The sequence below is a fragment of the Phascolarctos cinereus genome, unplaced genomic scaffold (assembly GCF_003287225.1).
Source record: "Phascolarctos cinereus isolate Bilbo 61053 unplaced genomic scaffold, phaCin_HiC Scaffold_3;HRSCAF=262, whole genome shotgun sequence".
Classification (NCBI taxonomy): Eukaryota; Metazoa; Chordata; class Mammalia; order Diprotodontia; family Phascolarctidae; genus Phascolarctos; species Phascolarctos cinereus.
Window position 1 is genome coordinate 107,732,063 of NW_027555736.1, and position 239,917 is coordinate 107,971,979.

At 42.6% G+C, this 239,917-nt stretch overlaps 5 protein-coding genes and 1 non-coding gene across 13 annotated transcripts; 3 read left to right on the forward strand and 3 right to left on the reverse strand.

The window, feature by feature from the left end:
* Positions 1–35,673: 35,673 nt before the first annotated feature.
* Positions 35,674–52,426, reverse strand: TRIM8 (tripartite motif containing 8). The gene is made up of 6 exons (XM_020967533.2): positions 51,073–52,426; positions 39,054–39,149; positions 38,437–38,670; positions 37,702–37,733; positions 37,425–37,540; positions 35,674–37,201 (listed from the first exon to the last, which is right to left on the reverse strand). Exons 1-6 carry the CDS (start codon positions 51,640–51,642, stop codon positions 36,597–36,599), a joined length of 1,653 nt encoding a protein of 550 aa, XP_020823192.1. The 5' UTR covers positions 51,643–52,426; the 3' UTR covers positions 35,674–36,596.
* A 9,242-nt stretch (positions 52,427–61,668) lies between these two features.
* On the reverse strand, positions 61,669–195,467 carry SUFU (SUFU negative regulator of hedgehog signaling). Of its 2 annotated transcripts, none has more exons than XM_020967505.2 (12): positions 195,084–195,467; positions 186,048–186,182; positions 153,658–153,794; positions 113,222–113,364; positions 110,777–110,862; positions 108,667–108,739; positions 105,482–105,635; positions 103,460–103,571; positions 82,489–82,623; positions 79,813–79,951; positions 68,622–68,690; positions 61,669–65,858 (listed from the first exon to the last, which is right to left on the reverse strand). In XM_020967505.2, exons 1-12 carry the CDS (start codon positions 195,281–195,283, stop codon positions 65,769–65,771), a joined length of 1,473 nt encoding a protein of 490 aa, XP_020823164.1. In that variant the 5' UTR covers positions 195,284–195,467; the 3' UTR covers positions 61,669–65,768. The 2 variants fall into 2 exon arrangements, with proteins under 2 accessions (XP_020823164.1, XP_020823160.1); XM_020967501.2 differs by having other exon boundaries at positions 105,482–105,638.
* A 326-nt stretch (positions 195,468–195,793) lies between these two features.
* ACTR1A (actin related protein 1A) lies at positions 195,794–215,586 on the forward strand. 2 transcript variants are annotated; one of them, XM_020967519.2, is made up of 11 exons: positions 195,794–195,812; positions 205,831–205,895; positions 206,644–206,719; positions 208,006–208,131; positions 208,381–208,505; positions 209,642–209,858; positions 211,332–211,424; positions 212,153–212,327; positions 212,424–212,485; positions 213,144–213,184; positions 213,319–215,586. In XM_020967519.2, exons 3-11 carry the CDS (start codon positions 206,672–206,674, stop codon positions 213,419–213,421), a joined length of 990 nt encoding a protein of 329 aa, XP_020823178.1. In that variant the 5' UTR covers positions 195,794–195,812; positions 205,831–205,895; positions 206,644–206,671; the 3' UTR covers positions 213,422–215,586. The 2 variants fall into 2 exon arrangements, with proteins under 2 accessions (XP_020823178.1, XP_020823173.1); XM_020967514.2 differs by lacking the exon at positions 195,794–195,812 and adding an exon at positions 199,528–199,668.
* Positions 197,449–197,585, forward strand: LOC144456424 (small nucleolar RNA SNORA16B/SNORA16A family). The gene has a single exon (XR_013485517.1). It is a non-coding gene; the product is annotated as a small nucleolar RNA SNORA16B/SNORA16A family (small nucleolar RNA).
* Positions 215,587–216,019: 433 nt separating the features above from the next.
* SLC68A1 (solute carrier family 68 member 1) lies at positions 216,020–226,635 on the reverse strand. Of its 5 annotated transcripts, none has more exons than XM_020967477.2 (10): positions 226,550–226,628; positions 225,475–225,618; positions 223,216–223,467; positions 222,705–222,787; positions 221,501–221,950; positions 219,710–219,830; positions 218,290–218,386; positions 217,478–217,649; positions 217,084–217,277; positions 216,020–216,853 (listed from the first exon to the last, which is right to left on the reverse strand). In XM_020967477.2, exons 3-10 carry the CDS (start codon positions 223,378–223,380, stop codon positions 216,600–216,602), a joined length of 1,536 nt encoding a protein of 511 aa, XP_020823136.1. In that variant the 5' UTR covers positions 223,381–223,467; positions 225,475–225,618; positions 226,550–226,628; the 3' UTR covers positions 216,020–216,599. The 5 variants fall into 5 exon arrangements, with proteins under 5 accessions (XP_020823136.1, XP_078007211.1, XP_020823150.1 ...); XM_078151085.1 differs by lacking the exon at positions 226,550–226,628 and adding an exon at positions 225,715–226,487; XM_020967491.2 differs by lacking the exon at positions 225,475–225,618 and having other exon boundaries at positions 221,501–221,692; positions 226,550–226,635.
* Positions 226,636–230,308: 3,673 nt separating this feature from the next.
* Positions 230,309–233,400, forward strand: CUNH10orf95 (chromosome unknown C10orf95 homolog). Of its 2 annotated transcripts, none has more exons than XM_020967457.1 (2): positions 230,309–230,383; positions 232,114–233,400. In XM_020967457.1, exon 2 carries the CDS (start codon positions 232,183–232,185, stop codon positions 232,819–232,821), a length of 639 nt encoding a protein of 212 aa, XP_020823116.1. In that variant the 5' UTR covers positions 230,309–230,383; positions 232,114–232,182; the 3' UTR covers positions 232,822–233,400. The 2 variants fall into 2 exon arrangements, with proteins under 2 accessions (XP_020823116.1, XP_020823122.1); XM_020967463.2 differs by lacking the exon at positions 230,309–230,383 and adding an exon at positions 230,402–231,638.
* Positions 233,401–239,917: the final 6,517 nt, after the last annotated feature.

Sequence of the window (239,917 nt, forward strand, 5' to 3'; positions counted from 1 at the left end):
CTGGCATAGCTGCTAACTTTCAGCACCGGCTCCACAGTCCTGGGACCATGGACTCCATCCATCTTTCTGGGAAAGAGCTTTGCATATGAAACTGAAACATCAATTTTTAAAAGGGTGGGGGTGGAGAGGGTGTTGATAATTCTCATCCCCTCACCAACCACAAAAGATGTCCTGCTGAGTCATGCTTCAATTGACAAAAGTCACTCAATGTGGGACTCCTTCTGGGATGTCATTTCACCCCTAATCTGTTCTGTGGTCTTTGTACTGAGGAAAGAAGTGAAATAGAATTCCCCCCTCACCAGGTTACCAGTGCATCTCTAAACTACAGTGGGGCAGGTGTTTCCAAGTGCCCAGAGGGCAGGGGGTATGATTGCTGATTTTAGAATGTGTGCTTTGACTTGGGCTGCAGCAATGTACCATTTCTAAAATATTTTCATACTTTTATCACCAGCCTACAAAACTGCTTTTAAAGCACCCTCCCACATCCTCAGCCAGCTCAGCCATCTTTTGTAACTTTCCTGGGTAGCTCTTTTAATAAAATGCAAAGTAATTACTGGGGTTACCAGTCTTCATCTTGGGGGGAGGGCGAGGCACCAAATAGTTTTTTTAAGCTCCTTTTAAAGCCCCTATTATAATTTTTTTGCATCCCTCCCCCAATAAAAGAAGGATTAAAAATTTTCCCATTCAAGACAAGCCTAAAGACAGAGAGTCTTAAGTACAATTTTATTTGATCAGGGGGAGGGGGAGGATATGAATAAATTGGATAAAGGTCCCTACTGGGTTGACTGTGGCATATCCACCATACAGACCAATGGTGGCAGAAACTAGAGTGCCCTTCTCCCCCACCCCCAGCAGCCAGTTACTTTGGGTTCATTTGCCCTGGCCTGCAGCACTGCACCCCCTCCCCTTTGCTATCCGATTGTTACTATGGAAACAAGGATGTCATTGATGTGGGCTGAGCAGGGGAACATGTCAGAGCACAGCTGAAAGTCAGTGATTACAACGGTTAGAAATGTTGTGCCAGGGTTAGAGAAGTCAGAAGCTCCGGCAGCTGCTAAGAGAACATATTCCTAACCCATTCCCTCATTCTCTGCTTCGGTCTTCCCTTGATTTTGACAAATTTCTTTATTCCCTCAAGTGGAAGCTATTTCTTTGATACCCAACCCTCCTTTTCTCAATGGTTGGCTGTTCCTGATCAGCCCAGACAGGGTTCCAAGGTGCAGCTGGGGACCCCCAGGAAATGCCATGTCACCAAGGCCAGCACACTTTGCTTTATCGTCATTGGAGTCAGGTTTTATTTTTCTTTCCCTCTTTCAGAGACAAGCCTTTCTTTCCTTGTATTTTTAGCTACTCCATTCCTTGTGGTTTAAGGGCTCAGTCTAAGCTATCTCAAGGCCCATTTTTATAGGCCCTTTGGAAAATGATAATCAAAGGGAGGGACAACGGGTTTGGTCATGTGGAAAACTCAATGTATAATTTAGATGTCTGTCAAAAAAATAGCAAATAAATCTAGTAGAAATAAGGGCAGTTTGGAATGTGTTGTGCTCTTTAAGGAAACAGGAGGGAGGGGCCTGAAACATTGTCCTCTTTCACAAGCTCTATATGTCTGTCTTTTAAGGTATTTTTTTCCCCAGAAGGCCAGTTGTCACCCATTTGGTGGCAGGCAGCAATCCTCAACCTTTAGTATTCCTGCTGTGCTCAGGGCTGCCAGACTCCAGGCATCCTCATAACCCTCTACCACTGAAGGATTTTCCCCTCCTCCCTGGGCCTCCCACCAGCCACAAGGAATTGTTCCTCAGAATCAGGCACCGGCTTTTGCAGTCCAAACATGTCACTTTCCATTGGGTCGCTAAACTTCTCAGTTGCAGTATAAGGTATTAGGTTCCAAATGTGGAGGAAGACACCACCCAGCTTGGCCCCACAGACCAGAGAATAGGAAAGGAAAGGAGTCATAAAATCTACTATTTGATTTGGAAAGGAACCTCAGGGATTACTTGGTCTTACATCCTCATTTTTTACCAGCAAAATAGAGGCACGAAGAATGAGTAGTTGGGTAGGTCACATACCTGGTCGATGGCAGGCTAGAATTAGCAGCCAGGTCTCCAGACTTGTAAGATCATTCTACTAGGCCATGTTATGGTAAGAGCAGGAAAAGAGTCCCCTCTGCCCCCCGGGACTTTCCTCCCCAACCTTCATCTATATCTCACCACCACCCTCTTCACAAATCTTTTTCCTCTTGGCAGTGTCACTCTCACATGCCTGGTCCCAGACCCACTCAGATCAATGGGCCAAGTTCCCAGCCTTTAAAGGGCAGGGCATAAAAGAGGAATAAAAAAGAGAGAGAAGAGAAAGTTTCCTTCCCTAGTTCCCATCCTTCTCCACCTAGGGCAGAGACTCTAAATTAGAATTGCTAGCCCTGCCTCTAACTCTAAGGCCCATTGAGGTTCAGTATGTTTTGTCTCTCACACACCTTGTCCCCAAAGTATGGGTCTGGCCCATAATCTGGGTGAAACCAGCAGGTTCAGCTAGCAGCTCAGCTGCTTCATGGCATTAGCCCTATGTCTGAGGTGCCTGATTGGCTCTGGGGTAAAACATAGTTACTACTTAGTCAAGCAGCATTTTAGGGCCTCTCTCTCTCTCTCTCCATCCCCCTTAATTGCAATCTGTTCGGCAATTTCCCTTTCTAACACTGCCAAACCCAGGGAAGCAGGCGGCTGGGAGGGGAGGAGAAAGAGTGGCTCCCAGCCCTGACAGAATCTGCTGCTCCAAGCACTGCCTCCCACACGCGCTCATAGGCAGACCCAGGCCTACACACACACAAATACACACGAGCACAAATTCATGTGTTCGTCAGACGTTGCTGCATATGAAGAGGGGGGACACAAAACACAGTCTGCCTTTGAGAATAATGTAGTAATAAATAAATAAACCTATAGAGACCATAGGCTTTTAGTATCGGGAGGGATAACAGAGACCTTTTGAGTTCAACCTCATTTTATAAATTAGGAGGCAGGCCCCACAATCGAGCAATGAGTTAGTGGAAGAGGCAGGATTTGAACCGCAGTCTTTACACTCCAACTCCAGTGTTCTTTCTATTATGTCAAGATAACTATATCTAAGGCATAATGTGTTGCATATCCAGAAAGGTACTAGATGCTATGGAATTTTAGTGGTGAAATAGATCATTTTTGTTTGGAGGCAGGGATCAAGAAAGGCAGAAGGTAGAATTTGAGGTGGGCCTTGAAGGACAGGAAAGAACATATAGAATGAGGGAGGATGGCAAGGCATCTAGGCCAAGGGAATGGCATGAGCAAAGACACACAGGGAAAGAAGTTTGAGGGTATACTTAGTGCCTAATTGGCACAGAAGAATTTAGTTTGTCTGGATTATAGGGTATGTGAAAGGAAGTCTTATGACATAAGGCTAAGAAAGGTAGACTGACTGTGGAGGGCTTTGTATGCCAGGCTAAAGAGTTTGGACTAGCCAATAAGCAACAATAGGAAGTCACTGAAGTTTTTGTTTTGTTTTGTTTTGTGAGTAATGTAATCAGGGAGGCCCATTAGAAAAATTACTCTTGAGTTGGAAGTAAGGCAGATCAGACACAGGGAGATCTCTTAGGAGGCTCTTGGAATAGTTATGTTAAAAATCCCTAGAATTGGGTGGCTATTCTAATTCCAATTCCAATTCCAATTCTAATAGATTAGAATCAAGGTTTGGGATATTTAGTAACTGAGTGGATGGTGATATCATTCATCAACAGAAATAGGGAATTCAGCCTGCCTGGGGGGCAGGCTGGTTGCAGTTGGTGAGGTCTCTTTTTGGTGGTGGTGATGGTGAGAATTATGAGTGTAGCTTTGGACATATTGATCTTAAACTTCAGCAGGAAATCCAGCCCAGCAGATCATTAGAAATGGGAGTCTGGAACTCAGAGTAGGGTCAGAGCTAGCGATATAAACTTAGGAATGACCTACAAAGAGCTGAAAGTTGAAGCTTGAAAGTTGCCAAGAGAGGCTAAGAACAATAATAATGGGCATTTATATAGTGCTTTCAAATTTGCAGAGCACTTTATGTCGGTCATTTCATGTGAATAATACCTCATTGAGGTTTTAGAGTAATACTGCAGATTTCCTCCATTTCACAGTAGAAGAAACTGAGGCTGAGAAAAGCTAAGTGAGTTAGCTGTGATCCCACTGATTTTGGAGTGAGGAAACCTGGGTTCTAATCTCACCTCAGACACTTTTACTAGTTGTGTTACTCTGGGCAAATCATTCAGTTTCTCTGTGTGTAAAATTAGGGATTGGATTTAGGGAGCTTTAAGGTCCTTTCCAGCTTGACATCCTATGATTTTGTGATTCCTCTTCCCTATCCCAAGGGGCAACAAGTTAAATATCTCTTTGAAGTAGAGAGGTCAGGGCTACACAGCAGAACCACTGACCCCACTGAAGCTTTTCCTTTGCCTGGACCCACATCTCTACAACTATCAATCAACATTCATTAAGCATCTGTTACATGCCAGGCACTAGGCTAAGCACTGGGGATACAAAAAGAGCCAAAAGACAGTTCCTACACTCAAAGAGCTTCCCATCTAATTTAATGGGGGGGACAATATGTAGATAGATAGATACATAGATACATGGATGCATAGAAAGGTACATAGATCCATACATAGATATAATAAGAGATACATAGAGATAGAAAGCAAGTTACAGACATACTCTTACAATACACACACACACACACACATACATCGATCGCTCCCTAAAACAGTTGGCCCTAATGAACAGAAGGCCCGGCAGCTGTGCACAGTGATGCATATGCATGGAAGGGGTATATTTATCCACAGCTGCTGCAGCCCTCCTCCCCCAGCAGCTCCTTGCTGGTTTCCCGCTCTTCCCAGCCTTCCCTTGACCTATTATTGGGGGCAGAAGTTTTTGTGCGTTCGTGTGTGTGTGTGTGTGTGTGTGTGTGTGTGTGTGTGTGTGTGTGTGTGTGTGTGTGTGTGTGTGCGCGCGTGTGTGTGTGTGTGTGTGTGTGTGTGTGTGTGCGCGCGCATGTGTGCGTGCGCCAGCGCTCAGAAGCTCCAGCTTCTTGGGGAGGAGGAGGGAGCCCATCTCTGCCTTTGATTTCCTCTGAAACATCTTGATTGGAGACTTATAATGGCAGCTCCCGCTGCAAAGGCTCCCTGGAACTCGTAGCCACAGCTGACGCTGCCAGGATTTCTGCTGACTCGGGCTTGCACAGCTGGGCGGGGCAGGAGGAGACCAGCTCTGGCCTTACAGTTCAGGCTGGGATGTGGGGTGGGGCTTAGCATCCCCACTTCCCCAGGGGCTCTTGGAATCATGCCTGGGGCAGGGCCTGAACCTCGCTATTCTTACTTCTCTAGAGGTCCTCTAGCCTGAAGGCAGCAAGAAAGCTAGAGGTTAGAGAAAGAGCATCCATATCTAAATCTCCCTACTTCCCGGTCCCACCAAGATGCTTATCAGAGATATAGCGAAATTTCCTTGTTCCTCCTAAGGAGCTGCCTCCCAGACCCCAAATCCTCCCCCCAAACCCACTACCTACCACCTGCTAACACAAACCAGAAAGGATCAAAGCCAGAGAGGTTTGCAGTAGGCCACACTTGCATGTAAATAGGCAGGAATTTAGAACAAAGGATCGGAGGTGGACAGTGATGGCCTCTTTGTTCCTGCCCTTCCCCCCACCCCACCTCCCAACACTTTCATTTGTCTGACCAACCTGAGGATTTGGGGTATTTAGGGAAATAAACCCCAAGCCTGAGATCCGCAGAGCTCTGCTTTGGCTTTCTTTGGCAGAGGCCCTTAAAAAGGGTTATGGAAGCATGAGAGGTTAGGCAGGAGGTACAAGGCCCCGTCAGAGAGAGACCTCCATTCCCTCCCACTCATTTCTTCCCCAGGCCATCACTCCCCCTCCTCACTTCCCTAACTAAAATCTATACTATCTTCTCTACCCTACAATCCTTTGCCCCCTTGTCTTATAGACACTGAACAGAGCTGGAGAAAATCACAAAAGTACGCAGATTGGGTCCACAACAAATTTGTTATTTAATTTCGACTGGGCCCTCTCTACAGCAAACATCATTTTACTGTTCTCTAATCAAGTTGTTTTCACATTTTCTCTCTCTCTTTTTTTTTTTTGGCTAGGCAATGGGGTTAAGTGACTTGCCCAGGGTCACACAACTAGTGAGTGTTTTGTGTCTGAAGCCGGATTTGAACTCAGATCCTCCTGAATCCAGGACCAGTGCTCTATCCACTGTGCTACCTAGCTGCCCCTTGTTTTCACATTTTCCACAATTGCTGTTCAGAAGCCTCTACTTCTCTCTTCCAAACTCTCACCTCTCCTTCCCCGCTAAGGACTTCAGTTCATATTTAATTAAAAATTGAAGTCTTTGGGAGAGCTCTCTTTCTCCCTTACTCCTCCTCCTTCATTCCTGCACCAGATGTCTAGGTGACCTTTCTCCTGGACAAGGTCAATTCCTCTACATGCACCTTTAATCCCATCCCCTTCAGGCTTTTCTAGGTATTTTCTCCGAGATCAATGCTGTTCTCCTATCTTCAGTATCTCCTTCTCTATAGGCTCCTTTAGAGCATCTAATCCCGCCTCTAGCTATAGTATAGTCCTATATGTCTCCTCCTCTTCTTCCCTCCTTTAGAAAGCTCTCTATACTAAGTATCTCCACTTTCTCCTCTCACTGTCCTCTTAAACCTCCGCAATCTGGCTTCTGACCTTATTATTCACCTGAAACTGTCATCTCCAAAAAGTTATTAATGATCTCTTAATTGACTATCTAATGGCCTTTTCTCAATCACGTTGCTTCTTCACCTCTGTCCAGCATTGGCTGCTGGTGGTCATTTCTTCCTGAGTACTTTTCTCTACTCTAGGTTTTCATGCTGCTACTTTCTCCTGCTTCTCCTCCTTATTCGACCAATCCTGCTTAATCTTCTTTGCTAGATCTTCATATCAGGCCCACCGATCCTAGGTGTCCCCCAGTGCCCACTCTTAGGCCCTCTTTTCTCCTCATACTATTTAACTTAGTAATCTCATCTGTTTCCACAGTATCAATTATCATCGCTGTATCAATAGTTCCCAGATCTATATATCTATCCCTAGTCCCACATCACCCACTGTCTTTTGAACACCTTGAACTAGAATGTCCCATAGGCATTTCCAACACAACATTTCCAAAACAGAGCTCTCTTTCTCTCCAAACCCAACCCTCTTCTGAACTTCCCTGTTACTTTTGAGGGCATCATTATCTTTCCACTCAGCTAATCTCCTCAGCTTTGATATAATCAATTACTTACCTCACACATCTGATCTGTTTCTAAATCTTATCATTTCTACCTTCATAATACCTTGTATATGCATCCCACCCAAGTTCAGGCACTCATCACCTCTTGACTAGACTATTACAATAACCTTCTAAATTGGTTTCTCCACCTCATGTCTCTCCTGCCTCCAATCCATCCTCCACTCAGCTGCCAAATGGATTTTCCTAAAGCGGAGGTTTAGCCTTGTCACACATATGTCCCCTACTCAATAAATTCCAGTGTCTCCCTCTTATTTCCAGGATCAGGTATCAAGTCCTCTGTTTGGCATTCACAATCTGGGCCTTTTCTAGTTTTCCATCTCCTTTTTCTGTGCCTTTCTACAGTTTCCCATTCCTGTCTCTTGTTTGGACCTAATCATCCTTATGTTCATCTCTTCCATCAGAAGGTGAGCTCCTTGAGGAAAGATACTGTTTTGTTTTTGTTTTGGTTTTTACTTTCTTTGTATCCCTGGTACATAATATGCATCTAACAAAAGCTTGTTGGCTGTCTGACCCTAAGTCAGATAGTTGATGGGGACAGTGGACTGCATTTAATTCCAGATGCTGGGAGTGAAAAAGAAAAAACTCATTCGTAGGCCAGGGGCACTCTATAGACCATAGTTTATAAGCAAATTGCTTCCCTATATATATCCTAGAATTCAGCCAGATCAGTTCCCTCACTGTTCCCTGTACACTATAAGTATAGTTCTATCTTCATACTTTTGCACATCCTGTTCCCCTTGCCTACAATGTTCTCCTCTCTCTTCTATATGTCTAACCTCCCAGTTCATCAACCTTCTCAACTCTTGTAATCTGTACCTCCGCCTTCCTTGTCTCTGCTTCTGTGACTTGTCCTGGACTCTTGTGTTCCTTAGGTGCATGTGTCCCCTCCCGTGTGTTGTTCCCCAGATGATCTTCTTCCCACTAAGGGTGTGTGTATTTGTGGTACAGTATACCCCAGGTTTATGGTAGTAATTTACTACTTGCTTTGATATGTGTCTTCTGCTTGATTAGTAAAAGTAAACACATCACTGGGGGCTTGTGATTTATGGTTTTGAGTGAATGCAAACCCACAGAATACTTTTATCCAAGGGTAACTTATTCTGGGGTCTAAGAATGTGATGGGAGAAGGTGCTCCAGAAGCCACACATAGCAGATTTTTAGACCTTAAATGCTATCTAGTCCAATCCGTGAAATGCATATACAAACATGGAAGATGAAAGACTTAGAAATAGGGTTATAGAGTAAGATATGCAGAATGAAACATAGTTTTGGATATAGCCAATAAGGGGATTTATTTTGCTTGATTACTTATTTATTACAAGAGGTTTTTTTTTCTTTTTCTTTTAAAGAGGGAGAGGGAATGGGAAGAAAGGAAAAAAGATGCTCGATAATTGACAAAAGGGAAAAAAATTAAAAGAAAGAAATAGGATTGTATGGTGTGAATTGGGTTAGAGAGGGCACTGGAATTTGTAGCCTGGGAGAAGAAGGAGGTTGGGGAGAAGGAAAGAGATTTCTTCAGTTCCAAATAGGACTAGGTAACAGATTACAAATGCTTTAGTGCAGACCACCCAGATTGCTGGAGATAATGGTATTTGCCATCTTGATGGTGGGACAGGGATATTTTCTATGAACCAGACAAGTGGCATAAAGGTGTGAGCACGACATGTCCAGTCCAGGCCTGCTCTGTGTTGAGTTTTTACCCCTCTGTTTTCTGAGTTACACAAACAACAGGTGGAATTCAATTGCTTGCTTTGCTGCAGGGGAAGGACTATCCATTTGGAGGCTAAGTGTGGAAATTAAGGTTCCTAGGATATTTATTGAGCCATTTCTGACTTCGCCTAGATCGAAACCTGCTGTTCCCTTGGATTTCCCTGTTTTTATCATAGGCATCTTTATTTTCCTAGACAGTCATTCTCCAAACCCCAGAACTCTATCTTCTCCTCTCTCCCATGTCCCACATGTCCAAGACACTAAGTCCTTTTGATTCTACCTCCACAACATCTCTCAAATCCACATGCTGATCCCCCCATCCTATACATTCCCACTGCTACCACCCTAGTCCAAGTTCTCTTTACCTTTGACCTAGGTAGTTTCAATAGCCTACTAATTCTTGTCCCTGCCTTCAATTTCTATCCCCTACCCTTGCCATAAACACATATATCTCTAATCCATTATATACGCCACTTGTCAAAATGTTTTTCTTCACCATTCAAAATCCTCAGTGGCAATCCCGTCCCTATGGAATAAACTCTTTAGCCTGGAATTCAAAGCTCCTCACAATATGTCCCAAATCTACCAGTCAATTGCTCCCATAAATGTACCCTACTGTTCAGCCAGACCAGTCCCCTGTTCCCTGTACCCTACAAGTATGGTTCCATCTTCATACCTTTGCTGATCCAGTTCACTCTGTCTAGAACATCTTCCTTCTTTAAAATGTCTAATCTCCCAATTCATCAATCTTCTCAACTCCTATGACTTATACCTTCACTAAACACACAAATGACTATACCCCTGATCTCATTATCACCATTAAACCTTCACCATGGAAGTAGAATACTTCCTATGGTACCATCAAAATGTCAAGAGAAGGGGAAGAAAGCCCCTTCAGATGTTGAGTAGAACCCCAATACTACTTCCATGATCCAGAACTCTTTGATTGCCTCTCTCTAACTACAGCCTCCCATCCTTCCATCTCTTTCTCTGCATTACACCCAAACCTAATCTCCATTCTCACTTTGACATCCATTTACCTCACCCCTTACTGTTCTTCTAGCCCATTACCCCAACCCATTTTTACTCTAGTTTCACTTTCTTCCCTCCAGGAACTTGTCATTATAGTTATCTAGTTCAACTATATATTTTTTTCTGCTTTGGAATCTCATGGCCTCTTCTACTACCTCTTTGCCTTGCCAAACTCCAATCCTGAGTTACCTCCACCATCTGCTTTCTGAACTTCTTTTTTTGTGAGGCAATTGGGGTTAAGTGACTTGCCCAGAGTCACACAGCTAGTAAGTGTTAAGTGTCTGAGGCTGAATTTGAACTCAGATCCTCCTACTCCAGAGCCAGTGCTCTATTCACTGTGCCACCTAGCTGCCCCCTGCTTTCTGGACTTCTAATCCCATTCCACTGAACAATGCTAAAGGAAGTCACAACTGCGTGCAAAACCTTTTATTCTCTAAGTCTTCTATAACAACCTCTTCTCCATCATTACAGATTTAGACTCCCACTTAACTAAGAAAAGAAAAGGCCATCCCTCATCAGCATTGTCTTTTCCCTGTTCTATACTCCAAAACCCCCTGAGACCAAACATCATTTTTTCTTCCTTTGTTCTAGTTCCTGGAGAGGACATTTCATGCCAAGGTCAAACGTTTCTCTTATACCCTTGATTTCATTCCTTCCTTTCTCTTCCTGGGAGGTTACTTTTTCAATCATACCTTTCCTTCTTCCATGCTGCCAACAAAAATGCCAGATCTCCACCATCTTTAAAATAAAACCTTCCCTTGGTCTTATAGTCACTTCAAACTCTTATCCTATATCTCTTCTCCCTTCCACAATTGAACTCCTAGAAAAAGTCATCTAAATTCATGGCTTTACTTTCTTTCTTTCCACTCATTTCTTAGCCCTGTGCAATCTGGCTTCCAATCTGATCACATCTGAAACTGCTCTTTCTGAAGTAACTAATAATCTCTTGCAAAATCCAGTGTCCTTTCCTTTGGTTCTCGTCCTTCTTGACCCCTCTGCAGCATTTGACTACAATCTTCTCCCAAACACTCTTTCCTCCAGTTTTTATGACACTACACTCTCCCTGTTCTCACCTTTATCTGTCTGATCAATCCTTAATCTGCTTAGCTGGATCTTCCTCCATAGCCTGCCCCTTAACCATGGTTGTCTGCCAAAACTCTGTCCTTGTGGCCCTTTCTCCTCTTTTTTGACAGCCTTTCTTGGTGATTTCAACTGCTTCTGAGTTAAACTGTCTACACATCTAGATTAAATCTGTCTCCTGAACTTCAGTCCCACATCACCAAACTACCTGTTAGACATCTCCAACTTCATGTCAAACTCAAAAAGCTCAAAACAGAACCCATTGTCTTCCTCCCTCAATGAATCCCTTCTGCATACTCCTCTGTTTCTGTAGACATACATCACTACCATCCTTTTGTTCAGGGTTTACAGTGTTACTCATCCTTTACTCTTCCCTCTCCCTCAACCAAACGAAGAGGTTAGACAACGTTGGCTCAATTTAGAATGCTGGGTCCGGAGTCCGGAAGACCTGAGTTCAAATATGACCTCAGACACCTAATAGCTGTGTGACCCTGGGCAAGTCACCTAACCTCTGTTTGCCTAGTTTCCTCAAATGGAAAATGAAGCTAATAATAATAGCTACTGCTGAGGTACAATGTAGACACTATATAAATTCTTCTTCTCTTCCCCTCACCTCCCTCCATATCAAGTCAATTGCCAAATCTTGCCAGTTTTATTATCCCCTTCTCTCTACTTACATGGCCACCAACACTAGCTCCTGCACTTATCACCCCTTGCCTGGACTATTGCAAAAAATCAAATCAACAAACGTTTATTAACTGCCTACTATGTACTAAGCACTGTGCTAAACCCTGGAGATACAGGTATGAAAAAAGACAATCCTGCCCTCAAGGAGCTTACATAACATACAAGAGGAAGTAGAATAGGAGGGAAGGAAGAGAAGGTATTGAAGTGAGGGCAGAGTGGAGAAGTCAGTCAGAGAAGTTTCAGAGTAATGTAGCCAGATGAGAAATGAGGCGATGCCTGAGCTGAGCTTTCTCCTTAAATGGAGTTTATTGGAGCTATTGCAAACACCTTCCTAATCAGACTCCTGTCTTCCAGTCTCTTCTCTCCCTAACTCATCCTCTATACAACTGTAATCTTCCTAAGGAAAATGTTTGTATCATTGTCCTCAAGAACCTTTAGTGGTTCCCTATTGAATCCAAAACAAAATATGAAATTCTTCAGGTTGGCATTTGAATACCTTCATAATATGGATCAAGCTTACCTTTCCAGGATTATTTCATATCGCTTCCCATCAGCCAGCCAATCTGGCCCCCCTTGCTATTTCCAGAATTCTGCTCTCCTCCCCTCCTCCACTCAACTCTGAACTTTGGCATGGATTGTCCCCATGATTATACTGTATTTCTTCCTCCCTGCAACCTCTTAGGATCCTTGGTTCCATTCAAGATTCAGCTCAAATGCTATCTCTTATGTGAAGCCTTTCCTTTGATTTCCACCTCCCTCTGACAAGCCTCTTCTGATCTTTCTAAGGGTTAGGGCTCTTTTCCTTTTTCAAATTATAGTATATAAATTTATCTGTTTATAAAATCATATCCTCCAATTGACAGGAAACTTTAGGAAGGCAGGCTTTTTTATTTGTTTTGTTTTGGGGGGAGGGGGCGATTTTGTTTATTTTTTGTTTTTGCTTTGGCATCTCCCAGCACCAAGAACATTGCCTTTCATATAATTAATACCAAAAATTCTAGTTGGAGTCCTATCTAGAATTAACAAATTTTTTTTAAAAAAGCATTTATTAAACATTTGCTTTTGTGACCAGCAAAGTGCTAAGTACTAAAGATACAAATACAAAAGTTTTAAAAATAGTCCTTACCCTCCCTTACTCCTCAAGGAAGAGGCAGAAACTACCCACTGGGGAGTGGTGACCAGAGACTAGTGGTCTCTAAAGTTAATGGAATAGTGATGATGCCCTGGGAGAGTAGATTAATCCATACCCTTTTACACGAAACCCTGAGGGTCTTCCCTTCCCAGACTGATGTTTTTTTTGACTAAGTAAAAGAAGCCATTCTTTCCCTCTTTTCTTACCTAGCCTTAATCACTGAATGGATGTTGCCTCAGTCAAACTAAGACCTGGGCAAGACTTTAGCTTAAAAAGGCCAAGGTCTCCCACTGCATCCAGGGCCATCTCCAGTCGTTCTGATCTCTAGCTGGCCACTGGACCCAGATGGCTCCAGAGGAGAAATTGGGGCTGGTGACTTTGCACAGCCCTCCCTCATTTAAATCTAATTCACTTGCATGTCATGGCATTGCCTCCCTGAGGTCATGGTCCTCTTCAGGAATGAAAGACAACAACCACAAGCCTTCCACACCACCTGTATAAGTAGACTGATCAACTCCTCTCATGGGTCATGCTCCTTGACCTCAAGGGGTTTACTTTCTAATGGAGGAAGAGCAGGCCTGGAAGGAAGCAGGAAAGGGTCAAGGGGGAGGGGGAAGGAAAGGGAAGAGAGGTCCAGTTTGAAGCTGGGTGAGAAAGGAAGGGATGGCTGGTCTTAAATGGAGATTCTAGGGGGAACTATCCAATCAGAGGGAGGGACCACAGGGGCAGAGAGTGCCTCCAACAAGTGAATTACAGGCTTAAAGGGATCTTCCATGATGAAGAGGTTTCTGGGGCATTGTGGGAAGTTCAGAAGGCAACTTGAATCCTGACTCTTCCTCATCCTCTATAGCACTATCTTGAGGAAGAATAGCTGTATCAGGAGGCCAAGCATCGGGGTCAAGTTGTACGAAGTCACCTCTCCTCGTTGACTGACTGACGTTCCTACCACTGCTTCTGAGAATTCTATCCGTACCTATCCTTAGCACTGAGCACAGCTGGTACATCTCTGTCTGTATATGTCCTTTGACCTGAGTGACAAGGATTAGGTTTTCCTCACAGCTCTGGTGAGTATATAATGATATGCTCTCCTTATATGCAGCGGATGCTCGGGTAATGCTTGTCAATGATAATTCATCCCAGTAAATAGAAACTCAATCACAATTGTAACATGGAAAAAAAAAGTCAGAGGACCTCATGCTTGCTTTCTGTGTGACCTTGGACAAGTCACTTAGCCCAAATGAAAATGAAGAGATTGGCCTAGATGGCCTCTGATGTTTCTTCTAGTCAGTCAGTAGTCAAGCATTTATTAAGTGCCTACTAAGTGCCAGGCACTGTGCCAAGTTCTGGGGATACAAAAAAGGCAAAAAGACAGCCCCTGTCTTCAAGGAGCTTACAGTCTAATGGGGGAGACAATATGCAAACTATGTGTAAACAAGATCTATACAGAATAATTGGTGGTAGGTAGTTTCAAAGGAAAGGCTCTAAATCCATTATCCTGTGAGTCTTAGCTCTGGGTTTAATCATCAGGACCAACTGATTGTCCACCTTCTCTCCCCATAAAGATTTGAGAGACAGCATAGTGTACTTGAAAGATTACTAGACTTGGAGTCAAAAGAGCTCTGGGTTCACCACACCAGGTCTCTGGGGGGGGGGCAGCTAGGTGAATAGAGCAGTGGATAGAGCAACTGGCCCTGGAGTCAGGAGGACCTGAGTTCAAATCCAGTCTCAGACACTAGCTGTGTGACCCTGGGTAAGTCACTTAACCCCGATTGCCATAAATAAATACAAAGACAGGGTGTGGGGTAGGATGGGGTGTGGGTGTGGGGAGATAGGTGGTGATAGAGAAGAAGGGCTTCAATGTGGAACCAAAGAAGAAAAAGGAGTTGAGGAGACAAAGGAAGAATCTGGAGTAGAAGAATGTCACATAGAAATGAAAGGGAGGAAGATGAATCATTGAACATGCAGAGCTAAGAAACAGATATAAGGCTTTCCTGAAAAAGAGGGCACTCTCTATGTTGCTTATTCTCCAAGGAACAACATCGTGGTTCCCTCCATGGATACTGTCAGGTAAGAGATTAATTGTTCAGTTTGGGTCAAACGAAGAAGGCTCATGCTGGTGAATTGCCAAATGACTTCTACCAGAGCAGCTGGATGCCAAAGTGGATGGAGTACTGGGCTTGGAATCAAGAAGACTCATCTTCCCGAGTTCAAATCTGGCCTCAGACATTTATTAGCTGTGTGACCCTGGGAAAGTCACTTAACTGTGACTCAGTTTCCTCATCTGTAAAATAAGCTAGAAAAGAAAATGGCCAACCACTCCAGCATCTTTGTCAAGAAAACCCCAAATGGGATCATAAAGAGTCAGACACGACTGAAACAACCAAATAACAAATCCTATTTCTAGTGATTCATGTGAACATGAATGATCCTTTAAGAAGGAACCTCAGAATACTGCTAAAGGTTATGGAGTCCCGGGCAAGAAACCCAAGACCTTGTAATGGAATACTATTGTGCTATAAGAAATGATGAACAGGCTGACTTCAGAAAAATCTGGAAAGACTTGTATGGACCGATGCTGAGCAGAACGAGGAGAATGTTGTTCACAATAACAACCACAATGTGCGATGACTAATATTGATAGACTTAACCCTTCTCAGCAATACAAGGATCTAAGACATCTCCAGAGGCCTTGTGATGGAAAATGCTGTCCACAAGAAAGAACTGTGGAGTTTGAATGCAGGTAGAAGCATACTATTTACTATCTTTTTTTCTTCTGTTTTGTTTTGTTTTATCTTTCTTGTGGTTCCTCCTATTGGTTCAAATTCTTCCTTACAACATCACTAATGTGAAAATATGTTTGATAGGAATGTATATGTATAGCCTATATCAGATTGCATGCTGGCTTGGGGAGGAAGGTGGGAAGGGAGGGGGAGAAAAATTTAAAACTCAAAAGCATATGGAAGTGATTGTTGATAAATCAAAATAAATAAATTTAAAAAAAAGAAACCCAAGACCTTAGGGGTGGACACAGTAGTGGATCCATCATTGGTATCTATCAAAGGCAAGGGATTTAGAAGAGAAAGACAGATTTCCGAAGTCAACAACAGCTGGTTCAGATGGTATTGGAGAACAGGATTTGTATCTCTGGACCATGGCCTAAAATATAGGAGTGACAGGCCTCTGGCTAAGTAGAGAATATCTCTAACATGGACTGGTAAGAATGTTTCCTCTTGTAGCCTTTAGAAATCTAATCCAAAGAGGTTAAAGCCAACCAAACGAGAAGGGGGAGGGAGAAAACTGTTTCTGTATGTCATCTCCCAAGCTACTGTAGATGACACTGTAGCTACAATGTAGGAAAAAGAGAGGTGGAAATACAGACATTTACAGAGACTAAAACTGAGAAAGAAGTAGGTTAAAAAAAAGACAAAAGAAAACATTGCTTCAAATATCTATGCAAAAACTATGGATAATAAATAGGATGAACTCATGCAAGAAAGCAAACTTGACTGCATAGGTTATGATTGATTGGTTGATGATGGTGGTAGCTAACACTTATATTTCACTTATGTGCCAGGCATTGTGCTAAATGCTTTAGGTAGCTTTAGGCAGACTGGGTGGGATAAGAGCTGTCACTAGAATATGGCTCTGGAGGGTTATACTTTATCCAAAAGAAAATGGCAAAAAAGATGAGAAGAAGAATGGGAATAAGCATTTACATAGCACCTGCTATGTGCCAGGCACTGGCCTATTTGCATTATAAATATTATCTCATCCAATGCTTAAAACAATCCTGTAAGGTAGGTGATATTATTACTCCCATTTTACAATTGAAAAAACTTAGGTAAATAAAGGTTAAGTTACCTGCCCAGGGTCACACAGCTATTAGGTGTCTGAGGCCAGATTTGAACTTAGATTTTCTTGACTTTAGGCCCAGAACCTATACACTGGAACACCTATGTCTCCAATACAGTAGAGTGTTGCATAGTAAGAAGATACATTTCTAAAGAAATTGAAGAACCAGAGAGGAGAAGTATGGTAGAAAGCATTTGAAAGAAGATCAATAGAGGCAAAAATGGACATGATATTGTCATAGGAGTCTATCATAGACCACCTTGACAGAAAAAGGAAATAGAAAGGAGCTTGTTGAATAGATCATAGCCAGAATATAATTTCCCAAAGATGATTCTCACTAATAAGGAAGACCTAGAAGAGCAGATTTCAAAGGTTGTCAGAAAAAAGAGGAAGGATCCCATGGACTAAAAGTTTTATGGGGAAAGTAATGGATTTCCCATGGAAAATTTCATGGAAAAGATGGAAAGCTCCCAAGAACATTTTGAAGACACAAAACCAAGCAATTCCTATTAGGAGACTGATGTGGGTACACAATGAACTCTCCAACCAATTTAAATTTTTAAAAGACATAGAAAATGGAAATATATAATGGAGGAAGAATATAAAAGTGTGGCCTAATTCTATAAGAATAGGACCTGACGCAACAAAAAGAGGATGTATGTATTTGTTTTAAAGAAAATTCAAGTGTTTTGCATGACTACACAGAGTGGGTGGGGAGGGAGAAAAGGAGAAAATTTGGAACCCAAAGTTTTAAAAACAAATGTTAAAATTGTTCTCACATGCAACTGGGAAATAAGATATACAGGCAATGGAATATAGAAATCTATTCTGCCCTACAGGAAAGTAGAAGAAATAGAAGGGGAAGGGAGTAAGAGAAGGGGCAGGGAGGGGGAAATAGAAGGGAGGACAAATTAGGAGAAGGGGTATTCAGAATGCACATCATCTTGGGGTGGGGGGAGAGATGAGATGGGAAGAAAATTTGGAACTCAAAATCTTGTGGAAGTGAATGTTGAAAACTAAAAATAAATAAAATTTTAAAAAACAAAATGAAGTATGAGCAACAACAACAATCTAACATCAAGTGTATAAAATAATACTTCTCGTACTTGTCCTAAAACCTAGTTTTCTAGTTTCAAAAGCAACCTACTCTAAGTTTCAAAATCTCCGAGTTTCTAAGATTTGGTATTAGTTGGTGCTGTTATTCATACCATTCATATATTATAGATTTGGATCATGCCCCGTCTAGTTTTTCTCTGTCTGGACTGAGGAGCTCTTACTGCCTAAGGTCAAACTCGTTTCCTTTATGTAGTCTCAGCTATACTCCATGAACCCTTCCAGTGCTTTCCATTTTCTTATGACCTTCCCTAATCCCAAAAGGTCCTTTACCTCATTTTTATCAGTAGAAATATTTCATATATTCATTGTTCAAATCAAATGGAAATTCCTCCACAATTCCACCAGATCAAATGTTAATTCTTCTGTGGTGCTACTAGGTCAAATGTCACTTCCTTTACAGTCAAATTTGACCACCAGTTCAAATCCCACTTCTTCCTCTCTGTCTTCTGCCTGTAAGTGAGTTCTGTCTTCTCAGGTCAGTCATGACACTTTATAATTCTCTCATGCATGTATTACATATTGCCTTGTATTAAAGCTATTTGTACACATTTAAAAAAAAAGAAAATTCAAATAAGTATATATAGAATAATTGTATATATGTGTATATGTATATGTATGCATGTGTATATGTATGTACATGTATATGTGTGTATATATACATACATACATTATACACACATATACACATACCTATTTGTGTCTAATGGCAGCCATCTCTAGGGCAGGGGATGGAGGGAAGAAAAAAATTACATGATAATTTTGTTGTATATTTGAAAGAATAGCAAGTTGTGCATAGTAGATTTGCAGCTTCGTGTATAATCATCTTTTTTTTATTGTATCATGTTATGGAAATGCTTATTTTATTCCATAAATTAAAAATTAAAGAAAAAAAGAAAATTCAAAAAAGGAAAATCATTAAAGAAGTAACAAGACTGCTGCTCAGTGTACAGAAATGCTGACAAGTAGAAGACTGAGCTGCTTGACTCTTATTTTACATGGGCTTTCTATGCCAAGAAGAATGACCTCTGAACTGGAAAAAATAGAACAAAAATGGTCAATAGGGAGTTAATACCCAAAGTTAGTTAAGAGACAGATAGTGCCTAGCTATCCAAGGGAGTTCAAGTCATCAGGCCCAGAGGAACTGCACCCTAGGCTCCTCCTGAAAAAGTTGGCAGATGTGATTTCTGAGCCATTGTCAGTAATATTTGAAAGATCATAAAGAATGGGTGAGATACTGTGGGCTTGGTAAATATCCCAATATTCTATCAAAGGAAAAGAGAGAATGCAGTCTACAAACCCTAAGACAGAGATCTTGAACTCTCATCCTGGCAAAATTCTAAAAGGTATTATTAAGAGGTTAGTGAACATCTAAAAGGAAGTGATGACCACAAAGAGATCCCCTCTTCATTAAGAAGAGGTCATGCCAGTCCACTTCTAGGAGCCCAGATGGCAGAGTAAGAGGTGAATCTCTCTTACCTTCCCCTATTAACCCCTGAAAGCCCAGAAAATATCACCCCAGGAAAAACCCTGGTACAGCTTGAACCAGAAGAAAGATGGGATACAGCAGTCCAGTAGCCCAGGTAGCTTGAGGAATTAACTGGAAAGGGGAAGGGAAGCAATACAGAACAGGAGGCATCCCAGCAAGCTAGTGGAAAGCCCCACCTCAGCATACCAGGAAGAAATCCTGAAGCCCAGGTGGTGGAGCAGGCAAACACCAACACCTGGACCTCTGAGTGCCTCACTGAGGGCAGGGAAACTGGTGGAAACCAGCTCAGAAAATCTCCAGGTGCCTCAGCATTCTACAGCAACCAGCTCTCCCAGTGCCTCAGCAAAACTAAGAGAAGCAGCATTCCAAGGGGCTCCAGGTGGATAAACACCCTACAACAACCATCTGAAAGGAGCTGAAGAAAGCAAAAAGAAGGAAAGACCTGGGTGAGCAGGAAATCTCCAGGAGCCACACTACCCAATCCTACCCCTAGAGTTCCAGTGTTGATGATTCCAGCCCAACACCAGGTAAGCTGCCAGAATCCTACAGTCTCCAACTGCCAACATTGGAGACCCCAGTACACAAAGCCATTGACCAGGCCCTAGGCTCCCAACACAAGAAGCTTGGGTCAGTGTCCTCTGCTCCCCAGCGAACAAGCCCAATCTCTTTAAAGACCAGGAAATAAGCAAACACCATGAGCAAAAAGAAACATACAATAGATTCTTATTATGGGAAGAGTGAAGATCAAAGTAGAAATTCTGAAGAGGACAACACAACATTGTCAACAAATCCACATCTGGAACCTCAAAAGGGAATATGAACTGGTCTGAAGCCCAAAAAGCCTTCTTAGAAAAGCTCAAGAAGGATTTTAAAGTCAAATGAGAGAAGTAGAAGAAAAAATGGGAAAAGAAATGAGAGGTATGCAAGAGAGAGTCAATAGCTTGCAAAAGGAAGGACAAAAATTAACTGTAGAAAACAAGACCTTAAAAAATACAACTGGCCAACTGGAAAAATAATACACTGAAGAAAACTAGTCCCTAAAAAATAAAATTGGCCAAATGGGAAAGGAGGTACAAAATCTGATAGAAGAAAACAATGTGTTAAAAATTAGAATTGAGCAAATGGAAGCTAATGACTCTATGAGAGAGCAAGAATCAGCCAAACAAAAACAAAAGAATGAAAAAAATAGATGAAAATGTAAAATATCTCATTGGTAAAACAACTGACCTGGAAAATCGATCCAGGAGAGACAATTTAAAAATTATTGGTCTACCTGAAAATCATGATGAAAAAAAGGGCCTGGACAGTATCTTTCAGGAAATCATAAAGGAAAACTGCCCTGAGGTCCTAGAACCAGAGGGTAAAATAGCCATAGAAAGAATCCACCAATCACCTCCTGAAAGAGATCCCAAATTGAAAACACCAAGGAATATAACAGCCAAATTCCAAAATTACCAGATCAAAGAGAAAATCCTGCAAGCAGACAGAAAGAAACAATTTAAATGTCATGGAACCACAGTCAGGATTACACAGGACCTTGCAGCTTCTACATTAAAAGACCATGGGCATGGAATATGATATTCTGTAAGGAAAAGGAGGTTGGATTACAACCAAGGATCAACTACCCAGCAAAAATTAGCATGATCTTTCAGGGCAGGAGATGGCTATTCAATGAAATAGGGGACTTCCATACCTTCCTGATAAAAAGACCAGAGCTCAACAGAAAATTTGATGTTCAAAGACAAGACTCAAGAGAGACATAAAAAGGTAAATGGGACAGAAGGATACAATGTGTTGTTAATAAGGGTAAACTGTTTACATCCCTACAAGGCAAGATGACACTTGTAACTCTTGAGAATTGTATTGTTATTACACCATGTTAAGGGGATATAAAAAAAGGGGGTGGGTTTAAATTGACTTTGATGTAATGATGAAAAAAATCTAATCAAGTGGGTTAAATAAGTGAATTAATCTGATCTAAGAAAATGTACTGAGAGAAAAGGAAAGGAGGAAGCAGACAAGGGTAAATTACATCACAGGAAAAGGCACAAAATCCAATTACAGCAGAAGGAAAGAAGGGAGGGAGAGAGCATTATTTGAACCTTACTCTCATCTGATTTAGCTCAAGAAGGGAATAAGGGGAAAGAAAAGTGAGGGAGTTAATAGAAGGGAAGTGGGACTTAGGGAGGCAGTAGTCAAAGGCAAAACATTAGTGAGGAGGGAAAAGGAGAAAGGAGAAAGAAAAGCATGAACGGGGGTGGCGAGGGGGGAAAGGATGGAGAGAAAGTCATTGTAATCATAATTGTGTGATATATGAATGTAATGGAATACTATTGTGCTATAAGAAATGATGAACAGGCAAACTTCAGATAAACCTGGAAAGACTTGTATGGTTTGATGCTGAGTGAAATGAGCAGAACCAGGAGAATGTTGTACACAGTAACAGCCACATTGAGTGATGACTGACTTGGATAGACTTAACCCCTCTCAGCAATACAAGGATCTAAGACATCTCCAAAAGCCTTATGATGGAAAATGCTGTCCACATCCAAAGAAAGAATTATGGAGTTTGAATGCAGATCAAAGCGTACTATTTGCTATTTTTTTCTTCTGTTGTGTTTTGTTTCTTCTTTCTGGTGGTTCCTCCTACTAGTTCTAATTCTTACTTACAACATCACTAATGTGAAAATATATTTAATAAGAATGTATATGTATAGCCTATATTAGATTGCACTCCATCTTGGGGAGAGAGGTAAGGAGGGAGGGGGAGAAAAATTTAAAACTCAAAAGCTTATGGAAGTGATTGTTGATAAATATTAATTTTAAAAATCTAAAAAAAATAAATACTTTTTAAGAATTTAAAATAAAAAGAAGAGGTCATGCCAAACTGAATTTACAGGGGCAGCTAGGTGGCACGGTGGATAGAGCACTGGCCCTGGAGTCAGGACTTGATTTCAAATGTGGCCTCAGACACTTAACACTCACTAGCTGTATGACTCTGGGCAAGTCACTTAACTCCAACTGCCTAAAAAAAAAAAAAAAAGATGTTGAGTAGAACTCCAATGAAGAATTCAAGAGAGAACAAGATTCAGACAGGATAGGCAGCCCTAGATAAGTTGCAACCTATATTCATAGCTACTCTCAAGTTGATTAATTCATAGATCCATTTGAGTATTTGGGTATTTATCTCCAGCTGCCTACCCTACTGGCTGGCACATAGTTGATTGAATTTAATAAGATTACATTTAATTGAGTTACCCTTGTGTTTAAAAAAAAATCAACTTCACAAGTACAAGATGGATTAGATAAACAAGTTGTCTGAAAAAAAAGATCTGGAGATTCGGTGGTCTTACTAACCCAACGTTAGTCAACAGTGTGTTCTAGAAGCCAAACAACCTGATGTTTATTGTTCAATGGTTTCTGACTCTTTGTGACCCCATTTAGAGTTTTCTTGACACAGATACTGGAGTGGTTTGCCATTTCCTTTTCCAGCTCATTTTACAGATGAGGAAACTGAGGTAAATAGGATTAAATGACTTGCCTAGGGCCACTAGTCCTGAGGCTGGATTTGAATTGGGCTCTTCCTTACTCTAGGCTGGGGCTCTATCCATTGCACCACCTAGCTGCCCAATGTAAGCTTAGGCTGCAATAAAAATTGCATAGTGTCTAGGACTAAAGAAGAAATAATGATGCTGTACTCTATCCTGGTGAGAACACATGTAGAGTATTAGATTCAGTTCCGGGCATTATATTTTGAGGAGGATGTGTGTGGTACCCCTTCCAAGGCCATTTCTCTAACTCCCACTTTCACTGGTAGGTTGGGTCCCCATAGAATGGCTTGTTATTGCTCCCTTCAAGGTTCTAGGGTATAGACCCAAGGAATTGGGGTTTCTAATAGCATGACTCCTGAGCCCCTAACCTGTAATCAGTTGAACTCCACTGGCTTTTAGAAAAGGGATTTACTGATAATATCCACCAAGAACAATAATTATAAAAATATTTTCCTCATACTGGAGGCTTACTCTCTTCTTGTGCATCCAAGGGTAGAGCAGGTTCAAGTTTAAAGTACAGTGGTCTTGAGACACATATGTAGAGAACACACATGGCAAGAAAGTACCACCCCCAGCTCCTGCTCCTTTTCTCCTTTGTGGCATCCTTGTGAGGTTTTCCTTATGTCTATCTCTGCTAGGCTCTAAGGATTGGTGCCTAGCCAATGCTTCATTCTGTCACTAGGGGTCATGACCCCTGTAGCTGCCTCTCTGCTGGAGTGACTGTCTTTGCTACATCCATATGCAGGCACTTAATTTCTTGGCCCCCAATGCTACTGCCTCAGGTAGGTTCCACTACCAACTCTAATTTCCACCTGGATCTCAGATGACTCTTCTGATGTTTAAAGGTCCACAACATTGTAACTTGATCAGTTTTGTCTCTGGATACTCAGTCACTTAAGGCCAGGAAGAATAAACACAAAAGAAACAGAGGAGCCATGTGCCCATGGCAGTCAGGTGAGAGATAGGGCTGTTTCCCCAACTTGGTACCTCAAAACAGTTCTTGCCTTGGAAGGAAAAGACTGAAAGATCTGCAATCATCTGTTTTGTATGTGAACTCAGGTCCAATGTAGAACTTTCTGCATCATCAGTCCTTCTGATTCCTCAGCCAATTAGAAGACTACATCATCATAGAGAATCAGCTCCTCAGTTATACATGGCTAGAAAGGGCCCCCCAAAGTTCCATGTGTTGGATTGGAATCAGTGAAGGAATAATCTGTGCATGGTTGGTATAACCCACCAGGAATGGCAAATCTGAGCATGCTCTAAGAACTGGGCCTTTATTAGCTAGTCCCCTCCATTACACACTGATAAGCTAGAGTGTCCAAATTGTGAAGTGAATATGAATATCATTACTATTAGGATAGGTTGCCCAAACTGGAGAGTTTTAGCCTGGAAAAGACTCAGAATGGGAGGTGTTCAATAATTGTATTCAAGTGTTTGTTGGCTTTCAGTGGAAGATCAATTAAACACCCAAGTTCTGCTCAACTTCAGAGGAGGTGAAAGTTACAAAGGAGCAGATTTCACAAGGAAGAACCTCTTAGAACTATTAGAGCTACCCAGAATGAAGGGAGCTGCCTCAGAAGGTAGACTGGGGATTCCCCCCTCATTTTCTTTTATTTCTAGTTCAATTTTATCTTTTTCTTCTGTCCGAATTCTCTCCCTCCCAGCCCTTCCTCCCTCCATTGCCTATTGAGAAAGCAAGAAAACAAAATCTCTGTTACAGATGTATAATGAAGCAAAACAAATTCCCACATTGGCCACCTCCAAATGTTTTTGTTTGTTTGTCCAAAGTTCCTAAGCCCCTAAGTCTTTCAAAGTTGTCTTTATAATATTGTTGTTATGGTATAAATTGTTCACTTGGTTCTGCTCACTTCATTTTGCATCATTTCTTATGGGTCTTCCCAGATTTCTCTGAAGTTATCCTCTTCATTTCTTATGGCACAATAGTATTCCATCACAATCATATACCACGACTCGTTTAGTTGTCCCCCAATTGGTGGGCAACCTCTCAGTTTTTTATTCTTCGCCACCACAAAAAGAGTTGCTTATAAGCTATTTTTGTGCGTGTGGGTTTTTTTTAAATCTTTCTTCAATCTCTTTGGGTCATAGACCTAGTGGCAGTATTGCTAGGTCAAAGTTTAATAGCACAGTTTTAATTTGCACAGTTTAATAACTTTTTGGGCATAGTTTCAAGTTACTTCACAGAATGCTAGACCAGTTCACACTTCTACCAAGAGTGCATTAATGTACCTGTTTTCCCACAGCCCCACCAGCATTTGTCATTTTCCTCTTTTGGGGGTCAATTTTGCCAATCTGATGGGTGTGAGGTAAAACCTCAGGGTAGTTTTAAATTGTATTTCTCTAATTATTAGTGACTTAGAGCATTTTCTCATATGGCTACTGATAGATTAGATCTCTTCCTCTGACAACTCCCTATTTCTATCCTTTGATCCCTCCTACTACTTTTAAATAATAACTTTATTTAGAGAGCATTTTGCAGTTACAAAGATCTTTTGCACATATTATTTAATTTGATCTTTGTGTCAATTCTATGAGATAACTAGTGCAAAGGTTATGATCCCTATTTTTACAGAGCAGCTGTGGGGAAGGATTCTAGAGCCCAGAACAATACTGGGTGTTCCAAAAGTCTTAGTGCCTTAAGCTTAAAACTGCTTTAAAAAAAAAACAAGATTAAAACTGTACTAAAAGTTTTGGAACACCCTGTAGATACCTTTACCTCCAGGAAACCTAGAGCTTGGGGGTGTGGGGGAAGGGTTCTAGCTTGGAAGAGATAGAATCACACCTTCTACCCTTCTCCCAAATCTGTGTACTTGGTTGGGGGCCTTAAGGATCAAAGCCATCTTCCCCTTAACTCCCTGCCTGGCCACTCCCTTTTCATTGGCTCCTGTCCTGAGGTGATGTGGGGGATGGCAGGGAGAGGGCTGCTTTGAAGAAACAAAGGCTCAAAACAAAGTGATTTCCCCAGAGTCACATGGTTCCTGAGTCTTATTGTTGGACTTAAACTAATGTCTTCTTATATATCCAGGTCCTCATCTGTAAAATGGGAACAAGAACATTGGCAATTCCATCATCACAGGGTTGCTATAAGTATAGTGCTTTGTAAACCTCCCATTGTGTGGAAACTACAGCACCATAAAGTGTAGGAGCTATTATAGATAGGTTCATTCTCAGGAGAGTCTCAATTATTAAAGATCTAGTAAAAGGAAAAACGTAAAGCAGTTGAGAGGGATTAACCACACAGCAATTACAGAAAAACTGAAGGTGACACTGAGTTCTCCTTCAGAGGAAACATTAAAATCATCTCAGCACAAGATGCAACTGGAGATACATTAGTTACGACATTTTCATCTGGGATCATATAGCCAAAGGATCACAGGGACCTTCAGGCCTGGACAGGTGATTGCAGGGAGCTAATGGCCACATGTGGTGTGCCTTTGGTGCCCTCATCCAAGCAAGTGTTGAATCCAAAGGAAGGTCCTGAGGTACCAGGAAAAGAGAAGAAATCCACAAAGGCAGTGAGCACAGATCCCAGGCCTAGCTGGTACTACAGTCGGGAGACATCCTCGGCAAGTCCCACTGCTAACAGACAACTAAGCTGTCCAGGGAGGAGCCCCCAGTCTGGCAGATTTTGGATCCAAAATGATCTCAGCAGCCTAGAATACTGAGCTGAAATGGAAAAGATACCATTTGCAAGGGATATAGCATCAGGTGACCAAGGTCAGGGTCAGCGTCCCCTTCTGCCCTGCAGCACCCAACTCAGGGAAACAGAAGAGGGGGAGGAGATTAAAGTAACACCATGTTGCCCAATCCATAGAGGGTGAAGAGTGGTACATCAGGGAATATCCAGGGGAGGGACAAGTTAGACACTGAAATAGTTCATTTCAGAGAGTATCAGAGGAGGGAAAAGGGTTCCAGATGCCTATCTTTAACAAGTACAGCACCTTTGTACCACACAATATGGGGTTGTGGGAGGGGAGGGGAGGGGAGGCTGAAATTGTGATATCATTTGTTTGAGGAAATCCTGGTATGGAAACACCCTCAGCCAGTGCCAATAATTTACCTCCTCTGGAACTTACAGTTTTAGACAATTGTCCAAGGCTGCTAAAGGCTTAAGTGGCTCTCCCAGGCTCACATAGCCAGTACTCATCTGGATAGGAACCCAGATCTTCTCATCTCCAAGGCCAGCCTTCTATCCAATTCATATGATCCCTTATTGTACTATTTTTTTATGTGGGGGATTAACAAGAGAGTTCACTGATCAATTGGATCAATATAAAGTTTACAAGTGAAGTTTTGGAACTTTTGAGAGTACCTTCCTTTAATGTAATGTCGCTGAAGGGAGCAGGACATCGGAGGCAGCTGGGTGGTGCAATGGATTGAGCACTGGATTTTGAGTCAGGGAGACCTGAGTTCAAATCCTGCCTCAGACATTAGCTGTGCAATCCTTGGCAAGTCACTTGCTTTCTCTCAGCCTCCATTTGATCATCTGTCAAATGCAGTTAATAGTAACACCTACCTCACAGAGCTGTTTTGAGGATCAAATGAGATAATATGTATGAAGCCCTTTGCAAACCTATATAAATCGTAGCTATTATTATTATATCTAAGTGCCTGAGACTGCTCCAAAGATAAGTTGGCTGGCTTCCACGGTTGCTGGTCAGACTGTGTGGGAGGAGCCTCTCCTTTCGTGCTGGCCCATGAAAGGGACAAACAAATGTTTCTGCTCTTTTTTCCCCCTTTTGCCTTCTCCCTGTCCCCCACTCTCTAGAGATCCTGAGAGAACATTAGAGCTAGAAACAACAGGAGCCCTTCCTAACCGCAAAGCACAGAGAAGAGGTGCCTATATACTCTCCCACGTTTACAGCATAGTTTCTCAGCCTCAAGTTCCTGTCTATAGCTTTGGAGAGTCAGAGGCATGTCTCAGCCTGAAAACAGCTGTGGAAAGGGGGACCACATGACTATTCAGGGAGGGTTCCTGAACCCTAGCATATTAGAGAGGAGTAGGAACTTTAGGGACAGCACAGTCCCCAAATCTAGCCTCTTAGCTCAAGAATGGGGAGTTTCTAGGTAGTGCCAGTCTACTAGCAATTACAAGTTTGAGAGTTCTGGAATCCAGCCTTCTAAAGAGAGGTGGGGAATTTTCCTAGGCAGTACTAGCCTCTTGGGGGAAAAGAGGATAATGCCCATAGACCCTGAACCTGGACAGTAGTCAACTAAAGTTACAGGATGGGAGAAGCAAGAAACTTGAATTTTGCCTTCCATTGCTACTATGAGTCATTTGGAGAATAAGGGGTCCTATGGAAAGGAGTTGCTTGTTTAGCAGTTCCAAGTACATTTCCTTTCTGGGTGGGGGTCTGGGCCTTCAGGGTGGTATTATAAGGCTGGATGTCTACATAGGGATTTGAAAATAAAAGGGAGACTCACTGGAATATTTAGGAGACTCCTAATCAAGAAATCCCAATTTTGTGTCCTTTACAATGGAAGTCTAAACCATATAGAAGTGTTATGAGTATAAAGGATTTTAGGACCCTGGGGGTGGTGGGAAGAAACAGGGCCCATAGGAGGAGGAGAATTACGTTGATTATTTGTGAGTTATGTGGTTTTGCATTTCTGTAGAGTGAAATAAATGGTTGTACCTGATAAATGTATTGTTACCTTGAGTGCTTGCATAGTATCTAGGTACATTTTTACCCATATGTGTGGGAGAACTAGACAGGAGCGATATCTAAGTTGTATTCTGAGATTTCCCAAAGGGAACTATGGGTAGAAGTAATATGAGCCAAAGAGAGAGTGATTTCTTGGGGCTATCCCCAAGAGCCTGCAAAGCCTGGATGTGGCTTTTATAAACCTGAGGAGAATTAGGCTATGAATTATACTTTATTGTTCCCTATTATGGGAGCATTTTACATTGTTTCCCTAACTAGTCTATGACCTTAGGCAAATCACTTAACTTTTCTGGGTTTCCTCAAATATAAATTGAAGGGCTTGTAATAGAGGTGGCTTCCAACTCTAAATCCTATGGTCCTATGGACTCCCTAAAGACAGAGACTCCAAGACAGAGAATCTAAGTTCTGTTCTAACACCTGTAGTGATGGAAATCAAGTTACCTCCCAAGGTAACCCCTACGAGGACTTAGTTGAATTGCTCTAATTGTTAGAAAGTTCATTATATCGAGTTGAAAACTACCCCTTGCCCATTGGCCCTTGTTCTGCCTTTGGAACCACATAATATAAATTGAATCTAATTTCCCTATTGTAAAGTCTAGGCATTCTTGTTACAGTATAAAAGCCCTTCAGATATCGGAAGACAGCGGTCATGCTATTCCTTCTCCTCTCTACTCCATCTATGTTCTCCAGGCAAAACATCTCTAGTTTCCTCAGAAAACCATCAGAGATAATGGCAATTAGCCCCATCATCCTCTGGTTTGCCCTCTTCTGGACATTTCTTTGTCTGCCAATCAATTACTGCACGTTTATAAAGTATACCTTAAGCACTGTGCTAGGCACTAGAGATAGAAATACAATATGGAGACAGTCTCTATACTCAAGAAACGTCTACCTTACTGAGAGGGAGGCAACATATTAATAGATAAGTAAATAAAAAATAATAATTTTTAAAAAATTTTAAAGATGAGTAAATAAAATACATAAACAACATCAACAAAACTATTGTGGAAGGGGTGAGCTTTCTTAAATGAGGGATCTCAGCATTTCAGGCTTGGGGAACTAGCCTATACAAAGATGTGGAGGCTGGAGATGCAGTATTGATGATGGGAAGCAGTAAGTAAGCAAGTGTGGATGGAACATAAAGCATGTGATGGGAGTAATGTATAATCAACCTGAAAAAGTAGGCTGGGGTAAGATTGTAAAAAGCTTTTTAAGGCCAACAAAGGAGTCTGTATTTTATTCTAAAGCTACTAGGGAGCCACTGAAGCTTCTTGAATAGGAGAATGACATGGTAAGACCTGCACTTGAGGAATATCATTTTGTCCAGGAGGACATGATAACTGTTTTCACAAAAGGCTGCCTTATGGAAGAATTAGATTTAGTATTATAGATTTAGAGTTGAAAAGGACCTCAAAGGTCTTTCCCCACCTGACCCCACCCCATCGCAACATCTTTTATAGATGAGTAAAAGGAAGCCCAGGGAACCTTAAATGACTTGCCCAGGATCAAATGGTAAGCAGCAGACACAGGATTCTAACCCAGGTCCCCTGACTCCCAGAGACTTCTTTCCAATGTGCCACACTACCTCCCAACTTGTTTGGCTTGGCCCCAGAGGAAATAACCAGGAATGGAGCAGAAGTGATTACAAAGAGGTAACATGGCTTTATCAAGAACAGGTCATACTAGACTAACCTCATTTCTCTTTTTACAGGGTTTCCACACTGATAGTTCAGGGGAATGTTGTAGATATAGTTTGCCTACATTTTAGTGAAGCATTTGATGAAGTTTCTCTCATGCTATTCCCACGAAAAATGTACAGAGTTGTGGACAAGATGATAGGACAGTTAGATGGATTCAGAGCTTTTTGAATGGCCAGATTCAAGGAATCACCACTAGTGGTCTGGTATCAGCTTGGAAAGAGATCTCCCTCCATTGGACTACCTCAGGAATCTGTGCTTTGTGCTTAGCATTTTTAATTGATGGCTTAAGAAAGGGCATGGATGGGGCATGCTAATCGAATTTGCTGATGGCACAAAGGCAGGAGAGATAATTGTTTCAGATGACAGATTCAAAGTCCAAAAAGAGCTCAACAGGCTAGAGCACTGCACTGAATTCAGTAAGATAAAAATTTAATAGAGATAAATATAAAGTCTGATGCTAAGGTCCAAAATATCACTTCACAAGTACCAGATAGGAGGAGCTATGACTACACAAGAGTTCATCTGGAAAAGATCTGGGTGTTTTAGTGGGTCTCAAATTCAATTTGAGTGAACAATGCAGCCTCCAAAGATAATGCAGTTTGTTTGGAGAAATGTAAAGTGTCCTGGAAGAGGAAAGTAATAGTCTTGCATACCCTCATCTGTTCAGACGATGAAAACATCTAGAATATTGTGTTCAGTTCTAGATACTACATTTAAGGAAAGGTAGCGAGTATCCTGAAGAGAGCAACTAGAATGGGGGCTCAAGTTCATGCCATTTTAGGAACAGTTGAAGAAAGGTAATAAGCATTTATTAAACACATACTAGGTGCCAAGAGGGACAGCTAAGTGATACAGTGGATAGAGTGCCAGACCTGGAGTCAGGAAGACCTGAGTTCAAATCCAGTCTGATACTTACTAGCTGTGTGACCCTGGGCAGGTCATTTAAGCCTGCTTGCCTCAGTTTCCTCATCTGTAAAATGAGCTGGAGAAGGAAATGGCAAATCACTCCAGTATCTCTGCCAAGAAAACCCCAAAATGGGGTTATGAAGAGTTGGGCATGACTGACAACATGAGCCAAGAACTGTGCCGAGCATTTACAAAAATTATCTCATTTGGTCCTCACAACAACCCTGAGAGGTAGGTACTATTATGATCCCCATTTTACAGTTGAGAAAAATGAGGTTAAGTGACTTGCCCAGGATCACACAGCTAGTAATTTGAACTTAGGAAGATGAGTCTTCCTGACTCCAAGCCCAGAACTCTATCCACAGCACTCCTGGTTGAAGGGATGGGTGTCTTGAGCCTGGATAAAGTGAAGACTTGTGGGTAGGGATGGAGGTATCTGAGGATAGCTGTGCTCCAGTATTTAAAGCACTCATGTGGAAAGGGGATTCAATTTATTCTCCTTAGCCTCTTAGGAGAGAAGGAGGAGTAATGGGTGGATGTCTGGAAGAGGCAAGTGTGGGCATCTTCATGTGAGGAAAACTGTCCTAAGAACTACAGTTCTCCAGAAGTGGGAGCTGCCTCTAACTACACATGGCATGACTTCGGGCAGGTCACTTTTCTTGTCCAGGTTCTGGTTTCCTCAGGAGCAGCGAAGGAGTTGGAAGGTTCTCTGAAATCTCTTTCATTGCTACATTCATGGTCCTACACCACATGGGTTCCCTCTCCCTGAGGGCCTTCGAGCAAAGGCTGAATGGCCACTTGTCAGGTGTGTTGGAGAGGGAAGTCCTGTGCAGGTACGGGTTGGGCTAGGTGGTTTCCAAAGTCACTTCCCCTCTCAGTTCTGTGATTCTGTGCACAGTACCTGGGAAAAGATGGAGAAGATCACAGAGTATCAGTCCTGAAAGAGGGATTATCTGGGCTAATCCCCTCATTTTACAGATTAAGAAACTGAGTCCCAGCAAGGTTACAGAGGTAAAGGGGTGGGGTGGGGAGCAGGATTAGAACTTGCTAGAAAAGCACGTCAGAAAGACTCCAGAACCAGTGCTTTCTCCTCCACACTCACTCTGAGCTCTGGGACAAAAATGACCTCCAATTTTTAATCCACCTTCAACCCCCTACAGTATTCTTGCTCTTTACTACCCTCTGAGGTCTGAAGCCCCTACGGGCGGAGAGTATTCAGCAGTTGGGTTTTTAAATAATATGAAATATGCCCTTTGGACTATCGTGCAAGTGAAAGAAATAGTTGGCAAACATACAAAAAAGGAAATATTTTGTTTCATCCACCACTGCTCTTGTCACTCCACAGAGGGGAAAGCTAAGGCCAGCGATTTGAAGTGACTGACTGTGTACTGGGCTCTCCAGCTGACTTTCCTCCCACCCTTCACTGGACCAGACTGTCTCCTCCAGAGACCACAGTGGGCCTGGTTTGGGAGGCAGGGGCAGTTTGGAATGACCTCAGCTGGGCCTCAGAGCTTCCACTGCTCTTGAGGGAGATGGATTTAGAGGGGTCTGGTCAGGAGGGGAAGTGATATATTTTTGAGGAAAGTGAGGGATGGGTGTATTACACTTACATGTAAGTGTGTGAGGGAGGCTGGGTGTGTCAGTGGATGTGACTATGCGTGTGACTGTGTCACTGAGTATGGCTGGCAGAGTCTGTGTGTCAGTATGAGTGCATCACTGGGTGTGCCTATGAGTAAGTGAATGAGTGTGTCACAGGGTGTCTATTTTCAAGCTATGTCCCATCCCCCTGCCTTCTCCTTCCCCCCTCCCCTCCTCTTCCGGGACTGGACTCATTGAATGAGACTGGCAATGGACTGGGGGTGACTTTGATCTTTGGGGGCCCCCTCCAATTGCTTAGATAAGGGATGGGGTTTGGAGAGCCGAAGGTGTGGTTCTGTCTCTCCACGCTAGATTTCTCCCCCCACAAGTTTCAGCTTTCTTTGGGGTGGAGTCTGTTGCTCTGGTCTCTAGAATCCCTCCCCACAGCTGCTCCCCAGCTGCCAGCTCCACCCGAGGCAGCTGGCAACCTGGGGAAGATATGACTGTAGAGTGAGCCCCCTTTAGTCATCCCCTAAACCCTTTGAGCTGAAGATGGGCACAAACACAGAAAAGCTTGGCATCAATAGATGAAGATATCAACTCCGCCCCCCCTTCCCCTCTCCCCTGGCACATCTGGGTAACAGAAGTATCTCCCTTTCATGGTCAAGTGGAAGAGGAAGGAGAGGAGAGGAAAGAGACCTCACTGGCTCAGCAGATCAAGCACTGGACCTGGAATCAGGGAGGTCTGGGTTGAGATGCCATCTCTGATATTATCTGGGCAACCACGGGTAAACCAATCAAACTGTCTTTTTCCTCATATGTAAAATTGGGTTAATACATACTTGACAGGAGGGAGTAAGCAGAGTCCTTTGCAAACTTACAAGTCCCGCTGAGCATGTGCTTGTGTTTCTGTGGGGTGTGTGTGACGGGCAGGTAGCCGTATGAAGTTAGGGTGCTGGTCTCTTACAGGTTGCTTGGGCTCTCCAGGCTTGTGTATAGGAGGGAGCTACCCTTCCTTGCTGAGGAAGATATAAATCCCCTCCCCCTTCCTCTTGAGCTAGAGATCTGGCAAAACTGTTGAGTTTGGTATATATCTATCCTGTGGGCTGTAGGGCCAAGGGCAGAACCTACTTAGTAGGACCCTCTCCCCTATTATGGGTAGTCCTCCACCCATGACAGCTGGCCTTCGAATGCACAGGATCCTTTCTTCCCATGAAGAGAGCAGCTGGAGAGAGAGGAGGAAGTAAATGCAATCCCTTTGGATCTTCCCCTCATCCTTACAGCTGTCCCATACTTTCTAGGGAGCAGCATAAGGGCTGGGAAAGGAGCCCCCAAGAGAAGTTCCTAATGGCATGGGCTCAGATTAGCCCCCAAATGTGTAAAAAACAGGTGAAATGGGACAAAAAGTGGGGAGTGAAACTGACTTTTCCCCCTACTCCTGAGTGGGAGGGGGAAGACCAATCAAATTAAGTAGCTGCTATGTGCCAGGTACTGTGCTAAGAGCTGGATGAATTTATGTGTTCACTATTCCCCACGGCCAGCTTTAGGGACCATTCCCTGGGGCCCCACCAAATACTCTCCAAGAGAGCTGTTTCTTGGTGTGGAAGGATGGGGCAGGCCAATAGTTCCCACACTTCCTTTCTGCTCCCCTCCCCACCCCCAAACCCTGAGTCATCCCTTCAGCCCCACAGGAAAGGGTGGAGCTTTTTGGCCAAGAGCCAGACTGCCTGGGTCCTCTCTTAGCCCAGCTGGTCTGGGTGTGTGTCCATCTCCCCCACCAAATCTGGGTCCAGCCCTGAGGCCTGTACTGAGTCAGAGCCTAAGGAGGCCCTGAGAGGATCAGTACTGCACTGAGAAAGGGGTGTATGAGAGGGTTGGGGTGGGTTGACTCAGAGCAGGCCAGGAGGTGGCCTTAGACAAGGGGCTTTCTCTGGGCCCAGTGCTCAGCTGGATAGACTAGGGATCTCAGGGTCCAACAATACCCAGATCTTCAATCTAGCTAGCGGTCTTGTGGTATTTTTGTTTTTTGGTGGAGGGAGGAGAAAGGGAGACTGATAAATGTGTTAAGTGGCAGGGAGAACCCAACCTGTTTCCAGATGCATTGACTGTAGCACCAACACCTGCCAAACCCGAGAGCCTCTGGCCTCCATCCTGTAGCAATGTACAGGTGGCAGCAGCTTTCCCCTCTTCCAACCCAAAACTAACCGCACCAGGGACAAGAAGGAAATGAAATCTCATGGAATCTCTGAATTGGAGGGCATCAACGACACAGCAGACAAGCGGTCATCCGCCTTTCACAAGATGACAGGCGAGGCCCACAATCTCCTGAGGCCATCCACTCTTATTTTCTGTCCCCCAATAACAAATCACACACCCTCCCCTCTAGCTGACATGTTCAGAATGAGGGCTCTCTTTTTGGGGGGCAAGGTGGGAAAGAATGGTTTTGTGTTCCATGGGATCACCCACCAGTCTAATCCCCTTATTTTATAGATGGGGGAGCTGGGGCATAGAGAAGGGCAAGGTGATCTGCCCACGGTCACACACTGAGTCACAGGCAGGCAGGAGACCCTCCCTGGAACCGAGGTCTACACATTCCCATTGGCTCTTTTCACTAGGCCAGCTGTTTTTTTTTTAACCCTTTTCGTGCCACGAACTCTCAAAATCCTTCTCTCTCGTCTGACTGGTTAGTTCTAAGAAGTACATTGGTACAGGCAAGCAGCCTTCAAATCAGCCTCTCCCCTTCTCTCCCTAGGCCACCCCAGTTCACTGGGAAGCCCCAGGGAAAAGGAGGCTGGTGGGGCTGGGGCATCAGGAGGAGCAGTCACAGAAGTCTGCCATCACGTTTATTAGAAGGTTGGATTTGGGTGTGTGCTCTAAAACGGGTTACAGAATAAATACCTGTGCCTTTAGAACAGGAAGTCCACGTTTTATACAAAGTGCTCATTACAGGAAGTTGCATCGTCAAAATCTGGGAAAGGAGTGAGAGCAGGACAGCCCTGCCCCCACCCTCATCCCCAAGATCTCAACTAGGCCTCTCTCTCATTATTATTGGTATTTGTCATCATTGTCAGAGTCCAGGCCTGTGGTCAGAGTCCCTTCCTCTCCCCCTGTCCAGGGCATGAGGGCATGGAGGGCTCCTGTTATTTCATTACATCCATAGATCCTGCTCTGTGCCCAGAAGATGCCAAAAGCTGTGTGAGAAGTGGCCTTTGAACTCAGGGAAAGGGAAGGGGAAAAAAAAATCATTCTTGGCTTAAAAAAAAATTCAACAAAAAAAACACACACAATCTACGGGTCATCTCTTACTGAATCAGTGATTGACCTTCCCCAAAAAAATTGAAGGTAGAGTCAGCCCAGCAGGCACCAGCCCCTCCAGCCACAGCCAGGCTGGGGGTTGGGGGTGAAAGGGGGGGCACCACAGATCCTTCCAGCGGAGGGGGGGCCCAAGGAAGAGGGGTAAGGAGGGGAATAGAGAAAAAGAGAGAGAGAGAGACACACCCCTCTTGGAGTGAGGCACCTTCGAAGCTACAGAGAGCCCCAGCCCAGACCCCCAAGTCCGGTGATCTTCTTGGCTTCCAGCAGATTTGTATAAAACCCCCCCCCAAGAAAATGAAAATAAAAACTGAAAGAAAATGGGAGGAAGGGGAGAGAAGCCATCAAAGGAAAGAGGAAGAACAGGGGCTGCATAATTGAGGGGCTGACTTGGGGGGGCCCAACAGCCCCCCCAGCCTCCCCACCTAGCCCCGGTGTTAACTTGTGACGTAGTGTTTGGTGGACGGCTGGCCGTACACCCTGTAGAAATCCTGGTGTCCAGGCTGTTGGGAGGCATCTATCCAGTCTCTGACAGCCAGGCCTGGGAGTGACTGCGGGACAGAGGGGGCAGGTGGGAGTGGGTGTGAATACTCCTGCGAGGGCACTGTCCAGGGGAAATGGCCAGAACGGGGATAGGGCTGGTGGCTGCCGTGGTTCGACACGGAGGAACAGTAACAGTTGTCCACGGAGCAGACGAGGATCTTGCGGCCCCCATACTGGGGTAGCACGGGCTGCTGTGCAGCGGCGCCGTTAGGGTAGTGCGACGATGTGAACACCGAACTTGAATGGACAGGCTGCGCCCCCCCTGGCAGGGCCACCAGGTGCTGAGTGGAGCTACAGGGCCCCAGCTGGCTCGACTGGCCCTCCCCGGCTGAGGCCGGCTGGCCCACGAACTGGCTCCCTACAGGGCCTGGGGACTCCAGGAAGCTGGCCTCAGGAAAGGCTGTCTGGTGCTTTCGTTTCTCTGCTCCAGAGCTGCTGTTCACGCCACATGAGTACAGTGGGACTGTCTGCAGAAAGGGCACCGGGGTGCTAAAGGGGCCTGTGGAAGAGAATGCAAACTGAGGTCAGCAGCGGCTTCAGGGGAGGAAGAAAGGCTGACTGTGATCCGTGAAGGTGCTAAAAAATTACTGGATGGGAGGCTGAGCCAAAGAGGAGGAACCAGAGAGTGAGGCCTCTCATCCTTGTGCCTGAGCCCTCCGGGTGCTTAGGGAGAGGGCCCCCCCAGCACTACCACCTGGCTGCATCAGGGGACCTGTCCTTACCTTCCAGCAGCTTCCTCAGCTGCTTCTCCTTCTTGGAGATCTCATTCAGGAACAGCTTGGAGTTGAGGTGGCCGATCTTGGGAGGCGAGAGGCTGCCCCCTGTGCAACTCTGAGTCCTGGGGAGGGGGGGGGGGATGACAGGTAGGTATCTATCCACTGTAAGGTGCCTTGCCCCACCTGGGACCTACTTATTCCCAGATTTCCAGCCCAAGGCCTTGAAGGGACCTGCTTCCCCTGCCTCCATTCTTGGCCCCTGGAAGCAAAGATGTGTGCTTACCTATCCATTAGGATCTTCACGGACTTGGTATTCTAGAGAAAGAGTAAAAAAAAGTGCAACAAAGTAAAGCTCAAGCATCCCCACTCCACGGCTGCTCTTTTAGGTGGGACCCTTCCCTGTCCCTCAGGCAGGGATGCCCTTCTTCACATAAGCTCCAGGCTGCGCGTATGGAAAGAACTGATGAGGGACTACAGGCCAAAACCCCGGGAGGAGTACCAGGAGGTTGGGGGGAGTGCCTCCCCTGAGATATCCACACCAATTCAGCCAAGCTCAGATCTAGCCTCAGTACTGATCGGTGCCTTTCTGTTTTAGAACTCACTCCCCTAGAGCCTTGGGCAGCTGGTGGTACAGTGTTAGAGCACTGGGCCTAGAGTTAGGAAGACCTGAGTTTAAATCCAGCCTCATACACTTATTAGCTATGTGACCCTGGGCATGTCATTTAATCTGTTTGCCTCAGTCTCCTAAACTGTAAAATAATAGCACCTACCTCAGAGGGTTGTCATGAGGATCAAATGAACTAACATTTGTAAAAAGTGCTAAGCACGGTGCCTGCTCTCTGTGTAAGTGTATAAAGAAACGCGTGTTTCGTTTCCTTCCATCCTCCCTCATCATGGGGTCTGTGATTTAGCTCCCAGAACGGTGACTCCAAGACTCTCAGTCACCCTAACTCTTCTGCCTGCCTGCCTCTGCCTCTCCCCCGTGCTCCCTGATGACTCTCCCTGCCCCCTCACCCACCTTCATGAAGCTGATGTCCTCCGTCTTGTCAAAGACCAGCTGCACGGAGCTGAGCAGTTTCTTGGCCTCTTGCATGCGCTCGGTGAGATGCAGGGCCTGCGCCGCGTTCTCATTGCAGAACTTGGCCTGGGCCTTGTCCAGGATCTCCATGCTCTGCCGCAGGTCCTCATCGAGCAGCTGGTGCAGCTTCTCATACTGCAGTCTTACCTCGTCCTTCAGCTGGCTCACCTTCTCCTGCAACCCGAGACAAAGAGGCCCCGTGGTCCGCACCCTGTCACTCCTTCCCACTCCCTGGTCCTGCCCACCCTTCAAGGTCTAGCTCAAGCCTCCCCTCCCTGGAAAGCCTGCTCAGATGCCTGAACAGCCCAATAACCTCTCCCTTGCCTACAGAGATAACAACTTAGGACAGATTCTATCCCATCCTGTCTTACCCTGCTTGTCCCACGTGCCTGTCTGGAAGCAAAGACAGACCCCCTGTCTTCCTCTGTAGCCTGACATGGTTCTACACACACACAGAAGCTAATGCAAAACTGCTGGCTGTGGCCCGCCTGGGACGGGGCCGCTCCCTGCGCCCCTGTTCTCATGGTCTGCAGGGTGACTGAAGCCATCTGGCGTACCTCCACCAGCCGCTTATCAGACTCCAGTTTGTAGAGCTGGTCCTCAATGTCCTGCTCCCGCTCCTCTAGACGGTCTTGTTGCTTCATGAGCATCTTCTGTAAGGGGGAGTGTGCAGGGAGGGAGAGCACTGTCAATTGAGGAGGAAGAGGAGGGACCATTCTCCAGGAGAGATCTGGAAGCAACAGCTTCCTTTCGTGAGGGACTTTGTAATCTCTCCTACCCCTTCTTCCACACCTGGGCAGGAAGGGACCAGCTGCCTCCAGAGCCTCAGCAATCCCCTCCCCCAACTTCCAACCTTGACCTACTCTGTCCATCCTGGTGGCCTTGGATGCAATCCTCCATACCCACCCATATCCAGATAATCTCCAAGAGGGGAGAGGAGGAGAAGAAGGGGAAGAAGGATGAGAGATTGATTAAAACTGGAAGGAACACAAGTTAGTCCAATTACCTCCTTTTACAGGTGAGGAAACAGACCCCAGAGAGAAGAGACTCACCCAAGGTTACTTGGGCAGAGTAGCAGAACAAACACTGGAAACAGAGCACCCTGCCTCCAAACCCAGTATGCTTTGCTTGAACACCACCCTGCAGGCTTCAGTCCTTTCCCAAAGCATTGGCAGAAGCTATAGCTTCAGCTCCAGCTGAAGGCTCTCCTCTCTCCTGGGCTGAATAGTCAGAAGCTTGCAGTTCTTTGCCCCATCCTGTTTCTCCCAGCTCTGTTCCCAGACATAAGACAGGCCTAGTTACCAGAGCAACCAAGCCGGCCAGGCTTTTGCTGAGAAGAGAGCATGGGAATGAGAACCCCAACCTTCCTCTTAGACTCAGGCAAGCCAGGAAACTTTGGTGCACACCCAGAACTCCCAGCCACACATCTGTCCCCCCCCCCCACTGCTTGCAGCCAGATCACTTGTCTTCAAACAAAGTTCTTATCATGCTATTTGTTTGTCAAGAACCTTCCGAGCTTCCCCATTACATCCGTGGTAAAACCCAAAGTTACCTGCGGGGAACTCAAGATCCTATACAAGGAAAGCATAACCTTCTTTCCAGCAGACTCATCATTCTATCCCAATTCACCTCGCACACTTCAGCGTCCATCTTCGCTGCCTAACGGGTACCCCTCCCCAACCTACTCACAGTCCAGGAAAGCTTCCTTGAATATTTCAGCTCAATGGTATAATGAAGAAAGTTTGGAGATGTGGGTTCTAGACCCAACTCTGAACCTGAAAGGGCTGGACTAGCTAGTAAATGGGTGTTGTGGACTTACTACTGTGTCTGTGACCTCTCTCCTTTACCTTGCTCTGCAGCTGATCACAGGGCATTTTACAATCATGGGTATGAGGTTGAGAACTAGGAGGCCCCTGATAATGGTTCCTCCCACCCCACAAGTCCCTAAACACAAGGAATAGACACATTCAATGAAGAAGACCGAGATCACTCTCACTAATTATTAATCACTACAGAAGAAGAATGACAGATGAGAATCTTTGGGGCAGGCCCAGGTGTCCTAATTCTTTCTAGTCCAATGGTGACAAACTTAAATAGAGATGGTCCATAAGGATCTCTGCAAGCCGCATGCTGACTTAGAAAATCACATGTTAACATTATCTATGTCCTACTGCAATATTCTGCCAAATATTTCCCAATTACATTTCCATCTGGTTCAGGCTGCACTCAGGAGTGCTGCAGGTCCACAAGCTTTACAGCCCCAAGTTACTTGTTACTTTCTCCTGCCTCAGATTTCCAGTTCTGGACTAGTCTGGTCCTAACTGGTACCAGGGGAGCTTTCTCTCCTTCCCTGATGGAGTCTGGGGCTAGGAGGCAGAGAAAAAACAGCTGCCAACTCAGGATCCCTCACTACAACCACCCCCCCTCCCCCAGCTCTTTTTACAAATAAAAGTCCGGGGAGCTGAAGAGATTTGCCTAAGTGGATTGTGATGAGATGGTCCTCTTTATAGAATCCTTGAGCCTTGGAGCTGGGCAGCCCTTGCAGACCATCTAGATGTAAGACTAATGACTTTTTTTGTGCCATGAACTCCATCACCTGGTGAGGCCTAGCTACCCCTTCTCGGAACCAGGAATTGTTGCCTATGTTCATAATGGAAGGAATATGTTAAGTTTTAGTTAAGGGTCAGTGAAAATAAAGGTGTAATTTTTTTCCCCACCCCAGGTTCATGGGCTCCCTGAAATCTATCCCTCTTAACCTGGCTCCAGGTTTATGGCTTAATCTGACCTCTCCCCCCCCCCCCCCCCCCCCCCCCCCCCCCCCCCCCCCCCCCCCCCCCCCGCTCCAATTCTGTAGATGAGAAAACCCCCAGAGAGGGGGAAGCTGCCTTTTCAAGGTCATACAGGGAAATGGAAGGATTGGGACCAGAACCCACAGGAAGAATCCCCAGAGGCTAGCCAGTCTAGCCAGCTGTAACCCAGCTGGGGCTACATAACACATTCATATAAAGGAAAGAAAACTACATTTGATGCCAAATCCTGTCTCAGTTACTTTCTCCTTGGGTGACGACGGGCAAATCACTTGACCTCTCTGGGCCTCAGTTTCCTCAACTGTCAAATAAAAGGGCTGGATTAGATGACCTCTAAGGCCTGTTCCTGTTTTTAAATCTAATCTATGATCCTAAGTGCTCCTGCCTTCAAGATCAATACTATTTCAATTCACTGACAATCTATCAAATAAGTAAATAAGCCCCTCCACTCCCACCTCCCACTCCCACCCCCATTAAAATGGAATCAAGTGACAATGCTCCTAAGTTCTGGCCTGACCTCCTCCACATTACAGATGGGATAAGAGAGGCCTAGTGAGAAACCAAAAGAAATCTACACTAGGAAACAGTAAAGTGAAGACTAGGCTTGCTTTTAAACTCCCAGCTTCGAAGATCCTGACCTGGGCTAGAAGGAAGGAGCTGAACTCTCTCCTGGGGCCAGCTGCCTGAGCTGACCCTCATCCCACCTCTTCGGACAACCCAACCCTAGCCACTCCCTGCCCCCAGACCACGCAAAGTGGACACTGCCACTGGCCTGTGGGTCAGGTCCCAAGAATGCAACTTGAGGAAAGGGAGGGAAGTGGGGGATAAAGCTTTCCGCAAAGCCTTGTAAAAGCTGCCCAGAAAGAGGGAGAGAAACAGGATGATCAGGGCTCAGGCCTGGCTTGGCCTGTCTCACACATAGACCTAGGCAAAGACTTTCTACAGGCCCCCAGGGCTGCAGTGGGGAAGAGGGGGCCCCAAAGAGGAGGTGGCCCAGGACTTCCCCCTCCCGACCCCCCACGGGAACAATGGGCCTTTTCTTCTAGAGGGGACCTTTGGCCCACAAACTCCTACTCACCAGGGCCCCTAGCCCAGCATCCTCTCCCAGCCTCAGGTCAGCTGGGGGGAGAGAGAGGCACAGGAAGGCCAGAGCCTTTGCTGCTGCTGCTGCTAAAATCATCTCCCCACTTCTCAACCCAGTCAATTACTCTGACTAAAGCCCCTTAACCCGTGTACATGTGTCTGCACTGGCCCTACCTCAGCACCTTTGCAGCTACTTCCTCAGTAGCTAGAAGGTTGAGCGGTAGGAGAATAAGACTAAATACCCTAATTCTTGGCCCAAGTTTCTCTCCCCATTAAACCAGGACCACCCCTCACAAGTTGTCTCTCAATACTGCCCAACACTGGGTCTTGATGGCCACTAAAGTCCCTTTTGACTCTCCAATCTGGGGAGCTGTCTGACCTCCCCCCCCCCAACCTGGGCCTCCTTCTCCCACTGAGACCACCTTCCCAGTGTTTCAAGGATCCCTAGAATGCAAACAAGCAAACCCTAATGTTCTTGTCCCCTAGGATCTTCTCTGGAGGTCACCCCTGCCTTGGTTCCTACACCCACATTTCTGACACCCTCTAAGGGGGGGGTGAGGTGGGGACCAAAGCTCTGGTCACAGGGCTGCTTCATGGAATGGACCTAGGAGGTTTGTATGGATTGAGTCATACCGTGTTCCAGCTGGAAGGGCCCTTGGGAGGCTCTCTGTCCAATTCTTTGGCCTCTTTATTCTGCCTGGACTTTCCTAGCCAGAGAGAACTGAGCATAGAGCAAGGACGTTGCCCCAGTAGAATCGAGAGGGCCCCTGAGAGGGGAAACAGGGCTTTCCTTTAAGCAAGTCATCCCTGGGCATAGGAGAGCCTCCCTTCTCCTCTAATTCCTTACTCAAATAGCTCAAACCAAAGATTTGCTTTGCCTAGCTCTTTCTCCAGCCCAGGTCCTTCCAAATTTGAGGTTATGTCTAAAGGCTTGGCATCTCTAGGGCTTGAAAATCTCTTCTCTTTAAGCCAGTATTCCTTATCCCTTGTCCCTCCCTGAATTTCCTGGGGTTGGATAGGCCACTTTGCGGATGGTATCACATGGTGGGTGTGATATACTACATTTATATCATGGTCACAAGCCAGTGGGTGTATATATAGAGGCCACATGGTACCATGGAAACATCGGATCAGGAGTCAGGAGACCTGGATTTTAGCTCCAGCTCTTCTGCTAACTTGCTATGTGACCTTGAGCAAGTCACATCACTTCTCTGGGTCTCAAATTTCCTCATATGTAAAATAGAGTTGAACTCTAAGTGATCCTATGATGATCAGATAAGAGAATGTCTATGACAGAGTTGTTTTTTTTTTTGCTTCATAAGCACACTTGAGTAAGGAGTTATTATTAAATTGTTCCCTCATCTACCCTGCCTGGCTCCAGAGACAGTTAGGAATACCTTGCTTAAGAAGGCCCAGAAAGGCTATCAGTGAGCATTTATTCAGCATATCTGCTGTGCCAGGATCTGTACTAAATGCTGGAAATACAAGGACAAAATGCTCAAGACTCAAAGGGGACTCAGAGAGCATCGGACCTGCCCCCCTCAACTCCATCCCACCTGGTCCTCCAAGTAGCCTTTTCTGTGGTATTTCTCCCCTCGTGGTCAGGGCAGGAACCCCTCCTACCTGAGGCCTCTGCCATACCTAACTCCAGGGTAAACCAAGAGCACCAGCACAGCTTGCTTGCACAGAAGAGGATATCTAGGTTCCTGCCCCAACTTCATCCCCCCATTTTCCAAACTCTAGCCAGGGCCAGGTGGCTGATGTCCCAAAATAAGAGGAGTAGGGGAGAGGGCCAGAAACAACCTCAGCTTTCTAGCTCTGGCATCACTTGCCACAGGAAGGGAAGTGGGGGCAGGCCAATGCAGTGGGGGCCAGTCCTGGCAGGGTGGGACAGCTGAGGGTCCATTTCATAGCTGGAAAACATAGGGCTCTTGGAAGGGAAGGGATTTAGTAGTGTTAAGATAGAGCTTCACTCTCTTAAATCCACTAACTGGATAGTGAGCTCCCCTAGGGCAAGGGCCAGGCACACAGGCCGGGGCTTACTTGGCAGATTTTCAGAGATCAGCAGGCTGTTCCAAACTATCTCTTTCATCCTTGGGCAGAACCTTCCTGTACCAGACTCTTGCTCCTGGGGCCTCCAGCTGCCTCTCAGATCCCTGCCCTTGACCCGTGGCCAAAAAGACCCAAGCTCCTGGGGTCGCTTTGCCAAGCATGGTTGGGCAAACTCAAATTCCCACATCTTATTCTTAAAGCACAGTTCTAATTATGTTATTCTCCTGCTCGATAACTTTCAATGGCTCCTCATTATCTAGAAGTTGAGCTCACACTTCTCAACCTGGCATTCAAGGCTCTTTCCCCAATGACCTTCCCAGCCTTGAATCACACTACTTTCTTTCACATACTAGTACAGTGATGTCAAACTGGAACAGAAATAGGGCCCACTAACCTATACACAAGGACCCCTGTGGACTTAATGACTTAGATTTAAAATGTAATGTTATCTGTGTTTTACTATGTCTTTATTTATTTTGTTAAGTATTTCCCAATTACATTTTAATCTGGTTTGAGGAGCACCTCTCTGCTCTAGCATAAAATCTAACCAAAGAGAACTATTCTCATTGCATCCTACAGAATCTCACCTCCATGCCTTTGTTCACCCCACCTTTCATGTCTGCAATAATGTCCCCATAATTTTCTTCACATATTGAAATCTTTTTGATCTACTGGAGGCCCAGTTCAGGTGGCCCCCTTCCAGAAAGCCTGCCCCATTAATTGCCTCTCATCCCTACTCTGAGTCTCCAGAGCACTCAGTACACCTTTCTCTTCAAACTGACTACACACCTGGGTTAGCGTTCTTTCTGTTCCAAGTCTCCCCACAACCTCCATATACACAAAAGGAAGGGGTCCAGTCCAGAGCAGGTACACCATAAATGACTGTTGAAGAGAATGGCCTTTCCCTGCCACCAGCAGGGCCCCCTCGAGTCTTTCTGGGAAGCACTGACTGCACTGGAAGACAAATTGGCTTCTGCAGTTTCTCCAGCCCTCAAATCCCACTCCTTCAGCTGAGCTGGGCATGGCTCAGCAGGGCACTTCCCCTCACCTTCTGGGGTTAGTCTGGGTTCCGGGTAAATCTGCCACCCACACTCAGGTTCCCTTGAGACAGGGTCAGTGTGGGGGGAGGGGGTGTGTGTGTGGAGCTTTTCAGTTGCTGCTGGAGTTTGTCTGCTGACAGTTGAGATGCCTGGTGAAGGCCTTTGCTATGGGACACTGGGGCTATATAAAAGTTAATAAATAATAATAATAAAAAGCCTCAAGTCAACCTTGAGGAGAAGCAAGGTCAGGAGGGAAATGGGGCCCCAGGGGCTGCCAAGCCAGCAGCCAGTTTGCAAACAAGCCTCGGACTTCAGAACCGGAAGGGGTGGGAGGCACCAGGGCCTGAGGCCTGGCAAGGTAAACAAAATCACCAGTTCCTTCCAGAGCTCCCCTACCCCCCCATCTAAGCTTCCTAACCCCCCCCCTCCCAACTTCTTTCCAGTTCCCCCTGGGACAACCCCTCCCCCTTTGGGGAAGGGAGCTCTCAGCAGCCTTAGGTTTCACAAACTCTGGCAAAGCTCTCCACACCGCCCCCCACTTCCCCGTCCCCTCCCACAGACAAACCCCAGAGCAGAAGACAGGTAATAAGGGGCAAAGACACCCAGAGCCTGGACCTGCCTGAGAGATGAGGAGCCGGTTTCCCAGCTGCAGAGCGGAATTAGCTTCTGCCATGCAGAGTGCAGGCTCTGGGGCAGGCAGACAAAGAGGCAGAGAGAAAGCCCCCCTTTGTCTGTGCCTGAATGCCAGCCCGGCTGGGAAGGCTTTCAAAGAGCCAGCCATCAAGCTGGCCGGGCTGGGCCCACAGTGGGGCCTCTAGGGCTGGCCTTAACCCCCTTCCCAGCTCCCCAGTCTCCACCCCGCTCTGAATTTTAGTGACATCTAGTCTCTCCTTTAACATCCTCCATAAATTTTAGTCTTCTGGGAATCTTCTTCCCTTCCCTTTATTCTTCACTGGAGAAGATCCAGGCCCCCAAAGTCACAGACAACACAACCTCACACACAACAAAACATCAAAGTCACACACATCAGACACATAGTCTCACAGAGACAGCAACACACACACACACACACACACACACACACACACACACACACACCACACACACACACACACCCTTAATAGGAAGCATGTGGAATTGGGGTAAGGATATGACAGCTTCACATGCTGGATCAGCATGATGCTATAGAGAGAAATGAGAGTAATTGTCTTATGTGTTATGTGCTTGTATTTGTTGTAGGGCCCTAGAACTTGGCTCCTAGCTTCTCCCTTACCCTGAAAAGGACTGCCTAGGGGAAGGAGGTACCCATTCCTCACCAAGCCAAGGCCTCTCAGGCCTCCAGTTTTAGGTAGGGCATGGGAGGGAGCCCTTGGGTGAAAGAGCCTGGGAAAACCAAGCCTCTTCAGCCACCCTCCTGTCACAATGTCTGGGGTAACTATGGGTCCGGGAATGGGGTGGAGGTTAACCACTTTTGCTTCCTCACCCAGGGTTACGACCCCTCTCCCTTAAAAAGAGGGAAAGACTAAGCTCAGATGGGGTAGGTGCCCTCTTTCCCTCCCACTCCCTCAATTAAAGCAAGCTGTGCACTAACCTTTCCTCCCCCCAACTTCATTAGGAGCTGGGCACATCACCCCCTCCACTTTCCCACCTGAATCCTCCTCACTCCCAAGTGCTGAGGAAAGCAATTCAGGCTGAAAAAAACCTCCCCCAGCCCCCCTAGGTCCTGTCTCCGCCCGCTAGCAGAAGGCTTAGTGCCCATGACCACCCAGGGAGACAGGAGCAGGAAGGAAAACCCAGGGCTTTCTCCCAAGCCCCAGGGCAATGAGTGAGGAGTGGGTGTTCTTTCCCTGAAGCTAGCCACAAACTCGTTACCAAAGAGGAGGTCAAGGAGAGCAGTCTACCTGCGCAAGCCCAGAAGAATCTTTATTACACACTGTGCCACCCTCCCCCTGCCCCCCCTCCCCCACGAGAAGGTCAAGAATGGGAAAAAAAACGAGGGGTAGGAACCAGGCCATGGGTTAGACACTCCAAAGCCAGGTGAGCCTCCATTCTAGAGACTTTTTAAACATTTACTGGAATTCTCACCTAGTCCTGGAGGCACTCCAGAATTACACAGCAATACTGTAATATGAAAAATTACAAGGACACCCAGACACACAGAAATGGGAGTAGACCATTCTCTCTAGCTCCCCCCCCCCAGATTCCTTCTTCTCAGTAAAGGACTGAGCATAGACTAGAACCTTCCACAGATGCCTTTAACCAATACCCAGACCCTTCCCCCTCCTCATCCCTTCCTCTGGTCCTTCTATAAATGTGACCCCCATGCTTTAAATCTGGCCTCAGGAAAAGCAGCAACATTCCCGGATCCTGATGCCCCCCCAACCCAAAATCCAGTGGGGGGAGGGGGAGATGCGATCAACTAGCCTGGGGCTTAGACCACACCGGATGCCCCACAGGCCATCTATCCCCCCCCCCACCATCTGGCTTTGGAGCCTAAAAAGAGCTGTGGATAGTTTACTCCCAGGGTCCCCTCCCAGCCCAGCCCCAAACTCAAAGCCCAGATTTTATCCTCCTTCTGACTCTGTGGCCCCAGGTCAGCTTTCAAAGGATACAGCAAAAATCTGGCAACATCGTCCTCCCTTTCTACCCACCCCCAGCTCACACATTCTGGCAAATACCAATTTCCTGTGGTCCCCTCACACCTTACCCCAAAGCCTGACAATGGCCCTGTTCCCAACCCCCTCCCACTCCAGGCCTGGACTAGGTGGGAAAAGAGGAAGAGAGGACCAGCTCATGCTTATGGGAGAAGGAGGGAGGTCTAGTAAATGAGAAATGTTCCCTATATAAAATGCAGTTGTACCCCCAATCAATTAATCAAGCAAGCTCTCGCTCTTCTCTTCCCTCCCCCCCAATAGTCCTCTGGGAAGCTGGCACAGCTTAAGAGAAAGAGTCTAACCCTGTACCTTCAGTGGCGCCCCCAACATTAGGGTTTGTTACTATTTCCCTGCCCACCCACCTCCTACTTCACTGCTCAGCCCAAAGCACCAGGGGTTAGATTCTTTTAAGGAAGGATCCATTTAACAAACTGGACTCCCAATGGTGGATGGAACCAAGGCTGGGGCTTCCAAGCCCAACCAGACTCAGGCCAGCTTCCTGGGGCCCCTGGGCCAATGGCAGTTCTAGAGACAATGTTTCCAGTAGGCAACCCATTCTGAGTCTCCATCTTTCCAGAGTGTGTGTAGTTAAGGGTTAGGATGGACCACCACCAATTTAATAAGCCAACCTGACCAGGAATGTTGTTGGTATGCTTTTCTAATGCTAGGAATGTGAGGGCCAGAGAAACAGGAGACAGCGGGTCTAGCTAGAGGTAGGAGTGAGTGTGGGGGTGAACAAGACTCCAGCTAAGGGTCTAAGTTATCACTGATGCAGATGCTTACAAAAATCCAGTATCTATGCCCTATGTCTCATCTCTGGAGTATGGCACACACTGCCAATAAAGTTTGATATCTCCTGACTGTCCCTCCAGCCCCCCTTCTTTTTTTCCAAGAGCCAGTGAGAAGATGCAGGAAGGCCTTTTGGGAGGAGAACAGATAGCCAGGCCACCTGGGGCATCAGGAGAGGGGAGTCTGTGTGCATACTACTAACACACTACTCCAAGAGTAGTTAGAAATCACATGCAGAGACACAGATATATAGACTAACCCCCCCCAAAGACACATATACACCTACAGACTCCAAACAAGCAAGCCTATATTCCCTTCTTCTGGGGCCAGTGACCACTCACCCCCACCGCCTCCCCATTAAGTCTTGGCAAAGTTATCTTGTAAGGGTCTTTCCCTCCTCCTCTTTCTTTCAGTCTCCACCTCTCCACCCCCCTACCCACATTCCTCAAGACAGGAGCTAGACATCTTGGCTTTCCTACAGGCTCTATACTTTTCATCACTAGCTCACTCTCCCTCCTAACCCCTTCCAATCTTTATTAATAGCAACTGCTGAAGCCTCTCTGCCCAGGGCCAAGCTGGGGAAGTCAAAAAGGGAGGAAACAGGGCTCCCTTTGGGGGAGGGAGACTGGGGAGCAGCTGGGAGCCCTCTCCTCCCCACCACTTTTTAAAAATTTTTTCCCCACCACTTTTTTTTTAAAAGAAACTATCAGTCTGTATTATGAAAAGAAACCTGGAGCTGGATCTACAAATTGGAAACCAGTCATACATTAATTTTTATTGATCACTGGCCTCCCCCCCCCCATCCTATTGGGTTCTTTATTGCTACAGAGAGTGAGTCATTCGAATTGGGTTCACACACAGGAAACCACCCCCCATTTTGCAGTGATCTGTAGGGCTTTTTCATATTTGGGGCCTCATCTGCCCTCTTTGACCCTGGGTGCCACTACCCAACAGGGTTGGTGGGAGTTGGGGTCAGGAAGAATCAATCCCCTTTCCCCACAGCTCAGGCCCCCTCTTTATTATTCACACCCTGGGCCTGGGATTGGGGGCTGGGCCTTCCCACAGAGATGGAATCTTTCCAATTCCCTCCCTCTGCCACGACTCACCCAGACTCCCCAGGCTGGGACTCCCCTTACCCCATGGGAAGCTGTCCATCCGGGAAGGGAGGGAGGGAATCCCCCCCACCTTGCATTAGGCTGGCCTCCCAGCCCTGGGCCACAGCCCAAGAAGGGAGGCATGTGTGGGGGTGACATTGACAGGCCATATACAATGGGAGGGGATGCAGCTGCAATCAAGGAGCAGGGCAGCCCAGGGGAGTGAGCTGCCTGAAACCAGATTTCAAGGCAGCTCAACCTTAAACCTATCAGATTTTTTTCCCCCACCCTTCTGCGCTTAGCTTCTCCTCCAGACTACTGGGAGCCGAGAGGGCTGTGCTTGGAGAAAAGGCAATCAGAGCTCGGGGTGACAGAGACTTTAAAGGTTTGTTCATGCACACGGGTCTGCGCAGACAGACACTGCCACCCACATAGAACCTCACTCTGTATTCTGGTCTCTGGATTCTCGGTCTTTCTCCCGACACATAACTCCATTCTATTCCTCTTCACCTCCCGGGAAAAAACCCAAAGAACCCGGTGTTTCTTAAGGGGCTCCCAGCCTTCGAACATGGCTGCCTTTGTTTACTTCCTCGCTGCCCGGGCAGCAGCTTGTCCCCAGCTGGGGCAGCAATGGCTCTGGGACACCGGTCACACAAACTGTAGCCCAAATGAAAGCAGGCCAGGGGCATCAACAAGGCGGCTTTCCCGAATAATCATTTAGGGAATGGATTTCTCTTATCCTTAGACAAGTATCAAGTATGCACCCCCCCACCCCAACTCTGGTCCTGAAGAAGGAACCACAGTAGACAACCCTAACAGCGAGGTCCCATTTTGTCTACTGCTTAGGGCAACCAGTCAGGCTGGGGTCAACCAAGCCTCTTCCCCCGTCCAGGACGGGGCAGGCTGGAAGGTGGGGGGGGAAGATGCAGACCTGGCCTCTAGTTCTGCCCACACCCACGGACTTCTGCCCGGTTCCTGACCATCCCCACCCCAGTTGAGAATCCTGTCCCCCACTTCTCCCACCCATCTTCTAGGGCCGTGGGTAACAGTTACTTGCCCGAATCTCATTCCTCCGGATCTCCACGTCGCAGACAGAGTGTCCCTGGTGGGCACCGCTATAGTAGCAGCAGTACTGGCACACGGCCACCTGCTCGGCCTCGCAGTGGTACAGGCGGTAGGCGTTGTGCTGCGGGCAGCTCCAGGCCCGCACGTCGTCGGCCTCCACCAGGAGGTGCCCGCGGGCGGTGGAGGGCTGCTGCAGGTGCGTCTGCACGTGGGACTGGCAGCAGGGAGCCTCGCAGCGCAGGCAGACCTTCTGGGCTGGCAGCGGGGGGCCGCGACGGCAGAACACGCAGTGCAGCGCGGCCGGCGGCTTGTCCACGTGCAGCGCGTTGAACTTCTCCACGATGTTGGTGAGTTTGAGGTTCTTCTCCAAGCCTGGACGCTGGTTGTAGGCCTGGTTGCACTCGGGGCATCGAACCAGGCCGCTGTCCTTGGCCCAGGCTTCGCCGATGCAGCCGCGGCAGAAGTTGTGTTTGCAAGGTAGCTGCACGGGTTCCACGAAGACATGCAGGCAGATGGGGCAGATGAGCTCCTCCTCGAAACAGTTCTTCCAATTCTCCGCCATGGCGAAGGAGGCAGCTGTAGCGCCCCAGGCCGGGCCTTGGCCGCTGGCCGGGCCCCGGCCTGAGCTTCCTACCCGCAGCCTGGGACCAGTCCCGCTTAAAACCAAGGCGGTCGCTAGAGCGAGCCGCGCAGCGATGCGCCCTGAGCGAGCTCAGCAGCACAGCCTCTCTGGGGTTCCGCACTGGCGGACGGCGCCCGGCTTCTCAAGGCAGGGGGTGCTCACGACGCCGCTGCCGCCGCCTCCTCTTCCTCCTCCTTGCTGAGTGTAGGGAGTGTTAGCGGGCGGCGCTGGCCGGAGCCGGGGCACGAGCCAGGGATGGGCCTGCCCAAGTCCAAATTCCATCCACGAAGCCGCGGCCGCCGCCTGCGCCTCCCCCGCTCCGCTCGTCCGCTGACATTGGGGCGCGCCCCGCAGCTGCCTCTCCGCGAGCCGCACACTTCCCTTCCTCTCTCTGGCTGCCGGGATTCGGGGCTTCTCGCCGGCCGCCACCCCGCGCTCCCGGCTCCTCCTCCTCTTCCTTCTCCTCCTCTTCCTCCTCCTCCGCGCCGCCGCCGCCGAGTCCGAGATTCGCGTCCCTTCAAAGAGGAGCCGGAAAAAGCGCCGCCGCGCCCGAGGGCTCCGCTAGGTCCGAACAGGGCGGGCGAGGCCCAGCCAAGCGCCCGGCGTCCCGGCTGGGGCGGTCCCCCGCTCGCTGTCCTCCCGGCGGCGGCTGCAGGGCGCCGGGGCCGAGTCGGGGGCGCCGGGCGCGCGGGGGACAGTCATTCAGATGAAATTCCCGTCCCCGGCCCGAGATCCCAGCCCTCCTCCTTCCGCCTCCCTCCACCAACAGAAACGGAAGGGGGAGGGTAAGAGGGAGGAGGGACGGACAGGGGAAGGGAGGGCTGAGGGAGGGAAGGAGGAGGGGACGGAGGAGGGGGGAGGGCGCACCGGCGTAGGGAGGAGGGGACTGGAGAAGGGAGGGAGCGCTCGCGGGAGGGACATGAAGGGACGACCCCCCCTCCTCCCCGAGCCCCCCAAATCGCGTCTCCTCGTGGGCTGGGGGTACTGGAGAGAGGAAGGAGGGGGAAGGTAGAGGAAAACCCGAACCCAGCGCTTTGGCCCGAGCCCCGCTCACCTCTTCGCGGCCACCCAGCCTCCGGACAAGGGCAAAAAAAGCCAAAACAAAACCCAATCCCACCCCACGCGTCTCAGACGCTGGACAGCGGGCGAGAAAAACAAGGATTGATCCAAGTAGAAAGGAATTTTTCTCCACTGCTCGGGAATGGGAGGCTACGCACCTCTCATTCCCAGCCCCTGCCCTCCCTCCTTGTCGTCACCCTCTGTCCTTCCTTCCCTCTTTCCCTGCCCCACCCCGAGTCTCTTCTTCTTGGTCTCCAAGTCTCGGGGGTTCGGTAGGGGCTGAGCTCGGCGGTCCCCGGCTCTGTTTAGCGCAGTGGGGGCGGGGAAGGCAGGGATGCTGGGGGAGGGAGGGGGCTGGCGAGGACATCGAGGACCCTTCGGTCTGGGTTCCCCGCCCCTGTACCGCCCACCTTGGAGCTTTTTTTTTTTAAACCAAACAAAAATATGTGCATGGGTTTTCGAAGGAAGGCACAAACGCCAGACCCCCAGGTGCTGGCCCAGTCAGCCCTTGTCAGTCCAACGGCGCGGCCCCCGGGAAATGGGCTCAGGCCCGGGTCCCCTCAATCGTCGCCGTCTTTCCGCTTATTTTCAGATCGGAGGGGAAAAAAAAGGAAGAGGCCCGTCCGCAGCCCCGCAGCCATCTTGACGCATTATTGTTATTTCAGGGATGAATGTTTCATAAAAATAAGTGCTCATCTGGTCTTCCCTTGCGCTCCCAGCAACATCCCGAGACAGGGCCTGCGGGACCGCCTGATCACGGCCCCCGGCTCCTCCTCGGACCCTGGGCCCCAATTCTAGGCCTAGCCTCCTGCGGGGCACCCAGCGCATCCAGGGCCTCGCGAGTCTTGCTATAACACTCTAGGGGGTTCGTGCGTTTCTAGGGTAGTGAGGAGGGGTCGTGTGTGCAGACCGCGTCCGTATCCCTCAGCCTCTTCCCCCCCATCTCGGTCATCCTCCCCCCAATCCTCCCTCCACAGGGAGAAGGGATATCACTGGGCATTATAAACTAGTCCGAGACTCCAGCTGGAAGCAGAGAACCCAGAGCCTGGAATGGGGACAGGTCTGGAGTATTACTGCGGGGGAGGGAAAAAGAAGGGGAGGTCTTTAAATCACCGCCTTTTCACACCGGCCCTCACGCTATAAACGAATCGGGAGGGGGGAGGGGCAAGGGCCCGGTCCGGAAGTGCCGCTGTCGCCGCCCGGGCGCTCGGCCCCGCCTCTTCCCCGCCTCTGTCTCTGAGCCTGAAGCTGCTATTGGCCTCGCGCCCGCTCCCCCTCCCCTCAGGGAAGCGGGCGAGCAGCCCTTGTCACATGACTCGGTTTCAGTTAGTTATCTATATTAAGCATTCCGAGTTCTGAGCATCTTAAAGGGCCACGGTCCCTGCGGCCACTAGGTCTCGGCCTCTCGCTTGGTCTGCTCCTCGCAGGCGGTGGGGCCCGGGACCTCGGCTCTCCAAGAGGGGAGGGTCACTGGATGAACCCTTCTACCAGAACGCTGCTGATAGGGGAGCCCGAAAGGGCCAGTCTGAGGTCTCCGCCCACTTGTCTCCCCTCTCAAAACCCAATGGGCAGGTCACCAACCCCCCCCTTCCCCTAGTGACCGGTGGGGGCCCTGAGCCTGGTGCAGGGTGCCCCGGCAGAGCCCTCCCCTGTGGGACGTCCGTCACCTCGTCCCTCCCTCTGTGGGCGGTCGCTCGCCTCCTCGCCTCCTTCCCTCTTCTACCCAAGTCGGGGGGAGGGGGTCTTCCCTCCATTCCCACCCGCTTTCCCCTGCCCAGAGGGAAGTTTGTTCTTTGCCGCTGCTTCCCCTTTCTTTCTCCCCACCAGGGGAAATCTCTGGCCTCCTGGTCTCTTTTCTGCCCCTCTCCCTTTCCGAATTCTCTACCAAAAAGCAGGATGACGTCTTTTTCACCTCTCTCCCCACCAACCCGCTCACCCCTCGTGGGAGATCTTTTCCCATCTCCTCCCTATGTGTGTGGGGAGTGTCTCACACACTGCTATTTTTCTGAGATCTAGTCTGTATAGGGTCGGTGGACTACAGTCTAGGATGCACCAGAAGCCTCTGGTGTGTTAGGTTGATGGGGGAAGCAGTCAATAAGTAGTCAGTAAACATTTATTAAGTGCCTACTGTGTGTCTGGGGCTGTGCGAAGTGCTGGGAGTACAAAGAAAGAAAAAGACAGTTCCTGCCCCAAAAGAGTTTACAGTCTAACGTAGATGAGGGGACGTTCAAACAAATTCGTACAAACAAGCTTACACAGAGGATAAATAGGAAATTAACGAGAGGGAAAGCTCTAGAATTGAGAGGGAAGGTTTCCTGTAGACAAGGACTTAAAGGAAGCCAGCAGGCAGAGATGAGGAGGGAGAGCATTCCAGGCATAGGAGACAGCCAGAGAAAATTCCTGGAGCTGAGTCTTGGTCATAGGACAAATGGGCAGTAAGGCATAAGTAGGAGGGGGCTAGGAAAGGCTTTGAACGCCATGCAGATGATTTTGTATTTAATCATAGAGGTGATAGACACTGGAGTTTATTGAGTAAGGGGGGTGATGTGACTGAACCTGCACTTTAGGAAAATTACTTTGGTGGCTGAATGAAGGATAGATTAGAGTGGGGAGAGAAGGAATGACCCACCAACAGGCTATTGCTGTAGTCCAGGTGTGAGGTGATAGGGTCTACATTTAAGAATGGTGGCAGTGTCAGAGGAGAGAAAAGGGAGAGGTGATTCCAGAGATGATCCAAAGGTGAAACCAGACAGGCCTTGACAACAGATGGGATATGGAGGGTGAAGGATAGTGAGGAGTCAGGATGACACCTAGATTTGGAGCCAGAGACTTGGAGGGTGGTGTTGCCCTCAACCATAATAGGAAGGGTATGAGATAGGAAGAGTTTAGAAGGAAAGATAATGATTTCAATTTTGAACTTGATAAGTATAAGATATCTCTGGACAACTATTTTGAAATGTGTGAAAGATAGTTGGAGATATGAGATTGGAGGTCAATTTGGAGAGGTTGGGGGAGGATTTTGAGAATCATCCTCATACAGATGGTAATTCATGGGAACTGATGAGATCACTAAGTGAAGTAGTATATTTGGGAGAAGAGGGCCTAAGACTGAAGCCTGTAAGATACCTACAGTTAGACGTTGTAACTTACTGAGGGTCCTGAAAAGGAGAGAAAGAAGTGCTAATGAATTTTTTTCCTTGTATCCATGAACTCTAGAGGCAGACTGATTCTCCGGAGAAGCTGCTGAAGCTGCTCTACTGGGGAGTTAGTTTCCATAATCCCTGGGTTTAGTTTATTGAAATTGGGGGTGGAGTCTTATGCTCTGAGAAGCCAGCAAGTTCTTTTTTTTTTTTGACTATGACAAGAATTTTTTATTCGATGTTACATTAAAATACACATTTATAGCATTCAAAAGAGACTGTTTTATAAAATTCTAAAGTTTATTTACTTTTTAAATTTTATTAATTTATTTTATCAACAATCACTTCCATATGCTTTTGAGTTGAAAATTTTTCTCTCCCTTCCTCCCCCCGCCCAAGACGGCACACAATCTGATATAGGCTTTACATTTACATACCCATTAAACATATTTTCACATTAGTGAAGTTGCAAGTAAAAATGAAAACCAATAGGAGGAACCATCAGAAAGATGAAACAAAACTCAACAGAAGGTAAAAATAAGTGATAGCGATTCGACTTCCATAGTTCTTTCTTTGGATGTGGACAGCATTTTCTATCCCGAGGCCTCTGGAGATGTCTTAGATCCTTGTAATGCTGAGAAGGGTTCAGTTTAACAAGATTAGTCATTGCTGTTATTGTGTACAAAGTCCTCTTGGTTCTGCTCACTTCACTCAGCATCAGACCATATAAGTCTTTCCAGGTTTTTCTGAAGTCAGCCTGTTCATACCACAACTTGCTCAGCCATTCCCCAATTGATGGGCATCCTCTCAATTTCCAATTCTTTGCCACCACAAAAAGAGCTGCTATGAATATTTTTGTACATGTGGGTCCTTTTCCCATTTGTGTGATCTCTTTGGGATATAGCCCTAGGAGTGCTATTCCTGGATCAAAGGGTATGCACATTTTTATAGCCCTTTGGGCCTAGTTCCAAATTGTTCTCCAGAATGGTTGGATCAGTTCACAACTCCACCAACAATGTATTAGTGTTCCAATTTTCCCACATCTTCTCCAACATTTATCATTTTCCTGTTTTGTCATGTTGGAAGCCAGCAAGTTCGTGACACTTCTGCTCTTCCCATAATACATGCTGCTCTTTTCTCTTGAGGTTGTCTCAATCTATCCTAAACAGACCTCCTCACCTGGTCTCCCAGATCTGGTGGCTGAGAGATACATTTAGATATTTCCCATGGCAACTAGTTTAGAATGCCCTCCATCTTCTTTCTTAAAGTCCAAATCATACTCATCCTTCAAAGCCCAGCTGAGATCTGTAGTAACCCTTCCTTCCCTAATCTCTCCCTGTTCTGGATTATACAGCACTGAGTATGTATGTACCACTCATTTGGCCTTAGTGTTAACTTCTAACAGTTATCAGCCTTGAAGCCTTGAAGACACCACAGGATTTATAGCTAGAAGAGGCTTGAGATCATATAGTACATTTTATAGATGAGGAAAACAAGGCCCAAGGAAGTGAGGGGATTTGCCTTGTCCTGAGCTCCAGACCTAAGTTTCCAACTGCCTATAGGACATCATCATTGTTTCAGAGTTCAAATTCACTCCAAATCTAAGCTGATCTTCCTACTCCCACTCCCAACTCCCTACCCTAAAACCACTTCTGATTTCACTGTTTTGTTTGTAGCACTACCATTCACCTAGTTTATAGCCTGGGGCTTATCTTTGACTCCTCCCACTTTTCTCACTTTTTTACTTCCAATCAGTAACCAGGACTTGATTCCATTTCTGCAATATCTCTCTCAAGTTCCCTCTTTGTGAATATTCCCACTGCCTGTACAGGGTTTCCTGGTTTGCCCCCTTCCCTTCAATCCTTTTCAAACTTCTGCCAGAATAAGTTTTATGCGCAGAGCTGAGCGTCAGGGAGAGGAGTTTGAACGTGCTGGATAGGTAATAGGGAGCTACTGAAGGGTTTTGAGCTTAGGATTCACATTACTCATTTGGCTGTTAGCACAGGGCATTCTAGCAGTAGAACATAGGTTCTTTGGCTATGGCAATCCACTCACTTATCTTGTCATGTCATTACTCTGCTCAGAAATCTTCAATGGCAAGGCAGCTAGGTGGTGCAGTGGATACAGCACTGGCCCTGAAGTCAGGAGTACCTGAGTTCAAATCCAGCCTCAGACCAAACACTTGACACTTAACCCCAATTGCCTAAGGAAAAAAAAAATCTTCAATGGCTTCCTAATTGTCCAAAGAAGAAAGTTGACACTCCTCTTGCCTAGCATTCAAGGCCCTCTACCCTGTCTTTCCAAACTCATATTATTCCCTTTTACGCATTCCTTAGTCCAACTGCCTCCCAAACACCCACTGAACTCTCGTGGTTCTTTCCTTTGCTCCTTCTTCCCTGCCTGTAGAATGACCTTCCTCCTCCTCTTTGCCATTGAAAGCTCCACTCAAGTGCTACCTCCTTGAGGAAGCTTTCCCTGATTGCCTCTCCATCAATAACATTCTCCTCCAACCTTAGCACTCTGGGGTTTTGTAACTCTAATGCACTTCCCAAATAAGATAGTACATTAGAGTTACATTACAGTTTGGTGGAGGGTGGGAGGAGGGGCTCGGATAACTATACACTTCTTGAGGGTGAGGGTTAGTAGAGTATTTTTCCCGACTGCCTATGAATTGCTGAATGCCACAAGCATGTAATAAATGTTTGTTGTGCTGTAAGCAGCAGAGCCAGGATTCACACTTAGGTCTCTTGACTCCCAATCCTGTGCTCTCCAGCATTCCTCTCTACAGGAAGACTTCCTCTGATCTCTGCCCATTCCTCTGCTCCAGGACTTCTCTCCAACCTCCCTGAAAACAGGGCCTAGATCTTCTCTATCTTTAGAGAATCATAGCTGAACACAAACAAGCCCAGGCATAGCAGCGACTGAGGAAAATGAATGAGGCAGGTTTTTCTTCCCTAACCCCAACTCCATATTCTGAGGACCCTTTGCTTTGGTTAGAAGAACAATGGTACCCAGCTCTTGAGGCTGAATGGGGCCTTGAGAGGTCATCTAATCCATTCTCTCATCTCTGGATAGGTCAGCACTAGTAAGCACATCCTGTTTTGAGCCCAGCCCTAGATTGCTTAAGCAAAGACTCTAGGGTAAAGACTAGGGGATTCTTATTCAAAGAGGCCTCCTTCCCTTCTGGTTACATGGCATCCAGGACTTTTCTTACCATACCAGCACCCTATGGTCTGGATGGGGAAATAGGTCTCTAGGAATATGGTATCTTGAACCCAGGAATCCCATCTTTTATCCCTCAGAGCTCTCTGTGTGTAGGGTGAAATCAAACAAAACACAGGGTTTCTGTCCCTTCTTTCTGGCCTCTGAAGTCCCCCATGTAAGAGACCTCTAAGGGAGAGTCCTCTGCCTAGATAAAAATTACATACTGATACCTATTATTAAAATATAGTGTTATAAGTTGAGGTGGAGCTTGGAGGTCATCTAGTCCAATTAAATTTATAGAGGAGACAAAAAGCCAAACAGAGGTCACACAGGTATAAGTGCCAGATTTGGAATTCAGACCTAGGTTCCCTGACTCCAACACTCTTCTCATCCCTGTTCCCACCTCCCCTGAGGCAGACCCCTGTTTTGCCTTTTGAAGGGACAGCTACCTTCACACCAGTGAGTCAAGGGGACCTGAACTCAGTTAGCCTCCAAAAGAAGGGTTTCCTTGATGCTCTTTCACCTCCTGTGGCTCCTTAGTAACTTCTCAGGGACCCAGGCCTTGGTCAGAAAGGTGACTGCTGTTCTTTTGCTTTTCTTAGGGCAGAGGGGACGACTGACATCCTCCCTGTTCTTTCCAGTTTTCAGGGGCCATCTCTCTCTTGTGCTTTGCCTTTACCTGTCCTTGCAGTTTTCTGAGTTTCTCCCTCTCTTTCTCCAGGGACATTGGCCCCTGTAGTAAATCATTCAGTTTTAGCCCACCCGGCTGTTTCTCTCCCAGCTCAGCCACAGCTGCTGCAGCTGCCCCAGTCCCAGCTGGACCCAGCTGACTCATTTTCCGCTCACATTCTCCTTCTGGTCAGGCCAGTTTGGCAAATCTCTCCCCATTCCCCCGCCCTACAGCTCTTGGAGGCTGTAAGCCCCCTTGGCACCTTAAGGAATGTATGAGGTTCAAGATCCTCAAGAGGAGACATCAAAGCCAGTGGGGGCCCCAGACCTGATGGGACTAGCTTTTCTCCCACTCCAAGTACCTTTCCCTGAAAGACTGAGGTTGGGAGGGGGGCTGTGCTCAGGACCAGACACCCACCTGTCCTTCCTCTCTGCTTCTTGCCAGAGACAATCCAGCTTAGCTCTGAGTCAGAGCAGAGCATGCACTCCCCCTTCCCTCCCATTACCCTAGCCTAAACTGTCAGCCCCATACTTTTGCCAAGAATCTGATGTGGAAGGGCAACACCGCCCACAGAGACAGGCACCCTCTCCCTCTGAACCTGCCCTGCTCAGTTGGGAGGCTTGAGAAGATGCTGGGGAAGGGCATGGTTAGGTTTTCAGGGGGTGATTTTGGGGGCCTGGGAGGCCCTAGAAATATTAACTTTAGCTTCAGTCCTAGGCCTAGTCCCTCCCCATTCCCTTCTTCCTGCTGCCTAAGGGGCTGAGGGGCCCCAGCCAGGGACCTGCCCGGCAGCTCCCGGAGCTGGTCTGCCTGCTGGAGTTCATCAGTAGGTCATGGATAGAGGGGGAGGTACAGGTTTGACTCTGGGGAAGCAACTCCCCTCTCCTTCCATAACATGGTCAGACCCTTGAAGGGTGACAATAAACAAAGAGCTGGAGATTCCTTTGGAAGCAGCAGTTGCTTCAATCACCCAATCATCACCTGTCCCCCACAGCACCTGGGTCCTTGAGGCCCTGCCCCCATTGTAAGCATATTATCACCCTCTCCCAGGAGGATAGGTAAGGGATGCTGAAACTCCTTCAGCCATCCTCCACTCCCATCCCCCCAATGAGGAGGGAGAGGCCAGAACAAAACAATCACCAAGACAGGGTTCCTTGGACTAAAAATCAGCCTCAGATACAAAGAAGCTTATGAATCTCCTCAGTTGCTTGTCTTCTCTTCTAAACTGGCTTCTGGCTTGAAGGGGTGGGGACAGGGACTAGGGTAGCCAATGAAGAACACACCCAGAACCAAGGTGGCAAAGGAGGGAGGAAGCCCAGCTGAGCCTGTAGGGTGACTACTCCCCATAGGAGTCCCTTTCTACAAGAGGACATATCATCCCTACCCTTAAGACGAAGAGGCCAGTTCTGCCATTCTTCTCATGGGTCTTCTTCTCCTCCCACTTTAGGCACTTAGAGTAGGGAATATGACTTCCTGTGAAAAGGCCCACTCTACTAACCTCCATGTTTTTCTCATCATTCCCTGCTTTGGATGGGGCTTTTCTTCCAGGGTTGGGCTTGGGCAGAGAAGTTCTGCTCCCTATTCCTCTCCAGTCCTCCCCTCCATGACCTTATAGGAATTTATGAGTACTGAGTTGGGATCTGGACAAATAATTATTTTGTGTGACAGAAAAATTATCAACTGAGTAATCCTCCCCCTACTCCTTTCCATATCCCAACAAGGCCCTGAGGGGGTCTTTCCACTACCTCTCAGGGTCATCCTCAACTCTCTTATTCCACAGCTTAGGGACACTGTGGAGCCACCTACCAATCCCCTGGGATGTAAAAACCTTAGTTCTGGCATGGCTTCTGTTCCACCCCTGCCCAGACAGAAAGCAGCACAGGACAAGGGTAGTTCTGCAAACATGTTTAATGCACTTAGATTACACTGAGGGAGAGGGGGCGGGAAGGAAACGGTTTCAGTGAGTCACTGAAAAAATTCTTACAAAAGTCCTGGCCTGCCACAGTGCCCAGGAACCAAGTCACCACTGATAATAGAAACTAATACAAAAGATTAAAAAAAAGCTCTGCTCAAAGCAGCTTTTAGGTTTTTGTAACAAAATGAGAAGTTGAGTTACAGTATCCTGACCCAATGCAGGACTTAGCACTTCCCTTTGGGCACAAGGTCCTCTCATCCAGAGAGGAAAAGAGCCTAGTTAAAAAGCAGAGAAAGGGGGACTCCCTCACAGTAGAATGTCAATAGTTCAGCTCTCCACCAAACTTCAAAATTCAGGCCAAACACAGATTTAGGTCTGTCTCTTTTCAAAAAGTGCTCTAGCCTTTTCAAATCCCTGAGACCTCTCTCCATTCCTCTCATCTCATTCCTTGTGCCACCCCTTTGGAAAGAGACGAGGCAAGACCAGAGTGTTCTTAAGATGGAGCACGACCGTGGCTGGATTCCTACACTCTGACCCAGAGAGATGGTATGAGCAATTCTTTAGCCTCTAAGGGATAGTTGCCCAGAAGTGGTAAGTGACAATGACAAGCGTTGCCCAAGATTTTGAAAGCCTGTGTCCTGTAAGACTTATCCAGTCAGAGAGCCATCAAAATTGTAAATACTGGGGAGCTCCCCCTTTTCCTTAAAGAGGCTACCATGGAATCTGAGACAAGAGGAAATGATGGGACAAGAAAATAGTCCTAGAGTGGGACCAATGAAGAATCAGCCACTGTAGGGAAGGAAGGACCCTCCCTTGGAGCTGGGAGAGTTCAAAGTAGGAAAGGAAGAGCAGATACCCAGTTCAGGATACAAGTTCCTGAGAGTTTCTGTCTGGAGGATGAGTCTACGAAGTCCAAGGGAAAGCGGGGTCAGCAAAGAGCTCAATGATGATCCCTGTTTCATTCTTCCTGAGCATCCTGAACAGGAAAACCATAAAGACCCTCTAACTTGTTCCTTTCCAACTTCCACCAAGGAAGGGACTAGAGCCAATATAAAGGCAGCATGCACATGCACAGCCATGTATGGAAAGCACTTTGGAAAAGGGACATGAAGTTCTGGGCCCAGGACAAACAGTTCGTAGGATAGGAAGGGTAAGATGTGTTTGCGGCCACCGGCCTTCCAGACTGCCCAGTGGGCTTTCTGGGCAATGTGTATTCTTCCATGCCACCTTCCCTGAGCTAGGCTATCTTTTACATCGTTCTCCCCATTCACACAGGACTATCCAGGTCCTTCATACTGGTAGTCAACCCATTAATCCTAAACTTCCTCATGCAATAACCTGGTGCTTTTGGTACCAAGGAAGACTGGCTTAGACACCAAACAAAGATTAAAACTAAGGGCCACTGGAGAGGATTGTGGGGTGGAGGAGTTTAGAGAGGAGTGACTGATTAGGCTGGCTGCATCTTTTTTTCCCCTTCCATGAGGCAGAGAAGAAGAATCTAAAAGGGATGGAGATGGTGGCAGCAGAAGGATTAGGGGATGGATCAGAAGCATCTCAGGGCTAAGGCTGAAGACATTCCCAGAAAAATCCTCCTGAGAAGACCAAAGAACACTGCTGCAATGAGAGACACTAAGAAAGCAATCATCTAGCTGGGGTGAATGATGCCAGCAACTGGCAGCAAAGGGGCACATGGGATGAAGATGGAACCTTGCTGGGGTATTTGGGAACTGGGGGTCAGCAAGTACAACACCTATATTTTTCATGAATGAAGCTCATGCTAAGGAATTCCTAGGCTTGAGTGAAAGATATGCTTGGGAAATCCAGAAGAGGACTGGTTTGTCTTCACATCTAAGGTTCATTAATAGTCCACAAGACTAAGTCTCACTCACCATAGCCATTCTGGAGACCATTAGGAAAAAGGGTTCTTGGAGACTATTTAACATCAACCTTCTTCTTCCGATCTTTGGCATCAGTCTTCATCTCTTCAATCCCCTAGAGAAGTGCTCAGGGAAATTTTTTGCCTAGCTGGGCATTGGAGGGGTAGTCATCTCTTGTGCCAGCTTTCTGTGAGCTATGATGGATGTCATGGCTTATGGTATGCTTCTCATGTTATGGAGGTGTGTGTTGGATGGTGCCAGAAATGGTCCCTTAATTCCATTGCTAAAACAGCTTCATTCAGGTCTGGGGTGGGAGGGAACCTAAAGGAGGCCTTGGGAGGCTAGAACTGGAGGTGGTGGTGATGTGTCCTGATGCAGGAAACAAAGAAGGTCACGTGAGGATGACGGGTCAGGTACTTGGGGAGTGACAGGAGAAAGAGTACTAGTGATGAGAAGTCAGAGATAAAGGGAGGGAGGAACTAGAGATATTGGGGGGGGGCAGGTTGCGCATTCAGGGCAAAAGGGCTTGAAGCCAGAGATGCAGGAAGATAGAGGCCAGGGATACAAGGAAAAGACAAAAATATGTTAATGGGAGAAAGGCCAGAAATGCAGGGGGAGAAGCCAGAGATTTAGGGAGAGAGGGACAGAAGTGAAGGGAAAAAGACTAGAGATACAGAATAAAGCAGAGGATGTTAGTGGGAAAGAAGCCAGAAATACAGTAGAAGAAAGAGGTCAGAGATGTAGAGAAAGGGCTGAGATATAGGGGCAAAGGAAAAAAGTACACAAGAAGACAGAGGGCTAGGGGGAAAGATGAGAGAAAGAGGAACAAATAAAGGAAATGAATTTAGGAAGAAGGGAGGAGGAGGTGGAATGTGCTGTTGCAAAATGATAACAAGACAGATGTTGGAAGTTTATTTTTTAGCTTTTAATAAACTAGAAATTCCTAGAGCCTGGAGCTGTGGGGGCCTGAGGGAAGATGAGATCAGAAAGGAGGGAAGAGAATGGGGACCTAAAAGGTCACACAAACCCTGAGCTAGCTGGAGGTGGGGGAGGTGCCTGCAGGGGCTGAGACTCTCCCTCTCCTAGGCTGGCCCCAGTTAGAGTGAGAAGCCCACTGAGAAGTCGAGGCTGATATCTTCTCCAAGTTTCCAAGAGTCTGGGCAGTGCTGGCTGCAGTCCTCATGCCTCACAGGCGCCAGTTTTAGGCCAAGGGGCTCCCTGAGGCTTCTGGAGCCCAACCCACCTGGCAAAGAACACAGCCTTTTCTAGTAAGGGTTGGGCCAGGGCCTAGTATCACATCAGGGGGTCCCAGGTCTCTAGAGACATAGCTTCACCCTACTCCTACCTAGATGCCTCCTGCTTCTGAACACCCTTCTAATGGATCCACAACGGCTTCTGAGCTGGTGAAGAAAAGTCCTTCTGTCCAAAAGGCCCTACAGTAGCTACTCATTGGCAGGCAAACACTAAGCACCTTCTAGTGACTTGGCTGGTTGGGGGGATGTGGGAGGGGGAAAGGCTAGGTATCCCTTGTCCTTTTCCAAGAGAAGAAAGTTCAACTTGAAAACCAGTTCCATTTAAAACAAAAACAAAACCAATATGCATGACAGCTTCTAGACACCTTTGTGGAGCAATTAAATACCATATGGTTTCTAAAAAATAAAATACAAAAAACAAAACAAAACAAAAAAACCCAAACATACTCGGAGGAATTGTTCTGTAGCCAGGAGGAATTTGACTAACAAAAGGTTTCCAGAGTCAGGAGGAGCCAGCGCATTTAATCCGTGGGTCTAGGGCTCTTCCCCAGACCTGCAGAAGTGGGCAAGCATAGATGAGTGAGGTCAGACAGCTTGTGGGAAAGTCAGGGGTCCTACAGTCATATCTCCAAACCAGAGGTGGAATGACAGTGTCATTAGCCACTCATTTGGTCTGGTGGGACCTGAGCTGGGCCGGAACAAGGTCTCATTCACTCCTAATGGGCCTGGAGTGGCCTGGCCCCCAGATAAGAGGTGAGGTGGAGGGGAGCTGGGGCCAGTCCCGGTTTATGCACCCCATTGTGGGCTGCAGTGGCTGTGCAGTAATCCTCTCTCTCTTTTCCTTTTATTTGCAGGAATCGTTTTTTACTGCAATCATTACACTGTTGAGTCACTTGGGAGCTAGGCCGAGCTCTCATGGTCGTCTGAAGGAAGGGGCTGAATTCAGGGCTAGTGCAGTGGGCTGTCAAACACAACATCTGGCAAAATGGAGACTTTCAGTTTCTTTTCTGGCCAGCTGTACTCCTTGGGAAGTTTGAACTGTGAAGGAGAAACAGAAACAGATAAGCACAGTATATATGCTTAGCAGAACTTACTCCCCTCTTTCTATGGTCAAAGTAAAGACAAACTAGAACCAATTAAGCCTTCATTTCACTCCTCTCACCTCACCCACAGCCCCTCACCCCAGTCCAGGTGACTCATTTCTAATTGGGGGTACTCAGGGGAGAGGAGAGAACAGTCACCTGAGAACATGACTTCAACTTCAAATGCCAGAACAAAGGTAAGTAGCTGGAGTGAAGGTATTCTTCTACCCAGGTTTTTCCTCTGCCTGTTGCAGAGGAAACAGTACTGACAGGAGACCTGGGTTCTAGTCAGTCCTGGCTCTGCCAGACATCTTGGCTGAATTATTTCCTATCTCTGAACCTCAGTTTTCTCATATGCAAAATGAAGGGAGGGGGCAGGTTTGGATTACTCCTAAAGTGTCTTTTAGCTTTTCCCAATGGGTAATCCAGCCTCCAACCTAATCCCTAAGGAGAAATTCTAATACACCAAAATTCTAGGATTCCCAAGCCAAGACCATTCCTTTTCTGTGTTCTGACATCACTGACTAAAGATGGTTACAGGCAAGTTTCCTAATCTCTCCTTACCACCCATATCTCACTTCTCTGGGCCTGTTCTTGCCAAAAGCATGGAAATTCCCATTCAGCGTTTGGGGCTTAGAGCATCCATATGTTAGGGTCTTGGCCTTCCTAGCTACAGTGGTTTTTGCAAATATAGAAAGGAGGTTCCTGAAGCTGGTTCCTACATCCTTTATTGCAGATGACTGAAAAAGGTCTCCAAAGAAGAAAAGTCCCTGGCTTCCTTCCTAAGTGCCTGGTCTCTCTGTCCTGCCTTTCCTTCCCTTAAAGGTCAGGGAGGGGGTGTTAAAGTTCCCAAGAGTATATCTGTGCCCCTGAAGGAAAAGGCTTCAACTCTAGCCTTTTCACCTTTCCAAGTTTCTTTGAAATCTTTTCTGTTATTTGGCCAATCTCTTGGAAATAAAAATGATGGGTCACTTCCTCCTTTAAACAGGTTTCCCAAAAACAGAGCACATTGGGCTCTTCAGAAAACTTCATATAACATCACAGATTGGCCCTATGTGTATCTTACTATCAGAAAAGAACTTCAAGCCAAGTAATTTGCTTGGAATAGAACAGAGGCAAGGACTGGTAGAGGTTCAGCTTGCCCATTTCTGGGGTTGGAAGATATGAGTGTGAAGCCTCTTGCTCATTCCTGCCCTTTAATTAGATTAAGGAGGCCCATGTCACTGGTGAATGTGGGAGAGTAGTGAGGGGAAGGTGAGAGAAAGGAGGCGGGATGTAGGGGAAGACTCTGGTCAGAAAAGCAAAAAAGAAAAGGGTTATTTTTGGTGACCTACTTTCCTGAGCTCCCCTTGGCTCCCTTTTCTCCTCTCCATACCATCACATTCTCCTTGCCCCAACACCCAGCACCCACCTTCAAAGCTGAAGTTTGGCCTAGTGCTATCATATGAGTGAGTTGTACATGGACACAAGTGTGAGTGCCTGTCCAGAAATGTTTCTAGTTGCTGTCTTTGATCTCTTTGAATTGACACCCCTGGAGCACTGGCCTATGCAAAGTCCCAAGGATGATGACTTTGTGTATATGTAAAAGAAAGAATAGACTCACTAGAAGTGAGTGCATTCCTGGGGCAGGTCGCTTATTGTACTGTATCATCTGCAAAATAGCACCCTTAGGGATTTCCCAATTACCTAAAACAAGGATTAAAAGTCCTGAACTGGAGAGCCATGAGACCTCTCAGGGCCTGGGTGAACCCCAACAACTTTTCAGTCATAGACAGAAATGCTGTAGTAAAAAGGTGCCTGATAGGCTATGCTTGGGCCCCCAGAACTGGGAAAGGAAACTCTGGTTCGGGAGCCCGGGCCAGACCTGAGCCTCAAGGAAAGGTAACTGAAAGATTTCTGCTTCACTAAGATCCCAACTGGGGAGGGCTAAGTCAGGAATTATTCTGCCTAGATGCTGGGGGACAGACACACAGCATTATCGGGGCATGTTGTTCCAGCTCTCTAATGTGATGTTAACCTGGGCATTAAGGCAGACCGAGAACCAAATCCCTCAGAGGTGTTTTTCAGTGGGAGGGGAGAGACTAAACGGAGGGAGGGTGGGAAGGGACTTTCCAAGATGAGGTAAGTCTCTCCAAATGAGAACACAGAGAAAGCTGAAGGAGAAAAAGAAAAGGATTACAGGCCCTTCAGTTGTAATAGGTGTGGAGTTGCAGAGGAACAGGCCCCAGCCCTCAACACAGGCCTCTTCCCTGGGTTCTGGGGGCAAGGGTTGGTAGAGGCCAAAAAAATGGGGAGAGCACATGGAGGAAGAGAGGCAATAGTGAAGGTAACTAACAGGTGGACATTCTAATAGAAAAAGTAAGAGTCCCCTAGCAGTCCACCAGTATGTTTCCAAATGGAATACTATCTGGCAACAAACATGTGCTTTCTGTTCACAATCAGCCAGTTAACAGCAAGGGCTGGAAGAGAGCGAGCAGCAGCATGAAAGGCTGGTCTGGCTTTTTGGTGGGGGCTGGTAACTTAGACAATTTGCAGGCATCCTTACAATGGCCTGGGGCTGACTAATAGGGGGGTGGGGGTGTGATTGAGGGGGTGGGAGTGGGGGATGGGGAAGTCAGAAAAAAAAGCCATTTAACTAAGAATCTTCTCCTCCCGCCCCCCATTCCACCCCACCTGAAGACTGGATAAAGCTTTCATAGATTGATACAAATAGGCTTACTTCCTCTGGAGAAGTCAAATCTTCTAAGTCTTCCAGCATTCTTTCTACAAATTCTTCAGTCAACAGAATCTGGAAACAGAGATATAGGAGTTTTATGCTTTTATACTCAGGGATTTATCTAATTGTAGTAACAGACTCTTCTTTTGCCCACAGAAGATTTGAGTCCCTTTTCTTCGGTTCGAGGCCTCTCACTTTTGGTTCCCTTTTCCCTTTACAAGGCCAGCCTGTGCTCCTTCTGTCCCCCCTACCCCCTTTCTTGATAGTCACTCATCTTTCCAAATGTGTTAATGGAGGGTTGGGGTGTGGGGAGAAGCAGCGAGACTGAAAGGAGACTGTCCAGGAGAACAACGGCAATGGAAGGAGAAAACTAGTAGGCCTGGGAGTTGACACACGTCTGGTTTTCCAGTCACTGGCCAGTATTTGCTACTAGTGCTAGTTCTGGGAAGTAGTTTGAAATATGGGAGAAGAAAGAGATTTTTGCTCTTTTTTTTTTTTGCACTGTTTGATGCAATTATAGTGAAAACAGATCCACAAAGCTCCTTCCTCATCTAGTCCCACCTTGTATCCCCAACCCCAATGCACCAGGGTACTGCTTTCTGGGCACGTGGGAGGGCTTGATTTAGCACAGGCAGAATGACAGCTTGTTGGGGATCCTGTAAAAGGGGTCTAGCTTTTGATATGGGCTTGGTTAGGTAATCTTTCAGGTACCTTCTAATGCTACAGTTCTATGATTCATATACAAAGGCGTGGTGATTTCTATAGTTCCTTCCAGCTCAAAATCTTAGAATCCTTGCCTAGCACTCTGTAAATGCCAAGTGTTTCTTACTTCTCTGGCTCTATCAAGGGCACTGCCAACGACTAGTCATATAGACCCCATCAATAACCAGGTTATTGGGTACTCCTCCTTCTCCCTCATCTATCACTTCTAATCAGTTATCAGGTCTTGTCTGTTTTTTTCCCATTAAAACATCTCTTGTGCACATACCCCACCCCCACTCCCCCTTTTATCTCTGTTCCCATTGCATTACCTCTCTCCTGGATTACTGACTGCATCAGCCTCCTTGCTACTTTCCCTGCCTCTAGTGTCTTTCTCTAGTTTATCCTACAAAAGATAACTACCAGATAACTCTTTCTAAAGTATTGCTCTGAAGCTTCCTGTGTGGTGGCAACAAACTAGAAATTGAGGGGATGCCTATCAATTGAGGAATGGCTGAACAAGTTGTGGTATATGAATGTAAAGGAACACTATTGTTCTATAAGAAATGAAAAGCAGGATGATTCCAGAAAAACCTGGGAAGACTTATATGAACTGATGAAGTGAACAGAACCAGGAGAACATTGTACACAGTAACAGCAATATTGTACGATGAAGAACTGTGAATAACTTAGCTACTCTCAGCAATACAATGATCCAAGACAATTTTTTTTTTTAGGCAATGGGGTTAAGTGACTTGCCCAGGGTCACACAGCTAGTAAGTGTTATGTGTCTGAAGCTCGATTTGAACTCAGGTCCTCCTGAATCCAGGGCCAGTGCTCTATCCACTGTGCCACCAAGACAATTCCAAAGGACTTATGATGGAAAATGCTATCCACTTCCAGAGAAAGAACTGATGGAATCTGAATGCAGATTGAAGTAAACTATTTTTCTCTTTAAAATTTTTTTTTTTGCAGTTTTTTTGTGTCTGTGTCTTCTTCACAATATGACTAATGTGGAAATATGTTTTGCATGATTGCATATGTATAACCTATATCAAATTGCTTACCATCTCAGGAAGGGGGGACAGGAAGGAGGGAGTAAGAAAATTTGGAGCTCAAAATTTTTAAAAATGAATGTTAAAAATTGTTTTTACATGTAATTGGGAAAAATAAAATATTTATTCAAAAATAAAGTATCGCTATCATCACATCAAACCCTCTAATGGCTCCTTACTTTCTACCACATCAAGTCTACTTCCATCTCCTACCACTCACTGAAGTGCACACTGGACATGCCTTGCTTATTCCCATCATCATGCCTACTTTCATGTTATTCCCTCAAACTTGCACATCTTTCAAGTTTTGGCTTAAATGCCTTCTCTAGGAAGCCTCCCCTTGATTACTTCAGTCTTAACTGATTTCTCTCCTCTGACTTCCTACACTAATTATAACCTATATCACAGAATCTAGCAATGAAGTACATATGATCTTACATTACACACTATAGGTATATTCATATGTAATCAGTCTTGTTAGTTACCTTGGCTAAATATGGAGGTCCTTAGGGGGAAGAGAGGGAGTAGCAATCATGTTCTACACTTCTGGCTTGTTCCTGCTGGTACTTCATAGATTGATATATGGGTGCTTTTTGATAGGGCTGAAAAGGACTTTCAGGGGTGAGGAAGAAGGGAAGCCCTATTTTTGAAATTAGTTATGATGAAGATATGGAAGGATTATTTCAGGATTAAGGGGAAGAAAATGTGAAAGGTACAAGAGTGGGATGACTGAAATAGTGTCCTTTATTAGAGAAGAAGCAGGCTGGCTCACAGTCTTAGGTGGGAATATAATGAAACTAGCATGTCCTTTTTGCCAGTGGTTAGGAGAACTGATTGAGGGGCAGCTAGGTGGCATAGTGGATACAGCACTGACCCTGAAATCAGGAGGACCTGAGTTCAAATCTGGCCTCAGACCAAATACCTGACACTAGCTATGTGACCCTGGGCAAGTCACTTAATCCTAATTGCCTAAAAAAAAAGAGAGAGAGAGAGAGAGAGAGAGAACTGATTGAGCCAGGGCTTGATAGGAACTTGACAGGAAATATGAATCTCCATAACAAAGGAATAGAGGGGGGAAAAAAGAGAAAGCTCAAATGATAAGGTAGACGAGCTGACCCCTGACTTCAGGATGTATGAATGGGTCAAGATATACTTGAGATAACATAGCATAGGAGACAGGATGGGATGGAAAACCCAAAGGGAAGATTTTTTTCAGGAGGTTCTAAGATGCTCAGATTGCACCTTAAGGAAGACTATCAGAGAGTGAAATAGTGGGGGAAGTCAGGATGTGGCGGGAGAATTAGGGAAAGAAGGACAGTGGAAGGGGGGAAGGAGATTCATAAGGAAGGAGGTGTATGGGTCCCAAATAAAGAGGAATACAAAAGAGATTCACTCAGAAGGCACAAGATTCTAGACACTATATATTTTCATCATACTTTGGAGGAAAATGCTGGCTTTCTGTGGAGACTTGACACAAAGCAGGAACCCCAAGGGGTGATTCTATGACAAAAACTCAACCAAGGCCATCCTCTAAAGAGAAGACTTCTTGGACAGTCATTATTCCTTTTCTCTTGGGCCCTACTTCTGTTTCAGCCTGAAACTGTTCTCTTCACAAACGCCTACTTAATGCCCTGTGGGGGTCCCTGACCAAAAGACTACCATGAACTAACCATGACCTTTTCTAGGCACACAAGGCCCTTGGGTCAGCCTCACATGAGCTCTTGCTGCTCTAAAGCTTTCTCATGCTTTATAAGCCTACCATTTCTGTTAAAAGCTCCTAGTTTCTTCACAATTCCGCCCCAGCCCTCAACATAACCAGACCAAGTGGGTGGCACAAAGGTCATGTTCACATTTTTACACTTCTAGCTCTATCTTCTCAGACAAATGCTAGCATATGCAATAGTGTAACTAAACCCCAATTAGGTGTAATTACTTCTGCTCAGTCAGACTAGGGTTACTCCTCATCCACATATGATTACTGAAGAGAAGGACCTAGGTCAGAGAGTTTCCTGGAATAGCATTGCATTAGAATACCAAGGACAGAGAAAGAGAGTAATGTGACTATCACGTAGTCAGGGAGACCAATAAGAAGTCATATGAGAAAAGTATGTCGTTTCCTCAACCATCCTGCAGGTCACCCTTAGCTATACTGAAGGCAATCTCCTGGGCTAGTAAATTGCCATATGGACCCACTAGTACAAAGCAGATTTGGTACATACGTATGCATATGCAGGGGACTTGGTTGGAGGGAGTGAAGCTATGACCCTGCTTTTAAGGAAAGAAACCAACAATCTTGGGACTATCTTGGTTGTGATTTATTTTATTTTATTTTATTTTTTTTGTTGGTTGTGATTTATAAAAAGGCTGGGGGAAAGACAGCATGAGGGTAGAAGGGAAAAAATGTCCTATTAAGTCTTTCTGGGCCCCCCCCCTTATTGTTGTTGTCATTGTGCTAACTGTTGCAGGTTCCTGCCAAAAACTATACATTATTTTAAAGTTGTAGTTTAAATTTTTTTAAAAAAATTACATGAGATATGCATATTAAGGTGACATTCCCAGCAAAGAAACATGACAGACTGTCATAGCTCTAGGCACCTCATTTAATTTCCTTTGGGAGTTAAACCTTAGAAGCTCAGATTGAAAAAACAGGCCCTGTTCTTTGTATATTTCAGAACTGGGCCTGGAGAATGTTAACAGATCTTATCAACAGGACACTGAAGATAGATAGCAATGATGGAGCAGCTTAGGTGCTCTCCAAACAGTAACAGACCAACTGTTGTGATGCAACTGTGGGAAAAGTATGTGCAGTCCTGGAGCCAAATGAAACCATTATTAGTGTGCTGCACTTAGAGCTGACAGTGTCTCTACTACAGGTTGCCTTACTCTCTCCTGAAATCTGGTTGTGTCTGAGGAAGGATGATGGCCTAGCCTCAGGCATTCTTTTTATGTCTGGGGCAAGGTGGCAGGGGATTGTACTAAAAGTCCAATGGCCAGGATGCTCCCTGTCTACTAGGCCTAGGAAGTGCTCTGATTGCATAATGCCCCTATGATTGATACCTATTCCATTTTTTTTTTTTGCAGTGATACATGGTTACAGGCAGGACACCTGAGCTTATGATGATGGGTTGGGAGCAGGGAGGAAACACCTCTAGAATGGAATTTCCAAATATTCTTCTCCCCTCTCCCACCCCCAATGTTTCTGATGTGTAGGTGGGCAGAAGGTTAAAAACGCAAAGCAAACAGAGGTTTCCCAGAAAGAAACAGTGAGTACTGAAGGCTGGATCTCCTGGTCCAACCACTTGCTCCAGAGTCAAGGAAATAGCTACCCTAACTACAACAGGGTGTTCTGCCTCCATAGTGCAGATGACTGACTTTGTTATCTATCCCAGGCTTTGGGTGTTGAAGCACATGTGTTCAAGGGATGGATGAGAGAGCCAAATTAACCCTGATAAAAAGCTCCTGGTCAGAAAAAGAAGGACTCATGGCCTTGCTCTAGAACAGAGGTGTCAAACACTGGCTGCAGGTGTAACCTTGAGCCAGATGAAAATATAACTAGGAAATATTTAACAAAACAAAATAAAAATACAATAGAACAAAGGTAATATTAATATGTAGTTTTCAAAGGCAATATGTGGCCTGCAGAGATCATTATGCATGGGTGGGGGGGGCGCCCAGAGGCTTTTTATTTGCATTTGAGACTTTGGCTCTAAGTTAGAGGGTAGTCTTAGGGCAGCTGAAAGGGGTGAGCCAATTGTAGCTCTATCAACTTTTGAATAGTTCAGCTGTGGTAGACGGAAGGTAGGGAAAGATTCTGTGGTTCTCCCACAGATTCAGGACATAGACAAGGGCTTCAGTTCCTGGCTCTGGTTCTGGCCCTGTCTGTCCCATTAGGCCACAGGGTGACATCAGCACAAATCATGGGCTTGGTTGGCTGAGAGAATAAAAAGCACCATGCACACTCCCCATCCCTGGGAAGTCCTAGAAATGAACCAGAAAAGAAACCACATATCTTTCATCAGTGCCTATCCTGGGCAAGCCTGGTTGTGCCGGGGATCCTGGCGAGGCTGAAGGAGGGAGCACAGCTGCTGCTGATTTGACACCAATTCAAACATTTGTGGTCAATAATATTTCTAAGTCTGCAAACAGTGCCTGACAATGCCCACTCCTTCCCTCCTGTTAGACAATCCACACTTTGTCCAGGGCCTTGTTTGCTCTAAATGTTGACATGTTCTTGTTTCCCAACAAGTTTGGCTGTTCCCCTCCTATCCCCCCTTCTTTCAGGGAAGGAAATGTGCTTTTTTTCCACTCTTCACAGAGCCTGCCAAGGAGCTGCTTTAGTACACGCAGCCACAGAGGTGGGAAATATTTTAATTTGTGACAATGCTAAAGCCCCCCAAACTCAAACTGGAGCACCCCCTATCTTCTTTCTCCAGGCCTGGCCCAGGCTCCTGAAAGAAGGTAGCCTACTGGGCCTCAAGTTTCATTTCCTGTTCTCAGTAGGTAGTAGAAAGTTCACTGCAGTGGTCATCAGACTTCTAGTACTCTGGGTTGCCTAGACTATAAAGAATAAGAGATCAACAACTGTCTAAAAAGGGGTCCAGTCTTTCCTCTTCCTCTAGAAGCAGAAGCCAGAGCTCAGACACCCTTATTAACCACAGATCTGTGAGGCTGTTTGTTGCTAGGAGAGGAATTTCATGTACTTTTCCTCTCACTTCATAGTGGAAAATATTTAAAGGTTTCAAAAGGACCTGTACACGTACTATAACCTAGTTTCTTGATAGTAGCACTAGGTACTGGCTTGTGACTTAGGTCAGGGACTTCCAAGGTTACCTCTTGAACCTCTAAGTCAGAGGAATAGCTGGGAACTAAATCCAGGTACCTGATTCTCCAATATGGCCTAATACAGCAGACTACATTTCTGTAGACACAGCAGCATCCAATTTCTAACCTTTTCCAAGTGACAAGCCTCTGACTCAATGTCTAGTGGGAGATGTTTAGGGAAAGGGGGACACTTGTACAAGCTGCTAAACATTACATGACTGAAAAAGCTTCACAAAAACCTTAAATGCTGGGGAAAATACCATATCATTACATGCAAGGATATGGGCCTGATTTGACCATCTGGCCTAAGAGCTCCCCTATTTCAAAAACTGATTCCCTAGTGGCCTCCTCTTTGGGCCAGGTTCCTACACAGAAGACTAAGAGGGCAATACTGACAGACTTGAGGAAGGTTTGTTAGTCACTGGCATGGGGACTGGAGAGAGGCACTCTTAGAGTTTACAACCTATGTTCTAGAGGTCCTTCCCCCTTCTCTGTAAGGACTCTCAGTAGGCTGAAGAGTCGATAATCTTTTTTTTTTTTTGAGGGGTGAGGCAATGGGGTTAAGTGACTTGCCCAGGGTCACACAGCTAGTGAGTATCATGTGTCTGAGGTCGGATTTGAACTCAAGTCCTCCTCACTCCAGGGCTGGTGCTCTATCCACTGCGCCACCTAGCTGTGTATCACCACTCCACCCCCGTTGATAATGTTAAATTTGTTCCCCACCCCCCTCCTGCCCCTTTCCTGGTCCCAAAGAGAGGCTGAATAGTACAGAAATGAAAGAAATGAGGGTCAAGAAGGAAGCCTGACTCTCCTCTCTCTGTGGTTATGAAAAATTAGAAGGGTCTTTTACACTCCCTATCACTACAAACAAACAGTGCTTCACTTCACTGGAACAGGCAACGAATGGACACCACCCTTTAGCAGTTGGGTAAAAGCAGCAGAGATAGTGTAGGGGAGAAAATAAAGAGCAGGTACTTGGTATGGGCCAATGAGGCAGTGATCTGTGGGGTAGGAGTGTCAAACAGGGTTGGAGGGGGGAGAGATTGGTTCTGTGACACTCTCTTTTCCAACCATTTCTGGGGCCTCCTAGGGAGCTCCTCAGAGAGACTAAAGGTTCCTCATGTCCTCCTGACTTTTTATCCCTCCTCCAAATCTTTGCTGCTTCTTCTCCTATCTCCTTCTTCAAGGGCAGTGATGGGAAGACTCTTACAGGAGACTTCATTGTGCCTTTTTCCCAGTAGATAACAGACCTGGGCTAGGGGCCAAAGCAAGGTGCCAAGACTAGGAGAAGAAGCTTCCAAGTCTTGGAGGCTGATGCAAGAAAGTTATCCCTTGGCTCCTCCCAATTCAACCCTAAGTAGCAGCCAAGTGAATAGGCAGTTTTTATCTATTTACCTCATGTGCTCAGTAGGCTCTTCCAGGCTCCCAGGAGCCTTAGAATCCCTTAAAATGACCTGGCCAATTTGGGAAATGTCTCCATTTTTTCTCAATGTTGATAAGATACCTGGTCTTTGGATAGGGTAACAGTTATTTCTACTCAGAGCATTGAAGAGACTATAGCCGTATGTGGGGTAGACTCTACCCATGGGGGTGGAAGACCACTGACTATGCTCTCATTTACAATTCCAAGTCCAGCACTCAGGAACTCAGCAGAGCATCTGACAGGATCAGTCTGTAGCATCCAGGACTTGCTTGCGGTGAGATCTACAAACCTGGAAGCGATTACAGCTCTAGACTGCCACAATGTGAATCTGCAGTGACAGCAACTGTAAGATTGTGGACTCATAAATGGTCAGTCATGAAAAATGGTGATTGCTTGGTCCTTGGGAGGACTAGGTGACTCGCTAGGAAATGGGCTGGGGAAGGGTCTAAAGGTTTCCCAGGGCTCCTGAGAAAGGACCAGAGAAACAACTCATAAGCCAGAGAGTGCTTAAGAGAGAAAGAACGAATGCCAGTTTTCCCTGGGAGCTCCCACGTGAGCAGGCCCCTGTGGTGGACCACACTAATGAGTCCAATAACACAAGCCTTTGATTAAGCAGCTCTGAGCACAGCAACTTTATTGAAATACAGTGAGGCGGATGGGTTTGTTCCCACCACTTCCCCTGGGTTCCCAGGGCAACGGCCCACTATTGGGGAGCATGTATAGTGTCAGTGAGCCATGTGTGACCAGTCTCTGATGAGGGGGCTGCCTATGAGTAAATTGGGGACTGGGAGAGCAGCCTAGCACTGGTTCTCAGTGGCCAAAAAAGGTCATCTCCCTTCCTCACCTGTGGTTTCCCCAAATGTACTGGGAGCCTGTACTCAAGGACTGGCCATGTCTGAGTGGTCCATGGCTCCAGCCTAGCCTCACCGCCACAACTGGGTCTCTAGGATATTTTAGCGGGGCAGTTGAGCCTCAAAGTCCAAACTTAAATTGCTGTCCTGCTCATCTGGCTTTATTAAGTGTCTGAGGGCCAGGAGGTAAGCCTTAAGAAAATGGAACCTTAAGAAGTGCAACCTGTGTGACAGCAAAGTTGTGACGGTTTCTCAATCAGAACCACCAATGGAAGCTTGAGCAGTGGCTGGAGGACTTAGTTCTATGACCCAATGGAGGACAGTGGCAGCACCTGTCTCTTCCCCTTTTTAGCCACAGAGGTGGTTTGGGGGTTCTGGGGTTTATTGCCCTGGAAGCTCCCCTGCTGCTAAGAAAAGGAGTGTTGGCTGAATTCTGAATACCAGTTTAGAGTCAAGGGCTCTTTCTGAAGCATAACTGAATGAAACGTGTTTCCATGTTCAGAATACCCAAATCTATTCTCTCTCGAGAAAGTTTGTTTGAACCTTTAATACATATTAATGCTATCCTGAGGACATTTCTGCTGAGACCTGTCAGCACGAATCATCTGCTGGGAATTATGAATCATTAACTCTCAGAGGCTGGGGCTGTGCTGGTGTCACATATATTCTCTCTAGCACCAGGCCTCTCCCTCCCCCAGGATACATGCTCTGCCTGGGGGAGGAAGGGGAAACAGGCCCTGTCCTTCACATTCTCCGCTGAACAGAGAAGCTTGCCTAGGCTAGGAGGGCATGGCCTGAGGGAGGGGAAAATTGGGAAGAGAAGAGGAGTGGGACAGAAGCAGACGCTTCCACTTGTGTGTGGGGCTCATTTCAAGTGTTACTCTTCAGAACCTTTGCTACAGTAACTACCAACACCACTGCAGACAGAAATCTAATGTTACCAAGTGGGACTTTAAAAATGTATTTATAACTTTATGGTTCAAAGTAATTTTGTTATGAAACAATGTAATAATGACTGTGGAAGAAGTCAAGATAATTTATGGAGCACACTATCCCTGAAGGACTAGATTCAATTTCTACCATGGCTTGGTCTGTACTGTGCAGTAGGGTGTCCTTTGTTTTCTGTTTGTTTTAATTAAGGGTTAGTGGTTTTTTAGTGGGTGGGGGCATAGAGGAGAAGAAATTCTACTGCCAGCTTAGGCGCGTGAGGACACACACACACAACATACATATTTATCAAAGAAGCATTAAGGACCTTCCCACCACAATGGTAGTTAATACTGTTTACCTCCAGAACCAGTACAGTTTCTTTTTCCAAACGAATGAGATGCAAGGCTCCCAGGGTCACTCCCCACTCCAGTTAATAACAACAACCACTATAGTTGACATATATGCACAGTGCTTCAGTTTACAAAGTTCCAGGTAGGATATATGATTTTCTTTCTCTATTGGTAGAGAGGTATGACTCCCTGCTGCACCCCCTCCTGCCCTCCCCAACCATTTTCCAGTGGCTCTGGAAGTATGGCAGACCAAAATGACAATAAGCTAAAGACAGAAGAGAGGATTTAAAAGGTGGGAAGGGAAGGGAAAGTGTGGCATGTAGGATGAAAGACCCAACAGCCTCTTACTCCCTACCTAAAAGCCAATTCTGAAGCTGCTTGGAGCTCTGTACCCCCTAAAAAAAAAGAGTATATAAAGACATGGGAGCTGCCAAAACATCAAGCAGATTCCTTCTTTGTATGTCTAGGCCCAGACCTAGCCACAAGTGGTGCTGGAGAAAGATGGCTAAATTAGGTGCTACCCATGCCACAGAACCTGGCTCTGTCCGGTCCATGCTTGTGGCTTCAGATAAATGTCCAGAGGGATTCCTGCATATGTGGGACACAAGTGATTTGTATACTAACTGAATGATGGTTCCCACATTCACTTATTTCCCCCAGCACTCCTAAAGCACAGAAAGTTCTGCTTCCCCAGATTTAAAGTGGAAGTTCAAATCTGTGAGGCTTTTGTGGAAACAACGCGAAAAAAGCTAGAGGGGCTTGGACAGAGAAGCACAACTGGCTGATCAGAAGCCTAGCTGGTATCTGCAACACGTTTGTTCTCTAGAATAATTTTTGCTTGGTGCTGGTGGTGTGAGGACCATGCTCTGGTTCTCCACCAGGCTTTCTTGAAGTCACCCTCAAATAACACCTACTGTCCCAGGACATCCTGTGAGAGAGTATGCCCACTTACTGCTTAAGAAAAACAACTTGCCACTAGATCCTCTGAAACAGAGCCAGATGAGGAGAGGAGGGCCTTGGGCATTGGAAAGGAGGAGGGGAGAGAAGAAAAAAAGGCCTTCTCACTTGTAACCAGGGTCCATGGGCTGCATATGGATGCTCTTCGGTGGCAAACGCGCCTTCCACTCCCGTCGATACAAATGTGATGGCTGTATCCCCTGTAATACTCTTATATGTAAAGTGCCGTCCATGTAACAGTCTGCCCCTGTGAGGGACAAAAACGGAGAAAGTGAGGAGCATGGCTCCGGAAGAACAAGTCCTAAGATGGATGAATGGCATTGTCTCTGAGCGCCTATCAGGTATTGTATTCTTGCCAAAACATCCCCCCTAAATGGTTAGGAAGGAAGTGGAGACAAAATGTTTCTCCTCCACTTTCAGAGGCAGGAACTAAAGTAAATTTTCTGCCAGAGCCTTTAAAGATACGCTCTTTTTTGGGTACTTCTCTCAGAACCATTCTTTTAAGTGGTTCTGAGCCCTCAGAGGCACAGACTGTCAGAGATGGGAGGGCTAGCAAATACTCTAATCCAATCCCTTCTTTTTAAGACAAAAGCTGAAGCACAAAGAAGCAATAGGACTTTCCCAAAGTCACTCTATGAGAGGGCAAGAAGGAAAAAATTAGACCCAGGAGCCTATGCTGGGAGTCTAATCTGTTAGGCCTTGGTTGTTTTTGTTGTTGTTTCATTTCAGTCATGTCTGACTCTTCATGATCCTATCTGGGGTCTTCTTGGCAGAGATACTGGAGTGATTTGTCATTTCCTTCTCCAGCTCATTTTACAGATGAGGAAACTGAGGCAAACAGGGTTAAGTGACTTGCCCATACAGCTAGTGTCTGAAGCTGGATTTGAACTCAGGTCTTCCTGACTCCAGGCCCAGCACTCTATCCTGGGCTCCACTTGTTAGGCTTTTACCGCTATACAAATCTTGCTTCTGAGCCTGTATCAGATGCACCTGCCTCCCAATGTTGTCACTAAAAAATCTTTGCTACCACATCTGGCCTGGCATCTGAATAACCAACCCAAGGAGTTCAAACAGGGCACTGAGAATAAGAGACTCTCAGTAAACATTTGTTGAATAAAAGCATGAATGAGTTTATGTTGGTTAAATGTTAAGTTATTCCCAATCCATACCCTTGAAAATTGACAGGGTGAAAATGAGAGTAAAATACTAGAATAAATACCACTATTTGAAAAAGAAGTGAACTTCTGCTCTTTCTTTCATCACACTACTCCGAATTAACCCATCCCCAAACCAAATGTCCCAAGCCAAGCCCAAACACAAGCGGCCTCAAAGGAAGTAGTCTTTCCTAGGCTTGGGCCCTCAATTTGTACAGGCCTACTCCCTCAAACCCTTACTAGTTCTCATCCAAGCTCCTATTTACTGTGATGTACAAGGCCTCTAACTTACAGAGTATGATGGAAATTCCAAATTTAAAAAGTTTCTGCCCCAGACCTTTTCCACTAACCAGTACCCAACAACTAGAGTGCCTGAGCAGGGAAGGGAGAGGAGAGGTAAGAAATGTATCCCTCTTCTTCTGGATCACTATTTCCTGAGTCAGGGAGTTATTCTTATTAATTTTTATGACATCAAACCCAGGGCTGAACTCCAAAGGGCTGTGGAGAAGCCCAGCTGCATCTGATTCTGTCTTATACATTGTCCACGGGACTGTGAGTTGAGTTCCAACCATAGAATTTGTCTTTCTGGCATTGATGTAAGTGGCAGAAGGGACACAGCTGGATTTCTTGGTCCCAGATGGAGCCTCTAGGCTAGCACTGTGTTTGGAGTTTAAACTGGTCATTCTGGATTAGAAGGTCAACAAGAATAAGGGATACCAATCTTCCAGAATGCCTTGTCCCATAACAGACTAGTGCTGAAAAGACTGTTATTCTCCCAGGGTGAGGACTTCACAAAACTGATCTCTGGAGAAATGGTAGGCTTTCTTGGCCAGACAGCCAGTCACCTCTAAGAAGACTGGGCTGATCAACAATTTTCCTGGTCAATTGTTTTATCTTGGAGAAGGTGGAGTCACCACATGGACTGAGGGGTCACTCATGTCTTAGCTTTTAGAGTGCATGAAATGACTAATACAGGTGATAGGTTGAAGGCAACAGAAGTGGAAATGCTAAGGAAATGGAAAAATGGTACCCCCTCTGTCTATTCTGTCTTCCCCCCCCACCCAAGATGCAAGGACGATCATGGTTGACATGGGCTGACAGAAAATGAAAAAGAGAAGCTCCTTCTTGGTAACATGCCCTGAACCAGTTAGTCCCTCCTGCTGCAAATTTAACGTCTTCCCATATATACAAACTAGAGCCTTAAGGCACAATGGTATGAGAGTTTGGAAGAATGGAGTTCCCAATCTAGCATCATGCTGTGTGTGAGAATTCCTAAGACATGACCCAGTGCAACCAGTTCTAGGTTCTGAAGACCACACGTTGTCTTCACACAGACATTAACTGAAGCTTCAAAAGAAGTCCTCCACTCCCTATCCCTGAAACTCAGGCTCTGCCCAGCCCTGTGGGCAAGAGGCAACCTCACTGGGAGAAATGTATGTGCCAAAGGCTGATGGTTTCTTGAGTGTTCTGGATCGCATTTCAGATTGCAGCAGGCTGTGGTGGTTTGGGAAAGGATGGAGAAAGGAGGTGTCCTGTGAATGGAAGAGTGCCACCTGGAGACCAAATTGGGGCACTGCAAACCTCACAGGAAGGCAGACAGGAACAGGTCTGATCTGTGCCTCTTGCTCACCTCAGACAAAGTGGAATAAGTGCTCCAGACTCCTGGTTGAATTTCAGATGTACACTTTCAAGCTGTCGTGTGCGAATTAACTCATGGGGGATAATAGCTGCTGAGCTCTCGCTTTCTAAACTGTCCTTGCGACTCCTATGAAACAAACACAAATTCAGCACAGATTAACACTAGCAATTTCAGTACTTTATAGAGAAAGGAGGGACAGGCAAGGTTGCTTCATACTGGATGTAATCAAATATAACCCAACAGTAGGGTATAATGGGGCCTCCCTGGGGTAGAAAAACGAACAATCTGGCAGGTTGTCACCACAAATTTGGACTTGGTTTCAGATTGTGCCAAAGTGGCTAGTGTTCTCCTCTAAATCCCAACAAAAGCTTTCAAGAACCCCAGACTTCCATTTCACCAAGGTCGGGATGGGAGTGTATTGTAAGACTAAATTCTAAGAACTTCCTTCCAGTTGACCCCTAAGTGTCAGGGACGTGTGATTTGGCTTTGAGTACACAAATTCTCCCTGCTTGTGCTCCCCAACCCCCAATGGGCAGGGAGCTACAGCAACATAAACATCCCTTAACTGGCCAGGAAATGATACAATCCTCACTGTGGGGGAGGAAATGGGGCTCTCTTCAGAGAACAAGTAAGGATGAGAGGCCTCTGGCTAGACAGAACAATTTTGGGGGTCAACTGCAAAATAGCAAAACTGAGACTTCTCCATTAGCCCCATTTCACCACCCAATACCAGATGTCCTCCCAAAGATAGTCCAGCTTTCACAGGGCGTGGGGTGCTTGGTCTGAGGATTCTTCTCTTCTTGATCCCTGCTGAAAGTCAGAGGTGGATGCTACTATCCCAATTCCCAACCCTGTGCTCCCCACAGCTGGGTTACTGGGTACATTTGCAAAGTAACGTTTACTCTTTCAAATTCAGCTGCTCTGACAACCTTTCAAAAGCACTTAATCAGAACTGTTGGTTACCCACTGACACCATTCAAAAGACCGGATTCTGGTTTTGGACTGTGAACTTCAAAACAATTACCCAAGTGTCTATCAAAATGCTGGGTGAAAAGCTCAATTTATTTATCATACCAGCTTCAAGAGCCACCCAGAATCTTGGGACTTGCCAGCCATGGAAAAGCAGACCAAATATCCCTATGTGTGACCACAGCGGTTAAAGTGCTGAAGGGGGGGGGGGGAATCATCAAAAGCTTCTTGGCTTTTCTGCAGGAGCAATGGCTGAAGTAAGCCATGTTGGTAAGGGAATAGGCCTGGGAAGAAGGACAGGAAGTCAGAAAGTGTAAGGATAGAAGATGACACTAAATTTCAAAGAATTTACCACTGGCAAAGTGAGGTGGTTTACTCTGCTACATAAATAATATGATGTTCAATCTCTCTGGTCAGTCTCAATACTATGATTTGGCTTGTCGTTGACAAACTAGTCTGAAGCAGCCTTTTCCATAATTACCCTCCCCACCTCTTTCTTTTCAGTATATACTCTGACCAGATCATTAAAATAGCTCAGCAATAGAGCCAAGACACTCACAGAATATCAAAGCTGGAAGGCCTCTCAGAGATTATAGATGAGGAAAGTGAAGCCCAGAGAAGGAAAATGACTTGCTCTAGGTCTCACAGAGAATTAGTTACAAAGACAGGTCTTGAGCCCAGGCCCAGTATTCTTTGTACTACAGTACTGTTACTACTAACTCTAAGTTTGATGGCATCCTGATTCTGCCCAACCTGATTGCAGAGAGCTCCATTTGTAACTGGAGAAACATCAAAGCTGCCTTCAGTTCAAGAAGTATAACAGTAACCCATGAAAACTACAGGATGTCTCAAGATGAAGGGCTTTAGGCGTGGCCTCCTCTGAGACCAAAAGCATTCTGGGCTGGGTCCCACTAAGACCCTGGTCTTCTGTTTCTTATTATTAGAGCTTGGGCTTGGGATCATGGAACTCCATGAATGTAGAATCCCTCACTCCAAGAATTCACTATCTTCTAGCACAAATGAGAATGCAGATTAATAGTCACAGGGAGGTGGGGGTGACAGAAGAATCAACGACATACAAGGCTGCATCTAGAAATCTCAAGATGGAGGGGAGAAAATTGTTGAAAAGTCAGCTAAAGTCACCTTGGTAACTGCTACAACATACTCCCCCAGAACAAGGACATCAAACCCAACTACAAACAGCTTTAAAGAAATGAAAAAGAACTTAATCATCGGAGGAATTAATGTGACAAGTGCCCACATTTACACCTCCCACCAACCTTCAATCATTTGAAAATGCACTTTTATCTTTCACGTAAAAAAAATTTTTTTTTAAATCACAAAATGCTAGCTCTGCAGTCCTGGAGTCTGGGTATTTCCGGTGCACTACATCAGTGGAAATGTGGCCACTCTGCACGAAGAAGCTCAGCATTTCGTTGATTTGTTTTTTCTGGACATCAATGCAGAAGCATGAATTATTTGTGTGGGTGGGACAACATATTAAATCTGTAGCCAACACAGGTTTGCAATGTTTTGCATGGTTGTCAGCTCTGAATTATAAAAAAATCAGTAGTAGGCTACCCAGCATGGCCTAATTATTCAGTCACGTTGTTTTTTTCCCCTGGGCTGTTGGTGGTGGGGAAAGCAGAGGGCTGGGGAGGTGAGAGGTATCTCTAATGAAGTATATCAGAAAGATATATCCCTTGGAAAACACGAGGGACAAGGTAGGCCCTAGTGTCCCCAAGGTCAATTATTGTTCTAGGACCTAGTCCAGGGCTGCTGGGGCTTGGTATTCTTTTGAAAGCTTTTCTTCTTCATTGAAATAGAGGGACTGGTGATCACAAAGGTGATTGGTGATCACAACGAGGATGAAGAAGTTTATTCCTCGTGATGGAGCAGATCATTGCTGAATTAAGGCCAAGATTCAATTAAACAAACATTTATTAAGTAGCTATTAGGTCTAAGGCACAATGCTAGGTGCTGAAGCTATAAAGACAAAAAAAAATAGTCCTGGTCCCCTGAAGTTTACATTTTGGTGGGAAATACTGCATGTTTACACATTATTAATACAAGATAATTTGAAGAGGGAGAGGGAGGATCAGGAAAAGTTTTGCATAGGATATGGCAGCTGAGCTAAAAGGTAAGATTCTTCTAAGAGGTAGAGGAGAAGATAGATTGCATTTCAAGGATGAGCAATAGCTCCTGCAAAGGCATGGAAGGAGGTGATGGAATGAAGAGCTGAAGGAACAGCATTAGGGAACAGAGTGCAGAAAGTGGAGTAGTAAAATAAACCTGAAAATACAGGCTGGTGTCAAATGATAGAGAGCTTTCAACGACAGGCTGAGGAGTGTGTATTTTATCTTAAGAGGCAAAAGAGGGCCACTGAACATTTTTGAACAAGGGAGCAAATTTATACCTTAAGACTGGAAGATTCAGCAGGGAGAAGAGAAACTGGAGTCAGAGACAACAATTAAAAGTTTGCAATAGTTGAATGAGAAATGATAAAGGTCTGAACAAGGATAGTGGCCATGTGTGTAGAGAGAAGGGAACAAATGTTGTGGACACAGAATTTATAAGATCTATTAACCAACTGGATATAGAGCTTGTGGGAGCCAGAAAAGTGGAAGGCAGCTCCAAGTTTGCACAGCTGGGTCAATGGCGGCATCCTCAATGAGAATAAGTAAGTTTGAAAGTACAGCAAGTTTAAGGGAGGAGAAATAAGTTCTGTTTTTTTTAAACATACTGAATTTGAGATGCTGTGGGGCATCAAAGTGGAGATATCAATAGCATATGGAACTGGAGTAAAGGACAGACATTAAATTGGGGGTTCAGCTATTTGACTAGTTTTGAATACTATCATCTAGCCTACATAATTTTATTTTATCCATGACTGCATAAGAAAAGCAAACGCTTTGTTAAAATCCAGGTAAGCTGTATCTACAGCATTTCTCTGACCTACCAGTCTAATAATAACCCTGTCAAAAAGGGAAACGAGGTTAGTATATCATACTTTGTTTTATTTTTAATGAAGTTATAATGGCTTTTATGATCATTGTTTCCTTTTCAGGATGATGTTCAATGACCATTCCCTCTAATAACATATCCTAGAATTTTACCAGGAACTAACTAGTCAAGCTCATTGGCCTATAAGTCTATACAGACTCAATTCTCTTTCCTCTTTAGAAAATCAGGCCATTTACCCTCTGACCCCGTCATATCTCTCTTGTTTTTCATGACTTTCAAAGATTACTGACAATGGCTTAGGAATCACATCTGCCATTTTTTAGTATCCAACATGTAGTTCATATACAGAGAGGGATTTTCTCTGAATTCTCTCATTTTTGATTTCTTACTTTATAATAATACTCTATTCCATTTTGAATTATGTAAGAAAAATTACTAAAGTTTTAAATACTATTGGCCCAAGAGATCAAAGGTCCAACATATAACAAGATATTCATAGTAAAATGTTTGGTGGTAGCAAAGGTTTCCATACCCTAAGGTTGCAATCATTTCCACCCAAGTGACCAGTTACTCTTTGCTGTGAAGAATCAGATCCAAAATAGCCTTTTTTTTTTTTAGGCAACTGGGGTTAAGTGACTTGCCCAGGGTCACACAGCTCACAAGTGTCAAGTATTTGGTCTGAGGTCAGATTTGAACTCAGGTCCTCCTGACTTCAGGGCTGGTGCTCTATCCACTGTGCCACCTACCTGCCCTAGAATTCTTTTTTTTTTTAAATTATTAATCTGTTTTTAGTTTTCAAAATTCACTTTTATAAGATTTTGAGTTCTAAATTTTCCCCACTACTTACCCTCCCTAAGACGGCATGCAATCTGATACAGGCTGTACACATACAATCATATTGAACATATTTTTACATTAGTCATATTGTGAAAGAAGAATCAGAACAAAAGGAAAAAACCATAAGAAAGAAAAAGAGAAAATAGTATGCTTCAATCTGCATTCAGACTTCATTGTTCTTTCTCTGCATGTGGATTTCCCATCATGGGTCTTCTGGAATTGTCTTAGATCACTGTATTGCTGAGAAGAGCTAAGTCTATCAAAGTTGGTCATCACACAATGTTGCTGTCACTGTGTACAACATTCTCCTGGTTCCGCTCACTTCACTCAGCATCAGTTTATGTAAGTCTTTCCAGGTTTTTCCTGAAATCTGCCTGCTCATCATTTCTTATGGAACAACAGTATTCCATTCCATTCATATACCACAACTTGTTCAGCCATTCGTCAATTTTTGGGCATCCCCTCAATTTCCAATTTTTTGCCACCACAAAAAAAGCTCCTATAAATATTTTTGAACATGTGGGCCCTTTTCCCATTTTAATGAAACAGAAGTGTTCTTTGCTGGTTGCTGCACCTTTTGATGGATGACGTAATTCAGACAAGTCAAAAATTAGCTGATACACTTTAAGCAGAAAGAATATGCCAGCAGATGCTCAGGCAATTGAAATCCCTCATCACTATTACATCATGGGTCTGCTCCAGGCCTGAGATCTGTTTTCTGAACTCATTTTTACCGAAGGGGGAGAAGGAGCCTATAAACACCAACATAATTTGGTTTTGGCTCCTTTGAGTTTTATCCAAAAGCTTTCTACCATGCTTCCCCACACTGGTTCTTGGATTTCTTTATGGGCATGTGCCTTGTAAACATACATGGCTAAAGAAACTGTGGTATATGAATATAATAAAGCATGACTGCACCAGAAGAAATGACAAATAGGAAGAATACAGAGAACCATGGAAAGACATATCGACTGACACAGGATGAAGCAAACAGAACCAGAAAAACAAAATATATAATAGCTACAACAATATAAACACAAAAACAAAACAAAAAACCAATGAATGCTTTGTAATTATAATGATTAAGCATATCCTTGAGAAAATGCTGAGAAAATTCAACATTGCACCTGCCTCTTTGCAGGGACAGGGGATTATGGGTGTGGAATATTGCATGTGTTAAGACTTTTTTTTGGTTTGTTTTGCTGAATTGATTTTTTCCTATTTTAAAAAATCTCTTGTGACTTTCTGGATAGGGGAGGGAGAGAGGTTATATTCAGAAAGGAAGGCAATGTAAAAACAAGAGATAGAAATAATCACAATGTCACACCACTGCCATTCCCTGTGCCTGCCTCCCCTAACCTTTTTATTTCGAACAAGGTGCAACTTTCCAAAGCCATATTCTGGTCATAGGTACCATCCCACCAAAACTGAATGATAGACCTAAGGTCAACTTTGCCTCCTTGTGTTAGGATCTTTAGTTCACCTTGCTTGTTGTCTATAATTTGTGTACTTGTGTAACTATATCAAATATGGCAAGTTTTACTGTTGGTTTCTTTCTTGGACTGTGCTATAAACTTTGGAGTATCTGTGTAGCTGCTGTTACTGCTTTGCTCCCTTAGCTACTCTCTATAGTACTGAGCTTGGTGGATATACATGGGAAGTTTTCTTTTTTCCCATTTAAAGTTCTTTTGAAACTTGACTAGACATTTCATGCATTTTTAGGTATATTTCACCCCTGGCCAGGAGACTTTCAATCCTATATTTTAAGTCATGGTCTGGAAAACCAAATCCTATTCTCAGATGCCACCTTCTTTAAGAAATTTCATTGATCTGTTTTGTTGTGACATCATTTTTATTCCAGCTAGGCCTTCGTCCTCCCAGAGAGCTATTCCTTATTGCACAGAATAAATAAGGGAAGAAAGTTTGACAAAAATAACCAACATATGAAGAAAAAAAATTGTATGTATGTATATATAGATAGATAGAGGGCACAGGGTGAGTTGAAGATTAAGGGGTGATATCTGGAGAATAAAATTAAGGGATGAGAGAGGATGATACTCAGAGAAGAAAGGGAGAGGTAGAATGGGGTAAATTATCTCACAAAAAAAAAACCCAGAAAAGAAAAGTCTCTCACAGTGGAGGAGAAACAGAGGAAGGTGAGAGGGAATGAGGGAATCTTATTCTCATAGGATTTGGCTTAAGGAGGGAATAACATACACATTCAATTGGGTATGGAAATTTGTCTTACCCTACAGGAAAATAGGGAGAGAAGGGGACAAGAGAGCAGGGGGGTGACAGAGAGGAGGGCAGATTGGGAAAAGAGGGTAATCAGAAGCAAATACTTCTGAGGAGGGACAGGGTCAAAAGAAAGAACAGAATAAATGGGAGGGCAGGATAGGATTAAGGGAAATAGAGTTAGTTTTTCACAACATGTCTACTAAGGAAGTGTTTTGCATAACTGCACATGTACAACCTATATTGAGTTGCTTGCCTTTTCAATGAGGGTGGGTGGGGAGGGAGTAAGGGAGAAAATTTGGAACTCAAAGTTTTAAAAACACATGTTTTAAAAAAAATGTTTTCACATGCAACTGGGAAATAAGAAATACAGGAAATGGGGTATAGAAGTCTATCCTGCTCTACAGGAAAATAGAAGGGGAAGGGGATAAGAGAAGGGAGAGGGGAGAGACAGAAGAGAAGGCAGACCAGGGGAAGGGGTATTCAGAATGCATGCCATCTTGGGGTGGGGGGAGGGGTGAGAAATTTGGAACTCAAAAACTTGTGGAAGTGAATATTGAAAACTAAAAATAAATTTATACCAAAAAAAAATGATATTGCTGACTGGGGAAAAAAAATAACCAACATATTAAGTAAGTCCAATATTATACACACTGTTCCACACTGACAGTTCCCCACCTCTAGAAAGAGGTATGGTAGAGATTTTCATCTCATTTAGGGACAAATTCCATAACATAGCTTTAATTTTGCTGCTGATGCTGTAGTTCTTCTCATTTACATTTACATTTTTCTGGTCCTGCTTGCTTTCTGTCTCATATCAATCTTCCCATGCTATTCTTATTCTTCAGATTCATTGTTTCTTATAGCATGCTGATACTCTATTACATTTGTGTATCATAATTTATTTAGCCATTCCCTAACTGAAGGGTACCTACTCTGTTTCTGATTTTTTCTACTATAAAAAGTGTTTGTTACAATAAAAATTTTGACATAACCTCCTATTTTATTCTCCATACCCCTAGTATCTGCCAAAGAAGTAGCTCTTCTCTTTGTCAAGGCCTACTCTTGATCCTTTTCTTTCCCATCTTCTCCAAGAGATTGCATTTTCAATCATTCCCCACACCCCTCAAATCTTCAACCTCTCCTTATCAATTGGTTCCTTCCCTACTGCCTTCAAACAGACACAAGTCTTCTTCATCCTTAAAAAACCTTAATCCCCTCAAGTTATCATTCTATTATCTCTTCTCTTTCTCAGCCAAATTGTTTGAAAAAGTTGTTTACACTTCCTTCCTCTCTTCTCACTCATTCCTCAACACTTCATTCTGGCTTCTGCTCTCATCACTCCACTGAAACTGCTTTCTCCAAAGTTAACAATGATCTCTTAAAAATTATTTTTTTTATTCTGAACTTAAAAACAAAAAAAGGAGTATTTTCATGCATGTAGCCAAACACAAAGATCATCTATGAAAATGTAAATCTCCATTATACTGCTTGCTTTAAAAATTACAATAAATTCTATATATTACTGTCAATATTGTCCTGCTTGTCTGTGCCTTCCTTCTCAATTTCCTTCTACTTGTTTCTGTGCATTAAAAAAAAATGATGCAAGGGCCTTTTCTTTTTTCATCACTACTGTTCAATGTGTCACCCCATGATTCTTACCTCATTGAGAGTAATAAGGGAAAAAGTCCCTCATAACAAAAAATAATCAAGCTAAGTGAATCCTCTTCAAAACCCTCAGAAGAGAGCTAATCCAACCCAGGTCTTCCATTTTTCTTATTTAACTCCCTCAATACTCTTTATGAAGACACTATGGTCCTGAAGGGACATTTCCCCCCCCCCATTAGAAAGTAAATACTACATCATCATATGGTTCCTTCCAATGCTCAAATAAATTTGCCTTTTTTTGTTTCTCTTGAGCTTTGTATTTGTATTTCAAAGTTCCTATTTAGTTATGGTCTTTTCATTGGAAATGCTCCAAAGTCCAGTTTTCCATTAAAGGTCCATTGTTTCTCCTGTAGGGTTACACTCAATGATGCAAGATAAATTATTCTTAGTTGCAAGGCTATATATGCCTTTTGGAACAGTATATTTCAAGATCTGCTTCTCTGTTATAATAGAAGCTGCCAGGACTTGTACAGTCTTGACCTGGTACCTTTGTCCTTGAACTATGTCTTGGATTTTGACTATAACATTCCTGAAACTTTTTCTTCTTGGGTTTTTTTGAGGAGATGAGAAGTGGATTTATTTCTACTTTCATTCTGCCTTCCAGTTCTAAAAGATGTATATAGTTTTAATTTATAATTTCTTGAAATATAGTGACTAGAGGTTTTATTTTTTTTTAATCATAGCTTTCTGGGAGTCCAGTGATTCTTAAATTATCTCACCCTGACCTGTTTTCCAGGTCACTTGTTTTTTATATCAGATGTCTTACACTTTCTTCTATTTTTTCAATCTTTGATTTTGTTCTAATACTTTTTTCCATCTCATGGAGTCCCTGATTTACATTTGGTCTATTTTAGTTTTTAGGAAGTCCTTCATTTGGAAGAGGCTGACCCCTTTGTAAGCTATTAATTCTCCCTCCAATCATTTATTGCCTTGAGGGTCTTTATTGCAGGTTATCTCCTGCAATCCTGGTCAGCACTTTCTTTGATTTGCTCATCTATCCAGCTTTAATTTCTGAGTGTGGGCTTTGTGCCAGGGCCAGGCTATGTCCCATCCCTGATACACATCTGGGTGGAGTGGTCACTCCTGCTTGGTTTCTACCTGATCATTTGTGTCCTTGTGCTGACTTTGACCTTTTGAGGTTAACCACCCCCATCTTTGAGGTTGTAGTGCTAGAGCTCTGGGTGAGGGGCCAGGCCTGGGGCATCCAAATCCAAGTGCTGCTGTACTGCATGTTGTTTCCTGACACTTCCAAGCTCCCCTTAGGCATTTCTGCCCAGCTTATAGCTTCCGGGGGGGGGGGACGGGGACCTTCTTTTCTTCTCTGGACAATGCCAGGGCTCTCTCTAGCTGTGCCTGGTCTTCCCTGACTTGTCACTGGTTTTACTGGCAGCCCCCTTGGCTTCTAGATGAGATTTTGTGCAGTTCTGGTGTTAAAGAAGTCACTTACTGTAGTTTCTCATTGGATTTCTTGATCATTAGTGGGTCTATGAACTTCAGTTTTGCTAAGGTAGATATAAGGAAGCTGGTCAGTCTGCCTCCTGTTTAGGCAGTCCATCTTTGCTGGAAGTCCAGCCATCTCAACTGACAAATATGATGGTCTTATCTTACTACTAATCCTTCTTCATTGATCTGCTACATTTAACACTGTTGATCATGCTTGTTTAGTTTCAGCAACATTAATCTCTACAAGTTCCCTCCTACCTAAGAACCATTCCTTTCCAGTCTCTTTTGTTGGCTCATTATCTATATCATATGCCCTATCTCTGTCTGGACTGAGCCCCTTCTCTTCTCTCTCTGTGTACTCTCTTGGTAACCTCATCAGATTTCAGGGGCTTCACTATCACCCCTATGCAGATAACTTCCAGATCTATGCAACCAACCCCAGTTTCTCCTTTTTACTTCAATCTCACATCACCAGTTGCCTATTGGACATTTCAAACTGGATGACCTTTTTCTCTCTCTCTCTCTTTTTTTTTGGTAAAGGACCTCAGAGGCCATGTATTTAAGTTCTCTAAATTTATAGATAAGACAACAGGATCAAGGGGAAATAAGTGACTTCTCTGATGTCACACAAGTAGCAAGGGTCTCCAGACTTCTTCTACTATACCTAACTGTAACAGTTTCTCCAGATAAACATATGCTCCTGCTGCCATACATTGTTGTAGTCAACACTGCCAATAGGAATACGGAGGGTAGAAAAATTCCCTCTTCCTTTAGTTCATTCTGAGATTTAGTATTGACCATGCATTTTGCATTAGGCCACAACTGCCAATCTTTCCTTCTGTCTTCTGAAGATTCCTTTTAAAGTCTAAGGTGGTAGACAATTTATATGGGCATCCAAATGAATCTATTTAAACAATTTCTCTTATTTGTCTTCCCATCTTTGGGCTGCAAGCTCTGAAAGCAGCTGCTGCCTCTGCCACTGCTGATTCGGTGGCTCCCAAGCTCTGCTGCTGGTTTGCTGGTGCCCAGTCTGCACTTGCATGGCCTGGACTGGACTGTATTCCTTTCTCACCCGGGTGCAGCAGACCTTTCCTGCCTACTTTCCAAGTTGTCTTGGGCTGGAAATTTGTTTCACTCTGTCTTTTTGTGGGTTCTGCTGCTCTAGAATTTGTTTAAAAAGGTATTTGGAGAGGTTTGGGGGAGAGCTCAGGCGAGTCCCTGCCTTTTACTACGGCATCTTGGCTCTGCCTCTGGATGTCCTTTTTCAAACTCAACACGTCTTAAATAGAACTTATTATCTTTCCTCCTGAGCCCCTCCTTTTTACAAACTTCTCTATTTCTCTCAAAGGCTTAGCATTAGACTAGACTACTCACTTTTCCTCACCTCACATATTTAATCAATTGGCAAACCTTGCTATTTCTACCTTTTTCTACTGCCTAGTGGTGGATAATTTCTGGGTCAAAAATTATGGGCAGCTTAATCACTTTCTCATCATAATTCCAAAATGCTTTCCTGAATGGTTGGGCCAACTCATAGTGCCACCAACAGTATATTAAGTGTTTCTGTCTTTCCACTACCCCCCTACAACACTGACTATTCCCATCTGTTGTCATCTTTGCCAATTTTCTAGGAAATACCATCTTCTTAACCAGCTGTTCACTTCCAAATCTGCCTCTTTTTTGTTAAGCCCTTGCCATCAACTGATAACACTGATGAAACCACCACCTGTGCCCTAAAGTCTTTGGTTCCCTGCCCAAAATGTTATAAGCTTTAGCAGTGCTTTATAGATTTCTTCACTTTCTTTACACTAAAATGCTTTTATATCAAAGAAATGCAACACTGTAGAATAATAGAGCTAGGAAGAGTCCTTAGAAATCAGCTATCTAGGAGCTAGCTAGGTGGTGCAGTGGATAAAGCACTGGCCCTGGAGTCAAGATGACCTAAGTTCAAATATGATCTCAGACCAGACACTTGACAGTTACTAGCTATGTGATCCTAGGCAAGTCACTTAACCCCAATTACCTTGCAAAAAAAAAAAAAAGAAAAAAGTAAAAAAAGAAAAAGCTATCTAATCAATCTCATTTTAAAGCTAAAGAAACAGGTCCATAGATGGGAAAAGACTTGCCCAAGCAGGATTGAACCTGCAGGTTAAGGCCAAGGTCTGTGGTTTGTTCCTTTGTGCCCCCATAAATCACCAGAAATAGGTAGTAGTCATTTGGGAAGTTCTCTGTCACATCCTGGATACATACCCTGAGAAGACAGCAGACCTCTCTCTTTTTGTCATCCAGCTGATAGATACCAGCCTCAGTACCCTTCATTGAAGAGTTGTCAAACACTATCTATTTTCTTTGACCCTGACTGATGACTCTCCTGTGCCAGCACCTGTAGATCCATAACAGCATTTCTTAGAAGACAAGCATCTTCTTCCTCTTCCTCCTTTCTCCAGCTCCCTCTTCTTAGGGAAAAGCTCATATCTGTTTAGTGATCCTTTTTCTTCTCTTTCTCCTCTGTGTCACATTTCCACCTTCTAACTTCTGGTCAGTGTTCAGTATTCTCTGCCTCCTCAGTTTTTTCACTTTTGTTTTAATATTAAAGTCCTTGCAGTTTTTTCTTTAAAGTAACACTTCATTCTTCCTGATAACCTGGAGAGCGGTTCTATTTTACCTATTTACCTTTTAATCTAAGGGAGAAAACAGTCTACATTTTAAGCATATATAAATCACTTTGTGATGGCAGAAATGTAAACATCACACCTCTATTCAGAACCCTGCAAAATTTCTCTTGCTCCTTCCCATACTTCCTGGAAGTGAGATCCTCAGCCTTTCTTGCTCTTGTTAGTAACTCTCCTACAGAACCATTGTGGTAAATAGCTTGTGGTGGTCTTCAGTTCTAGAATTGTGATCTTCCTTCTCATCACAGTTAGCACCTTGACACCAAACTTCCTCTTTCTTGTGTTACTAAACTAAACTCTTACCTTGTTTCACAATCTTATCTTACTTATTTTCTTCTTACTAATTACCTCTTCCCCTTCCAATTAGAGTCATTCTCTTGCTTCTCCTTTTAACCCAGAGTCCTTCCCCTTCTCTTTCTCCTCCTTGCATCCTTTTGCTTAAATCTTCCTTAATCAACCACAGTAAGCATTTACTAAGTTTACTTAATATAATGCTACTTATGTACCAGGCACTGCGCAAGGTGCCTGAGATACAAAGACAAAAAAAAATCCCTTATAACCTTAAAGGAGGTTATATCCCATTGCATTAAACCTTTCTCCTTCAGGCTTATCTTTTCCCTTGAGTTCTAGCTCTTTCTCCTTGATTCTTTCCCCCTACTTTACCCTCTAGCCCTTCTTCAACTTCTTAGGGCCTCTTAAATTTTCCCTCTACAAATCTAATCTCTGGACTTCCTTATAATTCCCTCTCTTCCACTTACCATTTCCTGTACGAGTAATGTCTCACTCACCATTATCACTGACACAAATCATCCACTATGCAAGCATCTTAAAGTGGTGCTGGGTCAGGCACTGCAGGGGGAACTATATGGATACACATTCAAACAAGCTTTAGTGTTTAGCGAATTACCAAAGAGCAACACAAGCCCACATTCAGATCATATTAACGGCAAAAGATCAAAGAGACGACACCAGTAACCACCAGATAAAAAGGGGGGGGGCCTGAGAAATTTTATGGTTAAATAGAATGGTACTGGAGCAAAAGAAGAATAAATAAAATTCAGATGGTCAAGTTACCCCCTAATTAACTGTTGATTGCTTTAGCCAGCAGAGACCTAAATCTAAGGGTTCTCTCCCTTCATCTGTAGCTCACTCTTTTGACTCAGACTTGGAAACTAAGATCCTTTCTTTCCTTTATGAGTTCTATCTACAATTTTCCTTTTCTGAGACCTTGGGTCATCTCCATTCTCCAACTCCCCAATAAAGCCTTCCTTTTTTTTCTCCTTAAAGGAGGGCTTTACCGCTGAAGTGTTGGGTAACCCTAACAATGGATCATATTTAAAAAAAATACTCTCACCATTCAATGCCAACAAGGGGGGAATGGCATTTGGATGGAGCTCAAAGTTGCTGAATACATAAGTTGAGAGTTAAGGTGTCTGTAACTGCCCTTATTTAAATTCCTTTTGAATATATCGAATTGAGCTCTGTTGTATGGAAATGGTGTTAAAATGGAAACTTTAGCTTATCTAAGCCATGTTTGTTGTGAATTCCTTGCCCTCCTATTTTCAAATGTATACTATTTTGGCAAAGTTGTTCAAAGGTACTTCGTACATAGAATTGTTATAACAAAAAGACAAAAGCTAAGCAAAATGAGCATGGAGGATATCTTCAGTCTCGAAAACATGGCACGGAGAGTCCATTCCCAGCATCTTTCTCTCTTGCCTCAGTCCTATCTATGTAATCTTTCTAGGAAAACTAAAAGAAAGGCAGCTGCCTCCTTTTGAAACATCTGTCTCCAGTGAAAACAATGATGTTTCTCTAGGGTGAGGTAAAGCTGCCATGACCAGTCCTTAAACCGTGGTCTTAGGGCAGACACATACAACTCTACAAATCATGAATCTTAATTACTGTCTTTCATGACAACAATATCAATCAACAAGAATTTATTAACACTAGATACTGTACTATACTGAGGATATAAAGAAAAAAGCAAAACTAGTTCCTGCCCTCAAGAAGCTTACATCTAATGGGTTAGACAATATATACATAAATTGGTACATACAAGATCAATACACTGAATGTAGCCTTAGGGGGGAAGGCACTAGCAGCTTGGTGGGGGGGGCCTGCAAGGACCTCCTGAAGGACAGGAAGCTTAATTTTCAACACATGACTATAGTTTCCCCAAAGTACAAATACAACTCCCTTCACTTTGAAACAATGAAAAGTTGTGAGTAAACCAAACATTTTCCTCTCTCAAATCTCAGGCTCCTTATAGACTCATCTTAGGGTATAAAAAGAATGATGTGCTCCTGGGCAAGGCCATCAATTATGAAACGCCTGGGCTTCAAAATACTTGATTCATAAAAACTCTAGAGAAGTAGGAAGGAAAATACAAAAGGACAGACTATGGAGAAGTAGGGAAAGTTTTCTCTATAAACTTCAATTTCCTGGGCCATTTGGGTAAAACATGTACTTGAGAAATTCTTGAACAATCTAAACAGAGGAGAGAAAAATTCAGCTCAAAATGATGGTTGTACTTTTCAGTGTGAAGTCCATAGCTCACAATTTTATAGCACTTTAGGAATGACTTTTATTCCCATTTTATCAATGAACAAACTGAAACTCAGAGAAAACATACCTTGTTTCAAGGTCATAGAGCCAGTAAGTATGAGAGGCAGAATTTGAACCCAGCTCTTTCCTAACTTCAAGAGGGAGGTTCTTTTATAGTGGAAAGAACATTAGACTTGGAGCAAATAAGGAGATCTGGGTTCTAATGTCAGTTCTGTGTTCCCTTCCCAGAACAGGAACCAGTCTTAGTATGCACAGTTATTTTTCTTCAGGACCTTTCTGGTTTCCTAGCCATAAAATGGGGATTAATGAGTAGGAAAAAAAATGGGGACAATGTTTGTCACTTGAACTAAAGTAGATAAAGAGAGTATTTTGTGCATGTTATATGCATGGGAGGAGTGTTTTTAAAGGATCAAGAAAGAGTGTTCTGAATTCCTCATAGGAAGTTAAAGGACAATAAGTAAATTGAAAGATAAACAGGAGACCCAGGTTCTAGTTCTTGCTTTGCTAGCGTATGGACCTTGTTAAGTTTATTTTATCCCTCTGGGCTTGTTTCAGGTTGCTCATTTGTAAAAGGAAAGGGATTAGATTAGATCAGATGCACTAAATTCAAACAAAAATGGCCCTATTGGCCAAGCTCTGACATAGAAAACCACAAATTCACATTGTCCATGTTGTGTTGCATTTTATTAGACATTTACTTCTGCTGCAGGCCTCTACTTTTATACCTCTAGATAGATGATTTCTAAGAATCGTTTCCACATCTAACAGACTATGATTCTGCTTTACAAGTTACCTTATATTCAGATTTTTCACTAGTATCTGAGAAGCTTTTACATACTTTTCCTCTATCCCTGCCCAACCACATATGCATGTGTCTGGGTGCATGCACGTGCACACAAACGCAAACACACACACACACACACACACACACACACACACACACACACACACACACACACACACACACACTGCAGTCAGCCCATCATGTGGGCCCACTTCAACAGGAAGAAGAATCAACAGATGGATTTGGTCCTGGTTAGTGAGTCACCTGTAGAGTCAGGACAAAATCTCCAAAGCCAGACAAGTTACTAACTCTTACAACTATACTGTGGTAGGAATTCAAACTTCTCTGTTATCAGAAACAATGAGCCTGATAACTATCATTTTCCCAGATTATCCTGGAGAAAACTGGAACAGAAAAGCTAAGGGCTGGAATCCATTAGAACATTTCTGACCAAAAAATAATGAAAATTTAAAAACTTAATGACTTCAAATAGCAAGTATGTCTGGTCATTTATGCCCCAGTCATGTGGGAACATTTAAGAGTAACAGTTTTTAATGTGCTACTGTCCTCAGCTCAGTGAGGAATTTGTTTTTCATGGTTCCCTGGCGGCCGTAAGCAGACTCACCAGGGGGAGGTGCCAGAATATGGTTTTCTCAGCAGATCATTTCAGGAAAAGCCAAATACATAGTGGAATGTAGGAGTTGTGAAACATTAGAATGGGCCATGGAGGGGGCTGGTGACTATTCTTTCCTGAAGGGAGTGGGAGAAGAGCAGGCATGAACCAAGAACGGGAGAGGTAGAGGCCCAGGTTATTCAGAGGGGAAGAGATTCATGGGAAGCAAGAAATAAGACATACAAGGAAAAGTGCCAGGTCTCAAAGTGACAATATTAGAGATAAGCATTTTTTGGTTTTATTTTGTTTATTTGTTAACATAACTAAAATAAGTCCTACTTTGAAAAAGCCATTTTAATATAGTAGCTATAATCCCAAACCTAACACCCCAAAAGTTAAAGCCCAAGATAACAAGGTAATCAAATAATATATGTTCAAACTGTATCTCTAATTACATGATTATAAACAAGTTCTACTGGTTTGTTATAAATTGCTATTTTTACACACATAGGGTGTCCCATCAGTGGAGTGCAGTCTTAAGCTTTAGTAACTTAAGTCATGTTTTAACCTTTAGGAGCTCAAAATTGCACAAAGACTTTTGGGATACCCTATGTTATGTCTATCAATCAACTCATAATCATGACTTTATGAATCCCTGGAGCATCCCCACGAGTGGAGCAAATAAGGTCATATCTGCTTTATAGGTTATGACTTAAACATGAGCAGAGTGATAGCTCACTTTTATCCAAATAACTGAGATAGCTGTTGATGACCCATTTCTAATTTGTTGTTTTAACCACTTTGCTGCCTCCCAGACTCTAGCTTCTCTTCAGTACACTTTCAGGAAAGAAAAAGACCTGCTCAGAACCCCAAAGGTATATGTTACTACTACACAGCACTGAAAGCCTGACCAAGTGAAAATCAAACACATAGACCAAATAACTCACACACTGATTGCTACTACCATGGGGGAGATGCAACAAACTCGTGCTAGCACATTTATGGACGGTTTCTTTAATTGTAATCAACTTGGTTTATCAGAAACGAGGTCAAGTCCCAGAGTGGGCAGCATGGACATTAAGAACCTGCTTACTAATCTGAACTGACTACATCTCCATCAGTCTTCAAGATAGCAGGAGTTCAACCCTGGGGAGGGTGAGCAAAGTATCCAACGATATTCTCATGTAAAAAAGAAACCATTTTGCACCGACTTTTTAACATACTGGTTTCTGCTGTATCTGTAATAATGCAGCCTGAAGAATTGAACACTAACTAGGAAACATTTCCTGGTTCCTTGGGTATGCATGTTTCAGACTCAAAGAAGGCCCATCACTATGGGTAAGCAGTTCTGACCTACTCCCTACTCACTTCTCTGGTCTATAAATCTCCTTGCTGCCAGGAGTCTCTCTGCAGCCAGCCTGCAAGGGGAAAGCCATAAACACTCCAGTGAGCCTTAGATTCAGGGTGCAAATGTTGAATAAACCCTAAAAGCTTTCCAATCTTGAAAAGTGACAACTCAGTGCAGTGTATATCCAAGTCCGATCTGGGAACTTGTATCTCTCAAATGTTCCTACTAAAATACTTCATAAATACAGCTGGGCAAAATATCATAGCATAGGGGGATATGCACACACAGATAGAGTGTGGGACTGACTAAGTATTAGATAAGGAGTCAAGAGACCTGGGTTCTATTTCTGGCGATGCTATTAACAAGCTATGTGATCTTGGAGGGCAAGTCACTTAACTGTTCAGCCTCTGTTTTCTCATCTGTAAAATGAGGGGGCAGATAATTCCCAAGGTGCCTTTCAGCTCTAAAATGCTATTCCATTCTATGGTCTACATTCTCAGAGGCTCAAGGATTTCCAGAAAAGAAAAGGAAACTCTGTGCTGCTACATTCTAGTTAAATGTGAATTGCTGTGAACTTTAACTTGGTCAACAATTATTTCTTTTTTTAACATTCATTTTTTAAAATTTTGACTTCTAAATTCTCTCCCTCGTGTCCCTCACCACCCATTAAGAAGACAATATGTGAAGTCATGCAAAACATATACAATTACTTCTCAATACTCTATTAGAACCAATGGAATAATGCTACACGGCTTTTTGAAGCCATTAGAAAATCTCACCATGACTTATGCCACCAGATGATGTGTTCTCATTAGACCAATGAAAGTATCTGAGAAATTGTGTAATGGATCACTCCAGGGCTTTCTACTTAAGCTACGATCAGAATCACAGCACACTGCTCCAGTCATTACCAGGAAAAGCCAATAGACTCCCAGCAATCTCAAGGTCAAAGGCCATCTTTAGGAAACATTATAAGACAGTCTTTGGACATTCTTGGAATCGGCCTATTTACACTTAGTTGTTATCTCATGTATATTGGTTCTATCTCCTCCACTAAATGAGGTCCCTGATAGCAGAAAACATATTTCTCATCTCCTCAAGAGGACCTAGCATAGGCTGGCACACAGCAAATATTCAGTAATGACTTCTTAGAAAAGCAACTAATATGGTAGAGCTGTGAACTACTCCAGCTATTCTGGAAAGCAATTTGGAACTATGCCCAAAAAACTATTAAACTGTATGTACTCTTTGACCCACTGATACCACTACTAGGTCTACATGTCAAAGAGATCAAAGAAAGAGGAAAAGGACACATATACACAAAAATGTTTATAGTAGCTCTTTTAGTGGTGGCAAAGAACTGGAAACTATGGGGATACTTATCAACTGGGGAGTGGTGGAACAAGTTAAGGTATATGAAGACAATGGTATACTACTGTGCTATAAGAAATGATGAAGGGGATATTTCAGAAAAACCTACAAAGACTAATATGAACTGATAGAAAGGAAAGTGAGCAGAACCAGGAGAAAAATTTATATGGAAAGAGCAATATTGTGAAGATAATCAACTCTGAAAGACTCAGTAATAACTCTTATCAACACAATGACCAACCACACTTCCAAAGGCCTCATATTTCTTTTTTTTGCCTACTTTTTTCTGGAACATGGCTAATGCAGAAATCTGTTTTGCATGACTATGTATATTTATAATGGATTCTATTTTTCTTGCCTTCTCAATAGGTGGGGGAGGAGGAAAGAGAAGAGAATTTGGAAAATAAAATAAAATTGAAATAAAAAGAAAAGAAAGCAACTAATAATCAGTCTAGAATACTAACCAGTCTGGTATACTGGGCCTCCCTATAAAAATTTCATCAGGAATTTTCTACTAGATGTTCTAACCAAGCTCCATTTTCTAGCAACACATTTGTCCCTAGATGGATGAATTAATCTCCATTGGGCCCAGGCAGCAGTATTTCCAGCCTGGGATGAGGTCTCTTTTCTGCTACACCAGCACCCAAGGCAAAGCCTCACTAGCACTGTTGCTACTGAAATTAGGACCAAAGGGTAGAGAAGAGGGACCCCCTGACCACTACATTATGTCTCGAGAGAACCTACTGGCTCAAAGGGGAAGGCATTTGATGCATGGTGCACGTGCCTGGACAAGAGAAAAAAATCCAAGAATAAATACTGGTCTGAAATGGCCTTAGAGTAGAACCTCTCCTTGGACAGCCATGTAGAGTATTATAAACTGTACCCAGGAAGCAGCAGCCTAAATGAAAGTCAAAGAAGATCTGCCAAGGGTTTTCCCTCCTGGGGCAGCAAGAAAATGGGGTTCAGGTTCTAGCAGGGCCTTCTATTGGTTGGCTAGGCAGGAGGCTTATGGAGCAGCAGATATGAGCTGAAGGCCAAGCCTCAGGAAGGAAGGGCAACTACAGCAGTAATTAAGATAAGGAAAGGAGCAATGCTCATTACAATGGTCCCATTCAAGGTTGGAAGGCCCCAAATCTGATTTCATCCCAACCCTGCCTCACACAGAGCCCATGTAAATATTTGCAGATGTTTATATTCACACCCTACAATGACTCTTTAAAGACTTACTAGTGGCAAACTTGCATGTCTGCCATCCCCCCTCCCCCCTACTCTTTTCATCAAGTTGCAAAAATCCTTGGTTCCTATAAGCCCAGTCTTTGTTCCTTTTCACATAGGCCTTGAAGGGGAAGGAGTGGCATGGGGAGAGAAGACGCACTGCTATCTTATTGGAGGTGAAAACTCTTAAAGACCAAAACCCCTCCAAGTTCTGGGATAGAAGGTGGTTCACTGAGGACACAGGGTTTAAACCCCTTGAGGGGCCAGAGACTTACGGTGCTCGGTCATGATTTAGGCCATTTTGCCGCTGGGTGTTGATTGGAGGGAGGACAGGTTTACTGTTGATCTCTAGTCCCCTCCTCAGGGTCTCTCTGATTTGCTCTGTATCTGCAAAGACAGAGCTTAGTCACTTGATGCTATGTGCAGCATACCAAATCTGGCAGAGCTGTGGAGCTGGAAAATACCATCAAACCTGGGGAAAGAAATCATGCTGGTCCTGAGCTACTGTCTACATACCCAGAAGCATGATTAGCTTGTTTTCTGCTGAAGAAAAGGATTTGGGTCTGCACCTCAAGGGATGTACAAGACAGGGTCTTTCACACTCTCTCTCTGGCTAGAAGGAATGGGTCATTTCTCTTTCTCTAAGATACATGCTTACCCCTTCCACGCTGCCCACTGATACTCATAGTTACCAACAAGGTAAGCCCTTTATGAACCACTGAAATCTTTTAAGGGAGAATGACACTGCCACATGGTTAGGAATGCTAGCAGACATGACAGCTTTGACTGACACATTCCCTGCATTATCACTCATCAGCATATATATGGTGCCATTCATACTTAGCTGCCAGTTCTGTCTGGGCCTTCAGTTCAGGGACATCCTGAATTGGGCCACACAGGGAAGATCTGTTCCCAGTCACTTCCCTTCAACTCTATACCTAGTAGACATTTAGTACTCCTTAGGTCTTGTTGGGGCAAGGGATGGAGAGGCTGAGTTTCACAAAAATAGTCAAATTCTCTCCTGTGGTCCACTAACCTGCTTTACTAGAAGTTTAACTTCCTTGGAAGACTTATTTTTAAAGATACTTTGCTGGCCTTTGAGATGGTCTGCTTCTTTCTAATGACATTTTGATCTAAGCAGGTTCCTCCGTACATTGTCCACCACGAAAGAAAGCCAGTCAGCTGAACCTTTGGACAAAACTTCTGGATCCTCAAAAAAAGAAAAAAACCAGCCCTTGTGTCAAGTTCAACTGAATGATTCTGATAAGTGCATACCCTCTCTGAATTTCCTATTAAGCTTGGCACATCTGCAGAATAAACAGGAAGGAAAGAAAAGGGTCAAATATTTGTAATGGAGTCTTCTTAAAATGTTGCCCCATTAGGGAAGGCCGGAAATAGAAAACCCTCTACAAATGTCACCTTGTGTTTGTTAGGAGACATGGCTCAAGCTATAAACCTATTAACCATTTAAAAAATTAAGTGGCTAAGAAAATGGACAGAAAGTCGAAATGAAATCTGTAATCATTTGTACCTACAAATTAACATTTCAGACTTTTTCTTTTGGAATTAGTTTACTGTACTCTTTGCTAAAACTCACTAAGTATTCTTGTACCCAACTAATTGAGTACACACTCAACATCACAACTAGTCATTTGATTTGAGATGTAGCCTAGCTTTATTGATCAGGGCTGCTCACGATCCCTGAACCCTCTGAGAGCTTGGAAGGACAAGCGTCCACCGTCAATAGTCCTGTACTTCATCTGTAAGGAACCACGCACTTTATCTCTGCAGGAAAAGTCCTGTTCCTACTAGAAATTTATGCATTGGACTCATTCTTCCATTACCTATGACTTTGGTGGGACTGATGCAAGAGTTCTGCTCTGTATCAATTCTAATTCAACTCAATCTCAATCTTTGGTGGTCTCTACTCCTTTTCTATAATTGCCCCATGACTCCAGCTCATTTCTATTAACTCAGTTTTCCATGGGCAGATGTAAAAAATTACCACTGTGAATGGTATACTTCAAAAAAATACACTCAGGAAACAAATGCCACCCAGAAAGAGGTTAATGAAATGCCCTTAATCACACTGCAATGGGAGAGAATGATTACCATTTAAACCATGGCTAGGCAAGAAACTACCAGAATGTGTTTTTTCTATTAGAAAGCCATCACAAGAGATAATGTAAACCAGGGCTCAGAAGAATGATATTGGAAAAGGAGGCAAGGATTAGGTTAGAACAGAATGGGCATGAGGAAGGGGTAAGAGGGTAAAGTCTGGAGTAAGCAGGTCTCACCTTTCCCAGAAAGTCTCCGAGGCTGCATCCCAATACAAATACTCCTGCTGTCATCGTCGTCCTCAGGGGGTCGGCTCAGATCATCCCAGGCACACTTGGCACTCACTCCACTCAGATTGGAGCCGTCTGTCTCGATCCCTTTATCAACTCTCTCCTGCTTGAGAAGACCCAAAGAGCCAGAGCATACTACTCAGACGTTTTCTTCAGCAAGCACTTTTGTCGCTGCCACCACCATTCTTGTCCCCCAAGAACAGAGTCCCCAGCCACACTCTCTTTGCCAACAACTGAGATCCTTCAGGGGCAACTGTGAGTCAGGGACACTAGCAGAATGGCCAACTGCAAGCCACACATTTTCCGCACATGGGCAAATCAGCACTCAGATATAGCACTATTCACTGAGCTTCAGGCTTCAGTATTTTGCCAAACCACTCCCAATGTTTTGTGGAAAAGTCCCATAGCAAAAGTCCCAGTTAGCGTGTAGGGGCCTAGACACATGAACTATTCCCCTGAGGCTGAGCGGAAGTCTGCCTTTGATTAGGAGACATATACGTCTCTCCCTGCTCTTTGAGGAATACTTCTTTTAGGAGTTTAACAGGAAGTGATGATACATGGAACAAGTTTAAAAGGAAAGGAGAGGGAGTAATTTTAACCTAATCACCTGAATTTCTTTCTTTTGATAGGCTAGATAATTCAGTTACATAGCAGAATGGCACCTAGGATACGACCAGTAGACTAGTGTCAGACTGACAGGCCAAGTTTTTCAACAAAACCTGAGCAAAATTTACTTCTTTTTTTGAACTTGGATGGGCGAGTCAAGGGCAGTGACTACCTACAGTTTCTATCTCAGCCTACGGTTTAATGTAGACACTCAAAATAGACCCTAGTATTCCAAAATCTAAACTTGGCTCCCCAACCTCAACTTTAAGAAAGAATGGTATCCAGGAAGCAGTTAGATGGCACAGTGGATAGAACTCCAGCCTTGGAGTCAGGAGGACCTGAGTTCAAATCTGGCCTCAGACACTTGACACTTACTAGCTGTGACCCTGGGCAAGTTGCTTAACCCCGAATGCCTCACCAAAAAAAAAAAAAGAATTGTATTCGGAACACTTCCTAGATTCCTTCTCTTAATATACTAACCATATATTCTTCTGTGTGGGCTCAGGCTTCAGACTAAAGGTCAACTGAACAAAAAGCAGCCAAGGTCAAAGTAAGCCACCTTGTGAAAAGGCACCTCAGTTGGCTTTTCCCTACCTATGGAACCCCTGAATTTAATGTCCTTAAGAAAGACTGGTGCCAAATACCATCACAGGCCTTAATGTGATACTAATTTGCTCTGGTGAAGAAGCCTGACTCGGGAGGAACATTATGGGTTGTTTGTTACTACTTATCTTAGAGTTAAGTAGTAAACTGACCAGTAAGCTGGTTATTTTCACTGTAGACATGGCAACATGGAACCCAAAACCTGTTTCTCATCATTGGCTGCTTCCTTACTTTTGGTGTCACAGTTATATTCCCAGCTCAGTTTGGGGTGGTGGACAGGGAAAAGCTAGCAATTTATTTCCAGTATGGGCCAGGGGAATAGCCGCTTGTCCTAGACAAGCTGATGTCTTTTGTTTTCTCAGTGCCAAACATGAAATTCTGCCTTCCCCAGAATCCATGGGAAAAAAAATAGACATTCCTCTAAGAAGCAGAGCTCAGACAGGTTAGTTAATGGAAGATATGAGCCAATGGGAGTAATATGGCATTGTCCTTTGGAACTACAGCATCAAAACATAGATTTTCCTCACTTTCCACCATCCCCAAAAGAGATATTCACAGAATGTTAAGGCAGGAAGGGACCATCTAGTTCAACTCCCTCACTTTAGCAAAGTGAAAACTACAAGTTGCTAATAGCCCTGAAATGATCTCAGCTCTTGCTCTCCTGTTCTGGCAGGTGGACATATGTACAGAGGGATTCACCTTTGTACAGAGGGCTATTTTTGTGGAAAGCAGTTTTTTCCTATTTGTCCTTCTTTCTTAAAAATGTTTTAAGAGACCACTAAGTGAACTTAGGGACCTGCTGTCTACTCTCAGGATTCCCTATGGAGGGAGGACAGGATTGCTCTTGGCATTCAGACAAAGAACTGGTTGGTTTCACCCAACTTGTTCAAAGAATCAGAGCACTCTCTCAGCACCTAGGACTTAGGACAGGGTCAAATCACAGTACACAGTGTCAAATGCAAGGCTCTATTATGGCTGCAGAACAAGGAGCTAGATGGCCTCCTATTTATCTCGTTTATGCTGTGACCAACCTGGGAAACACAGGGAACCCCAAACAAAGCACACAGAGGCATCCTGGTGGAGTAGGAAAGGCACCGGATTTGGAGTTAGAGCATTTGGGCTCAAATCCCAGCTGTGCTACTTATTGCTTATGTGACTTTAGCCAACCTCACTTAACCGCTCTAGGCCTCAGTTTCCCAATCTGTAAAATCAGTAGAATGGGGTAAGGCTGAACTATATGATCTTTCAGGCTCCTTCCAGCTCTAAAATCTGCAATCCCAAAACAGGGGACATTAGTTGCAATCTAGAAACAGAGTAAGAGGTAATACTAGTGGTACGTTTATGATTTGAGCTTCCCCAAGCCTTCCCAAGTCTCCCATGATGTGCCAAGGGATTCCTGGGCAAAAGAACATATTTCCTTCCTAGATAAATGCTTCCCCTTCTCTAGGGAAGCACAGCCCTTAAGCTACCTTCCTATAGTCTAGGAATATATTGGAATTCTGAATGTCTTAAAGAAGGCAATGATAGCCTACAGATATCAGTAAACCTAAGAGAGATACAAAATCAGATTTTTTTTGTGTGCTATGAAAATCTGTCTTTTAATTAAGGCCAATTCATATCTTGTCAACATAAAGATGACCCAACTACTAGATCCCATTAAACCCCATAATATGTCAGTGAATGAAAATGTGTATGTATGTGTGCATATGTGTATGTGTTCCTTTAGAGATCACTGAAAAGCAAACATCCAAAGGAGAAAGATGGCTGTCTGGCAGCCTAAGGCAAAAGGCATCTAAGAACTCTTCAGTTCCAATGTCAGCCCTATTCTGAGCACTGATGGTTTGAGGGAAAGGAAAGGCACAATAAACTCAGAAGAAGGACAAAACGTAGATGAGTGGGAGAAGTTCTCTCAACTCAAGACATACTTGCAAATGTGGATCAATCTCAAATATGGTCTCGCCTCTTCGCATATCAGTTATTAACCAGGGGCCACCAGCTCTGTGGGAGAGAGACAATAAGACACATAATAGTAACTCAATGTAGCATGGACTTATTCTAGAAAGAAGCCAAAAACTTGAGTAGTAGTCAATTGGAGGAGTTAAAAACATTGAGGTGGGCATGACAGCAGGTGGGGGTAGGGGGAGACTACCCTAGCTTAGCCTACAGTTTACTTAGCCCCATCTTGAACCCAGTAACTTTTTTAGATTAAACAATCAATCTTTCCTTTCTTTGCAGAGGTGGAAGACTAAGGGTGCATATAATACAAGATTCTTCTTTCAACCTATTAGTCAGTCTTATTGAATTGTTCCCTGCCTTTTTTATTCTTTGTTATTTGGCGGGGGGGGGGGGGGGGCGGAGAAGAGAAGAGATACTAGGAAATGCAGGTAATATAAAAAGAAGAGATAGCTATAGAAATTTATTTTTTAAAAAAGATTAATTGGTTAGGGATATACCAGCAAACTAGTGGGGGAATCCTCAGTAAGAAAAGTCAGTGACTTCAACTTTAATGACTAAGCTCCAGAACTACCTTCTGCAGGAGGCCTTTCCTGCTTCCTCTATCCTCAGCGGCTAGTGCTTTCTCCTCTTTCTAGGTTACTTAATATCTAATTTGTATCTCTCTCTCTCTCTCTCTCTCTCTCTCTCTCTCTCTCTCTCTCACACACACACACACACACACACACACACACACACACACACACACACACTGCTCTCACCATTCCACCCTCACACCTAATTAGAAGGTAAACTCCTTTAGGGGCAGGGATTGTTTTCACTGTCTCTGTAATCCCAGTGTTTAGCAAAGTGCCTGGCACACAATAAGCACTTAATAAATGCTGGCTGATGATTAGTTGATAATGCCAGAACAAACTCCAAAAAGGGAGAAAGGGCACAGCTTCTTCTTTTTTGTTTTTCTTTTTAGTTTTCAACATTCACTTCCATAAGCTTTTGAGTTTTAAATTTTCTCCCCTTCCCTCCACAAGACCGCATACAATCTGATAAAGGCTCTACATACACATTCCTATTAAACATATTTTCACATTGGTCATGTTGTAAAGAAGAATTAGAACCAATAGGAGGAACCACAAGAAAGAAGAAACAAAACAAAATAGAAGAAAAAAAGAAAAAGAGCAAATAGTATGCTTCCATCTGCATTCTAACTCCATAGTTCTTTCTCTGGATGTGGACAGCATTTTCCATCATGAGACTTTTGGAGATATCTTGGTCCCTGGCACTGCTGAGAAGAAGCAAGTCTATCAAAGTTAGTCATTGCACAATGTGGCTGTTATTGTGTACAATGTTCTCCTGGTTCTGCTCACTTCACTCAGCATCCATCCATACAAGCCTTTCCAGGTTTTTCTGAAGTCTGCTTGCTCATCATTTCTTATAGCAGAATAGTATTCCATTACATTCATATACCACAACTTGTTCAGCCATTCCCCAACTGATGGGCATCCTTTCAATTTCCAATTCTCTGCCACCACAGAAAGAACTGCTTTAAATATTTTTGTGCATGTGGGTCCTTTTCCCATTTTTATGATCTCTTTGCGATACAGTCCTAGAAGTGCTATTGCTGGGTCAAAGGATATGCACATTTTTATAGCTCTTTGGGCATAGTTACAAATTGCTCTCCAAAATGGTTAGATCAGTTCAAAACTCCACCAACAATGCATTAGTGTTTTGATTTTCCCACATCTTCTCCAACAGTTATCACTTTCCTATTTTGTCATGTTAGCCAATAGGTGTGAGGTGGCATCTCAGAGTTGTTTTGATTTGCATTTCTCTAATTAATAGTGATTTATAGCATTTTTTCATATGACTAAAGATAACTTTAATTTCTTCATCTGAATACTGGAGGGCATAGCTTCTTAAAAGAGATACTACACTAATGACGAGCCTCTACCTCCAGGAAGTCAGGGGCCCTCCTTATTTGGCCTTTGCTTTATCACCACAACCATTCCAGTGCTTGAGGGAACTAAATCTAGATATTAATGGCAGGGAAATAAGGGTGGACAGTAAGGGTACCATGATACTTACACAGGGACGGTTCGAAGTAGCTCAAGGATGCCCTGCCCATTCCACTGTTGGGCCGCATGTAGCTCTTCTGTGCAAACACCAACAATCTAAGATCCCAGAAACAAGATGTGGTTGTGCATTAACAACTATCCTTCCTTCCTGTTCCAGGAGAGTAGTCAGCCACTTAGAAGACTTATGGGACAGAGCCATGTGGGAGAATCTAAGCTGACCACATCTGATGTGTCAAAATGTGGGGTTTAGTACACCTGGAGCAATGCATAGGAGACTGCCTCCTACCATCTCATCCTGGCTATGACAGAATACCTATCTTGCTGACCTCAAGATCTTGCTCCTAGGGTACATAGAAGGAAGGTGGAGGCCTAAGATGCTAACAAAGTGAAATGCTCCAAACAGGACTCCCCACCCACCTCATACTCACTCTGAATCTTAAATCCTGTGTTAGGTGATCACAGTGATAAAGTCTCTGTTTATGTTATGGTCACACAGAATATAATCCAAGGCAACTGTGAAATACTCTTAATTCAGAACTATCACCAAAGTGGGTCATGATTTCAACTTCAGTGCCCAGCTAATTCTGAGAAGCTTATTTTCTTCAAGGAAAAAACTAAGTTTATACATGAATGCTATTTGTTCTTCACTTAATTTTTAAATAGACAAACTTAATAATCACTTAAGGAAAAACACACAATTAAATAGTTATAAAACAAGAGACAAAATTTTACCCTGAACTCCTAGACTTTCACACGGGAGAATCAAACAAGTTCAGTGGTACATGTTTTGAGGTAGAAGCGACCTCAGAGGCTAATCCCTTCAATTAACAGTTGAAGAAACTGAGGCCCAGGGAGAGTAAGTAAATTACTCAAGGTTCCAGAGTTAATAAGCATTGAAGGCAGGATTTGAATCCAGGTTCTCTCAATCAAGAGTTAGTGCACTTTCTCCTGTATCATCTTGTACTAAATAAGAGTTAGCAAAAAGGAAACAAGCAAAAAAAAAAGCTTTTGTTTTAAGTCCCCTTCCAGGCCTACCACAAGTTTTGCCTTGTAGTCTATAGTTCTGATTCTTTTGATTTCACTCAATATCACCTCATGTAGCTCCTTCCAGATTTCATTGTATACTTCACACTCATTGCTTTCTATGGTACCACAAGACACTGTAATTTATTCAGCAATCCTCTAATTGTTTGACATAGGGGTTGTTTCCAATCTTTTGCTATGATAAGTAGAACAGTTGTGAAATTTTTTTGTGCAAACACGGTTCTTTTTGTAATATGATGTTTTTGGAATAGAGATCCAGTAATGGAATGAGGGGTCTAAAGGTATGATCAGTTTGGTGAATCACTGCCTATTTTCATACTGTCCAAAATGTTTTGCAGTCCCACCAACTCTGTATTATTAGAGAACCTATAGCCCCATGGCCCTGACACTAGATAACATATATGTGTGTGTGTGTGTGTGTGTGCACGTGAATATATATATATATACACAGAGAGAGAGAGAGAGAGAGAGCTTGAGCGCTAGTCTAGTAGGTGAAGGAGCCATCTTGTAGATGTCTTGATTTGCATTTTATTATTCAGAAATTTAAACATATTTTCATGCGTTTATTAAGTGTATATCTCCTTTTTTGTAAATTGTTCATGTCTTTAGACCATTACACTGTTGAGAAGGGTATAGAGATAGATGTCAGTGCCTTATAGATTCTGAATGCTAGAACTTTATCTGGCATTTATTTCACAAATTTTTTCCCCAATCTGCTTTTCTTCTAATTTGAGATGTTATGCAAAATTCTTTTATGTATATCCAAATCTAGTAATTCTGTCTAATTATTTCCTCTACTTTGTTGATAAAAATGTCCTTCAGAGCTAAATGATGTAATTCTCTTCTTTCAGTTTAAAATTTTTAAAAACTTAAGATTGTTGATTTATTTACAGTTCATATCTAGTTTTTGTTGAAGTAGTAAGTATTTTTTGGAGTGTGGATTTATCAAACACTGATCTTTTAGACCCACTGGATTATATTTCTGGGTTTTCTACTCTTTTTCATTGATCTATTTCTCTGTTCTTTTTTCAGTACTAGATAGCTTCTATAATGACTTTCTAGTATTCTGTTATCTGGTAGTGATGGTCTATAAAACTTACTTGAAAAGAACCCAATAATCACATGAATCACTATGTTCCCACATAAGTCACTGCACCATCCATGACACATGGGGCTGATGCATGTCTAATCTCGGGGAGATTGAGAATTGCCAATTGCTGCACTTTTTCTGGCTGATTTTCTGAGAGATATTTGACAAAATATATTACCTTTATTCTTCTACTAGCTATGCTTCTGGAATTCTGGGCTTTCTTTCTCATCTAAGTAGAGCTTTCCCTCTCTTCCTTTCTTTCAGGAGGTGGTTAAGTTATATAGGCACCACTACTTGATTCAGCATTTCCCCTATTTTTACCTGGAGGAAGATAACCAACCCAAAGGGAGTCTGCACAGGTTGCATCTGGGGGTCCTCAGTCAGGAGCATGTGCTGGATTCTTGACTCACTGTTATCCAAAGGGCTATGCCAGGATACATGGTCACCACTGCAGAAGGTGTTTTCTGCAAGACATAAAAATAATAACTCAAAATTATATGGCACCTTGTTTTAAAAAGTACTTTCCTTACAACAACTCTTGTGGTAGGTGGTACAAGCATGAATATTGCCATTTTACAGAAGAGGAAACTGAGACTCAGAAAGGGAAGAACTCTAAAAGCACAAAGATATGTGCCCCCCTCCACTGAGATATCAATATAGAATTTATTCTGAACTGAACCTGACCAAAAGTTGAGCTACCATGAAACAGGCTGAGCATATTCTTTTGCAGATGAATAAATGGAGGTCCTGTTATTTGTACAATATTTTAGAGTTCAGGCACCTCTTTCATTCACATACGCTAACTCATTTGATCAGCTATGGATGGAAAAAGACAAAGCCACCGTCCTGATAGCTAAGGCCCAAGAAGCCCACTTCCCCCATAGTACTCTCACACATTTAATTTCTATAGAGGGTGTTGGTAAAGAAAATAGAAAGCAGAATCAGGCAAGGACATCACCTGTTTTGTGAGCAGTAGGGCTAGCCCTGGCATTTAATCCCACTTTGACAAAAAGAAACAAAATACTCTAAATGAAAAAACAAAAACCAAAACAAACCTCTCCCAACTATGATAAAGCATGACAATAGTCAAACCCTTTGCAACCCCCTCAAAAAAATGAAAACTGATTTGTGTACTAACCATGTGTAACAAGTTTCTTTCATTTGATCAGCCAAATCAGTTGCTAAATCTTGTCATTTCTACCTTCACAATAACTCTAACATCTAAATGCTCTCACAATTACCCACCTTAGTTCAGGACTTCATCATCTCTAGCTTAGATTATTACAACGGCTTCCTAGTTGCCCTGTTCCTTAAGTCTCTCCTCACTCCAGGCTATTCCATCCACCACTACCAAAGTGATTTTCCTTCAGCACAAATTTGACCACGTCACTCCCTTACTCAACCAACTCCAGTGGCTCCCTAGTGTCTCTACGATAAAATCTAAACTTCCTGTTTACTTTTAAAGCCCTTTATAACTCTGTTCCACAACCCAGCATTTAAACCTCATTGTACTTTCCTGCTTCCTGCACTCTGAAATCCTGCCAAATTTGCCTTCCCTGTTTCTTACACATGGTATTATCTCTTATTTCTGGGTCTTTGCATCCTAGCTGACCTGCATTGCCTGGAATGTGCTCTCTCCTTACCTCAGTCTTTCTTTTTTTAAGAGGCAGCTCAAACACCATCTTCTGCATGAAGCTTTTCATGATTCCCTGCAACTGTTAGGGTGCTCCCTCCCAAAACACCTTGTAGTTGACTGCTCTGTATTTATTCTCTATATACTTATGTATGCACTTGTTATCTTTTCCACCACAGAATGTAAGCTCCTTAGGAATAGGTACTGTTTCAGTCATTTTATGAATATCCTAAGCACCAAGCACAATGCCTGGCACACTGCAGGCACTTAATAAATATCTGTTAATTAACTAATTGATCTAGGGGTTTTTATAATTCACTAGTATTTATATGAGGTGAATAGGTTCCCTAGGGATTTAGGAATTTTGTAAAGGTCCTATAAATCTGAAGAAAATAGCCAAAGCATTCATACTCTACTGGATAATACTCCCAGATGCTTATGACGTGGAGAAATGGCCAACAAGAACAATATGTTTTTCATCCTTTAATATTAATTAGAAAACCATTAACAAACATGGACATTTCCATATGCAAATGCCAGAAGATGAGGCTTCTATACAAAATTATGACTATTACATATAGCTTTTAAAAAATATATCAAATATAACCACAGTGATCTGCTTGTCTGTGTCTCCTTTTGAATTTCCTTCTGCTCTATTGCTTACATTTTTTAAACATTTCAATGATGCGCTTTTAAAAAATATCATTATTACTAACCTCTCCCCATAAAAACCAATTTAAAAAAGATAGGGGAAAAAAAAAGCTGGTCCAAGGTGGTTTCCATCCTTACCTGACCTAAACAGGAGATTAAATAACAATACACATTTTGTTCCTGTTCACAAAGTCCCAAAGTTACAATCATTGTCTTCTCCATTCACATGACTAGCTTCATGTTATTATATAGCTCCAACCTCCCAAGACGTCAGAAAAGAAAACGAGTGTTATCTCCTAAGTTTATTTAGGGAAGGTGGCACAGCATTAAGTAGTGTGAGCCCACACCTATCACTACCTAATGAATTTACATTTCTATATCCCCACCCCACTTAAATAAGTGGCAAAGCAGCCCATCTTCTGCTTTATTTTGTGTGCTTTCTGAGTATATGTTTTGTATGCTTGTAAATGTGAATGATAAACAATGTTAAGAGCTAACAAATGGAATTGTGAGGGCAACAGCAATAGCACAGGACAAGTACAATTTTCCTCATTAAATGAAGGGAGGCAGAGGAGAAATCTGACCTACAATGTTTTCTAAGCATCACAGAGTCAAAGAATTGAAAAGGGTCTTAAAGGTCATTTAGTACAACACTCTCATACAGATGAGGAAACAGGGAGATAGAAGGACTTACCCCAAATCGTGTTAAATTGGTCTGAGCTGGAGCTAGAACCTATGTCTCCTGACTAAAAATATTCTTTTTACTAAAGCCTGCTGAAGCTCCTAGATGGAAGGTACTCTGGATGAACATGGTGACTGGTCATCTATAAAGAGAATGGGAACCCCCTGATTTCTCTTTGAAGGGCCAGGAACTAACAGCACTTGGTTTATCTCACTTGGGCCTAACAAAATCTTCCCAGCAGGTGGCCCTAGAGCACTTAGTTTGGAAGATTACTCAGTTCTTGCTGCACTGATGATTTCTTAAGAACTTCAGAAACATACTCAAAATACTGGCAGTTAAACTACCCTGGAAACAGTTGCTTAGAAAATCTGGTGCCATAGCCTTTTATGAATCAGAATTGACAACAGTTTATTTTTTTTAATGAAATTAATAATTTATTACAATTTTAACAATACACAAATCTTAAAAATACAAAGTCTAAAATAATCATTACAACATACTCACTGTCATAGGATCATAGAGCTGGAGATAGGAGTGACCTTAATGGCCATCTAGCCCAATCCTTTCATTTTATAATTTTAACACTTTAAAAAAAAATACTGAACTTAACACCAAAATACCCTGGGCATAGCAAAGCAAAGCAAAACACGGAAAGAGGTGGCACAGTGGACCAGGAAGACATGAGTTTAAACCTAGCTTAGACACTTCCTAGCTATGTGAAAGTAGGCAAGTCACTTAATGTTCTCCAGTCTCAGTTTCCTAATCTGTAAAATAAGGGTAATAACAGCCCCTATGGTTGTTGTGAGGATAAAATGAGATAATATTTGTAAAGTTCTCTGCAAACTTTAAAGTGACCTTTAGTGCTATGTAAATAATAATTCTTTTTCTCCTCCTCCTCCTCTTCCTCTTTACATACTGCTTGGGATTTTTTAAAGTCTAGAATAAATTCAACCTGTTCCTTTCAAAACTGTTCTGCTTGTCTATGCTTCCACCTGAACTACCTTCTATACTACTCTGTTGCCTTTAAAGATGTTTCAATTGTCTTCCTTTTCTCTTTTCTTTTTGTCATTACAATCAATACATGCCCCCTATCTCAACCCTTGCCCAATTAAAAATAGAAAAGGAGAGGGGAAAAAAAACTTCTTATAACAATTAAGCATGGCCAAGCAGAACAAATCCAAACAATGACCATATCCAAAAAGGTATGCCTCTTTCCTCAACTTGAATCCATTACCTCTCTGAAGGTGGAAAACATACTTTATCACAGGTCTGCTGGTCACTTCTTTGATCAAGATTTTTTTTTCTTGGCAAGGCAATTGAGGTTAAATGACTTGCCCAGAGTCACACAGTTAGTAAGTGTTATGTATCTGAGGCCAGATTTGATCCACCTTTGAACTCGGGTCCTCCTGACTCTAGGGGCAATACTCTACTCGCTGCACCATCTAACTGCCCCTTGTCAAGAATTCTTAAGTCTTTCAGTGTTTTTCTTTACAATGTTTCTGTTCTTGTATAAAATGTTCTATTGGTTTTGCTGACTTTACACTTTATTATACCCAGGATTCCCTGAAACGAGTTTCTTGTGGTAAAATAATATTATTATATTAATATACTATATTTTGTTCAGCCATTCCCCAATAGATAGGTACTCTCTTAGTTTTAGTTCTTTTCTTCCCTTTTAATCAGCCCTTTGGAATTAGAATTAAGCATTGTCACTGTAGAAATTACTCTCCTGATTCTTCTCACTTCATTCTGTATTAGTTTTTAAATTCCAGAATTCTTTGAAATTCTCTCTTTTGTCAATTCTTATGATAAAATAATATTTCATTTATTCATATATCACAATCTGTTCAGCCATTTCCTAATTGATGGGTTCCCCTTTGGTTTCTAGTCCTTTCATTTTAATCTGCCCCTTGGGATCAGAATGTTTGTTTTGCTTTCAGCGATTCTCTTCCCTCTTAACTGTCCTCTCCCAAGTCCTGCATGTTTCTCTGATGAATCTGATGTATTTCTACACCAAACTCTGTGTGTGTGTTCAATCCTCTTTTGTCCATTTCATATATGATGCTCACTCACCCCCACTTTATTCTCTCCAAGTCTGTGTACTGTTCTACTCATGTGCCCAAATTATAAGAAATATCAAGTTCTACCCCTTTCTTCCTACTTGTTACATAAGTATATTCTTTTTATACTTCCTTTTCTTTTCCCTCTTCAAAACCTCAGAACAAAACCAATCCAATTCCAGATCCTCTTTTTTCTTATTTAACTCCTTCAATAACCCTTTGAAGACATTAAGGTTCAGAAGGGATACTTGTTACTTCTTCTATTAGAACACTAGCACTATATCGTTATATATTGTTCAGTAATGTCTAATTCTTCGTGCCTCTATGGGCCACACAGCACATGGGGTTTTCTTGGCAAGGATACTGGAGTGGTTGCCATTTCCTTATCCAGTGGACTAAGGCAAATAGAGGTTAAGTGACAGCTAGTAAGAGTCTGTGGCCATATGTGAACTTAGTTCTTCCTGATTCCAGGCCCAGTACTCTATCCACTGAGCCATCTAGCTGCCTACATCATCATAAAGTGCATTCTAATTGTTCAAATAAATTTACCTTTTTGGTTCTCTTGAGTTTTATGTGTATAGTTCAAGTACCCAGATTTGCTCTTTTCATCAGAAACAACTGAAAGTCCATTTTCCATTAAAGGGCATATTTTCCCCCCTGTAAGATTATACAGCTTTGCAAGGTAAGTTATTCTCGATAGTAACGGCTTAATGTTTTGCCTTTTGAAACAGCATATTTTAAGATTTCCTCTCATTTTCAGGAGAAGCTGCTAGGACTAATGTGATCCTGTGATCTTTTGGTACTTGAATTGTTACTTTCTAAATGCTTATGGTATTTTTTTTTTCCTTTGACATAGGGGCTCTGGATTTTGTCTAAGACTTTTCCTTTTGGGGTTTCAGGATGTGATTGGTGGATTCTATTTTCACTTTGGCCTCTAACTCTAATAGATGTGTGTGGTTTTCACTTATAAATTCTTAGCTTCAAAAATTTTTTTAAAATTATGGTTTTCAGGGAGTTTGAGGAGTCTTAGACTATCTTTCCTTGACCTGTTTTCCAAGTTGGGAATTTTTGATAATCTTACATTTTCTTCTTCTTTTAATCTTTTGATTTTGTCCTAATAGCTTTTCCTATCTCACGGAAGTCACTGATTTCTTAGCTGATCTAATTCTCCTCCTCTCATATGCTATTTATTCTCTTTCTGCTTCTTTGCTTTAGAACTTTTATTTCATTTTTAATCTCCTGCTTCACTTCTTCTAGATATTCATGTAATTCTTATGGAAAATTTATTTCTTCCTTTGACTCTCTACTTGAAGTTATTATGGTGTTATTTTGTCCTTACAGGTTGAATTTTGGGGTACCTCTATCTTTATAATTCTGTATAGCAATTTTATCTTCTTCTGCTTGCTTACCTCCCTAGCTGTAGACCCCAAATTAAAGCTTTATGCCAGAGTTAGCCCTTACTCTCTACTGCACTTTCGGGTGGGACAGTTGGCTCTCCTTGGTCTCCACTTGGGTCACCTGTGTTTCTATAACCAGGGAAGAGAGTACCAAGAAGAGAGTCATTGACAAAGTCAAAGGCTGACAGAGGAGACCAAAAGAAAGGGCCATAAAATTTGCCAAATAAGACTTTACTGTTAAATTTGGAGACAGCTGTTGCAGCTGAATGAAGAGGTGAGAAGTCATACTGTTAAGAGAGAATTAAGAAAGTAAGAGGAAAGGAAGTAGAAGGCATAGATTATATAGATGGTCTTCTTAAGAAGTCTAGCCACAAAAAGGAGAAAAGATATGACGACAGATAGTGGAGATGGATGGATTAAGGGAGGGTTTTTTGAGGATGGGGAAGATCCATGGGCATGTTTATAAGCAGCAGGGAAGCAACCAACAGACACAGAAAGAATGAAGATCAGTGAGAAAGGGAGGACGATGACAGAAGGAGCAAACTGCTAGAGAGGATGAGATAGAATGGGATCACTTGTGCATGTACAGGGGGTTTCCTTGGCAAGGAGAAAGGCCATTTCTTCATGTGAGACAGGGATGAAGGAGGAGATAGTGGTAGAAAACATCTGGATGATATGTGCTGAGAAGGAAGGAAGAGGGAACTCTTGGTGAATGTGCCTTAAAATGAAGCAAGGCTCTCAGCTGAGAAGGGGAAGAGAGGCAGAACAATGGAAGATTTAAAGAAGGATGAAAAAAGATTTGGAAAAGCTGAAGTGGTGAGTGGGATAGTGAATTAATTAGGGAAGTGTAAAAGAACTGATTTAGTTTAGTGAGGACCCACTTGAAACTATGTACCATGAACACGTCTGATGTTTGCTACAAGTGTAACCTTGGGCAAGTCAATGATCTGCCTTGGGTGTTATTTTCCTTATCTGTAAAATGAGGAGGTTTGACTACATGGTCTCTGAGGTACCTTTTCCTTACTTTCTGCACAAGAGAAAAACACTTTATAAATTTTAACATGATATAGAAATATTAGCTATTATTATTATTTTGTTGGATATGCAAATTTATTGTTAAGCTAAAGGTCAGAACTGGTGAAGGACAACCTTCTTCAGAAACTTTTCAAGTATACACTCCTAAGAGAACTCATTGCGATACTAAAATCCCTATGTCTAAGTCCTTCCTTAAACTGCACCAGGTCAGGGATGATCGAAATCCCTTAACTGAGATTGGGCCAAAAGATGATTGTCTGATTATTCTAAGCTCTTCGGTCAGTTTTCAAGTTTGCAACAAAACCATAAAGGGTCACTCTTTATGTCCTGATACCCCATCAGCCAAACATTATCTTGATTCTATGCTGAGCCTTGAGTTTTAACAGCCTCCACAGTCCCTTCAATAATGGGTTTTCAAATGCAAATGACTGCTGGAGGCCCAGCTATTAGTGTTCAGTTGTGCAGTGAACCCTTCCAGTTGCCCCTCTCCACCTCTGAAGTACGATTGCCACAAAATTTACCAAGACTATAAATTAAAGTCATTGGGAAATATCCTGTCACAGATATTCACAAATTAAACCATATACTAACTGGTACACTGACCTTGAACACTCAAAAGAAATTACAATCATGGTAAGTTCCATCTTCACCTATAGCTCCAGGTCCCCAAACTTCTATTTCCAGGATATTACGAGAAGCATCCTCCACAGAGGAAAACTTTCTAGGGCTAAGTTAAAAAGTTACCTTCCTAGCAAGTTCATCATTACTCTGTAATGGTCCTGGAAACATCTCCAAAATACAAAAGACTAAGCTCTTTCTGAGAAAAGCCTCATTTTGCCTCCAAGCCTTCAGAAAAAACTCTGAAATACTCCAAGCGGATATGGTACATATTTAAATTGTGAATTGCCCTCAAACTGGTTGAAACTTAGTATAGTGTCTATTCCTCAACATCTTCCTAACAAATATCCCATTCAAGCATTTTTTTAAGGCAATTGGGGTTAAGTGACTTGCCCAGAGTCACACAGCTAGTAAGTGTCAAGTGTTTGGTCTGAGTCTAGATTTGAACTCAGGTCCTCCTGACTTCAGGGCTGGTGCTCCATCCACTGCGCCACCTAGCCGCCCTCCATTCAAGCAATTTGAAGTCAGAGTGTTCCAGATACAGCAAGTTAGCAAAGTCAAGGAAAATGGGCCATGGGAGAAAATAGCCATCGTTTCTAAAACAATCAGTGGTGCCTCTGAAGAAACTTAGAGACCAATATATCATTGTAGTTTTCAATTTTTCATGACTCTTTAATGAGAATAGTTATTTTCATGTACATTAAAATTTGGAGTCCTAATATTTCATTAGAAAAAGTAGTCAAAAATGTTTCTAATTCCCTTATTTTCTGAATCAGATGAAGCAGCATCCCATTCAAGTTCCCGCAGTTACCCTTTACAAATATTCTCTTGCCTATCTGAACCTCAGCTCAGTGCTTTGTGACAGGGATGGGGAGAAAGGGACCATGGCTGCAATTGCTTCTTTGAACTTTTAAAGCAAACATTCCCTAAAGGGACCCAGATACCCTTCTGATAGCTTTGTGATGTTTGGAACAAACTATTATTTTCCAATGATAAAATGTTTCTCATGTACAGGCTGATGCAGTGGTAATCTAGTCAAACCATGGCAAACAATTTTCTATAAGAAGTACACACACACACACACACACACATACACACACCCCCATAAGCACATACCATGAAGTTATACTGTTAAGACCCTAGAAGCTTACTTGCAGAATCAGAACTCTATCTAGATTTCAGAACTTAGAAAGGAGGCAGTGAAAAGCTTTTTCCCTCAACTCATGAGAAGTATCTATTACAAGATGCTGGTCATCAGTGTCTTTTGCAATGTGACGTAGCTCAATAATCACAATTTCTTTATAGACTTTCTGGCCAATAGCTTCCCCACCCTGAAGCCTTACTTCCCTGACTGGAGACTCTCTTATCCAGATTAGCCATTTCAAGAGGGGCTTAGCCATGCTCACTTCATTCTGGGCTAAGCTTCTTCACCAGACTTCTCCAGTTGCTCATCAACTAACTGCCTTTGCCCATGCTTTCTCACCAGCCATTACTTGCTCTTGACAAGTGACTAGGCCACTTCATCTTTTTGTTGTACAGTTCTTCGATGGCATCCTTTACTCCTGTTCTTCTCTGGAGTTCACTGGTTATATGCAGTAACATGCTCAAACTCACCATGCCCCTTCCCATTTTCCTTTGTATGATGCTCATTTCTAGTTCATTGGAGACAGTGGTGTTTCAGGTCTCACTGCTATACAATAACATTGGTAAAGTGTTTATATTGAAAAGATAGGACTCTATTGTTGTATGAAGCTCAGGGTCAGTAAAAGTGCTTTTTGCCATTTCCCAAAGGCAATCCAGTCCTTTTCCACTATGGGTCCAGCTCACTGTTTTATCTATATCACATGTCCCAAACAGGCATATTGTTGGATAAGCTCTATAGAGTGCTCATACAGATATTTATCTAAATATCTAAAGTCTTCATTAGTAGACAGCCTTTCCTATGTTTCCTTTTAATTGCAAAAAACTGCAAACAGCTTAATTTTCAGCAACTGGAGAATGGTGAAACAACTGGTCCATCAACATACTGGAATGCTTTACTGTCATTAAGAATGACAAATACTACAAGAAGTATAAGCAACTATGGAAAGATGTGAATTCATGTGAAGTGAAGAAGACAGAACCAGAATATGAGTTTACATGCATACTGTTTATAACAACATGAAAGGAAAATATAAATACAAATACAGGGATGAACAGACAAATACTATGGAAGGTGAGAGCCAGAGAAGGAAGGAACAACTTTTCAACTGAAGCAATTTAAAAACAAATAGTTATTAATTAAAATTTAATTAACATTGTCATTGCTTAAGTTTATAAGTTATTTTAAAAATTGGCTAAATAAATTAATAAGTAAATATCTCAATTAATAAGGTTGAGGTTGCTTCTAGCTCTAAATCTATGATCTAAGATCTCAAATTAAGGTGTATATAGGGGAAGATTCTAATATCCAGCTGGCCTCCTCTCCCTGGCCTGACCTCTGTATTCTGCAGCAAAAAAGAAGGAATACTTGGAACTGATTTCATGATTTTTTTCCCCCTCTTCTACTACATCTTCAATGAAGGCCACATATTTCAAAGCTTCCAGAGTTTGGAGATGCCAAGGAGAACTGCTATTGTAGAAACTAAGAACTCTGAGGCAAGTGGTTTGGAGGCATTTCTAGGATCCTAGAAACAAAAGGATTCTCTCACTTGAGAGAATTTGGAGTTGTAAAATAAGGCGATATCTCAGGGAATCTGCCAAACTTTACCTTTGTGTACGATGTACATGGAATATTCACTAAACCTATAAGATACTATTTTCCGTCTAAAGAAGCCCTTACGACAATAAGTAGCAAGCCCAGTAGTGGATGGTAAACTCTATTCAGTGAGTCACAGCCTCAGTCACTTCCCTCTCTGACTCTCCAACTGCACCCTTGAGACCTGCTCCCCCCACCCCCTTCCAGTCCAGTTTATCTTCACCAATCATGACCAACCAACTCTAAATCTGAAACCCAAGATTCCATGTTTAGATGCTTTGGAAACAAGTGAAGTTGAAACCACAAAGGAGGGCAAGTTTTCAGCCAAATAAACATGAACCTGTCAACATACACAGAAGAACAGAAAAAGAGAATTCTACATGCCATTATCAACTGGAATGAACAGAGGGGGAAAGGCTAGAGTGAGGTAATGTATAGGCTGCTGGCCCCATCCTTCTGTGAGGTTACATTCTGTGCAGAATGCTCCAGCATAGTTTTGGAGAACTGCTTAAACTAAGAATTTAAAAGCAGGATATATGCACATAACATAGGAACAAAAAGAAATGACCTTCTTTGTAATTCCATTTTAACATGCTGTCTCCTGCATGGGAAAAGGAAGCCATACGAGACAAGAGCCTAGAAGCTTTAAAGTGGTACAAAACTGTGGAATCTAGCCCCCTCCCTTCCCCACCCTATCCTACCCCTCCTTCTCCATACACATGCACCACAGGCAAGATGCTTTCAAAGGAATGAAATCCCAGGGGCACTACTGCACAAAGGCCCCACTGCAGGGTTTCAAATTGGGCTCCTCCAGAGACGTGGCCTAAACACAAGGCTTTCTCTCCTTCTCCTCTCAATCCTCCCCCCAAAGTGTGAAAAAAAAAAACCAGAGTATGAGTACTGGAAAGCTGCTGAGCTTCTGTGGCTCTGAGACAAAGTCCTTCCCAGAAGAATAGTGGCCACTCTCAGTTCTTCAACCTGATCAAGGAGGTGGTTGGAGAGGAAGGTTTGAGGGAGAAGAGAAGGCCTTTACATTCTTAAAAACACGTTTAATAACGTCAGTTCTCAATTCTCAATTCTTCAAGTTCAATTCCGACAGCATTCAAAATGGGCTAAGGCAGCTTTTAGTGGAACTTCCTTCAATAAGTTCTGTTTGCTATTAATTTCACTATATTTGATTCTAAGCCATTGTGAGAGAAAAAGAACGTGCTGTGCAACTCGGCAGAATTTTTTTTTATAAAGAAAAGACATACTTTTTATAAAACCTTGAGGAAAATAGTGTAAGGAACCTTCTAGATTTTACCTAAAATCAAAGAAATTATGCTTAGTATACTGATTAAAGAGGATTTAAAACTGTTTCCTTATGTGCTCTTTTAGAAATGTCAGACTCCCCTTTTCTACTTCTACAATTCAATTACACAAGCATTTACTAAGCACTATGTACCAGGCCCTGTCCTCAATCAAGCTTATATTCTATAGGGGTATATGCCCAATTAAGTAAATAAAAAATGTATTCAAAATAACTGGAGGAGAGAGAACCACGCATTAACAACCTGAATAAACCAAGAAGTCAAAGAAAAATGTTTTTTTAAAATAAGAAGCTCAGCTACCAAGAGTGGATCCTTAAGGAAGCAAGAAATGTGAAGAGTGGACTGGTGGGCTGGCAGAATATCTGCTTGCTTCAGCACTGGGGGTGGGCGTGGAAGGCAGGGGAGGGGGCCCACAGGGCCATGGAGCAGCACGTGCCCCTCAGCAAATTCTGATTTTAAGGATTCATCATCAAAATGAATTGATCAAGGGCCGCAGAAATTTCAATCCTTACTTGCCTCATCATGCCATAGTGGGAAGTAGAAGGTAGCCAACAACTGCCATCTTAAACTTCCCTTATGTATACACCAGGTGTCACAACTCTACCTAGTAGCATGTCTTCCCTTCTCTCTCTACCCAAAGGTTACGGTTATTGACTCAAAAATTAGATTCAACAAACATTAAGCACCTACTATGTGCAAAAAAATTGTTCTAGATATGAAGCCTCTTTACCAAGAAGTCTTAAATACAGGTTCTGCTTTAGAAAGCCATCTTGGCAAGAGCACACCACCTAATAAATACTCCAGTCCAACAGACCAGACAATAAGACTGATTGAATGTTTTGCAAAGCTGTTACAGATCTGTGGACCACAAAGCAAAGAAGAGACTTAACAGAGGTTAAAAGCCATGCTGCACACCATAAAGCCAAAGGAAGGTCCTAGAGCCTAAGAGGAGAGCCTAACTTTTGAGCTTCAAGTTACCCAATGTGAACTTATGGACAATGCTGGATAGGCCCTCCTAAGTTCAGTCAAACCCATTCAGACCCTACTTTTTATCTGGTCTGCACTCTATCAAGTGCTTTCTCTTTCTTTCCAAATGCCTTCATCAATTTTGACACTTGTCACTGCAAAGGAGAACTCTTCTGTATAAAGGCATGTGGCCAGGCAAATTCCAGGCAAGAGAGCAAATCTGATTGCAACAGAACTCTATGAAAGTGGAGGCACTTTGTGTAAACAGTTACTGCTCAAACACATAGTGCTTTTCTACCTCCAAGCTTTTGCTTTTGCAATTCTCATTATCCTTTAAGGCCCAGTTTCTATCCCAGAAGGCAGCAAGGTGGTGCAGTGGACAGCATGCTGGGTTTGGAGTCAGGAAGACCTAAATTCAATTCAGCTGTGTGACTCTGGCTGGGCAAGTTACTCAGCCTCTGTTTGTTTCGATTTTCTCAACTGTAAAATAAGGATAATGATAATAACACTTACCTGGAAGGGTTGGGAGGACTGAGTGAGATAATACTTGTAAAAAACACTTATCACAGAACTTGGCACATAGGAGGCCTCATATAAATGTTTATTCCTTTCCCTTCCCCTTCTCCTGGGACAGATGGGAAGCTCTCAAGAAAAAAATTCTGAGGACATGAAGCAATTTGAATAGAGTGGGGGAAAAAAGGAGTCATCTAAAGAGGCTACTGTAGATGCACAGAGAAACTCACTAACTTATGACTTAAAAAAAAATTTGCCACCACCCTTGGCTCCTTTGCAGAAATGTGGGAGGTGGAGGCAGCGGTGTCCATAGGTAAGGAACACTGCATGTTAACACTGGGCTTTTCCATATTGCTGATTAGTTTTACTGAACTTGGGAGGGGAGAGTGATATGTTGAGAAATGAAGGTGATAGAAGCTTAAAGATCACAGGTGCTAGAAGCAAGGGCAGGTGATGGAGGGTGAACATAAAGGTGTTGGCATGGTCCTGTAAGAAGGGTGGTGGGAATGCTACAAACACCAAGAACTGGTGAGGACAGCTCAAGATAACAAAAGGAAGTGAGATGTTAGGAAAAAGGGAGGCTCCAAGAAGGGTAAGGGTTACTATTCAATAGGAAAGATGAGGCAATGACACTGATGATGGAGAGAAGCTGGAATCCCACTCAGCTGTTATTTGGCTTCCACTTTTTTGGCCAAGGAAAATGACCGTTGTACTAGAAAGAAGGGAACAATGACTAATGTGCGGTTGATACCCAAGATAAATATGACATGAACAAGTAGCAAGCTGCCCTTTAACTAATAATACTGTCATGTAGCTTTAAAGTTTAAAATCTTTTCACATATGTTATGTTATTTGTCTCACCACTGTTGTTATTGTCATCTCCCTATGACACATGAGGAATCAGGCTCAGAGACATTAAGTGATAAAGTTGAAGGATTTGAACCCAGATCTTGTTGACTCCAAGTTCAAAAGTCTATCCATTATGTCATGCTGTCTCCTTGAGCTTCTTAAGTTCAAGTTACCTGGCTCAGATGAACTACATCCTAGGGTACTAGGAAGGAACTGGAAGATGTTATTTCTTAGCCATTGTCAGTGATTTCTGAAAAATGGCAGAGAATGGGAAAGAAATACAAACTGACTTCCCCAAAAAGAAATAGAACAGAGTTTGAAAAGTATAGGCCAATGAGCTTGACTTCAATTCCAGGTAAAATTCCAGAAAATGTAATTAAAGGAATAGTAAGTGAATCTGAAAAAGGACGTAGTGGCCACTTTATCAAGAAAAGGTCATTCCAGACTAAGCTTATTTCCTTTTTTAACTAAACTAGTAAATCATGGTAATGCTGTAGGTAATATTAATAGATGACCTAGATTTTAGCAAAACATATGACAGTCTCTCATGCTATTACTGTGGAAAGGATAGCAAGAAATAGATTAGGCAATGGTATAATTAGTTAGGTTTCTCACTTTATATCCAGAAAACTGGCAAAGATGACAAAAGGTGGGGATAGTATATATTCGAGAGAGTCCCAGAAAGATAGGAACACCACTATACTATTGATGGAGCAATGAAATGATCTAACCATTCTGGAAAGCACTTTGAAATTATGCTAAGAATGTGCCAAAAATGTCCACACCCTTTGACCCAGAGATCTCACGCTTAGGCATATATTCCAATGAGGTCGAAGATGAAAGAAAAATCCCATATATACCAAAATACACACAGCAGTATATTTTTTTTATGGTACCAAAGAACTGGAAACTAAGTAGGTGCATGCTAACTGGGAGATGGCTAAACAAACCGTGGTAGGCTGTAAGAAATGAGGCATATAAAGAATTTAGAGAAATATGGGAAAATTTTTATGAAGTGATATATAACAGTAGAAGCAGAAAACTAATATTCACAATGATTACAGCAATGTAAAGGAAAGAAAAAGCAAAACTGAACACTCTAATCCTCCTTTGAACAGTTGGGAGGGCTATGGGACTGACACCTATACTGCTTATACTGTCAGATTTTGATGAACTGTTTTTTCCCCCCTTTATTTTGTATTCTTTGTTAAAAAAAAAACGGCTCAATGGATAGTGGTGAAGAGCATATTGGGAAATGAAGGTGATTTTAAAAAGAGCAATAAAGATTTTAAAATAATAAAGTAGATTAATAACTGGTTGAATGGCCAGACCTAAAGAGTAGTTATTAATGTTGATTATCAATATGAAGGGAGATCTCCAATGGAGTGCCCCAACAGTTTGTGCTTAGCTGTGTTGTTCGGTACTTTTTACCGATTCGATTCAATTCAATAACCATTTACTAAATATCTACTATGTGCTAGGCACCATGCTAAGCACTGGGGATATAAATAAGAAACAGAAAGACAGATCCTGTCCTCAAGGAGCTTACAATCTAATGAAGGAAGACTACACACAAAAGGAAATAGACATAGAGAGTGAGCTTGAAAGTCCAAATCCAGTAAAGGAAAGCTCTGGAAGGAATTTAGTGCTCTACCCTCCTGCCCTCCAATCAGAAGGGAAAGGAGGCTGAGGGAGTTGGGAATGTGTTGAGTATCCAAGGGTAAGTTACTAGCAATTCGATAAACTTATCCGGGGAGGGGTATCTGGCTGGGGGAGGGGAAGGGTTGAAACCAAGCAGAGCTGCAGATGGATGAACTGAATAAAGGCCGAGCTGGCATGCTTATCCAGTGTGAAGACTACATTATATGGGGAGGCAAAGCTAACATTTTGGATGACAGAGTCAGGAGTCAAAAAGATCTTGATAGGTTACTAGAACATTGGGATTAATCTAATAAAATTGCAATCAATAATCTTATGCCTGAGTAAAGCAATTTCACAAGTACAAGACATAGGAAGTGTGACTAAGAAACAGGTTGCCTGAAAAAGATCTGGGTTTTTTATGAAATGTAAGCTCAATAACAACGTCAAACGGAGGCCAAGAAATCCAATGCAATTTTGGGATGAATTAAAAGTGGGACAGGAATCCAGAGATTATAATCTTGGTATACTGTGCTTTGGTTAGACCATGTCTTGAGTACTGTGTTCAATTCTGGGCAATACACTTTAGGAAGGACATTGATAAGTTAGATAGTATCCTTATGAAGACAATCAGGAAGAAGAAGGGCCTTGATATCTATCTGTGCCTTATATCAGGGACTCTTAACATTTTTTGTGACACATCATCCTTCCTGTCAGTCTGGTGAAGTCTATGGACTCATTTTCATAATAATGTTTTAAAATTAATAAAATACAAAGAAAGTATTATAAAGTAAGACAATTTTAATGAAATTCAGTTACCAAAAAAATTTAAAAATAAGTTCATAGAACTTAGGTTAAGAATCTAAGCCTTATAATAATAGCTAACAATTGCTAGCATTATATAGCACTTTAAAATTTGAAAATTGTTTTTCATGTTATCATTTGGTAAGAAATATGAGCACTGACCGAAGGAACTGGAGATTTTAGCCTAGAGAAGAGAAGAGTTATGCAAGACGATGATTGTCTTCAAGTATCTGAAGGGCCGTAACATGAAAGGGGAACTAGATTGATTCTGCTGGGTCCTCAAGGGCTGAACTAAGAATACATATGTATAAGCTACAAAGAGGTAGCTGTAGACTTCATGCAAGGTAAACCTTGGTCATAATTAGAGCTAACCAAAATGAATGGGCATCCTGGGGAGATGAAGCAGAGACTTTACTGGTTGTTAGGTACTGTTTTCTACAGTAACAACTCTGAAATTCTATGATTCTATAAAATTATAATTTCTTTATGAAGTCTTCCCAGATCCCCACCCCCACTCTCATCAGATGTACTTTGTTCAGATCTTTGTTAAAGCATTAATCACACATTGCATTATATTAGATTCATTTGTATCCATGTATTATTCCCTACCTACTCATCTTTGAATCCTCCAGATTCATAGTACAGTACCTACAACACAGTATTTGATGTTTACCTAAAACAAATATTTATTTATTGAATGAATTTCATGGAGTGAATCTCATCTCTTTGCAGACTTGGCCCCAGAAGACCCTAGAGGCATTCATCACAATACCTCCATATCTAAGAACAGGGCAGACAGATGTGCAGAGTTTCTAGTCTTGGATGACTGTTGAGTAATGCCTTTTTCCTCCCAGGAAAGGATGGTAGGAAGACAGCTTGACATTGGTTCCATTAGCCTACTTTCCTTATGCTAGGATGTGTCTGTATTGGTCAGATTTATACAAAGTATTTGGAATTTCAAATGATGAAGAATTATAAGGCTGGCCCTTCTGAGAAAGATGAATAAGTCATGCTGGCTCACAGTCAAATTATACTCCATGCCAAATAAAGGAAGTAGGGAAATAACTACAAGTGAAATCAAATATGAGACCCCTATTATCAAACTCTGCCTACATTTATCAAAATGACCAAAGACTCAGGCTTCACCCACATTCCTGCTTTGTGACTAACCAAGAATGGAACCATTTGACAAGAAAGCAGAATCTGAGAGTTCATTAGATTTTCCATTTAAGGTTTCTAACCATCAAGTCCTCAAGAAAAGGCCATTTCTAAAATGTCATTCATTAGAGTCATTTTGTAGCAATCAAGAAACTAGATGCATTTAAAATAAAACCTCAAGAGTCCTACTAACCACATTCAGATAATTTCATAAGGACAGGAAAACACTACTATGGAAGCTCTTATGGAATTTTCCATCATTTCAGTCAAGTAGAGTCTACACCCAGTCCTATCACTTCACTATAACCCACCTGAAAACATGTAAAAATAATAATCCACATCTATATAGCCCACTTCCCTAGGTAAAGCCTAGAATGCCAAACTCTAATGCAACAAGATTTTGTTTTTGGTGAGATAATAGACTTTGAAAATCAGTGGTTCTAAATGAAATACTTATGTCATTCGAGCTCTTTCAAATGAAACCCCAGTATGTCAAAGGAATTATTATCAAGACTGTTTTTCTCCAGAGCATTTGGGCAAATGACCCTCTAAAGATCCTGGAGTCCCAAGTCATAGCTGCGGCAAAGACATATTCTTTTTTTTTTTCTGTGACTTTCCAAGGGTCACATATACTTTTATTCAATTACAAAAAAGTATTCACTTTACTTACCTGCCCAATAGTTTCCTGAATATTAAAGACAAAAACAAAACAAACAAACAAAACATTTAAGACAAAATAGCTACTGGTCCTAGAACCATTTCTGTCTGAATTCCATCAAAAAACATGAGAACAACATGGTTTTAGTTCCTTTTGATCTGTTTCTTCTTCCACAACTGTGACAAATATGGAAATATGTTTTACATAATAGCACATGTATAAACTATATCAAACTGCCTACCATTTTCAGGGGAGGGGAGAGAGAGAGGGAGAAAAATGTGAAACTCAAAATCTTGTAAAAATGAATGCTAAAAAACTTTCTTAATATGCAATTGGGGAAAAATAAAATATTATTTAAATTTTTAAAAAGAGATGAGAACAAGACAATAACACGAATTATACAGTGTTAAAGTTTGCTGAGCGATTTCTATACATGGGTTCCTCTGCCATCCCCTCAAACTATCACCCTCTAGCTTTCTTCCCTTTCATCAACAAGCTTCTAGAATGAATCACCTCTGCAGACTGTCTGCAGTTCAACCTGCTCCCCTTCACCACCTCTTGAAATCTGGTTTCTAGCCCCCTCGACTCTACTGAAACAAACTGTCTCCTCAAAGGTTACCCAATGATCTCTTTTGTTTGTTTGTTTTTTAGGCAATTGAGGTTAAGTGACTTGCCCAGGGTCACACAGCTAGTAAGTGTCAAGTGTTTGGCCTGAGGCTGAATTTGAATTCAGGTCCTCCTGACTTCAGGGCTGGTGCTCTATCCACTGTGCCTCCTAGCTGTCCCCGCAATGATCTCTTAACTGCTAAATCGGCTGACGTTTCTTCAGTATTTCACAGTTAACCATCTACCTCTTCCTTTGGAACACTCTCTTTCCACCATTCACAGTTGTGACCCTGCTTTCCCTGGTTCTCCTAGCTGTCTGGACATTTCTGCTCATTCATCTTTAGTAGACCATTTATCTTTTGCCTGGATGTCCTCCAAGGCTCTAAGATGGGCTCAGTTCTCTAACTTTTTTAACCAATTTCAGCCTTGGGGAACTCATGTGCTTCCCATAGCTCTAGCTATTATCTCTATGCAGACTATTACTAAATCTATGCAATAATAATAACTCACAGTGGCAGAGTGCTTTAAGGTTAGCAAAGCCCTTTCCTCACAACTCTTGAGAGGCAGGTAGAATGAGTGGCATTTTATAGATGAGGAAACTTAAATTACAACCACAGGTAGCATTTATATATAGGATTTAAGGCTTGAAAAATGCACAAAGACATATTCTTTGGAAATTATTTTCTATTACATGGCATTCACATATCCTTTGCCAAATACTGAGCGCTCATTTTCATCAATACAATTTTACATTCAATTCAACTTCAAACATTTGCTAAGCTTCTACTACATGCAAGGCATTGTGCTAGACACTAATGAAAGACCTCGAACCTGAGCACACCTAGTTACTGAGGACATAAAATGAATATCATAACCATAACATCTAGCAGGCTCTGGGAAAAAATCAAACCTTCCTTTTGACACTTTCCTTTAGAAGGTCTCACTCAAGAATGAGAGTGCAAATACAACAATAGGAGTGGCAGCTTTCATGCATTCTTGAGGGGTGAGTTAAGATTTCAAAACTAAGAGAGGGGGGTGTGTGTGTGTGTGTGTGTGTGTGTGTGTGTGTGTACCTGTGTTTAAGATAGAATGGGGTTTTCCAGGGATAAGAAATGACATGGGCAGAGACATGGAGGCAAGAAAGTATGGGACAATTTAGGTAAGTGGTGCAGTCTGTGTTGAACACAGAGTAAATGAAGGGGACTTAATGTGAGTTACAGAGGAAAATTAGTGTCAGACTGCAGAGGGCCTTGAATGCCATTCAAAGGCATTTACATTTTACTGAGCAGTCAACAAAAAGCCTTTCATGACTTTAAGGACAGGAAGCAGCTAGGTGGCACAGTTCATAGAGCACCAACCCTGAAGTCAGGAGGACCTGAGTTCAAATCCAGCCTCAGGCCAAACACTTGACATTTACTAGCTGTGTGACCTTGGGCAAGTCACTTAGCCCCAACTGCCTAAAAATTAAAAAAAAAAAAGATTTTAAGGACAGTAAGATGATAAGATCTGTGATTAGGAAAAGTAATCTCACAGTGGTGCACAGGACCGACTAGAGTAGGGAGAGACCAGAGACAGGAAAACTGATTAGGAATCCAGGCAAAATATAATAAGGCCCGAATTAGTCTAACAGCAATATAAGTAATGCTATGAATGTAAAATACATACATTTAGGAATGTATATATATGCAAGTGGTAAAGATAAATGTAAGACATAGTGAAAATAAGATATGATAGGATGAGGTGAATAGATATCACAAGGATCATAGATCTAGAGCAGAAAGGGACCTCTGAGACCACCTAGTCCAATCTCCTCATTTTACAGTTGAGGAAACTGAGGCTCAAAGAGGATAAGTTATTTTTCTAAAAGGTTAATACAGCTGGTAAGCATCTTAGGTGAGATATGAACCCAGGTCTTTTGACTCCAGAGCCATTTAAACAGCTTCAGTTTAAAGTTACAGTGGGGCATAAAAATACAATTCTGGACTGAAGAGAGACTTGAGGCAAGGAGATCAATCAAAAAGCTATTCCAATGATCCAGGTATGAGGTGATAAAAGTTTGCACTTGGGGAGAGATAGTGTCAGAAGAGAGAAGGGGATGCACATAAGAGATGTTACAAAAGACAGAAATGATAGGACTTAGCAACCAACTGGATAAGGAGGCTAAGAGTGAGGAGTCAAGAGTGACAACTAGGTTTCCAGCTTGGGTGATTGAGAGCATGGTGGTAACCTTGACAGTAAAAGGAAATTAGTAAGAAGGAAAGGTTAGGGGAAAAGGATAATGAATTGAGTTTCAGGCTTGCTGAGTTTTAATTTATCTATGGGACAGTAAGTTCAAGATGTCCAAAAGGCAGTTGCAAAGATGTGAGTCTGGAAATCAGGAAAGAGGTTAGGGCTGGATAAATTTATCTGCACAGGGAAAATAACTGAATCCAAAGGAGTTTATGAGATCATCAAGAAAAATATGTTTAGAGGAAGAAAAGAAGAGGGCTCAGGACAGAGTCCTGGATAAGCAGTATGGGAAGAACAATCAGCATGACATGGATGAAGATCCAGCAAAGGAGACTGAGAAGCAGTCATGTTTGACTCCTGACTCCAGGAGAGAAGACAGTATCAAGAAGAGAGTCATTAACAGTGTCAAAGGCGGCAGAGGGGTCAAGAAGTATGAGGACTGAGAAAAAGCCATTTGATTTTAGGTTAAAATGGTTAGGAACCTCTGAACTAGATAATCTCTAAGGTCCCTTCCAACTCTTGGATTTTCTGAGAGAGTTAGGTATAGAAATAAAGATTTAAGAAACCTTGCACATAGAGATGACATTTGAAACTGTGGAAATGGATGAGATCACCAAGGGGAAAAGTATATAAAGAAAAGAGGGTCAAGGACAGAGCCTTAGGAATACCTGTATTAAGAGGAGTAGGAGTCAGCAAGAGAGACAAAAAAGATGCCATTAGGGAAGCAGGAGAAGAACCAAGAGAGGATAATATCATAGAAGTCAAGAGAGAAGAGAATATTCAAAAGGAGAGGTGGTGCACAGTGTCAAATGCTGTAGAACAATTAAAAGAGGATGAAGACTGAAAAAGTCCACAGAATTTGCCAATCAGAAGGAGACCTTGGGGAGGTAGAGGTTATAAGGGATTAAAGAATAATTGTGGTGGTCAGAAACTAGAAACAGAGAACATAGATTGTTCTTTCAAGAAGTTTATCAGTGAAATGGAGTTGAGATGGGTCAATAACTGCTGCTGTGGATATAGTAAGAGTATAGTCTGTTTCCTCTAAGTCTTAGTCTAGGATACAGGACTCTGGACTTTGACCTTTCACAAAACAGCCTAATGTTCGTTTCTCATTTTACCCAAAGACGTATCCATCACAGTAACATTTATTTAGTGATTTGGGGTTTACAAAGCATTTTCACCTTCAGAGACCTATGCAGAACAAGGAAATCACCCTGAGGTGAGAAAAGAGTGGTCAGAGACAAGTAGGTACCAAAAACAAAAGGCAGCATTGGCAGACTAAATGACAACTGAAATGGGCCAGGTAAACTATTACCATCATAGCCTGTGTTTAGAATTGAGTTTAGAGGACTAAGTCTTTGTACTGGTTATATTAATACCAGGTTGATGTTAACAGGATGCTGTTTTTCTGGTCTGCTTAAATCAACATCCCTCCCCTAAACACACACACACACACACACACCCCCCTATAAATGTCAAAATGCCAGCGCTATTCCTGTCCACTGGTTGGATAGGTAAAAGACTAGCATCCTCTAACTTGCAGAATATACTTCAATACAGTTAGATATAAGATAGAGAAAGGGTGACCTTGATCCTCCACACTCACCTTGCTAAAAATAAGAATAAATCAACAACCTACTTTCCAGGTTTGCTGACACTACTTTTTCTTAATAGCGTCCAAGTTAATCAATGAAAAAAAAACATGAAGGAAGATTGCTTAGCCATACCAAATTTCAAATTGTACAACAAGGCAGAAATCATCAAAACAAACTGGTACTGGCTAAGAAATAGATTAGGTACACAATACATAGTAATAAATGACCATAGTAATCTAAAGTTTGATAAACACACAGATCTAAGCTTTTGGGACAAGAATTCATTATTTGACAAAAATTGCTGGGAAAATTGGAAAGCAGTCTGACAGAAACTAGATATAGGCCAACATCTCACACTATATACCAAAATAAAGTTGGTTTACTTCATAAAGGGTGATGCCATGAACAAATTAGGGGAGCATGGAATAGTTTAATTGTCAGATCTATGGACCAGGGAAGAACTTATGACCAAACAAGAGACAGAGAACATTACAGGAGGTAAAATGGATAATTCTGATTACATTAAATTAAAAAGGGTCTGCAGAAACAAAACCAATGCAGCCAGGATTAGAAGGAAAGCTGGAAACAGGGGAAATGCAAGTTTGTCTGATAAAGGCCTCATTTCCCAAATATATAGAGAACTGAGTCAAATTTCTAAGAATATGAGTCATTCCCCAAAACTGATAAATGGTCAAAGGATATGAATAGGCAGTTTTTAGAAGAAATTAAAGCTATTAAAGTCATATGAAAAAATGCTCTAAATCACCACTGATTAGAGAAATGCAAATTAAAACAACTCTTAGGTACCACCTCACACTTATCAGACTGGTTAACATGACAGAAAAGAAAAACGACACATGTTGGGACACTAATGCGCCATTGGTGAAATTATGAACTGATCCAACCATTCTGGAGAGCGGTTTGAAACTGTGCCCAAAAGGCTATAAAACTGTATACCCTCTGACCCAGCAATACCACTACTAGGTCTGTAACCCAAGGAGATAAAAACGATCTATATTACAAAAGAGGGGATGCCCATCAATTCGGGAATGACTGAACGACTTGTGGTACATGATTGTGATGGAATACTATTGTGCTATAAGAAATGATGAGCAGGATGCTTTCAGAATAAAATCTGGAAAGACTTGCATGAACTGATGCAAAGGGAAGGAAGCAGAACCAGGAGGACGTTGTACACAGTAACAACAGTATTGCATGATGAAGAACTGTGAATGACTTAGCTATTCTCAGCAATACAATGATCTAAGACAACTCTAAAGGATTTGTGATGAAAAATGCTATCTACCTCCAGAGAAAGAACTAATGGAGTTTAAATGCAGATCATAGCACACTTTTTTTTAAAAAAAAAACTTAATTTTTCTTGGGGGTTTATTTGTGGTCTGTGTTTTCTTTCACAACATGACCAATATAAAGATGTCCTGCATGACTGCACATGTATAACCTATATCAAATTATTTGCCTTCTCAATGAAGGGGGAGAGGAAGAAGGGAGAGAGAGGATTTAGAACTCAAAATTTAAAAAAATAAATGTCAAAAATTATTTTTACGTGTAATTTACAATTACACGTAAAAAAATTTTAATGCCTGAGTTTGGGCGTGGTCTCCATTATGCCATTCTTTTTTTTTTTATTAATTTATTTTGATTTATCAACAATCTCTTCCATAAGCTTTTGAGGTTTAAATTTTTCTCCTCTTCCCTCCCCATCTCCCTCCCCAAGACTGCACATAATCTGATATAGGCTATACATATACATTCCTATTAAGTATATTTTTACATTAGTGATGCTGTAAGTAAGAATTAGAACCAATAGGGTGAACCACCAGAAAAAGGAAATAAAACACAACAGAAGAAAAAAATAGCAAATAATATGCTTCTATCTGCATTCAAACTCCATGGTTCTTTCTTTGGATGTAGATAGCATTTTTCATCATGAGGCCTTTGGAGATGTCTTAGATCCTTGTATTGCTGAGAAGGATTAAGTCTATCAATATTAGTCATCGTACAACGTGGCTGTTACCATGTACAATGTTCTCCTGGTTCTGCTCACTTCACTCAGCATCAGTCCATACAAGTCTTTCCAGTTTTTTCTGAAGTCTGCCTGCTCATCATTTCTTACAGCACAATAGTATTCCATTACATTCATATACCACAACTTGTTCAGCCATTCTCCAATTGATGGGCATCCTCTTAATTTCCAATTCTTTGCCAGCACAAAAAAAGCTACTATAAAATTTTTGTACATGTGGATCCTTTTCCCATTTGTATGCTCTCTTTAGGATACAGCCCTAGAAGTGCTATTGCTGGATCAAAGGGTATGCACATTTTTATAGCCCTTTGGGCATAGTTCCAAATTGCTCTCCAAAATGGCTGGATCATTTCACCACTCCACCAACAATGCATTAGTGTTCCAACATTCTGCCATTCTTGACAGGACTATCTATCACTATCTGTCATATTATTAGGAAGGGTGAAGGATAATCCGTGGCTTCACGAGGGGATTAAAAAAAGAAGAGTTGTGACTAAGCAGTGAATATTCAATTTTATGAGATGAAAAGGAACTGAGTAACTATACTTATTTTCTTGATCCCAAAATTCCTAGAGAGGAAGCTACAATTGCTATAATTATGCATGTTCTGCAACAGGATGTATTTTAGAGCCCACTTGGAAGAAAGAGAAGTCAGCATCTAACCACTCTAACCATGAGGAGCCAGTGCCAAGCTGGGTCCTATTTAAAAGGTCCATTGAGAGACTACAGAGAGCTATAAAACTAACCAGGAAACCAGAACTTCACTCCTATTCACTTATAAACACCGACTCTTATTCAAGGCCTGTCCAGTTGGACATATTCTTGGTTGTACCAGAAGACTCTAGTGAAATGTCATCATCACTCATATCTAGTAACTTAAGATTCATTCAGTCACCACTCTCTGCACAAGGACATAATTTGTTATTAGTCAGGCTAACAATACTCAGTGCTCAAACAACACCCTCTGAGAGCTTCTAATTAAAAGGCTTTATCTGTTGGTAAAACATAGGTTGAGGCAGATCTAGCTTAGTCATTCCTTTCTTATCTACCCCATGTATATATAATCTTTGATCCAGCTTCATAAGGAGTATTTCTCTACACCAAGAAACAATAAAGGAAGGGACTAGGGTCACTGAAAAATAATAATCCAAAGGATTTCAACTGTGATAGGCTCACTCTAAGAGAAAAACATCCTAGGCAGAATGAATGCCCATAGTCCATTTTTTCAAAGAAACTCAAAAGTACTTGACTGAGGCTAGGTTACTAAAAATGTCTATGGATGAGCAAGAAAAAGTTCTACCTCTACTTTCTAAAAGTAAAATTTTTTATACATTTTGTTTATATGTCATCTACACTTCCCAAAGTAGTCCTCTCTCTTTCCCCTCCCAGGAAGCCATCCCTTACAAGAAAGAATAAAAAAGAGGGGGAAAAAAAAGCAGTTCAGTAACTTGCCATGTAGAAAAGTCTAACACTATTTTCTTTTTTTGTTTGTTTTTTTAAATCTCCAAGTATATACAATATTCTATTTCCATAGTCTCCCACCTCTGAAAATCAGGGAAGGAGATTTTTTTCCCTCAATTCTTATCCAGAGGTGCACTGTTTTATCATTATACAGGATCGTTTTTTTTTTAATTTCCATTATTGTTGTTACTATGTATACTGTTTTCCTGTTATATTCACTTCACTCTGCATTAATGCATATAAATTTTCCCATACTTTGATGAATTCTTTACCTTCATAGTTCCTTGTGCTTTCATGCCCCAAAATTTATCCATTCAACAATCAAAGGACATATACTTTTAAAAAAAAAAGTTCTTTACTATAAAAAAAAAAGGGCAGGGACTGCTATGAATAGTTTGGTGTTTATAGGTTTTTTTTTCTGGTATCTTTAACCTCCTTAGCGTGTATGGCTAGCAGTGGAATCTCTTCATCTAAGAGTATATTTTATTTCCTCTCTTTTTTTAATTTAATTTTATTTTTTTTAGGCAATTGGGATTAAGTGACTTGCCCAGGGTCACACAGCTACTAAGTGTCAAGTGTTTGGTCTGAGTCTGGATTTGAACTCAGGTCCTCCTGAATTCAGGGCCGGTCCTCTATCCCCTGGGCCACCTATATTTTCCACATATGTACCTCACATCTGCAAAGAAGGGGAAAAACCTATTTCCACTTATATAATTGAAGTAAAGGCCCACAGGGACTAGTGACCTACTCCAAGCCAAGTAGCAACTCAGCAGGAAAACTACAAGTAGAACCCAGGTGCTATAATTCTCTGTACAGTGGGCTAGGGTGGACAGAATGCTATACTTGGAAGTAAAGAGACACCTGGGTTCAGATCTTGGCTAAAAGTAGTTGTACAACCTGGCCATGTAATTTAAGCTTCCTGATCCTCTGTTTCTACAGCTGTAAAATGAGGATTTGCAACCACCCATCTCACAAGTCTGTTAAAAGGTAAGCGCTTTTTAAAACTTAAACTCTCCAAAAATGTGAGTTATTATCATCACTCTCTAGTTTGCATTTTCAAGTAACTGGGCCCAGAGAAGACTTCATTTCACTGAGGCTTCTGGGAACTTATCAGATAGTCAAAAACTTCAGCCATTGCTTCTTTGCGGTTCACTAACCAGGCAAAGAAAGCCTCTGTGTATATTTCTCTCCTGAGCAAAGCTTGTTTATAGTGATCACTTTCAGGTTTGCAGTTATATTACAAAATTTATTCTGGACAACTGATTTGTTATTTGGTGGATCAGGAATATACTTCATTATTATTCTAAAATCTATAAAGAAACCAGGGATTGATGTGGATTATATAGCTGGCTGGCATTACAAACAGATGAACGAGAAAATATTTTACAGATCCAGAAAGGGATAAATCAGTCTGAGGTAAAGAAAAGTCAAGAACAGAAAAAGGACCAAGAGTACGAAGAATGACATTAATATAACAAGACAGCTCCATTTGGCTTCACTTAATCAACTGGGAAGACTGGAAGGAAAACCTGACAGATTTTATCGGTGTTGATAGAGCAGCTCTGTTCAGAAAAATTTACTTAAGGCAAAGATATTAAGATTACACACATGTGGGGGACATCCATGGAAAAAACAGCTTGGGAACCTAATAATGAGGAAAGCTGAACCACAACCATGAAATATCTTATTCTGCATGCTATGCTGAAAGTAATCACATAATCTCTCGTGTCTTAATTCCATCTATCACTAAAATGAGGATTAATAATTTAATTAATATAAGATCAATTTACCTATCTTTTTCCTGCTTCTTTGGCTCCAAGAGAAGTGGAATATACAGAGTAATGTCACTGAAATCTCCATGCTGGGGCCTATTAGTACATGGCTCGGGTGTGTGGGTGGTGGTGGGGAGGTGCTCAAGGGAAAGATCAACTGCAGAGCCAGGAAATTTCAGTCATTTCATTCTCTGGAGCTGAAGTGGCTGTCAAATCTGAAGCCACTCTGTAAGGACAGTGTATAATGAATTTACAGTCTCCAAGATAAGAAATTAAGAATTGGGTTGCAGAACTGTTGCTTAATTGTGGCAATAAGTGCCTTGTGGTAAGTAGCCATGATGCTAACTGATAACACTGAGGGAGTCTATCAATCAGTCAATCAGTAAGCATTTATATCTATCAGGCACTCTGCTAAGACCAAGGATACAAAGAAGGGTAAAAGACAGTGTCTACTCTCAAGGAGCTCACAATCTAATGGGGGAGACAACATGCAAATAACTAGGAACAAACAAGTTATATACAGGATAAATTGAAGATAATTAGCACAGAAAAGGGCATTAGCATGAAGAAGGATGAGAAAAGCCTTTCCATAAAAGCTGTAGAACAGATTTTATTTGGAACTTGAAGGAAGCCAGAAAAGCCAGGAGACAGAGGTAATGGGAAAAAACATTCCAGGCACATAAGGAGAGTCGGTGAAATGTTCAGTGAGGAGACAGAATTTCTTGTTTGAGGAATAGTAAGTACAGTGTCACTGGATCAAAGAGTATGGGGACTCTGTGCGCGTGCGTGCATGTGTGTGTGTGCGTGCGTGTGTGTGTGTGTACGTGTGTGAAGTATAAGAAGACTGGCAAGATGGGACAAAAGATGAATTAGGTTTTGAAGAACAAACAGGATTTTATATTTGATCCTGGAGGTGACAGAGAGCCACTGGAGTTTATTAATGGGGTAGGGTCAGGGGATAACACAGATTTATGCTTTATTTGAAGTGAAAATAAATCCAAACACTTTAGAAGAAATTGTGTTTTTCCATGAATGTTCTACAAGGGCAACAACTGTTCACCAAATCTCCTCACCTTCTTTAAATGAATTCCTGGGAATTAATGAAGATGTAAGTATATCTGTGCCAATCAGTGTTAGGTTCATATTTTTCCTGCTTTAGCTATAGAAAAACAAAAACAGTTCCTAAAGGACCTATAAATTATAATTTAAATACATGAGATTTTAACATTAGGAAAGGTAGGAAACTCAAGGAAAAATTTCTTTACTTACTAAGTTACATATTGTAAAAATTCAATCTGCTGTTAATATCTGAAAATCTATCTCTGACTTTCTTATAGTGCTTTACATTCCTCTTCCCATTTATCACATTCTTACTTCAATATTTCAACGATGCATGAATTTGTTGATGTGGGTTCTCCCTAAACCAACACAGATTACAATCCTTCTACAATATGGCAGATCATTTTTGAGAGCTGTTAGAGTAAAAAATTTAATCATTCCTCATAACAAGCTTCTCCAAACTGGTCCTCACACTTCCTGTACTGAAAGCTTTTCTACCTTTGTGGAAAATATTAGAACTGCTGGCATGGCCTTCAACATCCAGAATTATACGCGTAAACCTTACTATATTAATTACTATATAATTATTATTTATATAAATGTACATTTATATAATTATAATTACTATATAATTAATTAATTACTAAGACATTTCAGTGGAAGAATTATATTCTAATTTGTATTATCATATTTATGTTTCCATTTCTTATCCTCTTATTAAACTAAAAGTTTCTAGAAAGTAGGGACAAAATCTTATTTATCTCTAGCTCACCTAGAACACAATGCCATGCACTGGATATAGTGGGAACTTAGTTGACAAAAGTCTGTTGACTGATTCTTTTTTCTTTTAATAACCCTCTCTATTTGACAGTGTCTGTCATACAGTCTGATTAACTAACAGGCTCTAAAAGCTAAGGAGAGTTTTTTCTTGAAATGCGTTTTTGTCCAACTCCTTTTTGCCCTAAAACTACAAATTCAACTGAACACACATGTTGAGGTTGCCAATTAACTTCACAAGTGAAGGCACTTCTAGAATCCTCAGTTTCAGTTTTTAGACTGGGAGTCCATGCTTCTCCTAAAAAATTAAGTGAAATCAATTGGAATTTGAAGTTAAGGCTCAATAATGTCAAGACAAACTAATTCCAGGAGTATTCTATTTTGTTTATCTCCAATCTATCCTCTATATATCTTGTTTGTACATAGTTGTTTTTCATGATGTCTCTCAAATTAGAATATGAGCGCCTTGAGAACAGGGATTATCTTTTGCCTTACATTGTATCCTCAGCACTTAGTGAAGTGCCTGGAACACAGTAGGCAATTAATAAATATTTACTGACTCTACTGAGGCTGGCAAATCAAGGCCTGCTGAGGTTGGGAAATAAGCTCCTCCTAACGAAACTAACTGGACACTTCTCCGCTCTAAGCCAAAGGTTCCTAGTTCCTTCAACTGATCCTTACATGACATCATTTTCCATTCTCTTCTATCACTCTAGTCTCCCTTTTATGGATACCTTTTGTCTATATCTCACTTAATATGTGATACCCAAAATAGTACACAATATTCTAGATGTTCAAACATTCTGCCTCCTTTATCATTTCTTCACAGGAAGGAAATGAAGTATGATTTGTTTGTTTGGCATAACTTATTAGTGACCCCAAGTCAGCTCCTAGTGATCATCATTTTCCTCACAAGCCATCTTTTTCATAATTACCAAATTCTGCAGAGGATCAAGGTCCCAAGCATATACTTTAGGAAAGTGGGATTTTTTTTTAAGGCAATTGGCATTAAGTGACTTGCCCAGGGTCACACAACTAGTAAGTGTCAAGTGTTTAGTCTGAGGCCGGATTTGAACTCAGGTCCTCCTGACTTCAGGGCTGGTGCTCTATCCATTGTGCCACCTAGCTGCCCCTGCAAGCCTATACTTTATAGTATCCACCTTTCCCTACCTTTTGAAAGTCAAGACATATGACAATCTCTATTCTGTTGGTATTTCTTCCTGATCAGCATGATTTCTCAAAGACTTTCAACAGTGCTTCAGCGATTGCTTCCAATAAGATCCTTCTGTACCCTGGGATACAAGTTATTTATCTGGATCAGGAGATGTGGAATCATTTAAAGCAAATGGGTGCTTTCCTATTATCTCCTTAACAATATTCTGAGCATCAATTCCCTCTTTGTTCTACCCTTTCCAATATGAAGATCATTTACATCTTAACAGAGAAGGTAGAAGCAAAACAGAACTTGAGAAGTTCTATTTTCTTTCATCTCTTAATATTATACCTTCTACTCTAAGAAATAAATTGATTGCTTTCCTGTTTGGAATATACCATTACAGCCCATTTTGTTGTCCTTGAGCTTTCTTTTTTAGAAGCCTTTCCAAATTCTGGACTTTAGCCTTCCTGAAACTATTTTGACAGGTTTGTGGTAGTCTTTTGTATTTATTCTTGGCTACATATGTCACTGTTTCCAGCCTCTGTACACATCTTTAAAACTAAATTCTCTCTGTAGCTTTCCTCTGGATGCTTCTCCAATTTCTTCTTCATCAAGACCATTCACAATTAAATTGCCAGAGTTTCATTTTTGAAATCACCCTTTCCTCTTACGACATTTTTTTCTTAGTCTTAGGTCCTGGGACTATGTCTATCATATAAAAAATCCACTACCCTAAAACTGAAGACACATATTTGACTGTCCATTTTTCTTCCTCCTTGGCTACCACCACAAATTCTAGGATGTCATGGACACTTTTACCCAATATTTCTCTTGCTCTTCCATAACCATCAAGTTCCTCCTTGTTGGACAGAATTAAGTCAAGGGTAGCCTTTTCCCTCACTGCTGCCTGTAACTTTTGAAAAATAAAACTGTTGACCAAACAAGGTAAAAATCTGTCAAATACTCTGCTTTTAATAGAAGGAGAGCTCCAACAGTCTAGGTTCTTGAAATCTGTTACCTGACTGCTCTTTACCCATACTACTTTATCTTTCCTCTGTCCTAATCTTATGATGTTTCAGGAAAACATCTCCCATATCCCCTAAGTCTACAGAGGGGACTTTGCTATTAGGACAACATGGACACCTGGCTCATCTAATCAGAACTTACAAAACAAATAAACTAAAAATTAATTACTCACATTATGAAAAAGAAACTCCAATTGATAAATATATTCAACTTATTAAAATATTCATAACATTGGTTCCTTTAACTAGCAAGCTGATATATATTTAACTATCCAGGAACAGATGTATTACATAAAACAAGGTACATACATCTGTATTACTTCTATTGAAATACAATAAGCTCCTTGCCCCTTGTTCTGTGATTATAGTTATCATTTCTGAGAATTAGATCAAGTAGGTCACACTAGTGGGTAACAATCAAAGAGGTAAAAAAAAATTGGGGTTTGTGGAGAACACTGAAGAGAAAAGGAACTATAGATCTATAGCAGCAAGCTGAATCAATACAAGTAAGCTGCTTTGTGGTGCCACAACCTGTTGACAAATGCTACAGGGCTATCATTTAGTGGTAGCAGTAGGATCCCCCAAGCCATTTGGATATGCGCCGGCAGACCACATCTGTGACGGAGAAAACCCAACTAAATCATTAGAGTAGCACATTCATAAGTGCTTTAAAAATTACTTCCTTCACAATTATCATCCTCATTTTACAGAAAGATAGCTTGAAAGCATGGCGACATAATAACCTAAATCAAGTCATAAGATGTTGGGAGCGGACGGCAAGGAAGGGAAACCAAAATCCAGCTGATGAAAGCAGCATAATGGAGAACTTGAAAAATAAAGTGAATAAATTAGTAGGATTCCCATGAGACTGGTCAGCCACAATAGGAGGTGGATAGTGGGATGACTGGTAGGGAATCAGCCAGTGGGCTATCTAATAAAGACAAGACAATAAAGCCAGGGCTGACTCAGGAAAGACAGACCTAGTTAAAATAAGGTCCTGATACATGTACGATTATTGGTAAATGACACAACCTTTGTAAACTCTTAAAATTATCATTTTACTATTTTAATGCCCACCCTTTCTCCACATTTCCCTGCAGTTAATATACCATTTTTATAATGTTAATCAAAGTTAGTGAACATGCACAATTGTTTCTCATTTTCTTTACTTGAAATAATAAACAAAATTCGCTAAAACCAAAACCAAACAACCTTCTGTAACTCCCCTTTAGCCTTTAGGATAAAATACAAGCTCCTTAATTCTATCTCCCTTTCTATACCTGTGCCCAGGCAATGTCCCCAGTTCCCTGTACCTACAACTGCATCTCTCTCTCAGAATCTTTACATATCATTCAAAACTCAGCTCAAGTACCACTTTCAAAGGGGCCTTACCACCCTTTCTCTTCCCCTACACCAAGCTATTAGTACTTTTTTCTTTCTCAAATTACTTTGTATTTATTTGTATACATGTCGTATCCTTTAAGAAAAATGTAATCTCTTTGAAGGGAGGTATTACTTTGTTTTTGTCTTGATATCCTCAGTGCCTCCAAAGTGTTCTGAATACTGTATGATCTTAATAAATGTTTGTTAATCGCTAGTTATTGACTCAAAAATTTTACATAAAACCCTAACAAAAAGACTACAAAAATATGCAAAAAAAATATTCACTATGACACAAAGTTGTATTTGTATCAGGGATGCAAGAATAGTTCAACATCAGCAAAGTAATTAACATAAATAATCATCTTAAAAACAAAAATATCCCAAACAACATGGTTATGTCAACAGATGCAAAGACACAAAATAAATCCAGGAAAAAATATATAGAAACAATAAACAAAATCCTGGGGAAACAGAAAGGAAAAGCCCAATTTCAATAACTACAAAATGAGTAATATATATGGGAGTTAATCTACCAAGCCACAGTGAAGACATATGATACAATTACAAAACAATCTTTAAAGAAATGAAGAACGTATTTAATTAGAATATATTCAATGTTCACAGTTGGTCTGTGTCGATTAATAAAAACAAACAGTACTACCTAAATTAATTTACAGATTTACTGCCAAAGTAATCAAATTACCAAAGAGGTCCTTCACAAAGCTAAAAAAAAATAATAATAATAACAACAAAATTCAGTTTAAGGGGAAAAAGGTCCAGAATCTGAGGAATAGCACCTTTATACCTCAAATTATCATTGTTGAGTTCTTTTCGGTCATGTCCAACTCTTCGTGATCCCACTTGGGACTTTCTTGGTAAAGATACTGAAATGGCTTACCATTTCCTTCTCTAGATCATTTTACAGATGAGGAAACTGAGACAAAAAGGGTTAAGCGACTTGCCCAGGATCACACAGCTAGGGTCTGAGACCATATCTGAACCCAGGAAGATGAGTTTTCCTGACTCTAGGCACAGCACTGTATCCACTACACCACCTAGCTGCCCCTAAATTATAGAACAATGAAATAATTATGAAAACTATTTGGTATTGGTTAAAAAATAGAAAACTAGATCAGTGGGAATACACAATATAAAGAAAAACCAGAAACAAATGAACTCAATAACAGTATTCAATAAACTTGGGAAGATAATAAAAAAAACTTGGGTAAGGGCTCTCTATATGACTAGAACTTCTGAGAAAACTTTGGAAGGCAGTTGGGCATAAATTAGTTTTAGATCAACATCTTGCATTATACACAATAAACTCAAAAATGGATATGAGACCTCTATGTTAAAGGTCACACCATAAAACAATTTAGATGTGAACCAGATCACGTACCATTCATAGCCATAGTGAAGGGGGGAAATACTTAACCAAATCAAGAATAGACAAGACCACAAGTGGTAAAATGGGTTATTTCAACTGCATGCTGTAGAACAGCTTCTGTACAAATAGGACAGAGATGCATCTGGAAAAGAAGTGGAGATTTTTATTAAGGTGTCTTTGTGTCAGGTGTCTCTGGAGAGAGTCTGGTTCTAACATGTGTGGGGACCAAGAGCCATTCCAATGTGGGAGGTCAAATCCACAGATATGGACAAAACAGTCCTGGGGATATGGACAAACAGTTCCCAACAGTTGTACTCTATTGATAACCATATTAGAGACTTTCAAATCATGAAAGTCAGAATAGCTTTCGGGTTTTACCTCATACTCAGCAAATCGACAAGGATGATAAATATGAGAATGGTCAAAGTTAGAAGAGCTGCAGAAAGATAGGAATACCAGTTCACTGCTGGTAGAATTGTGAATAAACCCAATCTGGAACATAATTTGGAATTATGCTTACAAAGTAATTAAAATGTCCCTGACCTAGGCAGAGAAAACAAAATTACCACTTTTTTAGATGATACAATGTTTTACTTAGAAAATCTTATAAAGTAAACAAAAAAAAGGAAACAATTTCAGCAAAGTTACAAGGATATAAAATAAATAACCAGCATTTCTGTATATGACTAACAAAACTCAACATAAAATGGAAGAGGTGGAAAGACAAATTTGATTTTAAATAACTACAGAATATAAAAAAATTCCTTGTCTTCCTACTATGACACACACACAGGAATTCTATGAATACGACAATGAAACGCTCTTTACAGAAGTAAAGACAGACCTAAATAACTGGAGGAATATTGTTTTATCAGTAGGCCAAATCAACATAATAAAAATGACAACACAACCTAAATTTATTTTAGTGCCATATCAAAATACCAAAGAATTATTTTATAGACCTTGAAAAAAATGAAATTCATTTGGAAGAACAAAAAGGCAAGAATCTCAAAGGGAATAATGAAAAAAAAATGGAATGGAAGGTGGGAAGAAAAAGAGCTTAACAGTACTAGATCTCAAACTGTACTACAAAGCAGTAAGTATCAAAATGTTTTTGCTGACATCTAAAAAATAAAGAGGCTAATCAGTTGACTAAATTAGGTATACAACATACAAAAGAAAAAAAATTGGTTAGTGTCTGATAAACCCAAAGACCACAATTACTAAGGTAAGATCTCACTATATACTAAAAACTACTAGAAAAATTGGAAATCAGTAGGGAGGAAATTAGGCTTAGACTAATACCTCATACTAAATTGATACATGACTTAAACATAAAAGGTCACATTAAAAAAAAAATTAAAGGACCAAGTAAGAAGTTACTTTTTGGATCTACAGGTACAGCAAGAGCCTGTGAATAACCAAACAAGAGAGATTTACAGAAGATAAAAAGGACAATTTTTGTACAAACAAAACCAAAGATATTAAAATTAGACAGAAACAGTTAACTGGAAAAACAATGAGGCAAGTTTCTCTGATAAAATTATAATTTCCACGATGTATAAAAGGACTGATTCAAATTTGTAAGAATTAAGGACATTCCCCAACTGATCAAAGGGTCTGAATAGGAGGTTTTCAAAAGGAATACAGTCTAACAACAATCACATGAAAAAATTCTCCAACTTACTAATCATCAGAGAAATTAGAATTAAAACAATTCTGAGGTCCTACTTCACAATCATCAACTGGCAAAGATGACAGAAACGAAAAATTACAAAAAATTACAAATGAAGCCCAAAGGCTTCAGGAAAACAGGCACATTATGCATAGTTGGTAGAGTTGTAAAGTGATCCAGCTATTCTGGAAAGTAATTTGGAACTATGTTCAAAAAGTCACTATATCCTCTGATCCCAGCATAATTAATTATTAGACTTACACACCAAGGAAACAGGGAAAAGACCCATACGTACAAAAAATATTTATAGTAGTTCTTTTTGTAATGGCAAGAAACTGGAAGCTAAGAAGGAGTTGTCCATCAATTCAGGAATTGTTGAACAAACTGTGGTTTCTGAATGTAACAGAATATTTCTGGTCAACAATAAATAATAAAAAGGAGAGTTTTCAGGGAAACCTGGGAAAACTTATCTGAAGTGATACAGAGTGAAGTAACCAGAACAATTTACATAATAACAACATTGTTAAGAAAAATAATTTTAAAACACTTCAGAACTCTGATCAAGTGACCAACCAAGATTCCAGAGGACCAATGACAAAACATCCCACCCACTTCCTGACAGAGAATTGACAGACTCATGAGATAAACATTTCTGGATATGGCCAATGCAAGCATTTGTTTTGCTTGACCTTGCATATTTGTCACAAGGATTTTGTTTTTCTTCTTTTTTCAATGATGGGAGAAAAGGGACAATAAATGCATGCGGCTTGAAAAAAAAGTTAGTGACAGAATTAGGATTCACCAAATCTTCTCACTCCTAGTCCAGTGCTTTTTCCCCTACCCCACATTAGAAATGTCTATTTTGGGGGGCAGCTAGGTGGCACAGTGGATAGAGCACCAGCCTTGGAGTCAGGAGGACCTGAGTTCAAATCTGACCTCAGACACTTACTAGCTGTGTGACTTTGGACAAGTCACTTAATCCCATTGCCTAGCACCCCCCCCAAAAAAAAGGTCTACTTTTCATCAAATTATTTGGTGAAAGATACAAACTCCTTAGCTATGAAGGAAGACAGTGGGGTAGGCCAGGGCAAGGGAAGAATACTCTCAGCACAGCTAATGAAGGAGCCTAATGAAGACCAAAGGGAACAGAGCTAAAGGGATCACAGAGAGTCCAACAAATTTAAGAACTTAAGTTTCCCCTCTTACTTTGGACCACTGTCACCCCCTAATCAAAGGCCGGCCTCTGGACACTTTAAAAACCTACTGTCTACGGGGCAGCTAGGTGGTGCAGTGGATAGAGCACCGGCCCTGGATTCAGGAGGACATGAGTTCAAATTCGGCCTCAGACACATAACACTTACTAGCTGTGTGACCCTGGGCAAGTCACTTAACCCCAATTGCCCTCACCAAAAAAAAAATTGTGAAGATGAAGAACTTACTGTCTACTACTCTGCATTCTACCATTTACCAGCAGTCTGCCAGGTGTGACTTGACATAGTAATGAATTTGATTTTTCTATGAGGCTCATGGAATCAGTCTCACTGCTCTAAACATAACTAACTCTCAGGATGGGACCAAGAGCAACTGGATTATTATGGAGGGCTGCTGTTGAGGATTCTTGTAGTATAGTGTAAATTGAAGCATCACTTCACCTAGGATGTGAGGTGGACCAGGGAATAAAGCATAATAATTCAGTTGCTCTTGTACAATCTGCAGTTCCCTCATCTGTAAAACGAGGGGGTTGGAATGAAATGGAAGCTTGTATTAAGAGCTTCCTCTGAACCCAACACGATGCTAAGTTCTGGAAACATAAATATAGGCGATCAAAACAATCCCTGCCACCAAGGACCTTACAGTGTAGCAGAGAAAAACAAAACATATAGAGGAACAGCAGATAGTGGTTTCAGTGGTGTTGATTTTATTGCCAATTTCAGAGATAGTATAAGAAAGCAAGAAGGAAGGGTGAGGTACAAGAAGGTATGGCATGAAAATGGCCAGAGAGCAGTATGGTAAGTCTGGATTTCAGGTATGTAAGGAGAATGCTCACCAATCAGAAGCCCAGAGTCCCAAAGAAGTTTGGATTAGATCCACTGGTGGAGCTATGAATTCATTCAACCATTCTAGAAAGAAATATGGAACTATAGTCCCCAAATCACTAAACTATTGTATACTCTTTGACCTAGAAATACCACTATTGGCATATATTCCAAAAAGATCAAAGAAAGAAGGACCAATATGCACAAAAATATTTATAGAAGCAGTTTTTGTTCAGAAACAAAGTAGGGTAGGCGTCCACCAAATGGAGAATGGAGAACAAATTGTGGAATTGGAATATTGGTAAAAAATATTTTTTAAAATATAAAAAATACTGTAAAAAATGATGAATACGGTGGATAAAGAGAACCTGGTTAGCTATTCAACGAATTAATGCAAAGTAAAGATGAGGAAAACCAACAGAACAATTTACATTTACATGTTGCCCTCTTTTTGGCAGAGAGATGATAGACTAGAGATACAGAATGAGACATATATTTGTTAGCCATCGAGGATATACTGAATTGTTTTGCTTGACTCTATTATTATTATTATTGTTACTAGGCAGATGGGGTTAAGTGACTTGCCTAGGGTCACACAGCTAGTGTGAAGTTATATTATTTTTTAAATGGGAGAACTTCTACTGGAAGGCAGAGCAAGCTAGTAGGTAATGAGATGGGGAAAAAACGAACATCAATAAAACAAAAAATACACTGAAGAAAACAAAACAACTTCAGAAATGGACACAGAGTAATTTTATTAACATCATATTAAATATAAACTCTGAAAGTATATGTAATAGAAGCTCATGGTTTCATGTACAATACTTTTTTGTTCTTCATACAGTGAAATATTTAAGTTTGCTGATGAAAGTTAACTTTATAATTAAAAAGAAAATGTGTTTTAAGAGGTCACTAGAAGGAAGCTGAACTCTTGAGTAACTGAGAAAGCAACAATGGTCCCAAATGAAGCATACTTCCAACCAGAAAAACAGGTGAGAAAGTTATATGAATTGTCAAATGTGGACACAGTACCAGAGGCTTTTGCTTAACTATTTTTCTTGTTATAACGGAGGGCTCGATACGGGAGAGGGTGTCTTTCCCAAGAGATGACAATGATGTAAATAAAAACAAAAGGCATCAAAATATATTTTTTAAAAAGGACAGGCCTCCTGGTACAAAGTCTCTCTTGCCTGATCAGTTACCTGCCCTCCTGCAAGCTAACCCACAAGCTATGAATACATGAATCAACTGCATAAAATACAATGTCGAGGGCTGTCTAAGGCCCAATCTATTTCTATTTACCCCTTTCACAAACTATGGAAACAAGCCTCAGAAAAGATATCACTTTCCAGCTGAAAATTCTTCCATGGTTCCCTACTGCTTACCAAATAATCCCTTCCCCCCTAGTCAAATCCTTCAAGCCTTGCCTGAAATGGAAATCAAGGCTACAACCTATGATTGCAACCCCAACAAACAGTGACCGCAAGAGAAAACTCTTAAGCACAGGAATGGAGAAGATAAGAGAAAACTGCTTAGCTTTGTATCAATTTGTCTTTCAGCCTATCAAAATCTAAAGCTGCTTGGCAGGTTTCAAACATGGATCCTGGGCAGCTTGGAACAATGAAGTTGGTCGTACTATAAAACCTTTTTTTCTAGGGCCTAGGTGAAGCCCTGTCCTAGGAATGTCAAGAAACAGAAGGGGTGGTATAATACTCCAAACTAAGCTAATGAACAGGAATATGGAACTAAACAGATATCAAAATATATGTGTACATTTCCAAGATCAACTAGGCGCTTAGCCTAAGGGAAAACAAGATGCTAGCTGCCTATGGTCTCATACCTGACTGGAACACATATCTGGCCAAGCCCTGCATTAACTCTGCTGGCCACGTGGGTGGAGCTGACTCTCCTGTTTCTCTCTTTAGTCGAAATGTCAACTCGAAGCCAAAGCCACTGGGTCCATCTGTTCCTGTAAATCTAGAAGAAGAAAAGCAAATTGTTTTTAAATTAGCTAGCATTAGTTATGCCAATGTCTTACGATTAAAATATCTTTTACCCTTAATATAACCTCCCATCCCTAGAAAATTTCCCAACTCACCCCACTATATTCTCATCTTTTTTTTTTAACATACTCCCCAGGCTATCTGGTTACTTAATTTGCTTAGTTTATTAAATAATTTTCTACATGTTCACACATCTGTTATTTCCCCGATGGACTAAAATTCTTCTAATCAGTGACTGTCTTTTCTTTTTTTATAGCCATACTCTACCACCTACCCCCAACAGTGCCTAGTACAGAACTCTGCACACACAGGAAGCATTCCAACAATGGTACTGAGTATTAGTAGCTGGCTGTTGGATTTGACCTTCCATATCTGGTGATTCCTAAAGAGATCCATAAGGTACTATGTAGGAACAGACTAAGCACAGTCCTTGGCAGGCTCATGATCTTCCTCAGTCACTGCGACTGAAGGATACAGAATTTGCTCTAATTTCTCCCCTCTCCTGGATAGTATGATAAGCAAGTTAACAGCAAATTAATATTTATAGGCTGCAAAGAGTGATAAAGAATGGAAAAAAAATCTGCTAGCAAACTAGTCCTGCAACTGGACATTAGTTGACAGCAGGAACAACGTACAATGCAGAAAAGAAACTGGTCTGAACAGCTCTGTGCATCAGACTGCGCTTGGGGCAAAGGCAGCTTCCAAAGACAAGTATCTGAGAGAGATACTCAGTCTGCCAGCTACGAGATGGGTTAAAATGTGTTCATGATATAATTTTCAGCAATTATATCTTGTACAAACATGATGCATGGTGATTATACACATGTAAACTCCTTAACATACAAATATAAACCACAAACTAAGATGACAGCCAACAATCCCTTGTTGGCTAAGCTTCTGGAATCTGGGATCAGAGATGAGAATTCTGACAGGGAGAAGATATGTCCAACACCAAATCCTGAAAACTGTACATTTTCAGCATTTTGTTCTCTATCATCAATACCTCAAAAGGCTGAAAGGCCTGAAGATAGGAAGAGTCTTCTAGGCTCTGTCAACTCCAGCTCTGCGTGTAACTTAATATTACTATTAAATGGGAGCACCATCAAGTCCTGTCCACCTTTACACGCTGGAAAGGAAATTTCACGAACTGGTTGGCCAACCCTTCCAGCTCACTAAAGAACAAACACTGCTAGGTGTAAATGGCCAAAAAACCCACCTGCTCTGAAAAGGCAATCCACCCAACTACCAAAATTTACCACATTTAAAAGAGCTTTTCATTGGTAAGGTTTCCCCCCCAAATATCTAACAATTTGGAAAGGCAAGTCCATTTTGAAAGCACACACCTGGGGTTTGAGACACTGAGCAAATATAAGGGGTAGATGAGTGGTGCTGCGGTGTCTCTGACCTTATTATTCAATATTACAGCATCAGTGCTACGAGGTCTGTGATAGACATCCCAAATGAGAAGATCTGGAACACTTGCAACTAAAAAAGACACCACAAAAGAATATTTAGCCATACTTGAAGGAGGCTTATGAAGAAAGAAGGAATGAAATATAGAGAGGGACTTGAAAACTACAGGGCCATGCAAGATGGATTTTAGACCAGAATTTGTGGAAGAGGAGAGAGGTCACTAGAGTTAGTGGGATGCCCTCAAGAAACCACTAATTAGAAGCAGTTTTGTAATATGTATTAGAACATTAACTCTAATCCTTTAATCTCTGGTCAAGAAAAATACATGATTTTTAACTGCAAAGACTTAGGAAACAAACTTGAAGAAACACAGTCCCCTCAGACTGCACAATGATGTGAGCACTTGGATGCAATGGGATAATATGGCATAATCATTCTTAAGGGAGAGGGATGTGTGATTATATTGTGTGTGGGGGGGTGGGGAAAGGTTAAGGGGAGAGGACAGTGCACCATATGCCTGCAGGCTGGAATGCTTTCTCTGGATGCTGCATCATGGGCAGGCCAGCCCTCACTTGATTAGGTAGGAGGAAAGGCTCTGGGCAGATGGAATCCACCTGCATTTGATTACCACCCACAGGGCTGGTTTGATGAAACTTCCAAAGCCTAAAGGGTGGGTTAGAAATGGCTCCAGTGCAGTTATAAAACTTCACCTGGAATATTATCAAAAAGCCTTCTTTTCAAGGCAGGCTGGAGAGTCACTAGCAAAATGAGGTCATTTGGGTTTATATATTTTCCTGGATAGGGGCTAGTTTGGTCTGGACCTCCAAGGATACCCTTCATTTATTCCTTCTCAATGGTCCTACTGCTAAGCTTCATCTGACCAGAGGATGACACCAGGGCACAATGCGAGCTTCCCTGCTGTCTGGCGGTTCTTCATCTCTACTAAGAAAAGACCAAAAAAGAATGGGTTATTTAGGTCCCAAGCAGGAGGTCAGGTTTAGAGAAAAAGGAAAAATGAGCAGATGAGGCCAATAAGACAATGGAAGGTGGTCAAGAGGCGCTATGAAATCTGCCCATCTCAAGGTCTTAAAAAAATAAACTAGAAACGAGTCTCATTTGTATAGGGTAGAATATATGTGGAGGCAGATAGATAAATCCTTTCTAGTCCAAGATTTTGCTCACTGAGATGGTAAAAAAGACTGGCTTTCAAACCAGGCCAAATACACAAGTAAAGTTGTAACACTGATACAAGTGACACAAGACCTAAGTCCTGGATACAAGGCTCTCCAAGCTCTATAATGCAATTATCCAGGGTCTGAGCAGCCCTGTAAGGCAGCAACTAAGGAGCAGGAATTCTAGGTAGGGAATATGAATCCCACATAACAGAAATTTCCTAGAGATGTCACAGGCACAAAACAAAGAACATTAGATCAAGAAGGGATTATCTAGTCCAATCTTCTCATGCTACAAATTAGGAAAATTAAGTCCCAGAGAGGTTTTGCCCAAGGTCACAAAGGCTAGTAACACTGAAGCTAGGATTTGAACCCAGGTCCTCATATTCCAAAGCTGGTTACACTACAATAAGCTGTACAAATTGGTGACAGTGGAGCAGTGTGGACACCTGTCCAAGGAGATAAAACACTAGTTATATCCAAATACTACAGAAGCAGACCACCAATACCAGTAATGTGGGCATCTGTATTGTAAACCCCTATCCCTTACACCTTAGTCCTGACTCAAAACTCACCAATAGTACTTCCTATCATAGCACCCAAGGAGACAGAGCAGAAACTTCTCAGCCAGAACAAGGAGGATCCCTTACCTAGAACTATTGCTGCAAGTTTCCAATGTCAGCAACACCTAGTGACTATGAACCACGAAGTACTGACAGAGAAATCTCATCCTGAATACCCTGAGGGGATAGGCCGAGCTGTGTACACTCATCTCTACTACCGATAGAAGAGTTTATGAATGACCAAATGGGCTAATAAAATGGGCAACTCTGATAACTAAAATTTAAAAACTTTTATATGAACAAAATCAATACAGCTGACATTATTTTAAATTTTTTTAAAATTCTGACTTAGACATCAAGTAAAATGAATATTCTATACACAAAGTAGAGCACAAAAAATAGATTTATTCATAAAAACAGTTAAAATCAGAAAGAAAACTTGGTAAAAGTTTGTGTATGTATGTATGTATGTATATACGGAACTGACTCAAATAAGAACAAAAGCCATTCTCCAGTAGATAAATGGATAGGGGATACGAAAATGAAGTTCTGAAAGGAAGAAACCTACATTTTCACCAGCCATATGATAAAATTTTCCAAATCACTAATAGTTAGAGAAATGCAAGTTAAAACAACTCATAGGTTCCACCTTATCCCCAAACTGATAAAGATAATGAAAAATGGAAAATGACAATTGTCAGAAGGGCTATGGGAATAGAGGCACACTGGTAGACTGTTGATAGAAATACAAAATGATCCAGCTATTCTGGACAGCAATTTGGAACTATATTCATAAAGTCACTAAACTATATATACTCTTTGACCCAGTAATATTAGGATTAAGCCCATACACCAAAGGGATCAAAAAGGAAAGGATCTATATACAAAAACATTCACAGTGACACTTCTGATATAGTAAAGAACTACAAACTAAGGGAATATATACATCAATTGGGAATAGCTGAACAAATTATGGTATACGAATGTAATGGAATATTACTGCACTTTAAGGAATGACAAAAGGGATGGATTCAAAAATACATGGAAAGAAATTTTTAAAAAAATTTATGCTTAACAAACACCAAATGAAATGAGCACTTCTATATATAAAGTATAACAGAAAAAGAGGATCACAAATAATATTGTGATTCTTATATGTTGCTTGCTTTTCCTTTTAGGTATATGATAAACTGAATTCATTATTTTCAGAACTGAACTGCTTGTCTCTGTTTCATTCTGGCCTTCCTTCTGTTCTCTTCTGTGTATGCTTCAAAGAAGTTCCAATGATCTTCTTTGCTTTCTTTTTTTCTTCCTTTTGACAACTGTATTGCTAACCCCACTTTTCTCCAATAAACTGGAAAAAATCCCATCAAAAAACCTTGTAACAAATATGTACAATTGAGCAAAGGAATTCCAAAAATGGATGTCTCATTCCATTCCTTTAGTTTATCACCTCTCTGTTGGGAAGTATATAGCATGCTTCATCACTAGTCCTCCAGATTTGTGATCATTCATTGCACTGATTATAGCTCTTAGGTCTTTCAAAGCTGTTTTCCTTTACAGTATTTAGCATTGGAAGACTCAAGATATTCCAGTGAAAGAATGTAGCTCGCTCTCTCATAACTCCTCCAAGCAAGGATAAAAAAACAGCACTGGACCAGAAATGATCAAGGCAATCCAAGGCAAAACTACAGTAATCACATTCTGCCAACCAAAGTCCATGGGAATAGATATGGAAAGAGAGAATTATGCATTTATTAAGCACCTATTCTGTATCAGGCACTATGTTAAGTGCTTCACAAATATTATCTTATTCGATCCTCACAAAACCCCTGTGAGGTAGGTGCTATTATTATCTCCATTTTGCAGGTAAGGAAACTGAGGCAGAGAGAGAGAGCAAGCAACTTGCTCAGAGTCACACAGTTATTGTGTCTAAGGCCACATTTGAACTCAGTTCTTTCTGACTCCAGGTCCAGAAATCTATCCACTTAAATGCCAGAAGGAAAGGGGTCTGGTCTGGAAGCCTCAGAGCTTAAATCTATGAGATTCTCACGCATTTTTCCCCAAGTGCATTTTCACCCAACATACTGGAGGCTTTCCTTCCTTTCTCCCAACATTCAGGGTACCTAAGTGGAGCATTCTGGCTTTTTGTTTGTCATCGTTCATTATTGCCAAATAATCAGCTCATCTTCTCTCTTTCTGCCATACAATTCCTTGATAACGTCCTTTATTCCAGGCCAAGTCTTTTTTCTTCTTCTTTTTTCTTTTTAGGCAACTGGGGTTAAGTGACTTGCCCAGGGTCACACAGCTAGTAAGTGTCAGGTGTTTGGTCTAAGGTCGCATTTGAACTCAGGTCCTCCTGACTTCAGGGCTGGTGCTCTATCCACTGCGCCATCTAGCTGCCCCCAATTTCCTTTATTCCACAGGCACCACTTGGTTGTATTATAAATTCCTATCAACAAGCAAAGAAGCAACAAGCATTTATTAAGTGCTTTCTGTATGCCAAGAACTGTGTATGTGCTTGGGTATAAAGAGAAGAGGAAGTATAGGACAAAGCTTTGGGATAACACCCACAGCTAGGGAACATGTAAAATCTTGTGAAGAAGGATGGACATTTATGAGTCATACCATCTCATAAAGCAGAAAGAAGCAATGGAGGATAAAACCAGTTAAAGAAAGTTTGGCAAGATATACACTAAGCAAAAACATCCAAGGACATTCAAGGATTAAACTAGAAAGAGGACTGAATAGAGAAGAAACATGGAAAAGACCTGTCCACACTATTTCAGCAAACTCTTCTCTGTCTAGGGCAGTGGAACTACCATATTTGAACTTTAACATCACAGTCCCTGAAGGGCTTATAAAGGAGGCAGAAATGGCACTAAAGAGAACAAAAATGAGAAAAGGGGGTAAACTAGATCAATTTTGTAATAGAGGAGATAATATTCACTATACATTGAAGCGTAAGAATACAAAGACCAAAATGAAGCAGCCTCCCACCTTTCAAGAGGCTTACATTCTAACAGGAGAAGACATCTACACCCATAAGCATATAAGAAATTTTTATATATATCCATATATATATATATATATAGTACGTATGTATGTGTATACACATACATATTATGTATATGGAGAGAGAGAGAGAGAAAGAAAGATCGCACACAACTTTGTAGGGAAGGACATAGCACCTGACGGATCAGAAAAAGCTTCACGTAGATGGCAGCAATAGAGACAAGTTTAGGAATTCTAAGAGGTGAAGGTTAGGAGGGAGTACAAAAGGCATGGCAACTAAAGATGAGGTGTGAAGAGCAGCAAGAAAGCTAGTATGGCTAGATTGCTGAGTGGAGGGTGTTAAGGATTATTAAGGGTTCCTCTGAACATATCTTTTTGAGTTGCTATATTTTCCAGAAACACTGGACCCAGAGCATGCAGGAGGCCCTGAATGTGTTAAGGATGAAGCTCCCCCTGAGCTAACATAATTTGTTGTTGCACCCCAAGCTATCAGCCAGTCTGTGCCAGGCTGGGATAATGCTTGTGCAAGCTGACTTCCCAGGCCAGACCCCTTTGCAGATAAGCAGACCCCTCCTATATTCATTGTCTAGCAGTTCCCAAGGGAAAAGAGTAAGGCTTTTGCCATCACCTTGCTCCTCTCCTTGGGCCAGTAGTCTTGTCTTTTTCTCCACCTTTGCTGCACCATTTCTCCTCCCACATCATCCCCTTTCCTGGTATCCCTTCCTCCCTTTGTCCCGCTATTATAAAAATACAAATTTCTGTAAAGACTGGAAACCCTTTGGATTCCACATGCATGTTCCTTTCTCTTGTAATAAACCTGGTTTTCATATAAGTCTTGCAATGTTGTGACTGCCTGTTGACAAGGGCAGAGGGTAAAGTTGGAGAAAGTAGGAAAGAGAGATTGGGGCTAAATTGTGAAGAGCTTTAAAAGTCAAATAGATTAATTTATATATGATCCTAAATACCATAGAGAGCTATTAGCATTTATTGAACAGGGAAATGATACCATTAGCAGCCCTGTGGACAATGGCTTGGATTATAGAGTGCCAGAGCCATTTAAGGCTATTGCAATAGTCCAGAAAAGAGGTGATGAGAATCTGAATTAAGGTGATGCCTGTGTGACCAGAGATAATGGGGACAGATTTGAGAAATGTTGCAGAAATAGAAATGACAAGATCTGACAACTAACTGGATATGCAGGGTGAGGGAGAATGAGGAGTTGAAGATAACACCAAGGTTATAAACTTGGGTGACAGGAAGGATGGTGGTATGTCCTTGACATAAATAGGTAAGTTCAAAAGAGGAGTGAATTTTGGAGGAAATCTAATTAGATCAATTTGGGATACACTGAGTTTGACAACCAATTGGTGTAGAACTAGAGAACCCAGGAGAAAAGATAGGGTTAGATATATTGAGCTGGGTGGAAGTCATCTACACAGAGATGATAATTAAACTCATGGGAGCTGATAGGTCACCAAGAGAGAATGAGAGAAAAAGAAAAGAGCACAGGAAAGAATTCTGGGGCACACCTACAGTTAGGGGACATCACATGGATGATGAACTAGCAAAAAAGGTTGAGGGGAAGCAAGATAAGTAGAACTACCAAGAGAGTAGTTTCAAGAAAATTCAAAGGAAAGCATATTCAGGAGAGCGTAGCCAACAGTGGGAAATTAAGCTAGAGGCCAAACAGAATGAGAATTGAGAAAAGAACATCAGATTCAGCAATTAAGAGATCGCTGGGGCAGCCAGGATGGCGGAATAGCAGGAAGCAATTTAGTGAGGCATTCCCCTCCTATCCCACCCCTTGCAAAAAAACAAAAAAAAGAACCAAAAAACAACAAACACTCCTCCAAATAGGTCTCAAAAATGCACCAGATCTAATTCTGAAGAAGAAATCCAAGATGAGGTCCCAGTAAATCATTTTTTTGAGCCCAGGTCAACATAAAGAGACAGACAGAGGTTTGCAGACAGGGAGACAAGGCCTTATAGTGAGCACATCACTGTCCAGGGAAAGGTTGTAAACTGGGGCAAGAAGGGGTCCTATACCCATATGAAGGCACTATGACAGGGACAGTTAGAATTAGCTGCTTTGTTTACCATTACCCTGTTCGTCACAGATACGGGGCAGAATGACAAAGGGACCTGTATCTACAGACCTGCACCCACCCCATTTCCACCCCACTAAACTCAGGCTCTAAACAATATAAGGAGAGAGGAGCAAGTTCAGAAGCAAGGAGCAAGTTCAGAAGCCAGGAGCATTTCTATGGCTTCAATGCCAGGAACCAGGGCAGAGTATAGATCCAGTCTGAGGCCTGCAAAGGAATAACCAGAGCAGAAATTCCAGGCCAAATGAGAGTCTGCAGTTCTATAACTATGAACAGCAGAGATTCCCTGGTGGCTGAGTCCACACAAGTACATATATAAGGTGTGTGTGTACGTATGCATGTGTGTATATGTATGTACACACACATGTATATGTGTGTATGTATATACACACACATACACATATATGTATATGTAGTTATATATCCATACAAATAAGGAGGAGTTGGGGGGAATGGATCACTTTAACCTCACTCTCATCTGAACTGATCAAAAGAACTTTACACACACACAAAGCTGGATACAAAAATACACTGCACTCAGTATGAAACAGGAGAGAAAGGGCAGAAGAGAGAATTAGAGGGAGGGTAGATTAAAATAGGGATTTGTCCTATGCAAAACAAATCCTAAAGATGTATGAAAATATTTATTGCTCTTTTTGAGGTAGCAAAATAAGGGAATCTGAGGGAGTGCCCATAAACTGAGGAATGGCTGATCAAGTCATAGCAAATAAATGTGATGGAATACTCTTGTGCTATAAGAAATGATGAAGGAGGTGGTTTCAGAGAATCATGGGAAGTACTGTATGAACAGACCCAGTAGAACAATTTATAGAAAGATAACATTATCGTGAAGATAATTCTTTCAGAGGATTAATGATCAAACATGCTACCCACTTCATGATAAGGATGCAAAGCAAAGAACGAGACATACATTAGATATGGCTGATGCAGAAATTTGTTTTGCTTGACTATACATGCTTTTCTTTCCTTTTCAATGGTAGGGCAGGGATATCTTAGGGAGAGAAAGCAGATTTTTGCTGACTGAAAAAATATATATATAATTTTTTTCTAAGTTAAAAAGAGATGATTGGTAACTTTGCATTGTCTTCTATTTTTTCATTCTTCTGGTTTTGTTTTACAATGTCTTGATTTCTCATAAAGTCACTAGCTTCCAATTGCTCCATTCTAATTTTTAAGGAAGTATTCTTCAGTGAGCTTTTAGACTTTTCTTTTCCATTTGGTCAATTCTGCTTTTGAAGGCATTCTTCTCCTCACTGGCTTTTTGGGCTTCTTTTTCCATTTGGGTTAGGCTACTTTTTAAGGTGTTATTTTTTTCACTATTTTTTTGGGTCTCCTTTAGCAAGCTACTGACTAGTTTTTCATAATTTTCTTGTGTCATTCTCATTTCTCTTCCCAGTTTTTCTTCTACTTCTCTTACTTGCTTCTCAAAATCCTTTTTGAGCTCTTTCATGGCCTGGGCCTGATTCATATTTTTTTTTGGAGGCTTTGGATGTAGCAGCTTTGACTTTGTTGGCTTTTTCTGGTTGCATGTTTTGATCTTCTTTGTTACCAAAGACAGATTCTATGGTCTGACTTTTTTTGTGCCTTTGTTTGCTCATGATCCCAGCCAATTACCTGAGTTTTAAACTCTTTGTAAGGTAGGGGTCTGCTTCCAATGTGGAGAATGTACTGTCCCAAGCTTCAGGGACTTTGTGCAGCTGTTTTCAGAGATACTTCCAGTGACCTGTAAGTTTTCAGTTCTCCCACAGTGGTATGATCAAGGGTGAGGTGTTTACTTCTTTCCTGGCCTTTGCTCTGATCTGTCAGTGACCACAAGTACTCTTTTCTGCCTTGGAATTGGGAGGAGGATTCTCTCTCCATGGCCACTACAAGGTCGACCACACCAGCACTCCTCCTCGACTCAGGATTGCCACCCAGAACTGTGACTCAGATCCAAGCACAGGCAAAGCAAGCGAATCCTACCTCAGCACCAGCAAAAGATCCCTGCAATCCCCCTCTGATCAGCCACTCGATTCCCTCTCAGTCTGTGGGTCAGAAGCTCTGGCAGTACCCACCCCATGGCTGCAGCCAGGGCTGGGGCTGGGACCATTGCTTCTCTCTTACCATAGTCACAGACTTTGCCTACTGACCTTCTAAGTTGCCTTTGGTGTTTGTAGGTTGAGAAGTCTGGAAACCGCCACAGCTGCCCATGATTCAGTCCTCTGAGGCCTGCTCCAGGTTAGCTGAGGCCTGTTTTGCCTGTGCCAAACTGCGTTCCTCTCCCAGCTGGGCACAATAGACCTTTCTAATCACCCATCCAGGTTGTCTTGGGCTGGAAATTTGTTTCTCTCTGTCTTTTTGTGGGTTCTGCTGCTCTATAATTTGTTTAGAGCCATTTTTTTTACAGGTATTTGGAGGGGTTTGGGGAAGAGCTCAAGCAAGCCACTGCTTTTACTCCACCGTCTTGGCTCCGACCCCTCCCCCTTTGGTAACTTTGAAGATAACAGTTTCAGTGGAGTTAGGAGGTCAGAAGCCAAGAATGCAGGGGACTGAGAAGAAATAAAGGTGATAAGTAATAAAATGCTTTCACTTGAAATTTGGCTATTAAAGAGAAAAAAAGATTTAGGAAAGTAGTAATTATTGATAACGAAGTCTTGTTAAATTGATTTTTCTGTGGAGCCATATGCAGTCAAATAACACAGCCTTGCTAAAATGCAATAATGTAATGTTTTTCAAGATTCTTCATCAAACCTAAGTCCACTTTCCCACCACATTATTCAAGCTTGTAAGGCAGTCACTCTTGGGATTGGTTTAGCTAAACAAATAAAATGAACTGCCCTTTGGACCTTCAGGACAGCTTAATCCAGGTGTGGTCCAGTTCTTCTAAAGAGAGAGAAGCTTCTTTGATTTTGACATTTCATAAAGCTGAAATCAAGGGTCTTTTCTTTATAAAGCAGAAAGGCCAAAATGCTATTTAATCCCAAAGCAAGTCAACTTGCTGGTCAAACCCTTCCCTGAAGATACTACGGCACGATGATCCCCAGTGGGACATTCAGGTTTAAGAAAAAAACTAAGCACAGAACCTAGACGAAACTGAACCAGAACTTTAAAGACTAAAGCACACTACCCAATGGAAGTCAAAGGACATGAATGACTTTTGAAGGAGAAAATTCAACTCATTAATCGATGGAAAAATTCTCAAATTCACCAAAAATCAGAGAAATGTGAATAAAAATAACCTTTAGTATCATCAGTACCATCCCCTGCAGAATGGCAAAAGTAGCAAAAAAAAGTTTTTTTTAATCAAATTCGATGCTGTCAGGAGTGCAGGGAAAGAGGTATTCTAATACACTGTTGGCAGAACTGAAGATTGGTGTAACATTCTGGAGCAACAAGAATCATAAAACCCATCATGTCTTTTGATCTAGTGATTCCATTGCTAGGATTTTCCTTAAATATATGCTAAAAAGGGAAAAAAGAGACCTTTCAGTTGACAATATTCAAAGCTACTTTATTTATAATGGCAAAAAACATGGAAACTGCTTAACAGAGAATAGATGAATTATAGCATATTAGTCTAATAGTATAATTTTATGGTATCATATAAATGATAAATATGAAGAAGGAAATATGAATCAATATGAAGAGCAAAAGGACCAGAATTGCATGTCTATATACACTGAATACAACTTTTAAAAGAAAAGCCAAAGACAGAATTTCAGGTGGCTTTGGACGGTAACACAGAATAAATATATTTTCCTATGTAATAACAGCCAGCATTTATAAAGTGCCTACTATGTGCCAGTCACTATGCTAAGCACTTCACAATTATGATCTCATTTGGTCCTCACAACAACCTTGGGAGGTAAGTGCTGTTATTATCCTCATTTTACAGTTGACGAAACTGAGGCAAACAGAGGTTAAGCGACTTGACCAGTGTCACACAGCTAGTAAGCGCCTAAGACCAGATTTTAATTCAGGTCTTCCTGACTCCAGGCCCAGTGCTCTCCCCACTGAGCTACCAGCTGCCTCTTAACTGTATGTTCACTGCCTAGTAATTTCTCACTGTTTCACATACACCACGAAAGGCAGTATGGTATAATAGAAAGAACACTGGATTCATAGTGAGCAAAGACCTGTGTTCTAAATCCTGCCCCCCAAGCACTCACCAGAGCGGATGTGACTATAAGAGCAAATCATTTACCCTCTCTTCATTTGTAAAATGGCAGTAGTAATACCTAGAACTCACAGGGATGGGGTGACAAGTAAACATAGTTAGGCTTTTCTTAGCTCTTTGTCAGAGCTCACAATCTTAGCTTTGAATAAAGAGGAAAAAAAAAGGCCTTAGGGGAAAAATACCTAACTAGGACAAAGTCTGATTTAGGAAATAAGGGATGACCCCGGCCCCCCCCCCCAAAAAAAACTACCTGCTGCTGCTCTTCACCTCCAATAATAGGCTTTGGGATGTTTATTCTTGATCAAATTGCAAAGGACCACTCCTGTTCAACAACTACTATCCCTACACCAACTACCCTCCAGGACTTGAGAGGTGAGCAGTTCCAGAGACAAAAAAGAAGTTTGAAATAAAGTGAAGGCCAATGGATCTTTTCAGCATCTCAATTCCCTGAGGGCAAGGATTATGCCTTTCATGTGTACTGTACATCTAGCACATTGTAGTAGCTGAGTAAATGCTAAATGGTAGTAATATTTCCATTGCCATCAAGAGAGATAGTCACACAGAGTCATTTAAAGACAAATAAGATAAGAAGGCATTAAAGAGCAATGATCCTTCTCCTAAGTTACTAACAATCTCAGAGTATAACCTCCAAACAAAATTTTCTGTGGGAAATTCTGTTATTGCTTCAGTTTTTGGGGTCGAGAGAATCACTCTTTCCCTTCTAGCTTCTCTGACCCTCACACAAATGCTGACATTTCACATCGATGGAGGTCTGAAAATACCTTTTGAATCACTTCTTTGATTTCACTTATGATAATATATTATATTCTCTTCATTGAGACTGGACTTAATAATATAACTAAAATGTGTCCAGGCCTCTTTTTATAAGTCTCTTTAGGTGAAGAAGCCTCATAATCATACTTTACTTACACAAAGCTAAACAAAACAAAACAAAAACAAAAACAAACAAAAAACCCCTCACAAACACTGTCTTCTCAAAATGAGGCTATCTCCTATGATAATATAATATTCTCTCTTCCTTGCTACTCAGAAACATTAACACTAAGGTAATGGTGGACAGTGTTGGACAGGGATACTTGCTCTCCTTTAGGGAAGTAAAGTGTCAGAAAGACAAGAAGAAACTTCTTAAATTATGTTAATCTGCAATGTAGGCAGAGTTTAGGAAGTCTGATTTTGGCACAGCATCCACAGCTAGACTCAAGTCCCTCAGTAAGGAGCATGAGGCAGAGTACTAGCCTAAATTCCCACTGATGGATCTGGTTTGGTGACTCTCAGCCAATAGTGTTTATTTCTTTTCTTATAAAGCTTGAAACCCCAAAGTCCCTTCCTACCTTTCAGGATGTCCTTGCTAGGCTTGCAGTCCTATTTCTCTGCCACAAAGCCTGGCTAAAGAAAGGAAACAAAAACTGCAACCTGATATGCTGGAAGGGTGAGGCATTCCCAGAAGAAGGGGGCATCATTTTATCACCATTTATTTTTAACCACATTTTTACTACAACCAAAATGTTCCTCTGGGTTTTAGAGAAGCACCTCTTAGACAAACGAGAAGATATTCTTTGGTAGTTGGGCTCAAAGGGTCCTAGAGATTACCTGATATTGCTGTTAAAAACTGTTTTTCTACATAAGCCCCAGTTTCCTTCACCTTGTATTATATTTTTATGCTGATCAATGCCTGCTTCAGCAAATTCAATCTCTCTTACCACAAAGAGCCCTCAATCGCAGAGCCTATGACCCATTGATTTTGGGCTTTACTTAATATAAGAAAATGCCATCCAGGTAAAGCATCTGGACTATCCCATGACAATTGTACTAATGGTACTGGACCTGCAGCACATTTGTCCAAGGACCTTAAAGCTCCTTAACAGATTTCATCTCAATTTTCCAGACCCACTCAAAGGACAGGGAAGAAGATAAACTATGACACAAGACCGTCAAATTCTGCACCTCAGATAGCCAGCTATACACTACGATGACTGAGTAAAAGCACAGATTTTAATAATAACTAAGTGTTACAATAACTATTGTGTGTGCAAACACACATAAACATGGATTACTACAGTCCATCAGGAGAAAAAAAACCAATCTTTTGACACAGCCCAAATAATAATGAAGAATTGCAGATGGTTAATGGACCACATTGTCTTCAAAGCACTTCCATAGCCAGTATTTTATCTGATCCTCAGAACAGCTCTGTTAAATAGTCAGATTACTGTTATCCTATTTTGTAGACAAGGAAACTGAGTCAGCAAGAGATAAAATGAATTATCTGAAGTTATACATATTATAAATGATTGAGCCAAGACTAGAATCCAGAATTTCTGACTCTACTCACTTCTCCCTTCCTAATGACAACAGTAATAATAGCTGGCATTTAGAAAGCAATTTAAGGTTTTTAAAGCCTTTTACATATATCGTTATCATTTGGTTCCTACAACAATCCTGCAAGGTATGTATTACCAGTATTATTAAAAATTAGGAAGCACACTCAGTGAGCTTAAGTGGTTTGCTTAGAGCTACACTGCTACAAAGGTCAAAGGTGGAATCCAAACCTAGATCTCTGCTTACTCCAACCCTAAAACTCTTTCTACCACACCTCCAATAAATACCAAACTGCTATTCAAAGTTCTCAAGTTCTAGAAAATTCAGCAACAATGTGGTTCAGAAAATTCAGTATAGGTGGCATGCTAAGAAAGCTTCAGGAGTTGCTACCCAAAAAAAAAAGTTTTTGCAGATCTCTAGTCTCATAAGTGGGTTCAGAAACATTCAACCACTGAATATTGCCAGTGGTTCCAACATTTACCATCTGCATTATTCACAGAAAACATAACTAATATTGGTAAAGTAATCGAGCACAAAGAAGCCCTGGAGGCAGGGGAAGGCCAAAGATAAAAAAGTACTCATGCAAATTGTGTGATGACCACCATTCATGCTCTGGAGAGTTAGACTAGCTCCAGAGAGGAGATCATACTACCATCCTCTCCCAGAAGAATCTAGAACAAGTCTATGCTAATGCCTTGAGTATATGTGAATTGGCAAAGTCATTATATTTGGAGGGCACAGACATGCCCTAAATTTTGGCTGCCAAGTTAGCACTGAAGACAGCCACCAGTCCTATACCAAACCCAAAAGTTTTATTGTTGTTGTTTAGTCATTTTCAGTCGTGTCTGACTCTTCATGACCCCATTTGGGGTTGTCTTGGCAAAGACAATGGAGTGGTTTGCCATTTTCTTCTCCAGCTCATTTTATAGATAAACAAACTGAGGCAAACAGGATTAAGTGACTTGCCCAAGGTCACACAGCTAGTAAGTGTCTGAAGCCAGATCCGAACTCAGAAAGATGGGTCTACCAGGCCCAGCACTTCTGTGCCACCTAGCTGATCCAAAGATCAGCTTACGTTACATTACAGTTACATTAGTAACTGACTTATAGGGCTTCAAACTGACTGCAAGGCTAGCTTAGCTGGGAGGTGAATATTTTAACTCAAGAGAGTCTATATGTTAGAGTACAGAATTACTACTGCTAAGTCTGGTACTAAATCTGTACTCAACAAAAGTGTCTGTCTCTTGGGAAAAGGAAAGGAGATGTGGCCTTGGAGAACTCCCTGTCAGCAACCAGCGAAACCAACTGCATAGCCTCTGAGACAAGATACAGAAAAGAAGGTAGCTATCCAAAAGGAAGAAGATAAAATTTTAAAAGTCTCAGAAATGGCTGAAAGGGAGGGGGGAAAAAAAGGTGCCCAGAAACCTGAGGGCTACCATCATCCTGCCAAAACTGGGATATAGGGTTCTCTTCTTATGACATAAAGTCCTCTGACGTTTAAAAAAAAATTCTTTTACCAAGGTTTTAGGGGGCAAATGTAACCAAAACAAAATTTTCTCTCAGATACAACAGTAGATTCCTCAAAGGAAGTAGAATCCAAGTTGAAGCTGGGCATAACTTCAAGGAGCATATTTATTTCTTGTTCCTTTTCCAAAGTTCACTCAGTTATACCATCAGTATTATTTTGGATGTGCTCTGGCTATTAGAATCTTTATTCTGTTCACATAACAAGGAGACATGACCTTGGGAATTGTAAGTAACTCCAGCATCAAAGACAACATTGGCATCTGATAGCAGATAAACTCTCCTCAGTGGCTTGGAAGAAACAAGTATGGGTTACAAAAGGACAAAACCAACAAACTATACGGAAAACTCATATTTACTTTCCAATACAAAGATAAAATAGACAATCCCTGTCCTCAAGCAGCTTACATTCTTTCAGGAAAATTAATTGGATCAGGGTTCTCAAACATGATTAACTGTTGAAATCCCTTTCTTGAAGTACCTTAACTAAGAGACAACATGGTGTAAATAGAGAGGACACTGGTTTTGGACATCAGAAAGACCTAGATCTAAACTCTACCTCAGAGACTTATTTAGCTGTGTGATCCTAGGCAAGTCACTTAACTTCTCTGTGCCTTAGTCTCCTGATCCATAAAATGAGAGGCCTTGACTCTCTATATATGGTCTCTTTCAGTTCTAAACTTAAACTCCTATAAACTAGCACCAACTTCTATCCCTTTCCTATGTATGCATCACCTAATTTCCAAATAAATGTTTAGCTCCCTATTTCTCTATTTTCCCCAGCACCTAACAAGGTTCTGCACATAGCATATACTCAATAAATAGTGATGAAATGGTTTGATACAACAGAAGTCATGCCTCATAATTGGTCTCCCTGTCTCAAGTCTCTCCTCACCTTCAGTTCAGCCTCAGATACTGCTTCCAAAGTAGTATTCCTTAAAGACTGATTTGTCCATGTCACTACCCTATATTTAATAAACTCTAGTGGCACCCTATGCTTCTAGGACCAAATACAAACTCATTCGTTTAGCTTATAAAAGCCCTTCATAAACTGGACCCAATCTAGTCTTCCCTGTTCTCCGTAAGCCAGCCAAATTGGCCTTTTAGCTGTTCTTCACACATACTTCATCTCCCATCACCATATCTTTGGACTAGCCATCCCATCCCCACATCTGAAATGCACTCCCTCCTAATGGCTGCCTCACACAATTTCTCTCATCCTTTAAGAATGGCTCAAACACCATCTTCTACATGAACCCTTTCCTGATTCCTTTAATTGCTACATCTCAAACTATTTTGTATTTAACTACTTTGTATTTATTTGTATTTATTCCATGTATACTTTTATATATACTTCCCATAGAATATAAACTCTTGCAATAAGGATTATGTCATTCATTGAATTTGTATCCCCAGAACTTAGAACAGAGCCCAGTACAAAACTGGTGCTTAATAAAATACTTGTTGATTAACTGATGTATCTGAAGATTCAAAAAAGAAACTTGACTAACAGTTCATGTGATCTTCTCCTCTTCAGGGCACAAATGGAAAGAAAAATATAATTTTCTAACTGAAGCCAGGAAGAGAGATCAAAGCTAAATGGCAGGAACCAGAAATGAAACAAGGATGAACACCTAAGACTCATCCAAAGGGAGGAAGCAATCTTAAGTCTGGAGTCCAAGATCAGGAACCAGAATCAGGATACCCATTCAACAAGGGTGAATATTAGCAACCACAATCCCACAAGACAGGCAGGTCGAGTATTAGTATTTGAGGGGCTAACTGAACTAGACTTTGAATCCAAAGCTGCATCCAAAAGGAGAATTAAGTGGAAAGGTAAGCTGTAGAGGCGAGTTCTAGGACAAAGGACTCAGTCTGATGATTTCTTAAAAGCCACGGTTTTTCTGCCTTTTTGAGTCGGGAGAGTGTACAAATCCCCAGGCCCATGGATTTGGGCAGTCTGAGAAGAAAAACATAAAAGCAGTTGCCTATGACCTTATACGGTTAAGGGGCCCCCACATACCAGACAAGGTTATTATCAGATTTTACTTAAGGGATTTCAAGATTTTTAAAAAAGTGATTATAGGTAGTATTTCTTATTAGAACCAGCTAAGGAAGTACTGCCCAAGTTTTTCATTGTCACTACTCAAGGTAAGCTCTGCTTACTGGTTTTAATGACACCTATTAGCCATATATGCCAAATAAAATGTTATTAGAAGGACGGAATAAGAACATAAATTATTTGGGGAAACACTCCCTACTTGACAAGAATTGCTGGGGGAAAAAAACTAGAAACAGTTTACGGGGTGGGGAACCTGCAGCCTTGAGGAAGTTTGGATTCAGTCAAAGGGCTCCACTTGAGAAACCAGGGGGCCACATGTGGCCTTGAGGCGAAGGTCCTCTACCCCTGGTTTAGGAGAAATTAGGTTTCCACCAACATAATATACAGCAAGTTCAAAATGTGTACGTAACCTGAAAATTAAAGGACACAACTTTTTTTTAAAAATTAGAAAATAGGGGGAAAAAAAAATAGGGACAGCTGGTCTCAAAGTGGATAGAGCTCCAGCCCTGGAGTCTGAAGGACCTGAATTCAAATCTGGCCTCAGGCACTTGACACTTACTAGCTGTGTTACCCTGGGCAAGTCACTTAATGTCAACTGCCTCACCAAAAAGCAAAAAAAAAAATTTTTTTTAAATTAGAAAATAATATCAGATAGGAGGTGAACTGTTTTTTTTTATTTTTAAAATTAATTTATTTTTAGTTTTCAACAATCACTTCCATAGTGCAATCTGATATAGGCTCTACATATACATTCCTATGAAACATACTTTCACATTAATCATGTTGTAAAGAAGAATTAGAACCAATAAGAGGAACCACAAGAAAGAGGAAACAAAACAAAACAGAGGGGAAAAAAAGCAAAAGTATGCTTCGATCTGCAATCAAACTCCATAGTTCTTTCTCTGGATGTGGAGTGTTTTCCATCATGAGACTTTTGGAGATGTCTTAGATCCTTGCAATGCTGAGAAGAGTTAAGTCTAATAGAGTTAGTCACCGCACAACATGGCTGTTACTGTGTACAACGTTCTCCTGGTTCTGCTCACTTCATTCAGCATCAGTCCATACAAGTCTTTCCAGGTTTTTCCGAAGTCTGCCTGCTCATCATTTCTTACAGCACAACAGTATTCCATTATATTCATATACCACAACTTCTTTAGCCATTCCCGAATTGACGGGCATCTAGGAGGTGAATTCTTTTTTTTTTAAATTTTATTAATTTATTTTGATTTATCAACGATCACTTCCATTTGCTTTTGAGTTTAAAATTTTTCTCCCCCTCCCTCCCCACCACCCTCCCCAAGACGGCGCACAATCTGATATAGGCTATACATTTACATTCCTATTAAACATATTTTCACATTAGTGAAGTTGTAAGTAAAAATTAAAGCCAATAGGAGGAACCATCAGAAAGAGGAAACAAAACTCAACGGGAAGAGAAAAAAAATGATAGCGATTCAACTTCCATAGTTCTTTCTTTGGATGTGGATAGCATTTTCCATCACGAGGCCTCTGGAGATGTCTTAGATCCTTGTAATGCTGAGAAGGGTTCAGTTTATCAATATTAGTCATCGCACAACGTGGCTGTTATTGTATACAAAGTTCTCTTGGTTCTGTTCATTTCACTCAGCATCAGACCATACAAGTCTTTCCAGGTTTTTCTGAAGTCAGCCTGTTCATCATTTCTTATAGCACAATAGTATTCCATTACATTCATATACCACAACTTGTTCAGCCATTCCCCAACTGATGGGCATCCTCTCAATTTCCAATTCTTTGCCACCACAAAAAGAGCTGCTATGAATATTTTTGTACATTGTGGGTCCTTTTCCCATTTGTATGCTCTCTTTGGGATACAGCCCTAGGACTGCTATTGCTGGATCAAAGGTATGCACATTTTTATAGCCCTTTGGGCACAGTTCCAAATTGTTCTCCAAAATAGTTGGATCATTTTACAACTCCACCAACAATGCATGAGTGTTCCAATTTTCCCACATCTTCTCCAACATTTATCATTTTCCAGTTTTGTCATGTTGGCCAAACTGATAGGTGTGATGTGATACCTCAGAGCTGTTTTGATGTGCATTTCTCTAATCAATAATGATTTACAGCATTTTTTCATATGATTATAGATGGATTTAATTTCTTCATCTGAGAACTGTCTGTTCATATCCTTTGACCATTTATCAATTGGGGAATGGCTTGTATTCTTATAAATTTGCTTTAATTCTCTACATATTTTAGAAATGAGGCCCTTATCAGAGAGACTAGTTGTAAAAATTCTTTCCCAATTTTCTACCTTCCTTCTAATCTTAGTTGCATTGGCTTTGTTTGTGCAAAAACCTTTCAATTTAATGTAATCAAAATTATCTATTTTGCTTTTCATAATTTTCTCTATCTCCTGTTTGGTCATGAATTCTTCTGTTCTCCATAGATCTGATAGGCAAACTATTCCTTGTTCTCCCAGTTTACTTGTAGTATCAGCCTTTACATCTAAGTCATGAACCCATTTCAGCTTTATTTTGGTATACAGTGTGAGATCTGGGTCTATACCTAGTTTCTGCCATACTCTTTTCCAATTTTAGGAGGTGAATTCTTAACCACAAAAGGGATAGAGGTGATCCCAAACATCATATGATTATATGAAACTAAAAAGGTTTTGCACAAACAAAATCAGCCCAAAGGAAGGGGTCAATGGGAGGGGGGGGGATCTTTACATTTAGTCTGATATCCAAGATATATAGGGAACACAAATATATATGACCAAAAGCCAATCCCCAAAGGATATGAACAAACAGTTCTCAAAAGAACTTCAAGCTTAACAACTATATGAAAAAATTATCAATATGAGAAATACACATCAATACTGTGAGGTTTTATCTCACACCCAGCAAATTTACAAAGATGACAAAAGATAGAAATGGTGAATTCCAAAAAGAACATAGAAAGACAAGCACACTAATATGCATTTGGTGGAGCCATGTTCCAACCATTCTTTTTTTTTCCTTAAATAATTCTCATCATTGTGGGGGTTTTTTGTTCTTTTTTTTTTTTTGCCTAGGCAATGGGTTTAAATAACTTGCCCAGGGTCACACATCTAGTAAGTGTTGTATCTGAGGCCAGATCTGAAAACAGGTCCTCCTGACTCCAGGTCAGTGCTCTATCCACTGCACCATCTAGCTTCCCCTGTTCCAACCATTCTTGAAAGTAATATTGAATTATGCTAAGTGTCTAAAACAACCATATTCTTTGACCCAAAGACACCACTGCCAGGAATGTTCCCAAAGTAGGTCAAAGATAGAAGGCAAAGTTGCATATACACCAGAATATTTACAGCAGCACTTTTTGTGGTAGCAAAAAACTGCAAAGAAAGTTGGGGAAATGGCTAAACAAATTATGGTATCTGAATTACACAGTAAGAAATTATAAAAGTGAAGAATTCAGAGAAGCATGAGAAGACATATTAACTGATAAAAAATGAAATAAGGAGAACCAGAAAAACAATATAAACAAGGACTACAACACTGTAATTGGAAAGAACTAAAAAACTGAAACTGAATGCTCTTTAATTATAATGTCCCAAGCTTGGCCTCAAAATAGAGATATGACATTGTACCTCCCTCTGTCTTTGTAGAGGTGGGGGACTATGGACATAGAATATTATATATAATGGTAAACTTGGTTGATGTATTGTTAATTTTGCTGAAATTCTTTTCTATCTTTCTTTGTTATAATGGATGGCTCACTAGATAGGGATCTATTAGAAAATAAGGTGGTATAAAAATGATACTAACAATTTTTTAAATGTAGGAACATAGAAAACACTTCTGCTATGTGACTATTCTGCTGAGCTTAAACTCATGGAAATGACACAGGCAGAAATACTAATTTAGCATATCAAAAGACACACAAAATAGAATAGCCAGTATCTCCAATTCTTTCCCTTAGTTTGAACAATGATGACAGCCTTCTCTGGCCCATGAACAGAAAAGGAATCCCCCTCAATATTTCCAAATGAGGCTTATGGTCCAAGTGGCAGGTTCAGCTTCAGGAAGAGGTCTGAAGGACAAATCTTCCCTGCCCTCAAGCCAAGGGAACTCCTCTCTACCTAGGTGGTCTAAATCTCTTGCATTTAAGCAGGGGAGGTCTATTATTTCGCACAAACAACTGCCCTGAAACTAAACACCCTCTGGAAGACAAAGCCCAGTGACCACTGCTTCAGGGAGGCCTACCTCCATGGTAGTGGAGAATTTCCTTTGCTCTGTGAAACTCAAGGCAAGCTCTTCTCATTGGCTCTAGAAGGAATTCTTCTTCCCCTGTCAAAGGACTAAACAGTGCTTAGCCTCCCTAGCTAAGCAAGAATAAGTCCCCCAGCTAGGTGTGCCAGAGTAAAAGCAAGAGGGTTTGGAGAAATCCTCAGGGATAAAATGTATGTTAAGAAGTTTGAGCAATTCATAAGCTTTTAAAGAAAACATTCAACATTTCCCATCTTCAGGTAGTTAAGGCCACAATAAACACCAAATAACAAAGTTAGTCTATCCCCAGTGTTTAAAGAAATCATCTACCTGGATCAGACTCAGGCTGACAGCAAAACCAAAGGAGAAAAGAGACCTTCACCCATTCAAATAAATAAGCTCTTTACAGAATAAATCTAAAGAAAGTCTCTGGGCAGAGAGAGGAAGAGCTGGATCAAGTTTTTAACCACAAAGAGACTGATGTCCTTTTGTCCACATTATGCTCCAAACAAAGGATCGTTTGTAGAGCAGACCTCCCCTTCCTCAGTCAGAGAGAGAAGAGATTGTACTAGATTCCCCCTTCAGAGCATGACTCCCACCTTTCAAGCAACAAGCATTTATTAAACACCAACTATGTAAAAACAAGATATATATCAGATAAGCTGAAGATAATCAAAATAGGGAAGGTACTGGTGTTAACAAGGATCAGGAAAGGCTTCTTTATAGGAGATGAAATTTTAGCTAAAGCATGAAGAAATCCAGTGAGGGTAGAAGGCACAGATGAAGAGAAAAGGAACTGAAGACATAGTAGATGGCCAGGGAAAATGTGGAGTCCATAGATGGAATGTCCTGTCTTGAGGAATGGCAAGGAGGCCAGTGAACTAGACAGCAGAGTACCAAGGTGGAAGAAGGGGGAGATTAAGGTGTGAGAAGACAGGACAGGGAGGAAGGGGGCCAGGTTATAAAAGGCTTTGACTGACAAAGGATTTGATATTTGATCCTCAAGGTAATGGGAAGCTATCAAAATTTTATGGAGAAAAGATCATGATCAGACCTGCATTTTTTAGTACAATCAATTTGAGAGCTGAACTGGAGTGGGAAAATACTTGAGGCAGGGAGATCAACCAGAAGACAATAGTCCAGGGCAATAGTCCAGATGTGAAATGATGAGGGCTTGAACCAGGGTGATGGCAGTGTCAGAACAGAGAAGGGGGTTGTATATAAAAGATTTTATGAAAGGTAGAAAGGACAGGACCTGGTAATAGATTGGATACAGGAGGTGAGAGAAAGTGAAGAGTTAAGGATGATTTAATAAGTGGTTTCCTTTGTAATACTTTTGTGTTATATTTTATGCATTTAAAAATAATATTCTGCCAAAGAGATCCATGACATTAAAAAAAAAAAGGTTAAGAACTCCTGCTCTAAAGTTTCTGATGAATTGGAACCCCAGCAGCTTCTACCTAAAGTTCTCAAAGAGTCTCTCTGACCCATCTGCTCCTCTGGAGCCCATCAACCCAGCTATAGCTACTCCATCACAGAAGGGAAGACCAGAGTATTACAGGTCCCAGCAAGCACTTAGCAGATTCCACTCAGTTGTCTCTCAAGCATGGCAGGTTCCCACACATCACAACTCAAGGGGAAGAGTAGTTAATAATATTTCTCTTAGCTGAAGTTAGTTGAAGATGGCCTTAGGGCTCCTGGCAAATCATCAGTGTCTCCCCATTGGCTTTTCCCAGCTGGAACCTGCCCCATCTACTATTTCAGAATTAGCCTCATAAAACCACCTGATCAAACAAGTGCTCTCTTGTAGCATTTCCTCCAGTGAATGGGAGCTGTGAAGTAACTTCTAGCACTCTCAGAGAAGTTGCCTTTGGGATAATGTTAGGGAAAGGGGGGAAAAACAAAAGGCCCTATATCCTCTGGACTTCTAGGCATCTGCCTACACTTGGTATACAGGTAAGTAGAACCAAGAAAACCTTCCTTGTTTCTGAGTGGTAGGGATTATTAATTGCTCTAAACATACAATAAGAGTTTTATAAATGCTTTGATAGTTGATATAAAAGGATTCAAACAAAAAGGGAAGTCTAGTGTAACAGGGAAATACTTTGATTGAAAAGCTGAGACACCTGGACTCAAGTCAGTCTACCTCTCTGGGTTCCATTTTCCTCACTGTAAAATGAAGGTTTTCTTTACTAGATGATTTCTGAAGTCTCTTCCTGCCCTAAAGTTTCATGACTCAATGTCAAGTCCCTACCAACCTTCTGACAAATTACAGACACTTCACCAGCGAATATCTGAGCACCTTCCCCCGTTTCTTCCTTGAAGGATCTTGTCACAACCAGAAAACTCATAATTCCAATTCAAAATCTCCTAGTTTTCAAGTCTGAAGCCAGAACACACTGTCTCTGAGTCTTAGCTTTGTGTGCAAAATTACCCATTGAAATAAGTTTTAAATGGGAACTCATTTTAAATGGGCCACCCTATATAAAAAGTTTGGGAAATCAGGGAAGAAAGTCTTTCTTCCCTTAAGAAGCCCTCAGGACAAAGGGGAAATCTTGTAGGATACCCCTTACAATACCATTTACTTCTGTAATAAAGAACTGTTCAGCAAATGTCTGAGGACAGCCCTTACAAGTCCTATTAGCATCACGATGTAATAATGCCTGAAAGCTTCATGGCTTTGCAGGTCAAAGCACAGGCCCTGATGGGGTCAGTCCTCTTTTGGTCATTCGAGGTTGCCTCTTCTAAAATGAGTTCTCTCATGTTAACCAGGGAACTCTGGGGCCCTAACTGAGGATGTGACAGGCAGGCCAAACTGCCAGAATTCCTAAGTCACACAGGAAATAGTGTTCTTTTAACTGGAAATAAATCTGTCAGCAGGAAGGCCCAGGGCTAGCTGTACTGAACAACCTTTGCAGGTTCTTATTAAAAAATATAAATTAAAGTCCAACATATTCATTTCATTTCCTACATCTGTTAGCTATTTTAACTCCATTGTTAATACTATAACATAGGGTCCGAATTCAGTGAAGATTAATTCCCATTATGCTGACACCACAATGGAATAAGGGCCTAGCAAGCATCTGGGATGTCTAGTTACAAACTTTTGCTCTCTAACACATGGTCAATATAATGATAAGGCCTCAACCTGAGGAAACCCATGAGAGGAAAGCTTGATTAAACAACCCAATTAGAAGTTCAAAACTGGTTATATATAGAAGGTCCAGACTAAACTGGAAGAGCTATGGTGCCACTTTTGACTCCTCCTAATTCATGTCCCTTATCTCAAAGTCCTTCCCCACTCCACTCCATCCTTCACAAAGCAGCCAAATTGATTTTCCTTAAGTGTACATCTGACAACAGCATTCTCCTGCTCAATAACCTCTACTGGCTCCCCACTGCCTTCAGGATAAAACAAAAATTCCTCTGGTTTGGCTTTTAAAGCCCTTCACAACCGACTCAACCTATCCTTTTAAAATTTCCTGCGCATGGCCCAGCCTAGACTTCTCTCTATTTTCCTCTGGATCTTTGTACGGGCTATCCATAATGCCTGGAATGCATTCCCTCACAGAATCATTCTCCTCCTTTTAAAACCTAATTCAAGCACCACCACCTACATAAATCCTTTCTTGATACCACCAACTGATACTACTCTCCCTTAATATCTTGTATTTATTTTATATTTATTCTGTATATGTACTAGTATCTCTCTCTGTATGTGTATATATATTGTATATATATATATATATAGTATTTATATGTGCATATGTATACACACACACACACACACACACACACACACACACAAATAGATGCATGTTGTCTCTCTTGATAGAACGTAAGCTCCTGGAAGAGGGGAAAAAAAGAACGAAGTAAAAAGTGCACAGCAGAGAACAGAAGAAAACTTACAAGGAAGCAAAGATGAATAGCTCTGAACATAATGTATAGTATTTATTATACAGGCTTTCTTGAAATGGAAATGTATTGAATCCCCTCTCACATTCTGCTGTGCACATGGCAATGTTTTTTTTTCTTATTTTGTATTTAAGTTTTAGTATTTAAGTTTGTTTCTTTTTCTTATTGTATATTTAAGTTTAAAATAAATTAATAAAAGAAATTTTTTAAAAGAATGCAAGCTCCTTGAAAGCAGGCAAGTTTTTCATTTTTTGACCCTGTATTCTCACTATCATCCTCATTCTCCCAATAAAGTTTCAATTTCTCCCTATTCCTAATGCCTACAAATACACCCATGCCCTCCCCTATCCTTAATAAAAATTTTTTTTTTAAAAACTTCACTTGATCCAACTATCCCAACTAGCTTTTGTTCCATCTCTCCTGCCTTTCATGGCTAAACTTCTTGAGAAGGCCATCTACTTGCAGTGCTTTTACTTCCTTTCCTCTCACTCTTTTTTCTAAACATTCTGCATATCATTAAACTTAAATTGATCTTACCAGAGTTACCAATGATATCTCAGTTGCTAAATCTGATAGCCTTCATTCAATCCTCATTCTTCTTGACATCTCTGTAGTTTTTTATACAGCCTCTCTCTTGGTTCTCTTCTCAGCCTCCTTTCCTGGATCTTCATCCAGAGGTCATGGCTACTAACCATGGGTATCCCCCAAGGCTCTGTCCTGGGACCTCTTCTCTTCTCCCTTTATACTATTTTCACTTAGTAACCTTATCAGCCCCTATGAATTCAATGATCATTTCTATGCAGATGATTCTCAGATCTATTTATTCATCCCTACCCTCCAGTCTTAAATCATCAGCTGTCTTTTGGACATGAGACCTGGATTGTCTCATACACATCTCAAACTCAGCATATTCAAAGCAGAACTTCTTATCTTTCCCCCCAAAACTCTTCTCTCTTCTGAATTTCTCAAGTATTAAGGGCACCGCCAGTCTCACAATCACTCATAATATTGGTATCATCTTCAACCCCTTACTTGAACTCTCTCCACACATCTAATTTGTTTTCAAATCTTGTCACTTCTACCTTTCATCTATCAATCCTTTCCTCCATTCACACATCCATCAACTTGGTGTGGGTCATTATTACCCCCATGCCTAAATTACTGTTATTACAGTAATACTGACAGCCTTCTGTTTGTCTCCCAGGCTTTATATCTCTCTCCTCTCAAATCCATCCTCTACTCAGCTGCCAAAGTGATTTTACTAAATAGTAGATCTTGACCATGCCATTCTCTACTCAATTAACCTCAATGACCTAATACCTCCTGAAAGAAACATAAAATGTTGCTTGGCGTTTAAAGTCCTCCACAACCCGGCCCGTTCCTACCTTCCCATAGTCTTCTTAACACTTTACCTACCCCCTCTTTCATTTACTCTATGATCCAGTGACACTGACTTCCTAGCTATTCCTTGTACACAATGCTCCAAATCTCTGGACTCTGCGGTTCTCAATCATACTTGGAATATTCTCCCTCTTCACTTCCACTTCCTGTGTTCCTTACCTTCCTTCAACATTCGGCTCAACTCTACCTTCTGCAAGAGGTTTTTCCTGTTCCACACTGAGTCCCTCAATCCCACAATCCTCCTCCCTATTGAGATTATCTTCCATTTACACTACACATATCTTGTCTGTATGATTTTTTTTTGGCACATTGTCTCTGGCAGAATATGAATTCCTTGAGGGAAAGGACCACGTATTTGCTTCTTTGTATCCCCAGAGCTTAGCACAGAACCTGGAACATAGTAAGCATTTAATAAATACTTGCTGACTGACTTGCTTGTTGACTGATTGACACTTACAAATCTCTCAAGTAAAGCAGCAACAGGAGCAGAATCAAGACAGCTGAGTAAAACTAGCCAAACTCTCCCAAAATTTCCCTCTAAATAACTTTAAAATAATGTGGTTTAAAGTTAAAATTTAAAGCAACATAATCAACAAAAAGTTGGAGTGAGACATTTTTCCAGTCCAGGACAACTTCAGGAGATTGAGATCTATGGCACTGAGGTGGGAGCTGGCTAGAAATGCAGCATTAGCTTTGTGCCTTGAAAGGAGTGGCAGCAGCAACAGCAGTAGCCTCCAGAAGCTCTCACTGCCCAGAGACAATAAGGGAACTGAACACCTGGTCAGAAAGAGATTCCTGAGAATACGGACCCCTGTACTAGCACTAGTAGTAGGAATGGGTATCATCTGGCAACTCCATTGCCCATTACTAAGTTTCAGGTGACAGTTAAAGGGAAGAATAGAGTTGTGGTCAAGAGATAGCAGGGGCCCTACATGGGAAGGACCAGAGAGCCGTGATCATATTCCCTGGATCACACCCACTTGGAAGCATCAAAAACTTACAAGCCTTTAGAACCAGCTGTAAAAACAGCAGGACAAAAAAGTTTGAAACTTGGGACAGTGACCCCTGTCCCCTATCCTGCCTCCCCAGGAGTGAGCAGAGCCTATATCTTACATAAAATTAAAAGTCAAAAACTAGAGTGGGAAAATGAGCAAACAACAACAAAAGAAACTTATGCCACTATAGTGACAGGTAAGTTCAAGACACAAACACAAGAAGACAGCTATGTGAAAACATCTATAAGCAAAGCCTTAAAGAAAAAATGCACACAATGCATTTCCACAATGCACAATGTTGGACCAACAAGACTCCCTAGACGAGGGGGCAGCTAGGTGGCACAGTGGATAGAGCACCGGCCCTGGATTCGGGAGGACGTGAGTTCAAATTCGGCCTCAGACACATAACACTTACTAGCTGTGTGACCCTGGGCAAGTCACTTAACGCCCATTGCCCAACAACAAAAAAAAGAATTCCTAGAAGAGCTGAAGAAAGTTTTTTTTAAAAAAGAGTAAAAAAAAGTAATTTTAAAAATCAAATAAGACCAGCAGAGGAAAAACTGGGAAAAGAAATGAAAGCAATAAAAGAAAATTATGAAGAGAGAATTAATAGCTTGGTAAAAGAGGCACAAAAAATACTGAAAAAATAACTTCTTAAAAAAATCAGAATTGGCCAAATGGTAAAAGAGGTACAAAACCTCACCGAAGAAAATAATTCCTTAAAAATTAGACTTGGTCAAGTAGAAGCTAATGACTCCATAAGAATAAAGTCAAAAAGGGGCAGCTAGGTGGCGCAATGGATAGAGCACCAACCCGGGAGTCAGGAGGACCTGAGTTCAAATATGACCTCAGATACTTGACAGTTAATAGCTGTGTGACTCTGGGTAAGTCATGTAACCCCATTGCCTAGCAAACACACACACACACACACACACACACACACACATGAAGTCTAAAGAATGAAAAAAAAAACCCATAGAAGAAAATGTGAAATATCTCACTGAAAAAACACATGACCTGGAAAATAGATCAAGGAGAGATAATTTAAGAATTATTAAACTAACTAAAAGTCATGATTAAAAATTTTTTTAATTAAAAAAAAAAGTCCCAGACATCATATTTCAGGAAATTATAAAGCAAAACTGACCAGATATCTTCAAACCAGAAGGCAAAACAGAAATTGAAAGAATCCACTGATCACCTGAAAAAGATCCCAAAATAAAAACTATAAGGAATATTATAGCCAAATTCCAGAACTCCCAGGTCAAGGAGAAAATACTTCAAGCAGCCAGAAAAAAAACAATTCAAATATTGTGCAGCCAGTCAGGATCACACAAGACTTAGCAGCTACCCCTAAAAAGAAGCAGAGGGCTTAGAATACGATATTCAAGAAAGCAAAGGAGCTAACCAAAAAAACCCTACCCACTGAAACTGAACATAATCCTACAGGGGAAAAAAACTAGATATTTAATGAAAGAAAGGATTTCCAAGCATTCCTGATGAAACCATCAAAGCAGCAGCAACCAAGACAGTAAGACTAGATCCATTTCAACTTTTTCTTTCCCCCCAGTTACCACTATGCAGTACAGACTGGGATAAAGACCAAGATCAAGTAACGCTAGCTAACACTTACACATCGCTTGAAGGTTTGCAAAGCATTTTATATGTCATCTCATCTGATCCTCCCAACCCTACAAGTGAGGTGCTATTATCATTCCCTTGGTACAGATGAACAAACTGAGACGCAGAGAAGTGTCTTCTCATCTCTTCTCTCTCTCATGTCAGATTGCCAACTCCTTTCTAGCCGTCTCTGCCTGAACATCAGCATCCTACACTCAACATATCCAAAACAAAACTCACTGTCTTCCCTCCCAAATCTTTCTCCAAATGTTCCTATTTCCAATTAGGGTATTTCTATCCCTCTAGTCACCCAAGTTGGAAATCTTAGACTCAGCTTTGACTCTTCTCTCTCCACAAGTATCAGAGACCTGTGAGCCCTGGAGAGGGAAGCCCATCAAAAAACTTTGGGGATCCTTTCCTCAATCATCCTAAGCCTCTCTGAGCCCACCTGGAGACCATCCATTGGGCCCTGACACTAGAACCATACTTCCCCTAAGAGCCCCAACTCTGACCCCTAAATACCCAGATCCCACCATGATTTCCCCTTCCTAACAGTGCAACCTAAAGACTCTGGACCTTGCCATCTACCTTGTCTAAAGCTCTATAAAGTGCATCTCTCACTTACTAGGTACCCTCCAATCAACCTTGCAGCTGAACTTTTCTTTATGTGTTATCTCTTCAATTAGAATGTGAACTCTAAATCCAGAGGCTATCTTAATTTTCTGTGTTTTTCCAGAGCTTAGCAGAGAGCTTAGCACATTATAAGAGCTTCATAAATTATTTTTCCATTCCATTCCTAGATCCCAACTCTCAATTCCCATATCCAATCAATTGCCCAAATACTGACTGATTTCACCTCCACAATACATTTCTTCTCAATCCAGTCTACAACTTTCATCTAAAGGTTTCTTTTCTATCGTATTGCTCCTCACTATCCCTCTGTTCTTTTTGTTTCTCACGTGGTTGTACTCCTTTGGACTTCTCCTTCATGTCCCCAGGAGCCTCATCTCCTGGAAGATCACATCAGCCCTGATACTTATACCTCTCATCAGTACTTTCTACCCCTGGTGCCCCTTACTGGAGGGAAAGGGGAAGAGCTCCTCCCAGAGCCTCTATGTAAGAAGGGCACCCAAGCCAGCCATCTCTTCATTTTCTACCTGGATGTACTTCTCTGGTCTTCTCCGTGATGTCCATTTACTCCCCTTCCCCTGCCCTGTGCCAGGAACTTGGTACTTTCTGTTCCTCCCCAGCTTCTTTTTGTATTGTCTTCCCCCATTAGATTGCTAACTTCTCAGGGTAAGGACTATCTTTCCTTTTTGTATTTGTATCCCTCAGCACTTAACACATGCCTAGAACAGTATAGATGCTTGATAAATGTATGCTGACTGACAAGCAAATAGGTAAGTAGTTCTAAAGTGTGATCTTGGCAGAGAACAAACACTCTGTAGTCATCTAGCACATACTATCTATTCAAAATACTCATGAGATCCCTGATACCAGAGCACAGACACAAAAGGTCCACAAAGAAAATGCTTGTAGCCCAATTTCATGCCACTTCAACAAAGCTTCACAGGTGTTAACTCTACCAGACAATGTCACTGCTGCTTTGGCTAAGCTAAGCCTCAGAAAACAGGACACAAGTTTAAGCCAAAGGCTAAGAAAGAAGTTAATGGGCAGGTGGGCACATACTCACTCGTGGACTCTGTTGTCGCCATATAAATCACTCAGTCCAAAGCTAACGTAGTGCCAGTGTTCAGGGACATTTGCACCTGGACTTCCCAAGTTCCTGTACATGCTAACATAGTCCAAGGGATCTGGTCCACCCAACCTGCAAGACACAGAGAGGAGAAAAGTCAATGAAAATTGGATAACTAAACAAAGCAAAAGAAAGGACATACTTTGCAGCCAGAAGAACCAGACTTCTCATCAAACCCTGACTTTCCCTTCATCTATCTCCTTTGTTTTTACTCATGCTACTAAACAGAGGAAATACACAATTAAGCCCATAGGTTCTACTACAAAATTTTATCTGATCTCAACTAGGTCCTCACTGTGGTAAAACAATCCTTTTACTCCTCCCTAATTGCTATTCACCATAGCAGCTATTCCAAACTTTCTTTTCTTTCCTTTCATCTCCCAGACCAACTTCTTCCCCTACCCTATCAGCTAATGATTTCACCTTACACTTTACCAGGAAAACTGAGGCCTTGTGAGGTCCCCTCTTTGAGCAGCTAAGTGGAACAACAGATAGAGTGAAGTCAGGAAGATGCATCTTCTTAAGTTCAAATCTGATCTCAGACACTTATTAGCTGTGTGACCCTGGGCAAGTCACTTAATCGGGTTTGCCTCAGTTTTCTCACCTGTAAAATGAGCTGAGGAAGAAAACGGCAAATCATTTTATTATCTTTGCCAAGAAAACTCCAAATGGGGTCAGAAAGAGGTGGACACAACTGAAAAACTAAACAAATGAGTTCCCTCTTCTTTATCTCACAATCTCTTTACGTTATCCCCTATTAACTTCTTCCTCTACTGCAGTTTCTGATAAAGAAATGGCACTTCTCCCCACCAAGGCCAATGCTTCTACATGTTCCCTTGTTCTCATCCCTTCTCCAGAAGATTACCACCATATCACTCCCTCTTTCCTGCTCTATCTAGAATTTCTTTCCTGCTGTTTACAAACACTACTAGTCTCCCTCATTCTTTTTTTTGGGAGGGGTGGGGTATGAGGCAATTGGGGTTAAATGACTTGCCCAGGGTCACACAGCTAGTGTCAAGTGTCTGAGGCTAGATTTGAACTCAGGTTCTCCTGACTCCAAGGCTGGAGCTCTATCTACTGTGACAACTAGCTGCCCTAGGTCTCTCCCATTCTTAAAAAGCTACCAAGGGATCCTACCTTCCCACTAAGTTATCATCTTATATTTCTCTGTACTTTTCTCAAATTTCTTGAAAAAGCAGTCTACACTGGTTGCCTGCACTTCCTATCCTCTCACTCTCTTCTAAACCTTCTGCAATCTAGCTTCTACCTATTGTCCTATATATCTCTCCTCTCTTAGCAAAGCTACTTAAGAAGACTTTTTAAAATTGATGCCTTTCCTCTCACTCTCAACTCTTTGAAGTCTAGTTTCTGACTTCACTACTTAACTAAAACCATTATCTCCAAATTTACCAATCATCTTAACTACAAAATATGGTCTTTTCTAAATTCTTATCCTTCTTGACCTCTCCACAGCATCTGACACTATGGAGCACCCTCTTCTCTTGAATACACCTTCCTATCTGAGTTTCTGTGACAATGCTCTCTCCTGATAATCATTCCTTCTTGGAATTCTTTGCTGGGATCATTATCCACATCATACCCTTAACTGTAGGTGTACCCAAGGCACTGTCCAGGGCCCTCTCTTCTTTTTTACCTAAAGTTTCTCACCTGTTAACCTCATCAACTCCCATGTGTTTAATTACTATCTATTATAGATAATATCCAGTACTACTCTCTTTCTCTGGCCCCAAGCCTGGATTTCTGCCTGTCTACTGGACATTCCAAAATGTTTTGTAGACATCTCACATTCAATCGCATTCAACATATTCAAAACAAAACTCATTATCTTTACCCCAAAATCTACCTTTCCCCTTGAACTATCCACATTTCTGTCCAAGGCACCACTATCCCTTCCAGTCATCTAGCTTAATCATCCTCAACTTCTCATTCACAAAAAATATCCAATAAGTTACTAAATCTTGTCATTTCTATCTTCATGATATCTCTACTATAAATCACCTTCTATCCACTCGCACAGGCACTATTGCTATAGTTTCCTAGTATCTCTGTCTCAAATCCCTCTCCACTCCAATCCACCAATTTCAGGCAACACCAAAGTGATGAAATTCTGACCTTCTTACTACCACCCCTCAAATCCATATATACTCAATAAACCCCTACTTATTATCCTAAAGACAAGAAATTAAAAGTCCCTCCCAACCTGGCTCCATCTTACCTTTCTAGCCTTATTATTAGACATAACTCCCCTCCACCCATTCTAAGATCCAATCATACTGGCCTTTTTGATGCTCTTCATACACATTCCAGCTCTCATTTCCATGCCTTTCCACTGACTGTCCCTCTTGTCTAGAATGTTCTCCTTTCCAACTTCTACCCTTTGGAATTCCTGGTTTCCTTTAAGACTCAGTTTAAGAGCACTCAGTTCTGCAAGACACCATGCTGGTGTCCATAGTTGCTACTGCCTCCTCCCCAAGATTAATTTATTTCTACTTTGTATGGTTTTGAAGACACCTGTGTATAGGTTTGTTGCCCCACAATTAGAATATGAGCTACTTGAGGACAGGAATTGTTTTGTTTTTGGTTTTGTATTCATAACACCTAGCAAATAGTACTCAATAATACTTGTTGATTAAGTAACTGATGTTAGCTTCCTCTTTCTGGACTGGCCTGAAAGATGAGAACAAGAAATAATGAACAGAGGACGACCCGAATCTCTAACTACCAAAATCTTTCCCCTGCTATCAACTGGCAGGGCCCCTTTTGGAAATGCAACTATCTGCTCAGGTGTATGCCTTGCTTCCTGATGTCTCCAATTACAGATGACAAGCAATACTAGCATGAGTTACCTATTTTTCATCACGCCTGTAAACATGGCAAGAAGCTTCGATGCAATGCATGAACCCTTTAGATGGAATTCAATCAGTCACTGCTGAAAGGCTAACAGGAACTCTGGGAGGCAATATTCCAAACTCTCTTTTTGTTCCTGGGCTAAGGGTCTGAACTACATTCTCTCCTCTTCAGGAGGGTAATTCCTGAAAGACCATATTGTGCTCTATGTTAATTATGCTTTATTCTAAACAAGCTGAAAGCCTACAGCCTGCACAGACACTAACTAGCCTGCACCCTACAGACCAAAGCTGGTCTTTTATCATTGCAAGGGACAAAAGCCAAACTTGAGATAACTCAACTACGCACACAAAACTACAGCAAAGACCATGCTGGGCTCAACATGGCAAGCTCCTGCAGCTGGAAGACACTGTCCACGTGACTGCCTGCTCAAAGGTAGAGTTGGAACATTAAATGAATTTAGGCCTCAGAGGAGCCCATTAAATTCACCACACAATTCCCACAGTCTGGTGCACAGAGAAAAGCATTTACGGAAGAACCACAGTCATCATCTCACTCTAAGGATTTAATTCAATCAAGGACTTTTAAACAGTAATTAGTGCTTTACAAAATCATTGGACTTTTCTTCAGCATCTGTGGGGAAATGGGTCATTTTGACAAACACAAACTTAACTGAAACCACCTTCTAACGCCAACATTTACTCTCAAATACTTTTTTCTCATCCTTCCTTAAGCACATGATAATTAGTGCAATGAATATGTTGAAGGAAAGATATTCTCATTTTAAAAATCTTGTTCATATAAAAATACATATTGCAAATGGTCAGGGCAGACCTAGTAGTGGAGTGCCATTTAAAACTGGTTGATCGGGTTCTGTACATCCCTAAGAGTGTACCATACAGTCTCTACAGAAACCTTCATTTCTAAGTATGCTAGGAACATGCAAGGAAAGAGTTTCTGTGGCATACGATACAATACAATCTAATACAAAGAGCATCTGTCCTCATTGGGATGGACAGGAAAAGAGAAAAGAAGCAGCAAACCTCCATTTCTACCCTCCCTTTTGCTTTTAAAATTTATTTCATTAATCCCAAAACCAATGGGACTAAGAAAAAGTAGGAATAGAGCTCTTGGAAAAAACTCCAGAGGGTCAAGAAAGAAGCAATAATAGCTGATATTTAAACATCATTTTTAAATTAGCAAAGTATTTTACATATACATATGTATATATAAATATATGCACACACACATATATATACACACACACACACACATTTTTTAATATATATAATTTCACTTAATTCTCACAACAACACTGTTTGGTAGGTGTTTAAACAAAACAATGTGTATGCCCAATAGTGTGTACCCTCTTTACCTGCTCCAGCTTCCAGCTGTGAATTAATTTCCAAACCTAAAGCCTCATCAGTTTTCATCCCTCCATGACACTCTGAGAAGTTCAATTGCTTCTCTAATCCTATTTTCTTCACTCCTCATAAGAAATCCCAAAGATGCCAGGTCAAGAGGTAGAGACAGGGGTTTTCCTTAAAATTAAAACTACATGACCAAAAGTCAAACCAAAGCTAACTTTGGCCCCAAGCACAGTATGTTCTATTCTGCCAGTCAAAGACCTGATTGAAAGCAGATGAGCATGTGGAAAATAATATTTTGCACTTAAAGATGTTATCCAAAGATCCAAAGTATCTTTCATGTTTGCTGTGGAGAGAGGAGCTTGAAACACTCAACTTTGGGCTGAAAGTCAGTTGCCAGGCATTAAGTTGGTCCCAAGATTCTAATACCCAGACTGCTATTGTGGATTTGTGTTTCACTACCTTCTCTGCTCACCAGACATCCTGGCCTTCAGCCAGAGAAATCACTAGCGGGCATTTCTAGCACAAGGGCCACTGATATACTGTGGAGAAAGTAACTAGAAGGCAACTCCATGCCACAACCAAACACAGGCAGGATCACTTGAGAACTTTTAAGTCAATCACACAGTAAAATAGCAGCTGGAATGGAATCCCAAACTTAGGATCTGTGAGTTGCTAGCCATTTCTCAATTATTCAAAAAAAGACTCAAAGTTCTAAAGACAATCTTTTACTAAGCTAGTCTTTCTTATGATAGCAGTTCTGTATCACAAAGTACTGTATGACCGTTTTCTTAGTTATTATATTTCAACCCCTCTTTGAAAAGTCATAAGTTGGTTAACAATCCAATCCAACATCACTTATTAAGTACCTCCTGCTACTATGTGCTAGGCACTAGAGATACAAAGATTAAAAATAATTTCTGTCCTTAAGGAACTTACATACTCCTGGGAGGAATATGATGTGTAAACAAAAAAAGTATATGACAGAATCTGAGGACAAAGAATTCTAAGAACTATGAGAGATCAGAAAAGGTTTTCCAAAGAAGATGGCACATGAGCTGAACCTTGAAGGAACCTGGGGATTCTAAGAGGCCGAGGTGAAGATGGAATGAATTCTAGGTATACAAAACAGCCACAGGCTATCAGAGGTACAGAGACAAGAAAGTGCAAGAGTCTGAGGAACGACAATCAGGTTAGTTTGTTAGGAATGCAGAATACACGAATGGGAATAACATGAAATAAGCCTGGAAAGGTTGCCTGGAACCAGATCATAAAGGGTTTTAAAAGCCAAACTGAGTAGTTTATTTTATTCTAGAGACAACAGGAAGCCATTAAAGTTTCATGAGTATGTGAGATAGTCAGATGTGTGCTTTAGGATGATTATTGTGGGCAGCTGTGTAAAAGATGGATTGGAAACAGGAAAGACTGGGAGCTAGGAAATCCAATTGGAAAGCTGCTGCAATAGTCAAGTTCAAGGTGATAAGGGCCTGAACTACGATGACAGCCATTTGGATGGAAAGAAAAAGGATGGATGTGAGAAACACTATGGAGGTAGATTCAAAAAGACTTGGCAGCTAACTAGATATGACAGTGAATAAAAACATGATTGTGATATTAAGGTTTTGAACCAGGGTGACAAAAAGGATGGGGCTGCCCTCAACAGAAATTGAGAAAATAATGGCAATGCACAGGTGGCAGCTCCACAAAGACAAAGAATGTGTCTTATTTAAGCTTATGTCTCCCCAGAATTGAACAAAGTGTTCTCCACAAAGTATGTAAGCAAGCCCAATTCCAAACACATACATACTTGAGGAAAAAAGGCAATATTCTCAAAACCAGTTCTAGTTCTTGCTATGGGCTGTACTCTGTACATTCTACACACATCTGGATCAACTAAGAAAAATATTTGCCCTTCTCTATGAATAAACCAAGTCCTCTTCCCCCTGTGACACCATTCTACTCAGAAATCTCATTGGGTGAAGTCTTAAAGTACTAAGTTTCTCATTCCCCATGAAGTACTTTAATCACATCAATCAAACCATACATTAATATATAAAAGCATAGTTTAAATTGTTAATTAAGTTACCAGACAGCTGATACAAGCATCAGGGTATTTTTAAATGAAAGTCAGCCTAGGGTACCAGTAATAAAGCTTGTTAGTCAATAAACATTTATTAAGTGCCCACTATATGCCAAGCACTCTGCTAAGTGCTGAGGATACAAGGGCAGGTAAAAAACTGTCCCTGCTATTAAGCAACTCACAGTCTAATGGAGGAAAAAACACACAAACAAATAAGCACAACAAGCTATAGATAGGATAAACTGGAGACAGTCGGAGAGGGAAGGCATTATTAATTAAGGAGGACTGGTAAAACCTTCTTGCAAAAGTGGGACTTCAGCTTAATTTGAGGGAACCCAGAACACCAAATGAGGAGAGAAAGTAGTCCAGGCAAGGGAAAACAGCCAGTAAAAATGCCCAGTGTCAGGAGATGAAGTGTCTTGTTTGAGGAACAGCAGAAGGGTCTTTTAAGAGAAGAGTAAGGTGTTAGAGTTGGAGTCAAAAGGCCTGGGTTAAAATCCTGCCTAATATTTCCTAGCTAGGTGACCTTAGGTAAATCACCTAATTTCTCTCACTGTCAATTTGTTCACCTATAAAACGGGAGTTATAATATTTGCACTGACTACCCTCACAGTGTTGTTGCAAAGAAAATATAAGCCAGAAATAGCTACAGAAATATGAATCATTGTTAATATTACTCAAAGGTATTTTTTACTTCAACTAAAGAACAATCCTAAAGAGGTGAGAACGGTGCCTCAACAACTGGGACAAAAAACTTCCCTTTCCAAAAGAACAAGTGGCCAGGTCTCATTATCTATTGCTTAGCCAACTTTTGAGCCTGCCCTGCAGCAGACCGCTTGTTCCAACATGGAGGTCTCCTAGCCACTGACCTGCACAGCAGCATTTAAAGGGAAATGGTAAGGTATTTGGTGAGAAGAAGTGCTCAATCCCAAAAGAGGAAATCATAGGCCAAATGATTCAGAAATGGAACTCACTTTACCCAGCTTCCCCTTTTTCTAGTCAACTGATTCCAGAGCCACAAGAAGAGCAGCTGTCTCAAGAGGTCAGTTTCCAGGGATCTGCCCCTTCTTCCTGTCCCAAGGCTGCATGGACATGAACCGAGCGTCTTCCTTAAAGGGACAGCTACAAGCTATAAAACAATTCTCATGAAATAAATCTTGGTACCAATATAGTATATTTTCTAGCTGAGACTAGAGCCTCCTTGTCAGAATCCATTGGTTGTTACCAGTTTGCCATAAAAATCACAGAATGAGAGTTAGAAGAGATTTCAGAGGCCATTTAATCTAACTCTCACCCGACTAAGAATCCCCTCTATAATATTCTCTTGAAGACCTCAAGTGAGCAGTATCTCCTCTCACTTCTGCATAAACCTAATTGTTGGAAAGTTTTTCCTTAAATAAAGTATGAATCCACTTCTCTTCCACTCCTCCCTTCGGTGCTCCTAACGTTTGTGCCCCTTAGAGACATGCGATAGCCCTTCAAACATTCGCCCTACTGCTCTCTTATGGCCAAATACCCCCGGTGCTTTAGGGCAATCAAAAATCATTTTTAAAAATCAAAGAATTTGGCGCTCGAAGAGATTTTGGAGCACATTTAAAACACTTTGCAAAAGAGCAAACTTTAACCCAGAGAGTTTAAGTGACTTGTCAGTGGAAAGAGAACTAACTAGTTAAGTGTCAGAGACACTGGGCTTAAAAACCCAGGCCTCTCAGTACAGGATTCTTTTCACGTCTTCCAACGGAGATAAGCCAAGCTGCGCCTAAAAAAGCTCATATACGAATCTTTTTCTAACCTTTAGCCCCTTTAAATTCAATGAGAATTCCTCATTCCCTATGTTTGACCCTGGACTCAATTTGCTCTCCTCCTCTAGGTCTACAGAAATTAAGATTGTGGTCAGTTCATTACCCAAAAGCAAAAGAGGCCGTCAAAGGAACGACTTTCAGAGAAAACTTCCAAAACTTAAAAACAAAAGAGGAGGAGAATTTACCGATCAAAAAACTTCAAGTGCAAAACCTGTCCACTACCAACAGGTTTTAGCTCATCCTGCCTGTGTCCGGAAAAAAAAGTTCCTCTTCTCTTCTCTAACCTCCAGTCCATCCAGGGCATAGACCTTCTCTTTCTCCACCTCCCCTTCTTTTCCCTCCCCTCCCCCCCCATCCCTAAGAGGGACTCCTTCCAACAAGTCCCAAACAGGCAAACTTTCCCCCGACCCAGGCAGCCACCCTAGGCCGTCCGAACAACGGCTCAGCCCCAAACCTCCAGCTTGGGACTCCTAGACTTTTCCACCCTACAATAATGTCCTGTCCTCTCCCACCCCCCACCCCTGGCTCCCTCTCCTAAGCCGTAGCTCCTCTTGCCTCCCGCCAGGGTCTACGAGTCCCTATGCCCCGCCCCCGGCTCCAAAGACCCCTTTTCTTCCATAGCCCCGCAACCCCAAGCACCCCCTCTGCCCAAATTTCCATTAACTCTTGGGTCCTCGAGCCCGGTTAACCCCTTTGTTCCCGTTACTCCCCGGAGGCTTTCAAGTTAACCCTTTCCCTCCCAAGCCTCGCGTCGCCTCGCTGGCCCCTCCCCCCGCCCGTCGGCTTAACCCTTCAACACCCGCCGCGCTGCCCCCGCCCCCCTCGGCTAGCCCTCCGCTCCGCCCCCCGGGCTCACCAGTACTTCACGATGGCGGTGACCTGCAGCGGATTGGGCTGCTCGGGGTAGAGGCGGCGGCACTCGCCATAGATGGCGTGTAGCCCCGGGGGAAAGAGTGAGGCGAAGGCCGGGGGTGCAGCGGGGCCGGGGGCCGGAGCTGGGGCTGGGGCCGGGGGAGCGGCGGGGCCGGGGGCGCCGCTAGGCCGCAGCTCAGCCATCGGAGCGGCGGGGGCCGGGGCCGGGGCGGGGGGCGGAGGCTGGCACTGACGGACACACTGGCGGGACAGCAAGCAGAGTTCGTGGGTGCGACGCCCTGAGGCGACCGGGGCAGCAGCGAGGTCCGGACTCCGCGCCTGCGCACAGCACCCCCGTCCACCCAGGCCGCCGCCGCTGCCGAGTCTGCCAGTGAGGCGCCGCGGGGCCGCCGGGCGCTCTTTGGGGCGGGGCTCCAGCGGCCGCTCTCCTGATGATTATTGGTTGTCATCTATATCAGTCACAGGCTGGAAGGCGTGGCTTGACAACAGGCCCCGCCTCTACTGTCCAGAGACCCGGGAGGGTGGGAGAAGTTATTGGGCTAGCCCTGGCCATCCGGAGGTGTTACCTGAGTGCACGCAGGGCTCTGGGCATCCCTCAGAGACTAGCGAGAGGACCACGGTTCTGTACCTTTGACGGCTACCGCTGCTCTCCCCTTTGTGCGAAGGAAGTTCTATCCCGGCGGACTGATTCATTCATTCATTCATCTGCGTGGTATTGACTTTTTTTTTTTAAAGCAGTTTAGGCTTCGATTCCGTATCGGCAGCACCAGCATCTTTGAACAAGATTCCTGAAAGGTTACCTCTGTCGGCTGTGACTTTTATGTATTCTTTTCTGTGTGTTGTTTGTAAGACTGTAAACTCCACGAAGGCAGGGGTTATTTTTGTAAAAGAACATTACTAAAACAAAAGGCAGCATGGTAGACCAGATTGAGAACCAGCTTCTCACTATCACTAGTGTGATAGTCCCTGGCAAGCTGCCTAACCCTGGGCAAGTCGCTTAACCTTTGGATGCTCCAAGGTGGCTCTCAAAAATTCCCTCAGTTACAGATGAGTTGCCAGTCTGCATCACTGAGAGGAGTTTCCATAACTGGAGTTCCTCTATACAGATAAAGTCAGAGAGGTCTGAACCAAAATATAATAATACCCACTTTTGGAGAAGTAAAGCCACTCTATATAATTTTCCACAAGTACTCCGTACAGATAGAAATTTAATAAATTTTTTTTATTATGATAGCATTCCCTTCTGCTGTTTCTCTCCTACATTGAAAAGTTACTAGTGAAGAATTCCTGCTGTCCCCCATAACCATTACCTGCTATATATGGGGAGAGTCTTAAAAATTTCTAAGACTCAGACATATAAAACATTCACTAGCTGTGTGTGACTCTGGGCAAGTCACTTAACCCCAATTGCTTCACCAAAAAAAAAAGATTTAAAAAAAGATTCTAAGACACCAGCTTATGGATTTTTTAAAACTTACAATAACTTTATAGTCACATTTATTTATTCAAATAATCTTGAATGTAAAATGAGGCAGCCACAGGAATCAATAGAAAAAGAGGGGGTTCCATAGGCAAGTATGATTAAGTAACTCAAAGACACTGATACTTGGGAACGGGTATCCCAATAGTAACTCACATTTATATAGTGCTTTAAGGGGAGGTAGGTAGCAAGCATTTATTAGACACCTTCTGTGTGCTAGGCACTGTGTTAAGTGCTTTAAAATATCATCAAATTTGGTAAGGCTTACAGAACACTTCCCCTTTTAACAACCTTATGAGATAGATAGTACAAGTATCATTCTCATTTTATAGACTTAGAAACTCAGGAAGGTTCAGATAGGGTAAGCGACTTTTCCATGGCTTCCTGGCTAGTAACTTGCAAAGCCAGGAACAGTCTGCATTTCTGCTGCTTAATCTGTCCTTGTTTCCATTTCCACATAAGGTTATAATTCTGGCTCTCTATCAAAAGGAATGAGATGATGCATGAAACTCTGGGTGCCTTGAAGGAATGTTCATAAGAATTTGATTGGACATTTATAAAGCATCTATATTCAAAACAGTGTGCTCAGCACTGGGGATATAAAAATAAAAAACTCAAAGTCACCTTCCTCAAGAAGCATACATTTTATTGGAGAGGATACAATATGTACACAGGTAACTCTAATTTGTGGTAAACTGAGGAGGGAAAGCACCTCAGCAACTGGGGAAAATTAGAAAAGACTTCGAAAAATAGGCAGAACTTGAACTGGCCTTGAAGGATGAGGACAATAAGGACAGATGAAAAGAAAGTGCATACCAGTCATAGGGTACACAATAGAAGATAAAGTACCATCTTTAGAAATTAGAACTTAGGCCCTTATCGAAGCTTCAGCAGTTCCTTTTATAGCTGTTGCAGTCAAAAAGGAGTCCAGAGTGACAATTTCCTGACAGTTGTTGTTCTATTTAACACTGTAGTAGAACAGCAACATTATGGGAAAAGACAGAAGCTGTCTGTGTTACCAGAACTCATCTGTTGGTTCAGAGGCATATTGTCCATCCTGACAGAGTAGCAGCTTTGGCGCAGATAAGGTTAGGTTTAACAAGAGCTCGGAGGGTGGAAAGCATTTTATGTACATTATCATCTTTGAAGATGATAGCAATGAACTGTGAAGTACCTACTGCAGGCATATTAGCCCCATTTTCCAGATCAGGAAACAGAAGGGGGGGGCAAATGACGACTTTAGTCCAGCTCTTTGTCCACAGCATAGGGGCGGATGGTGCTAGTATTGGACACCCCTGTATTGAATTTATTTTCACTCAAATTGTATTAAAAAAAATAGAACTTAATTTGTAAAGGTGAAGAGTATGAAATAAGAGCTTAGAACAGAGAGGGCCTTAAATGCAAACGAGTTTGTATTTTATCTTTGAGGCAATGCAGAGCCTAGGTAAGGTTTTAGAGTAGAGAAGGGGCATGATCAGACATGAAACCAGAACCAAAAATTCTCATGGAAGGAACCTCGGATATCATTTAATTCAATCTATTCATTGTACATATGAATCTGGAGAGGTTAAATAACTTGTTCAAGGAAATGTGGCAGAAATACTCTTACTAGTCCTGGCTATTCAATGACAGCTGTGTGATCCCCAGAGAAATAATTTAAACTTTCTTGATCTTAGTATCATTTGTAAAATGAAGGATTTTAATTAGATAATTGAGTGCCCTTCTGATTCTAAAAGGCCTGTCAAAAATGATCACAAACAACAACTTATACAGATAGACTAAACAAAGTATAACTAGAAGAGGTCTGTTCTGATGCAACACAGTACTATGAATGTTGAGGGACTGATTCTCAAGATATCTAATAAAAAGGAGAGGATGCCAAAGGGGGTGAGGGGGAAGAAATGGGCATTTTTACTACTAAAAATAATTATTTAAAAAATCAATAACTGTAAACCCATATACCTACAAAAATCTATGAGAATTAAGAACACACATATCGTAGGCATCCTTGATGACAGTATGAGAAAGAACAGGCAGGTTTTCATAAATTATGTTCTATAACAGACCACATCTTTATAGTTACACAACTGACTGAATGAAACAAAGAATACAAGCTCCCACTGACTGCTTGTTGTTTGTCGAATATTTAAAAAAGCATGTGATTTTATACAGCCAAATTCAATCTTGACACAACTTCAAAAAGCACAGCTGCATTTAAAAAAATCAAAACAAGATTCCTTATAGGCTCCAGCTTTAGAGATAACCTCCAATGATGACTATCAATGGACACATGAGCTTACCAAAGATGCTAGGCATTGTCAGGAAGGAAGTCCAAAACAAAGTCTAAACGTAAGAGGAGTCCAAACGGTAAGGTTTTAAAGATGCTTGTGTTTGCAGATGACATTGTGCTGATTGCATGAATATTAGAACCCTCCCCCTACACACACACACACACACACACACACACACACACACACACACACGTTGCAAAACAAAAGATATTGAAGCCATGCAAAAATGTGAAAGGAGATGGGCCCTACGAATAGCAAAGATAAAATATAAGTATAAAGCAAGAATGAAAAATAAGTTATTCCACTGTGGAGAAAAGTTCCCGGTATGTAGCGCATTTATGAGGCCACAGGCAAGTACTTAGAGATACAGCTCCGTGAGACTGCATGTCCCAGCATACATTTCGAACCCGCCTCAAAGACTCAATGGACTACAGATCCCATCATGAACAACGGCAAACAATTTAGGTCTCTTTCACACTTCTCTAAACTACAAAGCCCAAAGTGCTATGCGAGGGAAGGGCTGGTACCCATCATGCAAAGCTTAGCTCGATTTTGAAACAGACTGAGAGGCTTTCCGGGGGGGAGGGGGTGTACCGCATAGCATACTGGGGACTGTAGTCTTCCGGAGGGCGAGGAGCGGCCCCTCCCGACCGCCTTGTCCCGGGGACAGCATTGCGCATGTGTAGCGGCGGTAGCAGCGGCGGACCCGGCCGGCAGTTTCTTCCTCCAGAGGAGAGACCCCCTCTGCCATGGAGTCCTACGATATTATCGCCAATCAGCCTGTCGTGATCGACAACGTGAGTCTTGGTTCTCTCTTTCTCGAGCAGGGCCCGACTATCTTAGTCTGAGGGTCCCCCGCCCTGGCCACTGACTCTTTGTCACTGGCTCGGCCTGTCAGGAGGCTTTGGCCGTCTCCTTCTCCTTGAGGGAGGCAGTCCCTAGCCAGTCTATAGGCCAGCATCTCTAGGGTGGAGGTCAGAGGAGAAAAAGGCCCCATCTGTAGCCCCCGGGTCATCGAGCCCTTGGCCTGAGGGGCCTTAACCGCTCTGTCGGCGCCCAGGGCCCAACCCCTTCGCTAGTTCTGATGATCCTATTGGCTCGCTTAGCTGTCTATCTCAACTAGTTAGTTCCGCCTCTCGAGTTAGCCGGATGGGGCAGCACTCTGAGGAGATTGGCTAGCTCCTCAGTCAATCTGATGGAATGCCGTAGAGTTTCCTCTTTCTGTGGGGCGGGGCGGGGCAGAAGGGAGCGTCAAGGATTGGCTCCCGGTACTCCTGTTGTTGAGACCAGTGGGACAAGGTTCCGCCCATGGGTGGGGAAGGGCCTGATTTTGTTTAGTCCTGGGCCTGGGTGGAGTGGGTGCGTGGGAAGGCCAGGTCCAGCCCCTGGGTGGGGTCGGATGGGGCTCCCTGGGAGCCTTGGTGGCTGTGAGGGAGTTTCCTTGGCCTTTATTGTTTTTGTGGTCACTAATTATAATGATGGTGTTAATTAACCAGGGGGTCATAACGCTGGGAGGTTCCCCTCGTCCTGAGAAAAACCCAAATGCACCTGTAGTTTTGGGGGAAGATCAAACTGTAGCCTCCTAAATGTACTTCTGGTTGTAAGGGCTAAATTCCCTTTCTGAAAACAGCTGCATTTCCATCTCAGTAAAGGTAAAAAGTCTGGTGATTACAGGTGCTAGTGTTCAACATAGGCTTGCTTGGAATCTCGTTTACCTGAGGTGCCCCCTTTGAACTTTGTCATACTGATCATGACCTTTGGGAAATACTTGTCTGCCTGATCCAGGAAAATTTGTATCAGCTACCTTTGCTGTCTCTGCGGATCTGACTTAAAGGAGTTGATAACGGTGAGACAAACTCAGGTAGGGTGTAGGGTAGTGATAAGCAGCCCAAGAGCCCAGAAGGCCGAAGGAAAAAGCAAATTGCACGCACACTGTAATAGCCTGAGTAGTGTTCTCCCTTAACTTTTCGAGTTTAGGTTCTTGTGTCTACTGGCCTCCTCCAGATGTAACTGGTCTATCTTCATTTTCTTTTTGCCCCCTTTGTAAAATTAGCATTTAGCAAATTGACAACTTTTTAATTTCCTTCAGCAGTGCTAAGGAGTAGAAATGTCAAGTCCATCAGTTTAACCAGATCCCCTGCCTCTTATATTAATGTATATTCTCAACTCCAACTCTTTCCATCATTCTCCTTGCTCTTTCTCTATTATAAAGGATAATTAGTTCCCCCAGGGCTGAGTTCACTCTTCTTCCTTTCCCTAATAACATATTAAGTTGTACTTAAGAGTAACAATACTATTATTAATTTTGGAACTAGAAGACTCTGCTTTTGTCTTTTCACTGGGAAAACATTTCTATCCCTGTGCCAGTACATCTACTAAAAGCGAAATCTGAGAAACTTTTCATTCATCTTTAGGACACTGCTGAGAATATGCCACTTTAAATTTAGATCTGAGATCTCAATGAATTCTTAGTGTTTGAAATTCTGAACTAATTTTTTGATGACTCTTTTGCAGCTATTTTTAGCTCTCAGGATGAAGAGTAGAATGAGCCATATTAGATAACTGAATCAGGTTATCTATTTTGATGAAAAGTGTTTACTGATGGAAATGGGTCTCACAGTTTTAGCATTTTACAAAGACTTTGTGTCTTTGTAAAAATCTTTTTCCTGGAAGCTAAGAATGCAGTACTTGTTAGAAGTGGGGAATTAAGGAAGGGAAGAAAAAACAGATTTTTTTCATCAGCTATTCTGGCTGGTACCACTGCTATCTAACATATATTACTCCTGCTTAACACCACAAAAAGCTACCTAGAATTAATGAGAAAAAAATGAAATTAATTTTGCAAGTATCAATGAGGTAAGTATCATGAGCAATTATAGTCAGGAACATGTTTCTATTAAATATAGCAATACTAAAATGAAATAGAATGGTATGGTAAAAAGCATACTGGACTTGAGTCAAAAGACCTGGATTTTAGTCTCAATTCTGCCACCACTTTTCTATACGACCCTGGGCAAGTTATTGTGGTACTGTGGGAAAAGCATTGGCTCTGTAGTAAGAAGGATCTGGATTGAATCTCACCTCTGAAATTTACTACCTATGTGACCTTGGACAAGGCAATGTAACCTCCTTGGCCCTCAGTTTCCTCATCTGTAAAGTGAGAGAGTTGGACTGCAGTGTGGCCTTTGAGTTCCCTTCCAACTCTAGATCTGTGATCCTTATATATGTCATTTCTGTTTTCTGGGCCTCGGTTTCTAGTGTGCAAAATGTGTGGACTGTACTCTGTTATAATCTCTAAAATCGTAGGATTCCTAATAGAGGAGCTCTCAGTCTACAAGTATGCCTGTGAACCAAATTTTGAAAACTGTATATCTACTATAGGAATCACTGATACAAATAAATTTGCTTAAAACTTTAAAATTGTTTTTCAGTTTTCTTTGGGTAAAAAGAGACTTATTGCCTATCCATGATCATCATTTACTGTCCCAAGTCCTTGGTGACTTAAGAACTCAAAGGTTACAGTTTACTTTCTAAAAGATCAAAGTTCTAAACAGTCTTAAAGTTGTTTTTATGACTTTAGTCTGAGGAGCTGGGTTTGAATCTTAGCCCTGCCTCTCACCTGCTATGTGACCCTGGGCAAATCTCTTAACTTTTCTGAACTCTTTAGTGTCTTTATCTATAAAATGAAGGCCTTCAGCTAGATGACCTCTCCAGTCTATCTCAGCTCTAAATCTGTGATCCTCTGCTATAGATGAGATACAGCCAAAAAAACAGCCTCAGATTTTCAGATTTTCATCAGTTAGAAAATAGTTATTTCGCTCTTAAACTCTTTCCAACTCGGTGAGTCTAGAAAATCTTAGAAACCTTAAAATGGACTAGAAAATGACACCAATCCAAATCATGCCCTCACCTAGAATTTGACATTCAGAGTCTTGGTTTGTACCTGAACAACATCCTGAAGGATTGGGTAAAGAAGAGATTATTTTAAGAAATATTATGCCAATCAGTTGAGTACGTACTAAGTGCCTTGACCAAGTCTGACACTATCCAAGGTGCTATGGAGGATCCAGAAAAAATTGGAAAGGGATGTGAGAAGAAATAGCCAAAGGCAGTTGTAAACACCTTAAAATCACGCTGTGCCCAGGGATTAAGTGTAAGGCTGTATCCTTTGAATTCTTCTGCCGACATTGATTCCTGACTTTGCCTATTGAGAGACTCCTGCTTCCTTGGATTCCTGTTGCCACTTACAGGGAGGAAGAATGCTCAGGGATGGACAGCTATAGTATTAAATAGTGCCTGTGGTCAATTTCTTTCAGTCCCAGTCCTTTGGCCATCTGGCTGCTGTGTGCTTCTGGTGCCTGCTGAGGAACTTGTGGTTTGTCTTCCCACATTAGAAGCTCCATTTCAGCACCAAAATGACTCTGTTCCATGTAGCCATTGCTGGCAGCAGACTCTGGTTCTTCTCAGAGATCAAATATTTAACGAGGAAATCAAATATTTAATGAACACTTGTTTTCAATGAGCCTGCTGCTATGTGTTTGTTTATTTGACTTTTGCCGTGGTGAATAACAAAGAGAGTGGCAGCTCATTTGCCAGGTACAAAGTTCCTAATTATAAATTACTGTTAAGGAAATTGGCATAACCCTTTTGTGTGCGCTAGTGGTTTGGCTGGAGCAGAACAGAGATGCTGCAACTACTTCTCCGTTCTGCACTTCATCCAGTCTCTTAGCAGGTCCCATTCACTCCCTGACAGTCCTTGCTTTCTGTGGGGCTGAGTGTGATGCTACTTCATACATCATTACCAGCATTGCCTGAGCGTCTCTGGTGTCAGACTGGGGCTCGGACCTCTCAGGAATCTCAGCTGTCCATCCCCAGTCCAACCACCACTTCCATTTGCAATCCAAAGCAGGTAAGGATCTGGTAAGAACAAACGGATTTGAGCACGGTGGAATATGTGTCTCCACAACCCCAGGAGGGCAGTTTTTTTAAAAGTCCCTTTTTCCATTAGGTGAAAATCTTATTTGAGACCAGCAAACTTTTTTTCTTTTTTTGGACTTTCTTTTAAAATAAATTTTGTTGGGGCATCTAGGTGGCGCAGTGGATAGAGCACCAGCCCTGGAGTCAGGAGGACTTGAGTTCAATATGGCCTCTGACCAAACACTTGACACTTAACTAGCTGTGTGACCCTGAGCAAGTCACTTAACCCCAATTGCCTATAAAAATAAAAGAAATAAAATAAGTTTTGTTGTATTTTTCTTTTTGCATCACCATATTACAGACAAAAAGAAAGAGAGGAAAAAATCAGTGAAACTGATAAATACATTTTAAAAATTCAAAACTATAAGCAATGTGTAACACTTGTGGACCGTCAAGCTTATCATGTTCTTGCTATGAAGGAAAGAAGGGAAGAAATGAATATAATATCTTAGTCTGGCTTGAAATCCAGTGCCTAAGACCTCTCTTTGTGTAATTTTATTCAAATCAACTCAATAAACATTAAGTATTTGCTAGGTTTAAATCTCTGTGGCACTTGACTGAAATACAGATAAGGAGACTGTACCTCTAAAAACCAGTGTTGTAAATCTCACATAGTTTTCCTTTCCAGGTTTCCATCCTATGGAAACATCTTCCTAGAGCTCCAACAGCCTGTCTACATTACCAGGGCCAGAGAAGAGCAGTGGGCAATCCAAGAGATTTGAGTTAGCCAGTTTCCCAGAATTCCTCTTATAAAGAGCAGTTCTCATCACTTCATTATGGTGTCTTCTCTGTAGGTTCCAGAACTTAAGTCCTTGAACCCACAATAGTATAATTCCTCCTTTTCTCCCCTTGTGGCCAATTTCTGGCTGAGGCTTTTCCAGGCTTTTATTCCTGTCTTTCTTGGAGTTACCAGGGCAATTTTTCTTCTCAAATTGACTAGTGAGCAATTTCAGATTCTGTCCCATACCTGCTTTAAATTAGGCCATTTGCATTCGATCTCATTTCCTTTTTCTTGGCAATGGTTCATCGTTATCATTTGCTCAGAGAATTGGCTTGTTCTGCCCTCACCTCCTTTTCCCTGTTCTTTAATCACTTTATACTTCCTCTACCTAATCTCCTTAGAAGAAAACTAAACTGTTGCCCCACAGTGGTCAATCTTCCTTCCTCTCTGAGACTGCTGTGGTTGTTATACAGGTATTAGATACAAAGGGAGTGAGCTTGGAGCAGTTTCTGGTATATCATTCTCTATGTATTCTGAAAATAGCAGGATCCTGGACTAAAACAAAAAGAACAGCAGAAATAGACCTGTCCCAGTTACAGTGGAAGCTTTAAATCCTGCAGGGTGGAGGAGAGTGCTAGGGGGGCAGAGGGTGTATACCTACCGAAAAGCAGTGTTCAGCCTCAGACATCGGTTCTGCCTAATGTTGGTACCTGTTCCTAAAGTTGATGATTAACTTCATTGGGCCACTGAGTGGTACTAAAGGTGCTGAATTAAGATTCCAGCTGTCAGTTATGGGTACTGTACCCACAACCATAGAGCATCAAAGGCCAAGGCCAATCCTCATGGTCTGAACTAGCCTGTCCTCTGGGCCTTGCACAAGAATGCTCCTCACTTTCCCTGCAGAGACTGACTAGTAGAACCTTGCACTGTGAACTGAATTATGTCTTCCTTTCAGGGTTAGCCTTGTTAGCATCTGTATAGACAAATTCCACATCTGTAGGATACTTTGGAGGGGTGGCCTGTTGGTGTTTCATTGGGATTGAAAGAAAGGCTACCTGCATCAAAGCCTGAGCTCTCAAAGCATTTAAAAGCATTATGCATAGTTATAGTTGGGAGAATGCATTTTCCCCAAATGCCAAGGGAAGATGCTGTATCCCTGGGATTTCATCCCTGAATTTATGGCTTTAGAACTCATAGTTACTTTCCATTGACTCTCCATTGTTTTTCCTAAACTTTTAACTTGCTTCACTTCTCTCCCCAGGGCTCTGGTGTGATTAAAGCTGGTTTTGCAGGAGATCAAATTCCCAAGTACTGTTTTCCAAACTAGTAAGTCACACTATGGCTTAATCAGAGGTTAGGGTGGGTGACTTTGTCATTATGGGGTCAGACTCCTTCCTTTCAAAGAAATCCTACTTTGGGAGCCTAGGTAGAGCTGAGAGGACAACTCAGATACTTGAGACAGTAAGGAGCAAGTGTCAGCTTTAGAGATAGTTGAAATGGCTGGACCACTTGTTTGGTTTGTCTTGAGAGGCCTCACTATCTCTTCAGCTGGTGCTAAAATTCTAACAGTGGTGAGTCATTCATTTGGTTTAAACATTGCCCTAAAATCTTTTTTTAAAACGCACATATTCCTCAGAATGGTAATTCATTTATTCAGCAATCATTTATTAAGATTTACTGTGCCATACATGAGAGAGAACCAAGTTCATACACCTGAATGAGGATGAGTTTCTTGTTGCTTTCTTCTTTGACAAGAAAGTTCACAAGCAGAAGAGCACTGGAGTAGAAGCAAAAGGCCCAGAAGGCAAATGTTATGAACCTCATGGTTCTGCCTTGGCTCTGCTCATATATGAGGACCACAGAGGACAACTTGTTGAGGTGTGACATTCTGTTGGAAATTTGATCAGGTCCTTTGCCCCTTTGATACTTATGTGCAAAGTATGTGTTGTGTGGGGGAGAGAGGAATTTGTTAAATTTAGTTCAATTTTTAAAGGAGGAGAAGAGAAAGACACACTGGCAGAATGTTTCTTCATGTCTTTCTGTAACAAAATCATCTTTCTCTCTTTTTTTGCAGCGTAGGCAGACCAAAACATGTCCGTGTCATGGCTGGAGCCCTGGAAGGGGATATTTTCATTGGCCCCAAAGCAGAGGTAATAAACTACAGGTGTCGTCTTAAGCCAATAGAAGAGCTTTCCCTTCCAAATCTTAAAACCCACCCCACCCCTTCTCCCAAGTGTTGGCCATCTCAGCAATTGAACCCAACCACAAAAAGAAACAGTTTCCTTTCAGGATCTTCCATGTAGTTCCCATCCCACCCATCACTTCATCCCACTCCTCACAGCAACCGCCTCTTGTCTGGGAGCCCTTCGTGATCCCATTGTCACAAACAATAACATAGGCCTGAAATTGAGACTCTGTTCTTTGGGATTCTGTCAGTGACATGTAAAGAAATGCAATGATGCAAAAATTGATTGCTTCTCAGTATTTTTGTTGTAAAATGGTTGTAGTGATTAAGCACTCATCTAATTCATTATTGCTGAAGTCTTCAGTTATTTTCTGCTAAGAAGAACAGCATTATTTTTACTCCTCGATTTGGCCTTGACCTTCCAGGTACACGTACATGAGAAAGAAGAAATTTATTTATTTATTTTTGTCCAGATAATGAGTAGAATGCCCTATACCTGTTGCTTCAGATCCTAATGGGTTGGCTCTTCTTCCAGTTTGGCAGTAGAGGCATCGAGGAAGGGAGGTTTGAATATTGGGTTGTTCCAGAGCAGGATTTCTTCAACTTTTGGGGGTCATAGAGTGCTTGAGTGATGAGCTGCCTACCCATCTGACCCCTTTTCAGAATAATGTATTAAAATGCACAAAATAAAAGATGTAGGATTACAAAGAAAACCAATTATATTGAAATACAATTATCAAACTACAGGAAAAACAAGTTAATGTATCCCACATTAAGAACCTCAGAGATATAGAAAAGGCTCTTAGACTGTAGGTTGAGTTTGGAGGAGCTGAAGTCCTAACCCTTCAAAAAAGAGGATTATATATAAAACTGTTAACTTGTATTATATACAGTTATATATTATTATATATGTGGGCACATTAAATTGAACAAGGAAGTAAAAAAAAATTTGCCTGTTTGTGTCCCCTTCTGAGTTTTCCTCAGTGCATTTTTTTACATTTTAGTGGCTTTTCTGTTACTTCCTACTAACTCACCCTACCAATATAGCTTTCTCTTATAACAAGAATCATCAAGCAACATGAGCCAACATTGACCATATCTGAAAATATGTTTCATTCCATACCCGAGTTATGTTTTCTAAAGACCACATTTTCCTCCTCAGTCTCTTCCACTTTCTCCCCAAATGCAAGCACAACACTAAGATATCAGGACTCTGGGCCATGGGACTGTGTTTTTGCTTTATGCTTATAGGAGCATCGTGGGTTACTCTCCATCCGCTACCCCATGGAACATGGCATTGTGAAGGACTGGAATGACATGGAGCGCATCTGGCAGTATGTCTATTCCAAAGACCAGCTTCAGACTTTCTCAGAAGAGGTGAGAATTGTTCTGTTAACAGGAAGCCGTCTAAGGCATGAAAAGTTCAGGAAGTCTTAACCTTGGGGAGAATTTACCCAAGGTCCTGCTTGTTGGGTGGGAGATCTGGTGGCTTTATCAGCCGACCACCTTCAGGACCAGCCTGCTACCACCTCAGGGCTCCTATCTTCCTCTTTACCTACCTACCCTGTTAGTGAGGAGTAAAACCTTGGAGATCATACTCATGTGTGGTTGGGGCTGTTTTACCAGCATCCTGTGCTCCTGACTGAGGCTCCCTTGAACCCACGAAAAAACCGGGAACGTGCTGCTGAAGTTTTTTTTGAGACATTCAACGTGCCAGCCCTCTTCATCTCCATGCAAGCTGTGCTGAGCCTGTGAGTAGTTGACTGTCCCCAGGGGTAGATAATCAGGCTGCTGACCTAAGCTAGTCTTCCACTCTTCCCAGTTAGGTCATTTCAGAACAACCTGATACGCCTTTCTAGCAAAGGGTTGGAGGAGGCAGAAAAAAGGGATAGAGGTATTGAAGCTAAATGCTAATCATGGAGGAATTGGTCTGTGGGGAAACCAAATGAGATTTCCTTGTTGTCTTTGTCCACTCAGATTTCTGTCAACTCAGATTGGCATTGAATTTAGTACCCAATGGACAGAACCGTATGGATGATATGGGTGGTAGTAAATCTAGGAAATGGCTTTACCCGTGCTATTCACATCTGTGAATGCTTGCTGACAGTCCTGAAGGGGAAAAAAAAAGGATGGCATATGCCACTAAAACTCCCCTTAAAACCCCGTCCTCTCGCTGCACACCACCACACCCCTTAATGCCTGGTGTGCCTATTTCTTCATTGTGGTTTCTATCTAGAGAACATGGCTACTATCTAGGGAGAATGGAGTTACTGGAACAAATCAGGAAAAGCTGGGTTCTCTACTGAAGGAGTCAGCTTTTCCAAGGACTTTCTGGAAGGGAACCTGGTTTGTAGAAGTAGGTAAAGTTTTGGTTTCCTAGGAGGATGATTAGCTCATCGTGTATGTTCCTCAAATCTTGCCTCATTTTTTCTACCTCATTTAGTGATGCTAGGAAGTAGGTCCAATTCCAAGGAGGCTATTGTAGAAATAATAATGGTTATAATTATGTGTACATAACATTTTAAGATTTACAGAGTGCTTTTCTTGCAACTCTGTGAGAAAAGTATTAATTCGTTTAATGAGCACTTATTAAGGACCTACTGTGTGCCAGGTATTGTGGATACAAAGACAAAACAAAGCTGTCCCTCCACTCAGAGGGCTTAAATTCTCCATCAGAGTCAGGGGAAGGTAATATGCAGGTCTCCCCTCTAGTCTGTTTTCTTTATTTTACCTGAATTAACTGAGAGGCAAGGAGTTGAAGTGTGCCTTCTTTGTCCATGATTTCAAGGCTTTGACTTTGACTTGAATTGAGCAGCTTGCTTAAGAGGAGTGGACTTCTTCCTGGAGGAAAGGTCAAGCTATTGATTCCTAACCCCTTTTGCTTCAGATACGCAACAGGAAGAACCACTGGAGTGGTGCTGGACTCTGGAGATGGTGTCACCCATGCGGTCCCCATCTACGAGGGCTTTGCCATGCCTCACTCCATCATGCGCATTGACATCGCTGGCCGTGATGTCTCCCGTTTCCTCCGTCTCTACCTTCGAAAAGAGGGCTATGATTTTCATTCATCATCTGAGTTTGAGATTGTCAAGACCATCAAAGAGGTGAGCTCTGCCCAGGACGGGAACACCACCAAGAACTGTGTGCTTGGAATCAAAAGCTACCAGTCAGGAAGGGGGAGCAGGGCTTATAGAGAGCACTAAGGCAACTTCCCAGAAATGGGGAGGAAAGGGTAATAATAATAATAATAATATCTAATAATAACTAAAACTTATAATAGTGATCTTAAGTTTGCAAAGTGTTTTACATGTGTATTTTTTCATTGGAACTTCACAACAGCTCTGTAAGCTCTGTAATAATGCTATCATTATCCTCATCTTACAGATGAAGTAACTGAGGCTAAGAGAAACCCAGGGTTACACAGTTAGTTAATGTCTGAGGAAGGATATGAATTTAGGTCTTCCTGATGAGCAAGTGCAGTACTCTTATCTACTGTACCACCTCGTTGCCTCCAGGGAAAGTCAGTGTCTTTGGGGGAATGAGGAATAGGGAGGTGTCAGGAGAGCTGCCTCCCAGCAACTCCTTCTTCCCCACCAGGCTACCTCCTGGTAGCCGGAGTACAGAATAGTGGAAAGAACTCTACCTTTAGAATCAGGACGCCTGGGCTTGAGTCCCAGCTCTGCCACTGATTGTCATTCTTTGTATTTCCCATTTGCTTGCACTAAAGTTCTACCGATTTTTAATTCCTTAATGTGACATAGAGGCAGGCCTGGGTTCTAAAAGGCAATGCCTGCAGAACACAATCTCTGACAGGTCCTATCAAGCTGGAAATGCTTCCAGTACAAGCCAGGTGATGGACTCTGTGTCTGCAATTTGAAGACCGACCTAGCTAAATTCAGAGACTCATCAGGTGAATGAATGGCTTGGCCACAGGGGAATGAATATTTTGACCAGGGCAACTCATGAGGACCCTCTGCCAAGTACTAGAGGGGTCATGACCCTTTTGTGTAGAGGAGAGAGCACCTCTGCCAGCACTATTAGAGATCCTTGAAGTATTGAGAGAAGGGAGACTTGGAAGGCCGTGGAGCTCAGCCACTGTGGCTGTCTGTGCTCCCCTTGGAAAGCTCATTCTCCTTAGCCAGAATGGAATAGAGGCTCAGCTTCCCGAAGTGCTGCCCTCTGGTGGCCAGTCTTGAGATATGCGCCTTCACCACCTCAGCTATCCTCCTACACTAAAAAGAAGGAAATCTTACAAAGACCTGACACAGGAGTGAGGGAGCACCCCAAGACCACATTCCTCACATGGAAGGAGAATGCTTATGGTAGCTAAGGCTATGGAAGAACTGGGAGTTTTCCTAGACCCACCTGAGCCACATGCCTTAAGTGGTTAAGGGGTAGACTAATGATGAAAACTGGTGAAAGGAAAAGGAAAGACCTTAGACTCAGAGCCATTTCTTCTCATAGAAAGGCCTGCTCTTGAGGCTAACCTTACAGATTGTGGGCTTCTGTCATGGGGCACTCGTAACTCTGATATGACAACTGTTGATTCTAACCCCCTCTTGTGCTTTGCCCTACAGAGAGCCTGCTACCTGTCCATAAACCCACAGAAAGATGAGACTCTGGAGACAGAGAAGGCTCAGTACTACCTGCCTGATGGAAGCACCATTGAGGTATCTGGACAGGACACAAACCTGCTAGAGAACCTCTGGGGACAGAGTTCTAGCCTAAAATAGGGCTACCAATGGGGAGGCCCAGGTCTAAAACAGAAACAGCTTCTTTGCCAAGTCCATGGAAATTCAAAGCTGCTTTAATGCTGAAGCAAACGTTATTCTGTAGTTTGGGCTACCAAAAACATTGGGAAGCCAGAAACAGGAGACAGTGGTGCTAGGAGCCAGATAGAATCACAGACCAGCTTTAGTAGAAACTCAGCCTTGTTCTCTATTACTTCTTGATGCTTAAGCATCTTGAATTTTGTTCCTTATAGGGAAAAGTGGACCATCAACAGAAATATTCAGGAGTTGTTCTCAGTGGGCCAGAGGGATGATTGATCTTGACAATTAAGAATTTTTTTTTTATCTGTGTCCGGGCTGAGGTTTTAGGCTTCTCTCAACAGCAGAAAAGAGTTACTTTCCAGTAGAGACTCAGAGATCTTGTGCAAGAGATCAGTTTCCTTTTCTTAGCAGGACTTAACCTTACCCGAGGGGCTTGCATTCAAGGCCTACTTAATTTAATATATTTGTACAGTTTATTTCCTAAGCTTGGGCTTTCTGAATTCCCTGAGCACTGAGAAGAGCCCTGTGGTTCTTTTTTTTTTCCTGTATCCTGGGGATACAGGAGGTTAATAGCTACTACATCAGCCCCTTGCCGCTTCCTCTAAGGCTGGCTTTTTGCTCTGCAGATTGGCCCCTCTCGGTTCCGTGCCCCCGAGCTTCTGTTTCGGCCAGACCTGATTGGCGAGGAGAGTGAGGGCATCCATGAAGTGCTCGTGTTTGCCATCCAGAAGTCTGACATGGACCTGAGGCGCACGCTCTTCTCCAACATCGTGCTTTCAGGAGGTTCCACCCTGTTCAAAGGTTTGTCATCACCCTCTGAGTAACCAGCTGCTCAGCTCTTGTGGTCACAGGGGTCCAGAGAAATCACCTGAGACTTGCCTTTCCTGACTTCTGTAGGTTTTGGTGACAGACTGCTGAGTGAAGTGAAGAAACTGGCTCCAAAAGATGTGAAAATCAGGGTAGGAGAAATCTGGGCTTGGCACAAGGATGGGAATAGGCTTCTGAGAGTGTGAACAGCCCATGTGGGGATGGTCTGCCCTGGAGCCTCAGACCCCAGACGAACAGATTCTAGATCAAGCCCCTGTGTCCAGGCCTCAAATGATGTCTGTTCTGTCTTCCCTTTATGCTCCAAATGCCATGTTCTTAAACCTGTGACTCTGAGGTCCTCTTGGTACTGCTATCAGAAAAAGAGGGTAAAGTTTGCAGGTATCTTTCTGCTCCCTTTGCCCCCAGCCTAGGGGACACCCCAGTATGTGATGAGGACTATGTCAGCACAGTAATATGGAGACTAGAGGAAAAAGGATTGGATAGCCAACTGAGAAGTTAAGCACCTGCCACGACGTCCATCATTAGGGCCTGACTTTTTCCAAGGTGGGTTACCTAGATCTCTAGCATAGGGCCTTCCCGACAGGTCATTCCAGGCTTTCCAGGCCCTGTAGTAGGTACCAGGTTGAGTATAGCCTGTGCAATATTCTGGATTGGCTACCCTGCTGGCCAGAGAGGTTACCTGCCCCAAGTGAGCCTTCCCTCAGAAACTGATTCTTCTCACTCGCTGCCTTTTGGGGAGGTAAAGGGAGGGATTTGAGCCTCACCACTCTCTTTCCAACCTCTTCTCAGATATCTGCTCCTCAGGAGAGACTATATTCAACATGGATTGGGTGAGTAGTTATGGGAATAGGTGGAAGGCTAAGGCCTAATTGAGCTCAGGAACAATTTAACCTGGTTTTAGCTTAGATATAGCTTGGGCTTCAGAGGCCGCTCATACTGCCTCTTTGGGTTCCTTCTGTCTCAGGGGTTCCATTCTGGCCTCTCTGGACACCTTTAAGAAGATGTGGGTATCTAAAAAGGAATATGAAGAAGACGGTGCCCGATCCATCCATAGGAAAACCTTTTAATGTTCGGACGTCTGTTTCACCTATCTTCGAAGTTAACTCCACTTTAAAACTCGCTTTCTTGAGTTGGAGTGTGTGAGGATCTGCCTGTATGTGTGGATGTGGGTGTGGGTATGTATGCGTGTGTATGTGCGTGTGCCAGTGTGGCCCGGGGAGCCTGGTGCCTTCCCCCACGATGGAGCCTGGGACCCAGGGGTTGACCACTAACTTGCTCCTGAGAGGGGAGAACACCTGGCTGGAGTGCCCTGTTTCTTTGTCCATTGGTCCTTTTCCTTTATTTTTGGGACTACGTTTACTACTGTAGGGAGAGGAGGAGGGCAAACTGAACCACCCGAGAGGAAGGCCCTGCCACCATCTCCCCGACCACCTCCCAGGTGGCTGGAGCTCAGGCCTACCACCTTCCCCTTTGCTCCTCACTGTTACTTGCTGGCCACTTGATCATAGGGACTTGTGCAGGAACTGTTTGGTTTTCTTGCTGTTTTTGTTTGTGGAATGAGAAGCACACTTGGAGCTGTTTCAGAAATCCCTGGGTTAGGGGAATAGGTGAGAGGATAGGAATCTTTGGGTTTACCTAAGGGTCAGGACCACAGGAGGGAATTGGTGGAAGATAGGGGCTTCACTGGCTGGGATAAGGTGCAGATGCCCAGGCCACCTAAGCACGTCCCTCACAACATCCTTGCTGCTGTTCTTCCTCTGCATGGAGAACCTTGGAGAAAAGTGAGAGGAGAGAGTTTAAGGAGCCAGGGTGGGGCCTAACCTGCCTTTTGGATCAAGTTGCACTTGTGACAGGTAGGCCAGATGAGGAGGGAAGCTGGGGAAGCTGCAGCTGCAGGCACATTAAATGTGCTTTCCTCCATCTTTGCTTCAGGGCAGTTTAAGTGAAATCCTATTTGCCATATGGTTTTATTTATTATTAAGGTGTTTGGTAACCTCTTAGTCACTAAGCGGGCCAAGGAGGAGGAGGCAGCAGCAAGGGTAGATCCCTAGTTGCTTACTGCCTGCCTTTCTTAGTCTCCCTCCATACACTAATGTTTACAGCACCTAAGCTTAGCGTAGTAGCCTAGCCCCTGGAGAGAGAGGGGACCCAGCAGGTCCCACTAAGTACCATTAACAGTATCCTACTGAGGTAGCAGACGTGGGCACTGAGACCAGTTGCAACTGAAGGTTTGGAGCAAAGGCATTCCTGCCAACACTAATCCCTTCCTCCTGCTCACAGCTCTATCACCAGGCAGATTTCGAAGTGGGCTTTTCTGGTGCATCAGGTGCCAGTGCCTTCACTGGGGTTATGTAGCTTGTCTCAAGTTAAGGAAGTGAAGGTGCCTTATCCCTGCAGCCCCACTGGGGGTGGTTCTCAGGCAGAGGTGCAAAGGAGACTGGTCTCTGGCTTTCTTGGCTGCATAGAGATGACTGGGTTAGCAGACCGCCCTTGGGACCCCAATGGCCTGGCCAGCCTTAGGTTTTGAATTGTGCCCTCAGTTTCACCATGGGTCCCAAGCCTAGCAAAGAAAGAAGGAAAGCCAGAGCTAGAAATTGGGGTGGAAGGAGTCTGACGGAGGGTGCAATCTGGGCCCCTAACCTGCTGCTGACCACCCAGGAGAACTGAAAGAAATCACTGGAAGAGGGATCTGAATACTAGGGAGTTGAGTTGGCACTGCCTAACTCAAACCTAGGCCTTCAAGCCAGGGGTTCCAGGCAGCAGATGTTTTCTTCTCATGCCTAAAGAAGGAAAGGCAGTGCCCCATTCCTCATCCAATGAGATGGTTTTACATCCTGCTATGGGTCAATTTCAGTTGAAGCATCTGGCTTGAGCCACCCCTCCCTGAACAGTGGCCTATAATCTAGGAGCCCCTTGGTGCCTATTTGCCTTCATTGATACTTATGGCATTATGAATAATCTTGTGGCTCTCCCTTGACGAGTAGCAGGCCCCTGCCTATCCCATTTCTAAATTCCAAAGATGCCAGTCAGTGTCCTCTCCCCCAACTCCACCATGACCAAAGGCCCCAACCACTGGGGGGCCAGGTGTGTGTGAAAGCAATGTGGCAACCAAACTGCAGTGTGCTTCCTTCCACCTTCCTTCTCAGCCCCAGCCTTTGCCCTGCACAGCCTGTTTCCTAACCACGTTGCCTGGTGGTGCCCAGTGTACTTAAATAAAGTTGTTCCATAGATACTTAGTGCCTGGTTCTCTCTATAGTCAACAAGTCACATAAGAGGAGACAACCACTGCTCCCTTGACTAGAGGGCAGACGACCAGCTCTTGCCTGCTTCCATTCACATGTGGTGCTGCATGAGACAAGTAATATCATAGATTAGGGCTGGAATCTGTTTTAGGGCTCATCTACTTGACCCCCTCATTCATTTGACAGCTACTAACCAAGAAAAGAGGCCCAGACAGGAGAAAATACTGAGTAAGGAACAAGATTTCCCATGTCAAATCCAGGGCTCTTTCCACTGCCCTGCATTTGGCTCTGCCCTGGCTGGTATTTAGTGTTTCACACTTCCTCTCCATTCTCTCAGCTTTGAGTCCCTCGGACCAACTGCCCCCATGCAGAAGCCAATCACAATATACCCCTGCCCCTGACAGAACAGGCCTAAGGAGCAAAAATGATTTACTGGCTTTAATGAGTCCCTGCAAAATAAGCCCATTCCTGGGATGAGTGGAGCACAAAGTAGAGAGGATTTGAAATGACCTTCAGTCACAGGCCAGTTCTGGCAGCCATGCAGACCCACTGACATCCTCAACCTGACCATCCTTACAGAGAATAGCCTCTCCTCCTGCAGCTTCTGCCCAGGCAGCCAGGGCCAAGCCAAGCTTTTGAAGGGGCCCGCCCCCAGCCCTCCCAGCTGCCCAATCTGTGCAGGGGGAAATTAAGTGCTCCAATATCTGCGTGTTGGGCACACGACAAAGGATGCAGACAGCTGATGACGAGATCCTAAGGACCCACTTCATAGCCTTCACCCTGAGTTAACTGCCAGGAGGTGAGAGGAAGGATGGAGAATTGTGACCTCAGCATGTGGGTCCAAGGAAAAACCTTAGAGGTTTCGTTCCCTGGCCACATTCCTGCTGTACCTGAGAAACAACGCCAGAAAAGGGGAGCCTGGGTAAGGAGGTTCCCGGCTCCTGGCTCAGGTAAAAGAGTAGTTGGGCAACCAGCACCATAGTCTGCCTTTCCCCGAGGCCCCTCAGACAGTCTTAATATCCAAAGCCCAGGGTTTGGACAGACTTTGGCGTTGGGCCTTAACCATATGGAGGCGCCTCCCATGCAAGGTGAACTGGGACCAAGTGACCAGCTGCAGCAGCGCACACATGATGGGAACCAGTACCAGCAAGTAGAAGCATCCCTGACGTAACGGTGCCCGAGGTGGGGCAGGGGGATCCAGCCAAGGCCTTGCACTGCCCACTGGGGTCAGCAAGGGCTGCTGGAAAATGTCATGACCTGGAACAAGAGAAAGGAAATATCAAGGCAAACTTTATCCTCCCCTGAACACTCTTTGCTTGGCATCTAAAGGAGGGACAGGGCAGGCCTAGCTGCAGATACCATAAAGCCAACAATATTCCCTATTCATCCCCATCTAGAGTCTAATGGCCTAGCTAGTTGGGACTAGAGGCCACTGGAAACCTGAGAGAGCTCCACCCACCCCTATTCTCCAATGGCAGGGCACTCACCAGTATAGAAGCAAAGCAGCCAAGTGCCTAGCAGTGGGGCAAAGGTCTGGCCAGGCTTGGTCACCAAGGCCACCATCCCAAAGAGAAGTGCTGAAGCAGCCTGCTTCCGGTGGTTCAGCACCAAGTCCTCATCCACCAGGTCTGTGACCACCAGGGTCAGCAGCTTACAGGTACCCTCCGTGAACACACGGTTGCTACAGATGGGTAGAAACCATGGCATCATCAGAAGGAGAAAAGGAATAAACAGGTGGTCTTGGGCTGGGGGATGGGGGGAGGAGGTGAATGAAGCCAATGTGGAGAGTTTATCAAGGCTAAGATTAGCACAGGAATGAAAGGTCAGAGGTATGGTCAAGGATGGGTCAGGAAGACTGGGACTAGAGGGGTCCCTGTGTACCTGGCAATGAAGATGCAAAGGAGGTGGAGGTGGTCTGGTCCAGCCAGCAACATGAGTAGACTGAGGCCCAGCTTAAGAAGGAAGAGCCCTCGAACCACTGCATAAACACCCCACCTTTGGCACAGTGCCAGGAAGTAGAGGTTGTTGAGATGAGGAGCGATGTAGGACACCCCTAGTGAAAAGCCTCCATAAGTTATGATGAGCCAGGCTTCTCCCCCTTTGCTCAGGAAGGCCCTAAAGAGGCTTCTGGAAAAATTCTCCCAGGTTAGGTTGGCCTGGGGCAGATGCTTTGGTACTTCCGGCGCTCCTCCCTCAGCCTAGGGCAATAATGCCTCCTTAGACACTGAGGACCAGCCTTGACTACCATGGACCCCAGGAATGGCCCTCCACGATAAGGCCAAAGAAGCCTGGAACTCCACCCTCCCCACCTGCCTCACATCAGGAAGAGGAAAGGCAGGGCCTCAGGATAACTCCTCCCAGGCCTCTACTCAATCTTACCTGAACAAACCCTGAGAGCCAAGTCCCTAACATCTCAGCTCACTAACCCCTTTGCTGCCTTTCATTCAGATCTCATTCCCACTGAGAAGTGAAGTCAACAGTTAGGGAGGATCAGATCCAGGCAAAGGCTCTGCTACTAAGGTCCTCCAAGAGATGAGACTCTTACCACTCTCACTTGAGGAGGACCTTACTGCCCTGGGTTTACAGGGGCTGAATCCTAGGAATAAGACGTCTCGTCTGGGAGAGTTAACTTGTGTTAACAGCCTGGGAGCACCCCGCATCCCCACCATATATGTCCAGATCCTGCCACTCACCCAGCAGGAAGGAGCCCATGGAGAGAGAGATCTGGTCTGACAGCAGGTGCTCCAGGAAGAGAGGGAAGAAGTTGCTGTTGAAGTGGCAGTGAAAGACCTGGAATCCAACAGCCGCCATGAGGAGGGAAGCAGGTGAGAAAGAGCTGGGAAAGGAAGGCCAGCCAGCCAGAGGCAGGCCCACCCAAAGGAGCCCCTTAAAGGTAGTCATCATGGGAAGTGGATACAGATTTTGTGAGGACAGACCACCTTTTTGTAAAATGGGCCAATTAACGGAGCAGCTAGGTGGTGCAGTGAATACAGCTCTGGCCTTGGAGTCAGGAGGACCTGAGTTCAAATCCAGCCTCAGACACTTAACACTTACTAGCTGTGTGACCCTGGGCAAATCACTTAACCCCAATTGCCTCACCAAGAAGGAAAAAAAAAGTAAAATGGGCCAATTAAAGAGCAAAAAAGTGTTGGTCAACTACCTATCAGCCCTGAGGAAAAGGTTTAAATTTGTATGAAATAAGTCATTCCCAAAACAGATGGGAAATGCTGGAAACTGAACAGGAATTGTCCTACCTTCTACTGACTAATTGTGCTGAACAGTCACAGGAATGAAAAAAAGAGTCACATGGTTTTTATTGAAACTGGCCAGTTTTTATTAAAGGACTCGAATCTTACTGGTACAACATAAAATATCAGTGTTTTCAGATGTACCTTCTCAGTTTGCACTGTCATGAGCTAAGAAACTGGTGGGACTGGGGATGCATGAGATAAACTAGACCTCAGCACCCAGAGGGACCATTGTGAGCAGATGCATTGGTGTAGGCCTGGATGAGCTGAGTTTCACTTTGTCCCCAGGGGCCCTGACCTAGAACCCAATTTTCATAACTGGAGTCTTTGGCACAGATTCCTGGGCTGTCAAGATTTTGTCAGACCACAAAGTAGTGTGGCTATTTCAGCCTGGTTTGATCTCCTCTTTTAACAGAAGGGGAAAATGAAGCCTCATGGGCACAGTGACCTGCCCAAAGATTACAGTGTAAGTTAGTAGGTCTGCTGGCTCTCACATCAATGCTTTTCACTCACTACACCATGGGATAGACCATGTTATGAGATTCAGAGTTGGAAGAGAGTTGAAAGATTTGAAAGATTATGGAGACCAAATCCTTCAGACTTCACATGAAGCTGAAAGATGATGAGTGGTAGTACGGGGAAGTCGAGATACCACAATTTGAATCCAAGTCTTCCACCCACAAATCCAATCCTCCTCCTACCATCCCAGGCTTCCTCTTGTACCCATATCAGTCTTACTCTCTCCCCACCAGGGAAGCCACATATCCACCCCCTTCTTGGGCTCCACAGCCCAGCTTTCACCCCAGGACACAGTACTCACACCAGGACAGGAACACAGTGATAAGGGCAAGAAGGCTGTCCATACCTGCACCAAGTTCATGCCTACGAACCAGAGGAAGTTTCGGTGGCGGGCCAGCTGCTGGAGGTACTCGCCCAGGGTGACTCTTTTTTCCCCCTCATCTGCTGATGGTTTCTCCACATCTGGGCTAGAGAGACAGAGCAGGGCACTGCATATCTCCTCCCATGCCTTCTGAACCCACAGAGCTCCAGCTCTCTCTCCCTTTTTCTCTCCCACTCTCCCCAAACCTGCCTGCCTTCCTCTCTCCATCCTTTCCCTGGCCTGCCCTGTCCTCTCCTCCCTCTTCCCTTCTAAGCAACCTGTTACTAGGCCAGTCATAGACAGAGAATTAGAAGTCAGGCCACTGTGATGCGTGGTCAAAGGATATGAATGAATAGTTCCTGAAAGAATGGCAGGTTCTTAACCATATGAAAGAGTGCTCCAAATCACTAAATAAGAAATGCAAATCAAAACAACTGAGATTTCACCTCATACCCAGCAGACTGGCAAGGATGACAAACGATGGAAATAATCCGTGTTCAAGGGGCATACTAATTCACTGTTGGAACTGCTGTAAGTTGGAAAGCATTTGGGAATTATGCTTTAAAAAAGGTGACCAGAAAGTCTTATAGCCTTTGACCCAAAGATTCCACTGCTAGGGATATATCCCCACCCACCCCCATCCCCCAAAAGAGAAACCAAAGACAGAAAGAATGGCCCCATATATACAAAAATATATGCAAGATTTCTGCAACAGCAGGACTTTTTGTGATAGCCAAGAATTGGATATGCAGTAGATAGACAAGTGGGGCAGCTAAGTGATGCAGTGGATAGGGTTTCTGAGTTCAAATCTGGCCTCAGACACTTACTAGCTGTGTGACCCTGGGCAAGTCACTTAACTCTGTTTGCCTCAGTTTCCTCATCTGTAAAACAAGCTAGAGAAGGAATGGCAAACCACTCCAGTATCTTTGCCAAGAAAACCCCAAATGGGGTCACAAAGAGCCAGACATGACTGAAACAACCAAGCAACAAAAGCTGTCAAGTAAGGGATGGCTAAATAAATGTTGCTTTATTAATATAAGGGAATATTACTATGCCATCAAAATGACACACGAGTTGAGTAGCAGAGGAAGACTTTTATCAAGTGGTGCGCGAAAAAGAGCCAGTAAAATATACTCTACAACAATCTGGAGATGAAAAAACAAAACTGAATGCTGTATATCACAACCACATTTGGCCCAGAGAAGATCTGAACAAATGCATCTCTTTCTCTTCATTACTGAGGTGGGGAGTCAGTTGCTGTGCAGGCTGATTCTATTGAATGACTTTCCTTCCCACCTTTTTCTTTCTTATTCTGTATTAAAGGAGATGGCTCAATGAATGTGAGGGGTGGGGAGGGATAAGTTTGGAAATGAATGTGTCTTTAACAATAAAACACATTGAGAAAAAATAAAAGTAAATAATAAAATATTGCAATTGGAGAAAAGAAAGAATTCAGGCCACCGACCCAGGAATCTCAGAGCCAAGCTACTGCCCATTTCTGAAATGCTCCTACTCCTCAGCCCCACTCTTGTCTTCAAGCTCAGCTCAGATCCCTCTTCTTCCATGGAGCCTTCTGTCACTCACTGCCCTGGCTGTTAACAGCTTCTTCTATCTCAGTTTACCTTATATGACTCTTACCTGTGTTCACAAGGTCCCTTCCCAGTTGCACCTAAACTCCTCAAGGTCACATTTGTTTCTGTATTCCCAGAACAGAGTGGGCATGTACCAAACATGTGGTTCATCAAATGGGGATCAGGGATACAATGACCCACTTACCCTTCTGAGGCTGAATGCAGGGCCCCCAGCATCCTCCTGTCTGTCTCAAATCGTTGCCTCAGTAGCCACGTGGCTCCAGTAAAGCCAAGCCCAGAGCAGACAGCCAGAACCACACAGAAGACACGAAAGGAAGAGAAATCTTCCTTGTTCCACACAGTGTAGGAGGCGAAGACGGAGAGGGAGCCAGCTGCACTGAAGAGAGAGCAGTAGAAATTGAGGTGTGTTCGGCCATGGGCAGACAAGGCCAGGTCAGCCAGCAAAGCATGGTGATTGAGGTCCACCAGGGTCAGGAAGCCATCATACAGACACAAACAAAGCAAGAACTGCATCCCCGTGGGCGCCCATCGCACCCAAAATGCCAGGAAAGCGAGAGCCAGCAGTGGGCCATGCCGGCTGAGAGCCCGGAGCCTTGTCAGAACCACATCCTTGGATGGGATTGAAGCCCCTGCCCTGTGAAAGGACAGAAAGAAGGCATCAGGATACCTCCCTCCCTACACAAGCATGCCCACATCTCCTCCGCTCTACCCTCCTGTAAATGTGGGAACAATTTACAGAACCTCCGTTTACAGAAGGTATACACGTTCAGATAGGCTCAGGGACTCGGGCAAGACCCCAGCCTGATGAGCCATCCCCTACACCAGGGATCAGGCGGTAGCAAGCTATGGCCAGGGGCCCATACCCAGCATTCTCAAATCCTTGCAGGCATTCCCGCCTGGAGAATCAAGAGTCCCATCCCTTACTGTATACCCCTGCTCCTGAAGAAAGTGATGAGGGAAGGATACAGGGAGGAATCATCTAGTTTGGGGACTAGAGGAAGTGACCAGTTAGAAAGGGCCCACTTTTGCCTTCTTCCTTCCTCTCCCAGATTCATACAGGTAACGGGAGGAAGAGACACAGGACTCAGAAGATTAAGGGGCCCACCTCTGGCTCCAAGTAACATGGAGGGGACCCTGGACCCTGGGCAAGAGAGTGATCTCACAAGGTAATGAAAATAGAGGCGACACAAAATAGTGGAGAAAGCCCTGTATGGGGAGCCATAGAAATTAGGTTCTGCCACTAACTCATTGTGTGAGTCCCTTGGGTAAGTCCCTTTATTTCCTGTCTCTGGGCCTCAGTTTCCCCATCTGCAAAATGAAAAATTTGGACTATTTCATCAATAAGGCCACTTCAAGCTCTGAAAGCCCTTTGTCCCTAAGCCACATACCTAGGTGTGGAGCTAAGGAAGACACGGTCACTGAGCCAGCCGAAGAGTGGATCATTGAGGCTGTTCCAGAGGAGAAACACTGTCTGCAAAGAGGGGCAAGAAAGAACCATTATACATGGCAATGTCCTAACACAGATGGCTCAGGGCCAACAGGAAGATTAAGGGCTGGGAAGAAGCCTGATCACCAGCATGGGCTGGCTAGCCACTGCAGGCTCGGGAGAGAAAGAGGCAAGCCAAGAGGATAAGTACCCCAGGACAGTCCAGGGTCTGTCTGGAGGCAAGTTTCCGTCACTCCTCAAAGTTAAGGTCTCTTCCCAGCTACAAGTTCCTAGGATTCTACAAGGGATTGTCTTGTATAATCCTCCTGATTGGGGAACAGCTCTAGAGCCTGAGAAATTACTGAGGGGAAGCCACACGACCCAGTGGAAGGGGCACCAGCTCAAGCCAGAGGACCTGAATTCCAGTCCCACACCATAGACCTAGCTTGCCAAGGAACCTGTGGAATACCTACCTCTCCAACCCAGAAGGCCAGCTTGTCAATCTTGTACACAGAGACAAACGTGTCCACGTGGTACAGCAGGAACACATTGTGTAGAATGGAGACAAAGAGTGACAAGGAACCATAGACCACAGCGGTGGGCAGGCTAGAGAGCCAGGCCAGGGGCTGAGCTGCCATGGCACACGGCCTCAGGCCTCAGTGCATCAGGGATGCCAGTGCACCTGCCTCCTTACTCCCTTTCCCAGGCCAGACCATCTTTGCCTCCTGAGGAAGAACAGAATTACTCAGTGCAAACCACTGTAAGCCAGCTTTGCATAGGAGACCAGTGTCCAACTAGTGCCAGTATGGCCTTAGCCATTACCCATTCCTATTGGATTATAAATTCCTTGACAACAAGCAGGGACTCTCTTTTTTTAATTCAGCAAGCATTAGTCTTCCAGTCTCCCCACTTCAGAATCTTGTGACTATTATTCACTTCCTCCCACCCCACAAATCCCATCACATATCAGATCTTATCACTTTTACCTCCACATCTCCTATCTAATCTTTTTACTCTACTTACATGGCTGCCATGTAGTTCAGACCCTCATCACCTTTTGCCAAGACTCTAATAGCCTAATTCATCTGTCCCACAGCCTCATCTCTCCTCATTCCAATCCATCTTCCAAAAAAGCTGCCAAAGAGATTCCCTTAAACAAATCTGACCAGTCACTCTGCTATTCAAATTCTAGTAGTCCCCTCCAAAAAAAAATTCTAGGGGCTTCCCATTACCTCTAGATAAAATATAAACTCTATTTGACTTCTAGGGCAGATAGGTAGCAAAGTGGATGAGTACCAGGCCTTCTTGAGTTCAAATCCAATCTCAGACATTCACTAGCTGTGTGACCCAGGGCAAGACAAGAAAACCCCAAACGGAGCTGTGAAGAGTTGGACATGACTGAACAACAAATTTGACTGCTAACAACCTTCACAACGTGCCCTTCCCTTTCCAGATTCATTATACATTACTTCCCTTCCCAAACTTTATGGTCTAGAGTAGACAAAGTGGACTTCACTGTTCCTCTCAGGTAGCACTCCAACTCCCACGTGTTTCTACCTCAAGTCCAGCTCACTTTCTCCAAGACCCAGCTCAAGCATCACCCCAGAAAGACTTGCCTAATTACCTTGTATTCATTCTGTTTATGCTTCTCTGTGCTTATGTTACCTTGACCTCTTGTTTGATGGAGAACCCTTTCCCCATAGCCATAGGTATGAGTTATCTGATCTTGTGATAATTCTGATCTGATCTAATTTTTTAACCAGCCAAGTGTCAGAAGATAATAGAACCAGAGCTGAAAGGGACCTTACCATTCACCTACTCTGACCCTTCATATTACAGAGGAAGAAATTGAAGAACTGAGAGATTAAGAAGGTCCCACTGGGAGTTAGGGGCAAAGTCAGGATTCAAATTCAGGTCTTCAGGCTCCAAATCCAGAATTCTTTCCAATATACCACAGCCTCCTTTGAGATTTAAACTAAATTTAGGAAGGAATTGAGAACAGTAGCTGCAAGTGAAAAAGACACAAGGCTTTGGGTTGTTTTGTTTAAATTAAAGTAGCCCCACTCTAATATCTCACCTTTCAGGTATCTTCCAGCTCAAGAGAGAAAAGGGAAAAAGTGGGTAGAATCATTCACTTAAGCATTCCTCTCAACTCTGGTAACAAAGGATCTCCTTAAAGGCCTGGCAGACACCCAGGCTCCACCTCAGAATAAGAATGATTACAAGGAAGCAGGAAATAGTTCAAGAGACAGCTGGGGAAAGGAAGATGTCTTAGGGTTTGCTTTGTTTAAAGGAACAGCTTAATGCAGTGGAAAAACCCTATTCTCTCCCCTCTTTCCTGAGCACTTCTCCAAGATCCAACATTCCATCTCTGGTCTTTCCATAGGCTGTCTCCCCATACCTGTGCCTCTGCCTCCTCAAATCTCTGCTTCCTGCCAGGCCTCAGCTCAAGTGTCATTTTCTACAGGAAGCCTACACTAAGGGCCCCATATCTAATGCCTCATTACCCCTTCTCTTCCCCCCCCCATTACTTTGTATGTGCTTTGTGAATATTTTGTGTTTATTTATGAGGCAGCTAGCTGGTACAGTGGATGGAGCCTGAAATTAGCAAGACCTGAGTTCAAATTCAACCTCAGGCACTGTGTGACTGTGTAGCTGTGTGACCCTGGACTGAAATCACTTAACCTCTGCTTGCCTCAGTTTCCCCAACTGGGAATAATAACAGCACCTACCTCGGAGGGTTGTTGTGGTATATGTTAGGCCTATATAACTGCTTTATTCCCTTCCTTCTCTTATGTATGAATTGTTTCTCTCCAATAGAATATAAGATCTTTGAGGGCAGGGCCAGTTTCTCAGCATCCGGAGTCCCTTGAGTGCTTGGGGCAGAACAGATATTTAATAAACACTTGATGAACTGAATTGAGCTTCTCAAAGAAGTGAAGACCTCAACAAACTCGGTTAAGACCTCACACCTGCCTGGGATTTGGTGCTTGGCTTCAGGTCTCCCAGCTCCAAGAACCTCAGCATATCTCTGTCACGTGCCTTCTCCTGCCCAGCTGAGTGAGCAAAGAGGGGACACTCAGCACCCACCATCCATGAGGATAGATGAAAGGAGGGGTTTTCCTGGTCATACTTCTAGGAGCAGAAAACTTGCACCAGGGGTCCACATACAGGGGAGGGAGGGAGAGGGAGAGAGAGACAGAGAATGCGAGCTCAGGCAGGAGAGGAGACTATTCCTCCTAATTTCCTCCTTGGCCCCTCTCTAAGACAGCAACTGAAGTGGCATCAGGTGGGTTTCTAGGACTACCACCCTCCTGCCATCTTCCCCTGTTCCCTCCAAGCCTAGACACACTTGCCCATAGAGGCTCACCCTTGTTTGGTGCATAACAATTCCCTTCACTTGACCCCTTGGCAAAGAGCTCTCTTTGCCCTCCTTACTTGAGCGCAAACCTCCTCTCCCTAATTACTTCCTAAAATTAGTCTTAATTTCAAATGAGGCAGCGGTGAGTTGGAAAAACCCTGCGAGAGTATTACCATCCTCACTTTACGAATGAAGAGACAGAGGATCAGCGTGGTTAAGGGTCGCCCCTCTGGCCTCGCACTGCACCCCATTCGGGGGCGGGGTGCATCCCCCAGAATAGGAGCTCCAACCCGATGCCCCTCGCAGCCCATGCACCGCCGACCGCCAGGATCTCCATCACCAGGGGACCCCCTCCCCCACTCCGTGCCTCCACCTCCAGGATCTCGCTCCCCGCGTTCCCGTGGGGGCACCCCCGGAGCATGCCCTCCCCGAGCGGCCCAGCTCACCTCGGCGATACCGATCTCTCATCAGTTGGCCTGGAGGCAGGCATACACTGCGGGGGCAGAGCGCCTGCGCGCAGACTCCCACCCCCCCCTCCACTCCCTCCACTCCCCCCACAACCGCAAACACCGCCCACCCTTGGCTCAGCCATTGGCTCAGCGCCATCTCGGGCCGCCCCCCTGGAGTCGCAGGTTGGAGCAGGTGACTGGTCGGTTGTCGCTGCTGCCGCCATCTTTGATATGGGCACCTGCCTGAGGTGGCCTGGCATGCGAAGGGAGTGTGCGGGTAAAGGGGCATTTCTGCGGGCAGCACTTTTCCCTGAGGCTGCAGCAGCTGCAGGAAAGCCGGGGGACCCCCAGATCCTATCCCAGGCTCTCAGGGCTAAGGCACCCACCCTTTCCTAATACACATGAGTACATTACAAGAGCTCCCAGCCACTGTTGGAGGGTCTTGGGCAAGACAGGCACGATGATTCCCTGTTGACGGAGCCGTAAATCGATCCAACCATTCAGGGAAACAATTTGGAATTAGCCTAAGAACAACAAAAAAAGTGACACAAATGCCCATACCTTTTGATCCAGAGATCTCACTGCTAGGCATATACCCTAAGGAGGTGAAAGACATAAAGAGAGGACCTACATACACCAAAGTATTTGTAGCAGCGATTTTTGTGGTAGCAAAAAACTGAGCAAAGTAGATGCCCATCAGTGGCTAAGTGAATGAAATGAAATATTACTGTGCTGTAAGAAATTACAGGGACAGTTAAGTGGTACAGTGGATAGAGTACCTGGCCTGGTGACCCCAGGAAGACTCATCTTCGGGAGTTCAAATCTGGCCTCAGACCCTTACTAGCTGTGTGATCCTGGGCAAGTCACATAACTCTGCCTCAGTTTCCTCATCTGTAAAGTGATCTGGAGAAGGAAATGGCAAACTGCTCCAGTGTTTTTCTTTGCCAAGAAAACCCCAAATGGGTCACAGAGTCAGACACAGATGAACAATAATAACAAAAAGAAATGGCAATATGATGAATGCACAGAACCATGAGAAAACGATGCCAAGTGAGGAGACAATGTGCACTCTGACTACATCTGTATAAATGAAAGGAACAAGCATGACACAGTTAAAAATGAATATTACCAAAGTACAATGGAACTGTGAGAATGAAGCAGTAAAACCAAACAACAAAGGAAAAGAAGAGCAATTAGTTCTAATTATTCTTTACATCTTGACTAATGGGAAAGTATGCTTAATATGAAGGTATAAGTAGAGCCTACATCACTGTCTTGGGGGGAGGGGAAGAGTAGGAGGGGAAGAAAAATTAAAACTCAAAACTCATGGAAGTAAATGTTGAGAACTAAAAATAAATAAATTAATTAATTTTTAAAAAGTACAATGAACAGGTTTGTCCCAAAGAAGAGATATAAGAAGACACTTTCCCACACACACATTTCTTTGAGGGGTCCCTTGGTGTGGAAAATTAAATGTATTGTCAGATTATTTTAGAGTATTAATTGGTTTTGTTGATTTCTTTTTACTCTTCTTTTTCTTTAAAAAAATTATTTGTTATATGGGATGGCTCTCTGGGAAAGGTGAGGAAGAGGGATTCACGGGGAAATAGAGGCAGTGTGAAACAAAAGCTAGCAATAATTTGTTTTTTTAAAAAGCATGGGAAAAAAATGATATTTTGCAGAATAAAGTAAGCAGAACAAGAGACATGGTATAAACAATGCAAATGGAAAGAACCACCAAAGAAACCCCAGAATGCTTCATAATTATAATGACCATGATTGACTTTGGAAAAGAGATGAGGAAAAATGCACCTACCTCCCTTCTTTGCAGAGGTTGGGAACTATGTGCATGGAACATTGCTTATACTGGCATACTTGGGGTGTATACATTAATTTTGCTAAATTGCTCCTTTTTTCCTCTCTTTTAAAAAAAAATTTGTTGGAATAGCATGCTGGGGAGGAGAAGGAGAGGGATGTATTCAGAAATGAGATGATTTAGGGGCAGCTAGATGGAGCAGTGGATAGAGCACTGGCCCTGGAATCAGGAGGACCTGAGTTCAAATCCAGCCTCAGACACTTGACACTTCCTAGCTGTGTGACTCTGGGCAAGTCACTTAACCCCAATTGCCTTACCACAAACAAAAAGTAAAAGAAATGAAGGTGTTTTAAAAGCAAAATATATCAATAAAAATTAAAAACAAAAACAAATTCAAGCTAATGAAATGCAACTCACAACAGATGACCCTGTTTACCCAAGTGGATTAGTGACAAAGGGAGGGCTAGAATCCAGGGCTCTTGGTCCCCAATGCCATGTCTGTACACCATACTATGTTCTCTTCAAATCAGAGCTTTACCTAGGAATTTTTTTCTCCTGGAGCAAATACCATAACCTGAACCCAGAGCAAGTGGCAAAATAGATGTCCTTGGTTGATTAGGGGAAAGCAGCTTCCCCTTAGCCAATCATCTGGTAGCCTCTTATTTTAACTAATTGTTCTTGTTAACTTGCTGCTAAGCTGTTGCTCTGGTTGCTGGGGTATATGTTTGTTTGTTTGTTTTTTGGGGTTTTTTTAGGCAGTTGGGGTTAAGTGACTTGCCCAGGGTCACATAGCTCGTGCCAAGTGTTTGGTCTGAGGCTAGATTTGAACTCAGGTCTTCCTGTCTCCAGGGACAGTGCTCTATCCACTGTGCCACCTGTCTGCCCCTTTGTCCTTCATTCTTTTTTCTCTGTCCTTCATTCTTGAAGGGGACGAATGACCTCAGCGGGGTGATGTCTTGACTTGCAAGTGAATTGGATTTAAGGAGTCAGAGCCGTGCAAAGTCATCGGCCTCACTCTCTCCTCCAGAGTCATCAGAGTCCAGTGGCAAGACGTAAGTCAAGATGACCGGAAATGTTGCCAAGTTGTTGAAACCATAATACTGAAGAAGTATAAGTTATTATCAGTACCCTCTAAATTCAGCACCCTGGTGCAAAGACATAATCATCCTGCCCTAGTTACGGTTCTTTTTTTTGAAAGCCTTTCATAAGGGCAGCTATGTGGAGCAGTGGATAGAGCACTGGTCCTGGAGTCAGGAGGATCTGAGTTCAAATCTGGCATGAGATACTTAACACTTACTGGGCAAGTCACTTAACCCCACTGCCTAACTCTCCCCATTCCCCCCCCAAAACAAAAGAAAAAAAAGTCTTCCGTAGTAGACTAACTTATCATAGCAATGGGGTATCTGCTCGGGTGTCAGCCCTAAGACCATGTCTTTGAAAGCAACCCAGTTCACTATGAGAAAATTTTCCCTTGTTGCAGAACACATGCAGGCTTAACTCTGTAATTCCTTTATCAGAACAGATATAGGGGTACTGACCCAGGAACTTTTTTATCGTCAAATCTCCAAGGTCCATGCCTCTGGCAGCTAAACAAAAGCTTTTTTCTCCCTCAATGTTTGGTATCAACGAAGTTTTCTCTGCTGACTCCCTGAATTTTCCCATCCATAGATCACTGACACCTGTTGCCAAAGACAACTCTTGCATTACCTAATTAGCATCCTTAGCATTCCTTTTGCTGCCCTTTTTCTATAAAGCTTTAGATTCACCACCATGAAATTGCAAGTTCTCCGAAGGAACTTTACCCACTAGTATTATGTTACAATAAGTCTTGCCAATTGACTGAAAGAAGGCTTGAGTGTGTGAATTCATTCCAGGCAACTCCACCTTGTGCCCTGTCGTTCTTAGGGTTCCTAGCAACCCAAACCACATCAACAGAACCACAGAATGTTAAAGTTGAAGGAGACCTTAGAAGACACTTCGTCGAACCCTCTCATTTTACAGAGGAGGTAATAGAGGTGAGTAGCCCAAAGTCAATCAGTTATGAACTCTTGCCACTTAGGAGACTGATATGATAGTCCCAGCAGGAGATGAGGATCTCATCTGAATTAGAATTGTGGTAACACTAGTAAAAAGGAGGGGATAGAGGCAGGAGACATTGGAAAGGCAAGATTGACAGGACTTGGCAGGACAGGATGGGAATGGAGGAGGGAAGCTTTATGAGGGAAATAAAGCAGTTCAAGGCCTTATGTGATAAGGGGTCAGTGAGAGATATAGATAGCACGAACTGTAGGAATAAAGAAGGTAGAGATAAGTGTAGGCATAAGCAAAGCTTCCTGGCAGAGATAGGGCCTTGAAGGTTGGGTAGAACCAGGGGCGTTCATGAGAGCTTCATGAGAGCTAATTGTTAAATTTTCATGGAGAGAATTTTTACCTTGGAGATAGGTAAGTGCTATAAGTCAGGGCTTGATATATTATTTGGTTGATTGTCTAAACTTAAAAAAGCGATGGAGAAAAATGTTGATAGTGCAAATTAAGCTTAAGAAGCGTGTCCTGCATACCTTTTTTTTTTCTTTTAGCATTTTTTGTTTTACCAGCAAAACTCTGAGTGGAACCCCAATAGGTAGGAAAAAGAAGTCATCTAAAGCTGGTGATATTCCAGCTTCCAAAGGACAAGGGAATAGGGTTGGGTGCGGCAAGGGATGATAAAAGATGATGCTAGTTCTGTGTTCTTAGAGTTCAGGGAGTCAATGAATTTGCTTTTAAAAATATTTTGATAACTACATTTCAGCATAATTGGTTTCCTTTGTAATCTTGTATATTTTATTTTATTTTATTATTATATATGAAAATATTCTGAGAAAAGAGCCATAATTTTCACTAGACTTCCAAAGGATCTATGACCCCAAAAAAGGCTAACGCCCTACTCTAGTGGGTGGGTTATAAGGAGAGAGATGTCAGATTAAAGGACTAGGGAAGTAGTTCTTAAGGGATGAAGGAAGGTTAGGACATCAACCCAGACCTGGATCCCAGCCAGTCATAGGTGTATGTCTATACATATCTGTGTTTACAGATATACACCTGGGCTCTGGACTGTTTCCCTTTGCCTAGTAACAGGCAAAGTGGGAGGGACTAAGCCTGGCATGACCTAGAAGAGGGAATAGGCAAAAGACACTCTCATGGGAAGGGGGAAAGGGACACCAGTTCTGATCCCAATATCAAGGACTGTTCCCCTCCCACACGCTGAAACCTGAGCTAGACCCACAAGAACTGGTGAGTGTGAGGGGGTATGAGGGTAGGGGGTGGGATAGTAGGAACAGGGCAAATGTTCTTTTTCTCCCTCAAGGAAAAGAAGGAAGAGGTTCCCATGCCTCTATCCTATGTAAAAAAAGTTCTCTATTTCTATGAGTAGGCCTGTGGGGTTGAATTACTGGATTGGGGAGTAGGGTGGTCCCACTGAAGATGATGAGGTATGTGCCTTGCAGGGTGGGGTAGAGGTGGGAAGTACTGCCTTACTGGCTCCCTGGAGAGAAGGCAGCAGAAGTCTGAGCTGCCTGGGGACTCTGGTATTGATACTGATCTCCCTGGGGGAGGACTGGGCATCATTGTGATTTGGTCCCTATTTTTTTTGTGTTGTTATTGTTTTACTTTTGTTTTTTATATTTTTATTAATTTATTTTTAGTTTTCAACAATCACTTCCATAGTTGGTCCCTATTTTTTCTTGAACCTCTCTCCTTCTGCTCCCAGCTCCAGAAGAGACACCGTTCTGAAGCAATGTGGTGACATTAAGTAGCAGCAGTGTGAGGGCCTTGGACAATGTATTCTTTTGGCTATTTGCCTTCCCAAGGTGCCCAACCCCAATTCTTGGCCTATACCTACATGCCTGGCTCAATGGTGTCAGCCCCCATTCAGACGCACAACTTTAGTAGCCAGCCCCTGGCACTATTCACAGGGGATCAGACAAGGTACCGGGACTTGGCTGCTCAGTTCTACACTCTGGGTTCCTATTATTACCCCTACCAGCACCCAGTCTGGTCCTTGGAGCACATGAACCCTACACTCTACTACCTCTCCTGTGGGGGTGGTGGATCTTATACCCAGTCAAACCCGAGACTGGTGAGGCAATCACAGGAGTTGTGGTCTGAGGGCAGTTTCTTTTCGGGGGAACTTCGATGGGGGAGGCTAAGCCGTTCTTGGAGTCCCATCAAGGAGCTGCCAGGCTTTGTTCAGGATGATCTGCTCAGAGTGTACGGTACTTACCCTCATACAGAAGTGTTCATCACCTATCATGATGGGGAGTTTCTAGTACAGGGCAAACCCCGAGTGGGACAACAAGAATACCGAGTGGAGAGGAGAGTGGTTCGGGACACACCTATCCCCCTCAGCAGTGAGGCTGGGGCAGAGGCCAGCAGAGGTGATGATGAGGCCGAAAACAATAGAGGAAACCAGAGCTGAGGGAGCTGGACCGTCAGTATCTGTCCCAGGATTCTGAAAATGGATTAAACATCAAAGCCTCAGCAGAAGAGAAATCCAAGGATTGAGCAAGAGGCCATTTGGGAGGGAAATAATGTGTACTTTCATATGCTGACTGAGATCTTAATACCTTTCTTGCTCCACTGATGTTTGTATATACCCTGCTACTATGGGGAGTTCTCTAGTCTCCTGGAACCAAGAAAAGGGAGGAAAATAATGAAGATGCCCAGACAACTCGGCCTTTTAAAGGAATCCAAGTCCCACCTATACCCAAGCTGTACCTCAGTGCTGTATTTCCTCTCCACCCCTCATGTCTCAGATGTTTTTATTGGCTGTGTCAGTCTTGAGTTTAGGTGGCATTGGGCCTCTGCTGAGAAGCAGAGGATCTTTCCTGTGACCTGATCTTACACTAAGTAGGGCCAGCTGTACCCCACTCCTTTTCCACCACCACCCCTGTAAGGCCTTGGGCTGGACTAACCCCAAGTGTTTCCCATTACATTTTATAAGTGACTTCTGTACGACTCATGTATCTGAAAGTGAATTAAAGGGATTGAAGCCAAAGGTGTTTCTCTCACTGTGTAATGAGGATGAAGGGAAGAGAGCCCAAGAGGGCAGTATGAAGGGCCAAATTCCACTCTCCTCCTCCACAAGCTAGGGGAAACTCTCTTGCAATCCTTACTCCTACTTTTATTTTAAATTTTCATTTTAGACAACTACAAAAACTTAAATACATAATAAGAAAAGAAAAAGAAACATTATAAACTTAAATATAAAATAGGGAAAAAACAAAAAAATGTCATGTGCACAGCAGAACATAGGATAGGATTCAAAATGTATAGTAACTTTTCATTTCAAGAAAGCCTGTATTAAGTACTGTGCATTATATTGAAAGCTGTCCAACTTTTCTTTGCTTCCTTGTAAATTTTCTTTTGTTCTCTGCTGTACACTTTTTACTTTGTTCTTTTTCCCCCTCCCTCCCCCCTACCTACTATCCCAAGGCTATAGTTGACCATTGGATATATTTATATAGAGGTATTGATATATACATACACATATACATATATATACATACATACATATATACATACATATATATAAACATATACTTTCCCTAAGAGATTCTAATCCTAATCTTTTTGGTTTTGTTTGTGCATATCTCTTTTTTCCTATCTCTCCTAACTCCTCTACTTTATTTCTACCTATTATCTTACCTTCCTATTACTTAACTGACTCCCACTCCAGCAATCCCTCCCTTATCCTCCCATTACCCTAAATCTAAACCCCCTTCTATGTCCCCTTTTTAACCTATGCCCACACCCTCCCCTCTAAAGATCCCTCCTTTATACTCTCCCCATTCCCTATCCCTTTAAAGTTTTATTTCTTTCTAAATTTAGAGACTTTTATACTCCTAAATGTATGTGTTTTCCCCTCTTAAACTCATTCTCAATGAGAGTAGGTTTCTAGAACTAACAGCCCCCCTCCCCCATCTAATTCCTCTGTATTGGTTCTTCCTCTTGCACCTTATTTGTAAAAAGATAATTTCTCTTTTAGCTGTACTTGAATGGTTTTACTTTTTGAAGTCATATAATATACTCAGGTCTACCCCAATCTTCCTTATAAGTTACCTAATTACTAGTAACAATCTTAGACACAGGTTTTACATTTTTCATACCCTAAAAGGTAAACATTCTATCCTTAGTCACTTATAATTGGTCATTGGTATGTATCTTATATTTCTCTTAGCTCTTGTATGTTAAATCTATTGAGTTCAGGGTTTGTTTGTTTTTGTTTTTTAACGAAAACCTGAAAGTCTGACAATTGATCAAATGTCCTTTTTTTTGCCATTTAGAATTATGCTTAGCTTTGCTGGGTATATTTTCTGCCAGAAGTTCAGTTCTTTTGCTCTTTGATATATAGTGTTCCAAGACCTGCGATCTTTTAGTGTCATCATTGCTAGGTCTTGTGTGATTCTAATTGTGGCACCGCCATATGTAAATTGTTTTTTTCTTGTTGCTCATAATATTTTGTCCTTGATCTGGGGATTTTGGAATTTGACTATAACATTCCTCTGAGTTTTCTTCATAGGATCTTTTTCAGGTGGTGATCAGTGGATTTTTTTCTATTTCTACTTTCCCCTCTTATTCTAATGCTTCAGGACAATTTTATTTAATTATTTCTTCTATTATTGTATCAAGATTCTTTTCTTGATCAGAACTTTCAGGTAGTCCAATTATTCTTATGTTTTCTCTTTTTTATCTGTTCTTTAGATCCATTGTTTTTCTCATGAGATGTTCCATGTTCTCTTCTATTTTTTTCATTCTTTATATTTTGTTTTTTCATTTCTTCCTCACTTATAACTTTACTGGCTTCCCCTTGCCTAATTCTGATTTTCAAGGAGTTATTTTCTTCCTTAAGATTCTGGATCTCCTTTTCTAATTGGTTGACTTTCTTTTCATAGTCTTCTTGTTTTTCTTGTATTATTCTTATTTTTCTTTTTAGTTTTCCTCAATCTCTCTCATTTGATTTTTAATTTATTTTTATTAATTTATTTTGAATTATCAACAGTCACTTCCATAAGCTTTTGAGTTTTAAATTTTTATCCCCCTCCCTCCTCACCTCTCTCCCCAAGATAGCATGCAATCTGATATAGGCTATACATATACATTTCTATTAAACATATTTTCACATTAGTCATGTTATAAGGAAGAATTAGAAGCAATAGGAAGAACCACAAGAAAGAGGAAACAAAACAAAACAGAAGGGGAAAAAAGAGCAAATAGTATGCTTCAATCTGCATTCAAACTCCATAGTTCTTTCTTTGGATGTGGATAGCATTTTCCATCATGAGACTTTTGGAGATGTCTTAGATTCTTACATTGCTGAGAAGGGCTAAGTCTCTCAAAGTTAGTCATTCATTGCACAATCTTGCTGTTGTTGTATATAACATTCTCCTGGTTCTGCTCACTTCACTTGGCAACAGTCCATACAAGTCTTTCCAGGTTTTTCTGAAGTCAGCCTGCTCAAGCACAATAGTATTCCATTCCATTCATATACCGCAACTTGTTCAGCCATTCCCCAATTAATGTGCATCCCCTCAATTTCCAATTCTTTGCCACCATAGAAAGGGCTGCTATAAATATTTTTGTATATGTGGGTCCTTTTCCCATTTGTATGATCTCTTTGGGATACAGTTCTAGAAGTGCTATTACTTGGTCAAAGGGTATGCATATTTTTATAGCCCTTTGGGCATAGTTCCAAATTGCTCTCCAAAATGGTTGGATCATTTCACAACTCCACCAACAATGCATTAGTGTTCCAATTTTCCCACATCTTCTCCAACATTTATTATTTTCCTGTTTTATCATGTTGGCCAGTCTGATAGGTGTGATGTGATACTTCAGAGTTGTTTTGATTTGCCTTTCTCTAATCAATAGTAATTTAGAGCATTTTTCATATGACTATAAATGGCTTTAATTTCTTCATCTGAGAACTGCCTGTTCATATCCTTTGACAATTTAGCAATTGGGGAACGACTTGTATTCTTATAAATTTGACTTAGTTCTCTATATATTTTAGAAATGAGGCCCTTATCAGAGACACTGGCTGTAAAAATTCTCAGTCTTCTGCTTCCTTCCTAATCTTGGTTGCATTGGCTTTGTTTGTGCAAAAACCTTTCAACTTAAATGTAATCAAAATTATCCACTTTGCATTTCCTAATGTTCTCTATCTTCTGTTTGGTCATAAATTCTTCTGTTCTCCATAAGTCTGACAGTAAACTATTCCTTGATCTCCCTGTTTGCTCATAGTATCAGCCATTATATCTAAATCATGTACCCATTTTGACTTTATCTTGGTATAGGGTGTAAGATTTTGGTCTATGCCTAGTTTCTTCCATACTCTTTTCCAGTTTTCCCAGCAGTTTTTGTCAATGGTATAGCCTATGTCAGACTGTACACTATCTTGGGGTGGGAGATGAGGAGGGAGGAGGAGAAAAATTTAAAACTCAAAAGTTTATGAAGTGGGTTCTTGTCCCAGAAGCTGAGGTCTTTGGGTTTATCAAATAGTAGATTACTGTAGTCATTGACTCTCTCTCTCCCTCTCTCTCTCTCTCTCTCTCTCTCTCTCTCTCTCTCTCTCTCTATATATATATATATATATATATATATACACACACACATACATATTTATACACATATATATACTCATACATATATAGATATATATATGTATATATGTCTTGCATACCTAATCTATTCCACGATCCACCACTCTATTTCTTAGCCAATACCAAGCAGTTTTGATGATTGTTGCTTTATAACACAATTTAAGATATGGAATGCTAGGCCACCTTCCCTTGCATTTCTTTTCATTAGTTCCCTTGATATTGTGGACCTTTTGTTATTCCAAATCTCATTTGATTTTTAAAGTCTTTTTTAAGTTCTTCACTGGTGACCATTAGACGTTACTCTGGGGTAGAAGAGGGTTTCTTTGCTTCCTTTTCCTCCTCTGAAGATGCACCTCAATCTTCTCTATTCCCACAGTAGCTCTCTATGGTTGAGCTCTTTCTCCTTTGCCTGTGCTTTTTTTTTTTTGGTAATAATTTAGTTTGCATAATCACCTCTAGTCCTGGGGTATGAGGGGTGGTGCCTCTGGCCTCTAATCTTCAGTTTTTCCTTCTGACCTTGAACTCAAACCAAGACCTCCAGCCTCCTGTAAGGGCCCACAACAAAGCCGTATCCCGCCCCACTGCTTCTGCACTCACCGGATGTGTGCTGGTTCCTTCTCGCCCCCACCTTGTCCCCGAAGCACAGCTGGGTCTGGCATTCCCCTTCAGCAGAGGTTCCCTCAATCTTCCCCAGGTCAGATGCCCAACTCCCCTCATTGGCCCTGGGGTAAAAGTTCCTGTGGCTGGGGCCAAGACAGCCTCCCAAACCAGCCGACCCTCAGGGCTTGCCACTTGTTAAATCGGACTCTAGCCTGGAGGTGTTTGCTCTTCAGGGAGAGGAAATCTCATCCTGGGATTTTTCTTCAGATCTTCTCCAATTTTCCCAAGATGACCCCTCTTCTGCCCCTACTCTTATTTGTTTTCACAGATCTAAATTAGCCCAGAGATGTTATTTTATCTCTTTTGTGGAGGAAAATCTTGAGAGCTTGAAATTTTCTGACCTGCTTTGCCATCTTCCCAGAATCCTCTCCCTACTCCCACTTTTCTGCTCATTCCTGGAGGGAGTCTACAGCAGCCACATCCTCAGGCCTCTCCTCTTGGGGCATGAGGCAAGCAATCCATAAGTTTCTAAATAGGGCCTTAAGAACCTGTTGAAGGAAGACCCATTCCAGCCTCATTCAGCTCTTGACAAGAACTTTGCTCAGACACCCGTCTGATTCTAGATGTACTGTACCTTGTTACCTGTGTTGCTAGGTCCAAAGCACCCTCTTTGTATTCCTCACAGGTGAAGGGGGTGGAGTTCTCCTGGCCTGTTTCTGACCTTTCTCTTTTATATCCTGACTACAAGTCTCTGCTTCTCTTCTTTTTTTTCTTCTAGTTTCTATCTAGCTGTCCTCTCCCTGCTCCAGCAAAGACAGGCGAGATGAAGGATTAGACTTCTTGGTAAAGGCATTTGGGGTACAAACTACATAGAGTCCCTTAATCTGTGTTTTATACTTTTTACAGTCTTTTCCTAAGATCTGATTCTTGCATCCGTGGGAGGGAAGGTAAGGCAGATAACTATCCCTCTTTTACAAAGGAAACTGAAGCCCTCAGTATGTACAAGTGATTCAAGTCTCTGACCTAGAGTCTTCTTGTACCATTTCCTTTGAACAAATCTAGATCATTCTATAGAATACCTTCTATGACATATTATCAGTAAATCCTTTTACAATTCACAAAGCCATTATTTCAATGACTGCTGAAATAGTACTATAAGATAGAGAGGGAAGGTGTTTGTTATCCCCGCTTTACAGAGGAGAAAACAGCCTGCGTAGAGAAATCACTTTTGTTCTGTTACATCTTCTTCCTTGTCCTATTGTCCTTGTCAAAGAATCTTAAATTGGAATAGCTATTTAACCTAACCCCAAGACGCTGAACATGTAATTTTCCAATCTTTGCTTATGTAGCCCGTGACCCTGAGATCTTGGCTCAGATGGACTGTGTATGAGCTTGGGCCTGACCTAAAGGTCAGCCTTCTATGCAGTTTATTATCCTGGTGAGGAGTTTACTGTAGGAAAATCTCCAGATGGAGCCTAAGTATAACACATCTTGATTTACACAAATGTGGATAATGGGTGTCTGCAGCCTCCATACAATCACTCAATGTAACAAATGAATATGGACTGGAAAATAACCTTTATTTCAATCCACAGAAAATACAAAAGATGAAAAGGGTTCATAAGAGACTGTAAACAAATATAAAATCCTCTGTTTGGCTTTTAAAACCTTTCATAGTTGGACATCTTCCCACCTGTCCAGTCTTCTTATACCTTGCTCCCCTTTGCAGATACTCTGTGATCTAGAACTGTGCCTCAGAACCAGACACTCCATCTTCAAACACCGGGCATTTTTACTGGCTGTCACCTATGCCTGCAAATCACTCCTTCCTCTTCCCCACATCCTGGCTTCTTTGAAGCACCACTTTCTACAAGGCTTTATTTGTCCTACTTAACCTTAATACCTTCCCTCTGAGATTATCTCTAATTTATCTTGCATGTACTGGTTTACGCATAGTTTACGTGTCTGTCCATTAGACTTTCTTGGGATCAGGGGGCTGTTTTTTGCTTTCTTTGTATGCCCAATGCCTAGCACATTTTAAGCAATTAATGAATGCTTAACTTGACTTGTAACCTGATACTCAAAGCATAAAACACTTACAGTAGCTGATAAGCTCCTTTACAAAGAATCCTGGATTACAATCAAGAATAACCCACCCAGCAAAACTGAGTACAATCCTACAAGGGGAAAAAATGAACATTTTTTAAAAATTGATTAATTAATTTTTATTTTTCAGCAATTACTTCCACAATATTTTGGATTCCAAATTTTCTCCCCATCTCTCCTTTATCTCCACCCCAAGACAGCGTGCAT

Bases quoted from the DNA above. Each gene is read 5' to 3' on its own strand.
- SUFU (XM_020967501.2), bottom strand. From the start codon at position 195,283: ATGGCTGAGCTGCGGCCTAGCGGCGCCCCCGGCCCCGCCGCTCCCCCG. The intron at 186,183-195,083 runs GTGAGCCCGGGG...TGTGTCTTGCAG, and splicing joins ACCGCCATCGTGAAGTACTG to GTTGGGTGGACCAGATCCCT. The intron at 65,859-68,621 runs GTAAGCCTATTT...TCTCCTTCACAG, and splicing joins ATTTGACTTCTCCAGAGGAA to TTCAAACTTCCCAAGGAGTA.
- TRIM8 (XM_020967533.2), bottom strand. From the start codon at position 51,642: ATGGCGGAGAATTGGAAGAACTGTTTCGAGGAGGAGCTCATCTGCCCC. The intron at 39,150-51,072 runs GCAAGTAACTGT...TCCCCCTTACAG, and splicing joins TCCGGAGGAATGAGATTCGG to AAGATGCTCATGAAGCAACA. The intron at 37,734-38,436 runs GTGGGTGAGGGG...CTCTTTCTCTAG, and splicing joins AGGACATCAGCTTCATGAAG to AATACCAAGTCCGTGAAGAT.
- CUNH10orf95 (XM_020967457.1), top strand. From the start codon at position 232,183: ATGTATTCTTTTGGCTATTTGCCTTCCCAAGGTGCCCAACCCCAATTC.
- SLC68A1 (XM_020967476.2), bottom strand. From the start codon at position 223,380: ATGGCAGCTCAGCCCCTGGCCTGGCTCTCTAGCCTGCCCACCGCTGTG. The intron at 222,788-223,215 runs GTAGGTATTCCA...CCCTCTTTGCAG, and splicing joins TGGCCTTCTGGGTTGGAGAG to ACAGTGTTTCTCCTCTGGAA. The intron at 221,951-222,704 runs GTATGTGGCTTA...GTCCTTTCACAG, and splicing joins TTCCTTAGCTCCACACCTAG to GGCAGGGGCTTCAATCCCAT.
- ACTR1A (XM_020967514.2), top strand. From the start codon at position 199,621: ATGGAGTCCTACGATATTATCGCCAATCAGCCTGTCGTGATCGACAAC. The intron at 208,506-209,641 runs GTGAGTAGTTGA...CTTTTGCTTCAG, and splicing joins ATGCAAGCTGTGCTGAGCCT to ATACGCAACAGGAAGAACCA. The intron at 213,185-213,318 runs GTGAGTAGTTAT...CTTCTGTCTCAG, and splicing joins CTATATTCAACATGGATTGG to GGGTTCCATTCTGGCCTCTC.